At 29.8% G+C, this 250,526-nt stretch overlaps 4 protein-coding genes across 13 annotated transcripts; 1 reads left to right on the forward strand and 3 right to left on the reverse strand.

Moving 5' to 3' along the window:
• Positions 1-12,338: 12,338 nt before the first annotated feature.
• On the reverse strand, positions 12,339-72,509 carry LOC107446561 (small conductance calcium-activated potassium channel protein). 2 transcript variants are annotated; one of them, XM_016061243.4, is made up of 8 exons: positions 71,985-72,509; positions 56,379-56,474; positions 53,283-53,704; positions 50,281-50,416; positions 44,886-44,996; positions 42,336-42,463; positions 13,490-13,559; positions 12,339-12,756 (listed from the first exon to the last, which is right to left on the reverse strand). In XM_016061243.4, exons 1-8 carry the CDS (start codon positions 72,264-72,266, stop codon positions 12,463-12,465), a joined length of 1,539 nt encoding a protein of 512 aa, XP_015916729.1. In that variant the 5' UTR covers positions 72,267-72,509; the 3' UTR covers positions 12,339-12,462. The 2 variants fall into 2 exon arrangements, with proteins under 2 accessions (XP_015916729.1, XP_042905208.1); XM_043049274.3 differs by lacking the exon at positions 44,886-44,996.
• Positions 72,510-81,551: 9,042 nt separating this feature from the next.
• Positions 81,552-142,942, reverse strand: LOC107446551 (uncharacterized). 4 transcript variants are annotated; one of them, XM_043049270.3, is made up of 22 exons: positions 142,688-142,942; positions 142,200-142,310; positions 139,808-139,876; positions 137,472-137,565; positions 136,518-136,597; positions 130,298-130,401; positions 120,389-120,613; positions 119,241-119,320; positions 111,713-111,822; positions 110,572-110,644; positions 110,392-110,486; positions 110,213-110,310; positions 107,876-108,047; positions 102,865-103,632; positions 100,408-100,446; positions 99,584-99,657; positions 99,033-99,218; positions 97,506-97,581; positions 91,965-94,899; positions 89,090-89,230; positions 85,388-85,528; positions 81,552-82,222 (listed from the first exon to the last, which is right to left on the reverse strand). In XM_043049270.3, exons 1-22 carry the CDS (start codon positions 142,688-142,690, stop codon positions 82,167-82,169), a joined length of 5,730 nt encoding a protein of 1,909 aa, XP_042905204.2. In that variant the 5' UTR covers positions 142,691-142,942; the 3' UTR covers positions 81,552-82,166. The 4 variants fall into 4 exon arrangements, with proteins under 4 accessions (XP_042905204.2, XP_042905203.2, XP_042905207.2 ...); XM_043049269.3 differs by having other exon boundaries at positions 99,033-99,221; XM_043049273.3 differs by lacking the exon at positions 100,408-100,446.
• On the forward strand, positions 142,911-165,176 carry LOC107446559 (uncharacterized). 5 transcript variants are annotated; one of them, XM_016061239.3, is made up of 7 exons: positions 142,911-143,257; positions 144,200-144,347; positions 149,646-149,697; positions 150,876-150,947; positions 151,032-151,081; positions 154,010-154,116; positions 165,041-165,176. In XM_016061239.3, the coding sequence occupies exons 1-7, from the start codon at positions 143,084-143,086 to the stop codon at positions 165,083-165,085; spliced, it is 648 nt and encodes a 215-aa protein (XP_015916725.1). In that variant the 5' UTR covers positions 142,911-143,083; the 3' UTR covers positions 165,086-165,176. The 5 variants fall into 5 exon arrangements, with proteins under 5 accessions (XP_015916725.1, XP_015916724.1, XP_071040485.1 ...); XM_016061237.4 differs by lacking the exon at positions 165,041-165,176 and adding an exon at positions 155,968-156,213 and having other exon boundaries at positions 142,962-143,257; XM_016061240.4 differs by lacking the exon at positions 165,041-165,176 and adding an exon at positions 155,996-156,159 and having other exon boundaries at positions 142,964-143,257.
• Positions 165,177-176,352: 11,176 nt separating this feature from the next.
• Positions 176,353-235,354, reverse strand: LOC107446555 (putative ATP-dependent RNA helicase DDX23). 2 transcript variants are annotated; one of them, XM_087153567.1, is made up of 18 exons: positions 234,681-235,354; positions 232,572-232,771; positions 230,227-230,280; positions 229,945-230,070; positions 228,590-228,698; positions 222,051-222,189; positions 218,710-218,864; positions 216,495-216,671; positions 214,298-214,377; positions 211,987-212,212; positions 208,328-208,473; positions 203,466-203,643; positions 200,830-200,919; positions 199,078-199,227; positions 187,042-187,193; positions 183,183-183,291; positions 181,336-181,510; positions 176,353-176,730 (listed from the first exon to the last, which is right to left on the reverse strand). In XM_087153567.1, the coding sequence occupies exons 2-18, from the start codon at positions 232,718-232,720 to the stop codon at positions 176,507-176,509; spliced, it is 2,439 nt and encodes an 812-aa protein (XP_087009693.1). In that variant the 5' UTR covers positions 232,721-232,771; positions 234,681-235,354; the 3' UTR covers positions 176,353-176,506. The 2 variants fall into 2 exon arrangements, with proteins under 2 accessions (XP_087009693.1, XP_015916717.1); XM_016061231.4 differs by having other exon boundaries at positions 232,572-232,720; positions 235,178-235,313.
• Between the last annotated feature and the right edge of the window lie 15,172 nt (positions 235,355-250,526).

A 250,526-nucleotide genomic window follows, 5' to 3' on the forward strand; every position in this document is an offset into this window, starting at 1 on the left:
GATTTTACTTTGCAAGATTTTCCCTAACATATAACCAAGGAGCGCAACTTTTCATGTGCACTTTCACTCATTCTCATGACTGCTCTTGTCTAATAATTAATAAATAAATTTTGTACCCTCCTTCCCGACCTATGACCTGTTTTAATCCTTCCACTCGGCAACGACGTTATATATATATATATATATATATATATATATATATATATATATATATATATATATATATCTGATATATATATATATATCTGATATATATATATATATCTGATATATATATATAACAAAAATAATCATAGTAGCAGTATTTGGTGGTAAATGTAGCTTATCGTAATTGAAGAATATGCTGCGCGACATTTTATGGTGAATTTGCGAACGTAAGTTTCAGAATGTATCGAAACATGTGGATGCTATTTGCTAATCATCTTTATCCAAAGAAAACCATGTAACGTAAATATCTAGCAAAATGAAGCAATTTTTTAAACAATGAATCATACAATATGCAACATATTATTTCTATATCTTATTCTTAAACATAACATATTTCAATGTTTTTAAAATGCCACTAAACATTCAGATTTTCATTGAGTTATAGAAAAAAGAAATCGTATATTACAGAAAACCTTGTGAATGTGCATTAGAATTACTATACAATCTACATTTTATTTTTCCGCACTTTTTTTTCCTTCAAACTTTCATGCCTAGAAGACTCGATTAAAGCTGTAAAAATCATTATCCCTAAAATTTTGTATATAGCTATTATAAGTTATGTTAATTTGATTTTAGTATGAAATCCTCGAATAAACATAGCAAAAATAGCATAATCTAAATAATATCAGATAAAAAGTTCATGTATTTAAATTCTGAAAACTTATAAATCGATTCAAATTTTCTTTTCAAAAGAGATTAAAATAATTTTTTATTTTATTTATTTATTTATTTATTTTGCTTTTTGGACATAAATGAACTTAAAAATTGTCTATTGCCTAGAAACTTCGAGGTGTTTTCTATTAACTATTAATTAAACCTCTCAGAGCAATCACAAAGCATTATTTCAATTTTTTTACAGTCAGAAATTGGTTGCCTAGCAACCTAGTAAAATTAAGCGTTTCTCTTTTGAATCAGTCAAGGGTTATCTTAAAATATTTATTTGCGCAGGCGACTTTTTTTGGCGGTTTTCTGGACTATCGCCAAATATATAAACCTTTATTGCAACCCAATTTACGACCCAATTGTTTTAAAATTTTGTCTACCCCCCCTAATTCAAGTGTCTAGATTCCAAATATGTAAAAAAAAATATATGTTTATTCAGAGAAAGTACGTTTTTGTGTCTGATTTCGTAACTTAATTAATAGTTAGCACTAATTAATTAGCATATTTGAGGTCACCCCCAGGAACCATTAAGATTGACACTTAGTTCGTGAAAATCGGATCATTAGAACGAAAGTTATTCAGGGTGATATCTTTTTTTTTTTGCGGACTGTACACAAATACTTATAGAAAAACTATTCGCGATCGCAACGAACTATAGGGGGCGTTGTTGTATGAGACGAATACCTGCGATTTCTATATGAACAGTCATTCAGTTACTCTAGAGACGTCTTTAATGTAGCGTGTAGCATTTAAACATTCCTTCTTTATTGTGGCTAATTAAATTTAAAAAAGAAAAATGTTTGATATTCTTTCTTATGCAAACGAAAACAAAGTGGTATCTCTTTTTATTAGAGAAGGAATATCCAAAACACATCGGAAAAATATTTGTACATAAACAGTAAAAAATATATATATATTCTTATAAGAGTTCAAACCTAATGCCCCAGAAATAGTTTTACTAAATTTAATGATATAACATGAAAGGCCTATTTAAACTTTACATTCTATAGTTTTAAGATTACTTCAAAAATTAAAATAAACAAAAAGTATACATAAGCCTCATAATTTTATGAAATTTAATTTTGTAAACAACGTTTTTTGACAACAATTTTTATCAAAAAATTTCAAGTTTCAATAAAAATCATTATTTAGAAACTAAGAAACGTAAAATAAAGAATGCTGACGAAACAAAAACAAAAAAACAATTCTTTTTTGTCGCCATTTTTAGTGCTACGAATATTCGTCTTTGGGATTTGCCAAAAACAAAACAAGATGCAATTTTATTTTTTCAGGAGGGAAATATTTTACCGAAAAAACGAAAATGTACCGATTCCCACAACATAAAACTTTATCTTGGCAAACGTACGTTTTGGAAATGTTATTTCATTTGGAATTTTATTCATCAGAGTTCATATGGCGATATGATTGTTTTGAATCTATGCTAAACTCTATATCGGCTCATTTTCCACCGAAATCCAATTAACTATTTTGATTTTAAATAAAGTGTTTTATTTTATGAACTGTCGCAAAAATTTTAAGTGTAGATTGGAGGCACTTAAAAACCGCCTAATCTGTAGCGGCGGTGGCGTTAATACGTCGTAAGTACCGAATTTTTATTCCATACTTTTCTGAATCATATTATTTCAAACATTGGAATATACAAGAAGTATACATAAACACATAATGTTATACCATTTAATTTTTCAAAAGTATTTTGAGAACAATTTTTATCAAAAAATTATAAACTAAAAAACGGAAAATAAAGAATTCTTAGGATAAAAAAAACGATTTTAAGAATTATTAACATTAAAATAAAAACTTTCATATTGTTTCTTTTTTTTTATTATTCTTATAGTTCTTAATCAGACGTAAAAAACCATTCTGTAGAGAACCATCATCAAATGAAAAAAAAAATATTTACAAGCAAATTTTTCATTGTAAAAATCATTGCACTTACCTGATTTATGATTCCCGGAGAATTCCAAAATGATAAGTTCCTTGTTTGAAAACTTTATTCTCAAATAATAGATACATAGTTTATACCTTCATTACTTTTAGATAATATACTACACAGCAAAATTTTATAATTGATATGAATTTGAATATGTAGCTAAAAACAGAATAGCTGAATTCTAGTTGAACTTATTCTTTCAAAATTAAAAAAAACTTACCAAGAAAACGATTTAAATTAATTAAGAATCAGCACAAATGGCACTATTTCAAGTAACTTGGATAATTTTTTATTGTTATTTTCCGAATTATATGGATACAGAAATATATACTATTCTATAACGAAGAAGAATATGCTATAACTATTACAATTCTGTATGTTCTGAATTCATATTTATTCACTGGAATGACGAAAGCAATGTTGACTTCACTTTAATTCGTAATGAATTGAAGACAGAAGAAATGCATTTTACCTTAATACACACATCTGTAACAGTATCCGAAATCGGAAGTCATCAGTTGCAAGTTTGTTGATAATAGAAATTAAAAATTATTGAGGAATTTTTCTTCAAATGTTTGGCGTGTTCTGTTCCTGAAAGATTTACTAATATTCTGGAGATTTTTTTCAAGTTCTTCGGCCTTTTCCTTAGGGAAATTTTGTTTCTTATTTGCTGCTAAAAAATGGCGTCTGATTCAGTCAATGACTTTGATGGAACTAAATGAAAACGTGATAAATTAATGTCCGATATTTACAGGCTCCCGCTAGACGGCGTACTCGAGCGTTGCGATCGCGAATCATCTGTGACAGCAAGTGATCATGAAATTGGAAATTATGTTGTTGGTAATAGAAAGGTAAAAATTATTGAGAAATTGTTCTTCAGATACTTGGCGTGTTCTGCTTCAATGTTTGGCATGCTCTGGATAGTTTTTTCAAGAAGTTCTACCTTTTCCTTAGGGAAATTTTGCTTCTTATTTGCTGCTAAGAAAATGGCGTCCGTCATTGCCAATGGTTATGTGGGAACTAATGCCCGATATTTTCAGTCTCCCGCTAGAGGGCGTACTCGAGCGTTGCGATCGCGAATACATTTATAACTTTTATTAATTTTACGCTGATGACAACTGAAACAATACGGAAATAAATTAGGAAAAACTGGATCCTACCACGTGATTTTACGGGCAATAAAAATGCTCGGACAACAATAGATAACTGTCACGTTATCGTTAAACAAGCTAATAAACTAGAAAATTGCAACAAGCTATAGCTTGTAAGTTTAGTTGTAACATTTCAGCAGGCAGAATTATTAAAAATTATTACCTTTTCACACGCATGCATTCTCAATTTTGATTGGCTATTTTGTGCGTTACTCACCGCAAGTCTTCTGTGATTGGCTATGTGTTATCATTTCACTCTCTTCTTATGTTATATAAAGATATTAAAAAGCTATCTTTTTATTTTAAGAAGAATTTTTCAATGTATTAAGTTAAAAATGTTTAATTTTTATATTTTGAATTGAATTGGAGAGCTACTTAAATTTTTATATTTATACCTGAAATATTTCCTTCTCTCATATAAAGAGAGAAAACAAGTAAAATATGAAAATATTAAAGATTAATGAAAAGATAAGAAGAAAAATTATTAAAATAAAATATTTAAAAGAAATATTAAAAAAAAAATATATGAAAAACCGGAAAGCATTTTTTTAAAATTAAAATATATAATTTCTTCATTAGCTCACATGGTTATGTCTGCAAAATGGAGTACCTTCTAATCAATAAAGCAAAAGCAAAATATATGAATACAATAGTGTAAGGAGCAACTAAAGGAGAAAAAAAATTGAAATAAAATGGAACACATATTCAATTTGTTTTAATATTTTATTCTTTTCTTTTTAAATATTTTTTTAAGTGCTCCTCACACTATTGTATTCATATATTTTACTTCAGCTGTAATGATTAGAAAGCACTACTTTTTGCGGATATAATCATGTGAGCTGATGAGGAAATTATATTTCTTCATTTTTTTGCTTTCCTGCTTCTTAATATATTTTTTAAAAGTTTTTTTTAAATATTTTATTTTAATAATTTTTCTTCTTCTCTTTTCATTAATCTATAATATTTTCCATGTTTTCTCTATATTTTTAACTTAAAGTGGAAAGAATTTCCTTAGTTTTTTTAAATAAATTTTTTATTATTTCAATAAGTATTTTAGTTTTAAAAGCAATTTAATTTCTTAATAATAATTATTATCTTTTAAAAAAACTCCTATACAGCCTGAACTCCTATTAAAATTAATAAATAAATGTTTAAATTGTCACTAAATTAAATGAGCATTTTTTTTTAAAGAAATACACTTTAAATAAAAAAAATTAAAGCAACCTTGGGAAGTGCGAATTTAAAATTGACATGGCTTTCTCTCAACTTTGTGTCGGATGCCATTCGTGTCATTTTTTAAAATTATAAATAAGCTAAAACTTTGAGGAGACCGTCACAGTGGTAGCCATCTCATGTTTTGCTCTTTAAGCTTCGTTCAGTTTCAGTAGAAATTATACAGGAGCGTACTTTCCTTGTTAGTATTGAAAATAAAAAATTTCGTGAGGATATTTGAATTATACAACCTATGTACTACACATATCTCACTTAAAGAATTGAGCATTTTCATTTCAGTAGAGTGCGCAAAAGAACAGCCTAACAACTTTTTATCGAGTGATCAGGTTTTAGCAATATGCTTCCATGAAGTGACAAATGAAAGTAGAAGCAACATACGTTCTCTGAATAAGCATAATTATTTTTCTAAAAGAAAAAAAAATGGATTCTTTACCGTCAAAATATGGAGACAGGGTAGTAGCGACCTGGAAAATAGGGTAGCGATATTTTGGTCAGAACATTTAAAAAAATTTGAATGTTTAATTTCATTTATTGTGTAATTTTTTTATTTTGCGTATCATTTTTCTGGATATTAATATTAAACAAAAATATTTAGCACTCAAGTCTAAAGTTCATTTATCCAAAAATAATTATAGGTAAAAAAAATATTTTTTCTTTATAATTATCTATATATATATACACGGCGACTCTTACACGGCGATAAAAAAAAAGCCTCATTACAACTCCCCGAATGGCAACGCTAGAAAATCGACCAATGATTGCCGCTAAAAATGTCACATGCCAAATCTAGCTGAGATGGCTCAACATATAGCGCTTTTAAAAACGGAAACTGAAATAACCAGAGAGAGCATAAGCTAGGCAGAAGTGAGTAGTCTTTGTCGATAGATCTCTATTTTAGTATTTTGTCGAAAGAGCTTTTTTTCACGAATTTATACATTACGAATTTATTTGTCGATTTTTGATTTATATCACGAATTTATTTGTTTTACTAGAATTTATTTGTTTATGCAGGTTTTTCCATTGCAATTCACTTATTTCCATTTTTAATAGACTTAATTATAGCCAAAATTTTAACCTTTTTAAAGAGATACCAGTTTTAGAAATTTTATCTTAAGATTTTATATTATAGCACATTTCTAATAGGTTTAACGAATTACACGTCATTTATTTGAATTCAAATTTATTTTAATGACTTAGTATTTACTAAAAAGATGTAATTTTTTTTTTAAAAAAAGTTGCTTTATGGATTTGAATGACTGTTTGGAATTCTTAGAATTTTGTGCATTTGCAATGTACCTAAGTTAGTAGCGAGCGAAGCGACCTTGGTTTGCGAAGCAAACCATTTAAGATTGCGTAGCAATTTTCGGGGGTAGGCGAGCGTTAGCGAGCAAGGGGCGCAGGCCACTAGTTTCTTAATATTCAATCATATTTAAATTCAATTATGGTTGAAACAGTTAAAGCTTTGAAATTGTAAAACAATGAATTGTATTCATAGTTGTATGTTGAATTTTAAACTATGAAATTTTAAACAACAAAATCTAAATTTTGAACAGAATCAGTGTTCAGAACAACTTGAAAGTAAAGATATTTTTGAAGTTTTAATATTCAACAAATTATTTGGCTAATTTCTTTCAAATTTTGTATGTATTTGAATTTTTGTTGCTTCATTTACAAAGATACTAACATCTGATTTTGGCACGTCAAAACGTGTTAAAGAAGAATTTCTATAAATAAATTTAAATCTTTTGCTAATGCATTACCTTTAGGCTAATATATTTGAAACGAAAGCTGCGACGAAATTTTTGTTTTTCTAATTAGTATTTTTACTTTCTTGCAATATGCCACTGGAACAAAACAATTTTTTTTAGTATCAACTTTAAGAATATGAATAACCTAAAAGATGCCTTTTTTTTACATTTTTCTTTTTTCCCTAATAAAATATCTTTTTGTCTGAAGGTCTCAAATTCAATGTCCATTCTAAGAATTCAAATACATGATGAACAATTTTTTTAATTTATATGTGTTTCAAAATATAAAAAACATGAGCTACTATTAAAATATTGAAAAGTATTTACCTAGTGAATAATCAAAGTCATTATTGCTTTCTTTTTCTGACTTGAAAAATTATTTACTTGTTAATCGATAAATTCATTGATTCAAATGTTTCTAAAAACCTTTAAAATATCGATTATTGTGATATTTACATAGTAAAAATGTCTAATATTTATAGAATTAAATAATTTGAAATAGTTAACACTTCCTAAAATCTCATATCATTGTTTTTCCAAACTGTCCTTAGAAAATTTTCGCTTTATTTTATTTTATTTTTTTAAAATAATAATAAATTCAACGCTTTGAGAAGAATATGAATAAGCAGTGTATTTTCAAAGCATATGATACATAATTGCGTACAGAGCGCGGCTAGTAACTTTCAGAAATTATTATTGTATAAATTACAGACCAATCAGCTTCATTAGTATCTTCAATCAACTTTTATTGTCAAAAAGAATTTAGCAAGACAGAACATTAAATAGTTCACTATGTTGTACCTTAGACCAATTTTCATTACTTTAGATGAAAATTTGTTAACAAAATTAATACACAAACGTATGATGTAACAATTTAAACTTCAAAATTATTTGAATTATTGAATTGTGCATAAAATAATAAAAAATTGAAATGGGTCGAAGGTACAACTCTTATTTTTTGAAAAAAACACAGGTCAACCAAAGAAGAAAAACACGAGGCATGAAAATCGTTGAAAGTTTATGTTTCTTTTTTATTATGTAAAAAATAATACAATTACTTCATTTCAAATAAAGAGAAAAAATATATTTTTATTTTAATTTGAATGCGAGATTATAAGACTTGTTTTCGTTCTCTCATCCCCATATAAATGCTTTAATTTAACTTTTAAAACGCATATCTTAACTAAAAAAAGTATAAAGTTTAGAATGCACATATTTTAGTTAATTTAGTTAAATTCAAATAGTTTAGGAAATCTGGAAAACATTTTAAGATTTCGTTTTATAATAATTCGAAGAAAAAAAATATTATGAAAAAAGTATTATAAAAATGATGTAATTTAAACATTTTTTAAGTACGTAATTTAAATTTTTAAAAAATTCTTATTGCAAAAATATTGAAAACAAGTTGAATATCTTAATTTAAAATAAACCACAAACCATTAAAGATAATGCATTATTTTTCAATTCTACATAAATGTTTCATACAATATCAATAATATAACAAAATAACAATATAAACAAAAAAAAATTTTGGATTTTTTTTTAGTTTTCATAAAAACTAAGGGCTGTATTATACTTTTTATTAATAGAATCTCAAAGTTATGCGATTTTTACTCTTTCCCCTTTTCCGTTATCATAGTTCTGCCGATCTTGTTTTTTCCTCACGCCACTATACATTACTAAAGCATATTGGCATAGTGCGAAAGCAAGATTTCCCGCAACCATGGTAACGGAGAGGAGGGAAGAGACGCCTATTCTATTCACAATATTAAAAAAGGGGTGAAAGGAATCCATGTCGAAAATTGTTTTATGAAATGATGTTTTTTAGAAGCTGTCCATAAAAGAACTTTTTCCATATTTTGACTTTTTTACCCCCCTTCATTACAACACTTCAACTTACCCCTTTGTCATACTATATTAAACAAACATATCATATTTTAAGTTCAGATATAACGTTATAGGAGAGGTTAGTGTGGACAAATTTATCAAAAAAACATTATTGAATATAATTTTTTATTTGTGATGAATTTTTTTTACGGACGTTTTACTGCATTCTAGTTTAAATCTGGATGTAAAAAGTTGTTTAGTTTTTGATACAATTCTTTTTTACAAAAAGGCTTGCTACAACGGGGCTGTAGTGTGGACAAACTTGATAGTTTGTTAGGTCGACATTAAATATAATTCAAAAAAGTGTATCTGATGAATTTTTTTTACGGACGTTTTACTGCATTCTAGTTTAAATCTGGATGTAAAAAGTTGTTTAGTTTTTGATACAATTCTTTTTTTAAAAAAGGCTTGCTACAACGGGGCTGTAGTGTGGACAAACTTGATAATTTGTTAGGTCGACATTAAATATAATTCAAAAAAGTGTATCTGATGAATTTTTTTTACGGACGTTTTACTGCATTCTAGTTTAAATCTGGATGTAAAAAGTTGTTTAGTTTTTGATACAATTCTTTTTTAAAAAAAGGCTTGCTACAACGGGGCTGTAGTGTGGACAAACTTGATAATTTGTTAGGTCGACATTAAATATAATTCAAAAAAGTGTATCTGATGAATTTTTTTTACGGACGTTTTACTGCATTCTAGTTTAAATCTGGATGTAAAAAGTTGTTTAGTTTTTGATACAATTCTTTTTTAAAAAAAGGCTTGCTACAACGGGGCTGTAGTGTGGACAAACTTGATAATTTGTTAGGTCGACATTAAATATAATTCAAAAAAGTGTATCTGATGAATTTTTTTTACGGACGTTTTACTGCATTCTAGTTTAAATCTGGATGTAAAAAGTTGTTTAGTTTTTGATACAATTCTTTTTTAAAAAAAGGCTTGCTACAACGGGGCTGTAGTGTGGACAAACTTGATAATTTGTTAGGTCGACATTAAATATAATTCAAAAAAGTGTATCTGATGAATTTTTTTTACGGACGTTTTACTGCATTCTAGTTTAAATCTGGATGTAAAAAGTTGTTTAGTTTTTGATACAATTCTTTTTTTAAAAAAGGCTTGCTACAACGGGGCTGTAGTGTGGACAAACTTGATAATTTGTTAGGTCGACATTAAATATAATTCAAAAAAGTGTATCTGATGAATTTTTTTTACTGACGTTTTACTGCATTCTAGTTTAAATCTGGATGTAAAAAGTTGTTTAGTTTTTGATACAATTCTTTTTTAAAAAAAGGCTTGCTACAACGGGGCTGTAGTGTGGACAAACTTGATAATTTGTTAGGTCGACATTAAATATAATTCAAAAAAGTGTATCTGATGAATTTTTTTTACGGACGTTTTACTGCATTCTAGTTTAAATCTGGATGTAAAAAGTTGTTTAGTTTTTGATACAATTCTTTTTTAAAAAAAGGCTTGCTACAACGGGGCTGTAGTGTGGACAAACTTGATAATTTGTTAGGTCGACATTAAATATATTTCAAAAAAGTGTATCTGATGAATTTTTTTTACGGACGTTTTACTGCATTCTAGTTTAAATCTGGATGTAAAAAGTTGTTTAGTTTTTGATACAATTCTTTTTTAAAAAAAGGCTTGCTACAACGGGGCTGTAGTGTGGACAAACTTGATAATTTGTTAGGTCGACATTAAATATAATTCAAAAAAGTGTATCTGATGAATTTTTTTTACGGACGTTTTACTGCATTCTAGTTTAAATCTGGATGTAAAAAGTTGTTTAGTTTTTGATACAATTCTTTTTTACAAAAAGGCTTGCTACAACGGGGCTGTAGTGTGGACAAACTTGATAATTTGTTAGGTCGACATTAAATATAATTCAAAAAAGTGTATCTAATGCTAAAATGAAATTATATAAGAATCTAAGCCTTATTGAAGAATAAATTTTGACACTTATTAATTAAAATACTAATGTGTAAAGCATTTCAATATACCAAGAAAAACATTTTGTATACAAATCAAATACATTTGAAAACCATTACTCAGTTTGGTTTACTTTATAGAAGTTTGGAATTTTTTTTATTTTATCAAAGCAATAAAACGCATGCGTATTGATATGCAATTCATTGGCAACGGAAGTTTGGCAACAATTTGTTCTAGAGAAGAACCAACGTTTTTATATATGAACGTCATAATCTCCAAATCTATAAACATCTTCCATTCCACTAACATAACACTGTTTTTTTTTATTTTACTAAAAAAAAATCTTCACTAGTCGTTAATTCTTATTGAGTCAATGTAGTCAAGAAGTTTAAATTTATTCATATCGATCTCATATCGTTGAGGTTAAAAAAAAGGAAAATAATATTGAAAACTTTGAAATGAAAAAATCCACTTAAACCACGTCCGCACTATTCCGTGTGCCTACATTAGCCCAACGAAGACATTCTTTTTTTTTTTCGTGCATTACACTGATTAATTGACACTATAGAGATCAAAAGTTAATATTAAAAGAGGTACAACACTGTATCATTTATTGTACGTTATCACCTTCAGTTGAAATTCGTAAAATAAAATACGCTAATAAAAGTACTAAGTAAAGAGAGTAAAGAAAAGTTATTTTTGCCCCGTAAAAGTCTATATTCCCAGAGGGATCTACACACGGAAGTGTTATTGTGAATTTACGAGATCTCAAAGAGACTAATCAATAAAAAACGTTATTCTCTTTAGTCCCATGTCCACCTCTCTCCAACTAGATTATATCTCAGATTTTATTTTTAAACTTTAACCAAATGTTTTAATGGACCATAACAATAACAATGACTTATAATTAAAATAAACGCAATCAAAATACGTGCATTGATGTTTACTTATTTTGTAAGAAGTAAGAAAAAGATTTACAATAAAAAACAGTAATAAAATATTATTATAAAAGGGCAATTGAAAACAGTATTATGTTGGAGTTCTAAATAAAATTTGCATTATTTCGTTAAGACTTTCTCTTTAAACTGTTCAAATTTTAGAAAATTGATCTACCCGACATTTTCTTAAAAGTAAAAATACTTGAAATTTCCTTTTAGTTTTAAACTATTAACTAGGACTAATTTAAACCTTAATCAGTATCAGATGTTTTCGATAAAAAAAAAACCCAACGAGACAACAAAACAAAATCCTAGGAAGAAAACAGAATTGTCATCATTTTAAAACAAATGTAAAAAAAAAATATTTAAAAAAATGAATGTAAAAATATTTAAATTAAGTATTTTTAATATTTAATATTTATTAAATATTTTTTATTAAATTTTAATTAAATATTTTTTTATTTTAATCCAACTCTAAACTTTCTCTCTTTAAACTCTTTCTCTTGTCATAAATCTTTCCCTCACCTTTCAGCCTCACATAATTTGTGGACGGCCTCTTAATAATCCTGAAATCGGACTGATCTGGTTTTAAAATGTTCCATATGTAACAAATGAAATGCTCTTACTCTTTAGTCTCGATTTTAAAAAAATTGCATTCTTTGAAGAAAAACGAATTCGAAACAAAATATTCAAAGTTGATGAAACAAAAAAGGAACACCAACATATACTCGTTGTTATAGTATTCGATTCTCTTAATTGTTCGCAGAACCTGATCGCGGAACATTGGTTGGTAATCCTAAGGTGCTGGTTCGCCTCTGTGGTGTTGGCAAATTGACAGATGATATGCTTGCCCAGGAAGGACCCGTGCCTGGATGATGATAACTCGGTTTTCGAATTGCCTGGATTCTGCACATGATGAGGTCTGGAAGAGTGTCCAGCGTCTCCTGAATGGCTATGATGCGTTCCGTTGCACTCTGAAGACGATCCTCCAGAGAGAGTTGGCGCTGACTTAGGTCACTTACAACCTCATAAATGCTGTTGGAGGTCTAAAAAAGACAAAAATAAGCCTGAAATAATTTATGTACTCATGATTTTGACGATTATAATCCATAAATAGTACTGATACGTAAACAGTATATAATCACAACAGTAAACAGTCATACATAAACAGCACTAATACACATAATGAAATAGAGAACAGAACTACTGATGCACTTAATTAGTAGAATATCGATTATCAATAATAATACTTTCATTTTGTCGACACTGAAATTTCTCGTTACCTGTCAAGAAAACAGACATAGTTAAGCTTTCCTTTGTGAAAACATTTTATTTTGTTGGATTGGAAAAAATTAGTTTTAAGTTAAAACCCAATAAAAATTCAAAAGCAGTGCTGTGCTTTTATTTTCGAATACAACTCAGACGACAAGGGAACAAATTCCAACGACAAATATAAGAACAAATTCAGCATAACCGCGATAAATGGAACGAAACAGTCCAAAGAAGTCAATTCGGCTATCCATGACCTAACCGTAGTTTTCAACAGTTATGAAATGTATACTGACGCAACAAAAATTTTGCCTTTTAATTAATGATGTGAACGAAAGGGGAAAAGATGAGGAGAGTGGGAAAATCATGAAGCCTTGAGACGTCTACTTTATATACAAAGAGTTTAGTAGTTTCTAGACTAATCATCGTTCATGTTTGTCTTGAAACTGCTAGAAGATCTTTTTTTGTGCCATTAATTAAAAACTGAATGTTAAAGATTCATTTACTCACTTTTGCCATGTCTGATATGGTATTGGCGTTATCCATTAGTTTCCTCTGTTCCAACTTCACTTTTCGAAGCCTAAAATGAAGATATTTTCTATAAATATCAAACAAATTAACCAAACCTCATGAGGCATTCGCAGTTTAAAAGTGGTTATGAAAATTTTGTCTCATTTCAGATGATAAGAATAAAAAGGGTTGCTTGATTTTTATGGAGACGTTATGTGTTTTACACTGGAATTCAGGTGGGTTGTCACAGGCAATGAAGGCTGAACTTGAGACTATTTGTCGCGATAGGAATGTCGATATCTTCTCCCTAGTAGAGGCTAATGTCACTACCGAAACTTTGCAAAAACTTAAGTTTAAGGGATATAATCTATTTTGTCTGGAAAAGAGTAGACAAGTTGCAAGTGGAATCCTGGTGGGAATCAAGTCCACAATAACATCGAATTTTACTGTCTTAAAACAAATGGGAAACACGCAAGATAAGACTGAAATTGTTGAAATATATTGTTGGAAAAACGAAAATTATTTTAAAATTTATTCACTATATAGCCCACCAGGTAATAAACCAAATTTCGATGTTTTAAATATTTCAAAAAGGACAATCATTATGGGTGACTTTAACGCCCACACACTCTTAGTAGGGTATAGAGATGAGAATTTTGCTGGTAAAGAATTAGAGAGTTTTATAGACACTCATCGAATCGAACTTGTGTATCAAGGCTCTGATTGTCCTTCATATATGCACTATAATGGAACTTTATCAAACCCAGATGTAGTCTTAGAATCCTCTTATATTGCCCAATGGGTTCAAAGAGATGTACTGGAGGATCCGGATTTTGGACATCGAGTTATACTGACTACCCTCCAGGTACATCAAAATAAATACTTTAAGAAAGGAAATAAAGCTAGGCTTTCTTGGAATTTTAAAAAGGCAAATTGGCTGGAGTTCCGGAATATTTTGGAGAACAAGCTTAAAAAGGACGATATTTTTAAAGACAGAATTTCGCTGCATAAAGAAAATCAAAAAATTTGTAATTTAATCTTAGAGACAGCACATAAAACTATTCCACGTACAAAATTGGACAGGTACAGACCATTTTGGAATGAGAAACTTGAAAAAGAAACGAGATCAAGCAAGAACCCTTGCTGAAACAACAGGTACAGCGGAGGATATCGGCACTTGGAGAGCGATTTGGCGAGAGATTTGAAGTCGAAGATCAATGAATCGAAACAAAGTGCATGGAGTGATTTTACTACCACTATCGACTATAAAAAAGATGGTCAAAAACTTTATAAATTTATGTCAAATCTAACGAATAAGTACCAAGAGCGAAGAAAAGAACCAATTTTACTTGGTAGTAGACAAATGACAACCGATAAAAAGATTTCTGGAACAAAATTGAAAAATTACTTTACTAAATTTTATGCATTCAAACAAAAAAGAACTATAGAGATGAAAAGAAGTGAGGGAACTTTGAAGAGATTAATCAGCCGTATAAGTTCAGTTAGTGAAGATATTTTTTGCATGGAATTTTCTATTCGTGAAATGAATTACGCTATCTAGAGGCAAAAAGTCCGAGAAAGCCCTGACAACATTCATGCAGAATTTACTAAACATTTGGGTGCAGAGGCCTTAAATACCCTTTTGACATTTTTCAACTTTTCCTGGAATTCTCATGTTCCAGCTGCTTGGCGAAAATCTATTATTATCCCAATAGCTAAGAAAGGTAAACCGCTTTATTGTTCAGAGAGTTACAGACCAATATCACTAAACTCTATTATAGCCAAGATAACAGAGAGAATGGTTAACGAGAGACTGGTTTTCTACTTAAAACATCATGATCTTTTAACAGATACCCAGAGTGGGTTTCGAATACATCAGTCAACTAATCAACAAGTTATAAGACTATCACAAGCAATCAAGGGTAGTTTGGATCGAAGCGAGACTTCAACGGCAGTTATTGTCGACTTTAAAGCTGCATACGATCGCATTTGGAGGAATAAATTGCTTTATAAGTTAAAAATCCTTGGTGTCGATGACAAAATGTTCCAATGGATTAAAAATAATATTTCTCAAAGATTTTGTGCAGTTCGCTACGGAACGGAAATCTCTGGTTACAAACAAATTCATTGTGGTCTACAGCAGGGAGGTGTGACAAGTACAAGTCTTTTAAATGTCTACATCAATGACCTCCCAGATATAATCATAGAAATTCCAGATATAAAATTCCAAACTCCCCTAGATCCACTGCAGTGGCGGCGTTCCGTCTAGAGACTGGACATGACTGCCTTGCTAAACATCTATACAGAATTGGTATATATTTGGCATTCTATGTGCACTTTGTGCAACCAGAACTTTGAGCTGGACAAAGATCATTTGCTCAGTTGTTCTTCATTAAATGAAGAAGATTTATTCAGTCGATATTGGCGAGCTAGGGAGTTGATGCAATTGGTATCCAGCGACTGATTCTTGTTCATGTTTAAGTAGTTCACGTTTTGCAAGTATTTATTGTTCTTGTTATTATATTGTTCTTGTAATGTTCAATGGTTCAGTTTTTGCTTTATATGCTCCAATCTCATGCATCTTCGATGCATGGGGGCCAATGATGTAAAGTCAAGTGCTTTTGCAATGAAAAAAAAAAGAACTAAGATGACGATCAAAACAAGGAAACTAATTTTTATTCAGTTATTATTATAAGATCAAAAGATTAGGGTACATTAGGAAAAATATTAGAGTGTCGGGTCAAGGCACTTTACCTTCAAAAAAAAAATTTTTTTTTAACAATGTATAATATATGCATAATTAGAAAATCGAACAATGGCGCACACATCCTGCCTTATTAAGTTCGTTCCTGAATTCTTAAGTTTGTTTTTCTTTTCCTATTTAACTAATTTTTTTACAATAAATTTAATTTTCAAACATTGTAGCTCTTTTCACGATTAATTAAAATCATTGTAAATCAACGTTTCGTTCCTTTTTGAATGGTTCTGCTCGAAACAAGATAAGGTAAAAATAAATCATTCCCCGATCAAGTTCTTTTTGACCATCTAATTTTACATTAATTAAAGTTAAGGAAAACATAGAAGGAAAATTGATTATTTTTTTATCAAGTAATATATACGCAGGATACAAAAATGTAGTGAATTTGTTACAATAAATTAATTAGTTTAAATTTAAAAAAAAAAAATTATTTCTTTTTTGCATATGAGATGGGGGAGGGAAAGGATACCTCCTGATCTCAAGAACAGATTGAAGCTATACCACTGTTTTAAAAAGTACGAAACACAGTTTGAATAAATTCTTAAAAATGATATTTCCAGGAAAGGTTCCGCGCGTAAAAAGTTTTTTTTTTAAATTAAGTAAATCGTTCGCACCTCTTTATGAAAATAAGTTTTTTTTTCTGACGGTTCACATTTTAAGACTGTTAACTGCAATCTTGATCAAATTCTGGAGAATATGGTTTAATGATTCTTAAACTTTATTTATTTTGCCTTTTCCTTTTTCGGTAATTTTTCTTTTTAACAAATATTAAATTCGATACTACTTGATTTTGAAATAATTTTCAAACTAAAAATCGCTTTTTAAATTCGTTTTTTTTTCCAAATAAATTGACAGTTAGTTGGGGAGAGCTTTACCGAGATCGGTTAATGTTCCAACATTTGCTTTTTTAATATCGAAATTGCAATAGAGCAAGGATTGTCCTCACACCAGTCCTAAGCATGATTCTTTGATCGCGGTCAACAACTTATTGTGGCTCTAGTAGTGTGACGTTGACAATCAAATGATATTTAGAATCAAATCAAATAAGATATCACGAGAATTAAAAGTGATTAAAATATACTAAAGTGACAAATAGACGACTGTTTTTTTGATTGGGGTGAGTGGGAATTTCATACTGATAACAAAAGATTTCATACTGATAAATTTAGCAACACATTTAAAAAATGAAAAGCATTGTTCACTTATGAAACTTCTTTTTAAAATCGTGATTTCATGAATGCTTTAGTTTCTGTCATATTTACAGTTTAAATCTATCAAGAGATCTCAAGAAAATCGAAATTCTAAAAAATTATGTAATAACATAATATATAAAATGAAATAAGGCACCCAGGTTCTAATCAATGCATTAACGATTCGTCACTGATATGTTGACACAATTAAATAGTAAAATAGTTATAATCTCCTACTGGTCTGCAAAAAATTAAAGATTTTGCAAAACTTTTATTTTTTCTTATTAGTAAATTGAATCACTTGCTTAATGTTTACGCAGATCTGATGTTTCATCCATATTTTCTTATCCCTTTCTCTTTTTTCTTCCTTCAACAAGTGGGCGAAATGATTTGTCCAAGAAACGACATAGTCGACGAAGTGACCGAATCGACAAAATTACCCAGTAGACGAAATGAAATTTTGACCAAACGACCTCGTTGTCAAAATGACTCATTATGCTTCGCAATGCTCTCCCTAGCTCATATATGAGCTTTGCTTCATTATAATTTGAAGTGTTAAAAAAAGAAGCTGAAGTTGATACTAGGGCTGGACGATATAGAAATTTCTTAAATCGATATAATCAACCCTTTTATATCACGATATTAGGTTATATCGATTTAACAATCTAAACGACAAAACTAAGAAATAAATCCACAGTACCCCTTCCTTTATTCAAATGTATTGTTTTTTTCTTAACTCACTTACAGTCAACTCCTAGTTCACAGAAATTTTGACCAAGTTGTTCTGATTATGAATAATTTTTTGCAGATATTCAAAAGCTTATTTAAATACTACAATTTACTAATTTTATTCTGTAACTTTTCACTAAAGGTATTGGAGAATATTGTTTACCTTTTTCTTTTGCAAATACAAAATAAGAAATAACATAATATATGAATGAATTTTTAAAAGAAGTAATATTTTTAAATGTTTCACTATAAAATAAAACTGCAACATCGAAATCCTTTCAATTTTATTATTGTAAAAACACAATTAATAAAAATTGTGGCATTGACAAAATCTTCCAGAGCAGTGACTTCATTTCCCTCCAGCATTAGGTGTTTTTTTTGCTGGATAGTCTTTTAATAACTTGCACAATGGCAACTGGTTTTCTAAAAACCTTATGCACTATTTTGAGGTGCTCCACCAACGTGTGGGACATGCACTTGGCAGCTTTCTCACTTCTATCTGCAACAGTTCTTGAGCATTTTTAAAGTCTCTCGACATCTTCCAACTATGGGCAATAGTGTTTTGCAGCTTCTTCACCCTAACTACTGCTTTTTGCAGTAGTGAGTTTTGCAAAGCTCTATTCACACCTATATTTATGCTGTGTCCGAAGCAGGGCATATGTTGTATGTTTAATGCAGAAATCGCTTTCAAAATACACTGGTTATCATAAATTAAGGAAAAATCACAAAAATAGCGATAACTCTTTCAAAAGTAAGCCAAACCGTGCAAAATTTGCATATGTTGTCCACTAAGAGTAGCTGAGTAAAATTGCAATATGCAAATTAGTGGCGCTGCACTCGGCTTACGTCATCTGCCTGGAGCATAAAAGTCCAAGTTTGAGAGAAAGCACACAAATTTTACTGTGATTGCGACATTCAAAATCTGAGATAGCCAATTCGTAATAATGACCTCTAGGCATCATTTGCCTGAAGAACTACGATGGAGAGCCATCGGGAGACTAGAGGCAGGGCAGAGTCAATCAGAAGTGGCCAGATGGCTAAATGTGAGTCCATCTGTGGTTCATAGACTTTGGAGGCAATTTCAAACCACAGATTCGGCATCTAGGAGGTTCAGTCAAGGACGGCCAACTGTTACGACCAGTGCCGATGACCGATATTTGACATTAAGTGCACGCAGGAATAGAACCGCTACTCCGACACATCTTAGATCCTCTCTTGCTGCAGCCACCGGAAGGTTGGTGTCAACGTCAACTGTGCGCAGAAGGCTCCACGAAGGTGGTCTGTATGCGAGACGACCAGCCATTTGCGTGCCGCTCACATCACGCCATAGGAGAGACCGTTTGCAGTGGGCCCGACAACATGTCCACTGGACGTCAGATCAATGGAGGCCTGTTCTCTTTACGGATGAGTCCAGGTTTAGTCTAGAAAGTGACAGTAGACGTTATTTGATATGGAGAGAACCTGGGACCCGTTATCATCCATCAAACATCCGTGAAAGAGATGCATACGGAAGAGGCAGTGTCTGTGTTTGGGGAGGCATATCCTTAGGAGGGCGCACATACCTCCATGTCTTTCCAAGGGGAACCGTGAATGCTCAGGTTTATCGAGACAACATCCTTGATGCTTATGTGCGCCCATATGCTGGGGCAATTGGTGATTGCTTCCTGTTACAGGACGATAATGCAAGACCACACAGAGCTCGCATTGTTGATGATTATCTTCAACAGGAAACAATTACTCGCATGGAGTGGCCAGCTCGATCCCCGGACTTGAATCCTATCGAGCACGTTTGGGATGCTCTAGGGAGGCGTGTATCTGCCATCAATCCGCCCCCTCAGACCCTTGCCACGCTTGCAACTGCTTTACAAGAGCAATGGCTCTCACTTCCTATTGAACTGATAGACCGCATAATTGAAAGCATCACACATCGCTGTTTGTGCTGTATTGCTTCTAGAGGCAATCATATTCCATATTAAAGGTACTTTTTCTATTGCAAACCGATACTTCCAATTTGTTTATTTTATACATGTGCTAATTTCTATACTACTATTAATGTCTGATAATTTCTTTTTATGTTGTTTAATACCTTACTATGTGTTGTATATTGTGGGTAAGTTTCATAAAATTCCATGTGTAATTTCTTGAGTTATCGCGATTTTTGTGAATTTTCCTTAATTTATGATAACCAGTGTATTTGAGCCATTGTCTGTCGTACAACAGTTGATCTCTTATATGTTTATATCCCAATCTAATAATTGCTCTTTTAATACCTCATTTATATAGTCAGATGTATGATTTACATCAAAATGCGGACAACTGAGGCAAGGGGATTTTAAGTTCCAATATTTGTCTACATAGTGTGCTGTAATAGCAATACTATATAATATATATTCAAAATTTGAAATTCATATTTTTTTTCTAAGCAATGAATCAAACTATCTTACTTGATTTTATGAAGTGTATTACTATTTATAATTTGTAGTAAGTGGACAATTTTTAAAAGTATCAGGAATATAGTGCTGGAGAATTTTAAATGGTATTCAGACTTTTTATTATTTCCAAAGTAATTTTAATAATAATAATAAAGATTTTATTTAGTATTCAGCATCGCCAACGACGAAAAAAATGAAAAAAATATTTTTGAACAACCAGTATAATCAAAAACTGTAAATATTTTTAACTTCTACAACATGTTATAGCTTTGATAAAAAAGTTTGGGTGAATTTCAACAGAAATAGCATGTATTTTCACAAAAATATAAACATTTTTATTTTTTTTTTACTTATGTTCATTGCTATCTGTTTGTTTCAACTAAATGATTTTTTCTGAAAAAGGAGGGTGCAATTTTCTCTAGTTACCAAAACAGCAATTATGTGTTTGGGACACAGAATTTAAAATTTAATGAAGTGAACAGATTTAGTGATAGATTCACCCCCCCACTTCCCGGCAATGACAAAAAAGAAGTATACCAGTAATAAGATGCAATTTCCTTTTATTCCAAATTTAATTTTTTAGTAAAATACGTTTAAGGTAAGATTTTCCATATCAGCTCCAAAGTAATCGCTAAGCATCGGTGACTTCCGGCAGCAGCACGCAAGAAACTAAATAAAAACTACACCACAAAAAAAAGGCTAATTTGAAAGTTAAAACTCGTTAACTTCCCCTTTTAATATTTTTTTACAATGATTCCAAGTAAAACAAAACTGCAATTTCAGTTGACGCAAGAAAACAGGTACCGAACAATACGAAAATAGACCCGTAATGCACGTGCCTTAAAAAGATAAATCTCTAAACTTAATATTATGCACGCGAGAAACTACAAATAATAATAATAAATTAAAAAAAAAAAAAAAAAAAACATCACGATACACGTCTTATTCGAAAGGTGAAATCTTTTAACTGCGCATGCATTATGGGCCTATTTCCAAACAAAAAGATAAATCTCCCAACATTTATAAAAAACACGCGAGAAATTAACGAAAAAGAATAATAATAAATAAAAAGATCACAAAAAAAGGCAGTTAAGAAAGATAAAATTAGTAAATTTCCTAAACGTTTTTTTACAATTTATTCCAATTAAAACAAAACACCAATTTTATTTAGCGACTTCAGTTAGCGCGAGCAAACAGAAACCGAACGGGACCGAAAGAATTAATGTAACATACACGCTGAAAGAAACCCCGGTAAGATATTTAAAGATATTACGGAAAGAAACTCCTTAATGCATGTGCCTTAAAAAAGACAAATCTCTAAATTTTATACGAGTATTACACACGCGAGACACTGCAAAATGATAATAAACAAAAACATCACAGGAAGAGTTTAATTCGAAAGGTGAAACTCGTTAACTCCTTCCGGGCAAGTCACTAAATATTTTTTAACAATTTATTTTAAGTAAATCAAAACACCAATTTTATTTGGCGTTTTCAGTTAGTGCGAGCAAGCAGGTAGCGAACGATACAAAAATTACCCCGTAATTCATGTGCCATAAAAGATAAATCTCTCAATTATATAATAAATATTTTTAATAAGGATTTTATATATAATATTTGAGAAATATTAATTTTTTAACGCTATATTTGTAAGAAATTTTTTTAAATAGTTTGAAATGATTAGTTTAAAAACAAAATTCTCAATGCAAAAGAGAAAAAATATAACACCTATTTCAGAAATCAGGATATGTAAAATTGAAGATGGGAATTTTCCCTCCTGCACGAGCAAGATATCCTAAAATCGGAATTCTAAAGAGAAGACAATCACATTCACTTGGTGGCAAAAAATCCTCCGCAAATATCGATATAAACTTGAAATCTGAATGAGGAGATTCAACTGCACCGATCCCTGCTATATCGGAGTTTCTTTTTCAACTGCCAAATATCGATATAACCTAGTGAATTAGTTTTGAATGAAGAGATTCAATAGCCCATTCCGATTTAACTATACCAACCCCTGCACCAGATGTGATTTTGGCAAATAGCCAAAGAAGTTGAATGCACGTGTTACCGGGAGAATGAGTTGATAGTTGGCCTTGAATCTTTCCCTTATGCTACGGCAGATTGGACTCTGTTCTGTACATTCTCGCAATGATTAAACCGGTGTTTCACTGCATCGGAGAGAGCAACGGCGATTTAGCGTTTGCTCTCATGAATAAATCGATTTAGTAGAGTCGAAATGCTCACTCTGGAATTTTGTTGAAGATGAAATGGATAAATCGGTATTACGATGTTGGAGTTAAATCGATATATTGTCTTACATCGGTATAAAGCCCAGTCCTAGTTGATACATACTCCGGTCTCCGTTAAACGCTCCCCAAATAACTGTCGATGTATGAAAGAAAGAAAAAAAATTAAAAATACAATTTTCAGTTCTAAAGTTATTTCAGTATCCAATGATATCGGATTGAATGTTTCGTTGATTCATTAATTCAGTGACTTTGTTTATATCTTTCTTTACTTGCTATATCAAGAATCAACCAAAGTCGTTACTAAAATTGTCTTTATCATGCAAATCTATAAAAATATGGTGCAAAAATTAAATCTAAACAATCAAACTCAGAAATAAATATTTTTAAAATGCAACTTGAAATCCAAATGTACAAGGGTTTCATTTCTGCAACGTGATATACAAAAAAAATAGTAGGCAATTTAAATTTTTTTTAAATGCTTCTTCTCGGGCAATTGCAACATATGATACTGATTTCGCTTTAGACTAAGTTTTAAAAATTTCGACATACAAAAATGCATTAAATTACGAAGAAAAACAATTAACGCGCAACCTAACAAACACTAAAAATAGTTTCAAAATTACGCATGACGATGAAATGACCCTACCGAAGAAATGACTAGTCAATGATACATCGCTGTTAACGAGACGACCCTTTGTCGACGAAATGACTCTATCGACGAACTGACCAGTCATCGAAACGATCCTGTCGACGAAATGACTTGTCAGCGTAACAGCAGCCCTGTCGATAAAATGATCTGTAGACGAAACAACCCTGTCGACGAAATGACCTTGTCGATGAAAAGAACCAGTAGACGAAACGACCCTGTCGACGAAATATATATCGAATCGATAAAACGGCCTGTCGATGAAGTGATTATCGTCGAATCGAATGCGACCCGAAACAATATGTTAAAGCTATCTTTGGATCGATCACTGTGGTTTCAAAACACTTTGACAGTCTACCATAGAGCGTACCCAAACTCTCAAAGGACATATTTAATCATGAAGAACATCAAAAATATCACTTCAAATCAAATAACAAGTCAAGTATAACGCGAAAAAAAACTTTATAGTAAATGCACAGAAGGTTTTACTAAAATGTCGTCAACGGAATATTTCCAAAGAAAGAGAAGTTCGAGAAGCCATCAGAGTTAACCCTCCTCGAACAAAGGAAGACTTTCTAACCTTGAATAAGTTTTGTTCTAATAATCGGATTATCATGAACAAGAGCCACACTTCATAAGGGGTACTTTCAAATACGCTAATTAATGAGTGCTTATTGTTAAAGTTACGAAATCAAACACACTTTCTCCGAATAAACTAAAGTATTTTCTCTGAATCGATAATTTCGACCCTCTCGAGGATTCTTAACCTTCTGATTCTTGACCCTCAAAATAAAGGTGGGGGGGGGAGGCAAAATTTCGAAAACGACTACCTTCTTTTAAGCAAAGCTTGAAGAAACTGCAATGGTGGCAGCAAAAACTAAGATAAATGTATTTTTTTTTACATTTATGTTCACCACGAAATTTAATAATCCATTTCAATAACTCCAAATATTTGGTTAAAAAATCTTAAGTTTTGAAATTTCAATTTTAAAGTCAAAGATAACTTCATAATTACAATAGTGATGCTATGGTTTTCTTATTTTTGGAGGACCGCATTAACCTTGCTAAAATATTAAAACACAAATGTTTGTTATTACAATCAAAGTAATGATCAAGATCAAATGTAACACAGCACACTTGATGATAAAAAATTCTTTTGGCTAAACGAATGAAGATAGTTATAAGAGTCGCACTATTTCGAGTTTTCAAAAATAGGCATCCATTCTCAAGATTCGCCAAGTGTTAAAGAAATTGGTTTATTGATACAACATACATTTGCAGGTTTGTGTGCTCAATTAAGGCTTATAAACCTGTTCAATATCTCAGAAATATAGCGCCAACTTGGCATCTTTGTCTCAGCATCCTCGCCACCGTTTTGTTGTAACCCTAATCAGTTGAAAATTAGTTGTCGATCTTATAGCATGAGCGTGCTCGTAGCACCAATCATAATAAAAATCTTTAATACAGTCCATTTCATTTGTTAACAAACGAACCAGCGTAGAAATCAATTATTTAGTATCGAACATTAGTGATCCTTAACAACCGGAGATGGAAAAAAAAACTAAATAGATCGAAGCGTGCCGTCAAAGGTACCATAACAAAGCTAGAAACATACATTGACCAGACAAAGGAACATAACCATACTGAATTAGAGGTCAAGCTGAAGCGTGTGGAACAATTGTATAAAAAAGTTGATGAATTAAAGGAGCATTATTATGGGCTAAAAGACATAACTGACCCTGAGGTAACTGAAGTAGAAACGGACTTAAAAGGAACAGTAGACAGACTCGAAGCTCTGGAGGTAAGAATTAAAGATATTCTTAACTCTTTGATAATTAAACCTTCAATAATTAATTGTGAAAATGAAATATCTCAGGCTGATTCGAAAACAAAACTAGAAATTAAACTACCCGAGATACCACTACCGGTATTTCATGGTAAATTTGACGAATGGCCCAATTTTAAATCGCAATTTGATAACATTATAACTAAAAACAATGATTTAAATGACTCTCAAAAACTGCATTATTTGAAAGCGTCATTGCTGGGCGACGCTAAACGTCTGGAAACTGTTGACGATTCTTTTGAATCACTTTTAAAAGCATTAGAAAATAGATTTGAGAATAAACGTCTCCTGACTGAGACTTACATAAATCAAATTTTGGAAATTGAAAAACTTACAAATGAATCAGCTGGAGATATTAGAAACATGGTTGATATTTTAAAGAAAAATATCAGAGCTTTGAAGCTTCTAAATTTTGATCGTAATCATTTCTCTGACATACTTTTGCTTAACATCATTTTGAAAAAGGTAGATCGAGAAACTAGAAAACAATATGAACAAACGATCGCATCAAATGAAATACCAGAACTGGATAACTTTTTAGAATTTTTAGAAAAAAGAAGCCAAATTCTTGATAGCATTAGTCGAACAGCTTCTTCTTCAATTTATAAACATAAGCAAGCTGTTAATAAGAGTAAATCTTTCCTGAATTCGAATAATAATCCTAACTCTTGTGTAATCTGTAAATTACCACACATGATTTATAAGTGCAATACTTTTCAAAATATGAAGGTTTCGGATAGATTTAATGAAATAAAACGATTAAATTTGTGTATTAATTGCTTAAAGAATAATCACAAAGTTAAAGACTGTAAATCGAATAATTCTTGCTTCGTTTGCAAAAAACGCCATAATACATTACTGCATATTTATGAGATTTCGTCCCCGCCTCTTACCTCCTCAGTTTCTACGATGCCAGGCGCCGATCAAACAACTGTCTCGCAAGTGCATGATTCATTCCCACAAGAACATTCGAACACTTTTTCTAATTATTTAGTATCAAAACAGAAACAAAATATTCTCTTGCCTACTGCAGTTGTTTATATTAGAAATGAATTGGGAGACTATTATCCATGCAGAGCGATTTTGGATTCCGCTTCTCATCTTTCTTTCTGTAAACAAAATTTAGCTAATAACTTAATGTTGAAAAAGGAAAAAATAAATGCTTCTGTTTCGGGATTGAGCGATATTTCGGTAAATATCAAACAAAAGGTAACCACTACAATTAAAAACAATAGTGGAAGTTTTTCAACATCTTTAGAATTTTTAATTGTTCCTTCGATTACTAATTTGACGATAATTAATCCGGTTGAAGTATCTAATATAAAGATTTCATCGGACATTAATTTGGCTGATCCAGAGTTTAACACACAAAAAGAAGTAGAATTAATTATAGGTTGCGAGCTCTTTTTTGAAATTTTAAAGCCAAATCAGCTTCGATCGCCATGTAGTAATTGGTTGTTTCAAGAAACTGTTTTTGGTTACATAGTCGTAGGGAGCTCCGATAATAGTACAAATAGAGCATATTGTGGATTAACGCTTAGTTCAGATATAAATTCGGAAAGCCTTGATAAACAGCTACAAGCATTTTGGAATATAGAAACTGTTGAGGAGCCCTCTGTTGAACATAGTGTCGAATTTGAGTTATGCGAAACTCAATATAAAAATACTCATTATCGAAATCATGAAGGGCATTACATAGTACAGTTGCCTTTGAAAGAGGATCCCGCTTCGCTCGGTGATTCTAAAGCCGTTGCCGAAATGCGTTTAAATCAGTTATGGAAAAAACTCTCAAAAGATGAGGAGTTGCAATCACTTTACAAATCATTCTTAATGGAATATGCTAACTTGCAGCATATGCAATTAGTTGTAGAACCTCTTGATAAAACAACTTCGTATTTTTTACCTCATCATGGTGTACTTCGCCCAGATAGTAAAACCACTAAGTTGAGGGTGGTATTTAACGCTTCCTCCAAAACGACATCCGGTCTTTCTTTAAATGATATTTTGTACAAGGGTGGTACTATACAACAAGATTTATTTTCAATACTTTTGCGATTCAGGCAACATGCATATGTGTTCACTACTGACATTTCTAAAATGTTTAGGCAAATTTTGATTCACCCTGATCATCGAAATTTACAGTTGATATTATGGAAGAATAGCGTGAATGACCCAGTTCAAACCTTCAAACTTAACACTGTTACATACGGAACTTCTTGTGCACCCTACTTAGCAACCAGAACTATTAAACAACTAGCCATTGATGAGGGTGATAGTTTTCCCTTAGCCGCTGCTGTAATAATTAGAGACACTTATATGGATGACATTTTGTCAGGTAGTTCAGACTTTCAAGAATTTCAATTACTACAAGAACAGTTAGTAGAGCTGTTTAAAAAGGCGGGTATGAGCTTACACAAGTGGTGCACTAACACTTCAAAAATTCCTAAGTCCATACCATTAGAAGACCAAGCCTATGATTTCTCTTGTGAGCCACCTAATACCATTAAATCCCTTGGGGTTATCTGGAACCCAAATTTAGATTATTTTACTTTCAAGGTTGATGTAAATATGCATGACTCATACACCAAACGAAAGGTCTTATCCACCATCTCACGCTTGTTCGACCCCCTTGGATTCCTTGGTCCCATACTAACCAAGGCTAAATTGTTTCTCCAGAAACTCTGGATACTCAGATTGGAATGGGATGAACCGCTTCCAGATTCAATGGCTAAGGACTGGCCGTGTTTTGTTTCTACTCTACCTGTCATTGAAAACATGCAAATTCCTCGTCACGTGGGGGAGAAGAGGGGAATCCTGATTCACGGCTTCTCTGATGCATCAGCCGTTGCGAATGGAGCAGTTCTGTACATGCAATCAATTTCGGGAGAAACATCATATACGAGACTTTTGTGCAGCAAGTCCCGCGTTTCACCAGTAAAGCCTATCACGATCCCTCGCTTAGAATTGTGTGCCAGTGTTTTATTGGCACAGCTTTTGAACAAGGTTCTGAAGTCTCTAACCTTGCCCATTCAACAAATAATGTTGTGGACAGATTCTACAATTGTGTTGGCATGGCTTCAACGGTCACCTGATCAACTCAAGACTTTTATCAGCAATCGAGTTAAAGTAATACAAGAACTCACTAAGAACTGTCATTGGAATCACGTTGCATCTGATAAAAATCCTGCAGATGTCCTCTCTCGTGGTCTGAATGCTTCGGAAATTTCCTCCTATGAACTCTGGTGGTTCGGACCAGATTTTTTGAAAGAAGAACTGAATATTGTTCCAATAGAATTTGAAAAACTCTCTTCGGACAGTGAATTTTTACAGGAACTCAAACCCCCTGCCAAAATACTTTTAACTTCTTATAAACTGGACTTAATTGACAATATTTTAAATCGTAGCAATAATTATACTAAAATTTTGAATGTTTTAAGTTATGCTTTCAGATTCATATTCAACTGTAGAAATCCAAGTAGCAAAAGATTTGGTAAGTTATCCTCTAATGAACTAAAGGACACGGAATCCTTTTTAGTTAGAAATGTACAAGCATCTGCTTTTAAGGAGGAAATAGAGGCCATTTCCAAGGGCAAGGCTTTTTCAGGTAAGAGTAAACTTAACTCTTTAAATCCTTTCCTTGATGGTCATCAAATTGTCCGAGTCGGTGGTCGTTTGCATAATGCTGCTCTGGATTATTCTCAAAAGCATCCAGCTATACTTCCTGCAGACCATCCTTTCACTAAATTGTTAATGACTCATTTGCATATCAAAAATCTCCATTTAGGACCTCAAGCGTTGTTATATTGCACTAGAGAATGGTTTTGGCCACTTCGTGGTCGATCGATAGCTAGGAAAATTGTACATAAATGCATAGTTTGTTTTAAACATAAACCCCTTGTTTCAAATCAACTTATGGGAACCTTGCCTCGAGAAAGAGTAAACCCTAATTATCCTTTTTTGCATTCTGGTGTTGATTATTGCGGCCCTTTCCAAATTAAATATAAACACCAGAGAAAAGGGAATTTCCAACGGATTTATGTTGCAATATTTGTGTGTTTAGCCTCGAAGGCGATTCACTTAGAAGTTGTTTCCGATTTAACAACCGATGCTTTTCTTGCTACTTTAAAGCGTTTTGTAGCTAGGCGTGGCAAATGTGCTACGATATCATCTGATAATGCAAAAAACTTTGTTGGGGCTAGTAGGGAATTGCAGCGATTGCAGAATTTAACTAGATTTCCTGACGATAAACTAGCATCCTATTAGGCATCTGAAGGGATAGTTTGGAATTTTATTCCTCCCAGAGCTCCAAATTTCGGGGGCCTCTGGGAGGCAGGGGTCAAATCCTTTAAGTTTTACTTAAAACGAGCTACAGGAAATCTAAAATTAACATTTGAGGAATTCCTTACAATAACAGCACAAGTCGAAGGAATCCTAAATTCTCGGCCATTAACACCTTTGTCAGATGATATTGATGACCTGGATGTTCTGACACCAGGGCATTTTTTGGTTGGAAGATCTATAACTGCCATAGCTGAACCAAGTTTGTTGGATAAATCGAAACCCGATTTTCTCGATGGCTAAGGTTGACAAAAATTGTTCAATACATTTGGACTAAGTGGTCTCGCGACTATTTGAACAATTTGCAACAAAGAACAAAATGGAAGGTAGAGAAAACAAACATAATTTTAAATGCGATGGTTTTAATAAAGGAGGATAATCTTCCTGTAAATCAGTGGAGCTTAGGACGAATTTTAAAACTATTTCCTGGAACGGATGGAAAGGTTAGAGTAGCGGAGATTAAAACGAGCAAGGGAATTGTTAAACGTAGCATTAATAAATTGTGTATTTTGCCATTGGACAATTAAAAAAGATGTGTGTTAATTTTCTCATTATGTGTACCTACAGCATTTATTCAATCTTTGTAAATTTTATATTGGAATATGTTTATGTACCATTGTTATGCTAATTTGTATGTTTATTGAATATAATTCAACGGCGGGTGGATGTTCAATATCTCAGAAATATAGCGCCAACTTGGCATCTTTGTCTCAGCATCCTCGCCACCGTTTTGTTGTAACCCTAATCAGTTGAAAATTAGTTGTTGATCTTATAGCATGAGCGTGCTCGTAGCACCAATCATAATAAAAATCTTTAATACAGTCCATTTCATTTGTTAACAAACGAACCAGCGTAGAAATCAATTATTTAGTATCGAACAAAACCTTTGACAGATAGCGCAATACAGAGAAGGGCATCACAAAGAATACATTCAGGGTTGCGGAGGGATTAGAACCCGCCACCTCATCATCATTTTGACATCTTCATTTTTCTTTAATTTAATGAAGTTTCTTGATATTATTCATTTAGTAACACAGTATGTTAAAATAAAATACTTAACGCGATATTAAAATAAGTTTTATGAAAGATAATAATATATCATTAGTAATAAAAAATTTCTAATAAAATCAACGAAGTGCAATTTTCACTTATTTACTATGGACAGCTGCTCCGAAAACATTTTTTAAGAGTGTTAAATAATTTCATCCACAATTGAAATTTCAAAATTTGATTATAAGACAATGGAGTGCCTCCTTTTCCCTGAAATCAAAGTTAAATAATTACAAGATTTCGAACAAGTCTCCGCTCTAATCGACATTTTTTGAAAATGTATTTTTTTTAATCATCGATCCAAAATTTACTCTAGATATATTTTAGGGTATACTTCAGTTGATAAAGTTCATATTTTCCATCTTTTATTCATTTCTTCTTTTACTTATAATGACTCATGTTCTATGAATGATAAAAGGAGTTTTTCACAGCTTTTTCTGCCCCACTCAACAAAATTACGGAATACGTTTATTTTCTAATAAGTTTATTTTAAATAAGTTTAATTGTTTATAGCTGTGTCAAGCAATGAAATGTTTCGTCAAATCAGATTTCAATTCATGGGTTAAGAAAATCATTGACATGGTTCAATTGAAGCATCTATGAAACATTCGTCTCATTACAGCGAAATATAGAACAATTTATATTTATAGTACCTACAAAAAAAGTATATTAAAGCTACTTGCTGAATATACTAATTACGGCTATGAAAGAATTTGAATGTCTTAATATACCTTATTTTAGTATTAAGAAAAACTAAAGTATTTAATAAATTTAGAAAAAAAAAAAAATTTTTTTTTGAGATAATAATTCTAAAAATATCACGGTTTTGGAATCTTTTTACAATTTTTCAGAATTTTCTTGCTATAACAATATCTTTCGAAATGTGCTCAAGTTGAGAAATAGTTTTAAAATTTTTTTTAGCTAATTTCTTCAACGTAATTTTAGTTTGAACGTAAAATCATTAAATAAAATCGTAGCTTCGGAATTTTTTGTCCAATTAAAAAATAAACCAACCTCTTGTATTTTTTCGCGTTGCTCATACATGCATTTATTTTAACTACTGAAATAAATATGAAACAATAAAAAACAATCAATAATTTATCTTAATTTTTTCGAAAAAAAATATGCTTAGTAAAAAGACTGTAAAAGCTGTTTTACTAGCTAAATTTTTTAAGCATTTTAACAAGGTTTCATTTTTTGTTAGCTGGCAATAATTCTAAGCTTTGTTTTATTAAGAACTTGACAATAATTTGAAAACAAATATTTAACTTAAAATAATGTTTTTTTTATATAATTGAAAAAAAATCTACGTGGTTGCGTGCGAAAAATAAGATTTTGAAAAATGTAAAAATATAATTATATGGTTGGTAAAATAGTTCTACGAAACTCACGCGCCCAGGTGATTTGAAATTTTATTTTAAGATTTAGAAGTTTAAGACGATATATAAGGTGTTGAAAAATTTTAAGACATTTCAAAATATTCACTACGCATTACGTAATTCTATTCTCTATGTATTGATGTGAAATATCTAAATACCAAATACCATTTCAGATAATCAACGTTGATATTTCAATTTTATTCAAGAAAATATAACAATGCCTTTTATAAAATTTATATCTTTATTTAAGTTGTTATTGATTAATTATAAAATATATATTGAAAAGTAATTTATAAGTATGTTATTCCAAATCTATGCAATACGTATGTATATTATTGAAATTGAATCAATTATCGAATGAATCTAGCATGAAACAAAATAAAAAAAAAGATGATCTATAACCACATTTTATCAGAAATATGCTTTTATAAAATTCCACATTCGTGTAATATAATGTTTCTTTTTCCCAAAGCTCTTTACTAAATTACGTATAGATTTTTAGACGATTCAAAAACAAGCATCGTATTTCATAATTAAAAAAGAAAAACATTAGCAATCAGCGAAAAAATAGGAATGAACTTTACACACGCTACGCTTGCGTGAGTTCTTCATATGTTAACCACATTTACGCATTGATCGCCCGATTTAAATATTTCTTCAATGTCGCCAAATTATTTTTCGAAAAATAATTTATTTTAATTTTTCTCTGAATCTTCTAAAAAAAAAACAACTGAAACTTTAGATTTCTTCTCAATAAACAGATACGTATATTAAACTGTCTAAAAATTTACGTCTCCTAATTCAAAATTTTTCTTGCACCATTAAATTATATAATAAATAGTAATTAAAAACTATTGTTTGCATTAAATTATCTTTGGGTAAACAAGTTTCATGAATGGGTGTACGTTTTTTTAAAAATTGCACAATTATTTAAAAGATCTGACATTAAATACAAAAAGTGAAATAAATATTAAGGAGTCCAAACTTTCATCCGCTCTCTTGACTAAACTATGAGACGGACTAATTTTCATCCACTCTCTTGCTACAAATTCCATTTCTTTTTCTTTTTTTTTTTTAAAGGAAAATGGTGTTTGTTCAAAAAAAAAGGTTTTTGTATCTGATTTGATCATGATACAAAATGTAAACAATTTTATAAGTCCGATTACATTTCTGGAACACTGTAGAAAAGTGTTTTTTGTTTTTTTGTTTTTATTATTTTTGTTATACATTGAGGTTTGAGGCTTCGGAGATGGTAGGTACTTTAGTTACGTCACACTAGAGCTGCTAAATGAGCTTGGCGACGGTCTGGGAAACATCCTCGAGAATGATCCGAAGACATGCCATCACAATTTTGATCCTCTGCAGAGGGGATGGCTCCCCTGCTTTGGTACCCCAATGACCTGTGTGTGAAGTCGGGGGTTTGTATCTTAAAATCTATTGTTATTTTCAAAGGATAGAAGAAATCCAGGAAACACTCGAAATCAAATCATTTTGGAACAAACCAATCTAAGTGTATATTACAATAATGTAGATAAGTGAAGAAAAGAGATTGAAGAATTCGAAGCAAAGGGTCAGTTTGGCGACATATTTGAATAAAATACCTCGATCTAAGGATCAATAAATTCAACGCGCTGAGAGGTTCATTATGTATTGATTTACCAAAAGAAATTAAAGACAAAAAGGCTGTCATAAATGCTAAAAAGGAAAAATAAAAAATATTTTATGTGATCAGTTTCGTATGCTCTAAATTTAGTGAAACAATAAGATGAACAAGGAGTTCACAAATAAAAAGCATTTGAAAAGGAGCTTAATTTTCAAGGTATTGAATTTCCAGTAAAGATTGTAAAGTTGAATTAGGTATATTTACATAGGTATACACATATTTATTTACATAAAACGAAAAGACTGAAAATAAGGTATAATATATTTATGTATTACGACATTCTATTGCAACTTTTGATTTCCAGGATCTTTTCAGTAGCATTCCCCTTTCTAAACTCAACGATGTCCTTTTGAATTATTACTATGATTTTAAAAATATTCTTTGTTGCGATTTTGATTATTGTGAAATTCTGATTAATTTTTGTCTTTTTAATAATAATCTTTACAATGGAGAGGATATTTTTCTTCAAATTGATGGAATACCACAAGGATCTAATTATTCATCTCTCTTAGCTAACTTATTTTTGCATTATTATGAAAAAAATTATACTCTTAGTATTAAATTTGTTTTTAGATATTTTGATGACTTAATTACCTTTAATTTTCAAGATTATACTATTTTATTAAATGATATTTACCCTGAGGAATTAATCTTGCTTCGTAATCATGATGATAATATTAATTTCAATTTTTTGAATTTGGGTATTATCAAAGTTGAAAATATCTGCTTTGTTGATTTGTACGATTAAAGAAATGATTTTAATTTTAATATTAATAAACTAATTACTTGGAATTCTGTTTCTAAAAGCATCTATTTAAATGCCACTTTTAATTAAATGAACAGAATTAAAAGAATATGTAGTAATATTTATTAATCCAAAAAACAAATCGATAAACTCTTTCTAAATTTGATAAAAAAAAAACAATGGATACCCAACTAAAGTAATAAAATTTTATATAAAATCATTGAAATAATCGTATATTTTTGTGGATATATTTACTAAGCATTTTCTTTGTTAATTCATATAATTTTCCCATGTGCAAATCCATTTCGGGTAAATCCGTTGCCAGAATTATTTACTAAATATTTTCCTTGTTAATTTGTATAATTTTTCCATGTGCAAATCCATTTCGGGCAAATCCGTGGTCAAAATTATTTACTAAAAAAATTCCTTCACCAAAAAATTTCCTTTGTTAATTTATATAATTTTTCCATGTACAAATCCATTGCGGGCAAATCCGTGGGTAAAATTACTTACTAAAAATTTCTTTATTAATTTATAAAATTTTTCCATGTGCAAATCCATTTCGAGCAAATCCGTGTTAAAATTATCTACTAATTTTTTTCTTTGATAATTTATATAATTTTTCCATGTGCAAATCCATTTCGGGCAAATCCGTGGTTAAAATTATTTGCAAAACAGGCAATTTAAGTTTCTCTTTTCTCTTTTATATTTTTTCTTAAATATTTATTTTCTAAAATTATTTATGGTCAACATTTTAAATCATCCAGTATAATATTACTTTGCGCACATCCATTTCGGGCCCATCCTTGGTAACTAAAATATCAATGCACAGCATAACAAATCACTTCAGCAATGCAGTAAGAACGCCACTTTAAATTCCTCTAGTTACACTCAATTTGCGCTTTTTGTTTTCATATTTTGTAATCTGGCAATCTTGTTGCGAAAATATTTTTAAATCATTCTTGAAAAATTTCCCGTTCATGTAACTACATCTGATTTCGCTACTCGTTCTATAGATTTTGTTTTATACTGTTTTTTCTTTTTCTTTTATTTTATTTTCTGTTTTTACGTGTTATTTTTACTTATTGTGTTCTATTTTATTTGTTGTAATTTTTGTAAAACATTTTTTTGAGTACTCCTCACACTATTGTATTAATATATTTTACTTTGGCTATATTGATGCAATATCAGAAAGCACTCTTTTTTGAGGATATAATCGTGTGAGCTGATGAAAAGATTATATCTTTTATTTTCCGGTTTTTTCAAAAAATTTCATCATTTTTTTTTAAATCAGTTGTTTGATATTTCTTTTTAATTATTATTTCCCTCCCCCCTTTTTCATATGTCTATAATTGTCCTTTGTTTTATCTTGATCCATTACATTATGACCACCCTCCATCTATAACAATGGGCTCGCCCAGGTTTTCATGGTTTTTCGCCCAGGAACAATATTTTCATGGGGCACATTAAGACCCATAATCCTCATAGAACAATCCCTGACGTCTGTAAGCTACTTGAGCATAGTTGCAGGCCAGGTTCACCCATTCATGGCAACAGTTTTTCCTGCGGGGGATGGTGTTTACCAACAGGATAATGCACCATGTCATAAGGGTAGAATCATCGAGGAACATTCTAGTGACTTTCAAGTCATGTCTTGGCCCCCAAATTCACCTGACCTTAATCCAGTAGAGCATTTATGGTCCTACTTGGAAAATCAAATTTGTACTGCCACGCTACCCCCTCGCAATGTGAGGGAATTGCAGGAGCAGTTGGTGAGTACTTGGTACCAGATACCTCAGACTACCTATCAGCACCTTGTGGAATCAATGCCACGGCGGGTGCTAGCAGTTTTGAGGGCTAAAGGTGGTCTTACATGTTATTAGCAGGGTGGTCATAATGTAATGGATCTTCGGTGTATATGTCAAGTTATAGAATAACTTGAAATTGATTGATTAACATGTCAATTTGCTTTACATAACAAAATAGAAAGGGAAACAATCATTACTGTTTGACCAAAATATTTGTCAAAATTAACAAAAAACCAATTAACTGATCATAATGGAAAAATATATCCATGAGAAAGGTGTTTAATACTTTTTCACTTAGAGAAAGAACTTCAAACTCATGAATTGGATTGTAAGAAAAATAAGGTTGCGAAAAAAGTAATATCTAAAAGTTATTCTATAAAGCTCAAAAATTACTAGAAATCACTGCGAACACCTTTTACTACGTCTGCAGATTTTGAATGTTTAACGAAGAAGATAGATATCCGTCAACCCAATAGAAATATATCCTAGCTATAAAAATAACAAAGGCGCGAACGTATCAGTTTCTCTGTTTATATCAAATATAAAAATGAAGACCACCTATTAGGCATAGATGCCCAATACAACCAAAGTATTTTACATTGAGGTCTGAGGCTTCAGAGATGGTAGGTAGTTATTTTATTTACGTCGCGCAAGAGCTGCAAAGTGGGCTATTGGTGACGGTCTAGGAAACATCTCCGAGGATGACCCGAAGACATGTCATCACAATTTTGATCCTCTGCAGAGGGGACCTGCTTTGGTAGCCCAATGACCTGTAAGCGAAGTTGAGCACTATACGGCAGAACTGTTTAACGAGGACCGATACCGCGTAAACTCGGTCTCAACGTAGGCTGATCAAAGTAGTCACCCACCCGCTTACTGACCACAGCCAGTGATGCTTGACTTCGGTGTTCTATTAGAAACAGTGTCTTTACGACCACTCCACTGCGGGACCCTTCAGAGATGGAGAAAATTTTTAATATGAAACACCCAAACAAAAAATGACTTCTGAAAAACATTTTCAAAGAACAACATTTTAAATAATATGTCATATAAGCTAATTAAGTATAAAAAAAAAGATCTATCCCCATATTCAGTTGAGAAAAATAAGGAAAAGTCAAGACGACCATTTAATCGATCTATCAAAATGTGAATCAAACTAAAGAGGTCACATAGTTAATCTAATTTAATGTACCAAAAAATTGCCTTTATTTCAGTTTATTCATGATTTATCTGGATATGATACTTATTCAAGAAAGGGCTGGGTGGTGATAATGATAAAAAAATGCATTTATTAAAGGCAAAAATGAGAAGAAAAAAAAAAGGCAAGGAATAAAAATGCCGAGCAACATCGATAATTAATCCAAAAATGTGAAAGAATTCAGAGCTCAGGGTAAATAAGTCACCAAAAAAAAGGCATTTATGATGTTATAGATTCGTGACTGTAACTCGATTAGCCAGGAAAAAAGAATTTTGCAACAAAATGAATAGAATTTGATATATCGAACAGGGAAAGCTTTCGTCATTTTAAATTGAATTGAGTATTCAGATTTGTATGTAAAAACTGATATTACGGAACACTTTAGGATTGTCTGTATAACGACCTGCAAATTAGATAAAGAATATACTCCACTGCACCTGGACTATCTTGGTATGTTAAGCTAAAATCAAATCAAATAGAATTATTGGATGATTATGACACGATACTCTGTTAATGTTAGAAAAGGTTTCTAAGGTTATGTATTTCTCAATATTTTAATAGATATGAGTAAGGGAATTATAAATGTTTGAAAAACTATGATAAAAGAAGAAAATCTAATAATTTAACGGATATAGTTGCGAGCAATTTATAGGGTAGGGCAATGAGCCAGTCATTACCATGTGGTGGTTACAAGTGGGGAAACAGCAATGGAGATCTAAGGGAAATTCTTTTATTATGCAGATGTTGGTTACATTATAAAATGTGCTTTGGAATACAGTAAAAATCTTCACGATAAACAATCAGATTTAGCTTTCGTACCAGAGAATAAAATTCCCGATGGATCAAAAAAAAAAAAAAAAGGAAGAAAGAAAGAAAATTATTGACAACATTATAAGATAAAGATCTTTATGTTCTTCCATACAGACATTTGAAACAGTATTTGCAAATGGGAATAGAATTGCAAAAAAGTGCACATGAATCTCCTTGATTGATGAAATAAATAGACTTAAACGTAGAAATGAGCACTAAAACCAACTAATGATTTCGAAAAAGATTTTAACAAACTTATATATAATTCAGTGTTTTGAAAAATGGTGAAAAACATTAGGAAAAAAAAACTTGCGGTTAGATTGTGCCATAAATCCAAGAAAGCTGAAAAACTTATAGTTAAACCGATGAAGAATTAGTTTTCAAGGGAAGAATTATTTTCAATGAAAATGTTTTCGCTGTACATCATATGACTAAAACTAAAATACTTTTTAATGAATGTTCGAATGAGCATTTTAGATACGTATTTAATGTATCATTTTCATTATAATGTGATGAAATCTAAATATGGGGAACAAATTGAATTATTATAATATACAGATGCGGTAGTTTCATTTACGATATAAATTTTTTTTTATAAGGACATGAAAACTATGATTGATTACTTCAGATTATCCGGAAAATGAGTAAATAAAAAAGTTTTGGGCAGGATGAAGGTTGAAAATAATTACGGAGGAATTTATTTGATTAAGATCTAAGATGTAAGACTGACAAAAACGCAATGCGAAAAAAAAATAAATAAATCTAAAGATATTCAAAAATATGTAGTTCAAAATAAGTTATCTTTCGAGGATTAGATTCACCAACAAGTCGGGTACGGAACCATGGATCTCATTAGAAGCGCAAAACATTCTGTAGGAATAAATAATATTGCTATATTAGGGAAAGATCGCAAACGTCACAGGAGCTCTGGAACAATAAAAAATAAGAAGCATAAAATCTGTGAAAAGTAATGAAATTTAAGGAATAAAGATTTAATGATTATAAAGCATTAAAACTTTTATCTAACACAGATTCTTCTTGATGAGTACTTAGATTAGTCATAATGGAACCTTTTGATTAACAGTTTTTTAAGCTGTAAAACGAAAAAGAGTTTTTCGTCAACTAAATTTTAGCACTGCGCTAACTCTCTCAAATTATCTTGTTTTAATCATATGAACGTTATTTATCTAGTTAATGACCTCCCTTCCATCTCAGCTCTGCATATTCTTTCTTTGTTTTCATCCCTCGGTCATCATCATTTCTTTTTCGCCCCATATCAATTTTTCTCACCCTCTTTTCTTTTTTTTTTTTTGTTAGTAACTGTGTTTTCTCTTGTTTCGAATCTATTCTGTTTTCGCAGGTTTCAGTTCCTGATGATGAAGGTTGTATTCGAGTTTTCAAAACATGACGATTTTTTTCCTCATCTAAACCATGAAGTAAAAAAAATTTCTTATTTTTAGGTAGATCTTTCGTTTTAGTTTTCTTGGGATTAAAAGTTTGATAAAAAAAAATATTATTTCAGTTCAACTTTATTTCTCTTAAATTTTAACTTGTAAGTTGTTTGAGCTGACCAAGAAAATTATTTCAATAATAAAAAAATTAGTTAAGAGAATTGTTAAGCATAAAATTTTGCTTACTATTAATGACGTAACAAATTTATATTACATAATTTACTATTCATTTACATCTGTTCTGCACTAAAGTTAAACTCATTTTCTCAAAAGTGCTCTTTTTAATAGGATGAATCCAATAATGATTTAGCAAATTAAACAAAAAAACTTCATAGTTTTTAACGTCAAGGGAAATATTAGGCATTAAAAGATGAGTTTTGAGAGAATCTTTTTTTAGTGGAAAAACAAGTTTTAAAATTAAAGGTGATGTGTACCAAAACATATCAGTAGGCAAACAAAAGAAAATCCACAGTTTTAGATCCACAATTGAACAATATATGTACACAAGGTGTCTTAAAAGTGTTTAGGATCAAAATTTTACATATTTAAAAAATTAATCCGTCACCGCCTCATAAAAAATATACAAAAGCATGCTGGGTTGGACAAAATTATGGAAACACTTTTATTCTAACTCGTTTTTTTTACGTCATTTCATAACTCATTTGTAATAAATTACGAACGAAAAATAATGCTTTTAAACACTCTGCCACAAAAAATCTAGTTATAACCTTGTAAATTTTACGAATCATTTTGGCTATTATAAAAGATAATTTTACAAAATTTCGCGAAGTTAAATATTCATGGAAATATGGATATTTCTATAAAAAACAAAACAATTTTTACCCTCAGTTTTCCAACTAAAACTGCAGTAATACCCCAAGAATTAAACAAAATTTTTTGAATCATTTTTAGTTAATATAAGAAATATTTTAAAATTTGAAAATAATTCGTTAAAAATTACGCAAGAAACTAGCATTTAAAGCAATCCTTTCATACTGCGCATGCGCGGAATACATTAAATAATTTTTTTTTCTCCATAGTTTTGCTCTGAATCGTATTTGGTAACCTAAGATAAAAGGCTGATTTGAATACCTTGAAAATGTAAAAAGTTTCGATCAATTTTCTAAGTAGCTTTTGTACAGTACCCAAATCGTCGACCGAATAGTTCCCAAGAAATTGAATTTTAAAAATTCTTTAAAATTCGATTTCTCAGCAGGTATTAAACCGATTTCGCTCTAATTTTGTGTTTTGCCAAGGGAAATTATATACTTTAAAATGATGTTAATTTTTTTATACCTTACCATTTGAAGTTTTTTACATTTTACCATTATTAAATAAAGACAATAAATATTTGCTAAGGTCATATTTTATATTGAATTCGTTGGAAAAACAAATTTCATAGTTGTGTGCGATTTCAATTCGATGAAGAAGTTCTCGACTTAAGCTGAAATACGCAAAAAATAAAATTACCATTAAAGGGGCATTAACATTAAAATTAACATTCCTAGATTGCGGCCACATCTTATTTTTTCGGGGATCGGAAATCCAAATCCGTCGAAAAAAAGGTTATTCAGAGAAAGTATGTTTTTTTTGGTCTGGTTCCGTGGTTTAAAATATCGTCGGCACTAGTTAATTAGCATATGTGAGGTCACCCTCTCAAATTTTTAAAATTGAGTCCAAGAACGTGAAAATCCGATCATTAGATCAAAAGTTATTCTGGATTTTTTATTTTGCGAACTGTACTTTCATTTTTTAAAGAGAGCTCTAACTGAAAGGGGTTTTCAGCAAATTTTATTTCATAGAAAATTACAAAATTTTATAACAAATGATAATATCCTACAATGATGGTCCGGAAACAAAATGCGATATAAAGAAATATGCCGTATTAGTGAATGTCCTTTTTAATAAATCTTAGTATAAAATATAATTTGTTGGAAAACCTCTTATATTTCGCAGTTTTCTATCCAAAAACTTGCTAGAAATCTCCAGAAGATTTCAAATATTTTTTTCGCTTTAAGTAATGACTGATTACCCACTATTGAAGAAAACTTTACTTATCTCTCTCTCGAGACCTTCAGTTTATAAGCTCACACTTGATTTAATTTCAAAAGCAACAAATAAATGAGCGAGAGAGGCATTCGATGTTACCGGATAAAAATTCTTAAAATTTGTACTGAGATTTTTTAAAAATAAGAAACGCTCATTTTTGACCATTAGTGTCATCCGGCCACTTTGAAATTTAATCACTCGTTTGATTGCCGTGGTAAATATCTGATTGTAGGCTCATATTGACGTTTGGGTTCACCAAAATGGGACGTCACCAAGGGTGGACATAGCAACCTTTTTTGAAAATAGTATCGACGTCTCAAAAATCACACGAGACTGCACAAATGAGTGACACTAAGGGCCATCCTCAAAAGATGCTCGGAACAAAGGAAATTAAAACGGTTTATGACAAGGAAAGGGGTCACATCACGAAGTTTAGTGAAATAAAAATACTTAAATTGATATTTTTTCATTTAAACGAGTGCATATGTCATTAAATACGTACGTGTAGATGGCCAGAAGGAACTTCCTCTGATGCAGTCTCACTCTTCCAGGACACACGTGCTTCACGAGTTTTGTATGCTTGTATATGAGCCACGTTTCTCTCAATACACTTGCTGCAGCATTTTTTAGCTGAAACACAACAGAAATGAAATAAGCCACTCCAAAGGATGACTACCATGAGTTATGCAGTTAATCTGATGGGATGAACTACAAAAAACGTGTTTTGCTTAATATCATAACGTAAAGTCATCGGGAGTAGGCAATAATAATAATAAAACAAGGAAATTATTTTAGTTTTATTATTTGAAGTGCTTAAGGCTAAAATCAGGTGAGGGTGCTAAAACCAGGTAAGGGGCATTTTTAGAGAGGCTAAAGAAACATAGTGGTCTCCGAATTATTTCATTACCGAATCATTAGAAGACGGAACCCATAATTCTTTGCCTTATTCTATTTACCACTCTCTAATTTGAAAGTAAAAATCTAAAAACTAATGTGGATTAGTTGTGTTAAGATTAAAGTGAAACCAAAAACAATTCTGCTGCATGCCCATATTAATGCACCCATTATGCTATTAACATTCATTAAATAAATACCCCTGAAAATGTCGCCAACCTGGTTTCTTCCACATCGGTATATGCCCTTCAATTTTGTGCATGATTTCGTAGTTTCTTCAGTGCTGAGTAATTGATTTTTTTTTTATTCATCCCGTACGAAAATGGGTATATTTAACTAGTATTACATATAAACGAAATACCTATTTTAATGAAGGTATAAATGTTTTGTATCATTTACTAACTGTCATTAGAACTGTAAAATTATTTGCTCTGAGGCATAGGCAAAATTTGTTTAGAATTACTGTATTCATTAAACAATTTTTTTTTAAAAATATTTTCGTTATCATTGTATTTCCAATATTCATTGTATCATACATATTAAATGTAAGTTAAAGAAACAGTTCCATTATATTTTGACAAATTAGAAGATATTAAATGTTAGCTTTCATTATTACAAAAAAAAGAAGAATGAAAAGAAGAAAAAAAGAAACTGAGTACTTTTGTAATGATTATTCTCCCCAAAGAAATCTAATAGTCACAGAGAGGAAAATCTCTTTTTGAGTATAATATACATGTCATTTTTTTAAATCAAAATATTACTTAAAAATCAACTATTTCATTTTAAATCATATTTTTACTTATAAACTATTTTTTACTTTTTTTAACAAAGGAATTCAGACTTGAAAAAAAGGTTATTCACCTATGAATAATAAAGCAAATTGATTCTTAAAAAAAAGAAGATAATTCCTTCATGGATGTATAAAATGAAAATTGTAACAGAACTAGTTTAAAAATTGCCTCCACGCCATCTTGTGGCGTAAACAGTAACGAATGAGTTGAACGACAGCAATCGAAGGGAGAACATCTAAATAATATCTCCGTTTTAGTGTTTTGTAGTTAATTTGTGTTTAATTTGTAACTGTTTTCTGCGCTCTGCTATTGAATCTAAATAAATAGTTTCAGAGCTAGCTCGGTGTTTTTATTTCTTAGAATATAGTTACAAAATTATAAAACAGACGAAATAAGACTTATCACGCACTCATGGATGGGACGTCTCACTATCAATAGGATCAAATTACATTGTCAACGAAAGGCTATAATCTTATAAAATGCTGTAAGAAGAAACCTTATAATTTCATATATCTGAAATGATTTTCATTTTAGGATAAACTTTATGCAAGGATTTTTCATCTTTGAAAACCCATAGACTACTTCAATTTGAAGTTGTTATGTAGAAGGTTGTTTCTCAAGATTTTAGATTGAGATAATGTGCATAGAATAGAACAGATTGTCACTGACCTCGTTTTAAGGTTAGGATAAAAAAAACTCTTTTACGATTACCTGAAAAGGTTTTCACCGAGTGAAAATAAACCTTACTTTGCTATCTAGAATATAACTCAGGATAACACAATTCGTTTGTGGCATGTCATTATCCCACAATATGCAATTCTGCTCATTCGTGAAATTTACAGGGTATTCTTAATTAGAATGACTACTTCAAAACGGTTTAAAAGAAAAGCGGTTAAATTAAAACAAAAAACTTTTGCAGTGAGTTTATGTGATGACAGAAAATAAATTTTTTTTCCAAGAGCTTCTATTTTAAGCTCAAATTTTTTTGACAGGTAGCATTGCAAGTATCCAAAGTAAAGAAGAGAAAAAAAAGGAGAGAAAAAAAATACATGACACTGTATCAAAGGGAAAACAATAGATAACCCCACCATAGTTTTCGTAATCTTGCAATGCATGAAAATCACATTACGATATTTAGAAATGTCCAATATCATCTTTCTCGTGTCGCATTCAGAGGACGAAATTTGCAAAGGAAAAAAAAAAAAAAAACGCGAACTTGCAGGGTCATCAGTCGAATATATTTTGGATAAAAATCAGACACAAGCGGAGAAACAAGTCATGTCCTGTCTCATGAATTTGCTTCGGGATTTTTTTTTCTCATCCGTTTGAAAACCGTTTGTTTAATTTAGGAAAGTAAAGATGCTTACTCTTTTCGAAAGCTGAGTGTCCATCATGAAATTATGAACGTGTTTCTCAGCTCGTGTCAGTTCCAGCTTTCGTGCTATAACAGCCACCACAAGAGCGGTACAGCCAGCACCCTGAGAAGAAAACAACAATTTAATGAACAGCAGACACGACAAAAACACAATTTTAACAATTCTAAAATAAATAAATTACTCCATTCACTTTCTTTTATGTAAGGAGTTTTCAGTAAGAATCACTTTGTTTCAATAATATTTGACAAAAAGGAGGACAAAAGTCCGGAGAAATGGGATAGCAAGTTAATATTTAAGCAAAAAAGAAACAACAAAGCTATCAAAATTTGTCAAAGCGCAATGAAAACTGTAGGATGTAAATAATGAAACCAATTTGATTGCCTATAAAAACTTGAAGGTTTTCTAATAAACTTTCCGTTTTCCTCCCTGTAACCCAACAGGTTTTGCTGTTCTGTACACCCGCCTTTCGTAATAGAGATTTTTGTTTTTTCTTAGTTGAATAATAATTTGTGATCTCTAATGTATTCTTTATCTAAATCATTTCTGATAAGGAATCTAACAGCACATGCATTAAGGGTGGTCTTTACGAAACACCTTGTGTATCAAATCATATACACGGAGTCTCAAAGGTTCTGATGTAAACTTGTAAGAGACGTAGGGGATGGTTTCAAATTGAAAAACAACCAATGACCGGAAACGTAAGGAGAAAATGCCACCACAAGCAAAAATATTTGAAAAGACAGTGATTAATTTAGACTGCGAGAATTATTCGAAAACATTTATTGATATCGTGATTACAAATGGTGATTTAGATAAATTCGGTTGATTATTTTACGAGAGATGCTCTAAGTTTGCAGCATAAGACACCAAGCATACCGGGCACTGATAGAACAAGGATTGCCGAACACACCGATTCATATGATTGTAGCAGAACAGCAAACGAGTCTTAACACACGCACCCCAGCGGATTGTCCAGACTCATGATCTAATATAGCGGGAAATAGATGATAGAAATGATAGCGATTTCATATACAACCAAATGATTTCGGTATCATAATCCTGATGATGAGAGTGAAAATGTAAACAGCGGACACTCCAAGAAAGTTATAAAAGAATTGAACGAAATCATATGGCTACAAAAGATGTAAAGATCAACCGAGAAACTGCACTGTAGTCCTTATAAAGGGAAGGAAGCCCAACAGCCAAAAGCAAAACTTTAAGCACGTAAATAACTCTACTAGTGGGTCGTGGGTGACCGATGCAGAAATTTGTTTTTACAGACTTCTCTCTATTGAACTCGTTCACTATAATTATAATTGTGGTCAGCAGATGACCCTGGAAATAAAAAACACACTTGTTTTTATTGATCAAGATGCGAATATTAACAACAACAAAAATTAAAAACACTATGCTTTCTTTGTCACAGCAGACAATAATTGACTTTCCAGCAGGATTCCGCACCAGCAAGCAAAAATAAGGAAAATTGGATAATTATCATGATGCCAAGTTGGCCAACAAGTAAAAACAATGCTGGTTTACACAGACAACCGATAATAAGCATATATATATTAAATACGGCAGTATCGCCATCATTAATTTTTAGCAATGCATATAAATACGGAAATATCGCGATTAATATATAACTATAATTATCGAACTCGATAACGTTTCGTATCAAAAAAGTAAAATTGCGAATATCAGACACAATGATAATTAATGTATATTGGCCGCTTTTGGCAACGAGTTTAGTAACCTTTCAAAATTATCTTGTTACAAACTTTTATGGTAACCAAGCCGAATGCACAGCATAACTGTATTTTAATTCTTCTGGCGCTTTCTCCAATTTTAACGCTTTAATTAGTTTCAAACAATATATTAAGGTTTAGATGTTGTTAGCACTCAAGTACTTTGTCGATTTTAACTATTTTCAAGAAATGTGCACGATAATTGAATTTTGGTAATAATTTAAAATCTGTCCAGCAGCTATTAAATCCCCCTTAAATATAGAATAATATTAGTTCGGGAGATTTCAGAATAGTAGGCAGCAGAAAAAAACTATTTCCATCAGATAAGATCCTAACTGTTCCATTATCTGCTGTAACATTCCGTCACCAATAGTTTACCGGAAACATAGCCCTATTTATGTTTAAAATTTCTACAAACATTTCAAAAAGGATCAAAAATAAATCTAAATAATTACTTCGTAGCAAAATTTTTTCTATAAAAATGCAAAATTATTCAAAATAAATACTTAACGTGTAACTAATTATTCAACACTACTTAAATTATTACTTAAGACAACTTAACAAAATGAATCCAACTAAATACTTAGCTTATTCTTTAACACTACTTAAATTATTACCAAAGACAACCCAATAAAAAGAATAATAACTATAGTGTTGCAAATAGTTAGAGATATACCCAAGTTTATGGTGCCCCGTGAGAGAAATAAATATATACATGATATTATTGTAAATGTTGATACATTTTATTTGGCGAACTAAACTATTGACCCATTGTTAAAATTCTATATATATATTTCTCTTACACGGCGACAAAAAAAAGCCTCATTACAACACCCCGAATGGCAACGCTAGAAAATCGACCAATGATTGCAGCTAAAAATGTCACATGCCAATCTAGCTGAGGTGGCTCACCATATAGAGCTTTTAAAAACGGAAACTGAAATAACCAGAGAGAACATTATCAGCTGCGGCAATCTCATACCATTAAGCTGGCAGAAGTGAGTGGTCTTTGTCGATAGATCTCTATTTTAGTGGTTCCCTGTTGGACACGGTGGAAGCATGTTGAATTTGAAGAAGAGCCTCAGAGCTGATATAAATCTTGATAGGCTAAATTAAGCCTTACCTATTGAAACGCAGTGCTATAAGCGAAAGCAGAGAACACGCCGCACTTTACTATACTCAATACTCTATTTTAGTATTTTGTCGAGAGCGCTTTTTTTCACGAATTTATATATTACGAATTTATTTGACGATTTTTTATTTATATCACGAATTTATTTGTTCTATTATTGTTATTAGTTATTCATTGAAAGATGAGTCTCAGTCGTGCTGTTACGCTTTAGGATTTTATACTATAGCGCATTTCTAATAGGTTTAACGAATTACATGTCATTTACTTGAATTCAAATTTATTTTAATGACTTAGTATTTACTAAAAAGAAGTAATTTTTTTTTAAAAAAAAGTTGTTATATGGATTTGAATGATTGTTTTGAATTCTTAGAATTTTGAGCATTTGCAATGTACCTAAGTTAGTAGCGAGAGAAGCGAGCTTGGTTTGCGAAGCAAACCATATAAGATTGCGTAGCAATTTTCGGGGGTTGGCGAGAGTTAGCGAGCAGGAGGCGCAGCCCACTAGTAACATAAATTAGTCAAATTGGAAAAATATCTCGGTATATTGTTCAGTATCAATAATTTTGACACTATATCGCGATATTCGTTATGTTCGTGTTGTTAACAACTAGAAAAAGCATTCTTGTGATTTTCTTGGTGTGTAGGCCAAGATCTTGAATCCAATGGATTTTTTGATTTGGTCCGAACAAGAGTTCAGTAAAGAGAAAATTTTGTGACTTTCTTAGCTTCGCGTTAACTAAATATCATAATATGAATGATAGATTTCAAATTTAAGGATATTTTAATGTTCAACAAAAGAATAGTTTCTAAAATGGAATTTAATAGCCTGTTGGTGATTTCCACAAATGCTTACGATTAAGAATTATTATGTATAATATTATAAAAAATTGTCAAACGTTTTTAACAAAGTTTTGAAAATAGGCGGTTCAAGACCATAATGTCAAATTTCTCATATTTTACAATAACTTCAAAACACTTACGTTTATTATTTCTAGTTTATTATAAAAATTCATTTCATAATCAAGATTTATCATAAGAAAATATTTGAATTTTTTTTACAAATTTCGTGTTCTATATTGTTTTGTGTAGTTCAAGTGAAGTGTCAAGTTTGTAACCAAAGATAATATTTTTTCACTAACTACTCAGTAGATGATATGTACTACCATTTTTAAGATTGCTTTCATGGTTGTTTGAATTATCATTTTAAAAAGTTATCTTGAGATTAAAAACTACTTTTAAAGAATTTTAGATTTTCAAAGGGCATTTTTTTAAATGTTATCAGGTTTGTTACCATACATTTGAATTTTGTTAGAGAAACTTCATTAACAGGTTCAAAGTAACCCTATTTGAGGTTTATAGCATCCTAAACTTAAAAAGGCAGTAAAAAAAATTCAGTTAGGAAAAATGGGTTTGGTCTTTTGCCCGTTAATGTATTCCTTTTATTTTTTTTAAGTTTAGGGATGACTTATTAAATCTCCACAGGTCTAAAATTTAATTCAATCTTGATTCTGACTATTAAAACGTGTGCAAGATCACATACAAGAATCAATATTAATCACCAACAATGATCCATTTTAAATTTATTCTTAAAATGATTTCAGTATGAAATTTAAAAATCACCTATACAAGTAAAAGTTAATTTGTTTTCATTCTGTAAAAAAGACGAAGCCGTTGTTTGCTTTGTAGTCTCGCTACAGACGTTTTCCTCTTACAAGAAGATTCCTGATCATGCCCCTTTGAACCCTTACTTTTATTTAAATTATCTTAAAGACATGGTTTTTAACAACAATTGTCAGCTTAAAGCCAAAAAGGTAATACGAATTGACGAATAGGCTTAGAAGAAAGAAGTTTTCTCGTTAAATATAGTATCGTTATTTGGGGACTCACTTGAAAAGCTCGCCATTAAACTACAATAAAACAGCTGCGATTTTTGACAACATTTGTTGGCAAACAGAAAAAAATAACGTAAAATCTAAATAATTTAAAAGGTAAAAAGTACCCCAATTCAGAAAAACATACTTTCTCTTTGTTTTTCGTTCGATTCAGACCTTCAAAATAGGGTGAGCGTGACTGCAATCTACAATATATGGTTCTTATCAAAAAATTTTAAACCCCTAAATGTTGTTTTTATTTTTTGTAGTCATAGCCATTTTTGTTTTTGGAAATTTTTACTGAGAATTATAAAAAAAAACAGTCACTTATAGATAATATATTTTTTATGTTTATTAATTTTTTGTATATTTTAATAATGAGAGGAAAGTTTTTGAAATGCAGGGTATACATATTTTTTACAATATTTTACACTACATAAGTTCTCGTCGCTGTTAAGTTCTCCGAAAACAAAAATGAAAAATTTCGGCTTTTTTTTAAAAATTTTATTGGTCAGAAACTATTTGACCTGTTTCCTTCAACTTTTGGATTTCTTGTCAATTAAATTGAAGTGAACGGAAAATAATGTCATTCATTTAAATTGCGAGCAATAAATCAGAATGAAAGACCAATGACATACCATAAGGCCAGTACTGACAGATATACCTCTGCCGCAGTAAGTGTTGGGAACTATATCACCGTAACCCACAGAAAGAAATGTTATGGCAGTGAGCCACATCGTATTGAGCAAATTCGCATGTTCTGGATCGTGATACCTACAAAAGAAGAGAACATTTTATTTTTATAACTTATGTGAACGAGTAATCAGTGGTTATGGGTAACAATGACGTCGAGCTAATCGTAGCCATGCAACACAAAAGACGAGGTATATTTCAAAAACAAACACTTTGTTAGACCCATAGTTCACCTGTCTTTTGGTTTATATTCAAATCTACAAGTTGAACATTGATAGCCGGAGATTATAGTCTTGTTTCCATAACTTCCGCTCCATAGTCTTATATGTCTATTATATCTACATATGAACTATATATGTTAGGTATATAATAAATATTATGTCCCAGGCAAATATTACATAACTTGGGCATCACAATTTCAAATCTGGTGAGGGGGCTGCAACTTAGAAATGCTTGGAATCTCTAAACGCTTTTTATTTCTAACAAAATATTTTTAATTTGTCTTAAATATTAAAAAAAAAACACAATGAAAATGAAAAAAGATATTTATATGCTCGTTATGAAAACTTTTGAAAATTGATAATTTCCTCATGCATAAAATATTTTGCTTTAACCAAGTATTTACACACTAAAACAATATAATTTTACAATTTTAAAAATGTTACTGTTTTCATGCTTCTTTTGACTGGATGCCTGGGACCCTCTCCATTCATGAATATTCCCCTCCCTCAACCTTTTTACCCAGAATTTTCGTACAGTTTTCATACTCTTTTCAATAATTTATATTAATTTAAGTCAAAATATTTTATTTAGAATTTTAATAATGTATGGCTATGAAGAATTAACGACGGCAAGCACGGGCTGACAGCTTAACAATTTTTCAAATTTGTATTTATTTAGAAAATAGTAATTCGCCATTAAAATTTCTTTAATTTATAAAATCATTCCATTGTACATTTTTGAACATGAATGAAAAAAAAATTTAAAACTACTTTTTGTTGGATTTTATATTTAATTATAAAAAATATTACTACAAACTAACAAATTTTTTTCTTAGCTACTAAATTTGCTAATAAAAAAAATATATAAAGCTAATAAATTTAGATCAGTTTTATTTTAAGACTGTATTTTTTCCACCCATTTTTCTCATATTCAGGAAGAGCCAATGTATGCATTTTAAACAATTGAATAAAGGATTAACGATGAAGCAGTTCTAAAAAAACCGGTAATCAACGGTTTTTCTCGAATCTTTCAACTCATAAAATTGTTGCTCTTTCTCAATCTTTTTTTACAACTCAACGTAAGAGTTGAAGGATATAAGATGCAGATAAAATAATGATTCTTTTGATAAAATGTAAGCAAAATGATATTTAACTCTATAATCCAATCGAAAAACAACTTTAGTAGATAATGGGAAATAGTCTATAGAGGGTCAATATTTCACTATATAGCGTAAATATTTCATTTAAAAAGCAGACCCATTTCTTGGATTTACTATGAGTGTACAACTCCATTGCCTCGTAATTTTTAACACAACCCAGAAAACAAGGGAACTCTTAAAGTAAATATTGAGACAAATTAACCTTCATGAAGGTTTTCTAGATGGAACTTACCCGCATTTGCGTTACATGGAGATCAAAACGTCCTACGATTAGCCCGATGCCAAGGGGATTTCAACCCATGATCCGTCTACTACCACAGAGGATATTTTACGTCAGCACTGTGGCAGAACTCGTATAGACCAGCCATCTCAGTGGTTCGAACCTGGATCACCTCATTGGCAGACGGATCCCCGAACTATCCAACGGCTTTCGTGGTTCACATAGTTACATTGATGTGGATCATTTAAACAAATTAGAAAATCTTAAATTACAAAATAAAATAAATTGTGGTTTACATTTTAGTAGATGATTGGAGGAATGATCGAAGCGATAGAATTCAAGTAAATAAGCTTTAAAGTTTAGACGTTTATTTTCACCAAGCATCCAATTAACGAAAACCATTTACACTTCGTTTGCATCTTTTGCATTTTAATTAACAATAAAAAGACTCTAAAATTACAGGTAGACCGTATCCTCTTAGAACATTCTTCTACTCTGACTCACGTGATTCCTTTATGAACTGAAATATATATTTGGAATGAAAAGATTTGAGCAAAATAAATGAATGTTGTATTATGAGAAAAAAATAAAAGCTTTCCTCTATAAATCTCATTTTTTCTTCATTTATTCGAACAGTGTGTGCGTTTTCGATAAACAATCCATCTACATCTTCAGCCCTGGTTCATATTCATTGAAATTTACTTTATTACATTTTTATGGATCCTGGGAGCAACAACGTGAGTTTCAAAATCATCCTTTACGAAAGGATTGCGTACTCACCACAGTTCAAATGCACGTTTACATTTAAGATGGATACGAACCAATTTTTTTCCATTCGTAATTTTTGTCAAATATTTAGAAAATAAATTCCTATGAAAATTATAGTAAATGAAATTTTTTTCCAATGAATATAACTAGTTTTGCTCTATATTTGTGAAAATTCACTTAGTTAAAAAAAAATTAAAATACGATTTGACAACAAGAAAATAAAATCATGAATTATGATGGTCTGTGATGAATCTGTGTGTCATTCTTCAAATATTGTGTCAGTTCAAAAAAGTAACTCATCCGGCATTGAGTTTCTAACTCATAAAAATGACTCTCATGAGGTAGCTGAATTCGCTTACTTTAAAAAATTGCGGGTTGCAAAATTCAAAGTTTAAAATGGTAAATGATAAATTCATAAGATTAATACGTTGCTTTCAGTTTGTTTTAGAAATTTTACTTTTTTTTTACAAATTGGAAAAAAAATGGATGTTTTTGTTACTATTCATTCCTTTGAAATACCTAAATATCAGATACATCTCGAAAAGCATTCTTTAGGACTACAGCAGCGAAGAAATTACCTCTCACAGAGCCTGAGGGTCCAGCTTGCGATAATCCAGAGAGAGACCATGAAAACGAGCAGAACCGTTCCAGGGCAAATTGTCATGAGGGTCTTGAGCACGAACCTCGTATTGAAATCGATTCTGTTGAGTGCTCCGATGGACCTCGAGGACGCGTCCGTGAACAACTTACTGTGGAGCAGCATCACCCTGCAGATGAGATAGAGGCGCAAGAACATGGGGAGGGAGAGCATCACGTCCACGGGCACCTGCCTCGAAGCAATCCTATTGCCGTGGTTGGGAAGTTTGGTCACCCAGAGGAAGTAGAATTCTCCTGGTGGAGGATGAATCGAACAGATGGCCACCTCCAGCAGAATGTTGGAGATTCGACGCCACGTCATCGCAATCCTCCAGTCATCAGCTCCATTGTCTATCATGAACAACTGCAAGAACACACAACCAGTTTTAGTTCAAATAAAATGGATAACTTTCTGTCTAATGATCGGACGTTCTAGGACTCCATCTTAATGGTTCGATCTCAAATATGCTAATTAATTAGTGCAGACGACACGAAACCAGACGGAAAATTGTACCTTCTCTCTGAATCCCAAAATATAAAAGGTAGCCTCAGTCTGGGAAATTGGGTACAGATAGTTTAGCCAGGAGAGCGTTCCAAAGTTTGGACCCTCTAATGTTATTTTTACTCTTTGTGTTATTTAACCATATCTCGAGAACTTTTTAAGTAAATTGAAACATTTTTCGACACAATTATTAAATTAAATTTTCCAAAGATAATTATTTGCCAAAAATAAGTTTTAGTAAAGATTTATTATTGTTTTATTATTTTATTCAGTAATAGTCGAAAACATTTTGAATTGTAAGGTAGAAAATTTTTTACATAATTTTAAAGTATCTAACTTCACATGACAAAATACAGGTATTTGAAAGAAATCTTTTGAATAGTTCCCAAGAAACCGAGTTTTAAGTGTATGATTTTTTTAAAATTCGATTTCTCAGGAAATATTCAATCAATTTCGTTCAAATTTTTAATTTTGTCGCATAAAATTAAATGTTTAAAAATTTTTTTTCCAATGCCCACCTGGAATACGACCTTTCGTCATATGGGCATCTGAAGGGCAGATTTGTTGGCCACTCTTTCAGGGGCACCCTATTAGGTGGGCCAACGCTGCTCCCACTGTAAGGACAGAGAGTACAAAGAATGAAAGAACATCCGGATTCGAACCCAGAACCTTTCAGATGCAAGGCCAGTTCCCTGACCCCTACGCAGGCTGGTCGGAAAACTTTAATAAATTGTAATGTAAAAAATTTTATACCTCACAATTCTAATTTTTTTCGACTGTAATTAAATAAAATAATAAAAATAATAAATATTTGCTACAATTTATTTTTGCATGAAATTATACTTGGATAAACAAATTTTATAACTGTGTGCAAAAAACTTTCAATTCGCTTAAAAAAAATCTCGAGATATAGCGGAAATACGCAAAAAGGAAATTTAACATTAAGGGGTCAAAACTTCGGATCGCTGTCCTGACCAAACTATTTGGACCCTATTTCTCAGATTGCGGCTACCCCCTATAATTTGGGGGGGGGGGCAGAAATCTAAATTTTTGATTATTTTAAATGATTTCCCGGGTAAACGTTTTTCCCTCTATCAACTGATGTTTCGACTTAAATATAGTGACCTCCACTCACAAATAATCCAAATATTTTTGTTGTTGTACTTTTTGATAATCATCTAAAAGAATTCATTGCGAATTCTTCTGTTTTACATAGAATGAATTTCAATGAGTTGAAGTAAACGATAAATTTTCAAACGCTGAAATTTCTTTTCAAAATATTTAAATTGTGTTAACCCTATCGGTATTTACTTTCATTTTGAAACTACAAATTCAGCAAACACTCACTTTTCTTCAAATTACTTTTGTAAATGAAACAGAATTTGTCCACAAAGTTTCTTCCGCCGTGGCATTTAAAATAAGAATGCTAAAGCTTAAAAAAAAAAAAAATGACGCTGCTGACAAATAAAAAAATAAAATTCAGAAATTATCTGAAGAAATTAAGAATAATGATAGTTAACAAAATTGCGAACACTAATCGTAATATTTCATGCTTCCGTGCTACAGGTCCTAGGTTCGATCCTCGGGCCGGGCAAGGTTGACTCAGCCTTTCATCACTTCAGTGGATCGATAAATGAGTACCAAGCATGCTTGGGAACTAAACACTGGGGGCTCCGCGTTCGGCTGCCAACCTAACCGGAATATCTGCTCCTGCACCCCAGAGCCCAAGGTCAAGAAAACTGAGATGGGTACAGTAAGCCTTGGCCCTCTATGAGCTGTTGCGCCACTGAGTTTAGTTCAGTTTTTAATCGTAATATTGAACCAAATAATGTTATTACTAAAAGGTAGAAATCAGTTAACGTAGAACTGAAATAATTATCTGCCTACTACCTACTTGTTATAATAAAAATAAGATCGTTTCTGTAAGCTTAAAATAATACCATGGACTACGGTTTCGGCAAATCTTGTTTTTTTTTCTTTCTTTTTTTTTTTTTTTTTTTTTTACGCCCGTGTATTCAAACTTCTCCTGGTAACGGTGAGAGGAAAAGTGTGGAGAGTGAGAAAATCATGTAAAATCGAGACGCCTCTTCTATTTACAAAGAGTATAGTTGGGGAAAAAGAGCACTTAACATTTTTTTGCAATCCCTGTGCTTTTTTTTCTTCAAAAATGTAAAGCAATCGTTTTTCGGGTAAGTCATGTGTTATTTTCTGCTTTTAAATTTTTTAAAATTTACAATTATTATTATTTTTTCTAAACTAACGAAAACTGATTTTGATGACACTGAGAGCAATTGCCTCAACGTAAATGACACAAAAACAATATTTATCAACAAAAAAAAAATACTGAAATCAGAATTGTTATAGAAAAATTTTATTGGGAAACTGTATGCTTAATTGCTTAGATTCTGATTATCTCGAAATTTTTGAAGGATACTGCAGATTGTACAGCATCAATTTATTTGCGAAGATTAAAGGTAATTAAGGTCTCTAAACAAAAATGGTGTAAAATATGGCTAAAAAGAAATAAAATGAGAACCTGAACTTCGAGGGCATGATAGGTCAAGACGAGAGCCAAGAGAAAACCTGTTGAGACGGATATTATTGTCTTCAGAGCAATGGAGAAAACAGAAGCCTGGAAAGAAAAATATAGTTATAAAAACAATTAACAATTGTCGTTATAAACGCATATAAAATGTTAAAAACAGCAAGAAAAAAGATTCAACGATAAAATAGACACATTTGCCTCGTTTTACTTTTGAGCAACTATTTTGATTTAAGTTTAATATCTTTTATAAGCTAAGCGGGGTTGTTCAGAAATGAATAAAAATATCTTCCATTTTCCCTTTTTAAGTGTAATATTTTTCATTTAAACAGTAAAAAAAATTTATTTCTCTGAGAAAAGTTAGACTATAATCATTTACAGCTCGTTATAGCATATACAATTTTTGTATCTTTAATATGAACACTTTGACAGTGACTTGTGAACTTGCCATTATAGCTGATTTCTCTAAATTTGTCATATCGAGCTTTTACTGAATATAGTGTCGGAAAATTATGAAGTTCTTATGCAAAAAAAAAAGAAAAAAAAAGTATCCCGTTAGCAAGATTATAAATCAGCAAGCAATTAATACCCTTCCTATAAGAGTACCATTTCTTTTGCGGGTTCATTTATCACTGTAATAATTTATTTATTTGTTTAACTGATTAACTTATTTTTAGGCAGAAGAACATTGACAAGTTAAATCTTTTCATCGATGTTGTTTTTTAGGTAAAGGGACATTTCCTAGCAACACAGACCCTGTGTGCCATTATTAAACACATTTTTTTCTAATTTAAATCATAGGAATTTCCTTCCCAGCAATATTATTATATCGATTAAAAAATGAAAGAATAGAATAAAATATGATTTATTTTAAAATTAGTTCAAACTTATGTCGAAATATTATAGTTGAAAATATTTTCTGTAAATACTTGAATACAATACAATAAATCTGAAAATAAATTATATGTATTTGGATAAAACTATCTTGCTGTAAACAAGTTTTATCATCAAAAATTCTTTCTTAATTGAAAAGGCATTTTCAGATAGATCGGGGAAAGAAGGTATTTGAACTATTTTAATACCGATTTATTGGAAAACGAAATCTTATTCCATTTACTACTGCCTACTAAAAATTAATTGCTAACGTTAAGATTAAAGTGAAAGCAAAAACAGTTTTGTTGCATACCCATAAGGATGCACCCACTTTGTGTTATTTTCATTCATTAAACCCCTGAAAATGTCACCAACCTGGTTCTTCTACTAAGCTCTTCTATCGTGTCGGTATACATTCAATCCATACCACTTTATGTGATTCATTAAATACCTCAAGAAATGTCACTTCAATTGCTTTCAGTTTTATGTATGATTTTATAGTGCTGTTCAGTACTGATTTTCTTTCGATTCACCCCCATACGATGAACGAGTCTTTAGCTAGCATATATATTTATAAAAGGAACAAAATAAAATCAGGAGAACAAAAAGAACAACCTTAACCTGAGAAGAACATCAAGAAGATTACTTTTCTAATATAAATATTTCTATTAAAGATGTTTTCGGAAAGTCGGCAAATGAGGCGCGTTTTGTTATGCAAATGAAACTCCCTTTTTATCTCTTTTCACGAGATTAAAAGGCGAGAAGGAAAAGAAAAAAAAAAACAATATCTTTTTAATGAAAAATCTATTTTACCTGAAGGTTAACTAAAGAAGGCAAATAACTGGTTGCATCAAGAAAGTATGTCACTTTAATATGAAACAGTCTTTTTTTTTAAATGAAAGTAATTATTATGATGTTCATTATTACTGTATATAATGTACAGCATAGGCGTAGCGTGAATGAAATTTTTGAGGGGGCAAGCGGATTTTTCTTTATTTTTTTATAATCTAGAAAACCTCACAATAAACCACATAATTATGCTGTAGACATAGGAAAAAATGACGTTATTGCTGATGAAAATGAAGTAATTTTTATTGAACAAAAACTAAAGAAGCCGAGAATCCAGTCTATAATAATAGATAATTGCAAAGTTAACCGCAAAGAGTTAAAAATTCTCTTTGATTCCAGTGAAATAACTAGTTTTCAAGGAAAAATATTGGGTAATGAGATTTAAATTAAATTTGATAGAGAAGAAGCACATTGGAACCTCTTTGATAACAAATCTAATATCACACTCTAAATTACAAACTGAGAAACTACTGAAAGTAGTTCTAAGAAATATAACAGCAAGTTATACTAATCACGCACAGTCTATAAATGCCTTACTTTAATGAATATAATATAACAGTGCCGGATTAAGCGTGCGAGGGGCCCTAGGCCATTTAAATTTTTGGGACCCTTAGATTACATTTTTTTTCTCGTATATTTTTTATTTATTCAAATATAAAAGTATTTAGATACCTTTTCATTCAAGAAAGCATATTTAAAATTAAAATAAATAATAATAAATTTTACTTTATTTTGTTAAATTAGAACTTAAAAAATAATCGTAACATTTTGAAAAAATTTAAAATTTATTAACACTTTACAAAATCAACGCTACTATAAAATTGGTATTCAAAAATATTTTTTTTTCTGCTCTTGCGATTAATTAACTCCTCTATAATGTTATCAAAATTAATTTCACGGAGAACGTCTGATTCGATAAACATCAAACTTAGCATGTCTAATAGTTTTTGAAACATAACGCGCCTTCAATTTTTTCGCGCGCAAATCAAAATAACAAATTTGAACTAAAAAACATTGATAAATCTTATAATACATAAACTATAATAATACTTATAAATAATAACTAAAATAAGTAATAAATAAATATGATTAACATTATGTAAAAAAAATTATCGTATTTTATTAATATATATTTGAAATTGATTTTTTAAAAAAAATCCCTTTTAAGGAGGCCCCTAATCATTGGGGGCCCCAGGCCATGGCCTAGTCTGGCCTAATAGGAATCTAGCACTGTAATATAATGTTAAACAGATGTTGAAACAGGAAAGAACTACCTTTGTACATAGCTATATAACTAAAGCAACATCAAGAGATGCTACGCCCCTGATGAACTTTTACATTAAAGTAGAATCATACGAAGGAAGGCGTGAGCTAATTCAATGCTTTTAATGCAAAAGACTCAATTATGTCCAGGTAAATCGCCACTATGATGTCTAAAATGTGGCCAAAATCACTATACTTACAAAGGCACAACAGACACAAAGCTACCAGCTACACTTGCAAACTGCCAAGAGGTAACAAAATGCGGCATTTTTGACCAGTGATACGGCTTAATATGCAGAAAACCGTACTAGGGACAATTAAAAAGTTATTAGACTTATCAAAGATACTTTTGTTTCCAACGTTACAGAAACAAATTTAAAAAAAAAAAAAAAAAAAAACGATAAGTAAATATAATACAAGAAATTACTCATTAAAAATTGTGAACTGGAATGCAAATAGCATTACCACAAAAATATAGAAACTTTATCGCTTTCAACAATTCAGATATTATCGTTATAACAGAAACTCGTCTACATGGCAACAAGTTCGCAGGCTATGACACCTGCAGGTGTCATCGATCGCAAAGAGGAGGGAATGAGGCCATCATAGCTAAGAATACTCTAATTACTACAGAACTGTCCAAGTCTAAGTACTACGAACAAATATCTATTAGCTAAATATCGAAATAACAAACAAATCACTGGAATTGACACTCACTCACAGATCATCAAACGAATCTATTATCATTGGATACTTCATTTCAAAACACAGTAACAAAAACGGTCTTCATTTGACGAAACCAATTAAAAAGTTTTCCCTCATCATGATCAGCCCTATGGAGCCTACTTATTACCCGGTCACTCAGACCAGATGACACTCACCAACACTCAACAAATGATCCGATCACCATCCTTTTATTGTACGCATAGGTACTGCGAACACTGAAAACTAATATCGAAAAGTAAACTGGTGTCTTTGTCAAAACATTCTAATCAAAAATAGTATGAAATTAAATGATCTGCAAACAATGAACGACATTGAAGAAAGTGTTCAGAAACTTCAATTTAAACCACCCGCACAAACGTGTTTAAAAAAGCAACTTCTTGAATCTTCCACCAACTATCAAAAACTAGTCAAGGATAGGAACTAGAGTAGAAAGAGACTCCATAAAACAAGGGATCCTCAACACAAAGAAGGTATGCAGATACTCAACAAAGAAATAAACAAGAGAACCAGATGGGAAAAAACAAAACAGTGGATTGACAAAATTAAGTTCCCATATCTAGAAAATAACTACAAAAGGAGGATGTCTAAAACAATAAAAACTGATCCTCAGGGCCTGATTATCGCCTGGCCCAATAGGCACGGGCCTAGGGCCCACACTTTCTGGGGGGCCTCAAAAATTAGTAAAAAGTCACAATATTACTTTTAAAAAAAAATACTGAAAGAAACAGTTTATCTAAAAAAAAAAAGCATTTTTATTTCAAATTTTCTTTATATTGTGATAAACCAAACTCGTCGACAATCTGTCTAGAATTCATCGAACCCTGCTCGAAGAAAAATCCCACGAATACACTCAAGAAACTTGGGATGAAAACTATCGATTCCCTATCTGGCCTAAACCATATCAGGGCTTCTACTGATGGATCTTCTGACTCCACTTTCACCAACAGAGGTGTGGGAGTGGTACTGCTCCTACCTGATGATCAAAAATGAGAGATCGCAACTGGTGCTGGAAAAAACGTATCTAATTTTACGGGAGAATTGATAGCCATTTCCACGGCAATCGAAACGTACATCAATCTTAAACCTTCGGAGCAGCTTAGTGGTATGACCATCTTCAGCGACTGCAGGTCTGCCTTACAGACCCTCAGAGGTACCTCAAGCCTAATCTTGAATATCATAGAACAACTTGGACAACTTCAACGTCTCCAGAAAAAAAAATGCTTCTTGCAGTGGATTCCCGCCCATGTGAACCTTGAGTTCAATGAAATAGCTGATTCCTTGGCTAAAAATATCAAAGATCTCAATCAAAATACAATCCCAACTACGCTGGCAGATGCAAATACTTTTGCTAAGTCAAGACTATTCACCCCCTTAAAAATCAAGGTCAATGAAATAACTAATCTTGTCATCGACAGGAAGACCGCCACCACTCTCATCAGACTAAGAAAAAAACATCATAAAAACATGAAAATCTCTGCAGATGGGACTAGAAAATATCAAAACTGTGGCAATGTTTTTAATGGCCCTGCAGTCACTGCAGACCTTCACCTCTTAAACTACCCTACAGAAGAAGATTTATATTCATTTAATGCCATAGAGATAGCAAAGACTATTTAAGCACACCATGAGATATGTTTCAATAGAGGATGCGACCAACCAACCAACCAAACTCGTGTAAACATTGCGCTAATCAAATTCGAAAGTACAGCCGAATTTTAATTGGTGCTATTTTTACTCCAACGGCTTGCAATGCAAATGCAATGAGAATGCATATTCGCAAAGTCTCTCATAAATGATTAGTGTTAACAAGAACTAAAAGCTTATTCTTAACAAATGTGTAAAGCTGTAGATGGAAGGCTACAATCTTTAAAATAATTCAGCTGATCACTGACTTTTAGCAAAAATCACTGATTTCAATTGTTTGTGATCAATAAACTATTTTTATTTTCATACAACACTGTTTTGTTAATTTATATTTTGCTTTAATATTTAGATGCGTAAACTTTATCTTAGAAAAATAATCTTCAATTGTCTGCTTTCAAAATTTTTTAGAATGTCTCTCTTGAATCATGCAGTTCAATAGATTCTTTTTATTGTTAGGACTATGAAAAGAATCTAGAAGAGAAGAAGAAATATAGAAGAAATTGTTAGGACTATGTTCTTCGGAAGTTTAATTTTGAAATATTTTGTTAGGGGCCCAGAAAATTTTGTGGGCCTTGGGCCTGAATTTGTCTTGATCGGTCCCTGCTGATCCTCATACTAACAGACCCTTGACATACAACGCGTAAAGAAAGGGTTGAAGTCTTCGCTGACACAATGGCTAAACAAAATTACTCTCAATAATAATTATGACAGAATTAACGAAAAATATGTAAATGAAGAAGTTATCAAACGAAGTTACCAACGAAAGGTTACCAAAGTTAACCAAAACGAAGATGTTGAAGAAACAAATTACAATGAAGTTAAATCAAACATCAAGAAGTTCAAGCCTAAGAAAGTCGCAGGTTATGACAAAAAAAAAAAGCTCAAATCATTACGAGACAACTACCAAAACATCATAGTTAACTTATTAAATGCCTGTCTTAAAAAGAACTAACAATACCTACAAACCATCGTCTAATCAGTTTACTAAGTTCCAGCGGCAAGCTTCATGAAAAAGTAATCTTCATTAGAATCCCCTCGTACTTTCATAATCTATTCTATTCATCGAACAGTATGGATTCAAACAAAATCTAGACACTACAAAGCAATTACTGGTTATATTGGAAGAGGTCTCAGAAATAAGGAAAGTTCAGCCCTGCTAATGATATATATTTTCAAAAGCTTTCGATTGTGTGAGGCACAATGGAGTGGAGTTAATTAAATTAGAATTTCTACCAGAGCTGATTAAAATTATAACGTCCTACCAAGAAGAAAGAAAATTTTTCATCAATCTGAAAAACCATCTTTTAACTATCCGAGAAATCCTAGCTGGCGTATACCAGGATATCATCCTGGGGCCATATATCTATGACTTCCCAGAGGAACGTGCTGATTATAACAGCTCTATAACAGCTTTTTATGACATAAGCATAATAGTAAAATCAGAAGACCTTTAACATAGCTATCCAAAAATTACAAGAAAAACTATGCTATGTTGAATTATGGTATTTAGATTGGAGGTTTGAAGTAAATGCTCAGAAATCTAAATTGCTTATCACATTAAAAAAAACGAAAGATTAACTATCCCAATCAATTAGTTCTATTTAATAATATTATACGAAGAGTAGAAAAAGCCGCCTGTTTAGGTCGGATTCAAAACTTTAAACGGATGACATGGACCTAAAACAAGAAAGGGCCTTATACAGCAACAATAATACAGCAACAACCGTTTTACAATCCTAACCTAGATTTAAACCAATCCTAACCTAGATTTAAGAGACTACTTTTCCTATCAATGATCAAGTCGATTATGATAGGCCTGGGTATATAGATGAATAAATCCCTCTTGGACAAACTAATAAAAAATTGAAACTCTTCGCAAAATCACTAATGCACCATGATTTTTACAGAACAATAATATTCCCAGAGGCTTAAAGAATTTTTGTATGTCTATATTGAGATAAACTCAACACAAATTTCCTCAATAATGCTAATTTTTATAATTTTTTCTTCATTAATGCAACACACCTAATTTTTAATTTTGAAATGCATGAAGAGGATGACCACCTGCAGGCCTACTTTTGCAAATAACTTTATTTTAGACTATGTTCAAATAATTCTATTTGAAATTTTATCCATTCAAGTTAAATGTACTTTTCTTTAATTTGTGACAGACTAGTTGTTTTTATTCCTTATAATTTGATCCTATTGCGGTGTTGCTTTACAGTTTTTTCTAGTTCTACGTAAATTTGATTTGAATTTAACTTGTCAGTTCATCGAATGTTCCTAATGTTAACTCTTAACAGAACTCTTTTTCAAATTCACTCAAATACTAAATTTACTTTATTCAATTTTTAGATAAACTGTTTATCTTTTCAAAATTTAACCATTGCTGTGTTATGTACCAATTTTTTGCATTTGAATCAGTATCAGTATTGAGCTGTTGTTACAGTATTATGGTGTAATATCTCGGCAGATAACATCACTTTCCATCTTGTAATATTAAAAGAAGTTGCATCATCCTCTTTGTCATTGAGAGGAGCCAGCGAGTCCCGAAGGGGAAGTCCCTATGGAAAACTCCCGAATTTATTATTAACTCTTAACTTTATACCATAGAAAAATCTAATTCTGATTCACATGCATTTGGTCGATACTGCGCAAAGGCAGCTCTCACCAGTCATGTCAACGTTAACTCTTATACTTATATCCTTCTATCCTTTTATTTCTATTAAATTGATACGTCTGTTAAATTATCGTCGTTATTTCATCTAATGCTGCACTAACTCCCATATATATATATATATATATATATATATATATATATTTGCCGGGCAGATGGCCGAATGGTGAGCGAGCCTGATTGCGAAGCCATTGGCGGCGGGTTGGAATCCAGCTCAGGGCATGGAAGTTTTTCTATATGTTGCGCGTGATGTGTGAATGTGACCCACCCTATGAACGGATATCTGTGGCAGTGTAATGTTGCAGGTCTCCTTGACTTTGATTTACAGGTGCCCACCTGGTAACGATAAATGAGCAACACTTTCTGCATCTTCTAGGGTGGAGAACGAAAGTTCAGTGCCTACAGTTATTTTGGAATTTTTAGTTTTAATGGGAATTAATTATAGACTATGTCAACCTTCATCTATCAAAAGGTACCTCAAGACAGAATCAAGTGTCTTATATACACTAGTGATTTTGGTATTTAATATTTATATGGTGGTAGTTAACGCCACAATACTCCCATTCCAGAATTTTATCTGTGATAGAATTCGATGAATAGATTCCACTAGTTGATTCATGCTGTTTATTTATTTATATCAAATTTTTTTTCCGCATTATATTTTTTTTCCTCATGGTTTTTTTTATTATAGCATGTTGCTCATTTTTTTTATCATTTATCATTTCGCTCATTTTTCTTTCCTTTGATATTTAATATTTATAGTGGTAGTTACGCCACATTTTCTACCAAGATTATTAAAAAATCTTTTATGTTTCATTTTTATATGCAATATTGTTATGACTGCTCCTAAAATTTTAATTGCTTACATCACGGGTTTTTTCTTTTCAGTTATGAACAGGTTTAATCCGTTTTTGATTAGTTAAGTCAGTTATTGCTAGGCTACGTTAGTTATAAATTATTATTATTATTTTTAGTGTCACTTAGCTTCCCCACTTCAGAGTTTTTCACTCGATATCCTACCAGAAACAAGGTACGTGGACCACATGCGGCTTGAAAGATCCCTTTTCAATATCAGATCAGAATTTTTATTTGTGTTCAAGTTATTCACGCGAGACTTCTTCTGAAGTAATTACGACTGCAAGAGTAGAGTTAACGAACGTAAAATGGTAGTTGGAGCACATGGGACATTCCATTTTGGAAATTGTGAGGGAATTCAACAGTGTCAAGAGTGGAGTGTGCCAATAATACCCAATTTCAGGCAAATATCTGCACTTAATGAAGGCTGCGTCGAATTGTCATTGTTAAACCGTGAGTATGCACCAATTTTAGTGCGTCGGATGCAAGTTTCATAAACAGCACGTCTATAGGGGAGATCCTGTGAATCAACTACTCGATGACATTTGAGGACGACTCATGAATACTAGTTTTTCGAGCGACCTTTTCTGAAAATTTCTGTAGTGACTCTGAAATCTACGCGTCATTTGAATTTCTCGTCCAATAAGATTGCGTTTAAAATTCGATATGTCCCTCTGAGCAACAAGAAGCGTATGCCGATAATAAATATTTGAAATATATTAAAATTTCTAAAGTAGATATAGGTACTTTATTTACGTCGCACTAAAGCTGCACGATGGGCAATCGGCGACGGACTGGGAAACATGAAATAGAAAACTATGCTATGTCCAAAGAAGACTATTTATTTACCATTGTCTGCATAGTTAAAATATAATTTTATAATGTTTGAAGATCTCGTGTTGGCGTGATTATGATCTCCAATTCGACATCGAGAGAAGTTCTGATGATTTATGAATTTTTTCCTTTCTTCTTTTTATTCTTTATTTTTCTTTTTTGAATCAAATTTGATTTTTTTTTAAATCTGGTATTCTCTGTTTATCGAATTAACGAGTTTGTCTAATTAAGAGCAAATTAAGAAGTCACTCTATTTCAGAGTCATAGTAATCAAAGAGGTTATCTTTCTGTTCTTTTAGCAGATTTTACACATTTTTATTTTATTTTATAACCATCATTGAACAGCTTACCGAATTTTCAGTTCACGGCTACCTATGTTCAACTTCGTAGACTTGTAATTTTGAACCCAATCCAGAAGACAAGGGAACTCTTGGATAAAGTATTGGGAAGAAATTTGTCTACCTGGAGGACTTTTCGAGGTGTTATATGGAGAGGAAAACCACGAAGACCTCCCACGGTTAGCCTGAAGGCAGGGGAACTCTAATCCATGATCTGTCTACCACTGAGGATATTTCACATCAGCCCTATGGTCGGTGCAAGCCGGATGCGGAATTCGTATCGACCAGCCCTCGCTGGCATTCGAACCCGGTTCACCTCATTGGAAGCCAAACGCTCTATCCCCTGACATACTTAACTTAAAATATTGATTGAAAGCAAGTGGTAATAAACTTTTAACTCAACTAACACCAGAAATGTGAATTTTAAATCATTTTAATGATACATATGAGACGAAATAATTAATTATACAGACGAAGAATAAAATGTATTTAAGATTATTTAATTTTCTTTTGATAGAAACTTCGGTATAAGCTATGAAAAATCAGAACATTTTACTGCTACTGATAATAAAAGAAACGCATAATATGTTCATCATCCCATTGCAATAACTATCAGCTTATTATTAATTTCCTAAAAAGAAACTAGTGTAATGGGTAGCACAACCCAATCGAATTAGGTTCTTTTTGAGAGCATTTTATAATTATCTGTTTAAAAAAACATATGAATAATTACAAACATTAATTTAAATTATTTTAATGCTCTAAAAACTAATTTAAAATTAATGAATGATACATTTTATAAGAAACAATATCATATTTATCTCTTAATTTTGAACTTTGATTAATGTAATAAATATTTGGTTTTTAAACTGTTTTCCTCTGACAGAATTCCTCTGACCTCAAAAATTTCAATTTAGAAATATGTCGCTTCAAATTTCAACTGATATTTATGTTTTAAACAATTCAAATTTATAAAATTTCAATTTAATAGTAGCCTTTTGAAGTAATTAAAAAAAGAAAAAAATAATTAATCAATGAAATGCATTTGTCGGCATTAATTTGTTGTGTACAATTTTAGGTTTATCTGAATGAACTCGAATTAATGTTATCCACAGTCTTATTAAATAAAATTACTTAATTAACTTTCCCAGAAATTTTTTATTTTTCTAACAATTTCCTTTAATGGCTCAATTTTCTCATTAAATTCATCACTTAATATTTTTGTATAATACACTGGTTATCATAAATTAAGGAAAATTCACAAAAATCGCGATAACTCAAGAAATTACACATGGAATTTTATGAAACTTACCCACAATATACAACACATAGTAAGGTATTAAACAACATAAAAAGAAATTATCAGACATTAATAGTAGTATAGAAATTAGCACATGTATAAAATAAACAAATTGGAAGTATCGGTTTGCAATAGAAAAAGTACCTTTAATATGGAATATGATTGCCTCTAGAAGCAATACAGCACAAACAGCGATGTGTGATGCTTTCAATTATGCGGTCTATCAGTTCAATAGGAAGTGAGAGCCATTGCTCTTGTAAAGCAGTTGCAAGCGTGGCAAGGGTCTGAGGGGGCGGATTGATGGCAGATACACGCCTCCCTAGAGCATCCCAAACGTGCTCGATAGGATTCAAGTCCGGGGATCGAGCTGGCCACTCCATGCGAGTAATTGTTTCCTGTTGAAGATAATCATCAACAATGCGAGCTCTGTGTGGTCTTGCATTATCGTCCTGTAACAGGAAGCAATCACCAATTGCCCCGGCATATGGGCGCACATAAGCATCAAGGATGTTGTCTCGATAAACCTGAGCATTCACGGTTCCCCTTGGAAAGACATGGAGGTATGTGCGCCCTCCTAAGGATATGCCTCCCCAAACACAGACACTGCCTCTTCCGTATGCATCTCTTTCACGGATGTTTGATGGATGATAACGGGTCCCAGGTTCTCTCCATATCAAATAACGTCTACTGTCACTTTCTAGACTAAACCTGGACTCATCCGTAAAGAGAACAGGCCTCCATTGATCTGACGTCCAGTGGACATGTTGTCGGGCCCACTGCAAACGGTCTCTCCTATGGCGTGATGTGAGCGGCACGCAAATGGCTGGTCGTCTCGCATACAGACCACCTTCGTGGAGCCTTCTGCGCACAGTTGACGTTGACACCAACCTTCCGGTGGCTGCAGCAAGAGAGGATCTAAGATGTGTCGGAGTAGCGGTTCTATTCCTGCGTGCACTTAATGTCAAATATCGGTCATCGGCACTGGTCGTAACAGTTGGCCGTCCTTGACTGAACCTCCTAGATGCCGAATCTGTGGTTTGAAATTGCCTCCAAAGTCTATGAACCACAGATGGACTCACATTTAGCCATCTGGCCACTTCTGATTGACTCTGCCCTGCCTCTAGTCTCCCGATGGCTCTCCATCGTAGTTCTTCAGGCAAATGATGCCTAGAGGTCATTATTACGAATTGGCTATCTCAGATTTTCAATGTCGCAATCACAGTAAAATTTGTGTGCTTTCTCTCAAACTTGGACTTTTATGCTCCAGGCAGATGACGTAAGCCGAGTGCAGCGCCACTAATTTGCATATTGCAATTTTACTCAGCTACTCTTAGTGGACAACATATGCAAATTTTGCACGGTTTGGCTTACTTTTGAAAGAGTTATCGCTATTTTTGTGATTTTTCCTTAATTTATGATAACCAGTGTATTTAGAATAATAACAATTAGTCTGTCGACGGCATAGCCAATTGATTGCAAATAAGAAACTAATGCTAAAAATCATCCGAAATTCTCCGACGGTACATTTTAAGTTTACAGGAATTCGGACAAGCATAGATTTTTTTTAGCCCACTGCAAATCTTTATAGATAACAAACACTGTTTCAGATATTTTTTTTAAAATTTGACATAATTAATTTTTTGTAAGTTCACTTGGTCCTCAGCCAATTACATTTATGCTTTTTAACCCTCGACGCACCATATTCTGATTGGCAAAATTTTATATTTTTTTTCCTTGGTCTTCAAAATATGATTGATGTATAAACATATTAAAACTTCTGACTTCCAGTAGTTTATGAAGCGCATGTGTCATTTGTGTTCATAGATTTTTCTCCTCAAAAAGAAGCGTGATTTACCGATTTAACTTTCAGGGTCACAGAACACCAAAATAATCTAAGCACAGATAATTAACGTTTCATTGAATACAGTTGACTTATAACAAATTTAATCATTTTTTAGGAAAAAAATTCATTTTTCTTTATTTTAGACGTTCATATATTAATTAGCAGAGATCTTAGAAAAATCAAATTTATCTTCACTGCTTATTTTTGACACAAAAAAGGCTTTAACTCGACAAACAAAGAAACCGAAGCCAACCTACTAAACCTACTTTTTTTTTTTTTAGTAGTATTTTAACCCCGGTGCAAAAAATCCTTTCGAAAACATAAACAAAGAGGAGGGGCTATTCATTCTTAAGTCATTTACACCTGACGCATAGAAACTGGTGTCTAATCATGGTTTTGGTAGACAAGAAGCATTGCGTGAAAAAACGGCAAGGATCAATGCGTGTCCTTTAGGATGGTTTAGGTAATTTGGCAATAGAGAATATGGCAGCAACAAGACACTTTGTAATCTGGTGATGGCTTCATAATGGCTGCCTTTTCCTGACACGAACTGGGTTCTGAGGTTCGATTGCACCGGAAATGATTATGGAAAATGGAATGGAAACCATCTGGAAATGGTTATGTTCAGCTACGTTGGGTCGATCTGTAGCCGACGGAAATGCAATGACGGAATAAAAATTTGATGTGCTGAAAGAGTCATTTTTATGTGTGAACTTCACACATTTCATTTTATTTCTAAATTCCAATTTGTTCGAAATTTATTGCAAATTTCTGTGCTCTTTCATGATTCAGCTTTTTTGCTTTAAACATTGGCTATTTATCTATTGATGTAGAAAATTTATTTTTCCCCGGCGAAATGCTTCTAGGTCGCGCTCGAGTAGATATCAATCAAAGAGAGAGAGAGAAAGATGACGTGTTGCCAGATGTAACTCTAAACCTTTAATCAAAAACAGCCATCTATTTGAACAGTTAGAATTCTCGTCAACGAGTAAAATAGCTTCTCGTTTAATTCTTCCTATAGAGTCCTACAATCTGTATTTCTTAGGTCAATTTTTTTTATTTTTAAAATACAGAGGATTATTTTTCAGATCTAGATAATTGTCTATTTCGTGATGATTTCCATATTAAGAAAATGTTCTAACATAAAGCTATAATAATTATAGATTTTGATAATATTGACGTATAGGGGGAAAAAGCCCAATGATGAATGCACAGCAATGACTGGGGTCGGTGACTGGAGCTAGCAGGGGAAGGAGTCTTTTAGTTTATTGAAAAATAATAAAACTATACACATTTTCGGCATAAAAAATGGCGATTGGATAACAAATAGAAATACTCCAAAGCACATAAAATATTTTCTATTATTAAAGAGCTCATATGAATTTAAGCAGCCAATTACCAAGTTTAGACTTCCTAGGTTTAATCGAAGTCATCTGAGATGAAAGAAAAAAATGTGATTTGAGAAAAACTCATTTTAACAAAACTTGGAATAAATAACTAGCAAATTAAGCAGACGATTTCAATTTGGGAAATGAGAGTGTTATTTTCTCGTTTCAGTGTGCGTGTGTATTTTTTTATATAACATTGGAGTACTAGTTTATACTTATAACTGTCATATTGCTCAGAATAAAACAAGCCGTAACTTATATAATTTTTTTCAGAAAAAAAAAAATGTTTTTAGTTTGAAGAATTTATTTATAATATTATGAAAAAAGGGTCTTTTTTTATTGAATTATTATGTGAAAAATAATAAAATCAGCTGTTTGTTAATTTTTTTGAATTCAAAATTACTGTAGAATCTTGTTGTAAAAGTAAGATCCCGCTTTAGATTGAAAGCCTAAAGATTTCAAAGAGTTTAAAAATTAGATCGCCATCAACTCCAAAAGAACTTTGTTGTAGCTCCCTCTCTTAAAATGAAAAATATTGTAATAGGTCCATTTTTATGATAAATTATTAAGGGTTTGTTTTTTTCATAATGAAGAGTGATCCGTACTAAAATTTTATGTGTGTCACCATAAAATAATTTTCAGTGCTCTCTCGATCGATGAAAAGAGAATTTGATTCTCATGTTTTGGAGAGTCTGAAAACCGCTGGATGAACACAGTTATTCAACTGAACTCTTCTCCTTCCCTTCTTTTCATGCTTCACTGTTTTGTAATTTAAATTTTCTTTTTAAAAACAAAAAATCTGACAGGGACATGAAAATGTATTCAAATCTTATGGTGTCTGATTCCAGTGACATATTAATTTCTACCCTCGATGAAATCGCTGTTTTACTATAAAATGATGGGTCAGTTAATAGGCTCATATTTCCCCCCCGAAATAAAACGCCCGAATATGCATTTCATTCTGTTGGAAAATATTTTATTAAAAAAAAGAGAAAAAAAAGAGTTCTTACCTTGCTGTAGATGCCGGCAGCTGAAAATTCAGTTTCTGCGACCATCACTCCGATTCCGAAAATAGCCATAATGAGGGCATAATCACTCACTCTTCTTCTTTTTTCGAAAAGAGCTTTTCTGCGCCCTAGTCGGTAGCCGACGCTGGGGCGGCCACCGATGCCCCCAGCCGATGAAGTTCTCCTTCGTCGTGTGATCACCGCCGAACAATCTCCATCCTCAGCGGGGGCTAAGTTAACGCTACTCGATCCCATTTCTTTGAATCTTCGAATAGCACCGTGCATACGTAGGGGCAGGCTGGGTGGGGGACCCGTGCCCGAAGGGACACCAGAGCTCCCAAGAGCTGCCCCCACGAAGCCAGCGGTGACCCCTACACTCGCCGTGTTGGGACAACTGCTGATAGAAGATTCATCCTCGTCCCTTCAAATCATGTGAATGGGAAAAAAGATGACAGAATCACATTCCGCCTTCACTCTTTCATCCACTATGATTCACGGAAGCTTCTTCTCTTTGCTTTCGATCGATTTGCGCATGCGCGGAGATTTCTCCAGTAGGGAATTTTAGGGATTTATTGGCTACCTCTGAATGACATGGATGCGGAATAAATTTTTATTTATTTTTAAAAAAAAGACTTTTTATCATCTCAAATAATTATTTTTCACCACCGTATCATTTTCTCTCCAAACTCTAACTTAAACTATTACTGAGGACAAATTTTAAAATGCTCGAATATCATAATAGTGAGTCGAGAACTCAAACACGCAAAATTTAATAACATATAGCAGAGGATCTCAAACTATGCTTCGCGGAGCATTTTGTGTTCGCGAAATAATTTTCAGTGCTCCGCCAAAAGGTAAAACGTGTGTTAAAGTTAAAAATATTTTTATTAAACGTACTCTAAAGTTTAAAATTAAAAAAATGTTCGCATCAATCAGGTGAAACATAAATTGTGCAAATCATAGGATCAGTAAAAATTCATAACAAATGCCAAATTTTACATAAATGGAGAAATATTTTCCTGATCGCTTCACTCACCACTCCCTTTAACAGCAATTCATTCATCAGTTTTTACCTCCTACCCCTTTAAATTCGATACTGAAAAAAAAGATTTTTTTTTTTAAAAAATTTTTCTGATATTTTATACATATTAATAATAATCATTTAATAATAAATTAAACGTTTAAAGTAAAGCCATTAAACTTTAATAAACACGCGCATAAGCAGTTAATGAAAATCGGAATACATATAATATTAAATATAAGGAATGCTACATTAAAATAAATCAATATAGAAAATAAAAAGTGTTATAACTCATCAGCAGACAACCATTCAAAAAAATTTTTTTAACCATTTAAAAAGTGAAAAAATAAATGGGTTTCGTTACAACAATGTGGCGAATAAAAAAAGCTATAGGCCATGTTGCAATCGGCTGAACCCTACACTGATGCTTTGGTTAGCTGAACTGAAGATTGAACAATTGAAAGAATTAATTACTACTAACCAATTTAAAACTAGAGTGCTGAATGAAGTTAAACAACATTTTCTTGATCCTACGAATAGTTCTTTGAGTTAAGCAAAAAAAAAAAAAAAAAAACTAGATAAATTTGAATCCCTAAGAATCGGACTAAATAAACAGACAGGTACTAAACCGAAACAATTTTCTCCTACAAAACAGAAATGCGTTGCATGTAATGCACTACAAGTAAAAAGAAATTTTCAAAATAAATATCAAAGTGATCAACAGCATTATATGGGAAGAAATTACCCATACAGAGTTAGTTTCAATCAATATAGTGATCATTCTAAATATAATTACAATGAAATGAAATGAAAAAAAAAAAAAAAACTCACCATGGAACTGTTTCTGATAACTCTTCTCAAAACAAATATGATAAAAAGGTTGAGACAAAATCACAATTAATTTCTTTTCAATTTTGTGATAAGATTAATGTCTGAAAGTGATGGCTAAAAATTTATAATTTTGGCATTTTGTGATATTTGAGGAACAATATTAGTTGTTTCATTGTAAAAAAAAATTTTAACTGTAGAAAAATTGAAGAAAAACATTCAACAAACTCAAGGCAGAGTTTGTAATTTTGACGTAATTGAAGTAGATGTTCTTAATTTAACAAATAAAATTAAAATGTACAATATCAAAACGGATTTGGATTATTCTCTGCTAACACTACCTGACATCGACTTATTCAATGTTAAACTATATTTTGATAAAAAGAATTATTGTTCAAGGTAGTTCCGGATGACCCATTAGGCCAGACTAGGCCGTGGCCTGAGGCCCCCTTAAAATGAATTTTTTTAAAATAAATTTTAAAATAAATTAAGAAAAACAATGATTTTTTTAAGAAAACAATCAATTTCAAATATATATGTTATGATCATTTTTTAGTTCTAATTTAACGAAATATAGTAAAATTTAATTTATTATTAGTTATTTTTATTTTAAATATGCTTTCTTAAGTGAAAAGATATATAAATACTTTTATATTTGAATAAATAAAAAATATAAGAGAAAAAAAATTTGATCTGAGGGCCCCAAAAATTTTAATGGCCTAGGGTACACTTAATCCGGCACTTGTTCACGGTGAAAAGGAATAAAAAATCTTCCAATATTACAACTCATTCAAAATTTTTATGTCGTAGTCAGTGGCGTGCCAACTTTTCTCTGACTGGGGGTGTCGAAAACTGCCAGAACTTTGCTAGCTTTATTATTATGAAATCAGTTTTATTATTTTAATATTACTATTTTATTGAAAATATTTATTAAAAATAGTTATTATTAAAATAAGTTGTAATTTCATTTCAAATATTTATTATTAAAAATAGTTATTATATCGTTCACAGTATTTATTATCTAGTAGTTATTATTAAAAATAGTTATTTCATCACAAATATATGCTATAGTTGCATAAATTATTTCGGGAATTTTTACATTCACACAATCAAAACAGTGAACAAAAATGATTTATGAATCGGAAACAAATAAAAAAGAAAAAAACGAATGAAAAATTAAAGAATTTTATAATTGCACTCCTCTAAATTCGTGAACACTGAACAAAAGATTTTATTTATAATTTTTTGATTCAAAAAAGAACTGTGATAATAATGTCAAGTAAAAGGATGTCAAAATTTCTAAAGACATATACAGATGCTAAAAAAATAGTTTTAAAACATTCTTAAATTTTTATTTTGTCTATTATAGTTAGTAATGGTGTCGCTAATCAATGATGACGCAAACAAGATATGTGGCCGTAAAAAATATTCAGTGTAGTCCAGATTTTATATATGCCATGAACCATTTCGGTTATAGCCATTGCACTCCTTTGTTTTCTAATTATTATTATTTATAGCTGTATTTCAGGAGGTCATTTTCCGGACACTTTAATGATTTTTCATAATTTTTTGATTCAAAAGAGAACTTTGATGTTAATATCAAGTCAAAGGATATGCGTCAAAATTTCTAAAAATATTTTTATAACATTTTTAAATTTTTTTTAATTTTATCCTATATAGTTAGTACTATTGTCGCTAAAATCAGTGATGATGTAAGCAAGATATGAGGCGGGTAAAAAATTCTGTGGAGCCTAGATTTTATGTATACTATTGTCTATTTCGGTTATAGCCATTGCTCTCCTTTGTTTTCTAATTATTATTATTTATAGCTGTATTTCAGGCCATGTCCCAGAGACTTCAATGATTTTTCAGAATTTTTTGATTCGAAAGAGACCTTGGATGTTAATATCAAGTCAAAGGATATGTGTCAAAATTTCTAAAAATATTTAGAAAGGTTAAAAAATATTTTTATAACATTTTTAATTTTTTTTTTATTTTGTCCTATATAGTTAGTACTATTGTCGCTAAAATCAGTGATGACGCAAGCAAGATAAGAGGCGGGTAAAGAATTCTGTGGAACCTAGATTTTATGCATACTATTGTCTATTTCGGTTATAGCCATTGCCCTCCTTTGTTTTCTAATTATTATTATTCATAGCTGTATTTCAGGAGGTCGTTTCCCGGACACTTAAATGATTTTTCATAATTTTTTGATTCAAAAGAGAACTTTGATGTTAATATCAAAGGATACAAGTCAAAGGATATGTTTAAGTAGAGAGCTATTACAATTTGAGTGGTTTATATCGGCAAAAGAAATTCACTACAAAGGCGATACTCATTTATGTTCGACACAACCGAATTATAGTAACGTCTTAACTATTTATAAAAATACTTAGAAATCAATCTGTTTTTTAATAATCAGACTGAAAGAAATGAACCACATACTACACTCTTGTGCAGAATTTTTAATCAGGTTTGTGCATTTCATAGAAGTATAATAGAACAACTTTTGCAAATGAAATATAAATATTTTCTTACAAATAGTTACTCATATTTCATCATCTTTTATTTTCCAGTAAAATAAAAGCACATGTAAAAACCGACAACTTTAACTAAAATGGATAAATACATTTTTTGAAAGTAGTTTTTATTTCAAAGCACTAAAAAAAAACTTTTTATTTTTATATAACTGTAAAAACATTTGGAAATATTTTCAGTATAAATTGTTCTCTGTTTATATAGGAAATAAGCATGTATGAATACAATTGACCATCAATAACTTTAAATTTTCACTAGAAATAAACTCCATGTTACGCAAATATATATATTAGTTTCACAGAAAAAGTTTTTTTCAGAAAACAAGTTTGTACCGTATTTGTTGCTTGGTCAAGAAATTCCTTTATCTTTTATATGTTCACAATTACTGGGATAAAAACGATACAAAGCTTCGGTTCAACATTAGATAAAATTTCTTACCGACTGTTAAAATTTTCAAGTGATTGTATTCAGGTAGATCTTACTACACAGAAATTGCGCTTATAGTCAGATGATTGACAATTGAATCCCAATAGTTAAAACATTTTTCATTTACTATACCGTCACTTCATTAAAATATTTTGAAAATGTCTTACATTTAACAAAAGCTTCATTATTAAATGTTATTGAAATTTTCAATGAATCAAATGAAAAATTAATTCCACTCTATTATCAGATTTTTACACTTCATTTCAAAGTTTTTTGTTAATCATTGTATAGCAAAACAGTCATCCCAAATATTTTTTTAAACTTTTAAAAATGTAGTGTAAAATAATCTAAAATTAAAAACATATAATTTTATTTATAAAGACATGCCATAAATTTTTTTAGAGATTTCATCTGTATTTGTTCGATAAGAAAGTATAAAATTTTTATATCCTTTTTCATACATGTAGTACACAGCCAGATAATAAATTCAAATTCTACCGGGTACCTGGAACTGGCTAAGTAATAAATCCAAATATTAGAGGGTCATTGGAACCTGCTGAAAAACAAATAAAGATTTTTACCGGGTAACTGGAACAGGTAGGGTAAAATATTAAATTTTCACCACGTACATCTTCAGTTTATATCATTCCCGGAAGGTTAAACTAGATTGTAATTACGAACTGCTTAAAAAAAATTTCGAAAACAGTTTCAGCTTGGATTGGAAGAAACCTATTTCTTCAATGGTGTTTTTCACCATTGTGAAAAAAAAACAGGAATTCCTGGTTTAAATAATCATGAAACAAAATTTTTAAAATATGGAAAGGGAAACCGTATAATATTAACTTACTTACTCAAAATTACTAACCATTCATTTAACTATTTTTAATTTCAAGAAAAAATCCATAGAAATCTAATAATTTTTAAAATGCAATTTAGGACCATTTAAATTCATGTAATGCCTGGTCTTTTGATTTCATTATTTTTGATGAGAAAGGGTTATGAGCAATGATTACGTAAGATATTAAAAACCACTTATTCTTAAAAGGCAAAACAAAACATGTCACTTGAAACTAAAGAAGTTACACATGGAAAAATTTTAAATAAAAGTGAATTTGGAAAATTTTTCTTCACAGAATTATAGATGCAAAGAGTTTTGAATACAAAAGGAAAAAACATAAGATTCCTGAATATCATCCTCAAAATTTTAAAAAATGATTTAAAACGAAAATTTTCTTTATGCAAAGTTACATCTTTCATTTGAATTTAATTCTAAAATTAGATTACAGCAGTATGAGTCAAAGTTTAAGCAAAAACCAGTTGTGACTTTCTTACTTAAGAAATGTTTGCGATTTCCTTAGGAGAGGGAGTTTAATGTAATATAAATAGGCGATTTTTTCCCCACTTCTTTCGAGAGGCAATAGCTTATCATAAAAATTTTGTTAGGGGGGGGGGGAACACAGGGTAAACAAAAATTCAAGAAGTGGAGGTAAGATACCTTTAAAGTTTTTTTTAGAAGAGAAACTACATAATTTCTTATAAAAAAGAATTAAAAAATGTAGAAAACAATAAAAGTAACTAATTTTTTGTTTTTATTTCAATAAAAATCTGTTATATTTCATTAGGTGTTGAAATTGGTATAAGCTTAAGCAATCTCATGATATTTCATTTTTGGATAATACTCCGAAACTGGTACTGGATGTCCAACTCTGGTTTGACTTTGGATCAAAGCAATGATTCATTCAAATACACAAAATAAGACTACTTTTATAATTTATTATATATAAAATTCACAACTATTTAGCTGAATGCATATTACAGAGCAAATACATATATGTTTATACAATGCTTTATGTACAAAGAGATGAGAATTAAAAACATCACTTCATGTTTCCATTTTTAGGCAAAATGCAAAATACAAGTGAATATTCGAAAGATGAAAAAAAATATATATAAAAATGACAATACATTGTTAAAAACATCTTAGTGCAAATATCTATTCTTATTATTAAATGCAGATGAAATTTTACAGCTGATGAACTACTTAAAATCAGAGATTCCCAATCTTTTATGAATCATTGTTAAAAGTTTTTTTTTTTTAACTTTTATATATAAAATAAATTAAACAATATTTATTATTTTAAATACCTTATTCAGAAAAAAATGTTTATATCTGAAAGATATTTTTCATTAACAAGAATCTTTAACCCTGTGATTTTCAGAAACTTGAAGGAAAAAAATGTAGCCCTAAAGATTTTAATTAACTGTTAACTTTAATGTTATTAGCTATGATGATGAGTATTTTAACACAAAGGTGCAAACTAGTTATCAGAAGTACAAGAACACAGAAATATATATACAGTTTGCTTATTTACTTTAAAGATATATATATACTATTTAATTCTGCACAGGTTATATAAATAAAATTATGCACGTTTTTTTTGTTAAATAACACTTAAAGGTACATAATTAAAAATTATGCAACACTGAAATTTTATAACAAAATTAAATTAATTACTTAGAATCAATGTTTCAGTTTTTGGTTAAATTAGAACTAGCCCTTATTATGTCTTTTTATCGTAACTTTTAAATCAGATAAATACAAAAACCAATTCTGTGAATAAGAATTGTGATATTAGCAGATTTTGATGCAGTTCCAAATACAATCAACTCTTTCTTGTATAAATAAATCAATTCATGAAACAGACATTAAAGCACTTTTTATAAACAATAATGTAGCTCCTGTACTTGAATTATCTTGCAGATCTTTTTTTACAGTAGAAGCAGTGCTTTTAAAATTTTTTAGGTATTTCCTAAACCAGCTGATTGGGAATCTCTGAATTCCATGATTCACTACATTTAAAATGTTTACTTGCCGGTATTGAATACAGAAATGTTTAATAAAAACAATCACTTATTAAAACAATGAAAACCAAAGTAGGAGAAATAAAGCCTGTTTTCTTTTCCCCACGCAATTTAGCTCGTAGTAGCTACTCACGAACTGTATGTCATAAATAAAATGTTATCTATATAAAAAAAGCATCAGTACATAAACAAGAACTTAATATTTTCCAGTTAAAATACTCATGTTTTGTTGGTGCACTTTAAGGAAGGAAAATATGCATAAGTACATAAATAATAGTTTTTCATGCTTGCAAATTCAGTCACAATATTATATTTAGTCACTATACTCTAAATATATATATGCAAGTCAGTAAAAAAAGTTGAAGTTGTAAACTAATGAATTTATTTAAAAAAATTATGATGCAATCAAGATTTTATTTCATAGAAAACAATGCATACAATAAAAATTAAAACACTAGGTATTGTTCATATAAATATTTTTTAACCTAAATTTCAGACATTTTTAGAAAGTTTAGCTATCTTAACATAAAAATTCATCATTAAGTAGACATTTGAATGTAAACTTAGTTATAAACTTTTAAGATAAATTAACTAAATAAGTAAGTTGAAAGATTTTTTTTAATAAAATTATTCAGTTAATGATTTTTATATATATCTGTAGAACATCTTATGTTAAAATTTTGAGAAGCTTTTAAATTTTTAGAAAAACATTGCATTCAATGCATCATGCACTTTCGAGCACCCCTTTAATAACAACGGGCGGGTTGAATAAATATATTATTTTTGTAACCTTTATTGAACAATCCATCAAAACAATTTTTAAAAGCTTTTTCAAGCACCCTAGCAGATATTAAAATATGTCATTATATATTACTTTAAATTAAAAAATATTGTGTGAAATGGGTATGAATGAACTTGTGAAAAAAATAAGATTTGGTGGAAAAATTTTTTTTTGTTAACTCATCCATATAGAAAATCATCACTTCCTATAAAAGTTTCTAATGAAACTTGGATAGTAAAAGCTAGTTGTAGAAAAAGAAATTCATTGATAAGCATATCTGCAAAGGAGCAATACAGTAGTATTTTTAAATAATCACTTTTGGAGTAAACGGAATTGCATGTCAATGAAAAATAAATTATAACACAAAACTGAAAACATTTTAATAAAACTAATACTAAATATGGATTCCTGTTGTTTAATGATGGTTAAAAACACTTGAAATAAAAGAGTAGCTTGTACTACTCCTTTTCATTAATTGTCCAAAACTTGATGTCATAGAGTAGTTTTACGTGAAAAATGCTATACATGTAGAAATACTAAATCCTTGTTTTCAAAATAAATTAAAAGAAATAGACACTTTAGCTTTAATTATTCAAAACTATTATGAACTCAAAATTTTACAGACAATTATTTGAGTTAATGTGATATATCTACATAAATTATACATTATTTAAATTTTTCGACAAGAATTGTAGGATTCTGAGCTAATATCAAATATTTGTAAAATAAGTAATTTTATTATTTTATTTTTATTGAATAACTACCTTTAGAGTTATAAGCGTAGAAACAATTTTCAGAATGACAGATTTCGGGGCAGCAAATCCCAAATGCCCTGCCTAAAACCAGTTTAGGACATTGAAAACTCTTGAGCTCTGTGTTAATTTTAGACTGCTCAATAAAACACAGTTTCCCACACTTCATTCTTTAGAATAAAGAAGATCTGCGCACGAGTAAAACCACCAGAGGGTTAATTTAAGCAGTTTTGCAAACTTTCATTCTCAGACATGCTAGGAAAGAGTTGCATTTTTAGCATTGAGAATGCTAATTTTTTTTTTTTTTTTTTTTAGGTTTCAAAAGAAAATCAAAGGAATGAAATAACAAAACATAATAAATGTACATGAATGCATTCATTCTTTAAAAAAGAAACATAGCAAGGAGAATTGTTTCAAAATATAATTACAAGTACAATCACCCTTATTGCAAAAGTTTTGTATAATGAAGAATTGCTTTAGATAAATTTTGCTTCGGTTTAAAATATATATGGTTTAGTTTAGTTGAAACAGATTGAGAATTCTTTTTAAATATAACTATATACACATATAAGTAGTATTAACAATAAAAATTAATGTTTTTTGACAATTGTTGTTTTTGTTACTGTTTTTAAAAATATGATGTTTTTGACAAAATATATATATCTGATTTTCAAACACTAACGCAACTTGAATATTTTTAAAAATATTACTTTTAGAGTAACAATATTGATTTTAAACAATGAAAAATGCAAGTAATTTAACAATAGAATAATAATTAAAATGAGAAGATAAATATAGAAGGAGGATATTGACAAAATGAATATCAAATATAACATCATTGATATACAAGTTATTTAAAAATAACTAGTACCTAAAACTTTTTTTATACTTTTAAAATTGTACATATTTACATAATATAATAATTTGTATATTTTTAAAAATATTTGTACAAAAAGAGTCAACTCCTGGTGTCAGGATTAGGAACAGCTTTGTCCTTCATCCGAATGAGGAGATGGAGCAGTAGTCGAACCAACTGGGGGAGAAAAAAAAACAGAACGTAAATTAGAGCTATTTAATGAACTGAAAATGAGGATTCATAAATAAATTTATAAATGAATTTCTTATAGTATGAAAAACTATTTGCAGGGTCTTTTATCAAAGCAAAAACTTTTATCAAAGCAAGAACTTTTAAAAGTTTTTTTCGAAAAAATTAACGACCTTAAAAAATAGTTGTTTGCCATAATTAATGTATACATGTAACCTCAAGTAACCATGCCAATTATTCACTTTTTCGACAAAAAAATAAAAATAAAAATTATTGCATTTACTGATATAACACTATTCTTTTCTTTCAGAATGCACTACTCCTTACATGGGGTTTCATTCTAGAGGAAAGAAAGAATATTTTAATGAACAAGTTTCCCCTTGCTAGCAGCCTCCCCCCCCCCGCACATATCCCTTTTCGCCTCTACGCAAGGTTTCATTCTAGGTTAAAGAAAAACAGACTTTTTGCTATAAATATTTCGGTTAGTCTAAAAAATTAAAATAAACTAGTGATACTGGAAATTAAGGACTTCTAAAATCCTTGAACCAAAATTAAGTATTTTTAATGACCCTTATTTTCTAAAATAAAAATTAATGTAACACATCACAAATTATGTTACATTCTATTTTGAAGAACAGTTAGTAGTAAAAGTAGTACGTTATTAACCTCACACTAGTACTGCACAATGAACTATTGTCGAAGGCCTGGCAAACATTCCCGAGGATGACCTAAAAAGAATGCCATCACCATTTTGATTCTCTGCAGAAGTTATAGTACTCCCGTTTATAGCCACACAGTTTTCGAGAACTAATACCATGATGTACTTGTGCAAGCTATTCAAACTGGTCACCCACCCACTAACTGATAATTGCCAGCAATGCTTGACTTCAGTGATTTACTGAAACTCTTGTCTTACAATCAGTCGACTGCAAGACTGTTAAACACTTTAAAATTAGAAGAATTTTTCTTTTTTTAACTACTGCATTAGAAAATTTAGACTATGCCAATAATGCAGAAATAGAAATTAAGAAAATTTAAGCGCTAAAATAGTTTATAATTAGTTTATACAAATTTTCACTGGTTCATTTGTAGTAAGTCTCAATTAAATTTTTTTTTAAACAAAAAGCTAATAAAAATATTTTAAAAGAAACATTACAATACAAAGAATGTGTAATGTTATAATTATGATGAAATATGTTATTGTATGACAAAAACCAAACACAGACACAGATCAAAAGATTAAAAATAAAAAAAAATAAAAATAACTAAAATACCGTACCATCTCATTACATCGATTGCTCGTCCAGAGACCACTAATGATTGTTTTATGTCAGCGCAAATCAAATTTAAGTGGACTAAGAACAATGGGCTTTTGCCAATTTTGAGCCCTGCAGTGATGTTGCTTTACTTGTCAGCCAATTTGAAGATTTGCAACAAATGCAAAAAGAGTAGGATTGAAAATTAATCAAAGCGAAACACTGTGAAGAATTGGAAAAAAATTAACAAAATTAAGTTAAACTGAAGGAAGTAGTCCACACAGAAAACGGTGACTCGGAACAAATAAATTTACATGAAAGGAAGAACTGATACTGAAATTCTTAAAATAACAAAATTATTTTAAAAAGTTAACTAAAACCTGGCAATCATATAATTTAATGTTAAAACAATAATTAATTCAAGGGCAAAAGCATACTTTTATATAATCATATCCCACTAGACAGTTGGCAAAAAAGATGTTTTAAAAAAATTTTAAAAATCTTTTGGCTGCAAATTATTTCAAATACAGACAAAACATAGCAAGAACCACCACTCACCAATAACATCAATAGAAAGAGAATGGGTCGCGTTTTTAACGTCATATTTTTCCATCAAAAGTATTAACATGGGCATCAAATGGCAAAAAGGACGACCAATGGTAACAAGAAAAATGGTATAAAATGAGGGAAACTAGATTCAGGCCTTCCACTAAGGTTAAACTTTAAAAATAATCGCTTTAGTGGCGTCAAACATGAAAATAATCTCCAAAATGGTTTCCACATGCATAAAATTACTTACCAAAATAGTCTCCCTCCACTAACATATTTTTACAATATTTGTGCTTTAATAATATAAAATAATCTTAATAGTGTTACTTATTTAAGATTGCATTGTGTAATTGGTGTGATTGTATTTTACATTGCATCGATTTTCTCTTTCAATTTTGAGAAAGAAAACCTAAGAAATTTATAACGAGAGCATACGCTTTTTTTTAACTGTATAATAATTAATGAAAAAACAATTTACTGCAAAAGATGTAATTGGCAATCAATTATTTTATAATTGATTACAGTCAACTCTGGAAAAATTTGAATTTAAGATACAATAGATACAAATTGGTTGGATATATATTTTCGTTATCAGCAGATTTTTTTCCAAAATGTGTTTCTGTTCTTAAGAGAAAAGGAAGGCATACAAATTTTTATAATTTAATAATTAAATAGGTCAGAAATAAATTTGAAATGAACGTTGAGCATTGTGGACAGAAAGGCATAGAGTAATAATGCAATCAAAATTTGTTACTAGAGAGGAGAGGAAATTGAGTGATATTTAGTGGAAATCTTAATAGCACAAAAGGAAATTTTGCAGATCTAACGAAAAGTGCCAAGGGCAAAGCAGAGAAAAAACTTTTAATCATGAAGAATATAGCAATAAAACATAATGAAAATGGCCAAAATAATAAAAATAGTCCAAAATGTCATTACACAAAGAAAAGCCATAATTTTGTGAAAATTAAAGCATTTGTGATTGAAATTATGAAAAATTATTCTGATGCTGCATTGCTTGCACTGATAAAAATTAGCAAAAAATGAGAATAATTCATTGATTTTAATAATTTTTATGTAGGTTTAAAAATCACACTAAATTTGTTATTTTAATAATGTTAAAATATATATATTTTTCAAAAAAAAATATTTAAGCCATTTGTTTATTCTAAAGCTCAAGTAATTCTTTACTGCAAGACAGTTTAAACTATAGATTTGCTAAGAGTTAAAGGCCCTTTAAAACTGAGTTTTTTTTTCCCCCAACCATTCAAAAAATAGGCACCTTCAAATATCTGTTGCCTAAAAGGAGATTCAACTACCTAAGAGATTTGTATCAGCTGATTTGTATTACCTGTCTCCCTTATTTTCTTTCTGGCTTTCCTTCGCTTATGATCAATAGCAATCACTTCGGCTCTTAAAGATAAGTAATGCTTCCTCAATTCAGACATCTTTTTCTGCAAAAGAGCTATTCTCTTCTCAGGATCCTTTTCATCTGAAATGTTTGAAAGAAATTTGATTAACTTATAACTTATTATAACGAAACATCCTAAAAAAGAGATTTTCATATAGCTCAATTAAATGAATTAAAAACAACTAGTTTCATATCATAACTTTTTATTTTTTAGTTATGATATAAAACTGAATGAGGTAATAATATTTTTTATCACAATTAAAACATTACATTGATCAAGCTAATAAAATGATTCTCAATATATTAAAAAAAGTAAGAAAGAAATTCAAGAAATAGCAGCCTTAGCATAGATAACGACATTTTGATGCATGTAAAGAGTAATGCTTTCACTATAGGTACGTTTTATTATTTTTCTTTTGTAAATAATATTTGAAGTATTTGACCTTTGAAACTAATTTGAATCAGATTAAACATCTTCTAAACCATTTAAGAAGAAAGTTATTTATTTCAAAATTCTCACTTTTTAATTCATAATAAAATTTAGATAATACATTTATAAAAAATCAGAGTTAATTTAGAAATATGAATTGTAATATTTTTGAGAATGCATAAATATTATTTTTGAACATGATAAAGTGTATTTAATAATTGAAAATAATAGACAGACCCCTTTCCATAAATTGGTGTTTTGACAATACAAAAGCATACGAGGCAACTTTGACTGTTGTTTACATAGAAGGTGTTACTTACCTTAGGGAAGCAATACTGCTTTTGTGATAATCCATTCTTGAATATTAGGATAGCCTAATATCTAACAGCTAAGTTACTGATCTAGTTCAGCCTTTAACTATCTGCAAACTTTATACCTGCTGTCACATTTTCTTCTCAGGGTAACCAAAAACACTCAAAACAAAAAATTCTCTAATCTTTTTTCTTTTCAGGTTGACTTCATTGAATTTCCCTGAATTTTGCAACTGTGGCAATAAATTTTAATATTATTAACTTCTTTGTTATGCATTATTCTTAAACTTGAAATATATATTAGTAAAACGCTTTCTGTAAGAGTTAAAATAAACATTTGTTTTAAGAAAAATTATACGAAAAAACAATACATAAGATATTTAACTTAAGTATTGCTCAAACTCTTCATCTGACTTGTTGGGTAATTCAATTAAATTTTTAAGGGATTTCCTTCATATCATCCTTCCCATTCTCCTTGGTTTCTTTCCCCAGCTCTGTAGCTACACTGTTTCAACTATTAGTTGTGTTCTTGTTTAACAGTGAAGTTAAACAGCTTGTGGTTACATTATATATTTGTATAACTTTATTAAATGCAATATATTAATAACACTGATGTTACATGAACACAGTATTTCAGGTTAATCAATTTTAGAAACTGAGTGTTTTTTTTTATTAATTAACTGCTAAAGTTTAATATGCTGCTTTCCAGGGTTGGGCATTTTCTTAGGACTTAGGCAAAAAATTGATTGTAACTTGCAAAAACTAATTAAATGAAATAGTTAAATACTTCATATTCAAGCAATAAAATGCTATATATTTATTATGTAATGTATAACATGCAATTTGACTTTTCTGATTGGACGTTGAGTTTGAGCCCAAAAAGGCTATAAATACAAGCAAATCTTTAGCTCTGATAGTTTTTTTTTACTAGTCTTTTCCCAGTGTAGTTACCAAATATGCAACTCTCCGTCTGTGCAATGTAATAATATACACATCCTTATCTGATCTCTGAACTCCATTACAATAACAATTGTAAGTTATGCACGTATTTAGGTGTCATTAAATTTAAAATCCTTATCAAAGTAAAGATGAGGCAGGATTACTCATTAATTAGTCACGAGCATGTTTCATTTTAAGAAGTGAGTCATTTCAAATAGATTTGCTGCTGATGCTATTATTATCTTTTAATGTTCTCTTATATTGCTTAGCATTTTTTACTTTCACATTTCCCTACAAATTAGTATAAAACGATTAAAATTTAGGGACAAATTCAAATTTTCCCTATCGGATCTAGTTTACCTAGAATTTTCAGATCCTAATATTTCATTTCTTTATTGATCACAAGTAATCTTCTAAAACCTTTATTGTTAGGTTGGGAAGACATTACTTTAAGAGTTGTCTACACATGACATCACACTTTTTACAATATTTTTTAACCCCCGACACCTTTTTGTCACACTTCACATTATCCCCCCCCATCACCTTGTTACATATTACACTATATTACATAAACATAAATTAGCAGTTCAATACATGATATAAATCATATTCCAAATTTTATTTTTGGGCTTCAACTTGTAAGTGTTTTAATGAAAAATATAAAGAAAAAAAATGTTAAAACTAATTATATAAAAATACTTAATCTACTGATTTTAAAGGTTTTTATTTTGATAAAAATGTGAGCAGACCAAATTTTTTGCTACCCCCTTTCTCGATTTTGTCACTAACTGTCATTATTTAAAGAACCCCCTTCCTCTCCTCTAAGTGTGACATCATTTAGGGGTGGCCCATTGTAATGAATACATCAAGAATGTATAACCAACATCATCCAAAATCGACCCATTTAGTTCCGAACAGTCCTATATATTAATAAAAAATGTGTACAAAAAAGTTTTGAGGAAAATAAAAATCCCACTTTATTCGAAAGTTTTTTACTGGTCATTGTGCTCATGAAATGTCTTGCCTGAACTTGATTGCAAGTTTTACTAATGGATCAGAGTTATCAATTAAATTAAATATGGTCAATTGATGTCCTTGGAATATGTATAAACTTTTTAACAATAATAAAATATTCGAAACAAAAATTAAAAATTTCAATATTTTGTTTATTCAGCAGTCCTGCCTTGATTGCGGATAATGTTATCAGTCGCTAATTAATATCAAAATGACTCTGTCTTAATGTTAAAATTATTGTTTTCTGCAATTATTTATTGTTATCACATCACTAAATTTATTTAGTTTTTCAAAAATCATCTTACTCCCAAAGAAATATTCATTGTGTATTCGGAAGAATTCCTTCTCTTTCAACTCCAAGTATTCGTTTTCATAATGTCACGTGATCTTCTTGTCTCGGAAGTCTTCTCTGAACCGAGTGTGTCACCATTTTATGACATAGAGTTTGATAATATAGAAAGCCAAACTTATTTAACATTAAAATTAAAGATCAACATTTTAATCTATTACAACAGACTACCAAAATTGTGCCAAAGCAATACAGTTAAACAGTCCCTATTCTTCAAAATTTTGAAAAATTAAAATAAAGCTAGAAAAGAAATAGCTCTAAAGAAATAGAGCTAGTAAAGATGAGATGGTTGAAAAAGTTTTTAAGACGGTGGTTCAAAAATTTTCGAAAACGTGATGCTCTAATCAATGGACTGCTTTTGCAATGAAAAGTAGAAAATTAAGTCAAGTAAATGAGCAAAACAGATTTTGATGCAACAAATGGTTGGTTGCAATCTTCGCGGAAATGCAAAAACATTGTTTAAAAGAAAATTCATGCATAAACAAAAATATTTGTTTAATTTCCTAGTTTACCTATTGTCATCAATTGGTTAAAGTTATCTAAAAAGATTATATTAAGAAAGAGACTACTGTGTTAGAATATAGCGAAGGAGTACTTACGGAGAGGCACATGAATCATCTCTTCAGAAGTAGGTGACATCTTAGAGGGCAAGGACTTTGAGAAACTTAGAGAACCATATGGAGGTGAACTGGATAGAGTAGCTAATGAAGTACCTGACGATTCTTCATAATAGTGTTCAACTGCAATTCAAAGACCAAATTTAATCATACCAATGAAGTATACAACACCACAACTCCCATCATCGAAATTTTTTTTATTTTTAAAAATGGTAAAATGTCTCATTTTTAAAAAATACTAATTTTAACAAGCATGATTTTAACAATTTAAATCTAAGTTTATTTAATAGATTTCAGAGTTTCATATTATCCAAAAGATAGGAAAACTTATAGCCTATCATTAAAGGCCTATTATTAAAATAATATTAGAACTTTTGAAAAAGAATCTCATTCTGAAATCCAAGTTTACTTTGTAAAATTTAGTGATAAGTACAACTAACTGAGGCAAAATAATTAACTTCATTTTACCTGATACCCAGCACAAATTATAAAATTTTAAATTATAAACTATTACAAAATTTTAAATTATTTTCTCTTTTTTTGAATTTTATTATTTACATTAAATTGTAATTAAAACAAAATTGAATGAGAATTTATATACAGATTGTAATTTTTTTAAAAGGCCTTTTGAAAAAATGAAATATTGAGAGAACTGAGGAACCAAAAAAAGACCTCAGAACCATATGATAGGCAATTTGATGCCTATTATTTGTCCTAAATAAAATGATGATTTGAAATCAATAAAAATTTGAAGAAAACATTCATTTTAAAACATAAAAATGTGTGCAAAAAAAAAACTTTCAAATTTAATATTTTAAACATTTTTATAAAATAGGCTTAAAATGTTATTCTATATTATTATTATATATAACTAAGGCCCGGATTTTGATGACATTTGCATTTTTATGCATTTTTGGACATTTTTTGTCTTTTAGAGCATTTTTTAGATTTATAAAGCATTTTTCTTTAAATTTTGGGGCATATTTTGCATTTTAATGCATTTTTTAAAGTTTTTTTGTTAATTTTTTACTATTTTTTATCAATTTTTATTATTACACTGGCTTCCAAACAATGAAGAAAATCTATAGAATATTAACAGGTTAAGCAAAATCTTTTCAAATGGAAGAAGAATTGTAAGTAAGTGAGACCGTCATTTTCAAGTACGCACCTATAACATCAGTAGACGTTGAAAGAAGCTTCTGCAGGAATGAAAATTTACTTTCAGACAAGAGACGCTCGGTTACATTTCAAATTATCAAAAAACATTTAATAATCCAATGTAATTCTGATATTTAGTAATATTATGAGATGGAAGTTGTTATATCCATTAAAGTTTCGATACAAAATAAAAATATTTTGGTGTCAATACATTTTCCTTTTTTTGTTATTTTAGGATATAAAACATTTTTTTTAAACTTAAATGAAGTATTGCATTGCTTTATATTTTTTAAATGACTCATAATAATTTTAAAGACCGAAATATTTCTTTAATTCAATATTTTTGCTTTATTTAAGGCATTTTTTGCACAATTTTTGCATTTTTAAGGGCATTTTTTGCACTTTTTAAGGGCATTAGTTGAGATTTTTTTGGTCATCAAAATCCGGGCTCTATATATAACCATTAACATAAAAATTATTTTAGCAATTTTTTTTTGTATAATAAATTTAAGAATACTGAAACTTTTAAGATACTCTGTATAAATCATCCACTTTACACGATGTAAAACAAGACCCATAACAATGTTTTACTGTACGGCTTTTTGTATTAACATTAAACTGTAAAATTAAACATTTAATACACATTAAATAGAGTAAAACTTTTTTAAAAACAATAAAAAAAACTTCAACATATTTAACTGAATGAAGACTGGTAATCAGATTTTTATAAAATGGTAGAAAGAATGATTGCTCTCAGTGTTTTCATCATAGAAAAAAAATGGGTGAGAATTTCTCACCATTTCTCAAAAACAGGGTGAGATTTCATAAAATTAAGTGAGATTTCTAAAAACTAAAAAAACACAAAAACCCACTGAAAAAAAAATCATTTCTTTAATTATAATACATTTTTAACGTCTTCTACTTTTTAAAGCATTGAATATTTTTGGTGCATCATCATAGAAGATTTTGCCTTTACAAGGTATTTGTCCATCTTACATTAGCACATAAAAAATTTGAATGTCTTACATGAAGAAACCTTACCTACGATAAACACGTGGTTACAGAGAAATGCGTTCTGAAAGGGGTTCCGTGGTTGTGTTCTGTTGTTCGAAAAGGTTCTGAACAATACTGGTAAATAGGGAAGCTAGATAACGGGGCAGATGTTGAAAATAATGAAAGATCCAGGAAGAAAAGTGAAACGGATTTTATTCTAAATGGCGTAATTCAAAGCTTTTTCCAAAATGCGAGAAATTCAGGAATTTTGAAATTGAATTATAGAATGCGCAAATTTCTCGAGGTAATCATTTTTTAATGCGAGAAAAGAAAAAATTATATGTGAGGTTCTCGCGCTGTAGTGAAAACACTGGCTCTACATTTTTTTCTTCTTCCAAGCTTCGAGAAAAAAGTGTGCGGACCAACAGAAAAATCAGCTTTCATCTATTTTGGAAATCTATAAAAAATTTTTAAACTCATATTGATGCCAGAGGGGCTTAATTAAGGTATAAAGGTAATATATGTAATGTGATAATAATTTTTTAGGATCCTCTAAATGGATAAATACAATCCATAAAATTTCATACATCATCTTAAAGTTATAACTTTTAAGAGCTGAGATTTAGTGAATTTAATTATATTAGGATATGTGTAAACATTATATAAAACACAGTTGTGAAATTGTAGGTAATGAAAACATGCTTACCTTTTGAGGTGCGCAAAAAGGAAAGTTTGTGCTTGGGTGACTTAGTCGTTTCCGACATTCTCCGAAATCTTTTACTTTTCTTTTTCCTCTTTGTTAGTTGGTGATCAATGCTTTCAGACTTTGGTTGTTGTTTTAGCAGGTCACTACTAGGAGGTAGCTTCTCCGCGACAGATGATTGGCAGACATCAAATGCAAGTGTAGTTGCGGCATGATATTCTTCACTACCCCTGCTTATAGTTCGATTGGATCCGCAACGGAAAATGTCCCCCTCCCCCTCACACGACTCCCTTCCAGACTGCGTACTCTCTGGATAAGGAAACGAATCTCTTTCATGGGAAGGAGAACTGGATAGAAGAGATTCTGTGCTCGATGGTGTTGTTGGTGGCGTGTTGTCCATAACCGTGCTCGTATTGTTGATATTCAGCAACCCTGAACTGTTCTCTTCCATGCTGGAAGAGTCAGATGAATCGTCTATAATGTTAGCAATATCAACAGGACTGGCAGGAACATTTTCCTCACACAGAAGGAAAGACATGTCAGGATCTTCTTGTTTGATGCTGGATGACGATGCCACATCCAAAGTTTCTTCCTTAAAGAATTTGTCGTCATCAGATGAAGAGCATCCTTTAGTTTTAGGTTTTTTCTTCTTTCGCTTCTTCTCCATTTTTGGTAACGTATCCTTATCGGAATCAGTATCTTGACCGTGATCCAGGGGTAGTTTCCTTTTTTTCTTGGCTTTCTTTTCACAGAAATCTTTTCCTAAAAGCTTTTCCCGATTCTTTTTAATTTTCTTCTTTTTCAGCACATCACTACCATCTTCACTTTTCATACTACATTTTAACAACTTCTTGTCACACTTCTTTTTCTCTTTCTTTTTTACTTTATCAATATCTTTAACGTCATCACCATCCATTTTCTTAGTCTCGCATACATCTTCGTGCTTAAATCGTTTTTTATTTTTATTTTTCTTCAATTTTTTCGATTTTGACTTCATGTCTAAGCTTTTCATTCTTTCACAAGAAAATCCACCAAATCTCATTTTCTTTTTAGCTCTATTCTTATTCATCTTCGAATCTTTGTCCAGAAGTAATTCAGAACCTGACTTCTTTCCAAATTTTTTGCTAAATTTTTTCTTCTTTCCTTCTTTTTTAATGGTAAAAGATATGTTTTTTATATTATCATCCTCTTTAGAAGGACACAAATCAAAGTTTTGTTCAGCTGCTTTCGGCTCTTGAGAAGTACTACTGCAGAAACCCAGATTACTTGGAGCTGAATCAATGATTTCCCTCAGAGAATCACTACTGATAGCTCGCAAATCTTCAGCTACCTCATCCTTCAGAAGAGAGTTTGCTTCATCACAGGACTTTGTTAGAAGAAAATCTGTGAGGGAGTTGTCAACTGGAGCATCAGAGTTAGTATCTTCATTGTCAACAACGCAAGATCCCTCCGTAACGTTGTTCTCCACATTAAGGGTTTGCTCTTTAATCGATGCTATTTCTACAGCCTCAGATGATATCAACTCTGAATTGCTGGTCGACTTCTCACTGACATCTGTACTCAACACAACTGATTCACCTTCATTGCTTTTCTCACTACTTTCAGTACTTAAAACTTTAGAAGCAGCATCCAGCTCATTTTCAGTATTGCATTTGGAAAGTGCATTGAATACCTGAATAGTAGGAGAAAGCTTAAAGCCCACATCTTTTGAATCATTGTTAGAATCGTTTGTATCACTCTCGCAAATACGCAAGGAGCTTGATGAATCAGACCGAGACATGCACTTATTGCTGCTCTCTCGTAAGAAATCAAAGGGAAGTTCATTCTTTTGATCAAATTCATTTACCACATCATTCTTCAATCTCTCTAAAATGCCTGGTATCATTTTACTGACATCTACAGCTTCAGAAATAATATTGTCATCTGACCTCAACTTGTTGTCTACATTTTGAGGACTAAAAGAAGGGACAAAAATATTTTGAGGTGAGGAGACTTCAGTTTGATCATTTACAATCTCACTGCAAGGAAGTGACGTTTCAGTCACGTGCACCGAATCAACCGAGTCATTTGTTTCTAAACAATCTGTCTTTCCGCTACTAAGAAGGGAAGTTTCTTCGTTAGTTTCTGAATTTTGTATTTTAATGTCGGATGCCACCTGTTGTTCACTCATTTCAATTTCCGATATTGAAGAGGTATCTGCAGGTTCTGAAAATATCAAAGGAGGCTCCATCACAGCAGGACTTTCTGTTTTTCGAATGAGACCTGAAAAGCTGAGAACAGATTGTTTGCTTATAGCAACTTCAGATGTTTGCATCGGTTGTGGAACATCCTCTTCAGGTGATGGCTGTGGTTTATCATCAGGTACAGTATCCACTAAAACTGACGGAGCAGATTGAGATTGAAGCTCCTCAACAACTCTATCTTCCACCAAGGGTGTTTCTGCTTGTATGCAGTCGGATAATAGTTTATGTATCATACCTTTCTCAGTATCTGTTTCAGAGTCAATCTTTAAATTTTCTTCCATTTTCACACCAGGGCTTAGTTTGTTTTCAGATGCAAAATTTTCAGCATCATTTGAAGAGCAATCAGTTCTTTTCATAATAGGCTCCAAAACTTTATCAAGCTCGGCAATGCTATCCTCCTTGGCTTCATCCAACTTCTCTTTCTCGTCATCACTAAAAAGCTCCTCCTTGAAACAACAATCAATTTGCACATCGACGTCTTCATCCTCTTCTCTTTCACTATCCGACTCCTGAGATGCATCGACAGCACTACCTTTGGTGGATTTTGTCTTTGTTTCCACATCTTCTTTCTTATCGGAACGTGTTGTTCGAGATACGTTCGAATTGGAACTACTAGTTGAGATTTTACGTACTGATTTTAAGCCTGGCAAACGTGATCGCTCTTGCTTTTTCATACTTGATGGAGGCAATGAATTCTGAGAAGAAAAAACATATAACTAAAAGAGTTGTTATTTATTTTTATAAAGATATAACTAAACAGTCAGCACTCTATAGCTAATGTTTACTGCTTAAATGAGATACAATTGAACAGCTGTAAAAATTGAACAAATCCTCATCCCTAACTTTTTGCTTAAATTTCTTAATATTCAATGTGTTTTGACTATAATTATTTTTCACTAAAAAAATTACTCTAGTAGAGAAAAAGTATCAACTGAATATGAAAAAATACTAATCATAGTACAGGAAAATAGTTTTAGTATCTTTTTTGAATGCAGTAAAAGCCAGATCATATGGAATTCGAATTGAAACGATAGTTTATTATCACAAAATTATGAAAAAAATTTGATTCCAAGCTTTAAAGTTTTGTTTTAAGAATTAATAGATTTTTTTTTCTGTTTTTCTTCATATTTTCTAATAATTTTTGCTTTTAATAACATTTTATTATGGAGCTGCATTTTTAAGAGCTTTCTAGGAGATATTTTTTTTCTTTCTATTATTGACATTTTTGCCAAAAAATACCATAATATGGTAAAAAGATTTTTAGCTTTTTTTAATAGTTATTAATAAATATTTTATTTATACATCTTTAGTTTCTATGAGCAGAGATTTTTATAAACCCATATTTCTCAGTTTGCAATTTAAGTTTTCTTTCTTTTTCATTAAAATTATTTAATTTCGTTTTCTTCTTCTTTTTCTTTTAGTTGTTTAAGTTTTGATAACGGCTTGACATATTTTCCCCTAGTAAACACAGAAATATGTCTTATGAAGAATTTAGATGTTAACTAGTAAAGAGTCAATTGACAATTGAGTTAAGATTTTTTTCTACCAATATCACAAACATTTTTATAAATTTTGATTGCACTAATTTTTTTGCCTTTATTAAAGTAAAGAATCCCCCCCCCCCCCCATTAAAAAAATAAGAATTTTGGCATACAAGTATCCAGAATTTTAGCACATTTAGAATTTAAGAACTAAAGCCCACTCATTCTGGAACGTTGAGCTTTTAATGTAATATTAATTGAACCAACTTTTAAAAGAAAAAACTTCGGATTAAAAATATTTTAAGTGTTGGGAAGTTTTTACAAATTTCAATTGAACCTTGCATGGCAGAGCTTTCCCATTAACAGGAACAAATTCATAATGAACCTGCACTTGTTTTTATTAAAATATTATGGGTATTGTCATTTTAATAGTACATAATGATAAAAAATGTAATAAATTAGTATTTGATAAAACATTTCAACTAAGAAATAATTTATCACTTAAGATAAATATAAATTTACAATACAGTGAAACCTCTCTAGAGTGACCCCACTCCATTCCGCAGTAAAATGATCATTAATAAAATTGTTTATTGAAGGTGCATGATTTTTTACTGATGCTTTTAATTTTAGTTAGTGTCATTTTTTTTGGTGTGGAAATGCCACTTCTGTTTGCATCATGTAAAGTCGTAACAATGAGCAAAATTTAGCGCCTATAAAAATTATTCCAACTGATATAATTATGTGCAAAAACAAATTTACCAATTATGAATGATAGGGCTATTTTCAATAAATAAACAGCTGTTTTAGTTTTTTGCATTTAATTTTATATCGCAAAAAAAAAAGTTTACTTTAAAAGATGAGAAAAGGAGTCTTTCTTTTTTTCTGAAATAATTTTTTTTTCTTTCTAATTCAACTCTCAACTCTAGAAGTAAATCATTCATAGCATCCTTTTTAATGCACTCTGACTGCAACATGAAGTTGAAATGTCAAAAAGAGCCTCACACAAATATTTCGATTATATATTTCTTTATTTTATTTTTAATATTTTTTCGTGAATGATAAAGCTATTTTAAATAAACAGTTGTTTTAGTTTAAGTTTGCATTTAATTTTATATCAGAAAAATAAGTTAGGTTTAAAAGATGGGAAAAGGTGCGTTTCTTTTTTTCTGAAATTTTTTTTTCTTTCTACTTCAACTTTCAACTCTAGAAGTAAATCATTGATAGCATCCTTTTTAATGCACTCTGACTACAACATGAAGTTGTAATGTTAAAAAGAGCTTTTGGAATAACAGCTTCACACAAATATTTCGAATGCATTTCAATCTATTTCTTTGTTTTGTTTTGATATTTTTCCTGTCACCTTATTTGAATTTTTCCACTGTTGGTGCAGAGGTTTACCTGGTCACTGGGAGAGGTTTTAATGGTCTCCCCAAGACGTTTTCTTCAGCACAAAGTCTATGGAAAAAATTCCGCGCCTACCCAAAGTGGTCGTAGATAGAAGTGGTCTTTTCTGGAGGTTTCACTGCATTAGCATTACGTCAATTTATACAAAGCTATCTTTCTCAGAGCAAACTGAGGGTCTATTGCTGATGCAACTTCAATTTATATTCATAATACTTTTTTTTCCAACTAACTTGCATATCCTCAACATGTTTCAGTTATAGAACTGTTAAACATTTTAGTTTAGTTTTTTCTTTTCCCTCTAAATAATTATGCAAATGAAATTGTCTCTGCAGCGAATACAAAAATGATGCATTGTTTAATTTCACAGAAACTAATAAAAAAAAATTTTTAAATGAAAAAAATTTAAAATTTACCTTTGAAGCTCCTTCAAACTTTTTGTTTCCATTCACAATGGCAACAATGTAGTTCTTTCGTACCCATTCATCATACCTTCAAACAAAACCAACAATATACTTGAGTTTTAGAGGAATCACAGATTTTCACATTGGAAAAAAAAATGAATACACAGTTAAGTCAATTTATGGCCAGCGGGCCCCACAGACCCTTGAAATGAAAACACAGTGAATATCCCACTTTACATTAACAGGGGTTACATTACATGAGCCCAACTCAAAAATCCTGAAAATTTCTTGAGTAAAATCATTAATGATGCATTTCAAAAATTAAAGGTCTTTAAAAATTTAAATCATTGATATTTTCAAAACATGAAATTCCAAATAAATTATATGCAGCATAATTTAAATTGATAATTATGTATAAGTTTACTTTTATGTCTAAAAAATATTTACAAATGAAAAAGATGACAAATATAAATTCTAGTTCTAATATTTTAAATTAAAATACACAAGAATTTTCATACATAAATGTGATCTATGATTTCTTGAAACTTCTGGACCTTGGATTTCCGAAAACTTCCAGATCGCAGATAGAGAAAAATCTGGAAATCCAAATCTTTTCCGGAGCACCATCATCTCTGCATTTATATGCAAAAGTAATTGAGTGGATGGATGGTCCCTTAATTCACCATTTAGAGATTTTATGGCAAGATAACTCTATTGTCGATTGAAATTGGTTTTAAAAATTAGATGAAGGAGGCAAATTATTAATAGTGTAACTACAAAACCCTCTCCTAAAAGATTTGCAACAACATTTAGAGAAAATAATTCATAAGCGTACAAAATTTAAATTCCCAAAACTCAGTGAAGGTTTACGTCGTAATGTAAATTTCTGATTCGCGGAAGTTCTTTAGCAATCAAATCACACGCTTGGTATTTTTTCTGCGAGTGAGGCCTGTTACCCAAATTTGGTTGTGCATCACTTCAGTAGGATCTTGATTATCTGAAGTAATTGGGATCAGATCTACTCCATATTGAATTTTTTACATCTATTACGAAAAATAAGCTCTTTTAATGAAGAATTTTTCCCCCGATAACAGTCATATATTCAATTTAAATTTAATAAGACCATTTAATAATAACTATTTGTCAAAGAGGCATAAATATATTTAAAAGTTCACTTGCCCAATTGCACTAGATAATTGTGTTCCTTTACTTTTTTTTGAATAAAACATATGTGCAAAGCAGCATCTACTTCAGAACGATTAGCTGACTAATTTACAAAGCTGATTACAATGATTTTATTTATTAAAAATAAAATATATTATGAAACTAAAAGAAGTATGAAAACAATTAAATACGCAAAAAATGTAATGCATTTTAATTTTTAACTTAAATAATACTGTTGTAAATTGTTATCTTCAATGCAATAAATATGTAGAAGAGATCTTTTGAACAAAATAGAGAAACTCTTAATTCTATTTTAGTAGGAGTAGGAAATCATACAAGGAAGTTAAAAGATATAATTAAAATAATGCACACTACCTCATGTTCCATCCTGCATAATGAACATAATAACGCTTTTCTAACCCATCAGTTTCAGTTTTTAAAACTTTTGCTTCGTATACCTTCTGCATCCTTCCACGTCCATATTTCACCTTCACACGATCTCCTACTTCAATTTCTTTTTTTAAATCTTTGCCTGACGCTTTCTCTGAATCATTAGTTAAACTTCTAGGAAAGAAAAAAACAAAATTATAAAACTACAAATGGATATATATACAATATATCATGGCTTGTTATTTGAAATAAACAGGTAACTAATTTTTTTTCTTCTTCACGAAAACGAAGATTGAATATTTGCAACCCTAATCTGAGGGCTTTTTGAAAGAAAAAAAAAATCAAAACGCTAAGAATATACTCATAAGTTAAATCACGTAAAAAATATTTCAAACTTCAATTAATTTTTTCTAAAAATCAATTGATTTAAATCATGCCAGTCCTGCTATTATCATCATTATTTTTTTTAAAGTAAAGTCATTTGTCCTCTTAAAACATAATAAAAATTTAAATTAAGCACAATAATAAAGACATACTCATCAGAATCAGAAAACTCAAAAAGAGATTCTTTGTCCTCTTTTTCATCTCCTTTTATTGATTTCTTTTTACCCTACAAATACATATAGGAATATTAAATACATAATTATTATGCTACAAAATGTACACAAAGTAAAAAACAGAATATCTAAATAACTTATGATCTAGAGATCAGATCTCTATAAGTTTTAATGTTTAGAGAATTTTATCTAATTAATTTATGCTGCTGACAATATTTTAAGTTGTGTAATCAGACACAATAATGTATACTTGCTCTGAATAAATATACTTGACCCCCAAAAATAAAGGGAATAGCCGCAATCAGGAAATTATGGTCCCGATAGTCAGAAGAGCTGTCAAAAGTTAGAGCCCATTAAAGTTATTTTCATTTTCTGTGTATTTTAACTCTTTGGAGCTCCGACACATAAAATTTGTTTAAATATTTAAAAATAATTTAAAGCTTTTAATATTATTTAAAAATTATTAAGTATAAAATTCTTCATGTCATTTCAAGCTATGTAATTTTAAATGAAGAAAATCCAAAATTTGGACATAATCTATCTGTTAAGCCTGACTTAGATAAAATAAAAAACTTTCTACGAATACAAAATCTCAAAAATTCTTTCTGTAAGCAACTTATCAACTTTTGTAACTAGTTTAAACTCTTTTGCAACTTAATTTTAACGAAATTTGTTCAAAAAATCACCGATTTTTTTCGAAGTGCTTTAATTGTTATTAAACTATATTGATTATTGATTGTTATACATACAAGCACATTTTTCTTTAAATTTAGTTGTTTTTTGAAGACTAGTTATTAACTTACCAAATTTCTTGTTATTGCATCCAATTTTTCTAATATTGACTGTAGGGGTAGAATATAGAATGTTGAACATACATATATATATATATATATATATATACATATATATATATATATATATAGTATATTTTTTATAATATATAGTATATATATATATAGTATATTTTTTATAATATATAGTATATAAATATAATGTATAAACAAAATACATTTGCATTGCATATTTTTTGAGAATACTCAACAATTCAGTATATTGTAATAAGCAGAACTTACATTGTGTATTAATGAGTAATATCAACACAAAACATACCATAACCGGTCAAATGACCGTTTAATAACTTTTGCACTTTTGACTTCATGACTTTTTCTAACAATTATACACAGCTAATATTTAATTATTATTTATTTTTTTTGTATTTCGTTTGTTTCGAATAATACTTGTTGTATACCTTATTTCTACCACAACCGGTCATTTGATCGGGAGAACAATTTATTGCTTTATAAGGTTATCGAACCAGAAATTACTATATAATGCGTGCTCAACCTATTGCATTCAATTAGTTGCACATTTCTGCAAAGACTGCTAGGAAGTTAGTTCAATCAGAATAACTGTGAATTCAAATTTCAATAAAGTACCTAAAATTTTAGATTGGCACTTTTGTGTAAGAAAAAGTGACAAAAACTAAATGTTTTGGTAAGTAGCTTTATATTTTATTTTGATAGCTTTACTTCAATTCTAACTAACTATTAGTCTTTACCCAGAAAAATGTGGAAACAATCAAGACAGCACAAGTTCTTAGAAGAAATAATATTAATTATAAGAATAATTATAATTTTTTATATATTCTCATAATTATAAGAAGAATTATAGAAAAAATAATAGTTAGAAGAAATATGTTTGAGGAAAATGTGCAATGGAAACACCCTGTATATGTAAAAAATGCGTTGAGCAATGAATTAGAAATTCTCATTCTTTGTGTTTGCAATACATAAAAATTGGCAATATACAATTTTGTTTAATTATAATACAGTTTTTTTTTTCAGTTTATTTCTTTCCTAACATCCATATTTCATACATTCAATCAAGAAACAAAGTCCAGTCATTTGACCGGCTATGGTAGAAACAGGTATATATTAAGTGTAAAATCCCTTTAATTTTATTCATTAGGTGTATGGTATGATACAAAAACATCACTTTTTCATAGGAAAAATCTAAATCTTTCTCTTAGTCTTGATCTTGGACAAAATTACAAAAAGCAGAATGGCTTACATATTAGGGAACAAGATCACAAATTAAACCTCAAAATGTTGACAACGCCTAGCAAATAAAAACATGATACAAAAATAAATAAATAAAACAAGCATGATTGGAAGCAGGTGTTTTTTTGATTGATAACAAAGTTTCCGTTATCAATAAAAATTGGACATGCCACAAGAGTTTTAATAAAAAAAATAATAAACAATAAAAATAAAACTTCAGAAACATGTTACCTAAAATACAAATTAAACTTTAATGAATAAAAATTACTATTAAAAGGAATTATTGCATTTAATAAAGTAAAAAAAATATTAAAAATATTTTTTAAACAACTACAGTAATTTTACTTAAGTCATAACTCCTCTGTTAAATGTTTGAATGTGGCATTACTTATAAAATTCTTAACTGATTTCTTACTAAGAGCTGTCCTGGTGATTTAATATCCTGTTTAAAATTGCAATTTTTCTTAATATTTTAAATTTAACATCAAGGGGTCTGAATTTTGGACCGCTTTCCTGACCAAGCTATTACAACCCTATTTTCCAGATTGCGGTAAACCCTTATATTTTGAGGATCAGAAATCCAAATCTGCTGCAAAAAATAAAAAATAAATAAATAAAGTATGTTTATTCAAAGACAGTGCAAGTAAATTGAAGCTATTTGTGTTTAAATTCGTAACTTAAAATATCATCTGCACTAACCAATTTAGCATATTTGAGGTCACCCCTTCGAACCAGTAAGGGTGAGTCCTAGTACACGAAAATCTGATCATTAGATCCACAATGTAATTAGGAGGCAGGTAATAGTTGCAATATTAGCAGTTGAGTAAAGAAAATAATTTTTAATAAAGACAACTGATAATGGCCTAAATAGAGATTCAATTTTAATAGTATTTTTAAAATAAAATAAAAAATTTGTTTTATTTGTACATATATAATTAAAAAGGAAGTTATATTTTCAACAAGAAAAAAAATAGCTCCAAACCACACCAGTTTACAGAAAACAAAGACGCATTAAAATCCTTTTGGAATAATAGAAATGACAAAAATAAAGAAATTGCACAAGAAAAGAAAATACGCCTCTCTTCTATAAACAAATTATGAATCTGAACTTTTTAATAGAAAAGGAAATTTCTTCAACTAAGTTGAAATTTTTCCAGACTTTTTTTCATCATTAAAAATAAATAAATAAACAATTATTACTTTATTTGGAGGTTCATCTTCAATCTGTTTTGATTTTCTGTCTTCAGCAACAGATATGTCTTCCAATTTAGTGACAATTTCCTCTTCATTCAACGTTTTCTTTGAGGGTTGTTCCACCACAGGTGCACTTTCTTCTTTTTTCTCTTCTTCTTTGCACTCTGTATCATCCACTTTCAACTTGTTTAAATCTTTCTTCACGCTTCTCTCCAGTTTACGTTTTGGAGACTCCACGTTTGGTTTTGAATCTTCCTTCTTTCCTTTTGGTTTCTCAATTTCTTTTATCTCCTTCTTTTCTCGACTTAATTCTCTTTTCTCTCTCACAGGATTTTCTCTCTTCTCTTTGGTCACTTTTTCTTCGACTTTCTTCTCTCTCGTGAGCTTTTTATCTTTAGTAATTTCTTCCTTTTTTGGTTTAGGTTTTTCCTCTTTAGGCAGCTTTTCATCTTTCTTTTCTTTGACAATTTTCTTTTCTTTGGTGGTTTCTTCTTTGGGTTTCTTGTCAGCTTCAATCTTGAGGCTAGATCGAGTACCTTTCTTTTCGGGGCTATCATTCTTTTCTTTTCTTGCATCTTCCCTCGTCCTTGCTTTCTCTGGCTTACTATCTTCATCTTTTTTACTTAATTTCCGCTTTTCTTCTTTCTTTCCTTTATCATCATCTAATTTCTTTTTTTCTGAATTTTTAATTTTATCAGATTTGGAGTTTTCTTCAATTTTGCTCTCTTTTTTATCAGCTGGTTTTGGTTTTTCTTCAGCTTTCTTTTCTGTGCTCTAAAACCAATAATAATCACATCAATTTAAATTACATAACACTGAGAAATAAATCCCATAAAGTAAACTTTTTAAAATTAGGAATTCAATTACCCATTTTGCTTCGAAAAAAATTAGATTGATTAGAGTGAAACATATTTGAGAACAGTCATTAAAAAAAATTTAAAAACGGGCAAATAAAGGAACAAATATAAGACTAGATTAAAATTGTTAAAAATATTTACTCAGTTCATAAAACCTTCCAAAAACATGTATTCCACACCAGACTTAACTTTTGGAAAATTATAACACATGTTTATAACTGAGGTCTTCAGCTTAATTGATTTCCCTAACAAATAAATAAACAACTTGATGTCTAGCCATTCAAACTTTGACAACTCTAAAAAGATTTGAGATCCATGATTTTTTTTCTTTTAAAGATAATCATCAGTTTCACATTTTTATGAATGAGTTTGAGTCTTTTCGAGACATAAATCTTGATAGGATAAAAACCAATTACACAATCTTAATCTTTTCAGAAAAAGTAATATATAAATATCTAAAAAAATATTTTTTTCTTTTTCTTATTTTAATACATTTAAGCTTTGAATATCCAAAACAATTCCTACTAAATATAATTTGGATAATTGGATTTTTTAAATTATTAAGGTATTATTTCATTATTTCTATCATCCCTTTTCATCAAAAATGTACAAAATCTAGATTTTTTTTTTTGTGTGTGGTTTTTTTCTGACAACTTTATAAGTTACTGAAACATGTGAGCTCTCTAAAAAAATTCTTTTCACAATCATTGATAAATATAAACTCAAATATTAGCCGGCTCAACATAAAATACAAAACAAAAATAGGTATTTTCGTAATTCTCCACCAATAGAGGGGAAAAAGAAATAAAAAAAATACAATAAATCAGTAAGTGTTTTTGCTCTTAAGCACTTCAAGGTATTATAATTGAGGTAAATGCAATGATTTTTCTGAACGACATAAATTTTTGTTTTCAAATATTTTCTGAGAAAAATATGAAAAAATAAATTTCATAATACTAAATTGTAAACGTTGATTCTTATTTCATTATTATATTTTCCAAAAAAAAAGTTAAAATTCTTATAATAAATTATGAAATAATATTATCGAGAAATATTAAATTTGAATTTATTTTAATTAAAAAAATTTCATATCATATTATAATTACACTAAAATTCATTATAATTGCTGAAAAATCATTAAATTCTGAAGAAAAAAAAACTTTTTTTTTATTTGACAATAACTTTGTCAAAAAACATGTTTTTTTGGAAATTTTTTTTTTAAATGAAAGCTAAAAGTCCAAATTTTTCAATGATATAATAAAAATTAACAATATCTAACCCCTTTGTGCCCGTACATCGCGTCAAACTTCACAAAAAATTTATACAATTTTCTATGATTGTTTAGAGTGTAATTGTGCATAGTTGCAAAATATATTAATTAAAAACATTTAGAGTACATAAAAGTAGAGATTTTAAGTTTCAAAATGAGCTAAAGCAGAAGCATTTTTGATCATTTTTAAAGAAGTTATGGCACTTTGAATTTTGCCATTTTTTCATAAGTTTCTAGGTGTACTGATACTTTTGAGCGGTACTGTATATTCATTACTTGGAATAATCTAGTTTCTGGTTAAATTCGAACAAGCTCTTATTGCTTTTTTATCATCCTGTATTTCAGACTTGAGTTTACGTTCTTTTGTTTTTTTTTAAAAGGACAAAATACTAAATTTTGGAATAAATAGTTAGAATGGGGAAAGATAAGATTTATTCGATTTTTTTTTAATTTCTTGTTTCTTTCAAATATTTTTTCTCATTTATTGTTTTCAGAAGTGGGTAAAGAGTAGAAAGAATAGTTGCAAACAACGAAAATTTATAATTCTTGGTAGTTAAGGAGGAAAACTTAAACAGATTTTTATGAAAATTCTCAAAAACTGTAATTTTCACTACTCAATCATAATATTGACTATGAAAGAGTAACAATTACGGTTAATTTGTAACCTGTGGCACCTCTGCATATGAATAATCATGTGGATAGGGCATCAAATAGTCTGCATCACCCGTTCCTGTTAATGTACAGGAATGGGTGATGACATCCTCAGATCTATTATGGAAACCATCTAAAAAGATTTCTTTGTTATGGATGATAACATCCTGCTCAGTGCATGCATCTTTTTGACTACGAATCCTTCCTTCAATTGGATCGGGCAGCATGTTCCCCACATGTAAACTCAATATAATATGTTTGTGACTTTCTATACTGAAAAGATTGCAAGTGGATTAGCTCTTCCAGAAAAAAAATTCAGCAGTTAGAATGCTCTCTTCTTTGGGAGTAGGAAAGGAACCTAACGGTAAACACCTCTATTGATATCTTAAACTTGAAATGGAAGAGATTTTTTTAATTTTTTTTTATTGCATTTATTTTTTCAAAATTTGGTTACTGCAATTTTTATTCATTTCATTTATTTATTCTTTTTGTGGAAGAAATTTCAATAATTAAGAAAAGAGCAGGGGGAAAAAAACATTCAATAGCTTTTTAACATTAGTGCATAGGAGATATATAGGGGGTGGATAAAATAATGGAAACACATCTATGCTAATATATGTTTTTCATATTTCTCAAGAAATGCTTAAGGAAATCATTTTATAACTTCAGAAGTATTTAAATCATGTGATTTCTCATAGATATCAATAAAGATTAAAGTTTTTGGAGGTTTGAGGGACCGACAAATTACAAACGGGAGCATAGTTTTTCTGGACACTATGTCAGAAAGTACATTTAGCGATACATTTTTAACCTATAACAATTATTTTGGTCATTATATACAACAATTGCACAAATTTTGGTAAGCCTAGCTAAATTATTTATGGAGAAATATATATTTTTATAAAAAACTAATTTTTATGTTTTACATTTTTTTTGCTATAACTTTAGAAATAATCAATAAAATTAAATAGAAATTTTTGATTTAAAATTTGAAAAAAATTCTCTGAAAACTGTGCAATAAATGATTAAAGTAGTTCCTCTAAACCATGCATGTGCACAGCTCATAATTTATTGCTGGTCTCTGAAACCATTAAACTTCATTGATAAATATGAAAAATCGCATAACCTAAACAATTCTAAATTTATAAAATCATTCTCTAGGTGTTTTTCGAGAAAGAACAAAAAATTTTTTGGTACAGAAGTGTTTCCATTATTTTATCCAATCTTTGTAAAAAGAATAGAATTTTTTACCATTCAAGTTTGCTTAATCAAGGTTCGAGTTAGCAAGAACATTTAAAATCACTGGAAACCCAAATAGAATGAATAGGGAGATGTTAAACATTGTTTAACAATTTTAAAAATGTCTTTAAGTGAAAGACATAAAATGCATAAAGGAAATAATAGAATTATTGCTTTGCAATAAGAAAGCAAACGCAAGTGCATGGACTGATCTTATAGGAGCAGATCACATCCCGAGGAGCAGCTTTTGAGAACTGACGTCACGAGGTTAGGCTGAATTTTCCCCGCAGCGACACCTGTCAGCTGAGTTGCCGAAGTGCCAGAGTTCATGAAGAAGTAATGGCAACGTGGGAGTGCAGGAATTCCTTTTTTCCCCTGTGGAAGAACATTTCTATTCGATGTTGGATTCGGCTCCCTGATGTACGTTCAGTGCATCAGGGAGGTGTTCAGTCTTGTTGTAGAAGTAAAAAATGGCTACTAGTGCTTTTTTGTAGAAGATAATCTGTGTTAATCTTTAAATCTTTTTAATGAATCTACAAGTTGTGGCCTGTGTGGCTGTATATAGTTTGGAGATGTTTTAATCTACATTTAATTTTTTTAAATAATTGAGTAAGCAATAAACATGGTGAGTTTCCAAATTTCAGTATTTGTTTTATCTGTCTCATGTTTTTTTTAACTTTTACCAATCCATTCCTTTTCAGCATTCTATATATTTTCCTTTCAGGTAATTTATTTATTTAAGCTAATTTCATCAACGTTTTTTTTTTAACCATTATACTTTTTGGCCATTTGTCTTAATAAGATGTTACTTATCCGTTTACAGGATATTGTAATTCTAGTATTTATACAATAATGATTTTTCTAAATTGATCCTTTAGTTATTTTATTCTAACATCTTAGATTTTTTTTCCTTAAGCTATTAAACCAACACGCGGTAATAGGAGACACTTTCAATTTAAAGACATTTCAAATTAACTGCAATACCACATTACAAACTTACCTTTTCCTTTGTTTCTTTGTTAGCTTTACTTTTAGGAGACGCAGCATCCCTTTCTCTTGTTCTAGTAATAATAATATTGCGATCAGATCTGTGGCGCCCTCTAGTGGACCGTGTATTATTCACCATGGTGCATCCCAACTTACGATAAAAATCTTCAAAACTCTGAAGATATCTGAAAAATAATTTAAAATCTAAACAAAAAATGCACTAAGATCTTTTATAACACAATTAATAATAAATTCTGCTTATATAAATGACAACTGATTTTTTCAAAGCACAATGCTAAATTTATAGTAAAAACTTTTGTTATCGAATTCACAGGCAATACTAATCACACGTGAGGTGCATTTTTATTTCACCCTCCGAATGTGCAACAAAACAGTAGGTACAGGTGGAGAAGGCACAACTATTAAGATTATACCTAATCGTAACCTTTGCTGGTACTGACATTAGCTCGTTAATTTGAGGCAAGTTGTTATGTTTGTCGGTACATCTGATGCGTCTGTGAAATGCAAGTTGCAAACAACTGTGTTCATGAAATTGCCAAGATAAGAAAAATAAATTTAGACAAGAACATATTAAGAAAACAATTCAAAATAATTAAACAATTAAAAATAATACTTCCAGTGGAAAAATGCGCTAAGCAGCTGAGAATCCAAAAGGAATTGAAACAAAAGAAACAATGAAATATTGAAAATTGAATAAATATGACAACGGAAGCTGGCATCTTCAAGGGGTACCAGCTCCAGATGTCATAAAAGCAAAACCTTTTCTATTGAGAGAGTACAACAAATGTCTAAAATTTCTTTCTTTGTACACCAAAAGTTTTGCCAAAGTTCAGGAATACAATACAAAATATAAAATACATAAAGCAAAAACAGAAGTATAAAAACAAGACAAATACATAAGAATAGTACACACAAAAGCTTACTTGCAACTAAAATCCAAAGATTAGTACACACAAAAGCTTACTTGCAACTAAAATCCAATCACCAAATTACACAACTGAATGCGAGCCACAACTTAATTGAAATAAACATAAAAACAACGCCCCCTAATTTGCGCAGAAGGAAGAGAGAAAGAAAGAAAGAAACAGAAAATAGTGACATCATTATTAGAAATGCTTGACCGGGGCAACTAGATCAAGACTTGGATCTTGCCCTGTTAAAAGAAAACACGAAACTAATAATTCTCAATCATTTTCTTAATTTTAAAACCAATATAACAGAAATTAAAAGGAATGCCAATATTTTTTTAAAAATTACTTGTTGCCTCTTAAAGACTTTCAACATTATTACAAATTTTACTAATTCGAAATAATTGAGAAAAAACTGAATTTTTGAAAATTTTACTGCACAAATTAGTATCAAAATTACAGAAAAAATAACTTTAAATTTAAAAGCCTTTCTTTTATCATAAACACCAATTTTAATCTGCTTATCAACAATATCAATTTTAAAATCCAAATATTCAACATTTAAGCAATTTTCATAAGTCTTCTTCAAAACCAAATCTTTAGGATAAATATAAAAAATAAAATCATAATTATCACAATTAAATAATTAATATATCTAAAAGCTTTAAAATCATTAAACTCAATAAATTTATCTTCAAAAAAATGTAAAAAAAATATTAGAAAAAGCACCAGAAAAAGAATTACCTTGCGGAATCCCTATATTTTGTTTATAAAAATTGAGGCCTAGAAAAAGTACATTTTCAAAAAGATTAAATTTACAAAAATCCATCCAATAAGATTTATCAATATTTTCATAAAATAAATATTTATCATAAATATAAATTTCAATTATTTGAGCATGTGGTATACTGTTGTACAGATTTTTTAGACAAGAACAAAATTAATATATTGATTTTTATTTATTTAAACTAGTCTCTTTCTTTAAAACAAATATCAAAACTCATTCCATAATATTCAAATAAGCAAATTCCACTTTTGAATAAAAGTGAGTTGAATTACTTACTTTAAGTAAAAATATATTTAAAGAATTACAATAGATTCTTTAAAAAAGAAATCTTTAAAAAAAAAATTATAACTTATCTTGATTAGTTCTATTTATAATGAGAATTGGAAAAACAACAATAAAAATTTAAACAAAAGCAAAATTGGTAGGTTGTTTTTTTTAAGACTTGCCATTTTTTTCATTTTTTATATAAATATCCAAATTCATTTTTATTATTAAAATTAGCAACAAAAAAAAAATCCTTGCTTATTTTTAATACTAAAATAATTTTTTCTTCCTTTGAATAAATGACAGTGATTTGAAGCATAGCCTGCTTTAAATAAAAATATCATTAAAGAAAATTCCAGAAAGAGCGAACCTTTTATAGGCAAACTTGACTTGATTAGGACCATTTGCAACAGAGTGTGGCAAGCCCATCTTAGAATATACAGTTTTCCACTTATTCTTATTTGTTACCTATAAAATAAAGAACAATTAAATCTAATTGCAAAACAACTTGAAAAAATGAGCAATAGTGCTGACATAGTGTATATTTACTTTGTTGTAACCTCCTAATTTGTGCATGATCTTAAAAAGTTTATATAAGTTCAGATCTCTATTGCTCACTGTGGGTGCTTTATTAATAGGTGTACCTACAAATAATACATCATATTGTTACTATGAGATAAAAAAATTTAATGGAACATAAAATTACAAAAAAAATAATAATAAGTATACCTCTTTCATCCATAAACTTATAGAGCTGAGCAACAAATCTATCCTTTTCTTCACTAGGTTCATCATCAGAAGTCTATTTAAATGCAAAGTATGTTTTCAATGCAAAATTCAATTTCAATGCAAAGTACAATTTTAAAAATGTCGGATAAATATTTTGTTAGGCTTTGCGATTATATTACCCAGGATTGAAAATAATAAAATAATTTAACAGAGTCAGCATTTACAACGCCTGAGGATATTTTTTCACCCGCTGTTCATAATTTTAAAGCTAATAATTTTTGTAGATAGTTATTTTATTTACGTTGTACTAGAGCTGCACAATGGGCTATTGCCGACGGTTTTGGAAGCATCCCTGAGAATGACCTGAAGACAGGCCATCACAATTTTCATCATCTGCTGAAGGGATGATTCCTCCGCTTTGGTAGCCCAACAAACTGCGAATGAAGTAGAGCACTTTAAGGTCGAACAGTTTAACAAGGACCGATACAGCACATCCTCGATCCCCACTTAGTCTGATCAAAGTGGTCATCCACCCACTTTCTGACCACAGCCAGTGACGCTTGACTTCGGTGTTCTACTGGGAACTGTGTCTTTACAATCAGTCCACTGTGGGACCAAAAAATATTAAGAAGGAGAAAATATTGTACTATATTCCTATAAAATTAAGCAGAGAAGCAGAGGGAAGGGTAGATTTTTCTAAAAAATTATTTCTGACTGTAGACATTGTCAATAATGCAAAGCAGCAAATGAAGAAGCACTTTAAATAGAAATTGCATATTTACAAAGTTATATACAATAAAATTGAAACATTTATAAATATTAACATACTATATTTATAAATTATCTATTAGTTTCTTAGAACTATTATCAATTCTATTTATTTATGATTAATTTTCCATTCTTTTAAAATTATATATATATATATATATATATATATATATATATATATATATATATATATATATATATATATATATATATATATATATATATATATATTTTAAATGATAATGTTGTTTACAGGATTAGTCTAAAATATCCCCATATTATTCAATATTTCTATTTTTGTAAAAATTTTAACTTAATGAAAGCTATTTAAAATAAGTTAGAGGGAAAAAATAGAAAACTTATTATGACTTACATCACTTTCAAATTCATTACTCTCATCATCTTCCAAACCAATAAACAATACTTTATCCCAATGTGGGGGTAGTTCTTCCTTCTCAAGATAGAGAGTTGCTTTCTCTACAGCTAAAAAATAGTTTTAAAATAATTCAAACCGAATCCTCAATTTAAATTTGATATAATATAAATTAATATAGCATGATTTTGATACAGAATAATTTGTTTTGATCAATAAAAATATTTTAATTTTAAAATTTTAACTTTTTAACAAGTGTTGGAAATGCACAATCAGATGTTGAAATTAAATAAATTTTGGATCCATTTTGGGAGGTCATAAAACATTTATTACCACAAATAAGAAATTATGTTAGTATATTAGGTATCTATTACCATAACATCCCCCATACTATTATCAAACACCAATCATTCAATACCAAAGACCAATACTAGGGTCAGAAAAATTACATTATTTTTGTAGTTAACTAGAACTATTTTATAACAAACTATGACTACAACAACTTTTTTACAACTTGTAAATACAAGTTACTTTTCATGTTTTGTAGTCACTAGTTATAGGAGACTAACATTGCAGAAGAACTTAATTTACAAATTCAAAAGAGTCAAATTTTTCAATTCAAATTTTTTTTTTTTGTTCAAAATGGTTTTGAACAAAAAAAAAAGGGGGGGGGGGTTTAAACATGAGGAATTATAAAGAAATATTCATTCATGTTTACACAAGCCAGTTTGTCATTCTAAATCATTTTTAACAAATTCGTTCCTTAGCCTAAAATTTTTTATGCCTTTGTCAATAGCAAAAATGTATTTACGAAACACTACGAAATTATTAAATACTTGCAATTTTGTTAAATGTCCAATGCTCATTCATTTTTAAAAATAAAGAACAGTGAAAATTACAGAAAATAAATTTCCTTCCATTGAAATAAAATCAATGTTTCATGAGAATACATTTGCATTTGAAGGTGTGGCCGAAGTGATAAATTAGCTATTATTCGTAATGGCTAATTTAAATACAGTCGGACTTCGATTTAGCGATTTTTTTTATTAGAAATTATATTCGTAATGGCTAATTTAAATACAGTCAGACTTCTATTTAACGAACTTCTCTATTTTGCGATTGTTTTTATTAGAAATTATATTCGTAATGGCTAATTTAAATACAGACGGACTTCTATTTAACGAACTTCCATTTTGCGAATTTCTCTATTTTGCGATTTTTTTTTAATTAGAAGTTAACTTTTAGAGAAAGCAGTAAAATCCCTTTCCCTTTTTCTTTGCATTTCAAACAAAAAACTCAGATAAAATTAATGTATTTTATCAGTAGCAATTACACTTAAGAATGCATGTGGTAATGTATGTTTAAAATAATTTCTATAATAAATGCAGCTATTATTTTATACATAAATTTAGCTTTTTATTTAGTTGAAAATGTATGTAGCATGATGATAATATAACACTGGATAATGTTTTGCTCTATTCTTGCTTTAGATGCAGATTTCTTTCATGGTTAAGATTTATAAAATAAATAGTAGATACAGTAAGACCTCGATTATCCGAGCTAATTGGGACCGCTAGTACCTCAGATACAGGGAATCTTGGTTAATAGAAATCATGTATAAAAACCCTCCGTGCTTGCGAATTTAACTACTTTTAAAGTAAAAAACAATAGAACGTTTTTTAAATGATGAAAATAAACATATATTAACTTATGTTTCACAGCTAAAAACATTTAAAAAGGAAATCAACTCTAGTAGTAAATTTTAAAAAGTAAAATGGAATTTTTTGTAACTATACTTATTTAAATATTGAAAGACGCATTTTCAAAAATAACACAAATCTCAAGAAAATATTGTATTTTTAAAATTTAATATACATTAATTTGTTAAATTTACATTCTTTTAAGAAAGTCTGTTACCTTTCATTGCAAAAGTCCAGAATTTCTATCATGGGCTGCCCTATCGTGCCAATTTTTGAGCAACAGGAGATCCATCGGTGTTGCATCGTTTCTTTGCTCCAAATATTTTAGGGCAGTTGTCAGTGCTTAAACACCTTCAGTATGACTTATAGTCGTAGAATCCTCAAAGTTCTCGTCTTCATTTTCAGCATCATTAATGTCCGATGAAGGATTAACTGCTTGTATGATTTCTTCGTCGTTGAGAATTTCAAAATTTGGATGTTGATTTTCAACGTCCAGCTACTCACAAATGTTCTCTTCCAAAACATGTTCACAACCTTCAATTCCATTGATGATCTCAAGCCCCGTGGCAGAAACACGGCGACACAGCGACATTGTCGCAGAAAGCGACTGAGTTCTTGCAGAAAGATTTTTTTTATTTGGGAAATAAAAATTTTTGGTTTGCCACAAACAAAAGTTCTCAAAATAAATTCTGCAGAAACAGAAGCTGTTTTACCAACAAAAAAAAAACATTTTCTTCAGAAACAAAAAATTTCTGCAGAAGCAATAATGGTTCTGAAAAATTTTTTTCTTACAGAAATGTTTTAAATATTTTTTTTTCTTAGCGTACCGCGGAAGGAGAAAGCGCTCGTAATTCTCCGTTAATCTCCAACACAAACAGTTACTGGATAAAAAGGGGAGATTTTTTTTCCCCTTTATTAAGCTATTTTTGGAAATTTGCCAACTTCGGCCTCTATCGCTGGCGCAGTAATTTGCTTTGTGTTTTTTTATGAGAACAGAGCATTTTATATTTTTTGCACTTATGTGGAAAATTTCATGCGTAAAAAGATTCTTTTTTTTAAAAAAATAATGTCTAGCGAAAAGGTTATTTGTTGCAATTGTGAAGCCACAATAGTTAAAACAAATTTGAAAACTGATTTATTAAGGCAGCATTCCGAAAAAGAAATAAGATGGAAGTCGACAACATCTAAAAATGCCTATATGCTTTGAATTAAATCGTCGATAAAAAAAAAAAAAACGCAATCTAATGATAAATGAAATAAAGCCTGAAAGATATCTCACTATCTACGATTTTTTAGCATGCGAATGAAAACCAGATTGGTGAAAAATATTTACTGGTCACTTTCAAACAGGTTTCCATACGCATGCGAAGAAAATCGCATCCAATGAATATGGCTCTAATACCGATGTTTCAGTACTGATAAAGACTATTTCGTTTCGAGATGTTGAATAGACTTGAGCATATTGAGTCGGAAACTGCTTCTGCATACTTCGTGTGGAATCAGTGCTATATATTTACACAATACAATCCGAAATCACAAGCGCTGTGTATTTGTTTCGTTCTGAACTTAATCTGATCACGAAAAAAGTTTTATTTACCTCCTTTTTTTAAAAAAAAAAATCTTTCAATAAGTCAGTACAATATTAATCGAATCTAATTAATTAGATAAAATTAATTAGATGTAGAAAAAATTGAAACAAACATTGTTTTAATTTTTTTGCTTTTAGAATTCGGTTATAGTCAATACTACTCGTATTTTATTATTTTGATTACTCAACTTCAATATTAATTTTTTCACCTGATTTGTTTCTGTACCTGATATAACTACTATAGTGAAACATTAAATCAGACTGTTTTAAACTGATACTTCAAATTCAGTTATCTTGTTTTATAAATTTAATCTTTTTGTCCATTCTTAGCTATTTCTATAAGTTCTATCTTATTACAGGTTCTGGGTAATCTTTATTTATGCTCTAGTAAGCATTTTTGTCTGCAGATCTATACATTTATAACTTTTCGTTATTATCGAAGATTATGCAAATTTATACCTAAACAATTTAAACTTATTAAGAAATATAAACTTATATCATGAAATTAAGAAAAAAAATCTACAGTTTTATTCTATGCATGTAGACTTATTTTATAAACACGAATTTCACCTATTATTATAAATTCATTACACATACATTTATAACGATAAAAATATCTTGCAGAAAGATATTGGTTCTAATTAGGTTTGTCGCAGAAAGTCAGAAAAAATTCTGCCACAGGGATCTCAAGAAGTTCCCCCGTCTGTCGATGTGTTTTCCGTCTGCTGGGATTCACCCTGTCTCTTTTCTTTTCAACAATTATTTTGTTGAATGATTTAAGAATTGTAACTGGATTCACTAATTGCCATGCCTGGGCAACCATGTAAATAACGTCTTTCCCATTAATTTTTTTCAGTGCCTCATTTAGGTTTTCTTCGCATTTAAGAATATGAGCCTTGGCCTTCTCCAGAAGTTTTTCCCAGGCTAACCTTTTTCCTGCTAGTGTTCTCCAGTTTTGAGTTTTTAAGACCAAAAGGTCTTTTTCTAGTCATCTGGTCTTCATGATCCAATTTTCAAGTCCCTAAAGCCTTTACCAAATCGTCTCCTTGTAGTCAGTCCGTGGCTTATTTCTTCTTGAGATTTCGCAACAATGGTTTTTTACAGAGTAGGGTTGTTAGCCCTACGCCCAACCAGGAGGTTCAGTCTCCTGATATAATCCCCAGAAGCAGGATACTCTTACTACATACATGAGCTACAGTGGGACTATTCTTTCAAACCCAGTCACCACACAGGTACTAAACTAACATTAAATTATTATTTTTTTGTATCACATTGCTAACTACACCATTTGTTAAAGAAAGTAGCTAACTACACTACAGACCAAAAAAAAGTAGAGACTATAAAAGTTTTTTTAGAGTATTACTTCCGACCAGTGCACCAGCAGTACATATTACCACAATTAAATAAGTATCATTGCTGCCAATAAAAATGAAGTCGATCCTTTAGCCGATCTCCATCCTCCAATTAAGATAAGCTTTGTTCATATGCCACAGCATATTTGTAACCTTCAGCTCAATTAAAAAAAAATGCAGCATATTTAAACCACTAGATTTTTTTTCTCTATCTGGTGATTAAAAATAACATCTAGTAATCTGAAACCACATGTTTATTTTGTTAATAGCTATGCTTTTAAAACGGGTTAAAACTAACTATAACTCTTATAAAAATAAAAATAAATAATTCAAAATCAATGGTAATTGAAATAAAAATAAAAAATTTGTACCGAGAAGCAAAATTAAGGAAAAAATAGTACTAATTCATAGAACAGAAAGTGATAAAGCACCAATAATATTGACGTCAATGATAATTAATTTTGGTAATAGTTACAGTTTGAAGTAAAAAGATATAATCGAATAAAACTAATCGAAAAATGGTACTAATTCGTTTAAGGGTACATTGAAAATGATAAACTAATATTGATGTCAATGATGATTAATTATTTTTGGCAATAAGTACTAATTGAAATAAAAAATAAGTAAGTACTAAGGAGCTAAGTTGATGGAGAAAATGGACTTATTCGTTATGAGATACCGTAAAAAGTCGCCATAATATTATTGACACCAATACTGTGCATATTTATAACAGATTTCTTACGACTCCTCGATGATATAAGTACCGGAGAAAGCTTGACTGTAGTAAATTATTACCACCATTATTATTACATTTATTACTACTTTTTTTGAAATTTCTGCTGCTTTTTAGCGTGTTTTTTTTTTAAAGAAGTTTTATCTATTTAGAATTAAAAATATTTTTATTTTCTTTTAGTATTTGTGGAGAGCCCACTTTTAGCTGGCAATAATTATTTTTTTTAACTGAAATACTTTTCATAAATTATGCCAATTTGTATGAAATAAAAGAAAATATACATGTTTTCAATTCAGTCCAATGATTAATCACAGATTAATAGGTTAAGTCTGTATAAAACTAGTTCCTACTATTTGTATTTCTTTTTACTGTTTGTTTAGTTTCTCTTTCTGGTAAGTGAGGAGGATAAAATGGTAAAACATTTCTTTAATAGTACATTCATATGTTTTCATTAATATAGATTCACAAAAGATGTTTGGGTATAAAAAAACTTCATTCGGGTTTGTAACTTCTAGACTAATGTGCTCGGCAGGGATTGTTAAAATTTTACATGTAGGTTATATGAGACCATTTAAGTACATTTAAAAGGAAACGCAAAAATATCCAACTTTTTAATTATTATAACCACTGCTAATAACTATCCTTATTTTAACCATCATTCATTTATTGAAAAAAGTTAGGTAATATCTAGTAACTGAAAAAAAAAAAAAAACATAAAATAATTTATATTTAAATTAATACTGCTTGTAAAATGATGAATCTACATTAAAAAATGAAAAAGATACTTTAATTTAAATGTTGAGTTATTTAAAAATTGTAACAAAAAAAATAGCAAAAAAAGTAAGAAATAAAAATCTGTTTACTACCCCAATTGAATACCAAGCATCTCCTTGTTAGGCAGGTTCTCTGCTATTGTGCCATTTTTGAAACTAAGATTTAACTAGTATTTAAAATATGCTTAAATTTTTAGAGCATTTTCTTTCAGGAATTTGCAGATTAATGTGCTTAAAGGGAATGAATAATCTTAAGGTACTGGAATACCAAATTTCCTCCCTAAGTGAGGCCCTCCTTATTGGTTAGTCTCTTTAACAAATGTAAAAGCTAGAAAATTATATGAAAACATTAGATTTATTGTGATTGTAATTCTAAATTACTAATGTATTCATTTATTACATTTCATTAAAAAAGTTACATTATTAAAATGAAACATTATATTCATGTGTATCATGCTGGCTTCCACCATAAGTAATCAATATCGTAAAAGAATACAAATCATTTCATTCAATTATGACTTATGACTGCAGTAACAGAAGATACAAAAATAAATCCTGAATAAAATGTAATCCCTGATATAATAAAACATAATAAATAGTTTGTATTATATTTCTTATCCCTGAATAAAACTTGTTGCAAATTGTTTATGACATAATGCTAATCGGAAATAAATATAATTATTCTATTCCTAACAGCTAAATTTTTAAATAAAGTGGAAAATTAAAAAGAATTAAATATTTTAGAAAAATGTTTGAATTTTTTAAAATCAAACTGAATTTGCTAAGAGAAAAAAATTTCCTTCTTGACTGATAAATAGTTATTTTTATTATAGTTTGCAAAGCCTTACAAATCGCTTATGATATAACATCATAAGTGTCAAAAACCAACCTAATTACCACTATTCTTTGCCAATACTCAAAAGCATAGCTACTTAACTTATAAACAATAAATACCTCATAAGCAATTAATTCATTTAATGAATTATTATGGTGAGAATTTTTCTGCTTTCATTAAGCATTAAAAATTGTGATTTATACAATAAAGCATAAAAGTTGCAATTAATAAAATAAATTTTCTTCAAACCACACAAATCGTCAACTATGAAACACATTTAATTGGCCTTCACATAGCCTTATTTCATGACTTGAACATGAATAAAAATTAAAATAGTAAATATTCTTTTGTTTTGATTCTAATTTTGTAAATCAAAATTTTCAGTTCCCAATCTTACTATGGGAGACATTAGAAAAATGGGAGTTTTTGACTTCTAATCATCCCCAGATTTATTTTTCTAAATTATTATTAGAACAATAATAAATAACACAAAATCTGAGTTAGAAAAGGATAAAAAAAATCTTTATATAAGAAATAAAATGATTACCAGAACGTAGAGCATTATTTTCTACTTTTTGTCCACATTCTTTTGTAAATTCTCGTATATCACGCTTAGGAACCTGGTAGCTAAAATTGCAAACAAAATAAATAAACATCTTTAGATTTTTAAACAAAGAAAACTATAATATTTATCTGTCAGGGGTCTGCCTAGGTTTTTCTGAAAGGTACCTATTTTGTGAAATTTTAGACATAATTTGTAAAAATTAAAAACTATATTAAAAAATCAACACAAAAATATCGTACAAATATGGATTTATCGTTTCTTACGGGATATGAAAATAAAATGTTAAGAAAATATTTTGCGAAATTTCCTAAAGTTGAATTTGTGAAGGTACCGCTAAATGGCAGTCAATTTGGCCTAGACAGACCCCTATTTGTTAACACATAAATTAGTAGCTCATAATAATTAGCTATATATAATAAGTCCAGAAATAGAAATGTATCTAAATGTTCCAAACTAAGACTCCAGATAAGAAAAATATTTTTTCACAAACCACCCAAGACCAAAAAATAAATTGACGAAAAAAATTTAATTTCTTTTTTTTAGTCTAAAGTTAGAATTTAAGCAAACTTAAGCCATTGTAAAAACAGAGAAACTAAAAAATAAAGAAAAAAGCACTTCAAGAAAGGTAGGAAGGACAATGTTAACTACAGCCAATTCTGAGTTCTATCATACTGTTTGTCTAAGATAGGTACTCTGACCGCCACTAAGTCTGCGGCAGTCTGGTGCTATGGAAACAAGAAGAGGGCATTTTAGGGAGGGTAGCTTCGATGAAAGAGGTCTCCTTCTTTCTCGCCGAAACCAGTCCTAAAGAGGGACCCGCACCCCTACTTGAAATAATCATACCTCGTTACCATAGTCACCGCCACAGCTCCAGACGAATGTCTGGAAGAGAACCAATCTTAGACAAACAGTACTTATGTTATATTATTATATATATATAACATGTACATATAATTCATTACTAAATTTAAACCTAATTGTTGTCATATTTATTATCTATATAAAAATGCTACCACTTTTTGAGAATTCACCTGCAATTATTGGCATTTCCAAAAACAAGGATTTTTAGCACAAATAACCTAAACAATATGTTTTTCATTAAATTAAAAAAAACTAAAAAGTTTACATACTATTTCCCATCTTTAAAAGATCGGATCAAATGCTCTTCTTTTAGAATTTTAATATTGGACTGAGGTGGAAGAGGAACAATGAGCCCTGGATACCAATTATCTTTCTTTCTACGATCACCATAATCAACGCACACAACTTTTCCAAGATCGGGATCTCTTTCTTTTCCTCTGATTGCCTTCAGCTTACGAGGAAGGCTGTCTTCATCATCACTACTCTCATAATCTCTGAAAGAAGAAAAAGTAATTAAATGATTAAAATACTTTTCTTGCCCATTAGGAAAATAAATATTTTACAGCAGAAAAAAGCAAAATCTGCTAGGAAAATCACTTCATTGTTTTTGAGAAGATATGCATTACTACCTAGAATTTTTTACAGTTATAACATAAATATAGGACATTTTTTCACCCAAGTGAAAGTATATAGTGTTTATAATTAAAAATAATAAAGGCTTATTTTACTCCTCTCGAAAGATAACTAAAAAGGAAATAGCTTTACTAGAAGTTTTTCCACTTTCTCACTGTTTTATTTTCAGCTCTATCGCCCATTAAGAAAGCCATTAATAGAATTAATATTTTTTTAAAGCAGAGAAACATAATTAAATAAAAAGAGTCGTTTTTAAAACTATACTTTTAGAATTCAATTAAATAATTAGGCATATATAAGCAAAAAAATGAGTTATGAGAATTATTTGTTTTTCTTATTTTATTATTAATCAACCTTTTAATACAAGAATAAGTCAAATAAAAAGATTGATAAATAAATATTATAAAAGGGATGAAAAAATACTGAAATTTTTTCAAACTGTTCAGCTTAAAACTTAACATCAAGGAATAAACTTTGTCATCCTTTCATAAAACTTTTACTAACATAGAAAAGCTATCAACAATAACAAGAAAGAAAAAAAATTGTGAAAGAAAAAATTTAAATATTACTCTTATTAGCTATTTCACCATGAATTAAGACATGAATAAGTCACTTAAAAAAATTATATCAGGGATGAGAGTAGTTCGGGAAAAAAAAAGAAATAAAATCCAAAAATATGTAAAAAAATAAAATTTGGAAAGCACAATATTCAGAAATTTTTTTATAAAAAGGGATCAATTTTAAAGATACAATGAAATCCCACCACAGATAAATTACACTTCATTTGTTTAGAAATTTTATTACTAATTTATATTATTCTCATGATGTTACTCAGATATTGTTGTCTTTATGGAAAAACTCAACTGCCATTTTTTTCACAGCTGTCAATTCATACTTTACTCTTTGAATAGCATCAAATGATCATAATACCAGACAATTTATAGCAGCAAAATTTAAGATTAGTTAAAAAAAAAAGAAAGAAAGACATATTTTAACATATATTTGAAATGTTAGCAGTTGTTAGTAAGTTTAAGCAATTAATGCTATTAAAAAAAAGTTTGAAGGCAAAAAAAAAAAAATCATATACACATTTAAAAGTTAATCATATACACGTGTATATAATTTCCAATGTATATACTGCAGGATTCATTCCAAACCTTAAAAAGAGCAGGGCATGAGAAACTGAAAATCGTACCATATTCCCTACCTCCTTTCAAAAGGTTCACAAATATTTTCATAGTTATTAAGAAATCTAAAATAAGCAAATTTCTTAGTTTTATCATTTAAAATAATCATATTTTTAAAAAGAAATAGGTAAACTGAGAAATAATTCCTCAGTTAAATTTGCGCATTCTATAAATCGAATTTTTAAAATAAATGTAATTCTACAATTCTGAAAATGACGCCTGCAGTAATAACAAGTATTAAAAATATCGGGTTTATAAAAATGTTAAAATGATTTAAAGAAACTATTAAAAGAAACATGAAAAATTTATGTGGATTTACTATAGAATCATAACAAATCTAGCACGTAAATAAGTAATTATTAAAATACATAATTTGTTAGCCATAACACCCTATTAGGTATATCAGAGCTGGAAAAACCATGTGGAAATAGATACAAAATGGCGAACACTCGGAGAAAAAAATTATCTGTAAACAACATGAATGAGTGAGAGTAATAAAAAGTTACTCTTTTAATTCGAAATACATACTTGTCTTAATAACATCATATAAAAAATATTAGAATAAGAAAAAACAAATAGAAATGGCTGAAAAAAAGGATGAGAAATTAACATGGATTAATGACAGAGTTGTTATGAATCGAATGTGTCAAAAAGTGAAAACTTAAATTTTAAATTTGGACATCATAATAACACCATATAAAAATACTAATATTTAAAAAAGTTGGTGAAAAGAGCTAAGAAACTACCAGCCTCCAATGATGTGAAAATAAGTTTTGTACATGCTTTATTAAAAGCAGTGTTATAGATTTTTTTTTCTTTATCAGACACTTTCAAAAAAAAAAATTTTTTTTTGTTTTTGAAAAAAGGTTATAAAAAGGAATTTAGAAAAACTAAATTCATTTGAACAACAAATTGGCTGATCTAGAAGAAAGAAATTTAAATAGTATGCGAAATGTGCACTGGTCTGCCGATTCATATAAAAAATGTGAGAAAATAATACTTTGGAGGCCTGACACGAAAGCCTGAGAATCGGCAGGTCCCCAATAAATAATGATAGAAACAACCAGTCCCATTGAATATAAGAATAACCAATCGAAATCAAGAAGTCTGACATAGTCACATAGCAACAAGGGTTTCATTAAGTTGTTTTCCCCTTTCCTTCCTTTTTGAGAGTGTGGTTAACCTTGTCATCAAAATCGATCTGGATACCAGCAAAATTGTGTCACCTTCAAATAACCCTCTTAGAGACGTAAGCTAACAAATGTTCCACAAGCCTACTTTAGGATCTATTGTTAACCGTTTTTATCCTCGTAACCTTCATTTCTTGCTTGGAATAGCTGCAGTTAACACATGCTTGAAGATACAAAAATGTAAAAACTGTTTCTATCCCTTTCAAAAGGGAATGTAATTGCTAATTCAGTAATGAATAAGTTAATAGATTGTTACCGAATGCATTGTGAAGATTTATATCATTTCAATAAGATATAGATATATATTTTTTAAGATAGCTTTGGCAGACATTTTTTATGATGTTGCATTTTTGTCCTCTGGGAAATAGCTGAATATCCCTTTTGTTGTCACCTACCTATCATGTTGGATACACTCAGCCTAACAGGTCGGTAATATAGTGTATTAATTACAAAGATGATAAAAACCAGCCGAATAGAAATGGTGCAAATTATTGACCCTAGAGAGAGAAAAAAAAAAATGATCAACTCAAAGGGAAGTTGAAGGATTGTGATTCCTGAACTGATGAATTCGGGTGTCAAAAATAAAGGAATATACAGTACAGATGGATTGTTTATTTTATTAATCGTCCCATAATTCCACATTTCTTGTCATTTAGTTTTTATCAGGTGCGTTCAAATATAAAGGGGCAAATACCATTTTTGTTATTTATCCTTTCCTTTCACATCTAGCTGCAAATTCCTACATATTATTTTGAACCCCGGGCTGCTAAAAATTTTAAATCAACAGGGGTCTGTCCAGGCCAAATTTACTACCGTTTAGCGGTACCTTCACAAATTCAACTTTAGGAAAAACGGTAGTTTCACAAATTCAATTTTAGGAAAAACGGTAGTTTCACAAAATACTTTTTCTTAAAATTTTATTTTTGTATCCCTTAAAAAATGATAAATCCATATTTTTGTGTTGATTTTTTAATATAATTTTTAATTTTTCACAAATTATGTCTAAATTTTCACAAAATAGGTACCTCTCAGAAAAACCTAGACAGACCCCTGATCAAATGCATGTGGAGAAACTTTGCATCACACTCCCTCAAATGGCAATATTACTTTCAGTCTTTAAAATCAGGCATTATTTCCTGCAGGTTCATAGTAGAATTTAATGAAAAACAAATGTTAAGCTTATTTTTATATACAAAGCTCAACTTGGGTAAAGAATGTACTGCAACATTGTTTAGGATTTTTATGCATCTACATTTTGAAAAATGCAAATAGAGTAATTGTACTACAAAGCACAAGTTGATCTTATTTTGCTTTCTATATATCACAGAAAAAGTGAAAATATTAAAAAAAGATTAAATCGGGAAGAACTAATGAATTCCATTAGGCAGTGAGGTAAGAAAGAGGCATGAGACAAACCCATAATTTTGATTTAGCATGCACTTCTGCGCATTCTAATGAAAAAGTATAGGTATTTGTCACCTGTATTCATTTCTTTTACTACTGTCCGCGCCCTCATTGGCTAGATTGTAATGTGCCAAGCACAGTTTTCTAGCGTTCTTTTCTCATTCAATAAAAAATTATCAAATGTCCACTTGACTCCATTAGCTCCGACATCTTTGGTCCTAGCGACCCAGAGCAGAGAACTAGCCTCAATATGAGCACAATTAACTCAATAACAAATCTTAATCGCCAACGTGGGGCAGTTAAAAAAAATAAACAAAATCCAAAAATTTTTGGAAGAACATTCAACGTACAAGATGCAAGCGCCGCTGCCATCATTCTCAAAAAGAAATTGAAGGTGGCGATGGAACTACAAGCATCGATATCAGAACTGATAAAAGCATATACACTACTTCCGAAAGAAATTGATCTAAAAGACAACCTAGATGTTGCTCAACATATAGAAGATGAAATCGAAGAAATAGAGGTAAAGATTAATATTTTACTCTCTAAAATTGATAATAATAAACCTAATGAAACGGAATCAAATGATTCATGTACCAATATATATAAAATTCCTGATTTACTATTACCTTTCTTTTCCGGAAAATATGAAGAAGTTCAAAATTTTAAAATTCAATTTAATTCTATCATTGGAAATAATAAAGAGTTGAGCGACACACAAGGACTGTGATATCTTAAAAGCTGCCTCAAAGGCGAAGCAAAACGCCTTGAGTCAGCCCAAGATACATTTGAATCTTTATGGTCTACCCTTGAAGATAGATACAAGAACAAACAAGCAGTTATCGATTGCCATGTTAATAAATTATTAAATTTTTCAAGAGTCCCTGACTCTCCTAATCAGCCCATGCAATTAATCGATAACACTAAATGTAATTTATGAGCATTAAACTTGCTTGAATTTAAATCAAATGAGCTATCAGATACATTGATTACGCACATTTTATTCCAAAAACTCGATCCAGAAGTTAGAAAAAGTTTTGAAATGAAATTGTCGAAAAACGAAATACCCAAACTAGACAATTTTCTAAGTTTTTTGGAAGAACGTTCTAGAATTACGCAAGGTCTTAATATTAAAGAGGAAAGAAAGAAGCCTCATTTTAGTTCAAGGCCAAATACAGAGAAAATGTATTTAATTAAATCGAAAATTTATAAGCCATGTTTACTAGGTTGTAGGGAAAGTCATAATTTTTAGACTAGAAATGCGATAAATTCAAATGAATGAGTGTAAATCAGCGAATTGAAATAGTAAAAACACATAATTTGTGTTTTGCATGCCTAAATAAGCACTTTCCTAATCCTTGCATATCAAAATACTGCTTTTGTAAAAGCAAAGATCATCATTCTTTACTTCATGAAAATAAAAAAAATTAGTAATTTACTTTTGATACACCAGCAGAAGAGAAAAGGGAGACAGACATCTTGTCACCCCTCTCCCCTCCTTTCACTCCTTCGAACGCTTTGTTTATGAATAAAAACAAAAATGCTAATTGCGTGATTTTAAATACAGCGGTTGTTTACATTAAAGATGGGCAGGGAATATTTAGACCATTAATAGCCACTTTAGATAGCTGTTCAAGTTCGAATTTAATAAGCAGTAGAACTGCTAATTTATTGGGTTTAAGGAAACAAAAAACAAATATTCCGATTTCTGGTGTTAATGACTCGTGCATTACAGCTAAATCATTTGTTCGTACCGAGTTAACAAATGAAGAAAATAATAAATCTTACTATTTAGACTTGTTAATAGTTCCAAAAATTGCTGTTCTTCCACCCACATTTAATAACATATCGAATTTAAGTTTATCTGAAAAAATAAAACTTGCCGATAATAATTGGAATAAACCAAAACGAATTGATGCTCTTTTAGGAGCAGAATTATTCTTTGAACTATTGGGTACGAATAAAATTAAAATTAAAGATTCCCAATTAATATTAATTGAAACGTTTTTTGGTCATGTTGTATCGGGAGTTGCGAACAACCTAAATTCTAATTTAGAGAAAATGAACGATTCGTGTTTTTTACTTGTTGAAACCGAAAATCTTGTTAAGGCGTTAACTTCCTTTTGGGAAATAGAACGCGTAAACGAAAATAAACCAATGGTTGATGACGAATTAAACTATTGTAATGAGCATTTTTTAAATACTCACTACCGAAAAACAGATGGTAGATACGGGGTTGAATTGCCGATTAAACAACAATATTCAGATAATATTTTATTAGGTGATTCAAAACAAATTGCGTCTAACAGATTAAAACAATTATGGAATCGCTTATATTGTGATCCTAAATCAAAAGAATTGTACATTAGTTTTATTTGCGAGTACAAATCTTTAGGTCACATGGAACAAATTTGCGATGATTCAATTCCGGACGAAGGATATTTTTTACCCCATCATGGTGTATTGCGACCATCCAGCACTTCAACTAAATCAAGGGTAGTTTTTGATGGGAGTTGTAAAACTACGAATGAAATGTCCTTAAATGATTTTTTATGTAAAGGCGGAATCATACAGGACGATCTTTTTTCAATTATGGTTCGTTTTAGAAAACATATTTTCGCATTTACTGCCGATATAAATAAAATGTTTCGGCAAATCGAAATAAATCCGTTGCAAACTAAGTATCAAAAAATTTTATGGAAAGAGGGGAGGGAGGAACCACTCAAGGTGTACAATTTGAAAACCATGGTTGAACTATGGCTGTGCATCCAGTCCCTATCTTACTACAAGAGTTCTACATCAAATCGCAACCGATGAAGAAAAGAATTTTCCTAATGCCTTCAAGATTTTAATGAACGATTTTTATATTGATGACTGCCTTTTGAGGTCAAACAGTATTGAGGAATTTAATGAACTAAGACAACAACTAACTAAGCTCCTTCAAAAGGGACAAATGAACTTACATAAATGGCGTTGCAATGCCATTGATACTTCAACGGAAGCATCTCAATCTTTTCCCTTCAAACAAGATTGTGCAGATACTACCATAAAAACTCTTGGAATACTGTGGAATAGTAGAAAGGATACTTTTCAGTTGAATGTCACAGCAGCTTTAAGCTCGAATTACACTAAACGTTAAGTGCTAAGCCAAATTGCTAAAATCTTTGACCCATTGGGCCTACTTGGTCCTGCTATCTGCAGTGCTAAAATATTCATGCAGCAATTGTGGCTTTTAAAATGTGACTGGAACGAAATGATTCCACCTCACGTTTACCAAAAATGGGAAAAATTTTTATGATCTCTTTCTTCCATAGAAACTTTGCATATCCCAAGATGAATTATGATCCTGGAACCAACGATTATTCGTCTTCATGGCTTTGCAGACGCCAGTGAAAAGGCCTACGGTGACTGCATCTACATACAAACTGTTTCCAAATCCAATGTGCCTTCCAGTCAGCTAATCTGCAGCAAAAGCAGAGTGGCTCCTATTAAGACCATAAGTATCCCAGACTTGAACTTTCAGCTTGCTTACTATTGTGTCAACTCGTGCATCAAGTTATTTCATCTCTAAAAATTAAATTCGATCAAGTCATCTTGTACTCCGATTCCACGATTGCTTTAGCTTGGATCAAGACCTCACCCAATCTCCTTAAGACTTTCGTCTGCAATCAAGTGGTACAACAACTGTCCAAGGACTTTTGCTGGAAACACATTGCCTCAGAATTTAACCTGGCAGAGGCCTTGTCCAGAGGTCAAGATGCCTTTGTTTTTTCTAGCAATAAACTTTGCTGGAAAGACCCTATGTTCCTGAGTGAGAATATAATTAAAAACAATGAACCTGAACTAGATTTAATTCCTGATTGTGAACTTTTTCAGAAAGAGCTGAAACCAGTTCTGCTACTGACTTTAATCACCAACAATGACTTTATTGATGACTTTTTAAATCTTTTAAATAATTACATGAAACTAATAAGAATTTTAGCTTCTATTTTTAGGTTTCTTTCAAATTGTAGAAATGTTAATAAATTTAGGGGTCCTCTCAATGTAAAAGAATTAGATAAAGCCAGAAATGTTATTATAAAACAGGTGCAAGGTGAGTACTTTGTTGCAGATATCTCAGCCTTAAAGAAAGGTAAGCCTGTTCCTGTGAATAGTAAATTGAAATTTTTGAATCAATTTTTAGATCAAGATGGTTTGCTTAGAGTTGGTGGTCGGTTGACCAATTCTAATTTAAATTATAATTCTGTTCATCAAACAATAATACCTCCTGGCCATAAACTTTCTAAGATTACTTTTTCTTATTTTCATTTGAGAGATTTGCATGTTGGTCCTCAAGGACTATTAAATACGGTACTAAAAATTTTTTGGTCAATCAGTGGCAGAAAATTAGCTCGTCAAGTTGTGCAAGATTGTGTGGAGTGTTTTAAAATAAGGCCAACAGTCTCTTCTCAAATAATGGGTGATCCCCCTCCTGAGAGGGTGATTCCTACCCCATCCTTCTAGAATGCAGGACTTGACCTGTGTGGTCCATTTTGGATTAAATATCGTAACCAAAAAAAGGGGTTATATAACAAAGTATATGTAGCTATTTTCATATGCATGGTCACTAAAGCTGTACATTTTGAATTATTGTCTGATTTAACATCTAGTGCTTTAATAGCTACACTTAAACGGTTTTTTGCCCGCAGAGGTAAAAGTTGTACTATATCTTGTGACAATGCGTCCAATTTTGTTGGCGCTTCGGCTGAGATAAGCAAATTATTAAAGTCTTCAAATGCTAAAAAAGATCATTTATCTGGTTTCCTTTCATCGGAGCAAGTACTGTGGAAACATCTATCCCCTCGTTCACCAAATTTTGGCGGATTATGGGAGAGAGGAGTCGGACAATTCAAATATCACCTTAAAAGAACCATTGGTTCTACGAAATTAACATTAGAATTTCTAACCATAACTATTCAAATAGAAGGTATACTTAATTCCCGTCCCCTTTCTCCTATGTCATCTGAGCCAGAAAATTATGAAATTTTGACTCCTGGACATTTTTTAATTGGAAGAGCAGTTAATGCACTTCCTGAGCAAAATTTGATTAAATTTAGAGAAAACTTGCTTAACCGATGGCAGAAAACGCAAACAATTGTTCAAAGAATATGGAAAAATTGGTGTAACTCTCATCTCAGTCATTTACAACAAAGATCAAAATGGTTGTTTCAAAAACAAAATGTTAACCCAGGTATGATGGTTCTGGTAAAAGAAAACAATTTACCTATATATAAATGGGTTATAGGTCGAATTTCTGAAATTATCACCGGTAAGGATGATAATGTCCGTGTGGTGTTCATACGCACACCTCATGGAATTTTCAAAAGAAGCATTTCAAATATTGCTGTGTTACCAATTGTTAACAATACTTAAATTTATATGTTGAATTCAAAATGTGAAAAAATAATTGTATTAATATTGCTTAAATTTGTATTTTGATTGTTGTTATTTTTATGATTATTGAAACATTCAAATGTCAGAATATTTCAATGGGGGCCGGGATGTCCGCGCCCTCATTGGCGAGATTGTAATGCGCCAAGCGCAGCTTTCTAGCGTTCTTTTCTCATTCAATAAAATATTACCAAACACAACAGTCCACTTGACTCTATTAGCTCCGACAACTACCTCAGTGTGTGGCCTGCATTAGAGTTGGCAGGTGATTTCTGTTGCTAGGATGAAACAAAATAAAATATGGTAAAAAAATTAAAATAATATATATACTTACAGAGACGAATTAACAGTAGAACGTCTTTTGCGCTTGAATTTCCCACTGCCGATAACTGGTGTTCCGAAATGCTCAGGATTAGTTAATGGAAATTGATCTAGAGTCTGAAATAATGATCAAAAATAAAATCTTACTATGCTAAATTGATATAATAATTAAATATAGAAAACAACTGAAAAAACTTTTTAGACATAAATGAAAATATATAAGGTGTAAGGTAATATAAAACATTTTAAATAGCTTTTAACATAATAATTGGATTTTTTAGGTACTAAGATACAGTCTTAATGGTTGAAAAAGTTAAATACTTGAAATAATTATGGATATTTTAAGTTAGTTATAAGCTCAAACATAAAAACATATTTTCTTTGAAAAAAAAAAAACCTTTTTTAAGAAGAATTCAGATTTTTGATCTCATATTTTTGAAAAATATGAAAATATTGTCAGGAGAAAAAAAGTTACAAAAGGCAAGACAGCAGTTGAAAATTAGAGTTCAACTTTTTTGCACATTTAGTCATATTCCTAGAATCAAACATTTTTTGATCATCTAAAAAGTTTCATACAAAAAATTATTTATTAAGACAAGGGTGTCTAGCGAGAAGACATTTTCAAATTCCCTGACTCTTTTCTGTAAGTCCAAGATTTTCCCTATATCTAACATGATTTTTAACATTTAATTTCATTAAATAAAAAAATACATTATTTAAAACAAACAATGAGTCAGATTAAAATCAAATAATAATATTAATGGACAAATTAATATTATAAAATGAACACAACACAGGGTATTTGAAAGTAAGTGAGGTTTTATTGTAGACCTTAAAAAGAGCAGGGAGATACACACTGAAAAGGAAAAGTAAAAATTATACATAATTTCCGGAAAAATATTAGAAAGAAGTAGAATTATGATTGAATCGTCTCGAATTGAAGGCTTTAAAGTGATAGCTTAATTTCGAAATTCGTTTCGTAATAACATATTCAAATATATCGGAATATAAAAGCCATAGCGAAACGACTGAAAAAACTATTAATTACTGCTGAGAAAATAATTGGAAGCTTTGGGTCCACAGAGAAGAATTATAGGAGAAAACTTTGTGACTCACTGAATGAAAAATTCAGTGATTGCTTGTTGCTTTAAAACTTTTCTCTGTTTTACAAACATTTTTGGAAAATGCCCTCAAATTTCCAAAATTAGTAAATACCCTGATAATTCCTGGTTTCCTCTTATCGCCTGCATGATCTTACTTGATAATTGAAAAAAAATATTAGAATAGTTAAGATATCAAATCTTTTTACCATTTAGTTAATGGAAATTTATTCAAAATACAGTAGAGAACCATTTATCCGGTATCCAGATAACCGGGAGAAATTTCGCTCGGTTTTCCCACCATTTTAAACTAGAACGATTATGAAAAAAAGCGAGAATTGGACTCACCCTTGAGGTTGAGTAGAGGAAAATGTGAGGAAGGGGAGAATTTTTCCCGTTTACCCGGAGAAATGTCATTTCTTCAGTGACCTTGAAGATCTTCAGATCGAGAGGAGGCAGGGAAGGGATGAAAGTTTTATTTTCTCCTTTGGCCCGTCAATCAAACTCAAAGGAGTGGCATGTTGATTTCGTTTTCTCTGTGATTTACGAGGGGGGGGGGAATGCATTACACATGCATATCAGTGAACAGAAGATGAAAGGGAAAAATAAATTTATCTATTTGTCATCAATTAATAAAAACAAAATATTTTTCTTTCGAATAAATTCTGATTCTTTGGAAGTGCGGTATCGTTTGCAGGTTTTTCTTGATGTGTTTTTCTTTTCACGATAAATTTCGCACTCAATAAATTCTTTTTATTCATAAATTTTATCAATAGGTTTGCTTTTTTTTTAATTACATTGATCTTATTGATCTTGCCTTGTTCCTGGTTTTAATATTTATGTTAGTGCCTTTTTTTAACTATCGTTTTGGTTCGATAATTTACGTTGTTTTTATTTAAATTAATAAGTTTTCCTTTCATTTTAACGTTTCCCGCCCTGTATAATTAGGTATGAAATATATTGCGTTATTTAATCATTGGTTTTGTTTATATTAGTTAATTTAGGAATTGTAATTATTTTCAAAAAATAAATATGAGAATTTCATATTTTTTAAACTTGTTTTTCTTGTCTCAACTTGCAATTTTTTTTTTCATTCTTTCGAATGTTATTTTCCTAAAATTTATTTTTTCTTTTTAAATTTAGGAGTGCTTTTCTGTTTTCTCTTACTTTAAAATGTGTTACACCTTGTCCTTGTAATTCAGGTTCGATAAAGCATCGCTTAAGGACACTTTTTGGTCGAACCAGAAAACCGTGAAATTCAGACATCCAGGATAGCGATGGTCCCGAGCATCCCGGATAATTGGTTCTCTACTGTATAACTTTTTTGAATTATGATTTGAAAACAGATTGCAAAACTTTTTGAATGTTGTAATTTAAAATTTAAGTTGTTTAAACTAATTAGTATAGATTGTAACCATTGAGATTGCGGGTGAAAACAAAATCATTACAGGAAAAGAAATTCAAAGAGTGATACTTTCATTTATTCATATTGTTTTCGTTTGCAGTGATAGCTCTGAAAGGGTAAATTTCTGTTAAATCAGAAAGCAATTTTTTTTTTTTTAGATTTATAGTTAAATGATGGAAGAGCTGAACGTAGGTCTGCTTCACTAAATTTATAGCAAGATATAATACAGGGTCAAAATCTTTCAGCAAAAAATAAGCACCTTTTAAGCACTAAAATTTTGCTAAGCACTGTATACATTAAAAAAAATGAAAAATAATTTTAAAAGTCTTGATCAATGATATTGATAGTGCATGATCAATGATAAAATAACTAATTTCTGACAAAGAACTCTTTTCTTGATTATATTAGCCACTATAAAAAGATCGAGAGATTTTTTAATTCGATTTCAGAGGGTTGAAATTCAAGCCTAAAATTGAGAATATCTTGCAAAATGCAGCAGAGTTGCACATGAGAGTACTAGAATCTCAGCTCAGGAGACTCACATGCGAACTCAATAGTATTTCATCAAACCTGCAAAATGACTGGCGCTTTCATACGCTATGGATGGGCAATAAGCCGAAATGGGCTGTGGCCGATTGAATTGTGAAAACATTAAATAGAACAATGTGAAAAGCATGCTTTTGCATAATATGTGGCGAAAATCGACACAGTAAAGAAAAAAATCTCCTTTTCGAAAAGGGAAAATCAAGCACTTTTTAAAAACACCCAATAACAAAAGCTCCTTTAAGGGCTTTTAAAAAACAAAAATAAAAAAAAGCATCTTTAAGCACTTTTTAAAAATGCTACGCATCATGCAAGACCTAGCCTGACACGAAAACAAAATGTTACTAAAGCACCCCCAAATTCATGAAACTCAGATTTACATAATACTATAGATTTAACATAAGACAGCAAAGTCATTACTGAGAAGGCAAACCTATTCGGCAACTGTTCGGCAAAATATATTTGGAAAATTATTTGTTGAAAATTTTTTTTTGTTTTTCTTTTTCATAAAGAATAATCTAAAATCGCATTTGTTACTATACATTATTCAAAATAGCTTTAGGACATATTTAAGTTCTGAAACTTGTTGATTTACGTTTTGAAATACACTTGGAAAAGCGAAATTTGTTATAATTAAAACTCAAGATGAATTTATACTGAACCATGAGCTTTGTAATGCTGATTTTTCTCGCTTTTTAATTACATTCAGGCAAGTCAATTCACTGTTTTTCAACAGATAATGTTTTAAAAACTGAGAACTTTTTTTGTTTTATTCTGTTTTAACTAAAGCGAAGCATATTAACTGAACGTTTCTAATAGACTTAATTCTTTTATTGTCACTTTTTTCTTGTAAGGTAAGACAGATAACTAGTAACATAGAAAACTATGATTCTCAACGTTGAAGTTATAGATGTTCTATGATTCTCAACGTTTTCAGAACTAAGAAGAAAAAAATTTCAGTTTCTCTTGACTTTTTCAAATAAACTTTTCTCTTTATCACACATTTTTATTAAGATAGCATTCTTCAAAGAGTGTTTCTAACGAATGTTATTCTTCAATGGTCACTTTTTTCTAAGAATACAGTAATTTGAAAAAGTTAAATTAAGATTTTTAGCGTCAAATTTTGCGTCTTTCTGTTTTGTTTTTTGGTATCTATCTAGCTTTTTCTGTTTGAAAAGACCTTTACTTGTTTTGTTTTTTTATGTAGCAACAATCAGGAGGATTTTTCTTACACTTTAATCTCCAATCTTTCTTGAAAATATGGTAATTGGAAAACTGATATGATTAGCTTTAAAATTTTCCTTCAAAAATTAAGATCGATTTTCAATTTTTTCTGATTTGCTTTTATATCTTTTGTTCTTTTATAGGGGTTTTCATGACAGCATTACATTTTTAGAAGCGTTTCTGATAGACATTATTTCTTTTAATGTTTCATGGATAACTTTTTTTCTGGAAAATATTACTTTAGCATTAAAGTCTTTAATTCAAGAATTAGAGGATATTTTTTTCTGTTTTTTTTTTCTACTTTACAACTTAAGTTCTTTTCTAATAGCTGTTAGTTAGTTTTTTTTTTTTTAATTCTAAATTATCGTAATATCTAATTATCTTTAGTATATTAAACATTTCTATTAAAGTTTTTTTCCTGTATGTTCGATTGGTATGGGGTATTCCAATAATACAAAGTTTTGATTATTTTTTCAATTATGACTTAATATTTTCTACATAAAAATATTTATTAATGATTGTTTTTTTAAAAAAAACTGTTGCTATTTGGCTGCCAGATATTGGGCATTCAATGGAATCTTTTGGCCGAATATTTGGTATTCAGCCAAATCACTATTCGTCACATCCCTAGTCACTAGAAGGTAAACTAAATCAAAGCACCAGTTGGCAACTGCGGGCTTCTATAGAAACATATTTAAACTATACATGTAATGCAAATGCACACTTAATATAGCATGGCAAATAGGCACTACAAGTAGTATGACATAATAATGGAAAAAACAAATGCTTTTAATTACATTATATACTAGCGCCTCTATGTTTTTCAGTGATTGCCCGGGACTTTAGAAATTATGAGTCAGTAATATTTCTGGTTCCATTTTTACTGAAAGTGGATCCCTATTTATAATAGGAATTCGCAACCTCTTCACCTATATTCACCTTATATTCAAATTCATAATATTATTTTGTCTATTGATAGCCAAAACAAAGAATTTCAAATCAATAAGAGTTATATTAAAAAAAAAAAAAGGTTTTAATAAGGACTGATCAATACCTGCATCAAGTAAAATTATCAATATAATTTGAAACTAAGAATTATTCTTATGTTCACCTTCAGCTATCATTAACAACACATATATTTGTATTTTGGTTAATTTTGCTTACTTAAATATGCTTATGCTTCTTTTTTTCTTTGCTAGAAATGACACGCCCATGGTGTTTCAACTCATTTTTTGCTACCCCTCTTCGATTTTTGGCATTGTGGATATGCGTAGAATGACACTATTTTCATGGCTTTTCATGACTTAATTTTTTTATTCCAATTTTCTGCCCTACAAAAGGGTTCACCTTTAAATTAATTCAAATTTAGCTTCTTTTTGCTAAAATAGCAATTTTTAAAAAAAATAAATAAGTCATAACTTATATTTATCCAAGGGATGTGTCATAACTAATTTCTCATGTCCCTTTCTTTTATTATCAACGTTGCTATGCTTAAGCAGAATCAATACCTTTTCTTTAAACTCTTTTGGAAGCGGTAGAAATAAAACTTTTCCAAATATTTTTGACAAAAAAAAAAAAAAACACTAAAATTTTAACTTTTTATCAACTAAACAGCAGGATTTCTAAACAACCTCTTTTTGTTTTCAAAAAGGTAAAGATTAAGCAAATTTCTTTGTTGTGTATATGGATACAATGATTGCAATTCTTTTGGCTTATTTTCACCACATTTTATGATTAAAATTTTTGCCCTGCAAAGAATTAATCCTTAAATCATAATTCATATTTCAAGTTCTATTGCTTAAAAAGCAATTTAAAAAAAAAAATATCAAATGGAAAGACAGAATTTAAATGAATTTAGTACACTTGTATATGGTCAAAAAGTTTAAGACCACTGTTACATAGGAACAGAGAAAAAAATTTCAGAAAAAGAGAGCAATTTAAAAAATTTATTAAAAACTTACGGGACTTTCGGCAAAATGTCTCCCACTCTTCAAACAAAGAGAAGTGCGACGTAGTGTTGTTTCATCTCCATCATCAAAAACTAGACAAAAATATTTACTCAAAATGTGAAGAAGAAATAATAATGATAATAACTTAGTTAAACATAAATGAAAGTAAAAATAATTAAATTTCTTAAAAATTGAATTAAAATTTAACATTGAAGAGATCAATATAAACTATTACTACATTTAAACAATTATTTGTAGTATAATTTGTTTTAAAACAAATTGTGAAAATATTTCATAACTTTTAAGCAAATTATACACAGAAATTTCGTTTTTTTTTCTTTTCTTTTTTTCCTGTTTTCTCTATTGTCCCAAAAGATTATTTACAGAATAATGCTCAACTCTGTCAAGTTCACATCTTAATTCCTTGGAATTTCTTAGCTTGAAAAACTTCATAGCATTCCACAATTTAATTTAGCACATTTCTAATAGCAATTTACAAAATACATATCAATACTTTAGGTGTATATGCAGAATATTTGTTAAAATTAAAATTGTTCATATTCCAATCTAAAAATATTTAATACCTAAAACCTTTGAAATATTAAAAAAAGTAATAAATAAAATTTTTTTTATAAAAAGTCATCATTAGTTTCACTAGTAGATTGAAATGTGAATAAATTTACAAAAATGTTTATAATAGTAATGTTTTATGATAATATAAACAAAAGAAAGTATTATGTTTTCATAGAAAGTTAAAATAAAATATTATTTATTAAAAGACAAATATTCACTAGATAATGCTTGGATATATAAAACAGTTTTAATGCCCTACAAAATATTGACTTGTGTTACACTCAAAGAATTTTCAAGAGAGTGTCTTACCCATTAATGCCCATAAACTTACTTATATAAAGTAGTGATTAAAAACTATTTTATATGCAAAGCAAAGTATCATAAAATACTAACCAACAGTGTACTGGCTATAATCCTGTAACTTGTTTATCACTGCTTCATAATAGCCATTTTTATCTGGGTGTTTAGCTTCAACATCAGCACCAATCTTTAAAATATTAAGAGAAAAATCATATCTTTGAAAAACCTTTTATCAAAACAAAACAATTGAAAGCATGAATTAAAATTTTTCTTTTATTAATGCAACAACCTGTGCCTTTCTCAGAGCCTTATTCATTTCTGATTTTAGATTAGTTATTCCACATATACAGGGATGAGAGTAGTCAAAAAGTAAAAAAGAGGAAATCCTAGAATATATATATATATACGAAAATTTGACAAAAAAGTGTGATTTTTAAACTTGTAAACCATGTGGTTATAAATCCTGATATGAGGCTTTTAAATCACGTGAATATGAAACTCTACATTGAATTTAAAAAATGCAAAAATACAAATCATGATGCGTAATTTTTAGATCACGATGCATAATTTTAAAATCGTGCGATATTACAACCGCAAAAACGAATCACGACATTGGATTTTAAGCTCGCGTGAATACAAATTGTTGCATAGGGTTTTAAAAGCTCGTAAATACAAATCGCGATATTGGTTTTTTAAACCTTATAAATAAGATTCGCAATGTACAATATTTGAATCACCTGGATAAGAATCGTAACCTTCAACTTTTAAATCAGGTAAATACGAAAATCGATGTTTGATAATAAAATCGCGATTTTAAAAATGCAGAAATACAAAACACAATATTGGATTTTTAAATCTCGTAAATACGAGTCATAAAGTACGATATTTAAAAAGCGTAAATAAGAATTGTAATGCGCAACTTTTAAATCAGGTAAATATGAAAATCAATGATTGATATTAAAATAGCGTGAATAAAAATCGAAATATTTGCAGAGTCTGGACTCGGGATTTCTAAAAGGCTTGTTTGTATTGTTTTGACTTAATAAATAAAAATTTACAAGATTAGTTGAATGAGCAAATAAATATTTTCACCGCAAATCCACCTCTACTTTCTTTTTTTTTTTTTTTTGTTTGCTTTCACTCCAGAATACAAGAAGCAGCGACGTCTGAATTACGAAAATATGAGCTATCCCGCCGACGGATAAAAAATACAGAAAATCTTATTTTCTGTGCGTGAAATCGGAGAAAATAGCTAATATAAGTAAAAATGCAGAAGGGTTAGCAGCTAGGACGTAGTTTGAATTTTCTGTTTTTCTTTGAAAATCATAAATAAATATAATTATTTTAATTTCAACGACTGAATTTTCAGAAAAAAGCGGGATATTTATTTAAAAAAATAAAAAAAAAACGAAACTTTTAGAGAATCGGAGTTTTTGATAAAAAGGCTGAAATTCGAGACACAAAAGGGAAAAAAATCTCTGTATAAAGGTCAACCAGTTTTAGCCCAAGGAATTGATTTTTAGAGAAACTTTAAAGGGAGGAATGAGAACTTCAATAATTTTGATCCGCGGAAAATTAAATTCCTCATAAAATATTTTAACTTGTGCAAAAAAAATTTCAGCGGAAATTAGAAGGAAAAATGGAGAAATCTGAAAAAAGCGGAAATCCGCCAATCCGCGGAAGAATCTCATCCCTGTATATAGCAATGCTCAATATTTTATTAATTTTTTCCTGGAATCAGTCCGTATAAACTTGGGCTTATGCTTAGTTCTAGTTTCAAAAGGTTTAAAATTGAAGATTTTTTAATTCCTTTTCATTAATAATTAAGATTTTTATCATCAATTTTTTTTTATTTAAGATTCTTATGATGGAATACTTTATTACAAAATCTCATATCTAGACATCCGATTTTTTAAATTTCTTCTTTAGACACTTTTTAGCAATCAAATCTCGTGTATAAAAAAATTATGTAGAAGAATTATGTCTATGAAATAGATTTTTTTTTAGATAAGTATTAAAGCATAAGACTTAAAAACTGAAAATAAGGAGTTATATACCAATGGTAGAATTTGCTTTAGCTATATGCAACACATACCAGAAATCTTTCTACAAAATATGATAAAAAGTTATAAAAGTTAGGTATTATTAAAAAGAAGACTCAAATCAAGTTTTCATGGTAAATTAAAATTAACTGAAAACTATGACTATTTTTCCCACTAAGATGAAAAATGTAAAGGGGTGTCAATTTTATAAATCAACTTTTATCACAACTGCACTGATGCACCCTTTGCTTATTATACAATTTATAATATCACCACACTAGAGTGTTTATTAACAGGGATTATTGTTTGGTATGCTATGAGATAATATATAATAATACTAGTAAGAATAAAAAATCTAAACAAGGACTGCATCCAGAAATAACTTACTCTTAGATTACCAGTTCTAATAAGATCATCAGTTACTACAAAAGAGCCTAAATTATTCTTAAAAGTAACCTGAAAGAAAAAACTATTATAAATACATTATTCATTTATATTATTTATTTTCACTATGACATTTTTTATTTTATTTATTATGCTTTTAAAATTAGAATGAAAAATAATGTTGAACAAACAAGAACTTATGAGTGCATTATTTAAGGTAAACGGTTCATCATTGACTTCAAACTGTTTTTACCATGGTTCTGCAGTTAATTCCAGAGTGAAGAAAACATGCCATCCCTGATTTTGATAATTCATCATCTATCTGTTCTATATAGAAAATATGCATATAAATTAAAATTCTTTTCTTGTTAAAACTGTACTCAGATTAAGTGCACCCGAATATTTTAATTCTTAAAATTATAATCAATTTTTCTAAACTTATCTTAGTAAATCATGAGAATGAGTTACTTTTCGACCAGTGTAGTTGTTTTCATTCAAATGATTACTGAACTTGGAAGAAAAATGCAATAATTCAAATTTGAATCCTGACATTAAATTAAACAAATCTGGCAAAGAGTCATCAAAGAGTTTCAAGGCTTCTCATATCAACTATTAGTTTCAAAACAATTCATTACTAAGTAAAATAGAGTGGATTGCAAAAGTGTACAGTCAGAGAAAATGTCAGCTGATCAGAAATTATTTTTCTATGGGAAGGAGAATGTATGATAATAGTCTCACTTCTTAGTGATCCCACAGAAAAAAAATTCTGCTCCTGAATTAATAAATTTGATTCTTGTCAAAATTTTATTGAGTGTGACAATTTTGTAAATGTATTATAAGGTCAGGTAAATCATTTTTTAAAAAATAGACACAAATGTGGAAATGCTCACCACCATTGACAAAATTATTAATAAAAAGACAGATGTTTCACTTGCTCGGTTTACAAACAAATGGAGGGGAAAACATATGATAATGCTCAGAATGTATTAAACTATAATATTTTTTATCGTAACAAAAAAAAATTATGAAATAGGAGTCAAGATAATAAATACATCTGAAGCTTTTGAAAGCCTAGAAGACAGAACAAATATCTGTTTAAAAAAAAAAATTATGATTATCTTTTTTCTCATTGTTGGATCAATGTAAAACCTACACGACTAGTATGATTTAGTCATACAGTTTCACTCCAATCTTATTCATCATAGTTTTATTAAATGTACAATTACATATTTTATTTATAGCAATGTTTGCTACATGCCAAATTGAAATCACTCAGTCATATGCTCAGTGTAAGATGCATTTTTAAACTTAATGCTATAAATAACTTATAGAATTTAAATTCCTAGATTACAGAGCGTTTACTAAGTCAGAGGTGATTGTGAGCCCAAGTCAAAATTCCGTAAAATTTTGTGAGTTAAAAAAAAAGAAAGGAAAAAAAAAAAAAACCAGTTTACATTGAAAAATTAGAAAAAAATTTAAACAAGGCTTTTTCCTTTTTCTTAATATTTCTTAGTTTACTTAAAATATATTAAAAATTTTACACATACCTATGATGACCTGGAGAAGTAATTACAATTTACAAATATGTCTTTTTTTCTGGAGTTTATGATTACAATAACCATTCACTGATAAAAAATGAATATTAATCATGAATATAAGCTTATAAAGTATCTCTCTGGCTCTCCCTTACAAACAAATAAAATAAATTGTGCTTTTCAGTTCCATCTTAGAAAATTTGATTTCCGGAAACTTATGTTTGGCAAAAATTGTACATTTAGTAATAACCAATGAATCATTGAAATTGTTTTAGAGCATTTTTAAGACATAAGTAGCTTTTCTCTTTTTTTTTTTTTTTAGAGTTACAAAATATTTTCAAAGAGCTTTCAAAAAATTAACATAAGGCTATCTGGTTTTATATCCATTAGATTTCTGAGATCACCTTGAATTGACCAGTCATTCAAGCTGTCATGACTTGTCTTTAATTTCTATCACTTATCTTTTCATATACTAAACAAAATTAGTCATATAACAAGTTGACAAATGAGCCACTGTGCTAATTGCCTCATCAAAAGCAATCCCAGATGTGTAAAATGAAATTTACTAACTATTAAAATATCTTTTCAAATGATATACTTAAAAAACATCTAGGTATATTCAATAGCATATCAAACATATATTTTTCAATAAAAAAAAAACTTTTCTTGTCAAATTTTCTTAAATACAATACATTCACAATTGAACAAACAAATTTTTACTGATTACAAGAAACCAGTTCTGATTACAAAGTGACATTATAATTACATTAATTAATTCAGGTGTCATTAATGCATGGAAAAAGTAAAAATTATTCTCATAAAAATGACTTATTATAAATGATCCCAGAATAATTACATACTTTGCATTTCACTATCTTGTTCACTTTTTTCACTTTAGCTTCACAAAACGCGCCTTTATACTTGGCACTAACGTCAGTGCCAATAGTCAAGAATGGAGGTTCATCAGCAGCCTAAAAAAAGAAATATAAAATATGCAAAAAATTTAACAATTTCCTAAAAACATATTTATATATTTGAGAAAAATAACAAAACATGTTATTAATGAAATAAGAAAGAGTAAACAAAGCAAGATTTTTTCTTCTCTATATCAGTAATCAAAAATGGAAATCCAGTACATTACGATTTCTCCATGAAGGCAATATAATGATGCCCATCATTATGTTTCCATTTTTAAAAGATATCAATAATATTTCATAAAAATTTCGATTAACAATAAATACTCTAGAGTTGCAAAAGCTCTTAAAAGGTATCGCGTTTACGTTGACCTTAATAAGCTAAATGACAGTCTGAAATTCATTTGATGACAAGCTTTATAAAAAACAATTACCATTTATGAAAATATTGACAAGTGCCACATAATACAATCCGATGCTTTTTGCTAAAGAATTAATAATGAAATAATAGAAAACAATATGTAACTGTTAAAACCAAATATCCTCATCGTAAAACAGCGTTACTTGCCAAACATCATATTAGATGATGCACAAACTTCACATCAAAAAGAAAACAAACCAATAAAAGAACTCTTTCTGAGCATGCGCGAAATCATAGGGGAAATCATCATTACAAATATTTCGCTTATAGTTGGGTGGCCACGAGATAGGGGCAAATATAAGTAAGATATACTGCTACTTCAACTAAATTTTCATCTGGAAAAGCAGATGAATTTAAATCTTTAGAAAGTTGAAATAACACCTATATTTTGTCTTACTAATTGAATAATATGAATGATAATAAATCTAAGACATTTTTTGTTAATTTAAAAGAAACTGTAAGTATTATAGATAAAAGAGTTAATGATGTTACAACTACTCATTCTGACATACCAACAGAATGCAATTTCAGTGAAGTTTATCAAGATCTGGATACTAAATTGAATAATATCAAAGATTTGAAGGTATTCGTATAATTTTTTGTATTAAATTTTATTAAATGCTTTCTTGTTGTTTCCTGACGTTAAAAAGTAGAAAAACACATATTTTCTGTATGACAATATTTTTATTACCTTTTAAATTTTGTAGCTCTATTCTTGTTTTCTGCAAAGGTCTTGAAATGAAAAAAAGGGGGAAACAACCCCAGTTTTGGGGGGCTCTTACTTAGCTTGGATATTTCCATATTATGATCTGTCTCGCCATCTACAATCACTGTGTGAATTTTAAATTTGCTAATTTAAAAGAAGGGAAAGAAAAATAGAGGTTTTCCAGGGATGGCCAAGAGTTATAGGCTGGTCCCCTTCTTTGATGTTTTTTATTTAGTTTCTCGCAGGTTGCTTCTTAGAAGTTTCAAAGACTTAGGGATTATTCTGCCATAAAGAAATCTTTCATGCAACTGCTCCTCCGTTGGCACCACAAGTGGCCCACTTTTTTTGATGCTTATACTGATATGAAAATTTTCCCATTTTGCAAATTACATAACTTACAAGCAAGTACTAATTTTTGTTTTAATATATTGTTTTTTCACAAAATATTTTTTTCTTCCATGCCCTTATCAGGTTCTCTCCAAGTTCTGCTTGAAATATAAGAAAAGCAATTATACTGTTTAGGTGTTGATACTAAAATACTTGTTAAATATAAAAATCTGAAGCTGATATCATTATTTTGTTTATTGAGAAATCTTATGGTGCGATATAAACAATTTGTGGTTATGAGATTTATGATGTGGTTACTGAGTGTCTAATCAATTTTCTTTTTAAAGCGAGATTCAAACAACTATTAAAAAGTTTTCTGTAATATGCATGGTTTTTTTTTTTCTTTTTAAATATTGTGGACAACTGAACTGGTTATCCTAGTGATCTAAATATGTTATTAAAGATATAACTAATTTGTAAAAATTGTTGCAGAAAGATGCTTTAAATATGAAAGAAGAATTAGAAGCCAAGCAAGACTATTTTGGAAGATTTTATCAAGATTTCCAAGATCTTGTTCTAGAAATTGAAGAAAAGGTTAGCTGGCATGAAAAATATCTTCAAAAATTTGGTTATGAGCCTCGTAAGTATTTTTGAAAAGTTGCATTCATTTTTTAGCTAATTGTGCTAAAAACAGAGGCAAATTTATGTTGGCATTACAGGGGTCGGTTTAGAAGAAAGTTTCGGTCCAATAACAGACTCTTCATAAAAACGAACCCTTCGCGAAATAATTTATCTTTTAATCGGACCCTTCACAAATTTGTTTATCTTCATTATTGTTTTGTTAATCGAATAAACCCTTCCCGGGGATGGGGAAGAAAGAAAAAAAGAAAGACGGTTTGAAATGAACTAAGTTTTCCAAGTTTTTTAAAGTTTAAATTCCAAATGTAGTATTCTAAGGCTGAGAGCAAGGTCGCAACTAGAAACTTTTTCGTCCCTCAATGAAATAGATATACCACAAAAACAAATTGAAAGAAATGTTATATTCCACAAGAACAAATTGTTAAGATAAGGCGTTCTGCATTCTAATTCCTCATAAATCTATCACTCCTTATCTCCCCTTCTGCTGACCAGACGAGTGGTCCTCTCGCCGTTCAAACCCCCTTCGTCTAGCGTCCACCATGTAAAAGGGGGCGACCGCAAACGATTTGTAGCTTACAAATTATCAATTTGTAATTGTGGGATATCTATTTCACTGAGGAAAGCAAAAGCAGCCTGCCCTCAGCCTAAGAAAATATTTCTATTTTTACAAACATCGTGTGCACATTCTCATTGATATTAAATGAATATCAATCATAATCAATTAATTATTCATAAATTTAATTAATTGATTATTATGTAATGAAAATAAATTTCTGGCAATTTTTTAAATAAAATATTATACATTTAAGAATTGTTTAAGTTAACTTAATGCGTAACACATTAAAAGTTACACATAACTAAGTTGTGTTATTTAAAATATGTGAATTGAAATTATTAAAAATGTGAGTGATTTTGTTTCCATTATTCATCTAAAACTAATATTCTGTGTTGAGCAGTATAGGCTAGATACCAAATGTTTGTATGTTGCATCTCTGATTTAGTGGCAGCAATTGTTGAGCAGAATCTTGTATCTATTTACAATTTAAAAACTTCTTAAAAAGGTTTTTAGCAATTTTCACAATAGCAGAACCCTATTTGCTCAAATTCACCAAAGCAAAACCCTGGTTGAAAGAATGCGTCTTAACTCTTATTTTACATTCGCAAATTATAAAAAATTTTAATAAAACAGTGAAAAGTTTTAGGACATGAAGCAATCAATGAATGTTTCAATGTGTAAGCAGCGCTCCTATAGAGATGACACAAACAAGTTTTACCCCATATTTCATCCCAGTGGTTCTAATGTGTTCATTTGTTTTTTCAGATTTTTCATTTTCCCTTCTTTCTTTTTTTTTTTTTTTTGTCGTTTCCCTATCGGTTTTCAAATTACGATTTATTTAATATGCTATTATGACATTCAAATTTTGGATTTAAGCTACCACTTTTTTTAAGTGTTCAATTTGCAGCAATTCCAGTTTCGTGTCTTTCGATGATTTTTTTTTCTCTGTAATTATGTATCATTTTCAGCCCGTGTCACGTGGTTTTTGAATTTACAATATTTTTTATACGATGTTATTAAAACATACAAATTTCAACTTGAGTAAGCACTTTTTGGCACATTCAATTTATGATGATTCCATCTTAATTTCACCTCAATGTATGGTAGATTTCAGTAGTTATTTTTTTTTCCTTGTTTTCACATAGTTTATCTCATAGTTAATTTTAAATACATACTGTGTTATTATAATCCTGAAATCTAAATTTTGAATTTGAATTATCATTTCTTGATCTGTTGATACGAGAGGATGCCATTGTAATTTCACGTTTGATGGTTGTTCTTTCTAAATATTCTTTCTAAAATATAAAATTCAGAAAAATACCTCATTTTCATTTATGCTTTTAATTGTAGCAAGCATGATGTATTTGTTCAATCTAGTATATTCTTGTTTTTTAAATATATCAATACAAAATAAAGGTAAGGGTAAGTTGACTTGCCTTTTCTGAGGACTGCCCTCTTCGTTTTATTGGACTATATTATTTTGAGATGAGGCTGGGTATTGTGTACACATCTTATTTAATTTTAGTAAACATTTATTATCTTGCTATTATACAAAATATAGCAAAAAATAATTGATATATTTACATAAATTATTATTATTTACAGAAGTGATGAATTTTAGTATTAATAGTTAATTGCAGCAAGCTGCATCATAATCTCGTTCTAAACTAAACTCGAAAGTTTTGAGAAGAAAAAAACTTTAATTTACGCTCACGCAGTGCCATTTGATGATAGTTTTTATGATGAGGGATTGGTATAGTATTTATGCTTGCTACAATCAAAAGCATAATTAACTAGACTTTTAAAAAATAATGCTTTTGATCTTAACTTATTCCATTTCATTCTTTGAATAATTTAAAAAAGTATCTAAGCAGAAAAATGATGGTCTATATGATTTATAGAATTTTTACAGACATTATGACTTTACTTTAAATTTATAACATTTATTATTTTATAATTATTTTTTATCAGAAGAGCAATTCATAAGCTATTATAAAAACAGTGTATAAGTGTAATACATAAACTTTTCAAAATGCATATCACTTTATTTAAAGTAACACATACTCACAATAGTAGTTAAACTCAAGATAAAAAACATTTTTATTCAAAAATTTATTGTTTTTTCATTTAGACATATTTAAATTATATGTATTTATTGTAAATAATTGAAATTTGAGCTACTTAAAAGATTTCTTCTCTTTAAAAAAAAAAAAATTATTTTTTTTTTTTTTGGTTTAAATTACATTGATTGAAACCAACCAACCCTGGCCTTCACCTCCATCACCCTAAAATTTACCTTCCAAAATAACTTACTGTGATTTCCATTCTGGAATAGATTTCGAAAACTTGTGATGTTATTGGTATCTGTAGCTTGAGAGATGTCAATAAAAACACTAATAAACTGGAACATCTTTCTTTAATATAGCTAACCATTTATCAACAAACAAAACTCCAAAAAATTTTTAATTAAACTTTTAAAAAAGCTAGTTATTAGAAACAATTTTTAAAAAAACTTTAAACTAGTAGACGGCAAGCATTTCTTTTAAAGGTGGGTGTCACCCAGAAAATGAAGCATCGGGACAAGACTCACTGAAACTGCAACTTTGTCGGTAGAAAATCAACTGCTTAAATAACGTAGAGAAGACTTCTCCTTCCTACTAGTAGCTCATCAGTCATGTTTGTCCGCCTGTATCTCTCCACACAGGAACTACACTCCTTGATCCTCCGGACCTCCCTGATTTCTTTGCTCGGTGTTTTCGGGTCTCTGTTCTTGGTTTATTTTTTCGCTAACTGAGGCAAATAAACCCCTCTACAGTGATATTCAAAGTAATGTGTTTATTTAAAGGTTTTATATACAACACTCTTTGTCAATATATATATATATATATATATATTGTACCAAGTGTAAATAAAAAAATCATGTGAAATAAGCTATGCCCTGCTACACCACTTAACTGGATTTTTTTTTTTTTTAAACCTTAACCATTTTTGAGATTTAAATTTTAAAATAAAAACAGAATGTATAATTTACAGTGTTTTCACTACAGCGCGAGAATGCGAGAATCTCACATATTTTCTTCTTTTCTCGCATTAAAAAATGATTACCGCGAGAAATTCTCGCATTCTATAAATCAATTTCAAAATTCGTGGATTTCTCGCATTTTGGAAAAAGCTTCAAATTACGCCATTTAAAATAAAATCCGTTTCACTTTTCTTTAGCTTCCCTATTTACCAGTATTGTTTAGAACCTTTTCGAACAACAGAACACAACCCCTCCGAACCACGGAACCCCTTTCAGAACTCATTTCTCTGCAACCACATGTTTACTGTAGGTAAGGTTTTTTCATGTAAGACGTTAAAAATTTTCATGCACGAATGTAAGACGGACGAATACCTAGTAAAGGCAAAATCTTCTATGATGATGCAGCAAAAATATTCAATGCTTTAAAAAATAGAAAACGTTAAAAATGTATTATAATAAAAGAAATGATTTTTTTTTTCAAGTCTATTTGTGTTTTTTTAGTTTTTAGATATCTCTCTTAACTTTCTGAAATCTCACCCTGTTTTTGAGAAAGGGTGAGAAATTCTAACCCATTTTTTTTCTATGATGAAAACACTGATTTAGAACACTGTAGTGTTTATCAAGTTTGATTTTATGAAATTATGTGTTACCTATATTTCTCGTCTGCAACTTAAATACATGAAATTATCTTGGAGATTATAGTGCTATTGTATATTTTTAACCCTTTAGTATAGATTCTTTTCATCCCATTGGTTAGTTGAAGGGGATAAAAGGCATACATGCATGATTTAAAAGTTGTACTCCAAGGTAAAATTGTTGTCTTTTTTTTAAAAAAATAATAAAAATGAGCCAAAATAGCCTTTTTTAAAAAAGGGTCAATTTTTTTGCAACCCTGATTTATATGTAATAACAATTATAGTGTTGTGTTAGAAAGGCTTAGTATGATGTAATCAGGGCATAAAATTTCAATTCTGAAACACTAGCTTGACTAAATTGTATGTTTATTATTATTTTCACAAAAAATATGACAATTTTCAAAATGTAACAGTAGTATAAAGAACTTCTTGGTGACCAAAATCATAAAAAAATCTATAGAAAATGAAAAGCTGAACCATGTTTATTGCTTTAAAAAAAAACACTGATATTAGTTTCAATGGCTCCAATATTAACCTTGCATTATTAAAAGTCATTAAAATGCAAAATAATATCAGAAAAACAGGACATTAAAAATGTGGTCATGACTTTTAACACTTCATATTACATACTGTTTCCTTTCAGCACTAAAATACCAGATGTCTAATTCAGGCGTAGCATCAAATTTTGTTGAGGAGATGTTGATTCTGAGCAAATCTTCAAGTGTCTCAATTTTCAAAGAGTTTTTGTAAGTTTTCTTCAGTCTATTGTAACAGTTGAAGCCTTTCTCATCGAGAACTATGATTTGTGGCCAATACTAAAATAACAGATGTCTAATTCAAGCATAGTATCAAAAAAAAATTTCAGAAACTTATATTCTACCTGTGTTTTGAAACAATACAAAGAAACAGTTTGATGCGTTAAATTTGGAAGGGAAAAAAATCCTGTCTCTAAATTATTATATTGCTCCAGGTCCTTCATTTCAAAAAACTTTTTTTTTTGTTTATATAAATGACTGTTTTAAAATAAACAAGTTAAAATAAAAATTTATGACATAGTTTTCTTTTTTATAAAGTCTTATTTTGCAGTTAACCTCGAACCTACAGTTCGAAAAGAAATTGAATCCCCATCTGTAGGAGAATATCCTTTTATGTTTTTATTTATCTGAAAAATTGAATTGTTTATTGTATTCTATTTTTTATTCCCAAATTTAGTATAGTCCTGATCTTGAACATTTTACCGCTTAGCTAATCATTAATGTTTAAATGAATAAATATTATTTAATTTTCCCTGTTTAATAATCGCTTTTATTATAAAACCAGAAAATTAAGAACTGCCATTTTTATGCAAATTATTTGAAATTAAATGTTCAGTTAGAGTGAAACTAGGAAAAGCCCAAATCTCTAGCTCCATCTGTTTCAAATGTTTGATTACAGCACGGGTCATTTTAACTTGAGCTTTTTATTGTTATGAAGATGTTTCTCAATTACGAGTACTTTACTTTAAACTATTAGTAATTTTTATTTCATCAGACTAGAAACGTTATCTCTTTGTTTATCTAGACAAATACGAAGCCGACTATGAATTTGCTCAATTACCATCTTTCAAAAATTAACATATGCAGCCGATGGCATTACAAGTTTGAATGATTCAGTTAAAAATTTTATCCTTGCATTAAATATAAATTGTTTTACCAGAACTCTGGGGTCAGACTTAGAAAAAAATGAAAAACTTTCAATGAATACAAAATCTCATAAAAACTTTCTGCTATCAACTTGTCATTTAACTCTTGTAATTAGTTTCAACTCTTTGTCATCACCTTATTCTAACAAAATTTGCTCAAAAATCATTGATTTTTTTAAAAAAGTGTTTTAATTTTTTATAAAACTCTACATTAATGATATATACTAGCATATATTTATTGACACTTAGTAGTTTTTTGAAAATTTAAAGCTAGTTATTGACTTGCAAAATTTTCCGTTGTAAAATTGATGGCAGGATCGCATACGAAAATTTTGCAACGTTAAAGTTTCTGCAATGGTCTCAAATTTTCCGTGAATGGCATTCGCATGTTCATATATATTATGCATGTCTGCTCACAATATTCTGGGGTGTCATTTTTAGCACTTTCTGCTTTAAATCTTAAACAAATTTATTATTACTTATTCTGGTTTAAAATATCTCCTTTTTTTTCAATCCAGTGTATGTAAGTTTTAATCATATGTTTAGAAAAACATAAAATATTGTTCCAATTTCAATTATTTATTTAACATATTTTAATTATTTTTCTTAAATAATATCTTCCTTAATTTCATTACTAGTAACCATTTTAAAAAAGACAGTACTCCTTCAATTATTGACTTTGTTGAACAAATGAAAGATTTCACAAAGTAAAAACTATGTTAAATTTTTTTATTGCTATGCTTAAAAAAATTAGAAAAAAAGTTTATTAAATTTATAAAATTTTTTTGTAGAACCTCAGAGTGTATAGAAATAAAAAGCAGTGAACTGGAAGCAAGTGGGGGTAAGTATATCTGTAGTTTATAAATATCAAAGCTATAGCTTTGTATTAATCTTTTTTGTCATTATTGTAATCTGTGCGTCGAGAAAAGAGAAGAAGAAAAGGAAATTTGATTCCATCAAAGTTAAATGAAGCAGTTAATAAACTGAAAAGTAAATTAACTGTTGCGATTACCAGGAATGCCAATTACAATCAATAACTCTTCAAAATTCTTCAATCTTTAAATTACATTTAGTGTATTGATGCTAAGATGTGTTTGCCATTAAGAGGACGATGTGTTGCCATTTTTTATCTTTTCACATGATCTTAACATTTAACTATAAAATTTTATATGTTAGCATTAAGTGTTACTAATGCTAACACATAAAATTTTAGTTTTATTTATAAAAAAAAAATCAGATGTGTCAGTGCTTTTAATATACTTTTTCTTTTTTCACTGCTGTATTTCTAGTATGAGGAAATGACAGTTACGCTATTAAAATAATCAAAGGCTATAAATAATAATTGGTATGACAAATTAGAAGTAGTTCAAAATTAATAGCTAAAATATTTTTTTAGAAACTTTTGTTAACCAAATATTTTCTGAAAAAGACAGAAAGAAATATCAAAAATAATTGATGACAAAAATCAATTCTATAAAAAAATGAGTGCTTCTAATCTCTTTAGTAATTCCAAATATCGTCGGAGTAAAAGTGAGTTGAATGTATTTTTTAATGCTACAAAAGCAAAAATTGGTCATATGATGATAATTGAAGAGCAATCATCAAATAATCCCAATAAAGTCACCATACGACTTTAAGGGGTTTGCAAGCAGCAGCAAAATTATATATATAATAGACGTGAATGCCGCTTGAGGATATTTTTTTAGCATCACTCATTATAAACAAAATTTTCCAATCCTCCCCCACAGAGTCAATCTTCCTGGGAAGATGAAAATTTCTTTCTCTGCTTTACACACCGCACTTACATCATTGTATTTGACTTTCAAGCATGCTGGTATATATTATAATCAATATAGAATTTTACAAGAAAAAAAATCGGTGATTTTCAAACAAATTTTGCCAGAACAAGTAGTGACGAAAGGTTGAAACTAGTTTTAAGAACTTATTACGTTTGGTGGCCACGTGGTTTTTTCGGGCTGTAATAAATAGTGTTTCAGCTGTGATCAATTCTTTTTTCAACCATTTCCCTATGGTTTTTCAAATTCACGATGTTATTACAACTTTCAAAATTTGAGGTATCACTATTTAGTGTGGTCGATTTATGTCGTTTCCATCGAAATTTCGCATTGTTTGATGATAATTTTTTCTAAAGCAATCAGCCTTTTACTCATGGTTTTCGAATTAAATGTTGTTAGGACATGCGAATTTTGAACTTGCCTTTTCTTTCTTTTTTTTTTTTTTTTTTTGACGTCTTTGGCAGTTATTTATCATTCTACCAGCCCCTTTCAAATGATTTTTCAAAATACGATATTTTTAATATGGTGTTATATCGAGGTTCGATTCACAGCGATTCCATTGTAATTTCCCATCATCTGATGATATTCAATGATGATATTCTGTGTCGATTCTATAATACTAGATAATATATCGTCATGAAATTTTCGGGCAACCAAATTTTTCTTTTTGCAGTTATTTATGATTTTTTCCCTTGTCGATTTGCAACGATTTTGTCGCAATTAACCTTGCTTGGTAATAGTTTTTATAGCTGTAGCTGTTACATATCATATTTTCAGCTTCTTACGCATAGTCAAGCTCTGATATATTTAATATGTTTTTATGACACATGAATTTGAATTTAAGTTATCTCTTTCTAAGGTGTTCAATTTGCTACGATTATATCTTAAATCAACTTCATTTCTGGCTATTATCACTTGCTTTTTCTTATTATGATAATTTTTATATGATGTTTTTATGACAATTGAGTTTTCCGATTTAAGGAGTCAATTTGCGAGATGCTCAATTTAGATTGGTTTTATTGTAAATCCACATCTTTTTTTCCAGAGCTGTTTGTCATTTCTTGATTATTTCCTTGTGGTTTTTTCGATTCTAGTGTGATTAATACGGTGTTAAGGTCTAGCAAATTTCATATTTTAGTAATAATTTTTTATGCACGGTGATTCCAGACTAAATCCACATACATTTTTTATTGCTTTTTCGGCAGTTATTGGAATCACTTATCTTTCTTTTTTTTCCATTTATTTCGACATCGTTTTTAAAATCCTGATATTTTTAATGAGTTATTATTAGAACACGCAACATTTTCAAAATTTGAGATTTAAGCTCGTTTTAAAACTAATTTATAGAATGTGGGAATTTAACTGAAGAATTATTTTTAATTTAAACCAATAATCTTTAAAAAAAAGTTTTTTTAATGACAAAATTAAAAACTTTGTATGTTTTGGGTGCCTTAAAAGTTGTACCCTTTTTGTGATAGGTGTAGAATCTGATAAAATTATTAGCCACTAGATGGCGTCTTACAATAAAAATGTAATTCAGAGTTACTAGATGGCTTGTTTTAATGTAAATAGAACATAGATTGGTTTAAGAATTCAGTGAAAGCAGATGTATGCCTAATGTACCAAAATAAATTTTTGTTATTGTTGAAATGAGAGCTCATCTATGAATTTTACAATAGGTGACCTATTTTAGAGGGAAATAGTGCCCTTTTCAGCTTCTAGTGCCCTGCCCTTTTTAAGGTCTAGACTGAACACTGGCAAAATTTTAAAGTTAATTATAATAGCCAGCAGAAACTGTTTCATTGAGATTTTGTGTTTACACAAAGGTTTTCATTTTTTCGTTTTTAAAAGCTGCATATAGTAATCAATCTCCGCAATGCTGTTGGTCATTAAAGAAATAGATTTGATAATTTTCTTGTTACTCATTTTCTAATTTGCAAAAGAATTAACTTTATCTCATTGTTATTTTGTAGGTACTCCCCATTTGTGTTTTGATCAAGACTTTGAACGTTGTAACAAATCACCTGAGTTACCTGTTATGGAAGACTATTCACTCAATACCGGTAATGCAAGTTCAGATGTAAGTAGTTACGTTCATTTCTCAAATAGATACTTTCAGTGTGTCACACCACATAGTCAGCATAAAAAGTTTATAAAACTAATTGCTTTAACATGTTGTGTTTTTTATATAAGATTATATTTAGAAATTTTTAAAAAAAAGTATTTAACTTATCAAAAACATTCTTTTATATTAGTTTTTTTTTTCTAAAAAAAATTATAATGAAATAAAAGGTAATATTTATATGGGTTCATAGCTGCCAACTCTACTGGATTTTGCCAGTTTTTCCTGGTTTAATTAAAATTCTCCTGGTTTTTGTACATTTTAAAAAAGCCCTATTGAAATAGAATTTTTGTACAGATTATTGCTTTTGCTTGCTTGAATATTTAAATAAGTACTATTACTAATACATAATGAATCGAACCTCATTTATGGAAATCAGTTCAAAACTCTTTTTTTTTTCGTTCGAAAATGTTTTTATTTTTTATTCAGAACTCTCTTTAAATTTCAAAATTTTAACTATCTTTGATGAATTAAATGCATATTAATATTCGAAATTATGAGTGAATGAGTTACGAGTGAGTATGATGCTTAAGGTCAATCATGACTGGAAAATATTGCAGTTTTTCTATTTTGATGAATATAAAAATCCCTAAAATTCCCTATGTGTAAAATATTTAGTACATTATGGAACAATTTTCATGAAATTTATTTTATTTCGTAAAATCTGCTGGATTTTTTTCCTAACATGTTGGTGGCTATGTAGGTTATTAAAGAATGTAATTTTTAAAACTTAGTTGAGTAAAACAAAAACTTGCTAAAATATATATAAGTATGGCCAGATTACCCATTAGGCCATGGCCCCCAATGATTAGGGGCTCTTTTAAAATATTAAGAAAAACAATGATTTTTTAACGAAAAGCAATTATATAAATATATATGTTATGATTATAAAATGTTATTATTTTTTAGTTCTAATTTAACAAAATAAAGTAAAATTTAATTTATTATTATTTATTTTTAGTTTAAATATGCTATCTTAAATGAAAAGATACATAAATACTTTTATATTTGAATAAATAAAAAATATACAAGGAAAAAAATTTAATTTAAGGGTCCCAAAAATTTTAATGGCCTAGGGCTCCGCTTATGCTTAATCCGGCACTGTATATAAGATTTTATTTTCAGTATGCAAGACGGTTAAAAATTAGTGAAACTTTTGTCTTAACACTGTCAAGGTTGCTATAAATACTCAGAATTACAAATCCCTATTTTTCACTCACTCAATTTTGGAATTTAATAAGTTTTATTATTAATTTTTCAGTTTTGACGTATAAAATATATTTCACATATAAAATATATTATAAAGCACTTTTACTTGCCAATGAAGTTGAAAATTAACAATTTTTCTTGAAAAAATTAAATTAAACGAACACATATGAAATGATTCAGATAGATTGCAATAAATGACACATTTTACTTAAATCATATAAAAGTCACTGTGGGAAACATTTGTTTTCAATTAGTATAAAATCTTATCTGCTCTCTTGATTTTGAGTGAAACCTCTCTTGCAGAATTGTGATCTGTTTTAAGAGGTGTGAGTTATAAATGAATTGATTGTTTAAAGGAATTTTTAAAAAATATCAAACACGATAACTCCAATGCGCAATTAACTTACCCACCATATATTATTATTATTCATTTTAAAGATCCCGTTTTTTAAAGATGTAATTAATTTGCATTTGTCCACAGCCACACAGTGAAGCTGATTATTCATTTTTTACTATGCTCAATGATTTTTATTTTATTCTTTGATATAAGGAATTTTCACTTGCGTTAATCACTCATATAATTTTCTATTATCTATTCAGGCATCTAATATTTCCGTGTCTGTTCCAGACGCTGAAAGGGAAATCGCGCATCATATACTGATCTGGAATACTGATTATTTCTTTCGCGCAAGTGTTTGTAATTTCTAAGTACTGCTTAAATTAAAGCTGTCCCTTCAAGAATCATTGTGTTGTGATTTCTGCAGAGCACCCATGAAAAAAGGCACTTTATCTACAATAGGTAGAATTGAACTGTCAAAAATGCTTAAAAATTCCGATAGAGTATGATTCATGTGTTTCTCTATAGATTATCTGTAGTAGGCACAACTGAACTGCAAAATATATGATTAACTTGTGTATGAATTACCTGAATGTAATAATAGATGGGAAAATGTATATTTAGTAGTGAACAGTTGAAATTATTGCAGAACTAGGACGCACCCTTATACAAAATTTATGCTCAGCTTTTCAGAAATCGCTCTTCCCATAATGTAAGGCCAATGGAAGACGTTCGGTCATTGTTTAGAGAGGATTGTTTTACTGAAAAAATTTTTTTGTTTTTTAAAGTGATAAAATTTTTAGATGATAATCAGTAATGCAGAAAAAAAACATTTTGCAGTACTTATTGATATAAATTGAGAAGAAGAGATTCACAGGAGAAACTTCATGAAATGACCAAATATAATTTTTTAATGATAACTATTTAAGGAATTGTTCAAATTTTAGATAAGTAAAATTTATTGTAACATAAGGAAATGTTACATGTTTATCTGTATCTGACCAAACTATTGAGACTATATTTCCTAGATTACGACTGCACCCTATATTTTGTGGGTCAAAAATCTGAATCCATCGAAAAAAATGGTACGTTTATTCAGAAGAGGTATGTTCTTGTGAAAGATTATGTAGCTGAAAATAACGTCTGCACTTATTAATTAGCATATTCTAACCTCCTGAAGCCATTGAGATTGAGTCTTAGAGCGTGGAAATCTGATTATTAGATCAAAAGTTAATTTAAGGGGGGGTTCCTTTTTTTTCCAGTGCTTTTTTCATTTATGTCCAAACAGATTATGCATATTTATATTTTACTAAATATTAAACAAAAAAATTTTATATAAAAATTGCTTTTTTTAAAAAAAATTTCACTGGTTACTTTTTTAATGCAAATGTATTTTCCAGGTAGCCATTTTGCTTCAAATTAATTTTCTTTTATTAGGAAAAGCTATTATTATTATTCAATAAAATATAAGTAACTAATTTTTCACCAAGTTAAACAAATCCTAAGCAAAATGTAGTAAAGCAACCGAAATAGGGGGGGGGGGGACTATGCTACGACATTTATGTTTGAAAAATTTATTATAATGCAGTGTTTTCATCTCAGAAAAAAAATGGGTGAGAATTTCTCACCCTTTCTCAAAAACAGGGTGAGATTTCAAAAAGTTAAGTGAGATTTCAAAAATTAAAAAAAAAAAAAAAAAAAAACACAAAGAGACTTGAAAAAAAAAAATTTCTTTAATTATAATGCATTTTTAACATTTTCTAATTTTTAAAGCATTGAATATTTTTGCTGCATGATCATATGGAAAATGTTCTACATCTACTTTTTCATCAGCTATTCTCATTAGGTTGCTCAAATGCGTATTTGTTTCGTTTTGATTGTTTCTACCCACATTTGTTTCATTTTCATTTGTCCGTTTCGGAGTAGAAGATATTGGCTTTACAAGGTATTTGTCCATCTTACATTAATGAGCAAAAGATTTGAACGTCTTACATGAAGAAACCTTACCTACGGTAAACACGTGGTTGCAGAGAAATACGTTCTAAAAGAGGTTCCGTGGTTCGGAAGGATGGTGTTCTGTTGTTCGAAAGGGTTCTGAACAATACTGGTAAATAGGGAAGCTAGATAATGGGGCAGATGTTGAAAATAATAAAAGATCCAGGAAGAAAAGTGAAACGGATTTTATTCTAAATGTTGTAAATGAGAAATTTTTTTCAAAATGCGAAAAATTCGCGAATTTTGAAATTGGTTTATAGAATGCGCGAATTTCTCGCGGTAATCATTTTTTAATGCGAGAATATAAAAAAATATAATATTCTATAATTGAAAATATTCTATAATTGAAAATGCATTTTAAAATGTTCGTGAATACTTACATGATTATTAGTTTGAATGTTGGAAAAGTCTAAAAGTTTTCACTTTATAATTTTTGTTGTTGAAAATCATCAATTAATCATTGATTTGAGAAAATTTGGTAATTAGTGTATAAAAATTCTTAGGGTTATTTAAATTACAATTAACTTATATTTTTATGATTAGGTATGTAGAAATAAAAACTGTATTAAAAATATTTATTGATAAAATCTTTTAGCATACTGGATAACAGCATTTGGTTATGAAAATTAGTGCTGTTTGCAGAATACTATATATGTGTATTTTCTAATGCATAGTACAATATTGCATTTTTTTAATAATATTTAACACTAGATTGCCCAAGGAAGTCCTTTTGACTGCTTTTTAATTTGAATTAGAAAAACAATGATGACACAATTTCTTAGAATTTTGTGACTTTTTGTACAAAATATAATTTTTTTATTGTTAATATTTGCTAATAACTTGTTATATAACTGTAAATAATCTAGAGAATATTAAAAGTTTATTTTAAACAAATTTCTGTGCGCATTAGTTATTCTTTCACAATCCAGTCATTTTTACTGCTTTTGAGTATATACTAAGTTTCAGTCTTTCTAGTGTTAAAAAGTTCTACTGTACTCTTTTATGTTGAAAATTAATGCTATTATTTAAACTAGATTGCAATTGAAATTGGTGGAAATTTTATTTTAAAACTACAGTGAACTCTCACTTATGCACCAGTGTAAGGGGCTAACAGAAAAAAGCGAAAAACTTCAAAATTCTAAAGCGCAACGCTAATTGCAATGACAATATGAATAATTATGTTTCTAAAGATTAAATGTTAATATTTATACTGTTAACTTATTGTAACGATTAATATTTATACATACCTAAAGACAATTTATTTTCTTGCAAAATAATCCTTAATACATGTTTGTATTTTTTTGCCGACATATTTCAAAAACTGTTTTTTTTCCAGCTCATATAAATAGGATAAGGGAGTTTCAGAAGCAGAATTAAATTGTAAATAGTCAAATAGTGTCTAAAGTTTCTGATACTGCTGTGTGATTTAGAGGAACGTTATCATCCTCGTCAGTATCATCCTCCACGTTCTCATAGTGCATTTCATTAGCGATGTCCTCAATGTCTTTTAATTCCATTGTTAATAAATTATCATCAAAGACAATAAATTCGTTAAAAGAAACAAGTCCATAAGATACGACTTTCCATTCGTTATCTCTAAGATCGAAATCCCAATCTTCTTCAATTTCGTTAATTTAATCCTTAAATCATTTGGGCAGATAATTTTGATGGAGAAATGTTTGCAATCCTTATGGCTATTACAGCTATTGGTGAACCATCTGAACAAAACATTGTTATCTTTTTCGATTCACAGGCTGCTATTCAAACCATTTCTGAATATAATTTATACCCCTCTGAACTTGAATTTAAATGTAAACAATGCATCGACTCTCTTCTTTGTTCTGGAAGAGAGGTAGTCCTCCAGTGGCTCCCTGGCCATTGTGGCGTTTACGGAAATGAACGGGCTGACATGTTGGCTAGAGAGGCTTCAGCATTGCACCCACCTTCTCATCCAGTTCCCCTTCGAAATGTAATGCGGCTTCTTAGGAGCAAATTCAGACACCGAACAATATCTGCTCTTAGGGACTTAGCTGGTGGAAAATCCTGGGCTAGCCTTCTTGATGACCAGCAGTGCTCTCACCTTTCCCTCCTTCCCAGAGCTGAGGGAGTTGCTTGTCTTAGAATAAGATCTGGACATGACTACTTGCAGGCCCATCTATTTAAAATTAACCCGGGCAATTCACCTCTTTGTGTACTCTGTGACACTTCGCCTGTGACTGGGGAGCATCTTTTTGATTGCCCTTCTCTTCTTGACATTTGTTCCTATGATGACTTTTGTTCCCTTCAACCTTCTGGAGCTGCTTCAGTGTTGCATTGGACTGCAAGACGCCTTATCTCTGAGAAGATGATGGCGGGCATAATTTTAAAAAAATATATATATATCATCCATAAATTCATTTTCATCTGAAAATAGAAGCAATTTCTTATGCTGAATTGTCCAATGCTTCTCCATGAAGCCCATACCATATTCATAGCATCAAGAATTGAAATCTTAAGTCGGCTGCTGCTGATTTGCCTGTTTCCAGTTCTGCCAGACATCGACGAATCAATGTTTTTTTGCTATGCATTTTTAATTCCAAATCCAAAGGCTGTAGCTTGCTCATGCAGTGTGCAGGAAAAAACACTTCTTTTTCCATTTTTTTCATAAATGAATGAAGAAAGGGTAAAAAAAAAATTGAGGTCATCCATGCTGCTCTATTGCTTGAGTACTCACGGGGAAGTTGCTTTATTTTTTTTAAAACAGTGAGGCTTTTCCGACTTGCCAATAATAAAAGGGGGGTGTTTTTCTGATCCATCTGCATTACAACATAATAAAACGGTTAATCTTTCTTTACTGTTTCTTCCACCATGGCAAGGTCCCCCGTAAATGCCAATGTTTTCTTAGGCATCATCCTGAAAAACAAACCAGTTAACCAGTTTCAGCACAATTAAAAATGTCCTTTGGTTTGTATCCCTTAATTAAAGATATTAATTCTTCTTTCCATTCCTCTACAGTCTTTTCGTCCACGCTTGCACTTTCACCAGATATGGTATGAGTTTCTAAGCCGTGTCGGATCTGAAAAATTTTAAATTTTCTAAGCTTCTGCGAGATAACTGCTTTTTGCCTAAGTAATTCAATATTAACCGGAATGTTAGAAGCACGAGCTTCTTTAAACCATTGTAATAAAACACTTTCCAGTTCTTGAAACTTTCCGCCTTGAATATGGCTTCTCTTTGAGGATTTAATTCCACATTCCCATTGAGCAGCAACAATTTCATCCTTTTTTTTTCTAAAATCCCTTTTAAAGTTGATTCATAAAGTTGAAAGGCATTCAGGAATTTTAAAATGATCAGCAAAGCTTTTTCAGTTGTTGATGAATTTTCTTCAAATCTTTTATGACATCCGCTTTAATAGATAAGCTCAATTTCGTTTTCTTTGTTATTTCGTTGAGAGACTGACCCAAGATGTTCATCTGACTGCAAGTAAGTAATCGCGGTCTCTTTCATCTTTCGTATTACAGGTGTTTGTTTTTTTTTTCTTCTAGGAAACAGCATAGTAGTTAAACTAACCTCTGGGCAAGAGGAATGGTTATTTTTTTAAAGATGAATGGGCTTTCATTGTTGTTGGTGTAACAGATAAGACACCCTATTCAAAATTGTAGAAAGAATGCCTTTCTAGAAACAGCAAAAATGAGAAGGTCGCAGGAGGAAGAAAAGTGAACTATTCAATAAGATCTAACGACATATTTCTTTTTATCTGTAACAAAGATTGGTTATTTGATTCAATTTTCAATTTAAAACCTTTAATTTTTTCTTTTTTCAAAAAAAAAAAAATTTTAGTTTAAAATTTTGGTGCATAATTGAAAATTTTATTTTTAGAGCGACACATAAACAAGGGATAATTATCATTATTTTCCTACCTAATGTACTGGGACCTACAAAAATCGTTGTATAAATGAAAAAGGTGCATAAATAAAAGGTCACTTTATTTCTTTATTAAAAAAGAAATTCTTCCACTTGCATTTGAAGAAACCTATTTTTTCAGAGTGTTTTTTTCCTCTGTGGAGCAAACTTGCCATCCCTGTTCAAAATCTTAACAAAAATCTTTTGGAGAAAAATATCGGAATTTTAGTGATTTTCTAAAACTGAAATTAGTTTATTTTTCAAGATTTATATATACAGGGTATCCACGCAAATGGAATGTCATAAATTTGAGTTTTGAACAAAATTTGTCATGAAAAGTCATGATTTTAACTACTTTTTTTACAAAAATCGTGGATTTAGGTCGCTGAAAAATCTAATTTTCAAAATGGAATCCCCCCCATTTCACGGTGCTCCAAATATCTGAATTTGTAACAAAATCCTCACTCACAGTCATATTTTATTAAAATTAAAAAGAAAATGAAAGAAAAAACTTCATTTTTAGAGCGAATTATCTTTTAAACTTCTGTGAATTCAGAATTTTTATTATAATTTTCTTTTTTTTTTATAAATTTAAAATTCTAGCTGAAGCAAGCCAGTCATTGGCGAATTTTTTTTAATTCCGAAATGAGAACAGAAAATTCGGGAGTATTAATTTCGTTTCCGGTGAACAGGAAAAGTATCTTTAGAATATAATTCTGCTGAAGAAAAGAAAAAAAATTTGTTTGCTTTTGTATTTTTTTCAACTATTTTATTGCTTCATCTCTTTCTTTACTTTGTTTTTTAAATTTAAAATCTATAAATATGAAGACCGTTATGGTATAACAGTTATGGTTATACTTACCATTTCAATTAATGTTATTATTATACTTTTTTAAATTTATTGTTATGTTTTTGTCGCAGAAAATAGTAACTTCGTAAAGTCATGAAAAATCTTGGAATTAGTCATGAAAAGTCATGAATTCGAAAATCTGAAATGTAGCAGATACCCTGTATATATATATATAATCTACATTTCATTTTCTTGATTTTTCAAGCATGATAAAATTCCCCGTTTTGGTTTCACCCATATTTGAGATGAAATAACAGTGTACTATCATGATGAAAGATGATTTGAGAAAAATCTGATATTGTTCAGATTCAAGTAGAAATTTAATTTTATCACCCAATCTGTTCATTTGAACAGCTTGTAAATTTCAGATTCTTTAGATTACAAATAGATAGACATTAAATAGATATTAATTAGATAGATAGACATTAAATATAAAGATGAAAATTGTCATAATTGATAATCCTGATTATTTTAGGAAATTTGACAGTTAGACATGAAAAAAGTGTCATCTCAGTTAATCCATTATTACATTGAAAAATCTAAAATTTGTTTTCTTTCCTATAGTTTGTGAAATTAAGAAAGTTTATAATTCATAACTACGTATGGAAAAAATAATTATTCCACCATATCTGAAAAATATAGTGTTTCTTTTTACGTGTGTCTTTATAAGGTGCTTTGTTAGGACTGGTTTGCTTAGCGTCAACCCTTGATTGACCTGTTTGTGGAATACTTCACCAAAAGCTAATCCGAATCTATTTCGCTTTGATTTCGACATGTTTACATTTCATTAGGGAAAATTATATTTGTAATTAAAATAAACTTGTGTATAAGCTCATTGAAGCTTATATGTGTTATTATTTTGCTCTTTAAACTAAATGTGTAAATCAATTATTAGCACTTCATTTTTGTATTTTTAACTATATATTTAATCTGAAACTATTAAAAAAAAAACTTTATAATATCTATTTATTAGATTGAAAAAAAAATTTACAATATTCATAATTTTACCTAATATTGATAATTAAAACTTTCAATACCCTGAAATAAGATTAATACATAAAAATTCATTAATAAATAATGTAATATTACACAATGTTATCTCGAAGTTTAATACTCTTTTCCAACAATAAATAGAATCAAAATTAAATGAAATTAATCAATTAAATTACAATAATTAGGCAATTTATCTCTTCGTATCAAATACAATAGTCTGCATAATTAAATGTATTTATTTATTGGAAATGCTGGTTTAATCTAATTTTATTTACAAACAAATATTGTGAATTATATTTTTATTCTATAGAAATTAGTATCTAACTTTAATGTCATTGCTCGTGAATGAAAAATGATTTTTTTTTTCAAGATTACTGATGATTAAAAAAAAATTTTTTTTTTCTTTTGCATTGAAATTATTTTAAGATATGTGTTAAACAATAATTGGTATAAAAGTAAATTTTTTTAGGAAAGTAAAAGGTTTTTTCTTTTTTTTTTTCAACTTTCATTAATATGCAGAACTTGCTATAGACTTTATATTGCAGAACTTGTTTTTATATTGTGATAAATTTTGTTTAAAATATGTATGCTTGTAAGAAAAAGAATATTCATTCATAAGCAATAAAAAAAAAATTTTTTTTCTTTCTTTGTATTATTTATTTCTGAACTTATTGTTTAACATATTCGAAAGTTAGGTCCTTTCCAACGTATATGTGCGACATTATGAGAAGACTATATTATAATTAAATATTTTATTTTTTTAATCATTTTGTAACCGTTTTCAATCAAATCAAATTTTTAAATACATTAATTATTTAAGAGCATATTTATAACTACCGTAAAATAATCAAAATGTTCCAGAAAAAATTTTAAAAAGTTAAGTGAAATGATTGTCGGCAATATGGACGTGGACGGTTGGCGAGCACAAATTATGAATGACTGTTTTATAAAGTCAAAACATTGCAACAAACCTTTTTGAATATCTGTGTCAATGTATTAATTGTTTAATAAAGAGGATCTGTTTATAGAATTAGATTTCCACTCCAATCTGGTTATTGAGAAAAAGAAATTAGTAATCTTTTTTATATATATATATATATTTATGTATTCGTCGTTGAACAGCCAACTCAATTTTAGGTTTACGACTACTAATCTTCAACTCCGTAGCCTTGTAATTTTGAACCAATCCAGAAGACAAGGAAACTCCTGGATCAGTACCCCCCAGAGGTATTTATTTGTTATGGGAACATTGAGGACTTTGCGACTCAACAGATTTAATGTGCATCAGTCACCATTTACTACACGAGGAGTAGTAATCTAATTTATTGAAAATAGGATTTAATGAATTATAATTTCTTTTTTAAATGATAGAAAATATACTATACCCATTTTCGCATTTATTGACGCATGCATCGAATATAGTTTCATAAGAAACATTGCAGCAAACCTTTTAGAATATTTATATAAATATTCTAAAAGCATTTAAAGACAGACAATCTGTTCACAGAATTTGATTTCCACTAAAATCTATTAGCTCAGACAAAGATTAGTTATCTTATTTATTGAAATAGGATAAAGTGAAATATAGAAATTCAAATATACTTTTCTTTTTGCAGTGCTTTGGCGATTATAAGAAACTTGCTCGAAAATTGGACTTTTGAAACTGCTCTCCTTTTCTGATTAATATATCTATAACATTAAAAATTGTTTTTGTATATTGTCTGTTTGATTAAAGCATTTTATTGCATAGTATTTATTTATTTTTTTTGTAATATTGTTAACTGTCTGTTTTATTTTTTTTATGACTAAATTCACAAAAAGGTTGAAACAAACAATGTGGTAAAACAATATGCTTGAACCATGTACATAATTAGTTGACGCTCCCTCAATTGAAACGATGGAATTTTGCAATTTTTCCTAGCATTATTAGGTAGAATAAAAAGATGTTAAATCAAAAATCCACATTTGTTGTATTTTTAGAAAATGTTCTAAACACACACAAAAATCAGGAATGTAGGGATTAGAAGCTAAAACTCAGGACAAAACATTTTCTATCAAGACAACTACAAAGCCTGAATAAGTATTTTTAAAATACTTTAAATTTAAACAAATTAAGTATAGTACTGGAGTTTTATACTGAATTTTAAAATGTGTATGCCATATTATTTAGGAGTTTGATTAAATAATCATACTTAACAATAATTGATTATAAAAATTAGCATGCAATTAGTAAATATGAGTTATATATTGTGATGGTATGTATGTTTAGAAGTATACAAAGTTGGTGATTCAAATTAGTTGATTTTATCGAAATAGATTGAAATTTTAATGTATTGTTTTTTAAATTTCAGTTACTTGTCAAATTTTTGAGAAATCTTAAAGATTCTTACACATTAATTACACAAGCCTGTGAAATTGAACTTTTTGAAAAATACAAGAGAAGTTATTGTTGATTTATATGTTATTTGATGTGCTGATTTCGAAAATGTCCTTCATTTTTTCCAATCACATCAGGATTTTTTATAAAATCGATATTAATGTTTCTGCTAAAATCCTATTTGGAAAGGAATTCTCTCAAACAGTTTTGCATGTAATATCCCGTAACTGTTCTCTTCATTCATTTTGATCTATGTAAAATTTAATCTTGTGAATGAAAATTGATTTTTGAGCTATCAGCTAATTTTTTATAGGTTAAAATGAATAAAAAAATACTATTACCAGACCGCACAAGTCACCTCTGGTCGAGAGAAAAACAATAAGTTCCTTGTTGTACTTTTTACATCAGTTTCTAAAGGAAAATCACCAACATACCATTTTAATTTGTTTTTATTGAGTAACTTACTTAAAATTGAGGATTAACCAAGAATAACAAATATTGTGTATGTGTAAATGAAAGTTTGACAAGCAAACAAAACAAGCAAAAAACAGAAGAGAAAAGTTTCTATTTAAGTACATACTCGTTTTCCTCTGAAACTTATTTTTGATGATTCTTTTATGCTTAATCTCAGGTTTATCCCGAGCTATCATCCAACAGTATTCAACGAGCATGTTCTTGTCCCATCTTTCTTGATATTTGCGCTCCATATCTCTGATATCTTGCTGGAACCTTTCCCCTTGTTCTTCGCTGACTGCTCCTAAATTTTCAGGGAAAAAGTCCACATGTGAGTGAAGGAAATGCATTTTTACACTCATGGAGCAACCCATCGTTTTAAATTTGTCCGGCATTTTCATTACAATTTCCTTATAATCAGGATCCTTGTAATTACCCAGAAATTTACTGACGACATCTTTGAAAGCAACCCAAACTTCTTTTTCCGTTTCTGTCATGTTAGTCTCAAATTCTTTATCCTTCACGACATGGCCGGATTTAAGCTTGGTGGAGCCCTTATAAGTTCAATTCCATTTCTATACACCTAAAGTGAACTGTCATTATTTTTTATTGTTGAGTATTAACATTATGTTATTAAAAAGTTTGATAATATTACTTTATTGTTAAATATATTAATTGTGAGGAGACTGTTATGTAGAACCTTTCTTTTATTGCACATATTTTTGGAACGAGGGAAAAAAGTTACAAAAGAAACACATTTTAAGCACTGAGTAAAAATTTTCTGTGCTGGGCCACTATATATTTAACAGAGTTTTTTTTTAGATTCATTTTGAATATATTTTACTTGCAATTTTTACTGATTTTTTTCGCGAATTTTTTTCTCAATTGTTTTTTCTTTACGTTACAAAATCTATGAGACCTAGAAACATGAAATTTTGAATGTGCGTAGAAAATATGCAGAGAGTTAGAAAGAAGAAAATACAATTTGATTATTAGTTTTATTTTTTTCTGTAGCCGCCGTTGAACAACCAACTGAATTTTGAGTTTACGGCTACCAATGTTAATAATATACTCTGTAGCCTTGCAATTTTGAACCCAATCCAGAAGACAAGAGAATTGCTAGATTAGTACCCAGAGGTATTTATTTGTTATGAGGACTTTGTGACCCCGACAGATTTAACATGCACCAGTCACCATTTTATACAGGGCTATTCTCCTGCCGGCTGGATTCAAACTCCCATTCTCACGAACACGAGTCCAACGCAGTCGACCCAATTTCGAGTTTACGACTACTAATATTCAACTCCGTAGCCTTATGATTTTGAACCCAATCCAGCAGTCCCTGGAGCAGGTGAGGGCCGTTATATTAATACTGTTTGTAAAAATAAAAAGAACATTTCGTAAGCTGATATTATTTAATTGATGTTTATATTGAAAATATTTCTTCATTATTTTTGCTTTCTTTTTAATTATTTTAAGTACATTTGTTAAATTTTTGTGCAAGAAAAAAAAATTGTCATTATTTATGTAAATTTTTGGCTTACATTTTTAAAGATTTATTAAAGAGTCTATTAAATATCAGCGAGAATAAATGTCATACGGGTTTAAAGTATCAGCTCTGCTCTTGATGGTATATAGTGGTTAGGATGTGAAAGAGCAACAGCCAAAACGAGCATGCAACATATCAATGGAACACGCTAAAACTTTATATCGATTAGTTTTCGATAATTACAATTGTAGAATAATTATCTTATTATAGAATGAAATGTTTTAAAAGGCAAATATCTGTTAATGTTTAACATTTAATCAACGAAAAAACAGAACCAATATTGAAATCTAACGAATTTATTATTTTTAATTACTAATAAAGTTTGTGACAGAAAAAAAAAATTAAAGCCTGATGGATTTTAGAAATACCTTCTAGTTATACTATTCAATCAAATAGGTTTCGATGTCTTTCATCCCCATTAGTGATTCAGCATATTTCGATATCATTTTTTTTTCGTTCTTACCTAATATTAATTTGTTTGCAACAGTTTATTTGTATACCTCTTTTACTACATTTTCGAGGAGTTTAAATATATAATATTGAGGATTTTAACTGAAATGAAATTTGCTTTTTTTATATGCCTCTTTTATTACGTCATCATCACACGCCACTGTCTACTCTAAATAATGCTATATAGAATGAGATAGCAAAACAAACGTGTGTAGTTATTTAAATTCTTATTCAAAAGTATTAGTTAATTTTTTTTTTAAACTGACAATTTCTGTCTTTCAATCTTCAATTCTTTCTTTAATTTTTTTTTTTAAACTGACAATTTCTGTCAACTGACAATTTCTTTTTTAGATATTTTAAAGTGCTATTTAAAACTGCTGCATATCACATGAAAGCATTAAATATATTATTTGTACAATTTTAAAGTAAAATAAAAGGGAATTCTGATCCTTAGAAACAGATATTAAATAGTCTGATGATCGAACGGTGGCTTTTTTACCTTTTAAACTAAAAAATTGTTTATTTATAAATAATTTATTAATACTCAAATTGCTTGAAAGATGATATATTCCCTACTAATGACAACGAAGTTTTTTGTTTTATTCAGTCATTTATTTAATTTATATTTCTTATGTCCGACAATGTAAAAAAGAAAAATAATGCATTTTGGGCTTCTGAGGGTCCCAGCTCCGAATAAAACTTTAAAAAAAGAGGGAGAAAGTAGGATCTGGGGGCCCCAAGCTACAGCTTATTTAGCTTATACGTAAATCCGGCCTTGCTTCACGAGTTTGCGGATATCTGGACCAACAAAAATTCCTTCTTTCAACTTAGCTTGGGATAAACCTGGAAACTTTTTGCTCAAGTATTTGAAACAATTGCCATCTTTTGGATCAGCCTTGACAAACTGCTTCATTACACCTAATTTTATATGTTGCGGGGGTAACAATACTTTTTTCGGATCAACTAAGCTGTTTCGAATAACGTTCTTGGTGCCTGGGTCAAGATTTTGTCTTTTCGGCCATTCTTTTTTCACCCAATATTGAGTCTTGTCACGGCTGTCCCACTCAAAAATGAAACATGGATACTTTATAAATCCCCCTTGTTGGCCAAGAAGCATGGAGATAACTTTAAAATCACCGCAAATGGTCCAACTGTGGTCGATATATTTTATTTAGTTCAGGACGACAGCCAGTAGCATTCTTTTCCAACTAGTACTAATGCATATTGGTTCCTATGATGAAGAAGAACAGCTTTGAGGCTTCTTTTAGATGAATCTATAAACAGCCTCCACTCATCTTTATCGTAGATGACATTAAACTTGCTCATCAATCCAGGACCATCAGAACAATAGACCAAGTTCTCCTCTTCATCAAAGTGCTTAATAAATTCCTTTTCACGATTCCTGTTCCAATAAAAAGATGTTCCTTTGCCCAATAAGTTTTTCTCTTTCAGTCTGGAGCCTAACAATTCTGCTGCCTCTTTCGAAAGGCCAAGATCTCTAGTGAGATTATTAAGCTCAACCTGAGAGAAGGGCTGAGGTAAACCGGCTAGAGATGGTTTATATTCGATATTGGAGCCTTGAACTTCTGGATGTTCCGAGTCTTAAGACTCTGAAGAGATGATTGGCAATTCAGTTGGAGGCACATCAGGTAAATGAGGAGCGGGACGTATGGCCGATGGAATGCTATCAGGATAAGATAGTCTTTGATTTTTCCGGTTATACCCACGAACATAGCAGGAACAAAAATAACAATCATCAAAGTGGTTTTAGGGCTCTCTCCACTTCATAAGAATTCTAAATCGTAAAGCAGTCTTCTTTCCTTGATGCCATAAGCGTAGATCATTGAGACACTGTATACAGACTTTATGAGGTGGCCAAGATTTGCCCTGATCTCCGAGTTTCATGCAAAAATATGCGAGATAAAGTTGTCTGTAATGCTCCTCATGAGATTTTTAGCAACACTATATTCGCTGCCTATCTAACAAAAGTCATATGAGAAATTTTTACAATGACTCGAACTCGAAGCCATGTTTCACGAAACGCACAGAAAAAAGCAGACTTTAAAATTACTCCTTATTACGCTTGCAGTGTTTCTGAGAGGTCAGCGAACCTAGATAAGGATATTGCAAGAGAGAGATTGTGTCAGAGAGAGGGACGGTGACAGGAAGTAGTGATAGAGGGGTACTTTTGTAGATTTAACAAAAGTAGAATGCTGGTCAGTCAAGAAGGAAAGAAATTCAAAAACGAACATTTTTTTTTGGAAAATGTTCATAAAAATTCCAGTAAAATTGAATTTTTCTAAAAAACGTGACGTGATGGACGTTTTTCATTATTATTATTATCCATTTCAGCACCAAAAAATACATTAAGTTCAGCTATCAAACCCCTTGTATTTTTTTTCATCGCAAGCCTGTGTTATTATAAGGTTTTCTGTTCAAAGAATTCGATAAACTCATAAATAAATAAAAAATAGCAAAGCATTTACTTTGTAGTTTCGTAAAAATTGCCACTATTAAAAGTATTTATGGCATTTAGCAACAGATATAAAGATATGACAAGTATATATATTTTATTGAAAGAATTCTAACATTTTAATACAAGTGAACTATAATTAGTATCTAAGGTAAATAGTGTTTTGAATCGATGTCATGTTATTCGAATCAGTAATCATGAATTAAAATCTGAATCACTTGATAAGAAGCGATTTGAGTCACTTATCTGAACCGCATTATATGAATCAGTTACCTAAACCACTTGATTCAAATAATAATCTGGATCCCTTGATCTGAATCACTTGATTCAAACAGTGATCTGAATCGCCTAATTCGTATCAATACTGCTCATGTAGGTTAAACACAATTGAGCATACTAGCTAAATCTTCACTGTGATAATGGCATACATACCTTGACCGATGGCTTGGGGACTGCGCAGTGGATCACTCTCGTTTTCGTTAGCAAAGATTTTTTTCTGTTCACAGATAGATGACTTTATTTATTTTAATTTTCAATGAAGAATAATGTATGATAAATATTTTGATGTTCAATAGAAAAATCAACTAACGCGATAAAAAAAATTCTATATCTTAAGCATTTTTGTATAATAAGCTTGCAAAATTTTTTTTTTAAATTCTTTTTTTTTATCAGTTTTAAGATTAAGTTCTTTTTTATGGATGATAGTATAACAGGGTTCCCACTCTTATAACAAAGCAAAAATTACGAACTTTTCTGAAAAATTAAGGACCTTAAAAATAGTATTGTTTATTATCAAATACCACCAGGGACAAAGCCAATTATCCGTTCTTAAAAAAGAAATTCTATGTATAGAAAAAAATAACAGAAAATAATTTTATTATAATGTAAGTACTGATATAATTGTATTAATTAACAGGGCTCGCCAAAGCAGGTTCTGACAATTTTCGCAAACCCGGAGTGTTTTTTTTTTTTTTTTTAAATATTTTCAGATTAATGCGTTTTCCAATTTTAATGATTTCATTGAAATTGAATTGTAAAATTAAGATTTGCGATTTTTTTAATTTGCAATTAAGATTTGAAAAAAGAAAAGAGTAAATAAAAAAATTTAGGAGAAACAATGAAAAAATTATTAAAATTTTTTGTATTATGCTACTAGTATCACATATTCAGTTGTGGGCCAAGTTGGCTAAATATTCAGTTATGCCCAAAAGTATTCTTTCTTTTCCATTAATAAAATGTTTCATTTATAAGGGTATATATTAAAAGAATTAATACAAAAAAATTTAATTAGAGTTATGCAGGAGAGTAGTTTTCGTAACTATGTCATGTTAGATTAAATCCTATTTCAATAAAAACATGCCATTCTAATATCCAAACACCTTAAATCATTCCACTTTTTTCATTAGGCTTAACTTAATATTTTTAAATTCATTTCAATAAATATTTTTATGAAAGCTTTTTAAAATAAAAATATAATTATGTTTCAGAAAATTTATAATTTTCAAACCAATATGTTTTTTATTAGTTCTCAGTGAAACATATAAATAAAAGGGTCTAGAACGATTTTTCAGAGGTATCAATTCATTTCTATGGCCAGAAAATTGGTAAGGTTCCTTAACTAATAAATACTGCTAAGTTATTTATTTTTTCGTAATTTATAGATATTTACTTGTAATATTTCTTTATCATTCTTAATATTATTCTCTACTATTATTATGATTTTATTTTTATCGCAAATTAACAGTTAAAGACTGAAAGCAGTATACTTTTATTATAAAGTAAACCTGTAATATCACCTTATCAGGTAAAGTTTTGAAATTATTATGGAAAAATTATTATGAAAAATTATTATGTAAAAATTATTATGAAAAACATATGCAACTTAACCATTTTGAAATTATTACAAAACAGAAAATGTGTTATATTTATTTTTATGATAAGCTTTACATAAATTATTTCCAGTCAAAACTGTTATTAGGAATTAATTTTACATAATATTACTAAACAATCTGGCAAAAAACATGAACTAATTTTAAAGCAACCAAAAGTTAATTTAAAAAAAAAAAACGGTATATTAAGTTGCACTGTTAACTGAATAAAATTATTATAAAAATCTAAGCTTGAATTTTTTTCTAATAGACATTAATAGCAAAAAGTTAATTGAGTAGAATTAAATTTTTATGTAACACTCTGCTTATCATTAAGAAATAAAAATAATAGCGTAACAATCTAAAACTTAAAAAAAATAAATTTACATTGCAACAAAGCAAGTTATAAAAGTTACCAAATATTTAACTTTTTTGTTAGAAGCGAAACATATATTTTTTTATTTAGTACTCAGGAATAAAAATTTAAAGTATTTCAGAAAAAACGGTATTTTCATCAAAAACCCAACTCCCCCCGGTCACAAAGTCTGAGGCCGCCGGCAACTATGACAATAAGAATAGTGCATTTCAGGGAGTGTAGCTTCTCTTCACTCTAGGGTTAACACAATAGACCGAACAAAAATATCCTCTTCCTCTCGCCAACCCGATTCAAAACTTGTCCTAAATAATGACCCCACACGCCTATTTGAAATAGTTATACCTCGTTACCATAGTCACCGCCACTGGTCCAGACGAATGGCTCGGGGAGTTCTTACTTTCGACAAACTATAGGTGGGCTGGGATTTTTCAAACCCTGTTTATTACAGATCAGTTTAATTTTTAATAGAATCATGAATTTTAAAAAATGTTACTGCTTTCTATAAATTTACAGTTTCCTATCACACATTGAAATATTATACAAATGTATTTAATTCTTCAAGAGTTTTCAATATCGACTGTAGTTAAAAAAAGCTTCTGATATTTCTTTTTTCAGAGCTTTACTTCGTTCCTATAAGGAGAGGCGTTACCAGTAGAACTGAATTTCCTTAATTCTGACGTTTTTGAAGGTCAGTTCTACTCAGGTACCCTAGAACTGCCCCCCCCCCCATCTCTTCCATGTGTCCACACTGTATTCTTTTCTCTTAGAATGCTTCACTCTCCTCATAGAGTATCATTCTAGGCAAAATATATTAAACACAGGTTTGTGATATTTTGAGGAAAGTTTATGAATCAGAGAAAATAAAGTGGTTACATCAATATGGTTATGTTTAATGTAACAGAATTGTTTTTGCTTTCAATTTAATCATAACATAACTAATCTTCATTAGTTTTTAGTATGATTCAGAGATGATTGTGCTCCGGAAAAGTCCAAATTTTTCGCTAACCGCGATCCGGAAATCCGAAGTTTCAAGAAATCATCTATCACATTTATGTATAAAAATTCTTGTATATTTTATTTAAAAATATTAGAACTAGAATTTATAATTGGCACCTTTCATTTATGAATATTTTTTCTGATAGAATAATAAATGAAATTAGAGATAAAAGTAAACTTACACAAAATTATTAATTTAAATTATGCTGCATATAATTAGTTTAGAATTTCATATTGTGAAAATATTGATTTTAATCAAGAAATTTTCAGGATTTTTGAGTTGGTAGGCAATGAATTAATTAGTTTTGCTTGTTAATAAATTGTTTAAATAAAATAGTTAGGATAACCTCTTTTTTTTATTGTGATCTCTGAAAATGGCACATACCTGGTTCTTACAATTAGTTATTTAATTAATAAAACTAAAATAATTTCACTTTTTTAATTTATTATTATTTGTTGCCCTTTACACTGGATTTACATTATTAAATGAAGCAAATCTTGTTTTTTAAAACTCATCCTATTAGAATAGAGATAAACTGTATTTAACCTCATTTGGCATGATGCTATTACTTGATAGTCAAAATTACTTGATACCATCTCACGATGGTCAAAATTTACCACAATCAAGTTATTTTTTCTGGAGCATATATCCTTCTTGTGAGGAGTAAAACGCTTACTCCCACAGCATCAGAATTAAAACAGCTTAGTACTGGTGCAGTTTTAATAATCACCAAATATATCAACACTTCATATCTATATTAGTATGCTTGGTACTTTAATCTTCAACAGAATTTTGAGCAAAATACATTTATCAGTGGCAACAAACTAAAGTTTAAAAATATATAGAATTCATACCTTGATATGAACTTTGGAGCATAACCAATTCTCTATTTGACCTTTAGTTTGTTTAAAATATATGTAGCGATAGAGTAAACATCTTTTAATTCAAATTCATTAAAATATTAATAAGCTATCTTTGCGCTGTAAAAACTAGTTTCTGAAACTTCAGAAAAACGGCATCAATTACCATAATACTAGTTGTACATATTACCAAAATTAGTTAAGCATCATCTGAGCATGGTGATTTCCAATGGTTTCCCTAAAAGAATTTCGTATTAACCTCTTCTCCATAAACTTTGCTTTTTAGTTGGTAGGATAATTTTTTATTTCAATAAATACATATTATCAACATTATTTAAGCATCTTAGTCTTCAATAATAGCACAGTAATTTTTTACTGTTTTTCCAGACAAATAAGTATCTTTACGCCATTAATTAAGCCTATAAGACGTAGCTTATTTCGTTTAATTCAATATGCATATATTACCTAAATTAATAAAACATCATTGATGTCAGTAATAATACGGCGAACTTTTACGTTTCGCCTCAACGAATTAGATACACTCTTCCATTAATTTTGCCTTTGAACACATAACTATTTTTTTCTCATTTTAATTACCATTGATTTAAAATTATTTAATTTTTAGAAACATGTTTTAATTGAAAGCACATGGTATCAGATAACTTTAGAAATACTAATTTGGTGACATAGTTGACATGTGCTACCATGCTAATGTTGTTCATTAAATTTATCTGACATAGCAAATAAAAATAATTAAATAAAGTATGTACATTAAACTCTCCTTTTTTTTTAAATCAAATACAGCTATAAGCTAACAAATATCACATATGTTATCTTAAGGATATTTGAAAAATTGAACTCTCTATCGTTAAATTTAAAACAATGGCTAACGATAACCAATCAAAAAATGTCATTTAATTTTTCACTCATACCGCTCGAACGATTCATTGTAGAATGTTCGAATGTTGACAGTGACATTTTCTCATGCTTCGAACTATTAGTATACCAAACTTCATTGCTCCAGCCAGATGGTTTAGGAGTCTATAAAGGACACACGGATATTCAATTACGTGTATCTAAATTTAAGAACTATAGCCATTTTAATTTCTTAAGAAATTTGTTGCATTTATTTTTCTTTCCAATTATTGCTTTTTATTTTTTCATGTTTGAAAATGATATATATTTTGAAAATTAGCACTATTATTAAAACTGGAATGCAATTATAAATGGCTTAAAAATCTTTTGATACTTTTTTTGTTTTTAAAAATGATACTTTTAAAAATAAAATATTTTTCTTATTTTTTCACTTGGGGGGTTGGAAGAAACCTATTCATTGCTTCCAGAAAAGTTATGGAAGAAAATTGCCATCCCTGCTTTAAATATTTCTCATTTCAATAATTCTTGTTAAGCACTGGTAATATCCATTATTTATTAATTGATTTGTTTTGACTGCTTTTCAGACATTTTACATCCTGACAGTTTGTTTTATTTTAAAATTAAATTTGATTAACTGCACTCAAACACATTTAAAAAAGACAGTTTTAATTACAAAATGCCACTATACAAGATTATGAATAAACTTAACTTCGATGGAGAAAATATTAGTTAAACACTACAAATTATTAGAACTTGAATAACTGCATTGTACATATGTAGAAACAAGTTAGCATGAATTAGTTTTATGCAAAGATTTTCTCTTCACGACGCTTCTTTGTGATAACTGTTCCAGGTTTATGTTGAGCATCCGGGTGATTTGCAAGTTCTGGTGGACAAGTTGAAATAGGGCTAGTCATTATGAGTTGTTTCAAATCGTAGAAAAGGTGAGAATCCTCTTTAGTTATTAATGTGACAGCAATACCATGTTTCCCTGCACGACCAGTACGACCAATTCTGTGAGTGTAATCTATAAAATAAGAAATACAGGAATTAGTAGAAATTAAGGAAATCTAATCAATGGTCTTAAGGACCATTAGTTTGTACACAAACCCCTATTTGATTTTTGATATCAATACAGTAAACCAACTAAAAAAAGCAAATTAAGCTCCATGTAAATTTGAGTTTAATCATTTAGATTTAATAAAAAAATCAATAAAGTAAAATGAAATGTAAAATTACAGATAAAACGATCCAAATTGTGATGAAAAAACATCTGACCAAAAAAAATTTATATAATAATAATAAAAGAAAAAAAATCGTATACCATCTCTTTACAATCAATGGATGGCAGCCCGAGGGACCTTCTTTAGGCCCTTTTCATGTAATTTTTTTAATTTAAATATTAATATGATGTTATGACGACACACAAATTTTAGATTTGAGTTATCAGTTCTGGAAGTTTCTGAAAAGAAAAGACTTCTGGACTTCATTAAAAAAATCAGGTTTTTTCGAGACTCTCGTGAAATTTTTTTTTCCAATTCATAACTTCACGTTTTTTGTGGCCGGTAGACTACCTTTAGACGATCTTGGGATAATAAAAAGCTGACAACATAAAGATGTTAGATTGTATAAAAATAAAACTAGTCACTCAAATACGAAAAGAATAAAAAAACAAGATTAAACTCTGCAAAAACAAATTAAGCATTATTTGTAGTATAATACATAATGTTTTGTCCCAATAGAATAGTTTGCATTAATATTTATTATCTTTTTATAAGATCAGGCATAAAAGTATTTTGATGGGAAAAAAACTGTTATTTAAAGAATTTAAACAGGAAGAAAATACAAATACGTTAAATTCATACTATGCAAGAACTTTAAAAATGTGCACTGGTGAAAATAGAGAGAAAACCAGTCTTTTTATTCACATTCTTAATTTCATTCTTAAGCTCACACAAAAATATTCAATAACTTATACAAATCTTTTCAACTTGATTCTTTTTTTCAAACTCTCATTGTGGAAGAATGATTTTTAATTAATTAAGCATCGACGAAACAATTAAGTGATTGAGTATATGTTCTTGAGGGAATAGTTTAAAACAAGTCATTTTTCGCATATTCAAGTTTTATTCCTTTTCAAAACCAAGAAATACTGAATCATATAGCTGTTCTTTTATTATTTTTATAATTGTTGCTTGTTGGTTCTATATAAAAAGCCTATATAAAATTTATTAATTATAATTAACTGAGCCTATATAAAAAATGCAATTTCCTGTGAATCAGAATAAATGTAAAAAGTGAATATTGCTTAATATTTCACTATTATTTAGCAAAAGTGTTAAATTCAAACTAAATCTATTCAAATTCAATCTATCCAAAATAAATTATTTTCAATTACAAAAAGTAATATAAGTGATAAAAGTTATAAAAGCGGCATTGGGCAAAACCGCAAGAAAGGTTAGTTTTCCCGCAAGTATAGTTATCTACTATAAATTGCCAACTCATAATCTTGATCGATCAATACATTTGGAAAAAGTTGAGTTTTACTAGCAATCAGGATTTGCAAAAACCTGGGTTACGAAGAAAAAAAAAATCCAACGCTCGTGGGTTTTTTTTTGGGGGGGGGGGGGATTCATGAAAAAAGCACAGTTTTGCCTGAAAATAAGTGGGTTTTTAATGAAAAGACCCAATTTTGCATGAAAATAAGTGAATTTTTATCAAGTATATTCTACATGCATACTTATACTATAAAATAAAGTACAAGCTTAAAAAAAATTTGCTTGATGAATACAAAAAGAAATAACAAAATAAATAAATATGCAAATAATTATTTTAATCATTTTTCTACTTTCTAAATGTATAGTGAATTGCATAACAATGGAGTTGCTGAAAAGATTTCTTTGTAATGCATAATGTAATGTTATTAATTTTATTGAAATTATAAACACATAATTTGCTTTAAAGTAATGAAATTTCTAGAAGTTTTGTATGCATTCGTGGAATAAAATGCACATATCTTTATGTAGCATGGAATGCTCATTTGTATTTTTCAATGCATAAATTCGATATACAAAAAATTATCAACTTTTATCTTTATCATACTTTTTGCTTTTAAAATGAAAGAAAAAAGAAAATAAATCTTAAATATATGTTTTCTAAGCATTCCAAAAAAATAATTAAGGAATTTAGTGAACATCTAGAAATGTTCATTAAATTTAATTAATAACTGTGTACGAATGAACAACCAATATCTACAATATGTATGCACAGAAATTAATTATATTTTCAATCTATAATTTAATCTTCTTTTTTGTAATTAGCAAAACTTTTATTGATAAAATATTAACCGATGAAAATAAAACTCCCAAATATTAAGTAAAATATATTTTTGGTACTCGTAAAAATTTAAAATATAAACTTAATATCAATTGTCATGACAATTTCATTAAGCTAAAAGTTTAAAATATCAAAAAGTCTCTCTTAATTGAAATATTTAAACATAACAGAAACTATTTTTGCTTCTCAGTCCCTACGCAATTTTAGTTTGAACTGAACTGATCTAAAATCAGGAAATATTATTTCATAAGAGAAGCCGTGAATAATTGAGCAATTAGATCAGTTGTTTTGGCTTTCAACTGATATTCCAAAATTATGGTTTTCTGCTAAATTTTGAGCTTGATATTCTAAACTTTATCTTTAAACATAGTTTTACACACACACACACACACATATATATATATTGGGTTGTTCGGAAAGTAATTTAGTTTTTTTTGGGGGGGGGGGAATTAAAGACAATTTTCGTATAATGAATAAATATTTTATTGAATTATGGCCATTCTGATCCAAAATCCTTTTGCCATCTTTCTGGTAGTAGCATGATTCCGCACTCATAAAAGTTTCGGTCTTTGCTGTCAAAAAACTGATCCAAGTGATTTTTGACCTCCTCATCTGAAGTAAAGGTTTTACAGTCCAAAACGTTTTGCAGTGACCGAAACAAATAATAATCCGAAGGCACCAGATCTTGAGAATATAGTGGGTGTAGCAGTGTATCCCATTCAAGCTGTAAAAGCTTTTGGCGAGTGACCAAACTTGTATGAGGTCTCGCATTATCTTGGTGAAACACTATACCTTTTCTGTTGATTTATTTTGGCCTTTTCTAATGAAGTGCATAATTTAGTTTGTCCAGCTGACGACAGTAGACTTCCAAATTAATTGTTGTGTTATCCGGTAAAAGGTATAAAAAAAAAACTATTTCTTTAAAATCCCATCAAACAGATAGCATCACCTTTTTTTGATGGATATTGGCTTTCGAAATGCTTTGAGCCGGTTCATCTTTTTTGCTCCATGATCTCTTGCATTTTGTTATGGACAACCCATTTTTTGTCCCCAGTAATGATGCACTGTAAAATGGATCATTTTTGTGACGTTTGAGAAGCGAATCACAGACATCAACGCGACGACACAAATTTCTTTCCGTGGGTACATGGGGAACCCATATATCGAGCTTTGAGGTTAAACCCACGCCTTTCAAGTGCTCATAAACAGTTGAATTCGATAAATTTTACCTCTCACATGTTGTTATTCGCCGATTTGCATCAACTAATGCCTTTATTGCGTATTTATCAGCCTCAACCGGCCTTCCAGAATGTGGTGCGTCTTCGACATCAAAATTGCCGGATCGAAATTTTGCAAACCAGTTCTGGCACTAGCTTACTGTCAACACATCTTCTCCATACACATCTGTTAATTTTTTTCTGACATGAACAGCATTTTGACATTTTCTATAGTAAAAAAGTAAAATATGATGAAAATACTGCTTATTGCTCTCCATATTTAAAAGGGCACCAACCAAAAACTACTGTGTAGAATTAATTGAACTTTCTCACACAAAAGCCTTGCTATATCAGCTCTCAAAAAATATAAAGATAATGCGGCTTACAATATATATATACATATATATATATATATACATATATATATACATATATACATATATATATATATATATACATATATATATATATATACATATATATATATACATATATATATATACATATATATATATATATATATATAATATATATATATATATATATATATATATATATATATATATATATATATATATATATATATACACATATATACACACAATGTTGATGTATTTGAAGAAACTCTGAAGAGTTTACAATGCGTATAAATTATGCAATATGTATAATGTTATAATGTGTATGCATATTATGCATAATTTGTTTTATAGATAAATAATATGTTATAATTTAGCAATATATTTTAATCACATACTTTATTTTTTCATATATTTAGTTTGTTTAATCATAATTTTGTTTATTAAAATCATATTACTGAAATGTGTTTTATTTCAGATAATTTTGTATAAAAAGTAAAGTTAAATTTAATAGAAATAAAAAAAAAAATGAAAAAATCCACTAGGTGGGTATAAAAATATTTTTTTTTTTTCAAATGGCCCCAATCTAAAACAACAAGTTGGGTTTTTCTGAGCTGAGGACAACAGTTTTTAATGAATTTATTATTAAGTGGATGACTATCAATCAACCGTGGGGCTATTTTTCAATTATTATTACTTTTGTTATAAATAGCATATTTTTACCTTCAATGCTTTTAGCCATGTCATAATTGATGACCATGGACACATTCTGAATGTCGATACCTCTTCCAGCAACATCGGTAGCGACAAGAATGTCTTTTGATCCAGTCTTGAGGCTGGCCAAGGCATACTCTCTCTGTTCTTGACCTTTACCACCATGAAGAGTGCATGCATTGTACTATTGAAAATTAGATAATTTTAATAAGAATCTGCACACATATAAGTACTATTTTTTTTTAAATATATAGATATTTACTATGCCAAATCACAAAGAAATCAAAACCATATAAACAAAATTTAAAAAAAAAAATAAAATTTTTACTTCATACTTAAACAGGTTAACTGCAACACAGTTTGATAAACTTATAAAAAAGCTGATGGAAATCCGGAAGAAGAATTGCATCCAGATTGACCAAAGAAAAAGGGATTCACTTATTTAAGACAATACAGCTCTGTATCCTTATTTTTTTTTAAAACAAACTAGAAAAACAAGCAAGTTAAATCAATAAACTAAAGAAGAGCTTCTCTTTTTCAATACAAAAGCCAAATCTAATGCATATTTAGGAAAAATGTTTTTTAAAGAAAGATCATTGGGAAAAAGAGTTACACAGCCAAAAATAGCTTCCACAATAGATTATGAAGAAATGATTTTATCCTTATTTGAAAATTAGATAAATAAGAATTCACTCATCAAAAGTCATGTATTTTTTTAAATTTTTAGACCATGTGTCATGGGGGACTAGGCCATGGGCACTGGTTGAAAGTCTCATACCAGAGGGTTTTGGGGACATTTTACTATTCCCAAAGAGATTATGCAGATCCAGTGTTGTGTCAATTGCTTGTGGAACAATCCCTCATGGAAACAATTAAGTCATGAACATAATTCGTCGTGACAACAATTGATCATGAGTACAATTGGGTGCGGGAACAATTTGTCGCAAACACAATTCATCACAGGCACAATTCGTCATAAGCACAATATGTGCAAGCGAAACTAGTTTTAGCGGTTATTTGTTGCGAGTATAATTTCTTTCGATCTAATTCAAAGAAATCGATTAACGAAAATAAAACTCTTGCATTGTCTGCAAAAGCTAACTAAACTAAAAAAAAAAAAAGCATTGTAATATACTACCATATAACAATACACGATAGTATATTATGATGAATCCTCTTTTACAAAAAATGTCAAAGTCACTGTCCTAGCAATAAGGATATAAAAATTTTATGTTTATAACAATTTAAAACTCCTCCATTATGACAGAACTGTTCTTAGGAAAATACATTTTCCCACTGTTTTATTGAGCAATATTAAACAAAAAAATATTTAAATGGAAGACATTTTTATTTATTTCTGGTATCAATACAGAAACATTGTATCACAGTTTCAACCAATTATTTTCTTAATGCAATGTGTGTACGACCACCAGGCAAGCTATCTTTGTCCCAATAAAAGAAAAATTGCATTGCTAGTTTTAAAATTCCTGTCATGCACTTGAAAAGAATGGATCTTTTGTTGATCATATATCTATCATGCTCTCTAATTTCTCTAAATTACAACTTAATATTAATATTAACATTAACTGTAACTAAAAGTTACACACTGTAAATAAAACTTATTATTATTTTTTAGAATTTTTTAATTAATCTCTCTTTTTTATTATTTTTGTTTTTATTCTGTTATATATATATATATATTTCACGAAAAAACAACTGCACATTAATTTAGATCACATAGTTTCTAGTGATTCAAATTTTACTTTTAAAATCTTATGATACAATTTCATTCACAGAATTTCTTTATCTTGAGAACAGTTATAAATAAATTTGAAAGAAAATAATGAAAGACTTACTCCCATTTTTTCAAGACCTTTAGCCAATACATCAGCACCTTTCTTTTGGTTGACAAAAATAATGACAGGTGGTTCCACACCTTCTTCCAATATTTCCAATAACTTTTTCCTAAAATATACACAGCTGATTATCAGTTACAAGTACATGTGGTTTTGTACGTTAAAGTGCTGCCATTGTATTGCAATTCCAGTTTTTATAATTTTTTTTTTTTTAACCAACTAACCTTTTCCTTTTGAAAACATTATATATACTCATTAATTTTAATATGCATTTATTCATTTAAAATACTAGGTACTTTACCAAATAAAAATATCAGACACATTGATACAAACACATCTCAAATATACAGTTAAACCTCAATATTATGCACACTAAAAATGCATTATGTTCAAAATTATATTATTCAATAGAATGTTTTGGCATTTCATAATTCTAATAGAAATGCAGTAATATGAAGCTTTTTATTATACCAATTACTTACATATTTCATACATATATGATTCCATAGCAAAGGAATCCAAATTTTCCAGCCATACTAATTACTTGAATGACTTTCAAGTGCCAAAACCATTTCAATTTTTTGAACATACTTGCAGTCAAAAGCAAATAGTACCCTCGATATGGTAACTGCTAACAGATGGCGCTAGTAGTCTTTTCGAAACTTCAGTATAACAATTAAACTTTCCAGTAAAGGTGAAGGAAGCAAAGCTGTTTGTTGTGAAATAAAGTAGCCTAACCTCCATTTAAAAATAATATCTAAGCACTGCCCACGGCCCATACGTAACATAATTCTGATTTTACTTGTTCTTTTTCATCGTGATTTACTAATATGGAAAAGATCCAAAAAATATACAGTGCAGAACATTCAAAGATAAACAAAAAGAACATTCAAAGTTTGCAGTCAGAAAAATTGCAGATAATTTATGAGTGAACAAGAGGCTGCAACTCTTGCCAACTTGTGTGTAGTTCTTGAAATCACAAAACAGGGAACCATTCAACAATGGGGAAATGATCAAAGAATGTGACATTTCAGAATCTGAAAAAATTTGCCCTGAAAAGGCAAATTTATTCAAAACTGTCGGCAAACACTGAATTAACCAACACCAAATTACAAAAGAGTGAATGGCTGTTTAAGTTAGCATTATATGTCGATTTGATAAAGCAAATTAATGAAGTGAATTTGAGAAAGAAAGGAGAAAGCCAGCTTCTCCCTGTTTTATACACTAATATTAAAACTTTCCAGTAAGAAATAATACTATTTCAATCACAATTAAATAAAAAAATGATTCAAATATTCTAAAACATATGAAATATTCAGTCACACAACTGAGACTCAATTTCCCGTCAAAGTGCTTTGACGATAAATTTTGAAACTAGTTTCTCAGATTTTGATGCCATTGTGAATGAATTTAAGGTTTTTTAAAAATCCTTTTGATACAGACACTGTAACTCCTATCCCGGAACTTCAATTAGAAATTATTGATAAACAGTATAATTAAGAACAAATATCAAGACTAATCTTTGTCGGAATTTTATAAGAGCTGATACAATTTGTCTTTTGGGCTGTTTTCTGATTTTGATGCTACTTACTTGTGTGAGAAAACATTCTTCAAAATAAAGAACGCAACGAATATTTGCAGATCTAAGTTAACTGATGCGCACCTTAAATTCTTTTAATAATTGGTACAAGTAAAATTGGTCCACAACTACAAACTATTGTCAGTGTAAAATCACAACTGCATAAATCTCATTAGTATTTTTTACAAGCTGGCAATTGTCATTAAGAATTACCTATCAAGTAAATTAAGCCGCGTTATTATTATTCTGTGTTTTTTTTTATCTAACTTATCACAGCAACAATAATTACAAAAAGCCTTTATCTGTCACAGGCCAGAATGATGACACTAATGAACCGGATTTGGCCCGCGGGTCGGATTTTGGAGACCCCCTGGTCTAGAGAATTACCAAAATGAATAGAATATTTTGCGAAAGCAAGGGTTAGTAAGAAATAAATTTTTCTAAAAGAAAGGGGGGGAGGGGAGGGGAGGTCCCTATTATCAAACTATATAAAATATGAAGGGAATTCAGATTTTTTTCCACAATACCAAAAAATTCATAATTTTGACATTTTAAAATTTTACGCCATTATTAGCTAAAATTTGTTTGCAAAATGCATTTTCCAAAATAAAAAAATAAAAACAAGAAAACGCAAGAAAATTTTTTTTTGTGTGTTTATACCATATGTAGTTAATAGAATTTCAAATGTCCTTGAAAAAAAAATTTTGTAAATGCAAAAAAAGATTTAAAACAGCCATTTGAATTTGCACTTTTCTCAATAACTTTTGAAGTAATAATAAATTTTTTATTAATATCAGTTTATTTTTACTAATATACATTAAAGTATGAACTGTTCAAAAAAATTTTACGTAATGGTTTGATACCAGATAGAGGAAATGAAAGTGTATAAGATTTTAAATTAAAAAATTTTAGGGAAATATTTTTTTTATAATTTTCCCAAAAAATGCCATTTTTTTATTATTTAATTCTAAATTATTGAATTAAATTTTTTTAGAAGAGGTGCAAATAATTCTAAGACCCTTTCATTTCTTATTAATAATTCTTAATAATCTAATCCTCCATCCAATTTGGCAAACCCAAAAATTTTTTCTTAACTCTAAAATTTCAATTTCAATAAAGTAAAATTCAAGTGCTCATATATTTCAGATGCAGAAACAGAAGTTTAAACAGAATAAAACAAAATAAGTTGATTAATGAAAATAAAATATTTGTAAAACGGAAGAACTCCTCTAAGAATAAATACTTTCATTTCAAAGAATAAAAAAAGGAGCAATCTTAAGGGCATTTCATAGACATTTTAATTCAGCATAACGAATGATTCCTTCAGAGAAGCTTAATCAAAAGCAAAACAATTTCATAAAACTAAAATGATATTAAGTACTGTAAAAGAGTCTTTGCAACAACATTATGAAAGGACTGCACACAGTCAACATTTTTTTATGGTTTTGTATCAGTTACATTAGTTTTCTCCTTTTGATATGCTAAAAAATTTTTATTTGTAAGACTGTATCAGAAAGTATCACCGTACCACTGTATTTTATTTTAATTTTATAACCGTCATTGAACAGCCGACCCAATTTTTGAGTTTACGACTACTAATGCTCAACTCCGTAGCCTTGTAATTTTGAATCCAGTCCATAAGACAAGGGAACTTCTGGATCAAGTATTGGGAGAAATTTGCTTTCGTGGAGGACTTTTTTGATGGAACTAGCCTGCATTTGCGTTACATGGAGAGGAAGACCACAAGAACCTGCCATGGTAAGCCTGATGGCAAGGAAACTCATCTACTACTGAGGATATTTCACATCAGCACTGTGGTCGGCGTAAGCCGGATGCGGAATTCGTATCGACTAGCCATTGCCGGGATTGAACCCCGGTTCACCTCATTGGAAGGCGAACACTCTATCTCCTGAGTCATCGCGGCTCTGTACCACTATATTAGAAAGTGATGAGAGACACATTGGTACTGATGCCATCAGCGGAGATAGGAAAACTAGCTGCATTTTAGTAGGCAGGTCTAGTTGAGCCATTTTAAATATTAATTACAAAATAAATAGTAAACCCACTTGATTGAAATTCATGTCTATAATCAGAAAATGGCATGAAGTTACATTTTAAAAAATAAATAAAAAATATCACACAGATTTCTCATTGATGTAGTTTTACAAAAGAGGTTTAAATAATAGCTTAAAAACAGAAATAACAGAACTGCATATAAATATTTCTTTAAAAAAAAAGATAACCGATTAGAGAAACGACAAAGGAATAAAATATTTATACCTTTTTATATTTTCACTGATTACATATACTATTTGTTCTACTCTTTCTACAGGCTTTCCAGCAGAACCAATATAGACAATGGAAGGCCTTCGTAAGTACGATCTGGCTAATCTTTCTACTGCCGGTGGCATAGTTGCTGTAAACATCACTGTCTGAAAAATATTTTGATTTAATACAAATTCTTTATTAACTATTTGAAGTGCTATAAGGCATGCTAAACTTTTAGTAGTAAATTCTGGTTCTCCTACATAAATAAATTTCAGAGAAATATTGAGTTCATGTAAAGAATGAAGCTTCAAATGCTGCTAAGTTTCCCTTAATGGGAAACCTAGTCCTAAATATTCACATTTCTCTAAACTTTAAATTACTTATTTAAGGGGAACAGCATTTGCCAGGAAGGGTCTCTTCCATAGTGTAGTGTAAAATAAAATCTATTTTGAAAGAAAATTTTGACAGTAAATGATTTTAAAATTTAAAATAAGTACCAAATGCATGAAAGAACTGAATGATGCAAGGAAGAATTTAGGAATGATTTTACGTGACACAATAACAACAAATATAGGACTAGTAAGTGGTGAAAACGATTACTTGTCCTATATTTGTTGATAAAGAAGAAGAAAGAAAGAAGAAGAAATGAAATTGTTAAAAATCAAACCCAGAGGGAAAATAATCAACTATTAAAAACTAAAGTGGTTGCAAGTGGTATTACTTACGAAATATTTGGCAGTACATTCTTATGATCAGATTGATGTTTAATATATTTCCAATTTCTATCACAATATTTTTTTCTATACCCCAAATCTTGATGTCTACCGTATTTCTTTATGCGCCCTCTTTCACCACAATGAAAACATCAATGTTCAGATCTAAATTTATTCTCAATATTTCATTCCTCATTTCTAACTAGTGAATGTTATTACGAGGGATACCTAGTGGATCATACTGAAAATTGAGAATAAGACTTGACCATAATTAGCAGTAATCATAATTATCGTCATAAATTCTTTATCTATTAGAAAGAATCAGTTGTAAAGCGCATGGAGTCCAAAGACCTAAATATTTTCCTGTACAAAGTACTCTATAATACTACACTTTTTGGTGTCAATTTTAAACATGACATGCACTAATTTTACAGATGACTCAGGGGGGGGGGGATACAATTTGGCTCAAAGATTTACATCCATACAGTTTTTCACAACTCCTAAATTTAGATTCATATTTTTTTTAATTTCTTTCCCTGCAATCATTTGTTAATCAATCGCCTTTTATCTTTTTAAGTAGGAAAGCAATAATAATATTTATTGCTAATTCTTATCTTAAAGCTTAATAAACATTTCGAAGGAAAAAAAACCCACCACTGCCACCAATAAAAATATATTTAAGCTGTAAGGTATCAAACTGTTTTAAAGAGACAGTATTTATAAAAAGAAAAGATTTATTTAAAACTTCAACAAAAGATAAAAAAAGGCTTATATAATTTTTAATTCCCATAACAGGTTAGTAGAAAGCATAAAATAAAACAAAAACAATCTCAACAAAAAATCAACGAACTCTCATACTTTCCAAAACTGTCTGCTTTTTTCCTTTTCCCCCCTTGATCTCCAGAGCCTGACTAAGACAGGGGCATAAGGGGTAGTTGCCCCAGGCTCCCACATCAGAGGGGGCCCCCAAATGCTATATGTTTACAAAATACAGGCTTTTGATTGGCTTAATTGAGCCATCGTAATTGCGTAAATTTTCCACCCTAATGTCAGCAAGGATATGAATTTTTCGCAGCTAGATGACAAAGTCAACACACCAGAAAACTGTATTTGGCATGATGGATATAAAATTGTCAGAAAATCAATAAAATGGACAGAACGATATTTCGTCTGACCATTGGAGGGGGAGGGACTTTATAGCTATTTTAGATTTTAGTCAATTTTCTTGTTATTTATAATGAGGCGAAAAATTTAAATACCTTCATAAAGTTCAGTTCTTCATTACTGAAGTAGTGAAGAAGAGGGGGCCCCCAAAGAAGTTTCCCCCCCCGGGGCCCAATTAAGCTAAGTCGGGCCATGTTGATCTCCTTGCACCATTTTTCTATGAATGCTTCTGTTAGTTGAATATATTTAGGACACTATAATACCGAACTACACACAAAAAGAAGCTAACAAATATTTAAGTTAATTGAAGCTATTTAATTGAAGTTAAGCCTAATCATTTAATCCCAAATTAACAAATGTAAAACAAAATCAATTACTAAAAAAAGCAATATATTTCACACTTAATAATAAATAAATAAAAAGAAAGCGGTAAAATGCAAGGAAATCTTATTAATCGCATTAAATAAAAATAACATGTAAAAATTACTTAATGGGCAAGGCAGGTTACAGGACAAAGCAGGATGAAATGAAATAAAATAAAAATTAATTTAAAATTAGAAAATAGGAATTTAAAAAAAAATCTTTATCTTAAAATTCATGAATAAGAACTAATTTATTGATTGTAAAAAGAGAAAGTTAAGTTGCAATATGCTTGAAAAAATAGCAGTCTGCTTTCAGTAATAAATAATTGTATGCTTATATTGATAAACAATCTTCTGCTCTTATTTCTTTATAGAAGACATTTGTTCACGAAAGCAGATCATCTACATCAGGTAAACCTTGCAAATGATATGGCACCTCTGAGAAATCGAAATTTATTCAATTGTTGATACATTAATATTATTTCATATATACATTAAAATATTAAAAATTTTATATTTTTTAGAAAATATTGTTTTGCTAATAGATATCAAATAAACATAGTAGATGATAAAAAAAATAATTATAATATAGTCATTGTACGAACGTAACACGAAATATTATCGAATGCTTGCAAAAACTAACATTTTATCTGAAATTATAAAACGATAATTTGTCCTAATAAATCAAGAATAATTTGTCAAAATAAATAAAGGGTAACCGAAATTGAGAAACAAAATTGGATTAAAAACAAAATCTAAATGAATATTCTCAATGCAGAAGTTTCTTAATTAGAACATCCAACTGACAACACTCCAGAAGCACTTAAGAGTCTTGAGGATACACCTAATAATGATTGTACCGAGAAATCTTTTTTAAAAGTCCGCATTGAGCAAGAGCAAATTACAGTATTGAAAAAGGAAGAGTGAAATCTCATGATTTGATAGGATGGCAAACTCCTTGGAAATTCCTGGTTTTGGGATAAAAATACATTTTTCCTGATATTCCTGGTGAGTACAAACCCTGTAAGAGGATAGCTAGGTTTGTTTCCTCTATCATATTTTTTATAAAATCACAAAGGTGCTATTTCTTCTACCAAACAAATTCTTAACTTGTACCAAAAGATGAAGCGATGTGATATTTCGCAGCAATTCACTATACCAGACTGAATTCACTTTCAATATATGCACTTGTTGTTATGCACAAAGTACAAATGTGAAACAAAGTAATTTTTGAAATATTATAAAATATTCATAATAATTTCATATTTATTAATAGTAATAAAAAAATATAAATGTGGTGCATTTTCAACAAAAAAAATTTACATTAGATGGCAACTAGTATTCAATTTTTTATTTGCCAATCACTCTGTAGAGATGGAGACTGTTAATTTGTTCCTAAAGCAGAAACTCTGTGACGAAATTACAAAATTGAAAAATTTTGACAAATTTGATGTACCATATATTTGTACTGTAAGAGGGGTGAAATTAATGGAAGAACAGTACCAGAAATGCCAAACAGTTAAATATTTAAATCTTCAGTTTATTTCACATGATATATTTTACTGGTAATTTATCTAAGTTTAAAAATTTTGACGGTATTGGCTGAACATTTTTTATGAATTAAGCAAAATAATAGTCAATTTTTGAATCAAAAATTGACTCCCCCTCCTTTCCAATGCAGCTGGCTAGTAAAAGAGGCATTTCCTGGAACCTTTTTATTGAAAGAAAAGGGTAAACACAGCAAGCGTTAACGTGGAGGGGGAGTCAAAATGGAAAATTTGAATAGGTCTAAAGCATAGATTCTCAACCTATTTAAAGTTGCCGCCCCCTTAAGGAGCGAAAAATATTTCAACGACCCCTTTTGTGAAAATCCAGTTATTTAGAGGGGATGGAGGGAGGTGTGCTGAATTATGAGAGACAACATTAAGCAATTTTTAAGCGAATTAATTAAGCGATTATTTTTTAAGCAATTTTTTCAGTAAGCTTAAATTTGTTTGGTTTTTTAAAAAAAGTGTGTACATTAACTCGATACTTTTCTCACGGCTGATAATTGCAGTCTATTTGTTGCAATTAAAATAAATGCGTTTAATGAAGAAAAAAATGCAACAAAGAAACCTATGCTTAAAAATAATTATTTATTCTTAATTAAATAATTAAAAAAACACCAAAAATAAACCCAATAATATTTTTTAAGCAATTTTTTTCAGTAAGCTTAAATTTGTTTGGTTTTTTAAAAAAAATAATGTGTACATTAACTCGATACTTTTCTCACGGCTGATAATTGCAGTCTATTTGTTGCAATTAAAATAAATGCGTTTAATGAAGAAAAAAATGCAACAAAGAAACCTATGCTTAAAATAATTATTTATTCTTAACTAAATAATTAAAAAAACACCAAAAATAATTTACTACGCTCAAAAGTAGTATCAACGAAACATTTAAATAACTATGTCAGTGGGATGATTGCACTCAATGGTTCAGAGCAAGTTTCTTAAAGTTCGCTTCAATACTTTTAGTGCGGCTAAATCCACGTTCGACAAGGTAGAAGGAAGGGAAGGCATTTAAAAAATGTTTGACGATAGTCCATAGACTAGGTTAGGGGCGACTTACATTACCTTGAAGCCAAAATTCTGTGAGATGATCACCATTTCAAAGTTTCCTTAGTTGAAATTTCGACTAATTCCTCATAAATCTGAACCTCTGCTGTTTCAATATTCACAAAAGGGTTCATAAACCAATAACCCATTGAGGGACTTCCATGGAACAAAACAGCTTTAAAACGGTCAGAATAGTCCATGTGCAAGGAGTCAAAGTGTTCACAATATTCCTGTGCACCATCAGAGAGAATTTCGCCTGCTTGGCTGAACTCATTCCAACTAAAATTCTGCTTCCACAAAATTAGTTTTTTTAGAAAGTCAGAAATAACTGATTCTGTAGGGATAAAATTGAGCTCATCGCCTTGAAGTTGTAAATTAAAGGCATTAAATTTTACAAATAAATCCTCCAAAGTCTTCCTTAAATTCTAGCAATCTGTCTCTCAGAGCTACATCTCTGTTTTCGAGGAATTCAAGCACAGAGTCGAAAAGATTCCAAAACCTATTGAGACAGGCGTCTTTGGAAAGTCAGAGAATCTTGATGTGTAGTAGCAAGCGATTGAATTCTTCATCATACCCAATGGTCTGAATAATCAATCGTTGAGAGCATTACTGTGAATTTTGTTCACAGCAGATATGACTGATGCAAACGGTCGCTGAGATTTTTCCCTTCTAAATGCTGTCTGTGAATCACGCAGTAAACAGCTAAAATATCTGGTATTTCCCTTTTCAAAAGGGCTATAAACACCCAACATTGCATTAGCTCCCTCAGTGGCTATCGACATAATATTTGCAGGAGGAATGTTTTTCTCTGTAAAATAATTACAAACCGGACCTACGCTCACAGTAAAGCCTACATTACATGGAAAGGTTGATTCATCAACTTGAAGGGAAAATTCGCTGGATATCAAAAGTTTGCGTAAGGAAACTTCAACGTCTTCAGCCATCTCATCATTTCGTCGCCTCACTGTATCGTTGCTTAATGGGATATTTGATTACATTGGATGCTGCTGGATGGTGTAAAACTGTTCCTAAAACTTCCTTGACAACCGTTAGTATCAACTCTGCTTCGATGGTATGAGCTTTCCCAGATTTAGCAATAAATTTTGATATATTATAAAAAGATATCAAACCACTTTTGTGATGAGGTTGCTAGTAACCCTGAGACCACAGGTGCCTTCAGAAACTTGTCTTTGATGTTCGTGAAAAATGGCAAAACTTTATTTTGTTTGTCAGAATAAGTTTTTTGCAAATGCTCCTGCTAAGGGGAAGATTTCATTGTCTCATTAGGCAAAACTTTGTTAGAAAGTAAACACATGGGCAGTTGAGAGTTCAACAGCGATTGAAAAATCCAAACTTCAAGTACGTGGTACGGTATTGATGACATTTCTTTTTGTTAACTGACGTTGTTGGTGCCAGCAAAATACTAATGATGAAAGAAAATTAACTATTTCTCCAAATTAATGAATAATTTATGGTAAAAAACTAATTCATGCACATACCTGGTCAACTAAGCAATCAGATCGAATCGAAACTGAGGGGAAAAAACTGTAAGGAAGCTAACGAAAAAAATCATAAACACCAGTCAAATCAAACATTCATACTGAAAGCGTATGTACTTTAATGTCCGCCAAATGTCTTGAATGAGTCAGAGTGATTCGCGAAATAGCTTGAATGAATCAGACTGAAAAACTCATGTGCTGCTCTCTGTTGGTTTGGATCGGAGAATAGGTGTCGTATAAGCTCGTTTCATTGGTGGTACAAATGGTGCATCGGATAATCTTAATTTGCTATGTTAATTTAATTTATTTTCTTTTATTTTTAGATTAATTTTATTTATTAAATAAATCTCAATTTAATAATTTTATTTGTATGTTTAAAAATTAAATTTGAATAACAAAACATGTTCATCGCCCCCCTACTGCCCAAAATATACCCAACGCCCCCCGGCCGCCCAAAACAAGTTCACCGCCCCTAATCATACTCCCACCGACCCCGTTGAGAAACAATGGTCTAAAGGGATACATGTCTTTGAGATACATTCCTTCTTCCCCTGACCATGTCATATTTAGGAGGTGGCAGGGTTCGTGATTTTTTTGATTTTTTTAAAAAAAAATAAAAAAAATCGGATTATTTTGATTTAAATCGGATTTTTTTGATTTAAATCAGATTTTTTTGATTTTTATTTAAATACACTATAAGAGCTTTAATTTATGATCAAAAAAACTTTATAAATGTTTAATCAAAATTAAATTAATATTAAAACTATATTATAACAATATTTTAGAAGCTCTAACTTACTAAAATAATTTTTCATTATAATGCATAGCGGCCATTTTGATACAAAGGCATGATTGAAATTAAAAGACAAGATAAAATAGATAATTTAAAGAATGCTACTTTAACTAATAACTCGAAGTTTCAATTAGCATAGCATAATTTTAATTTAAAATTGTGATCTCTTTTTTTTTCTCATGGTTTATAAAATGGCAAAATAAATGCAGCAGATTGTGTTTATAAATGTTGTTATTCATCAAAAAATAAATATTCAATCTATATATTTTTATGTTAAAATATTAATTTTTAATCCTTTATCAAAATACATAAGTTAAGCTAAAAAACATTTTTAAAAAAATCTATGTACTCATTGGAATTTTTTTTCACAAAAGAAAATCTGATAATTTCAAAGATACCGTAAACATATTATGAGAAGAAAAATAAAAACCAGTTAACAACCCTACTGCTTCAAATAGACTTTGATAGGGAAGAATGACACTATATCAGGAAAAAAATATCTGAACGCAGCTTTTTTTTTCTATTTTTGGCATATTAAGGTAATTTCTTTTTAATATAACCTCAAGCTTTAGAAATATAGAAATTTCCATCAATAAACTATAACGTAGATTTGAATTTCATGCTTTTTTAATCAAAAGGTAGAATTTTAATTAACATTTGCTTTTTGAAAAAAAAGCATGTTTATTTACTTTCTACAGCTATGCAAGTCTATATTAAGACAGCATTAAATATTTACTTTAATCTGTACTTTCAATGTTAAGAATCAAAAGATTTTTAAACATGTAATTTTAAATGTGTTCAACACACTCCAAGAAAGAAAGTAATTTCGTTAACTAAAATTAATTAATGCAGCAATTTAATTAAAATAAATTTTAAAACTAAGAAAAGAAAATAATAAAAGTATCAATAATTTAAAGCACTGTTTTTTAACTTTTAAAATCAATATAATATATATAAAAATCAGTTGATTTAAATAAATGATTTTTTTAAAAAAATCATTTGATTTTAATCATGATTTAAATCGTGATTTAAATCAAGCTGATTTAAATCAACGAACCCTGGGAGGTGGGGGGAAAAAGGGGGTAACATTCTTTCTTTAGCAGATTCTTTCAGTCATACAAGAAAAAATAAAAAGAACCCCATCAGCGTGCCCCGCCTTTATGCTTGATTGATAGCCAATGATTGGAGAGAAAACCATAATTTGTCACTTCCCCGCCCTCAACTTGAATTATCTCCTCTTTACACATATTTTCTTTCACAAGTAAGGAGGAAATTAATTTTTCTCCTACACCTACCGTATTTTTCGGCGGAAGAGCCGCGGCGCTATCGAAAAAAAAGTTGTTTTTTTCCTACATGCGGCGCTTCCGATGCAGCGGCGCTTCCGACGAAATATTTTTTAGTAGCAAAAAAATTTGTCAATGAAAGTTATTTAAGATGGAATAATTTTCTGAGAGAAAGACTATTTAAAAAAATTAATAACGAAGTCGACGAAATATTCGCCCATATCGCGATCTGCTGCAGAACATCGCCAATTCTAAGCAAACTTTCGGCAGCAGCCTGTAAGAAAATAAATAAACGAAATAATAATTTAAAAAAAAACATCGCATAAGGAGAAAATTTAAAAGGTATGCATCTTGTATCCACCCCCAGATTAAGGAAAAATCGCAAGCTAGAAATCTATTTAGCGCCTTGGCAATTGTAATTTGAGCGAACAGAAAAGGAAGAATAGGACCCTAACTCTGACACTCACGGGACTGACGAAATGCCGAACTTCGGATCTCTTTCGGAAATTCCAATATGGCCCCCAAATTTTACTATAATTCAATTCCACTGTTAATTTCAGAAAAACCAATAAATTTAGTCAAGTTTCGATCGTAGATTATGATGGGGTGAATTTATAACTGGCCCATCTTAAGAGAAATTTTACTAATCAAAATAATAATCTATATAATATAATCAAGAAGAAATAATCAGAATCCTATGAAGAAGAAATAATCGTTTCTTCTTTGGAGCGAGATCATAGTTCTCGTTTTTTCTTTTAGATAACATTTTGTTTTAACAAAAGACGCTTACCTCGCAAGAAGAAAAAAAAAAGCTAACAGGGAACTACAAAAAAAAATTTTTTTTAACAATTAATGCTAAGAAACTAACAATGAATAACAACAAGAAACAAGCTAAAAACTAATAACGATAAAAAAAACAAGCAAGCAACAATTAACAAGAAAAAATAAAAAGCGGCAAAATAAAAAAAAATGTATGAATCGAATAAAAAACCGCAAAAGGAATTCATTTTGTTGTCCACATGTTAGTTTCAATGTCAACTGGGTGTGGCCAATTTATGGTCAAACAGAAGAGGGAAATTTGGGGGTAAAGCACAAGCATAGCTGTCAAGATTGATTGATCAGTTTTTTCCAACTTCCATTTCTTTATTTTGTTCATTGGAAATGCAAGTGTTTTTACTTCTCACTTTATTTTAAACTGCTTAAGAGACAGATGTTTCTTTTGACACAGATTTATTATTTTTTTTTTCAAGCTTCTTTTTTATTTTTAAAAGATAAAATAAAGTAAGTTACTTCAACAGAATAAAATTCCAAGTAAAAAGAATATTAGCTGATTTTTTTTGTCTTATATAAATTTCTTAAAAAAAAAATTAAAAAAAAAAGATTAGATCAGATTAAGTGCCAAATTTTGGAATGCTGGATTAGGGGTCCCATACCTTTTTTTTTTCCTCAACCCCTTTTAAATATTGAGTCACATTGGGTTATTTCCATTGAAGGAGAGGGCATTCTACCCACTAAAATTCCACCCTCAAGGATTGTGAAAGTGAAACTTATTTCCCGTTCGCTCATTTCTTCAGAATTTTTTTGGGGCCTTTTTAGTTATTTCTTATTCTTGTTATTACTAGTAATTTCGTTATTATTAGCTGTTTCGTTATTATGTATTAGTTTTTCCTCAAATTGTTAACGGTAATAAATTTTAAAATCTTTTTATTTTAAAATCTTTCTTTTAATAAATTTTTATTTTATTTTTCTTATTGCATTGTTTTACGGATTCCTGTAATCAGTTCAGCCTTAATTCAGCTACTGAACATATAAATATTTTTTTTGCTGTTCTACTGTTTTTTGGCGCGGTGCCAACTAGTAAGAACAACTTTATTTTATATAGTTTTGTTTTCTTTCTTTTTTTTTTTTGCTGAAAGAGAAAACTTTTTTTGTTGCTTTTTTTTGCTGAAAAAGAAATTTTTTATTATAATTTAGAAATTAAAACTTTATTTTATGAAATCCATAAAAAAATTTAATTTTTTATTATACAGATATTCTAAATGGTAATTTAAAGGTCTCTTCTGAAAGGATGCTGATATACGCGGTTCAGCGCCATTGCGGCGCTTACAATAACTTTTTTTAAAAAAAATTCATTTTTATCGAGGTGCGGCGCTTGTGACGAAGCGGCGCTTTCGCCGAAAAATACGGTACCCACCTTAATGAATGAGGGGAATTTCCCTTTCCTGCTTGAATCGTTCTAGTTAAAAATGGCGGATTATTATTTTAATAACTGTCAAATTTTTTTCGTTTTCTATATTTTAAGCAATAATTTTTTTTCTTCTAATATTTCATATTTGATTGATTGGATAATCTAATACTAAAACATTATTCCCTTAAAAATAATGTTTATTTATTTTTTGCTTCTTAGATTTAGATCGTTTATTCGATCATTTTAAGCTTCGTTTACCTTGGGGGTCTATTATACGGAAAAATCTATTATTCGGACTTCTGGAATTGCCACCGATTCTGGATACGCAACTTTACACTGCACAAGCAAAAAAAATAAATAAATAAAAATAAATTATCATAACTTTAATTTCTGGGTACATACTAAAGTTCTGTTGTGGCAGTTGTTGTCAGCATATTAAATATTTTAAATGCAATTTTAGTCGAATTCATAACAATACTGAGTATAGATTATTGAGTATTCCCTCTAAAGTGATATTTAGAATACCTTTAGAACCATATTACATAATATAACATAATATAATAAAATAAAATGTAAGCAATGTGCTGGCGATTTCGAGTTTCGATGGTACGCCAACCCCGTTCCCAGCTCACTTACATTTAACTTTTTTAAAGCTCTCATGCTAATCGTTTTTCGTTATTCAACTTTGATTTGATAACTATTGTTTTATGGATAATTGTTACCATACTTTAAAATACTATGATTCATTTGGAATTAGTTAATTATTTTGTTATTCTTATTTTTGTTTACAATAAAAACTGTTTTTGTTTATGAGCTATTTCTTTCAGTTATTAATTATTACCTATGAAAAACTAATTATTAAGGTAGGTTGGACCCTCCACAATGTTCAGAATAATATTATAATCAGAACAGTAATATTCAGAATTATAATACATAAATATTACTTATTTTTACCTTATAAGTTTTTTATAAAGTTTTTAATAAGGAAAATGTAATGTTTCAAGAAAAATATTTGCAATAAGTAAAAGAAAATTAACACTTTAAAATGAATATAATACATTTTAAATATTAATAAAATGTGTTCATCATTATTAGGTCATTAAATAGTATTATGAGACTTAACAACTAAATTGATAATTTTTATTCACAAAAATGGAGTTCAAGAAAGAAGAAACTTAATAGTATACTTCACTTAAATAGCGCCATTATTTTTCTAAAAATCTTAAAGATTTAAAATAAAATTTTTGAATGTTTCCTTGTTCTCATGGGTTAAGGTTCTCTTATTCTCCAGAGATATTAGAACACTAGTTAATAGCATTTTAAAAAAAATAATATTAATTAGATTCAAATAATAGATCAAGGAAGTAAAAAACGCAAATCATTATCAAACTTGATATTTTTATCGAAGAACAAAGTTTTAAAAATTCTCTAGAGCAATGTAAAATATACCTGACGGAATTTATTTTTAGAATTAAAGTTGGCCAACAGTATCTTCTCATCTTCAGCTTCATCAGTATCTGGTTTCTGGTTGGTCACTGGCATATATTCTAAAATTTTCTGGACATCTGGTTCAAAACCCATATCAATCATACGATCAGCCTAAATGGTGTAAAACAGTTAAAAATTAAAATGAGTATTTTTGTAAAAAAATAATTTAATTTCAAAATACGAAATCATGCTTTCGATAAATAATTGAAAAAATATTTAAATAGATAAAGCATAAAATGATAGTAAATGACTTTAAGTTTGTGATTATGGGAATTCATTAAATTTATAAAGGAAATTTCCTCAACCATTTTTGGGCAGTGGGTGACAAAAACTACAAAGTACACTGTTGAGGATCAACATTAACATATTGATGTAATTATATAAATGTGGGGAATATTTAGATTCTGTTTGAAAGCAGCATGAATAGGTTAGAAATGTATAACTAATCTTTTTCTCCATTGGAGGTAATAAAAAAAATATAATTAAATTTAAACAAATATACTTATTATTAAATACACAAGTGGGCGACCTTTGTGCTAAAATACAAACTAAAGGCGAACAACATTAAAGAGCACAAAAATATTTATAAAATACAGACAGCTGTTCCGAATGCTCAAAGGGCAACCTTCATCAGTGCAACAGAAAGAAATAAGACGAAACAAGGTAAATATACAGAAAGGTTAGAGCAATAAGAGGGTTTAGAGCATTGGTTGTTGCTCTAAACCCTCTTGAGACATCGTTGTTTGCTCTTTAACGCTGTTTGCCTTTAGTTTGTATACTTATTAGATTACAAAATAAATTATGGTCAATTTATAGGTATATAACAAAAAAAAGGTGAACCTTTTTTTCGTTGTTAGCTTTGCTTTTTCTTCTTTTAAAGTTACAACTTCAATTTACATTTATCCTAAAGTTTAACTTTTACTATTATTATTATTTAGGAAACAAAATTTATTAAAAATACAGTATTAGATTAATATGGCAACTATTACTAGAACTTTGAAACTTTATTTTTTAAATCTATCTTATTGACTTAAAAATTGTTTTGCTTCTCTTTTAGTTCTCCAAATTTTATAAATAATAAATTTCACAGCGAATTCTCAACCCATTGCAGAAATAGAACTTTCATAACCAAATAATCACATTTTGAAAAAGGATGTAAACTAGAACAGCAACTTTCCGTAGCAGAGCATGAATGAGTCAGGGGAAAAAAATATCCAGTTATTTTTTTTTTCTTTTGTAGTTTTATAAATACTTTACAGTTTACGGGCCACACATTAAAGGTTATGGAAGCCACTTTTGACATTCCTGTTATAAATGAATACTAAAACATTTATAAATTTGATAAAACAATGCATATACACATGTCTACTTCCTTAGGTTGCAGACAACTTATTTTAAACATGGCAATTTCTTTCTCTGAAGAAAAGTCTCATAAAAATTAAAATTCAAAAAGCGTTTTAAAATTTTCAGTAATGAAGAGAAAAATTTCGTGATCAAAAATAGTTCGTAAAATCAAGGGATAGTAAGTAAGACAATTGACAGAAAGAGATTTTTTTTCTATTCTCACAATTGCAAATGCACAGGGAATTATTTCAGTGATATCGAAAAATGCCTGACATCGAGGCTTGGCTTATACCATTGAGAAATACGTGAAGTAACACATTTATAGGACAAATAAAATTAAAGTTAAAATACAATAGGAAAAAATCTCACCTCATCAAGAACTATGTAAGTACATCTGTTGAGGACTAAATATCTATTTTCCAAAACATCTATCAATCGACCAGGAGTAGCAATAACTATCTAGAAATAAAACAATATAAATTATAATGATTACAAATAATATTATTTAAAATAATGGTATGTGTACAGAGAGTAATGGAATGGATGATTGTGTTTATGCATAGCATTGCTAAACAGTATTCTAAAGAAAAAATTTTATAAATTAGAAATTTTAAGACTTTTTTTAAAAAAATAATAAGCTTTAAAAAGCTTATTAAGCTTGTTGGATTCAATATGTATAAATGAAAAAAAATATATATATATACTATTTATAATCACTTAATAATTTTTTTTAGAAAAGAAAGACTTTGCACCAGGGCAATCTATTGACATCTAGTATTAAGTAATTGATTTTTTTTTTTTAGTTGCCAAAAAGACTCAGCTAGGCATAATTTTAAAATCATGTTTTTAACTGGAATATTTATCCTCTTTAATCATAGTAGTAAAACACTGTTTCTTTTAGGGTTTATTCTCTTATTATTTTTCTTTTAGGGTAATTAGAAAGAACAGGGTGATAAAAACTGCAAAGAGCAGCATAGTCCCCAAAAAAAGACACCTATCACAAAAAGAGCATTGTATTTCACAAAAATTTGCATAGTTGAGAAACCTAAACTATACAAGATTCTTGATATTTTATTAAAAAAATATTTTTTTAAAAGAGAAATAGTTAGTTAGTTAATCAGTTTAAAAATAATTCCTTAATTAAATTCATAAATTTTATAAATAAGTTTTGAAACCAGCGTAATTTTTTAATTTTAAAATGTTACGGGTAGTAACAATGGTGTATTAAAAATATGGAAATTTAAAAATTATATCAAAACGGCTGAAAAATGAAAAGCAACTGTAATGACCATGTAAGAAAGTGGTTGTGATTGTAAGAAATTAGCTAACCATCATATCGTAGTAATAATATCAGAATAGATAAAAAAATTAAAATAGCTGAAAAATGGCAAATTGCTTACAAAAAAATAATCCATAAACGACATGGATTTACGCTAGAATCGTTAAGAACTGATCAAAAAGTGACATCTTAAATTTAAAAAACAAGTTTATCATAACATCGTATAATAAAAACCAATAGAAATGGACGAAAAAGCCATTTAAAAACTAAACTGAATTATCGCGAAATAGCTGCAAGTTGAACGTGTCTAAAAGTGATTACTCAAGCTCAAGTGTCATAATAATATATTAAAAATACCAGATTTTAGTAAAACAATCTGGAAATAACTGAAATACAGATAAATAAGAACCTGAACTGATAAATAAGAAGCTATCATCCAACAGCATTAAGATATGAGGAAATCGACCTGAATTGGACAAGTCAAAAAGTGACTTCTCAAATTCAAATGCCTTAACAACACCGCATGGAAAATATAGGAATTGTAAAATTATATTAAAAGGGTAAAATAATTATAAATAATTTCAGAAAAAACTCGTTAAATGACGTGTAATTTCTATGAAATCATCAAAAATTCAACGCTTCAAAAAAGTTACAGCTCAAATTCAAATGTCGCAACTTCTAGCCTGGGTGTCTGCCAATTTTCAAAAAGAATTAGTTAAATTTTAAAAAAAAATAATAAATTCCTCAAATAAAGTCACGTATTCTATAAATAAATTTTAAAACTAACATTATTTCCACATTTTGAAAATCTTGTGTGTCATAATAATATTGTATTTAAAATAATTGGCTTTTTAAAAACAATAAATAACTGTAATAAAAATAATAAAAACGATACTGCAAAACAATAAATAATTGTGATAACAGCTGAAAAGCAATAGGACGAAGTAGTTTTACGATAAAATCATCGCAAAACATCATTAAAAAGTTATTACATAATAAAATATGAAATTCAAAAGCCATAATAAGATATCATATTTAAAATATCTGACTTATAAAAAAAGACGTAAAAGATTGTCGTAAAACCATAAAAATAATCAATAAATAATATGGTATTACGATTGTTGCAACTAGAGCACGTCAAGAACTGGTTACTCAAATTTGTAAAAATGTGAGGAAATCTATGAGGGTGTTGTATGCTAGAGTATGCTGCTGGGAATGGAGAAACGTCAAGAAATGTGTAGTGATCGTGTCATAGTAGATTATCATTTAAGTATTACATATCATTGGAAAAACATAATACTTTGAAATTACACAGAGACTTATTATTTTGATATTTCTTTTTAAAAAATTTATAATATATTGTGACATAGTAAGTATTTTATTCATTTGTAATAATCAGTGCAAATGTAAATATTTGATTTTCATGCATAAATGTATTCAACAAAACTTCAAATTTGGAAGCAAAAAAATAATTGAAATAGGGAAGGTGCTAACATATTTACTGGCTAACCAGAAATTTTCACTGGCTATCAACATTTTTCAAATTCTTGGAGCCCTGTGCGTGTATATATATATATATAAATATGTGTATACACGTGCATGCATGTACGTTTGTGTGTAGGTGTGTAAACATAGGAATGGAGTTTTTTGAAGAAAAATTATACAGTTTCAATTTTCATTTTGTAATGTCAAGAGAATAATATTATTATAAAGTAATGTGCATTACCTCACAGCCCAGCCGCAAACGAAATCCTTGTTCTTCTCTGGACAAACCACCAATCACAGCTACTGTTCTAATTTCTAGCGTTTTCGCAAATTTGATTGTTTCCTCTTCAATCTGCTGAGCCAACTCACGTGTGGGTGCCATTATTATTGCATATGGACCCTGGTCAATATCCTCATTTCTGTAAACAGATTTATAATCAGTTAATTCAATATACACTCAAACAGAAAACTTGAAATAAAGAAAACATTTTATGGTGTATACAGCACAAGACACAAAATATCAAAACTTAAGAGAAACTAGCTGATAGACGTAGCTTCTGACAGAAAATGCAACTACAGTCGGACCTTTATTTAACTATTAAGTTGCTAAATCTCGATAAAAAGTTGGTTATATGGAAAATTCGTTAAATAGAAAATCACCATTCAAAATACTTAAACAACACAAAACAGGCTGAAAATTCATAAACACTAAACATAATTAAAATAGAAATGCATACACCTTTTTCTTGCAAATTATTATCTACTATCGAATTGTTCCAAATTATTTTAACATTTCATAATATGAATTTGGTGATTTCTTATTGTTTCTATTTTTCACACTGTCCAAAATATCCAATTTAGTTAATATTTCTGTGCTTGCAGCTTTAGATTCAATAAAAAGAAAATCATTTATTAGTAAATCATTGTTAATTTTGTGGTTTTCTCTTAGCTGTACCCACATTTTTTTAAGTTCTTCTAAAAGAATAGTATCCTCGTCCTTCGCACTGACTAAGAATTCAGCTTTAGCAAAACTGTTATGAATAGTATGATCTGTAACATAATAATTCCATGCTTTAGAAATTTGTTATACTTTCTCGTAAATCGATTGTTGCCACGGATTCTTGTATGAAATGCAAACAAAAAGGGAAAAGGATTTTACCACTTTCTCTAAAAGTTAAGTGGAAAAATCAGTTCAAGATCATTTCCCCATGAAATGCTTTAACAAGTTTGAAATGTTCCAAAATATTTTGGGAAATAGGGAAATTAGATCTCAAAGAAAAGTTCGTTAAAGAGAAAATTCACTTTGCTATTAGGAAGTTACTTTACGAAGAAATTTTCAATATGTTCTTGGTTCATAAACAAAACAAAAAAAAATTATGCAAAATAGAGAAATTTGCAAAATGGAAGCTTGTTAAATAGAAGTTCGACTGTATACTTTTGACTTTAAGCATTTAGTCATCTAATCTGGATTTAACTGAAAACTCAAACTATATCTGGGTTTTGAATCTTTTGAGTTGCAATTTAAGGTCAAAATTAAGAAAAAATTAGCATACAACAACAAACAAATTATCTTCAAACAAAACAGTGAATAAAACTTGAACAAAAAATAACAAAATGATGCATAATATAAATGCATAGATTCAGTCAGTAAACAGAATTTTACGTACATGAAAAAAAAAAATTCACCGTAAAAGAGGGGATTAAAAAGGTAATGTATAGCATAACACATGTAGGGTAATGCAAGAAAAAAAAAAGAAAATATTAAAACTTAAGATATTATTTTATGACATTCTTGCATCATCCTGTTTCACGCAAAAATATTGAAACAAATTTGACACTCATTGGTCTTTAATACCCTAATCGATATGTTTGTGCATACTAGTATATGCATAATGAAGAAAAATTATTTTTAAAAAAATCATGTTTATAAAAAAAGGTTCGTTCAAATATTATGCTTGCATCTAACGGGTGATTTGCTTGCTTTTGCTGACAAGGGAAGAGTTGTGCTTAAGTAAGGTATTAAAATCCCCTATTTTCAAAAATTTTCTTATAAAGCGAATTAAAAAATTTATTAAGGAAAATAAATATGGAGAAATTTCTTCAAAGAGTTTCAAGCATATTGAAAACAAAAATATCCTAACGAATATTCTGCTGAGAATGTTATAAAACATAAAGTAAGTTTTGTTTTATGCAAAGTTACATCTTTTATTACATTTTAATCCTAAAATTAGATTGCTACAATAAAAGTTAAAGTAAAAACTAGAAGGGAAGGGTGATATGATGTAAACACAGGAGGAGGTTCACCATTTGCTTCTTTTAGCTGGCAATTTTCAAAAGCATGCTTACATAATATTTGAACTTCCCTAAATGTTCAATTACACTAGAAAGTATTGAAGGTTTTAAGAAAAAAGCTCTAAAAACATACAGGAATAGAAATTTAAATACTTTACTGGCTGACAAGAAATAACCTGGACAAAGTTTAAAGCCAAATATTCTTATCTCAACATACTTCAAACACCTCCTTTCTTGGTTATAAACAGTCTTCAGAAACTAAAAATGAGCCTGACCAACCAAGCTACTTGGTTACAGTACTTTTTGAAAAATAAACATGAAAAATGATTAGAACATAAAGTATTTGCAAAGTATGGAATTAGTGATTACCATTATCAACTCCATTTTAGCTCTTAATCATTGCCAATTCAAAGAATTTTTATTTGAAATGGAGAGTGAGTACTCTGATCTTCTGCTTCATAACAAGGTAAGTTGGTTATTAAGAGGGAACGTTTTAAAACGTTCCCAGTCCCTTTTTCCGGAAATTAAAGCATTTCTCCTTCAGAAGGGCTTTCACTATCCAGAACTAACAGACGATCAGTGGATCCAAAACTTTTATTTCACGGTTGACGTTACGTCTCATCTAAATCAGCTTAATCGTAAAGTACAAGGGAAAGGAAGCTTAATAACAAGGTGCTTCATAACAAGGTAAGTTGGTTATTAAGAGGGGACGTTTTAAAACGTTCCGCGTCCCTTTTTCCGGAAATTAAAGCATTTCTCCTTCAGAAGGGCATTCACTATCCAGAACTAACAGACGATCAGTGGATCCAAAACTTTTAATTCACGGTTGACGTTATGTCTCATCTAAATCAGCTTAATCGTAAAGTACAAGGGAAAGGAAACTTAATTTTTTCAATGTTAGAAGTAATAACATTCAAAAACAAATTATCCATTTTTGCTCAGGATTTTGAAAGGGAAACATTGTTTCACTTTCTGATATTTGATATCTGATTGAAGCATCGCCAAGAAAATAATTCCTCTATTGATAAACACCATTTTAAAACAATAATTTTAAATATGAGGGAAGAATTTCTCAGCAGGTTTCAGGAATTTAAAAACAGCACAGCAACTTTAGCATTTATAAAAAATCCTTTTAATGCTACGATAACCGAGTTAAAATTTTCTCCTTTTGAAATTGACATTGGTAGCTTTGAAATACAATTGCTGGATTTAAAAAACAAGGTGATATGGCGCTCTAAATTCGAACATCTTTGTGTTGAATTGGAAATATTGGAGAAGAAAAAATTTGATCTTAGTTCACAACACAAGTGGTCTGCTTTGAATGACCTGGAGACGGAAGACATGATCATTTTCAACGCTTGTAATAGTATTTCTGACTCTTACGATCAGCTGAAAAAGCTTGTGTTTGCTGTTCTTTCCCTTTTCGGTTCTACATACATATGCGAACAATCTTTTTCAAGCATGAACATTATCAAGAGTAAACTGAGAAGTCGTTTTATTGATGAGAACTTGGAATCATGCCTAAAATTAAAAACAGCATTCAAACCTGACTTACTCAAACTTTCCAAGGAGATGCAAGCACATTGTCTGCATTAATAAATATTTATGAAGTATGAAATTTAGTTTTATTTAGTGTACTACTTATTTAGTGTAATAAAAGTTTGCTAAACAAGCAGATTTGGCTCCCAATTTTTTTAAAAATTGTTGTAATGTTCATATTTGGCTCCTTGGCTAATAAGTTTGCCGACCACAGAACTAGAACATACAAGTTTGTTTTTTTTTTAACTGGGTTTTTAAAAAAATTATTTTTTTTATGGCAATTGCAACATAGGAAAAAGATTTTTGCTTTATTATAAAAATTATATACAATTTTTTCTAATTAATAATAAAACAATTAGTGTAAAAATACACTAAATTACGACGAAAAGCAAAAAATCCCTAAAAATAGTTCCAAAATTATGCATGGCCCTGTGAATGAAATGATCATATCAGCGAATAAAATGATCCTGTCAATGAAATTATCCCGTTGACGAAACGATTGTCGACAAAATGACCCTGTTGATGAAATGATTCTACCAACTAAACGGCTTATCGACAAAATTACCGTTAACTAAATGGCTTGTCAATGAAATTACCATCATTGAAATGACCCTATCGACAAATGGCCAGTTAACGAAACGACCCCGTTGATGAAATTATCTTGTCGATGAAGAAATAGCCTGTCGATGAAGTAATATTCAATTAACCTCATGTTTGATGCAATGCAAAATTTATGTAAATTTCATGCTATTACTCAATGGCTAAAATATTTTGAGGGCAGCAAATTTTAAAGATTAATCAATAACTGTATATAAACTGTAAAACAATATCAATAAAGAGTGTTCCTTGAAAACGACTACAATATGATTAATAATTTTTAATAGCAATTGTAACATATGTGTTTTAACTGTATAGAACTAACTGAGATGTGATTGATGCTTTGCATTGCTTGGAGGAGGTCATAGTTCATGTTCAGTTCTTGCTCTGTTCGTGTCTACCATGTTGCTGTCTAATTTAAAATGGTTAATAAATATTTCTTTAATGAAACTTTAAGCTTTTCATTTCATAGGGTAAATAAAAAAAATAGTAATAGATATTGAATTGATTTTATATAGTTACAACAAATTTTTATTTTTAAATCCTGATTACTATAAATGAGGCTTACATTATAATTCAACAGTCAAGAAATCCCCCCCTCTCTCTCTCTTTACTCTTAATGCTCTTTTTTAGAAAGTTTATTTCCAAGGCAAAACTATACAAACATTATTTTACCTTTCAATTTTAGGCAGTGAAGTTATCCAAACTAATAGTGGTATCAAGAAAGCTAGAGTTTTACCACTGCCAGTTTCAGCAACACCAATGATATCTCGATTTTGCAAACCAATTGGTATAGCTTGTCTCTGAATAGGAGTAGGATCCTAAAAACACAAAGAACAAAATGTTAAGATTATAATTATCGTACATTTTAAGCATCATGAAATCTTATGATATGTGTATTATGATTTATCATGAATCAGTGACAAATGTTTTGTAAATACAAAATTAAAGCTTTCAAAAAGGAAAAGTAATTGAACAAACACAAAGCTTTAAGTAAGTCTCTCTTTAATTCTGAAAAAAATTTTAAGATGAAACACTGGAAATAATAAAAACCAAATTATTATTTGTGAGTGCCTAATTAATGCAATTACCTCTTTTAGAAAAATTTTCAATTGTTAATCTATGAAAAGTCCTTGTTTAAATTAAACAAAGCATACCACTAATCACTCAGAATATTTAAATAAAATACAAACAAATTCTTAAAAAAAATTATTTATATAGACATTTAGTTAAAATTATAAGTTATAGTGTTAAAAACTATTAGATAGTTGATGTCAAGGTAATGGATCTCAGAAATTGGTTGACAAAAAGTTGAGGAAAAATATCATAATCTAATTAAGAGGGAACTAAACACAGTGGCGCGATAGCCCATAGAGGGCCACTGAGCCCATCTCAATTTTCTTGACTTTTGGATTCTGGGGTATAAGAGCAGACGCTCCAGTTGGGTGGTCAGCTCAACGTGAAAACCCCAGTGTTTAGTTCTTAAGCATGGTTGGTAGTCATTTTATCAGCCCACTGAAAGGATGAAAGGCTGAGTCAACCTTGTCCAGTCCGAGGAAAGAATCATCAACCTGTGACGACAGCACGAAGCGCTACCACTGGGCATCAAGGGGGAACTACAAAGCAAAATTTTCAAAAAATAAGAAAAAAAAATTATTACCAAAATATCTAATTGATTTTCGTAAAAATGTTAATCTTACAGCATAATATGTCGAGCGTGGCACACAACAGAGGGGAACTTGCATGTTCAGTTGATTAAGCTCACCCTTCTCAAAACATATTAGTAAAATACTATCATTTGAATTATTTTATGGAAACAATTTGTTAAAATTACAAAAGAATGAATGGTACTTTCAGTAGAGATAGATGAAATTGCAACTTAATTATTACAACTTATTTAGCTGTCATAATTTTTAATGAAGGTTGCAAAAGGGTAAAAGTTTTGGAACAATTAGAAATAAATATAGGCTCAGCAGCCAAAGAATATGCTCAAAATGAAGATAAATATAGAATTCCAGCTGCTACTCCAAACAGGGTGTGTAGCCAAATCTTTCAACAAAAAAATAAGCACCTTTTAAGTACTTTTTAAGCACTCAAAAATATTTTGAAGCACTATATACATTAACAAAATACAATATAATTTTCAAAGATTTTACATGATCATGATAAAATAACTAGTTTTTGACAAAGAACTCTTTTTTTTTATTATATTAGCCATTAATAAATAATCAAAATAATTTTCGGTTCGATATCAGAGGATGGAAAATGAAGCCTGAAATTGAGAATATCTTGCAAACTACAGCACATGAGAGTGTAATAATCTCACCCAATCCAGCACAATAGACGTACATGTGGACACCCGCAAGTAAACATATAAGGTGTTACATGAGTGAGAAGAAAATGAACAAGACAACTGAAAATGATTGAAAAGAGGTATTTTATGGACTGGGTATTGATGCATTGTAGTTAGTTGCACAATTTTAAACATTCAACAAACTTTAAACCCCATTTACTCGGAACTATGTTTCTCTGACTTTCTGTATCTCAAACTAATACAGGGTGCGTAGCCAGATTTTTTAAGCACTACAAAAAATATTTTTAATTACTTTCCAAAAATAAAAATCCTGATTAGGATCTGTGCAGTAATAAAAATAAAAAAATTTCTATCGCTTAAAGTCCTTCATTTATAAACATAAAACCAATAAAATTCAAAAACATTTTCAAAAACTTTACATAATCATAAAATAACTAGTCTCTGATACATATTGCATTTGCAAATCATATACATATTGCAAATCATGCATTTTTTGTAATTTAGAACAACAATCAATACAACAACAAAAAAATATCCTTAAAAAAAAAAAAAAAAACTCAGCACTTTTTACTAACCCTGAATTAAAAAAAAGCATCTTTAAGCACCTTTTAAAAATGCAACGCACCCTGTAGCACAATTTTCAACTGATTTACTTCAAACTTTACTACAATGTTCACAATAAATGTAATTTTTGTAGCATGTAAGGAATTTTTAATTGGTTTGACTGGTTTTGAGTAATCTATGAAAATTTTACTTATTTTAAATCATTTCTTGAATTTTGTTTTCAAAACACCACCATTTTGAGAAGAAAAAATATTTTTAAAAATCTCAAGTGCAACAAGCACTATATTCATGCAGTTTTTAAAAAAAATCAAACTAAATTCGGATGATTTTTTTCAAGTTATGAGTACAGCTAATTTAGAAAATAAGTTAGTAATCTTGTACTTATAGGTGCTAATTTATAAAAAAAAATTGCATTTCATGATAAAATTAAAATATGTACAAGAAAATAAATTTATAATTATTAAGTTTAATTGTCCCAATCGTAGCAAAATTCATCAAAAAATCCTTTTTAACAGAATTTTACTGTGTTGCTCCCCTTTAATAAGAAAAACATACAAGTGTTACACAGAACAAATAAATAAATTTGATCTATTTTTGTTCAGTAATGTTTTATCATCACTTAGATCACATTCATTCAAAACAAAATAAAAATTTGTTATTATAAAATAAATGTCACCAATAAAAAAAAATTTAAAATAAAAAATTTAAAAAAATGGTGAAAAACACTCTTTTCCATAAGTTTAACTTTCTCTTTAATAATTTTTTTCTTCCTCTGATGGGAAGAATGAAAGTAAAAACAAATCAAGAACAGAATTAGGTACTTTTTTTAATTTAAATCATATAAAGTTATCTAACACAAAAAAAATTTTTTTTAAAGAGATTTATTACTTTCATTACCAAAAAGTGTCCAGAAAATAGAACTTTGATATTGAGCATTCAAAAAATAAACTTTTTACTATAATATAAAAAATAAAAAAATTCACTTATAGAAAAAAAAATATTTTCCCATTTAAAAATAATTCTCTATTCAAAAGTGTCATATTGACTTTCAAAGTATATAACTCAAAAAAATCTATCAGTTCTAAAAAATTTCATTAAAATAAGTCTTGGTATCATTTACATTTATTGCCCTTTTCAGCAACTTTTATTAGTTTCAAAGATTAAAAAATATCATGGGTGCAACAATTTTTACTTTTCAAAAAAAAAAAAAAAAAAAAAAAATTATTCTGATTTTTAAAAGTGTCTAAAAATTTGAGTGAGTTTAAATAACACAAAAGCTTATTTTCAAAAAAAAATTATTAGAGCTGCTTTAATTTTTTTAACTAAGTAATAATTTTTAAAGTATGCAAACACAACATACAAAATTGGTGGAATTGACCAAAATCCACTATATCTAATGTATTCAAACATTTTAAACGAATTTCAAACTTTCATAAACGTGAACAAAGTTGCAGACCTTATATCCTAACTGCTCGATAATCTCTAAAATAGGTTTTGTCAGACCAGATTCTTTCCAATTTCTAATGGGATTTGGTATACGTCCACCTTTAATTGCAATGTTGAAATCTTCCCTAAAGATTCTCCAGTCTCTTTCCGTCATTTCCTCAATGGACTTTTGAGACCAATGACGATCATCCCATTTCTGTTTGTCTTCTTTCTTTTTGATTTTCTTTAAGCGAACACTAAAACAGAAAAATTAAACAATATATGAACCTGTTTTTTTTTTTTTTTTTAAAGAGAAATGCTTAAGAGATCAACACTACAAGAGTGAAGCAACTATCACTACGATTATTAAACACAAATGAACTAGTATATAAGACGTGTTAACTCAATTCTATCTTCTTGAAGTACCTTTAGATAGATGAAGTTTGGCATTGTCGATAACTACTCGCCCCACATTAGTAACCCGGACGTGATATGAACTCGCTTACCTCGGCAGTTAAGCAGCGATGGATGGTCCACAATGAAGAGTTGATTTGCTATTTGTGACTCCGACACTGTCCTCAAGCTGCTGCTTCTCAGTCTCATTTACACACAATGAGATCCTGCACACACTTGACTGCTAATAGCAACACAGGAGAGACCACACACAAGTGAGCTCAATACAACTCTCACAACAACAGTCAAAACTCGGTGAACTTAATATAGCTCTCACAACTAGCGCTCAAAATCTGGTGAACTTAATACAGCTCTTCCAGTCTTTCAAACTAGTGGTATTTGTTTATGGAATTCTATACCTGATAAAATTCTAGCGGGGGAATATTGTGGCCTAACTACCACTACAATTATTAAACATAAATTCACTATTATATGAGACGTGTTAACTCGATTCTATCTTGAGGTACCTTTGGATACATGAAGGTTGGCATTGTCGATAACTACTCGCTCGGTTCTCCTTAGAGAAGAAAAAAAATTTGTCTGCTGATTTTAGGAATACCTGACATATGCTTTAAAATATGTCATTTGTTGACTGCAAGTCCACTAATTTCTCTTTTTGACAGCTTACTATCAGAGCCTGACTAAGGCAGGGGCATTAGGGGCAGTTGCCCTGGGCCCCCACATCAGAGGGGGTCCCCAAAGATTTTTAACCGGGCACCAATTAGGCTAAGTCTAGCTTATTATTGAAATCAATATTCAGAGTTATCAATGATGTCAAAAACTATTGCACTTCATTCAATTTTTTTCCTTGCATTTTGCAGAAACTCCCTGTCTAGTCAACAATTTGCAAGCAAAAGCAGTCAAATGTATTTTAAAAATATGTATTTCAAATTAAAATAAAATAGAAATAAATAAACGTGTACATTTCATCGTTTAGTCTTTTCCTCTGTGGCAGAATTTTTTCGAGCTATTTGCGACAAAACTCTTTAGTACTAATATCTTTCTTCAAGATACTTTTAATAATAACAAACATACACGTTACTAATTTAAAATATAAAAAAAGCACTGTGTTTACAAAATACGTATATATATATATATATATATATATATGATTTTGTTTTAACTGAACATGTAATAATTTTTAATTCTAATATTATGGGTGATATTCTCGCATTTTGTTGGGGCGGAGGGAGAGCACTAACTATTTCCTTCTTCACATTTTATAAATGATCATCACAAAAAAAAAAAAAAAATTAAAATCATGAAATCCGTAGTAGTAATTGCCGAAAAAAGATTGACGATGAAATCATGTGAATTGGACTCCTCAAAAAAAAAAGGTTATTCAAATGCGTGTTTTGTTTTGTACAAAAAAATATCGTATTTAAAAACTATGGAGAAATCAATAGCAATAACTGCCAAAAAATCGATAGAATTAATTTTCCATCGATTCTATTTTCAATGGATTTGAATTTTCCATATTGTTTGAAATATATCGGGATATTTAAAAACCACATGAAAATTAAATATCAATAACTGCCGAAAATACAATTGAAACATTGCATCGATTTACGATACTATTGGCGTAAATTGAGAGAGCCAAAAAGTGATTACTTATATACATGATTCAAATTTTAATGTAAATTTCTGCAGAAAAGAAAACTAAAATTCTTTACTTTTCAAAAAAATTCTCAAAATGCACAAAAAAAATTTTTTTTTAACAATGTTATTAAAGAAATTATTTTGTTTTAATTTAAACAAAATAAATTTACAACAAAACTTTAAAATAAATTATATCAATATAAATGATATAGAGTAATAACTGTGACCCAAAACAATGTCAATACAACATTTGTCAATGAATAAATATGAAATAAATAAAAAGAATTTACATTTCTTGTTCCTTTTCTGCATGAGTTCTTCTTAATTCTAAAAGTTCTCCATAGAATTTAGACTGTTCTTTCTTCTGAGACTAAATTTTAAAAAAAAATTCATAATTTGAATCCCTAGAGCAATTTTCAAATAAAATACAGTCAAACCTTGATATCTGGAATATTGAAAAAATTTGAAATATGAAACATTTGAGATAATTTTAGATTTTTTTTGAAGAAATCCATTTTTCTTTATAGACTTCATAAAAGAAATTACTAATTAAAAATCAAACTCTTTCATTTAAATTGCTGTAGCTTCAGTAGGTATTGTTATTTTCTTATTCAAAATTTATAAAATAATTTATTTTTATTTAATATTGGAATGTATTTAAAACGTCAATTAGTTAAATTATCTTTATTTATTTACTGATTCATTTTCTTTTCTTTCTTTATTTTTGTTAATTTAATTGAGAATTTGTAATAATTGCAGTTATTATTACTGTATGTTTCAGTTCGCTAAATTTAAATACCTTAAAATTATTTTGAGAAAACGAATATAAAAAGCATTGAAGGTAGTACTTAAAAACTGATTTAAAATTAATATTAAAATTAAAATAAAGAGTCTTAAGAAAACTGGAGCACTTTAATGTAGTTCTCATACATATGTGCATCCAGATAGAGCTTCATTTGTCACCCACATTTCAAGAATGATAATAAATTTAAATAATTAAATTCTATACAATGTATAACTTTGAAAATATATACCATTAGGCATACATTTTAATACAGAAAATAATTTATATTTTAGATTCTACAGAATGCATAACTTTAAAAATATATATCATCAGGCATAAATTTAAATACCGAAAATAATTTATATTTTAGATTCTATAGAATATATAACTCTGAAAATATAATACCTTTAAAAACAATTTAAAAGAGAAAGAAAATCTCAATTAAAATATTATTTGCTCCTGGCCTGAAATTTTATTTTTAAAAAAAAACTTGTTCATATAAAACAAATGTTAGGTTACAAAATCTGCCTCAATTTAACAAAAAGTCTGTAATTCTTATGGGGTGTGTAACCAAATCTTTCAACAAAAAAGAAGCCCAACTACTTTTTAAGCACTAAAAATATTTTTAAACACTATATACATTAACAAATTGCAAAATAATTTTCAAAGACTTTACATGATCACTATAAAATAACTAATTGTTGACAAAGAACTCTTTTCTTGATTACATTAGCCACCATATTAAGATAGAGAGATTTTTCGGTTCGATTTCAGAGGGCGGAAAATGAAACCTGAAATTGAGAATAGCTTGCAAAATACAGCAGAGTTGCTCATGATAGTGCAAGAATAATTCTCACTGAATCTAGCTCACTATACACACATGCAGACCAGCAAGCATTTCCTCAAACATATATAATGATTGGCGCTTTCATATGCTACGGAATGACGGTACGCTGAAATGCAATGTGTCTGAATGAATTGTGAAAATTTTGAATAGAATAATATGAAAATCACGTTTTTGCCTAATACGTGGTGAAAATCGACACCGTGAAGAAAAAAAAATCTCATTTCGAAAGGGAAAATTAAGTACTTTTTAAAAACCTCCAATAAAAAAAGTACCTTTAAGCACTTTTAAAAAATGCTACACGTGATGTGAACATACCTACCTTGGCAGAAATACCCACTACGATTTGAACACGCCTACTTCAATGGATGGCCTACATTGAACAGTTCACTTGGTACTTGTGACTGACATTGTCCTCCTCACACTGTTGCTTCTCAGTCTTGATTACACACAACGTACACACTCGACTGCTAAAGGCAACACAGGAGTGACCATGATCGTGAACTTAATACAGCTCTCACAATCAGCACTCAAAAAAGTACGGTGATCTTAATACAGCTATCCCAGCTTCTCACAAAACTGCAATGAATCAACTTGTGGTATCCGTTAATCGAATTCTATCACAGATATAATTCTGGTGGGGAAGTACTGTAGTGTATCTACCACTACAAAAATATAATTCTAATTCACTAGTATAAAAGACAAGTTAACTCGATTCTATGGTGGGGTACCTTTTCATAGATGAAGGTAGAAATTGTTGATTACTCAATCCCCACAAAAACATTGCTTTCCAATAAAGTAAAATGCAGCCTAAAGAAAAAGAAAGATTTAAAATAACGATTAAGAATATATGCATTACTTTCAAATCTATTCCAGCAACATGGCCTCTCCCAAAGAACTGCACAGTATGTCTTTCTTTATAAATAGGGTTGTAATCTACAGCAGTATCTTCTGAGGCATCCCAATCAAACACAAATTTTCTGTCATTCAAACGTCGAACACGTCTCTTCTTTTTTATCAAACCTAAATACCTTTCCTGAAAAAAATATATTAAAAAACATCTTAATCTCAGATTAACTTTGTTCCCTTCAATAAGTATTAATGTGTATTTTTAAGCAGTAATAAAAAGAGAAATCAAAGTGCATATAAAAATAACAGTTAAAAAGCAATTTCAAAGGAAAGCTGCGCAATGCAGCAGAAATTTCACAGAACAATTGAAACCAATAGAAAATTTTAAAAAAGATAACGATGAAAAATATAACAATGACAACCAAAGCAGACATAGCCAGGAGGTATCAGCCCCGAAACTCATAAAAATACAAAACCTTTTCTACTGAGAGAGCATGATTAATTTCTAAAATTTGCTTTCTCTGTACCCCAAAGGTTTTACAAGAAGTCCAGGAAGAGAGAAAAAGACTATAAAAAATACAAAAACAAAATACGAAAGTAAAATACATAAATTAACTACAAAATTTAAAATATTTATTTTTCCTTTTGTAATTAGTTTACATATTTTACTTTTGTATTGTCTTTTTCTCTCTTCCTGGACTTGTTGCAAAACCTTTGGGCGACCCCTGACAACATCAGCTTCGATTCTCATTATTATATTTTTCAGTTATCTTTTTTTCAATTTCCTATTGTGTATTTATGCCCATTCTATGCCCATCATTAAGAGGATATAGCACATCTGAAGAGCTAAAATTTGACAAAAATGTTATTTAGAATTATAATTAGAAAATGTAAAGACTCGTATGAAAATGTAAAGCAATATTATTAATAACTAATTTATTATTTTCTTTTTCATTAACTGAATTAAAGATGCATAAAACGACCAACAATAGGATAATTGATCAATAACTTTGTCACATAGCTGTGAAAAATTCATATCCTTGCTGACATTATTTTTTTTTTCCCTAACGGCAGGTACTGAACTTTCGTTCCTCACCTCGGAAGTGTTGCTCATGGGTGGGCCACATTCACACACAACAGAGGACAAGAAACATTCATGCCTAGAGGGGGATTGGAACCCGCAGCCATTGGCTTCGCAGTCCATTAGGTACTCGAGCAAAGTCCATTAGGTACTCGTGCAAAATATGGTGAAGACAACAGCACAAATTCATAGTCATTCATGGTAATCATAACTCCCAATGCTTCAATATGAAAGATAATTTAGTATCTGTTTACATAATATCAATACTGTAAATTTATATTTTCTTTAAATCAGAAAAATTATGTCTAAATTAAATACCTTTTTACCATGAAATATTGACTCATTAAAATTTTTTATCATTATATAGCATAAAATTATGAATGCCTGTACAGGGTGCATAGCTAAATCTTTCAACAAAAAATAAGCACCTTTTAAATAATTTTTAAGCTCTCAAAAATATTTTTAAGCACTATATACATTAACAAAATGCAAAATAATTTTCAAAGACTTAGATGATTATGATAAAATAACAAGTTTCTGACAAAAAAAACTCTTTTATTGACTATATTAGCCATTATAAAATGATCGAGAGCTTTTTCGGTTCGATATCAGAGGGAGGGAAATTTAAGCCCAAAATTGAGAATATCTTGCAAAATGCAGCTGAGTTGCACATAAGAATGCAATAATCTCACTGAATCCAGCTCGGTAAACACACACGCAGACTTCCAAGTATTTCATCAAACATCTAAAATTATTGGTCCCTTCATAAGCTATGGACCGACGGTATGTTGAAAAAGATTGTGGTTGAATGAATTGCGAAAATATCGAATAGAACAATGTGAAAAGCACGCTTTTGCAAAATGCATGGTGAAAATCGACATGGTAAAGAAAAAAATCTCATTGTTGAAAAGGGAAAACTAAGCACTTTTAAAAAACACCCAGTGAAAAAAGAACTCTTAAGGGATTTGAAAAACGAAAATTGAAAACAAGTACCTTTCATAAAGAGCCATATGAACTCCACTCCGCCTTTCATGCTGATGGAAAAGTTTAAGTGTGTGCGAGGGTACACACCTTAAAAAGTAAATCATCAACAACAAAAAAATATGTTATCTACTAAAAATAAATCATAATAAAGTATACTAACGCGTATAGCTTCCAATTCTTTTTCTTTGTCTTTCAATTCTCTGACTTTATCTCTATCAGATTCATTAGCTGCTGCAGCTGCAGCAGCTGATGCTAATGCTTCTTCCGCTTCACGTTTTTCTCTTCTTTCTCGTCGTTCCCGCTCCTTATCATTTTCTGTAATAAAAAAAGTTATATTTATATCTTAATATTCACTTTATTTTAAATTACAAAAAATAATAATTTGAAAGCAAAAAAAATTTCTTTCTGAGATCTTCACTTTATAAAACAGGCCATAAGACCATAAATAAGACCTCTGGAAAGAAAGAAACAATACAAATAATCCCACAACTAAAAGATTATTATCATTTTCTGACATAAAAAATCTAAGTTATATTTATAGTTTAATATTAAAGAAAAGTTGAACCAGGAGCGGCAACAAATGGAAACCTTTGAGGAGATGGATTTGGTTGGACATTGCTTATCTCCTTCCAATCAACGGATATATCTTCTTCTGAACTATCTTCAGAATCACTACTGTAATTATCACTCTCTTCTGAGCTGCTTTCCGACAAATTTAATATAAAGATACACTTAACTTTGCAAGTTCACAACACATAGGTAAATATTGAACTAAACTACAAAACAAGAGAAAAAAGTGTTTGATATTTCACGACTAAATCGTAAAATGTAAGAAACAATAGCCTTTAAATAAATTCACAAAAATACAATGATGGATTGCAGTCAGTCAAAATTTACGAAAATACTACGACGGATTGCAGTCAGTCGCCACGAGTGCAGGAATGCAAGAATGCTTGCCCATCAAACTGTATATAAAACAAAAGAAAGCACCTACAACGTGCAAATATAAGTGTATCTTTATAGACAGTCAGTTACTTTGTGATTCCAGAAAATAAAATTGGTTATATTGGATATTTATGCAATTGGTATGTTTCTCATTTTCAAATTATTATTATTATATTTTATTTTATATTATATTTTAGTAAAATATAGATAGAAAAATGAGCGATTCAGAATCTGAATATGAATACGCAAATTTGTCGTAAAGCGGCTCAGAAGAAAGTGATTCTGGTAGTAGTGATTCTGAAGATAGTTCAGAAGAAGATATAGCCGTTGATTGGAAGGAGATAAGCAATGTCAAACCAAATCCATCTCCTCAAAGGTTTCTATTTGTTGCTGCTCCTGGTTCATCTTTTCTTTGGGTGGACAATTTTGATACACTACGCTTTTGTTTTTATAGGAAAAAGGCTATATTTTATTCTTAAATAAATAAGTGTTAGAGCTTACAATCCTATGTAAATGATAAATATCAATAAAATGATTTTTTTCTGAGCTTTCACATTGTTATTTTCAATTCTCGATTATACTCTAGTGTGAAAAATTATAGCAGCATAAAATAAAATGCCGCTCGAATCATATCGAGTGTGTATAGTTTGGCCTGTTTAACACGCTCAAATTAACTCGAGCGCACAAGTTACGGGGTTAATGAAGTTAATTATGTCAGGTTCAGTATATGGGTGATAAAGCTCTAAATTTGTTCTTTTAAACCAACCACACAGCATTTTTTTTTTTTTTTTGAATTCTTCCAAAAATACTTCTTAAGACCTTTCTCTCAAACGTACCCAACATAATCTCATCCGCACAAGGTATGGTCCAGGTTTCACAAGCATATACTAAAATTGATTTTAATTATGTCAGGTTCAGTATATGGGTGATAAAGCTCTAAATTTGTTCTTTTAAACCAACCACACAGCATTTTTTTTTTTTTTTGAATTCTTCCAAAAATACTTCTTAAGACCTTTCTCTCAAACGTACCCAACATAATCTCATCCGCACAAGGTATGGTCCAGGTTTCACAAGCATATACTAAAATTGATTTTAAAAGAAACATATATAATAAAACTTTTGTTTTTCTATGAATTACATTAGATTTTATGTATTTTTGAATTCCATTAAAACAACTATTGGGTATAGTGATTCTCCTTTATATTTCTATTGTAATATTGCTCCTGCTGTTAATTACAGAACCCAAGTAAACGAAATTGTCAACAACCTCAAATTTAATATGCTTAAAAAATTGAAAGAAAAATTTTTTAAAATGAGATTGCAACTATAGTAATCCACAATTTTTGATATTTCATGAAATTAATTTAATTCTTACACTATTTTACTTCATTTTAGTTATTCAATTTGCCGATCACTGGTCTAAAGGTTACTGTACTGGACTACAGCGGCAGTGGTTGTGGGTTCGAATCCTACCTTAGGCATGGATGTAACTTTCTCTTTCTCTCTCTCTGTTCTATTTTATTATTTCTCAAGACCTTTCTCTGTACAAAAAAAATTCTGTACAAAAAGAATATATTAAAAAGTTTGATATAAATGCATAATTCCAGTTGTAGCTACAGATAAATTTTCCTATTAGCACAGATATTCAAGTTAGTCACATGATACCGAATAGGAGCTTTTAGTCCTTCAATTATAAGGCTAACACTCCCTAACACCTACCTATCACTTGATAAGATACATGGTTAATACCTCCTTCAAAGTAAACCTTCCACGATTTACAGACGAAAAAAAGAAAGCAATGCTTGCCTGTAAGGCACAAGGACCTACGAAGTTGATATATTCACAATTAATCATCTATCAAGTTTCTGATTAAATGTTTTATTTATATGAACGCCTAAAAGATTTTACTCCTGTTATCTTTTTTTACCCAAGCTGCATTAAATACAGTCTTCAAGTTGATAAGAAAGTGAAAGAAATTTTCAGCATTTAAGGCGTTATTTCAGCTTGTGGGGTCTCATAACCTGTGCCCTCCAGATGAAGATCAAAAGATGCCGCTATCCGAATCAGCAGTTTCATCTCTCCTTTCTTTAGAAAGATTGGGCATCGTGACAAGAGTAAGATCTTAAGTAGAGAAATAGCTTAATATTTTTAGTGAAGGATAAGGGAAAAAATTTACATGCTTTAAAAATTATGAAAAGTTGCATAGATTTTTTTCTTGCAAAAAAAGTTTTTTTCTTCCAAATTTAGAAAAAATAGTCTCTGATTTCAAGAGATAGAAAATAACATTTCAGGACAAAAATGACTGCCCACATCCACTTTGCGGAGAATGCACATAATGGTTTATTCATAGGAAATTCATGGGAAATCAAAAATATGCCCATATTGAGGGGGGTCCGCTTCGCGGAAGTGCCCACATCAGGAGATTTCCCTGTATACAAATTTCGTGATCATTTAATAACAGAAATCATAAAAGAGCGGAAGTTGTGCCAAAGGTTTGACAGGATGTGCAAAAAAAACAGAAAAACTTTAATTCATTAAGAAGAAACTTGGTAATACCTTGAGAATGTTTGGCCTCTTCCATAAACTGCATTCGAATTTTTCTTTCCTCATCCATTCTCTTCCTTTGTTCCTCCACCTCTTTTTGCCTCCTTTTTAGGGCTTCAGCAGCTCGCTGCTCTTTCGTTAGAAATACAGGCTAAAAATTGAAAAATATACTCTAAAGAAAAAATATATAATACAGTCCTTGACCAAATTACTGGACACACTGTAGTGATTTAATAATGACATGTTTTGCACAAGTTTATACGCAATACTTTTATATTTAGACATAATACATGTCATGGGTTTTCATTCGTAAGATTTTTCATATACTTCATATCTGTATTTATTTTTAATGTATTGCATTACAATGTTAACCAACTGATACACCAACGTAAACAAATGCAACACTTTAACTAATTTTTGAAACTGATGTTTTAAAATACCAAAAATCAGACTCAAAAATGCATTTCTTTTTTTTTCTTTTCTTTATTTTAATGAACTGGAATTTTTGACTTTAAAAAAATGGGGAAAAACAGCAATCCAAAAAACGTAGTTACACCAATACAATAAGAAAATGATTAAAAGTTTGAATAGCTCAATGCTAATTTCATTTTTTGCGTTGTTTGCCATATTTTTGAGGTCATTTAAGATAATCAAATTATTTTTGCATACAGTTGTAAAACTCACTAATCCACTTATAATTCTAAGTTTAAAAAAATAATCTTTCAATAGTTTATTAATTTTGTATTATTAGATATTATTTTAGTAAAAAAAAAGTTTTGAATTGAAAAGTACACAAATGTTTACTTCATTCTAAACTATATAATTTCAGATGACAAAATCTTAAAAATTAATCAAAAATGAAATTTAAATCGTATCTGAATAATAATATTTCAAATTTTAATTTTTCATAAAATATTTCACTGAATCTGTTCAAATTTTTGATTTTGGTATTTCAAATTAAATTGTTTAAAATGAGGTAGTAATTATAATTTTAGTAACTTTTGACCATTATTAAATTTGTAATAAATGATTATAAAAAAGAACTCTAAGGATTCAACAAATTTTATAATTCTGAGCAAATTTATTTTTTTTATTGTAAACAGTTCCTGGTATTTGGTGAAGAATATAAAAAGCAAAATAACATTAAAAAGATAAACTCTTTGACTGAACTTCTGAGATCATTGAAAACAACAAATTTGTGGTGATAAAATTTTGAGTAAAATTCTACGTTTGTACGTAATTCTTTGCTTATTAGCAACAGAAATTTTTAGCAGCTCTTGTTGTGACACACATAGCGAATTTATTCAATAAATGGAAAATAATTTGATAAAATTAGATTAAAATTTTGTCTGATTTTGGATCAAATATCTTTTGATTGGTTTCATGCAACTTGCAAATTATAAATATAATAACAGATGTTTACACCTGGGTGAACGTGTCATTATAAAACTACTGTGTTCCTTTTTTTTTTAAAAAAAAGTGTACCACTGACAATTGTTTTATATCCCCTTAATGGGTCGCATTCATTTCATCGACTAGGTAATTTCATCGACAGGGTCATTTCATCAACAAGTCATTTCGTTGATAGGGTCATTTTGTCAACAATGTAATTTTGCCAACAGGGACCTTTGGTTGACAATTTGTAGAACAGGTTATTTCGTAGGCTAAGTCATGCGCAATTTTGAAACTAGTTTTATGATTTTTCACATTAGACGCTATGCCCCTTGCACTTCTTTGTAATTTAGTATATTTGTGTTGAAAGTTTTTAAATCTAGCCTGATGCAAAATCTTAATAGTATGTTGAAGTTGCCAGAAAAGAAGTATTTTATTTATAAATTGCTTACTCTTCTATTCACATCACGTCCAAGAACGAGACATTTTTCACATTTGGTGATCTAATTCTTTTTCACACATTTAAGTTGCATATTACACAATTTTTTTCTACTTATATTTAACACATTTATTTCTAAGATTAATTTTCAATGTACATTATTATAGATCATCATCGCAAAAGCATTGCAATAACTATTGTGAATTATTCTTAATGTAGAGAGTGAATAAAGGGTGAAATTAGCAAAGAAAAAAAGACAGTATATAATGAATCTGAGGGATAGTGAAACCATATGGTTGATAGGACATTACATTGTAAAGATCTTTTCGATAACAGGCCATTTTAGCTGCAAAAATTCTCTGTCAATAAAAAGAAAATTATACTTATATAATGTTCCCCCCACAATGAGTAATATGCATTAATACGGTTTAAAATCTTGTCAAAAAAAAGGAACAAACTTTTACAATGATAACAATGGTGACAATTAAAAAGAATTTAATCAGAAAAACACAAATCTTTTAGATAGTTAGCTAGTCAAATTACTTCTTGTTTCATCAAAAATTTATATATTCCCTGCGTTTATAAATTTATTTTTTCAAGCTCAGATGAATTTTTTTCATATGCAAGTATTCATTAATTTCGTTACTATTTACATAGTAAAAAAATTTTCATAGAGAAAATTTCAATATTTATACATTTTCTCTTTAAAAAAAATATCGATACAGGGAAAAGAAACTAAGATGTATGAGGGACTATTATGAAGGTTGGTGAGCGAAGTCAGCAAGGGTAGTTCCTAGTATTATAAAAATATTGGAAAAAAATGCATGTGGGAAAAAATAAAATGAAAATCCAACTTGGAAAACATATTGGGAAATATTGTTGAAAAAAATTTTTTTTTGTTCTTATCCTCTTCCTCATGCCTTTGCCAGCTATGTTGCAGAAAAGGGAAGTTTCAGACATTTCTTGCGAAATTTACTTTTGTGAAATTTAAATGAAATATATTTGAGACAAAAAACTTGTTCTCGCATTTCCAGTTTATTTTATTTTTTACTTAATTAATTATTTATAACGTTTTAATGCCTAATAGTTTAATATGCATTTTATCCTATGTGTTCCCCAAACATTTATAAGTTCTTTGACCTTATGAAATAGACATCGTTAATGTAAAAAAAAAAACTCAAAATGACTCCACTTCCTCTGTATGCAATGCAATCGAAATGATCGTGTAAAAAATGGTTCCAAATCAGAGGGGAGGAAACCTGTCTAATTGGTTTTTATGATTTAAAACATTTAGAAAAAAAATGCAACTAATTAGGATATAACAAATAAATTGACTTTTGAGTTTATCATTGAGGAGAGTTGTCCATATGCATCTAATTTTATTCTCATTAATGTTTAATTAAAAATAAGTTTAGCAAACTTATTTTTTTAACAAATATTAAAATGTTTTTCTTTTCAATTTCCAAAAAAAATAAAAAATTATTTAAATTAATAAAATTTGCAATGAGAGTATATATTTTGAAGGCGAGCACTAAGGAAAGTCCTTTAAAATGAGTAATCAGAAATGGAAATGTTTCTAAACATCATGTTTGATACGTGCATTGAAAAAGAAATGTTAATTTTTGTCAATGGTTTATGCTATGCATGAAAATTTTTATACATTTATTTTCTCATTATTAGTCTAATGAACAAACTTGATATTTTAAATATATAAAAAAAATTATTTTCATTTTTTTCTACATTTTAGTTTTGAGTCTCCTGCTTGTTCAGGCCAAAAATAATCAAAATTTTGATTGGCGATAAGTTCTGCTAATAGTGGTCAGAAAGCGTTTGAAAATTGTGTTTTCATCCTGTACAGAAAACCAGTTAAAAATTTGAGCACTTTAACTAGTAGAAAATTGGTCGCAATTTTAATTGCAAGATTTTTCTTTTCTTTTTTGTAGAGTAATAGTTACTTATTCTTACGCTTAAATTCCAGGTTTGATTTTTTGTTAATTTTCTTTTAAACAAAATGTGTCTAATTTAAATCCTGCAAATAAAAAGGGATTAATTCATCATTTATTTACCACTATTGTTATTCTTATTAAATTATACTACAGTACAGAACCCGTTATCCGGAAATCAGAGAACCGGAAAACCAAAAAACCGGAACGAAATTCGATAAATTTTCCCGCCATTTCGAAAAAAAAAATTTTTTTTCCTCATAAGATTTTAGGATTTTTCTTTCTTTTTTGAAAGATGTTCACCTTACCATCATTATGGAAATAATCATTAGTGTATTACTTCATCGTTTTTTCTTTTTAAGATTATTTCCAAAAAAAAAATTTTTTTTTAGTTGGGTTTAACAATAAAAAAACGGCTTTTTGTAGCGATTCAGAAAACCGGAAAAATCAGTTATCCGGAATAGCGATGGTCCCGATCGTTCCTGATAATCGGTTCCCTACTGTATTAATATTTAATTAGAATAATAATTTAATAACATTAGCTTAGAATATAATAAATAATACTATCATTAAATTCGCCATCCATAGAAAAAAAATATTTTGTGAACAGCAAACACTAACATGCTTGCAATGTTACGCCAGTGTTTCTAAACATTTTTGGTCCGGTAAGTAGTATTTTAAACATTGTAGGAGTCTACAACTGCCTCAATAAATACCTAAACATCATGTTTGCGTTCCTATAGTTCTTAGAAAACTCAAACAGTGGTAACAAAACTAAGACTAAGTTTGATTTTGATTATTTAGTTCGAATGTTTGAATAAGCATATTCATTCATCCTGTCCTAATGTTAAAGATGCTGAATAAAAAGTTTAAAATTGCAATTAAAGTAAACATTAAGAAATTACTTTTCCACTATAAAAAACCTAAAAAAAAATTTATTTTACTTATGCAGATTTAAGGCCTATGATTATTTTCATTTTTGATTTAAGGCCTATGATTATTTTCATTTCTGTGAGAATTAGAAGTCTATGTTTTTGTTAAAATGTACATAAAACTGTTGAAAATTTTTACAGCAATAAATTTAGCTTCCCCCCCCCCCCTGAAATAGTGTCTAAATTTTTACTGTATACTTTAATTAATTTGAATTCTAAGAATATCTCATTTTATTAATATGATTTGATATTAAAAATAAATTTATTTCTAACATCACACTACATCAACTGTTGACCACGGTCCGGATAACATGCTTGGTAATGTTCCTTACCTATCCTGAAAACAAGTGTCGAGCTATTACGATTTAAATATAGAAAAGTAGATTTTGATACATCAACCGTTCTCCATGAAACGTTTCTCAACTACCTATCAAATTATTTAAAAAGAAAACTTCTTTTAGAGCAATTGGAACAATACACAGCAAAAAAGTATTTTACTTTAGTATAAAAATTAAATAACAGCATTCTTCTAATTAATAATAAAAATATTTAAATTAAATCTCTAAAATAGTTTCAGAATTACGCATGACACTATCAACGAAATGATCCTGTTGACGAAATGACCATGTCGACGTAATAGCCTATAAGATATGACTCTATCAACGAAATGACCATGTCAACGAAATGACCCTATCGATGAAATGACCATGTCGACAAAATGACACTGTCGACGTAATAACCTATGAGATATGACCCTGTTGAGGAAACGACCCTGTCGAGAAAACGGCCTGTTGACGAAATTACCTAGTCGATGAAGTGGTGTCGATGAAATGAACCTGATCCCCCTTAATATGTGCACCCTATATGACATAACAAAGAACTCCCACCAATTTCAAAACTACAAAGCCTCTTGTCATCAAAAGTTTTAGAAAGAATAAAAAAAAGTATTACTATCAATATATATCGATATAGAGACCTCATGGGATGGGAGTTAAACATTGATAGATGGCTCATGGGAGTTAAACATTGGTAGCCATAAACCCCAAAATTGGGTCGGCTGTTCAACGACGGTTATAAAATAAATATCAATATAAAAAACTAAAAAAATTTCTGCATCCTAAGAACTATGCACAAAAATGTTAACATAATTCATCACATGAAAACCTTTAAAAATCTAAATAATAGCAAAAAACTCTCAAAAAAATCTTTTTCAATCCCACCAATTGCAGCACATTCATCAAATAAGACAATTGTGAATGACACGAATGGCTTTTAAAAAATGACCAACATGCATTTTTAAGACTTCCTATGCATTACAACAATAAATATAAAAAACTAAAAAAAAATTCTGCATCCTAAGTACTATACACAAAAATGTTAACATAATTGATAACCTGAAAACCTCTCTGAAAATCCTAAATAATAAGAAAAAATCTTTTTCAATCCCACCAATTGCAGCACATTCATCAAGTAAGACAATTGTGAATGTCACAAATAGCTTTTAAAAAAGGACCAACGTGCATTTTTAAAAAAACTTATGCCTTACAACAATAAATTCCTGATTTTTTCAAAATCTTTGAAAGTCTTTTACTTTAAACTTTCTGAATGAATTGAGACTGCCATACTGATTAATATAGGAGCAACCTGCATGCTTTTTGAAACATCAAGTAATAAATGTTGAAGTTCTTTTTCCTAAACTGTATTATTGAAATTTATTGTTGCCATATTCTATTAAAATATTCTTAAATGTGAGTACTACTGATAACTTGAAAAAATTCTAAAAATCACATTTTTGATTATATATATTTTTCTCCTTTGTGAAATGAAAAATTTATCTTAAGATACCTTGCTCCTTGCCATTTCCTCAGCTTGCTTTTTTGCCATAAGTTCTTCAAGGGAAAGAGGCTCTTTCTTAACTTTATCATTTTTACCATCTTCATCTTCTTCTTTAATGCTAGAAAAAAAATATATTAACTAAGTGAAGTGCTGATAGAAGTTGTTTTTTAAAAGCACCAGTTTCTGAAAATTTTCCATAGGCTATCAATTACTATCCATTATTCATACAAAGAAATTTACAAAGAAACTTTTGTGCTAAATAAATTTATTTTGTGTAAGATCCTATAAAAAAAAACAGATCTTTACTAAGTGCATTTTTCATGAAATATAATGAAAATTTGTATTATAAACCAGAATAAGAGTGGACACAAATATTAATCATTCAAAAACAAGTATAACAAACACAAAGCCATGTTTTTCTTTCACTATTTATTTGCGGTCAAGGAAAAATTTTAATAGTAATATTAAAATTAAATGTTTAATTGGATGCCAATATTATGCCAAAGTTACTATTAAAATAAATGATTTGATTCAACATCCAAATTTCTGAAATAATTAATTGCCTTGAATTAACTTTTATAACAAATAAGTTTGTCTATCTTTGAAAATAAAAAGGAATGCAGCAGTACAGGTCTTTGCCATTTCTTTCTGCTGAAGAATGCCCTAAGAAAGAGAAATTCAAAGGCAAACATTTTGTCATGCTCAAAATAAAAAAAACAGGAGACCAACTTCTCAGAAGAAAGTGGATTAGTAAAGACTTTTGAAGGAGGCCAGGACTCACAAAGAAAGGGCAGTTTAGCCAGTGTTGCTGACAATCTGTTCTAAAGAGCTTGTCTCAAAATTCAAAGAAATTAAAATTCAAAAGAAAGGTCTATTATAAATTAAGAACTGAATCCAATAAAAATAATGAAGAAAGAAAAATTCAATTTTTATAAAGATTTTAAAAACTTTTTATAACTCTGTCATATTAAACATAATGTATCGAAATAGTGAAAAATTTGCTGACATTCTATCAAAAATATTATATCTGAAATCTAACTAACACTAGAAAGAAAACACCGTTGAGTTAACTACTTCTAATTGATAACCCAATCATTAGTATTTATTTTAAAATAGTAAATAACCCCACCCTGATCAATGTCCAGAAACAAATACATAAGACACTTTCTAAAAATTCAAAGACTGATGAAGATTTGCAATCAATAAAAAAAAAACATTTTTAAATGTATAATTTAGTTCTATAATAACTACATTTATTTACAAATTCAACCGCAAATTAGATACTACCTCTAAGACAAGTGTTTATGTATAATTAACATATAAAATTATACTATTACACAATACATTTTAAACTTATACTTTACTTATTTTTATCTTTGCGATCTTTTTGCCTAGACTTATCTTTGGATTTATCTTTCTTTTTGTCTCTTCTCTCTTTATCACGTTCCCTTTCTTTATGCCTGTGGCGGTCTCTGCTTCTGGATCGTGACCTATGAATAAATTCTATTAGTTATTTAATCATTTTTCTGGCTTCGAAAGTAAAGTAAATTTTTCTAAATAAGAGTATAAAAATTAACTTACACATGAAATCTAAAAATGTTAAATTTCAATTAAATACAAAAAAAAAGTAATGTAATATAAGATACCTTCTTTCTCTACTTCGAGAACGCTTATGACGACGAGGACTGTGGGATCTTGATCTAAATAACAAATATTAATTTAAAAATCTTTTTTTTTAAAAAACAATTATATGACTGAAACAAATAAGTAAGTGTATGATCTGTTATTGAAAGCAAAACTATAGTAACAAGCTAAACATTTTATATTTAATATTAAAGAGTAAACTGGTCGCTGAGAAACAAAAATAAAACTGATTTTATTTCATATATAAAAATTCTGGTACTCTGTAATTATTCAACATAAAGATTTAATGATGTTTGTAGTACTATATGTTTTAAAATTGTATCATTAATACCACTTTTATGAGAAACTTTATAAAGAAACGACAAAGTTATTAAATAAAGAATAAAAATTTACCAAGAACTCTAAAATCTCAGAATAACTTTTCAGCGGTGCGAACTTTCTGCTATCAGAAATCAAAAGTACAATAACACAGAAACAAAAATAGAGTTCTCAAAATTCAAATTTAGAGCAATTTTAAGCATTTAATTCCATATACATACACATTATTGAAATCATGCATGATTTTACCATTAAGTAAAATAAAAAAGTAACACTCTGTATAATGAAGTGTTACTAAGTAACACTTCATTGAACACTGATAAAATTAAATTGATCACTTTTTTATCATCCTGCATTTTTGTCACTACATTTCAGATTTCAGTTCACATTCTTTCGCTTTTTTAAAAAGGCAGAAGATAAAAGTTTTAGAATAACTTGTTGAAAGGAAACAATATTATATTTCTTTTTTTTTAATACCAAATAGTTTTTGCTTATTTATTTATGGTCTATATTATTTATGAGGAGTAGAAAAAAATATCGTAGATTAGTTGCAAACATCAAAATTTCATAACTCTATGCAGTAAAGGGGGCTGACGTATTTCTAACAGATTATTGTAAAATTATCAAAACCCTAATTTTTATTACTCAACAGTAAGATCGTAATCTTGACTATAAAATTGCAATAATTACAGATAATTTATAAAAGTTGACACCTTTGGTTATTTAAGAATTGCACCCCTTGGCATAAATGTACTGAAATTTCCTAGCTATCCCTGCTTTTCCATAAAATAATGTGGGTAAGAGCAGATTTTTTTTTTTTTTCAATGCAGGAAAGTCTGCAGTTAAAGTAAGAAAAAACCAGGACTTTTGTAGACTATAATTGGCAAGATCCAATTTTCTTATATGAAGATTAAAATTTATTAGGTTGTCATCACATTAAATTAATAAAAATTATTCAAGTATTTTTTACCAGTAAAATATTTCTTTATCCTAAATTTTAAGATTAAATGATATTCGAATAATTTAAATTTAAAGAGAATTTAAAGACTTGTAATATTTATTCATCATTCTCTCTAAATAAGTTTTTGGTTCAAAATTTTGAAACTTAAAACTGAAAATTGTTTCATTAATATGAAGTAATTATGATATTTCATTATGCAATATTTTATGATAAACATTTTTCATTACATATCTAACTATTTTATAATTATTAAACAGAAAATTAATTATATTTGCTTTTGCTATAAGCTTTGTGTAAAACAAGACAATAAATGCATAGAAAATAAGGAATTGAAAAGTGTGATACATTAGGAATTAACTTTTTGCATTATAACTAAAAACATTTAATGAAATTTTATAGAAACCAAAATTTAAATAGGGATTTAAAAGACAAAATTGTAGATACATTTTCAATGGTAACCAAGCAAAACAATTATATGTTTAAATTTAATTTTAATAGAATTAGGAAGTAAACCTGAGAAATCATAGTATCCGAGTAGTCTGTAATATAAATTACGAATAGATAATGGCATCAGACCTAAAATTTACTTCAGTAACTGCAGTTAAAATGTAAACAAAGCCCCATTAACAAAATACCTAATAGTTTAGATAATATAGTTAGTTTCAAACATAGTCAATAAATAGTGTCAAACTTTGGTATCTCGAATTTTTTTAGGCCTCTTGGTAATTTTAAATCTCCAGGTATGAGTATAAGATTTTTTTTCTAAAAATGCATTTTTTTTTTTTTTTTTCCTGAAGAACAAAAGTAAAATTAATCAAAAGATTCTGTAGCTAAGAAACAGTTTGTGCTTTTCAAATTTTCTTTATGATTAGAAAAATAACTTTAAATTTAATCTAACAGTTAGAATGTGATTTTTATATAAAAAATTAAATATAAAAAATAATGATGAGATTTATAAAATTTTGAAATTCAGATTGAGAAAACAACTTTTATAATTTATTTTTATCACCTAAAAAAACATAGAAAGGATAAAATATTGCTTATAATATTGAATAATAAAAAACAAACCTTCGCCTTTTTTCAGATCTTGATCGATCAGATCCTCTTTCCAGACTACGACTTTTGTCATTATAATCAGTTCGACTTTTGTCATTATGCTCAATCCGAGTTTTGTCATTATTATAATCTAAATTGCGGCTTTTGTCATTATAATCCATCTAAAATAAAATAAATATTTTACGAAATTGAAATCTAATAATTCATAATTTCTTAATGAGCCAGTAGTTATAGGTATCAATTTAGAAAAAATTGCTGCCAAATTTTTTTTACCTGTATTGGTAACGTAGGGCGACCGGGGATTTCAGACCCCCACCCCCAATATTTGAGGAGTCAGAACACAAAGTTTTGAGACAAAAATTACTTTTGTTTCATTTTCCATAAAAAAAACTAAATATGTTTTCTTTACATGTAAATTTAAGTATAAAAATAAATCAAAAATATTTACAAAAAGTAAATATACCATGAAAAAAAAAAAACCGCATCAAAAAAACAACAGCATTAACAAAAATACTATAATTGTTACTGCCATTTCACTTATTTCTTTTCCTTTGTTGTGCTTCAGACATAGTTTATAGTAACCTTTCATAAATATACCTAGAGTAGTATTTACAACTATTGTCTGACTTCATTTACTTTCATAGTTAGTTTGCAACTGCTTTATATAGTTACAAATGTAATATTTAATAATTCTTTATATATGTTTGAAAAGTAAGTAATTACATGGCAAGATATCTGAATTTTTTGTATTTATGTATTGAATGTTTTTATTGGGGAAATATTTTGATATAGAAGCACATATATTTTTTTATTTGTGACATGTTTTTGTCATATATTAGGAAAAGATGCTTCTATGAACCTATGCATCTTTTGGCATTTATTCATTTAACTGTCTCTCGGATCATTTTGAAAATCACAACAGCGTACAGATTAGTGAAAAAGAAGTAAAAAAACAAGATATTTGACTTTATTGTTTCATTATTTCTTGCTGAAAAATTTTAAACCAATTCCAATAACTGGTTAAAAATTCTTAATTTTGTTGTTTTTAAATTGCTAATATTAGCTTAGAAGGATTGAATTCTATATTGATAAACATTTTAATTAAAAAACTTTAAAAATTTAACTGTTAATATTGGTTACGTAGCTGGAATTTTAAATTTTAACTACTTTTATTATACATCATACAAACGGCTACTGATTTGGCTTTCAATGTGAAATGAGCAAAAAATGGTTAAAAATGTAAGAATTCATTTTAGCAGATAATTTAAGATAACACGTTAATTAAGAATTTATTTTAATGGCCAAAAAAAAATTGCTAAACTTGGTTCCTTTTATCAAATGAAAGACTAGGTCTAGAAGACAGAGGAACACGAGAAAAAATTTCAAAAATCTTGCTCTATTAACTTAGATAAATATTACTATGGCTTCCTTTAACTAGTAATCAAATAAATTATTTTTTCGGAAAGTAGACCACATAGCCATTTTATTTTCCCAGAAAAAGTGAATTTTTGTTAACCTTTTTAGAATATAAATATGAAATTTATCGGAAAAGTTCAAAACTCTACAGATTTTAAGCTAATTACAATTTTTTCTTAACACAAAAAGTCATTAGGAACATTTGTATTTCCTGTTAAAAGCATTGAGACTGTAAAACATTATTATGTCACAGAATAAGCTGCAATATATCCTATATATATATAAATCACCAAAGGGGAGCAACTTGAAAATTATAATTCATGGCCATCCTAGGGGAAAATCACAACATTTCTTTTTTTTTTTTTTTTTTTTATAAATTTTTCCAAGTTAAAAATTTATAGGAGCCTTAGCAAAGGTAGTAAGCATGAAACAGATTCGAATCTGGAAGTATTCCCATCCAAAGATCCCTCCAGTTAAAAATTATGGATATAAAATCTATCAATTTTATTGATGAAGCATTCATCTGCAAATGAGGTGACCCAGGTTCAAATGCCAGCAGTAGCTGGCTGATATGAATTCTACTCCAGGCTTGTCCTCACTATAGTGCTAACATAAAATATCCTCAGTGCAGACATATCATAAGTGAGTATCCCCTTTCCAAGAGCTAACTGTGGGAAGTTTTTGTGGTTTTCCTTTGCTTGCAACGCAAATGAGGGTTAGTTCAATCAAAATATCCTCATGGAGGCTAGTTTGTCCCAATGCTTGATCCTGGAATTCCCTTGTGTTCTGGGTTGGGTTCATAATTAGAAGGTAACAAAGTTCATCAGTGATAGTCGTATACTCAGAATTGGGTAGGCTGTTCAACACTGGTCATAAAATAAAAACGTACACAGAAAATTTTTTCTGCATTAGCGCCACTGTAGAGAACTATTAATAAAAATAACTTAGATCTAAGCAGACTAAAACAAAAGGTAAGAACTTAATAAAAAAGATAAAAGTTTAAATGTAATTGCAGATTTTAAAAGAAAAATTAAAAATTGTTTGCATAGAAAATTTCAAAGAATGTGCACAAAAATTAAATAAGTAAAATAAGCATGATGAAAAACAAAATTAAATAATAAAATTGGCTGACAGGAGCGAAGAAAAGGTTTAGATACTAATAATTTCTTTCATATTTTTCATTAATAAAAAAGACAAGAAACCTTTAAATAATATTCGAAAGATATCCGACAAAATTATTCACGGTATTCTAATATAATATCTTCTCGGTGTACAATGCGAAGCAATGTAAACAATTAAAAAACTACGTAAGTTTCCGATTATTCATTTCTTTCAAATAAAAGTAGTAAAACACGAAATTACTTAAAAGCTTAGGGCGCATTTTCACTATACAGGGCATGCATATGCAATCACACGCTATTTTCAGAAGCAATTTTACCGCTACTTTTTTGCGTTGTTCTGTTATTTGTGATGCTCCGGAATCCATATAAAAGGATAATGTTGCTCCGAAATCAATTGGACTGCTCCGAGATCCATTGGGATGGTGATCAGCTGAAATCCATACGAATATCGTTACTCTAAAATCCAATAGGTTGCTCTGAGTTCCATGGTTTTTGCAGCATCAAGATGATATAGGGAAGAGTAGGGGAAACCATTTTGTTTTAAATACTCGCTGTGGAAATATTGAATAATTTCCGTTTTTTCACTTGCCAGCACGACGAGTGCATCGATTAATTAAAAATCTAATGTCCATATTCTGTATAACTTTTTGTCGCGTATTCAATTCGCTTCAACTCGTCTTCATAAGTGCCAAAAACAAGATAATTCAATGTTGGAAACTCCCAATGGTTTAAAAAAAAAAATGGGATGGGTCCCTTATTAGGGGGACCTATCCCATGTCCCTTATCAGGGGGACCTATCCAGTTCATTTTAGGTTTTACAACCAAATAGTTCGTAATTAATAAAAGAATCAATATCCTTCATGATCCAACTCCTTCACCAGAGGCATATCGCAATTCAGATCAACAACATCTGGATCAGATAAGAGACAAGACGATGATTTAACTTCATCTGGTATTTGGTACCAGGGCAGCCGAGCTGGATCCATCAGGTACTCGAGTCGATAGAAAATGTAGAATATGAAGGTATCAGACATTGTCTCTGACTAAATCTCAAATGATATAGCTCCTCTGCGTGCGGGTCCTCTAATACTGTTAGAGAAGCACCACGGGGTCCAAAAAAAATCTCAGGGACCTGACATCAAACAGAATGGAATGTTTTGGAACACATTGAAGTCTTAAAATGTATTTGCAGTGCCTGAATTCCAACTGAATGGAGCGTTGTAGAAGAGTAGTTACCAACTGGCTGTCCACGAGCCGCATCCGGCCCGCAAAGCCTTTTTTTGTGGCCCGCGAACTAAAATATATTAGTTGTCGTTTTTCTACGAACACTTTTCGTAAAAAAATCCATATGGGTTTAAAGTACTTTTCTTCCGGTTAAAAAAAAACCTAATTATTCGTTTCTGTGAAATTTAGCATACCAAAGGTACAAAAAAATTTGTTTCTCAGGTTTTGCATTCAAGAAAATATTTATTCAAATACAAAAATAATCGTATATGTTGCTCTTTTTTATTTCGTTTTTTGTATTTTGTGAATATAATTTAGCATGTGCGCATTAGAAATTTTCTCGAAGAAATTCTCCCTTTTATATTTTGAAGCCACTAATTATGGACGGAATTTACATTTGTAAATTTTAAAACGAATAAAAGAGGGAACGAATATCATGTTTTATTTAAATTCCCTGAATTGAATATCGCTTGAGCGGAAAAGAAAAAAAAACGAATTTCATACGCTCGAGAATTTTTTTCTTGTTGTTGTTGCCATAATTCCTAATAAGTCGAAAAAATGTTAATTCATCACAAAATTAAATTTAAAAGGAAAAAAATCTTGTCATTAAGTTTCTGATTAAGAGAAGATTCAAAATGATACGTAACAAGCATTATTTGTAATGCTTGTTATTTTGCTTTTTAATGTTAAAAAAAAAACTTTGATAAAAATCTGACAGTAATATTTAATGTTCCTTCAAACATAAAAGAGTCCTATATGAAATTTCGATAAAGTTGTAGCCCGCCATTTGACTGGTGTTTTTAATTGCAGCCCCCGGCCACAAGTAGACGCTTCTAGAAAACCACGTGGTCAGCAAAAGTAGCTGCAAGGGCTGACATCATATGACAAAAACCCTGTGGACCAGGATGAGTTACGCTCAATAGAGATATTATCACAGGATGCGCTTTCTGATTGAACGACCTCAATATCTTGTTGACGAGATTTTCGTTAACCTTGGTAACTCTCACAAATTGATTGATTACAAAAAAAATTTTCAGTCGAAACAATTGCAGTTGGTTGAAATTGGTAATCAAGGCCCACTGTATTGAAGCGTTTTATGCCACTCGGGCAGAGATTTGTTTCCATCATCGAGTTTGAAACACATCAGCCGGACGAATTGGAACTATGCCATATGCCCTATTAGTGTTGCTTCCCTTCGAGGAAATTCTTCCAGACAACGGGGAGACTGATGGTTCTTACTCAAAATGCGTCAGAAATCTCAATAGATCTCGGAACATTACAAATCTAATTGATCTCGGAGCATCAAAATAGATTCAAGAACGTCCCAATAGATTTCAGAGCAACGCTATCGAAATGGATTTTAGACCATCCCAATGGATTTCGGAGCTGTCCAGTATTCTGGAACATAAGACAAAGGATCTTCATCAACTAACAATTTAAAAAAATAATTTTTTTACAATGTTGCGCTCCTTTGTTCTTGGAATAAAAAAAATTCTTCTGAGCTCCAACCAAAATTTTATTTCTAGTCCTAAAACATTCGGAATCTCACCATCCCAATTGATCTCAAAGTACCACAAAACCCAATGTATTTTGAAGCATCCCCATCTCAATGGATATCGGAGAATGATGAATCCCATGGAGCATCACAAACCCCGTGGATCTCAGAGCATCACAAATCACAATGGATTTCAAAGCAACGCTATTCCAATAGTTTCAAAGTATCTTAATGGATTTTCAGAACATCACCATCCCAATGGGTTTTCAGAGGACCACAAAACCCATGGATCTCGGAGCAATGAAATTTATTTCACAGCAATGTTATCCTCATGAAGCATCCCAATGGATTTTGGAGCACCCCTTGGTTTTTTATTGCAACGTAAACCCTATTACGTTTTAGAGCATCCCTATGGAGCATGGCATATCTCATGAATTCAGAAGCATTGCAATATGAATATTGTTCAGAGCAACGCAATGTAGCATTACCTTGATTGTGTAATTTGCTCAGCTGAAATGTTTTCACTTGACCGCAATCAAATGTTTGAGCTCACACAGCACGTGAGTCTAATCTTGTGAACCATGCGCATGTTTCAAAAAGCACATCATTCTGAATCGGGATGGGGAAAATATTCTGAAGTTTGAGACAAAACACCTTAATCAACTGACCTTGCAAAAAAATATTCTTTTTTTTACAGTGTTGTGTTGTGAGTTACTTTTGTCCTGAGCTCCAGAAGGTTTTTCTGAGCTCCAGCCAAACAAACATTTTTTTCTGGTTCTGTCGTAGAGTAACTGAAACATTCGGAGCATTAACATTCCAGTGGAGCATCACAAACCCAATGGATCTTGAACATCACAAACCCCATGCATCTCTCAGAGTATCAGAATGTATTTCAGAGCAACGCTATTCCAATGATTCAAGCGCATCGCAAACCCCATGGAGCAGTCTAATGGATGGATCTCGAAGCAACGCTGTACCAAGTTTTCAGAGAAACACTTGCAGATTCACAATGAACTTTGGAAGACCCCAATGGATTTTGGAGTATGCCAATAGTTTTCAGAGCATTCTCATTCAAAGCATTCCCAGAAACATTCAGGGAATCCCCATGAATATCGGAGCATCGCAAACCCCATGGATCTTGAAGCATCATAAGCCTCAATGGATCTTGGGGGATCACAAACGATGGGTCTCAAAGCATCCTAATGGACTTCAGAGCAATGCTTTTCGAATGAATTTCAGCGTATCACCAGCCCAATCAATTTGAGAGCAATACTATCCTCATGGATTCTGGAACATCGCAAATACCAATAGTTTTCAGAGTAAAGCTATGGAGCATCCATAGGATTCATTGGATTCAGGACCAGTCTATAGAACATTGCAGTGCTGTTAAGAGCAACCCATTGTAGTTCAGAGCATTGATATGATTATGTAACGTGCTCAGTTGAAACATTTTCACTCGACCACAATCAAATGCTCACACAACCCGTGAGTTGTGAACCATGTGTAGACTTGGAAAAGGACAACATCATTAGTCGTACTGGGAAAAATATTCTGGGTTCTGAAGATCTTCATATTCATAATTCTTTTCTACATTCTTAAATGAAGTTCTTTTGTCTCAGGCTCAAGGAAATTTTTCTTAGCCAAAATTTATTTCTGCTTCTGTTCTTGTATCTCTGAAACATTCAAATCATTCTCAGAAACATTTGGAGCATCAACATCTTCGTGGATCACCATCCTAATGGATCTCGGAGAATCATAAGCCCCATGGTTCTTGAATAATCTCAATGGATTTCAGAACAACTCTATTCCAATGGTTTCAAAGTTTCCCAATGGATTTTGAAGTATCTCAATGGATTTCAAAGCATTACAAATCCCATGGAACATCCTAATGCTTTCAGAGGATTGTAAATCGCAATGGTTTTCAAAGCAACTTAAATCCCAATAGTTTTCAGAGCAACGTAAATCCCTATGGAGCAACGCTATCTTCGTGGATTCTGGAGCAGTATAAAGAATCCATTGTAATGCGTTTTCGAGCAACCCAATGAAGTTCAGAGAATGATTGTGTAAAATTATTTGAAACGTTTTCACTCGACCACACAATCAAATGCCACATAACAAGATGAAAATTTTTAATGGTGCATGCTTCGAGGAAATTTTTTTCTTCTCTTTATTGAGTCTTCCGGTTTGGATTTGTGGGTATGATAATTCCATTTCTGAAAATTCCTTGATAAAAGAAAGAATATATTTTGTCTCTTGGTATAGGAGCATGCATTAGCTCTGTTCCAGTGGGTGCTTGTGGTTTTAACACAATTTTCTCATTTCCCTCTACAGATTCATTCAATTTGTTCCTGGTATCCAAAGGGAAATTATGTATTGTGTACTTTTACACCTCTCAAATGAGGCATCAGTTTGGCAGTTTCATTGGGGAACAATCTAATAAAATAATACAATTCTCCAAGACATAAAGTGATTTCCCAATTCGGCTGGCATACGCAATGACTCTAAGCCCCCCCCCCCCAACTTATACCATTGGTCACAACTTTTTCACTTGGTCAGGTGTATGATTCTCTACTTCAACTTTGTCATTTGACACTTGGTCAGGAATATGATTCTCTGCTTCAACTTTGTCATTTGATCAGGAGTATAATTCACTGCTTCAACTTTGTCATTTGTCACTTGGTCGGGAGTATGATTCTCCGACTTTTACGTTTCTTGATTAAACGATCCCAACAGACTGCTAAACATTTTTAATATAACAAAGGTTAAAGAAAAGAATTTTAATTCAACAGATAATACCTTTGTGAGCTTCCAATCAATGCTTATAAAAATTTAAAAAATTTTTTTTTCACTGTTATATAACAAAAACACTATTGACAAGCTAAACAGACGTGATAACCCAGCTGTTGAAAAATTTCTGGTGGCAACCAATATCTTCTGTCCAATTTTGTATCCCCGATATATTTTTTGATAGTTTTGAGTGACATTTGATTGTGGTCGAGTGAAGCATTTCAGCTAAGCGTATTAACACAATCAGAGCGATGCTCCGAACTGCATTGGGTTGATTTGAACCGCACTGCAAAGCTTCTCTCGACTGTACCAGAATCCACGAGGACAGTGTTGTTCCATAGGGATTTACGTTGTTCTGAAAACCATTGTGATACTTTGAAACTATTGGAATAGCGCTACTCTGAAATCCATTGTGATGCTCCGAGAACCACGCGATTCATGAATGTCCGAGATCCATTGGGATGGTGAGGCTTCAAGATCAATGAGGTTTGTGATTCTCTGAATGTTTCTGAGAATGCTTTGAGTTTTTCAGCGACATAGAGACAGGAACTGAAAACAATTTTGGCTCAGAAAAATTTCCTTGAGCCTGATACAAATTTTTTTCAGCTAACAAAGTAAAAGTAAGGTTTTTTTATAAATATAAAGATCTTCAATCTCCAGAATATTTTCCTTATCCAGATTCATAATAATGTGCTTTTCAAATTCTACATATGGTTCACAACTCACAGGTTGTGTGAGCATTTGAGTGTGGTAGAGTGAAAATGTTTCAGCTGAGCTCATTGCATAACCATAGTGGTGCCCTGAACAACACTGCCACTGTAAATGCAAAACCCTGAAGGAAGCATGCAAATAACATGAAATTTACAACATGCACTAGCGGAGGTGAGATATGCAAATTATTAGAATTTCAGCTCAGATGCACATTACGCGCGCCTGTGGCGCCACTTCAAAGCGCTATTTAAGGCTTGGAGATTTCGACTATTTTAAGCTCGGCAATTGTGTTTTTCTAGTGGTTTTTTCGAAAAACGATCAATTATGCCTCGTAGAAAACAGCGATCATCTTTTGATCAAGTATCCGAGTTCGACAGAGGAATGATAGTGGCCTACCGAGATTGTGGATTAACTTTCAGGGAAGTCAGTAGTCGCGTTGGACGAAACCAAACAACTGTAATGCGGATATGTGATCGTTGGATGCAGTAGGGTACGACGGACCGACGTGTTGAATTACATCCACCTCAGTGCACCACTTCACGTGATGACAGGCGAATTGTGCGCATGGCATTGACTGATTGCTCAGTCACATCAGAAACCATAGCACAGCACATTCAGTCTGTAATGCATCATCCCGTGTCTGTGCGTTCCATTCGACGCCGTTTGCAGCGGAGTGGTCTGTCCGGAAGACGTCCATTGCTTCTTCTACCCTTGACGCAGAACCATAGACGTCTCCGCTGCCAATGGTGCGATGAAAGAAGGATATGGATGGCAGAATGGAATGAAATTGTCCTTGCTGACAAGTCACGCCTCTGTCTGCAACACCACGATGGTCACATTCGAGTCTGGAGACACCGTGGAGAGAGGATGCTGAACATCTGCGTTATGCACCGCCACACTGGTCCTGTACCGGATATTATAGTATGGGGCGGTATTGGATATCACTCTCGCACTCCTCTAGTACGCATTGCCGGTACTTTAAACAACCAGAGCTACATCTCCGAGGTGCTGGAGCCAGTTTCCCTTCCTTACCTTCAGAGCTTGCCCACAGCCATATTTCAGCATGATAATGCGTGACCACACGTGTCACGCATTGTCCAAGGGTTCTTCGTCAATCTCCAGATTGAATTGCTTCCCTGGCCAGCTTGCTCTCCGGATCTTTCACCGATAGAAATCATGTTGTCCATGATTGCTCAACGATTGACCCAGATTACATCCCCAGCTGCTACACCAGATCAACTTTGGCAACGTGTGGAAGCTGCTTGGCTTGCTGTACCACAAGAACACATCCAAAGTCTGTTTGAATCAATGCCGAGGCGCGTGGCAGCGGTGATCTCCAACAATGGCGGCTACTGATTTTGGCAGGAACCACACTTCACAGAAATCTATAAATTTAATCATTTGATACTTAGTCAACATGTTATCTACAAAATAAATTTTGTTGTGTTATCTATTGTCTTTCTTATTGGGATGGTGATACTCTGAAATCCATTGGAATGCTCCGTGATCCATGGTTTGTGATGCTCCAAGATCCATTGGCTTTGTAATGTTCCAAGAGCTATGGGGTATGTGATGTTCCGAGATTCATGGGGATGCTCCATGATGTTGCTCGGGAATTTATTGGGATGCTCTGAATTCCGTTGAACGACTCGATTGGGTTTGTGATGCTCTGAGATCCATTGGGATTTGCGATGCTCTTGAATCTATGGAGATGCTCTGAGATCCAGTGGGATGCTATGAGAATGCTTCGAATGTCTCAGTGACACAGGGACAAGACCAGAATTTTCGTTAGAGCCCAGAAAAATTCTCTTGGGCCTGAGACGAAAGATGTTCATGACAGCAACGTCAAAAAAAAGAAGGAAAAAAAAACTTCGCTTAATCCCCATGATGTAGACACTCTCAGTCATCTTCCAACCTCCGAAGAGGCAACACGACAAGATGCGATGCCCTGTAATCCAAAGGGATTTTATTGGAATGGTGAAAAAAAATCTATTGGGATGCTCGGAATTCCACTGGGATGGCGATGCTTTGAATTTTTCAACGAATGTTTCAGTGCCACAGTGAGAGGAGCAGAAAAAAAATATTGATTGGAGCTCAGAAAAATTCCCTGAACCCTGAGACAAAAGTAACTCATCAACCAACACTGTAGAAATTATTTATACGAATAAGAAATATGACTCATAATGTATTTTTTTATGAATATATATTATGAATATGCTCTAAAAACCATGGGTACTCCAAAAGCCATTTGAATACTCTATGAGGATAACATTGCTCATAAAATTGCGTTGCTCCCTGATCCATGGGTTTTGTGATGCTTTGAAAATTCATTGGGATGGTTATGCTTTGAAAATCCATTGGTATGGTGATATGCTCTGAAAAGCCATTGGGATACTTTGAATCCATTGTGATTCTCTGAGATCTATGGAGTGGGGTTTGTGATGCTCCATGGGATTTATGATTTTCCGAGATCCATTAGGATAGTGATGATTTAAGATTGATTGGGATTTGCTATGCGTCGGTATCCGTTGGAATGATGATGCTCCGAATAGTCAGAGACACAACAAGAGTAACAGAAAAGAATTTGGTTGGAGCTCAGAAAATTTTCTGGAGCAGAAGACAAAAGTAACTCACAACACAATACAATAACATTGTTAGTTGATGAAGATCTTTTGTCTCGGGGGCCAGATTATTTTTCCCAATCCGATTCATGATGATGTGTTTTTCATATTCTACACATAGTTCATAACGCACGTGTAGAATTGAGCTCAAACATTTGATTGCGGTCAGCTGAGCATGGAAAATGTTTACAGCATCATAGCGACGCGGCATTGGGTTGGTCTGAACAACATCTGTATTATGATGCTTTGTACAACTCCGAAAGCCGGGAAGTTCGGGATGCTCCTGAATTCATTGGATTTGTGATCTTCCGTGATCCATTGAGATTTCTGATGCTCCGAGATCCATTGAGATTTGCGATACTCTAAAATTTCCTTGGGATTTGTGATGCTACGAGATCCAAGAGGTTTGTGATGCTCTAAAAATGTTACTTGATGAAACACGACTAGAAATTTTCTTAAAGGATCCAGAAATTTTTTTGGAATAACTCACAAGACAACAATGAAAATAAAATTGTTATAATTATTATTTTTTTCTTTACAATGTCGGTTTATAAGGAGCGTTCAGTCTTGCTGGCTTCAACTCAAGAAATTTTTTTGGAGTTCTCTCAACTTGAGGATTTAAGATTGTTAGTCTTTCAATATCATGGAGACTGTAGTGGCTTGACCCTCTGTGACGGAGAGATTTGATAAACCATGAAAGCTATTCAGTCTCCCCGTTGACTTTCCTCAAAGGGACGCAACACTAGGGCATGTTTCATAGTTCCAATACATGCCGCTGGTGTGTTGCAAATCCGATGATGGAAACGCTTCATTGCAATGGGCTCTGATTACCAATTTCAATCAACTGCAATTTCTGTGATAAAGAACGGGTCGCATTCATTTCGACAATCACTTCATCGACTAGGTAATTTCGTCGACAATTTGTAGACAAAGGTTATTTTGTAGGCAAAGCCATGCGTAATTTTGAAACAGGTTTTATGATTTTTCACATTAGACGTTATACCCCTTGCATTTCTTTGTAATTTCGTATATTAGTGTTGAAATTTTTTAAACCTAGCCTGATGAAAAATCTTAATAGTATGTTGAAGTTGCCTGAAAAGAAGCATTTTATTTGAAAATTGCCTACTCCTCTATTCCCATCACTCTGCAAAAACGAAACATTTTTTACATTTGGTGTTCTAATTGTATTTCACACATTTAAGTTGTACACAACACATTTTTTTTCTAGTCATATTTAACACATTTATTTCTAAGATTAATTTTTAATGTACATTATTATAGATTAGCATCGCAAAAGCAATAACTATTGTAAATGATTCTTAATGTAGGGAGCGAATGAAGGGTGAAATTAGCAAGGAAAAAAAGGCAGTATATAATAAATATGCGAGATAGTGAAAGCATGTGGTCGATAGGTCATGTCATTAGCAAGGTCCTTTCGTTAACAGGCCATCTCAGATGCAAAAAAATTTTCTCTGCAAGAAAATTATACTTACATAATGTTCCCCCACACAATGAGTAATACGAATTAATACAGTTTAAAATCTTGTCAAAAAAAAAAGGAAAGGGAACAAACTTTTACAATGAAAACAATGGTGGTGATTACGAAGAATTTAATCAGAAAAACACAAATCCTTTAGATAGTTAGCTAGTAAAATTGCTTCCCATTTTATGAAAAATTTATGTATTCCCTGTGCTTATATATTTATTTTTTCAAGCTCAGTTGATTCTTTTTCATATGCAAGTAATCATTAAATTTGTTACTATTGACATATTAACAAAATTTTCTTACATAAAATTTCAATATTTATATATTTTCTCTTTAAAAAATTTTTTTCGATGTAGGGAAAAACAAACTAAGATGTATGAGAGTGGTTATTACGAAGGTTGGTGAGCGAAATGAGAAAGGGGCGGAACTTCCTAGTATTATAAAAATATTGAAAAAAATGAATGTGGGGAAAAATAAAATGAAAATCCAACGTGGAAAACATATTGGGAAATATAGTTGATAAAAAAAAAAATTAGTCCTAATCCTCTTCTAAAATTCAAATGAAATATTATTTTAAACAAAAAATTGTTCTCGCATTTCCAGTTTATTTTATTTCTTATTTAATTAATTATTTATAGCGTTTTAATGTTTATTAGTTTAATATGTATTTTATCCTATATGTTCCCCAAACGTTTATAAGTTCTTTCACTTTATAAAATAGACATCGTTATTGTGAAGAAGAAAAAAAAGAAACAAACTCAAAATGACTCCACATCCTCGGTATGCGATGCAACCGAAATGATCATGTAAAAAATGGTTCCAAATTAGCGGCGGGGAGGAAACCTGTCTAATTGGTTTTTATGATTTAAAACATTTAGAAAAAAAAAAAAACGCAACTAATCACGATATAACAAAAATTGACTTTTGAGTTTATCATTGAGGAGAGTTGTCCATATGCATCTGATATTCTCATTTATGCTTAATTAAAAAAAAGTTTAGCAAACTAATTTTTTTAGCTAAATATTAAAATGTTTTTCTTTTCGATTTGCCAGAGAATAAAAATTTATTTAAATTAATAAAATTTGCAATGAGAGCATATATTTCAAAGGTGAGCACTAAGGAAAGTCCTTTAAAAAGTGTAATCGGAAATGGAAATGTTTTTAAACATCATGTTTGATAAGTGTACTGATAAAGAAATGTTAATTTTTGTCACCAAAATGAAAAAAGTGGAATTTTAAATGTTAATAGAAGTTTATTGTGAAATTTTGCCTTTGTAGTTTTTGTTATGCTAGAAAATTTTGATAAATTTATTTTCTCACTTTTAGCCAACTGAACAAACTTGATATTTTAAATATATATAAATTTTTTATTTTCATTTTTTTCTACATTTTAGTTTTGAGTCTCCTGGCTTGTTCAGGCCGAAAATAATCAAAATTTTGATTCGCGATAAGTTCTGCTAATAGTGGTCAGAAAGCGCTTGAAAATTGTGTTTCATCCTGTACAGAAAACCAGTTAAAAATTTGTGCACTTAAACAAGTCAAAAATTGATCGAAATTTTAATTGCAAGATTTTTCTTCTTTTTTGTAGAGTAATAGTTATTTATTATTACGTTTAAATTCCAGATTTGATTTTTTGTTCATTTTCTTTTAAAGAAAATGTGTCTAACTTAAATCCTGCAGATAAAAAGGAATTAATTCATCATTTATTTACTACTATTATAATTCTTTTTAAATTCTATTATTATTTATTTAGAATAATAATAGTATAATTTTATAATATTAGATTAGAATGCAATAAATAATACTATTATTAAATTCACTATTCCAGAGAAAATAAAATATTTTGTGAAGAGCAAACACAAACAAAGTTACGCCTGTGTTTCTAAACATTTTTGGTCCGGGAGTGGCACTTTAAATATTATAAGAGTCTACAACCGCCTCGATAGATAACATGTCTGTCATCCTAAACATCATGTCTGCGTCCCTATAGAAAATAGTGGTAACGAAACTAAGACTAAGTTCGATTATTTAGTTTGAATAAGCATATTCATTCATCCTGTCCTAATGTTAAAGATGCTGAGTAAATATAATGTTTAAAATTGCAATTAAAAGTAAACATTAAGAAATTACTTTTCCACCATGAAAAATCTAGAATTTATTTTTCTTTACTTATGCAGATATAATTATTAAAGGTCCATGATTATTATCATTTCTGTGAGAATTAAAGTGAAGTCTATGTTTTTTTAAAAATGCATGTAAAAATATTGAAAATTTTTACAGCAATAAATTTAGCTTTCCCCCCTCTGAAAATGTGTCTAAATTTTCATTGTATATTTTTATTACTTTTAATTCTAAGAATATCTTATTTTATTAATTTCATTTGATGTTAAAAATAATTTGATTGCTAACGTCACACTATATCAACTTTGGACCATGGTCCGGATATTATGCTTGATAATGCTCTGAAGACATTCCTTACCTATCCTGAAAACAAGTGTCGAGCTATTACGATTTAGATATAGAAAAGTAGATTTTGATACATCAACCGTTCTCGATTAATCACTGGTCCGAACCACATGATTTGAGTAAGTGGTCTGAATTGCTTGATTTGAATGACTAATCTGAATTACTTGATTCAAATAGTGATTTGAATCAGTGATCCGGATCACTTGATTCGAACAACTGATCTGAATGACTTAATTTGAAAAGTAATTTCAGTCACTCTATTCTAATAATTGAACCGAATCACTCGATACGAATCATTGATTTGAAAACTGATCTAAATGATAAATTGTGGTGGTTTCAAAAATGATTTCAGTCAATTCATTCTAATTACTGATCCGAATCATATGATTTGAATCAGTGATCTGAATCACTTGATTCGTATCAGTAATTAAAATCACTATATTCGAATAGTTACATGAATCACGGATTTGAATCGCATGATCAATGATCTGAATCACTTCATTCCAATCAGTGATCATATTTACTTCAAGTGTCCTTCGAATAAGTTTAGTTTCCCTATTTAATAAAATTTATTTTGAAATAGGCAAATCTCGAATGCATAAATTGCATCGATTATTCAATTATCAGGACAAAAAGTTTCTGAATGCGAGCGTTGAGGAATCAAATTTTGAGGGGGACGAAATTAACATACAGTCACAACAGCATTTTCATTTTGACACACAAGAAAAAAAATTCTTATGCCTGCTAAATATTTGCAAAAAGATTATTTTTCTCCTTCTCGTTTTTAACATTGATGAATTGAAACCCATGAATGATGATTCACAAATATTTTCTTTGTCTAAAATGTTGGGGGTAGGACTGGGCGATATTAGAAATTATATATCGTGATATATCGTCAGTTTTGCATCGCGATATAGCGATGTATCGCGATATAGTATTTTTGAATTTCATTTACTTTAAAGCACAGAAAGTCAGATTTCTATCAAGACTTCATACGCATATTGATTTAAATAAATTTATAAATTTGAAAATATATATGTTTTGCTTAAGAAAGATATTAAATAAATTGACTAAGATGTACAAATCTTACTTAAAATATTTATTGAAAAAATGTGTGTAGATACAGAATGAAATATTTGCACTTCTTTATCGTTTATAAGGTATAAGCAGTCTTAATTTAAGTTAACCCCTAAAACACCCTTAATGAAAAAAAATATTGTTATTAAACAAAAGCTGATTTTAAAATTTCAAAATATATTTTAATTAAAATAAAAGTTAGATTGACTAAAAGCCGAAGTTTAAAATTAAAAATGTTCGAATTTTAAACTAAAAAGTAAACATAAGATTTGTAATAATTTCTTAAAATTTTCTTTCTCTGAAAGATTTCTCAGTTTAAAAATAAAAAGGGAATTTTATAAAGATATCTAGCTGAAATTATTGAAAGAAAATTTAAAAAAAAGTTTGTTAAGAAATTCATTATACACTTAAAACAAAGTGTTAAAAAATTTTTTTTTTTTTTAAAAAGAAACTTTTTTTAACAAATCAATATTTGCTTGTACTATTATGCGTAAATAATTACAGAATTATTAAGTTCGATCGTAATGTTCAAATTCTTAATGAAGAAGTAAACACAAGTTTTGTTATATTTTCTAAAAATGACCACGCAAATAACAAAAGATTTCTTAGTTTAAAAATAAAAAAATAAATAAAAGTGAAATTTATCAATATATTTACCTAACAGCATAGGAACAAAATTTAAAAAATAAGTTCGTTAAAAAATTATTTGTATGCTTAAAACAAAGAGCTAAATAAATTTTAGAAAAAAATGCTTCTTAAACACTATTTTTATTATTATTTCATATAAATAATTCAATTAAATTAAATAATGACCGAATTATGAACGAAAAACAAAGTAAGGCAAAGTTTCTTAATTAAATTCTTAAAAATAAAAACAAAAGAATTGTGATATTCGGTAATATATTTAGCTAATTAACTAATAATATAAAACGAAAATTAAAAAAAAATAATGATTTTACTCTCTAATAAAACGAAGTAGTAATTGATAAAAAAAAAAAGAAATGAATAAAATTCGCAAACTTTTCAAATTCTTTTGAACAAATAAAGTTTATTGACTTATGTCCAAAAAATAAGTTTTGTTTTAACTTTATTTCTAAAAATAAAAACAACTCAAGATTTATAAATTTAAAATCAGTAATAGAAGCCCATTAAATTATTAGAAGTTTTATCCGAAAGGTTTTTAATAAATTAAAAGAAAGTAAAAAAATAACCTAACAAATTTATTTACTTTGTAATTCCTTATGGATGCCTTAAATTAGATTTCCGATAATTTTCACATTTAAAAATATAAAAAAAGTTTTGTCAGAAAATAAATAAAAAACTTACCTAATTAATGAAGAAACTTTTCTTTATAAATTCTTTTCAATAATAGATTGCGTTCAGAACAAGGTTACGACGGCGATCACGAAGTTAATCCCATTGAAAATAATCTACAAGAAACGATTTCAAATCGCGAAGGTGCGAAAACGAACATGTGATATAACGATATAAGGTCTCAAAAGTGATTCTGATTCTACCGCTCATCAGTCAAGGCCGTCTCAACATAACGAAACAATATCGTCTT

This window comes from Parasteatoda tepidariorum, chromosome 10, assembly GCF_982258835.1.
Source record: "Parasteatoda tepidariorum strain Cologne lab strain chromosome 10, Ptep-v5.0, whole genome shotgun sequence".
Lineage (NCBI taxonomy): Eukaryota > Metazoa > Arthropoda > Arachnida > Araneae > Theridiidae > Parasteatoda > Parasteatoda tepidariorum.

Coding starts and splice junctions, on each gene's coding strand:
- LOC107446561 (XM_016061243.4), bottom strand. CDS start 72,266: ATGCACGGTGCTATTCGAAGATTCAAAGAAATGGGATCGAGTAGCGTT. Junction 56,475..71,984: donor CTGCCGGCATCTACAGCAAG/GTAAGAACTCTT, acceptor TTTTCTTTCCAG/GCTTCTGTTTTCTCCATTGC. Junction 50,417..53,282: donor ACCCTCAGGCTCTGTGAGAG/GTAATTTCTTCG, acceptor CTTCTTTTGTAG/GTATCACGATCCAGAACATG.
- LOC107446551 (XM_043049269.3), bottom strand. Junction 136,598..137,471: donor TTATAGCCAGTACACTGTTG/GTTAGTATTTTA, acceptor ATTTTTGTCTAG/TTTTTGATGATGGAGATGAA. Junction 100,447..102,864: donor AAGATGAACCTCCAAATAAA/GTAATAATTGTT, acceptor CTACCCCTACAG/TCAATATTAGAAAAATTGGA.
- LOC107446559 (XM_016061237.4), top strand. CDS start 143,084: ATGAATGATAATAAATCTAAGACATTTTTTGTTAATTTAAAAGAAACT. Junction 144,348..149,645: donor AAAATTTGGTTATGAGCCTC/GTAAGTATTTTT, acceptor CTTATTTTGCAG/TTAACCTCGAACCTACAGTT. Junction 150,948..151,031: donor CAAATGAAAGATTTCACAAA/GTAAAAACTATG, acceptor ATTTTTTTGTAG/AACCTCAGAGTGTATAGAAA.
- LOC107446555 (XM_087153567.1), bottom strand. CDS start 232,720: ATGGATTATAATGACAAAAGCCGCAATTTAGATTATAATAATGACAAA. Junction 228,699..229,944: donor GATCGCAAAGATAAAAATAA/GTAAAGTATAAG, acceptor TTTTTTTTCTAG/CATTAAAGAAGAAGATGAAG. Junction 218,865..222,050: donor AGAGGCCAAACATTCTCAAG/GTATTACCAAGT, acceptor TTTTTATTACAG/AAAATGATAAGGAGCGGGAA.